Below are 272,506 nucleotides of genomic sequence, written 5' to 3' on the forward strand. Positions count from 1 at the left end.
CGGGTGCAATGCTTTCGAAGATGCGGGCCCTTTGTTTGAGGCACTAATGCCACAAAGCCGGAATCACCATTAAAGGTGATTTCACAAGTGTATTGAATCACAAGGACGCAAATACCAAAACATGGGTAAACTGGGGGAGAGGGATACAACAAATAAGCCCAATAAAACAAACAAACAAACACCAAAACAACAAATACAGCAGAAGTCATGTTGATGGAGGAGTGGGAGTCGTTCGTGACGGCACGTGAGGTCCACGCGCTGCCAAGGAGAGGCCTCTCAGCAGCCGGATACGCCGGCGAAGCCCAGAAACACCGAAGGCGGTCGAGGTGGAAAGCGGGGAGAACAAACATGGCACCCACGCACCGACGAGAGCAGAGAGCTCTCTGGAGCGTGTGTGCCACGCACGGGGGAACAGAAGCCGGAGGAGTGAACGACGACCGTTGGTGGAATCCGGAGACGCCGGTGAGGCCATTGGTGAAGTGCGTGTCTTGCAATTGTTTTTGGAGTGTAGATCTAAATCCAAAAAATTGAAACAAAACCCCTTGCCAAAAATTACAAAAAAACTCGGTGGACGGTGGAGGAAAGGAGCAAGAACAGCCCGTATATAGACTGAAGAAACGAAAAAACAAGGAAAAATCAAGTAAGATAGGTGAGTAGATGGAGCTTATGCCTTATCTCCAAAGGCTTGAAAAACAGAAGAGAAGCTAGATAGGTGGATAAATAGAGCTTATGTCTTATCTCCACAGGCCTTGAAAATGGTAAAGAAGCTAGATGGGTGAAGTAATAGGTGATGGAAAGTGAGAAGGAGGGGTGGTTGCGTGTTGGGGAGGGAAGCACAATACTTCCCTCCCATGGCGGTGTGCACAGGGGAAATATCAGGAAAGGGGATAGAGGAGAGAGAACAGAGCGTCCGGTTGGCTTAGAAATACAAGACGGATACAAATCATTACCCATTGGCCCACTGTTGTTAGCCTAGTTTTCTGCCCATATCTGGCCACCATTGTTTCCAGCTGACACTGTCTTCGGCAACCTTCCAGCCATCACTATCTCCAGCTACTACTATCTCCGCCAAACTTCTGTCTGTTTGCCACCGTCCTTGACTGTTGTTTATAGCCGCCACTTGCGGTCACCCATTATAGGCCATCATCGATTCATCTCCAACAACAGACGACATCGGCTCCATTGTCAAATTGAACTCACGGGTGGATATTGTTGTGAGTCACACCTAATTCCATCTCTAAACAAGCTCACATCCATCCTTATGTTTCTACTGCACATGATGACTACTTTCATCACCTCATCAGCACTTAATCAATGGATCCAAGGGGCGAGCTCACGTTCATACTTTTGAAGCTTGCCGCATCGAATCCATTTTAGAAAAAAGGAATCAATAATTTCTCTTTCCAAATCCAAGTTTTCAAAAACTTTCACCTTGAGCCTAAGGGAGATGTTCAATTATAGGGTTTCTATATAGGTTTGATAACTTTCCTATCTATTTATTTTCCGTATAGTTAGTTAATTGTAATCAAATCAACCTTATTTGTATTACATTCACCTACAACATTTTTTTTTTGTAATTAAATATGAATAATTTGTATTGTAAAGATGAATCAAGCCTTTGAGCAATTACGGTCAATTATTAATTACATAGATTAACACATATATAATACTCGCCAGTTTAAAACTTATATATGTGACACATGCATATTATATATATATATGCTTGGATCAACTTTTTTCTAACGTATGCGGCTATGCCACTAGCTTTATCACCTTATCATGTCCACTTGCAATATTTGTTAATATATAACTGGCTAGCTTCCTTTGAAAAACTTCTCTAGCTTTGCTGTTGCTCGTGCCAATACGACTTTGTTACCAAAACCCGAATAGGCTAGGGTATAGTGATGAATTGAAAATGAGACTCAAACTAACAGCAAACCTTACTCAAAGGTAAAAGGTATGCACATCATATCGTTAACTCTCCAAGTCAAAATCAATTATATGAATTAGAGACATGCATGCACAGAAAGTGTGAAAATAATATTATTTTCTTATAAAGAGTAGTATATAAACTGTCGTGGTTATTCTTAATTTTCCCACTTAATCCGAAACTCTTGATCTGTTATTTTTATTATTATTTATCATCATCGATCATCATCATTGGCAAATGTCCTCACGAAGAAGCACCTTATAAGTCCTAAACTCCTACTGGCTACTAGTTGTGGTTGCTTGTTAACTTAAGCTATTTGCTCCTAAAAGTACACACACATATATATTAAACACAATAATTTTCTCCATGAAACTCACGAACACGTAAATGACGTACATTTGGAAACCTTCGTGACTTACAAAAACTTTGTAATAATCACAAGTACAATTGCTGGTTGTAATTGTTTATTCTATAATGGACAAGTTTCCCAAGAGTTAGCTGCTTCCAAATTTGTTTTACTTTTGAAAAGTTCTTTAAAAATCGTCAACAAAATTCCTGTGTCAAGTTTATTTTATCCTTTACTTGATCTTGGTGATAGTACTGATTGTGGTTGTGAAGTTATTTTTTTAAAAAAATTGTGATTGTCTCTGCAAACACCTATTCACCCCACTCTTAAGTATTTTTTTGGCCGGGGTCATAGTGATTTTTCAATTTAGTTCAACAATTTTAATTTAACATGCATATTCCAGAACCCTATTCAAGCTAGCTAGGCCTCTTGATTTCCCGCAGGTTGTACTAATTAATCATAAGAAAGAAAGGATATATACCTTGTGTACATGCTCGAGCTACTAAACTGAATAAGCTGCCAAAGCGTGCGCCCGCGCGTGAGAGACAGAGAGAGAGAGAGAGAGGTCTCTGTACTAGAAGTGAATAAAAATGAAAGCCAATATCAATAAAGTTGGCAAGTGCAGGCACAGATCTTTACCACAAGGGTGCAGATATATGGAATCCTTCTTACAAACAGGAAGAATCAAATTACTGTTTAAGGAAACTCTTCCCAAAGGCAGCTTTATCGCTTCATTCATCGCTTTCTCGTAACAAAACACTGAACGGATCTTCATATGCCAGCCACTACACTACCACCAGCTCTTTATATATCAAAAGAAAATCCTAAAGTTTTTGAGCCAATCAAGATGGAAATCTTTTCTCCGATTCTTGTTTATTCTCTTCTATGAGATAATTAAGCCCCACTACTACAAATTTACCCACTTTGTAGATTGAAAGACGTCAAGAAAAACGTACCCATGATATTCTATATGAAAATGGATGCCATTTGCAACATCAAGAAAGCATTCAGAAACACCTAACATTTTCCATTTATACCACTTTTGGTCCTTGGTACACCCTCATAAGTTAAACACACCTAAAAGCGCACACAAACAGAACGATTTTTAAAAAGAAAAAGAAAAAAAAACTGATGCTACGGTTACTTTCATATTCCACAACCCAAACAAGCACCAGTGCACCACAGAGACAACAATCCTAGCATATGAAGAAAAAAAAAATCGAAAGAAAAAAGGATTTAATTTTCAAGGATATGCACCATTAGTAGTTGGAAGATCAGACCAAGAAAATGCTGGATTCCAGTACCCCAATTCAACCCCAGCAACCGAAGTAGACTCCAAAATGGATGAGGAAGATGAAGATGAAGAAGCCATGTTGCCGAGAACCATTGGTGAGTGATGATCAGGATAGAAATTAGTTGATGATGATCTGAGCCGCTGATACAGTTCTTGAATCCCACTGTTTTGAACTTCAGCAACTACAAAGCCATTTTGTGGTTGGGCTTGCAGCTGATTATTTCTCCAGAAAGAGCTGCACAGGCCCAGAGAAGGGACCTGGCCTAGAGGATCGAAGCCCCGTGCATTTAATCCACCGGTTGCAACCGCTGGGTCAGTCGACATCATGTGTGATCCAACCATATTTCCCTCCTCCTTCACATTGACAGAATTAGTCAACGGATTAGGGCTAGGGTTAGGATTTTGAGTAGCCCTCAGTAAGGCCAAGAGATGAGAATTCTGCGGCGAACCCCACAGAATTGGGCTTGATGGAAGGTCGGGATCAAACCCAGTATTTCCAAAGCCGCCTGACCTCCCAATCTCAGATGATATGGTCTTCATCTTGCCGGAGCTTGATTTTCCGACCGATGCTGACATGGTAGGAGTTTTGTTCTTTCGGCATCCGCCTCCGATCGGAACATTTCGGAGTGCACCGCCTTTTGTCCAATAACGGCGACAGGTCTTGCAGAAGTGGCGAGGCTGAGTGAGGTTGTAGTTGTTGTAGTAACAGAACTTTGTGTTGGAAGAATCGCAGCGTGGACACCTCAAGCTTTGGTTGTCTGAGGTTGTCGTAGTTGTTGAGGAAGAAGAAGGAGATGGGGCAGGAGATGGAGAAGAGATTTTCCTCTCTCCCGCTATAAGGCCTGAACCTCCCAACAGTTCTTGGATCATCTTTTCTTCTTTGTAGATCTACAACAATCCAAAAAAAAAGAAAAGCAGAGAGAAGGATTAGTCCTTTTGAGTAAGTGGAAAAGCTAAAGAAAGTAGGTTTTTTGTTGGGTGTATATATGATCAGTGTGCATGTGTGAGAGAGTAGAGGGGTGGAATTACAATATGTCTGCTTCGCCTTTGTAACTTCAATTCACTTGGCTTTGTTGTTTTTGTCGGTGTAAAATAATAGAAGATTGGAGGTGGCAAAGCTTTAATATATAGGAGAAAGCAAACTACTTTAGTCTATTTTAATAACCAAGTGGTTTTTTGGATTTTGGAAATTGGTTGTATATGTCAGTGGTTCTTGGAGGGAAGTGGTCTTTTGTCCATTTCCCAATCCACCAGCTTCTAGTTAGTCATATACATACATTTCTCCCATGAAAATCTAATTTGATCGATCGCAAGACCCCATAATTACCCTAATGATTCCAATAACAATCAGAAGAAAAATGTAAACGAATTAGTGGTTAAGAGTACCTTTCTTTCATATTCTTCATGTTGGTCTTGCTAAGCCAAAATTATTATCACATATATATATATAATAACAGAATTTGTGGTAAGAAGCAAGTTTTCTTTTATTTGTATTCTTTAATTGTATGGGTTGTTAGAATATCATTTCTTAAAACTCAATATTTTTGGATAAATGACGATTTAATATAAACGCGCGTATTAGAACATAGATACTGAGTTAAAACTTTATCTTTGTAATTCATATATATTGCATTTCAATTAAATATTTGATGTATTAAGCCTTATTACGAGAGAGTTTGAACTCACATGTATAATGGAGTGTTAAGTTATTAATTTAAATAATTAAATTTATTATTTTCTGTTAACTTAAACTTTTTTAAATAAATGATATATAGATATGTATATTAACTCAGCTCCTGTTACAAGATGAGATATTCAATTAATTCAATTTTGCTATTCCTTAGAGATTTTCATGAATATTTTTTGATTTGCATCGATCATGTATGTACACGTATATTATATTGCTGAAAGTGGGGAGTAGGGCAGGGAATATATATATAATGATAATAGTAATCAAGTTTTCTAAAAGAATAATCTTCGTTGTGGGGAAGCTTTTTGTGTTCCCTTCCTGAAGATGCTGTTAAGAATAATCATTACGAGTTCAAGGAGAGGACTAATCACGTGGAAATACGTGTAAAGATAACGTCCCTACACCAACTAAAGCCACTGCCCGAAACTTATTGCTTGAATGTTGCTTTCCCGGTTTCCCCACATACATAGCAACCAAAGAACCCAGATATATACACAATATCATATATTATGGCTATAGCCTTCATGTGCTACACATGGAGTTGATTACAAAAACTGTATTACACGCACCACATCAAACAAAGTTACACGTGTGCATATATGGTGTGCTTTAATGATCCATTAATATTGCATGGGCCTTAATATCGTGTAAAATTCTTAATCTGGTTTATGATCAGTTGGTAATTAAAATACACCTTCTATCATCACTAATTATCTTAAAAGTTTAAGATAATACAAATAAATAAATTTAATCATTTAATCAATACTTAACACCTTTTACGATTGAGCAGAGAAGAGAAACCGGCCCTAGACCTCACCCTTCAGAAAACAGATCTAAGTGGAGGGGGGAGCAGATATGTTCCCTCCTCCTCTCCATTTCCCTTTTTTACTCCCCGCTCTTACCCTTCCCCTCCCATTCTGGTTTTCTCTTTTGTTTGTAGGTGTTCTCCGACCAGATCAGCAATTTTGGTATCTCCGCTATACATCCGTCCATCTATCTCTGTGTCGTGCCATTGATCTCCTCCTTAACCGCTGTTGTAGTTTGCTGGTTATGTTTTTACTTTGAATAATAGTTTTATTCTCTTTAGATCTGTCCTCATAGGTGATCAATGGGATGAAGTTTGGTTAGTCAAGTGTGAGGAGTTATTTTTTATGGCCTAGATAGTTCGTTGTGAGAGGTTATCTCTCACTGCCGGTTTAAATAAATTTTTTTAAGATATTTGACTACCATTATTTTAAATCTAGTCTACTCGGAGCAAATCTACTTTTTAACTATTTTTGTACATGAGTTAATGGAAGATGAAAGTCATAGATAACACTTTATTGTTATAATTTTATTTGTATCTATAACTATATAACCCCATAGCATGTGGCTATGATTTGTAAAGCTTTATGCTCGTGATCTTTGATCAATGTAATACTCAGATCTTTCGTTCAAAACAAAAAAACGCTCCCCCCTCATGTGTTGGCTTAAACTAACATTTTAATAGGTATAACTCAACACGTGAAATATTTAATTAAAATTAGGTGAACAACTGAGACAAGGCTCGAACTTAGGGCCTTTAAAGTTAGTTTAAGCTCACACGTGAGGATAGTTTTTTTTTTTGAGTGAACGTGAGGGGAGTGTAGGTTTAGTATTGATTAAACGATTAAATTTACATTTTCCTATCCATTTAAGCATTTAAAATAAGTGATGATTTAACATATTGGAGCTACGTTTATTTGGTTATGCAGGCTAGAAATATATTTTTAAACAAAATCGTGAAAAGTGTGATGTGCGTTTGAAAAAAAAAATAGTAGACTAAAAATATGCAATAATAGGGTAGGTAGGAAAATGCTACTATGGACATGAAGAAATGCAATTAAAAAATAAATGCATTCATATATGGAACGTCAAAGTCATCTGCATATATATATGTCATACGTAGCGAAGAAGCTAGAAAAAATAAATAAATAAATAACAGAGAACTTTGGTAAAGATGTTTAATCTGAAATCATATTAGAGAGATCAAAAACTACAATATTTAATTAAATAGATAAATTCAGATTGAATACACTGCTGAACCATATAAATTAAGGATACGTGAGTGTAATTTTGTAATTATAATTAAGGATGGAAATTTGGGAGAATAATTACAGATTTTGATAGGTTGATTGGTTAGTTACGTGCATACAGCATACTAATAAAGGGGAAATTTCAATGAAAAGACTTTAGAGGTAGAAAAAAGACCCTGGTCATGGACTTGACACTGAATGATTTACGTGCTTGCCTTGGTCTGGCATTAAACCACTGTTCTACCTAAAAAAAAGAAACATAAGACAAACTGTAAATCAATTTACTTGACGTAACCCTTAATTATCAGTGTCCTATTCGAAGATCACTGCTGCACCGTACCATAACCACGTTTAATTAATTACATGGTTGTGTGAACAAGGCTTAATTTTTTCCATGAATTTGTACGTAGTACTACTGTTCGAATGGAGTCTTAATTCAACCATTTAATTTGTGCATAAAAAAATAGACGACTAAGAAGAACTACTTTAAAAAAAGACTATGGAGATGGCGGATGGTGAGAGGAGGGGTCTACATGTCTCAGATTTGCGGTACCGTTTGTCAATCAAAATCTTGATTCTGAGATTATTGATTATGAAGGGGTAAAATCTTATCACTTAAGTTTCAAGATAATATAGCGACCGATGGATAATTATTGATATCTTGGCGTTATCACCACCTTAATTAGAATTTTGGCTTAAGCAGCTCTACAGTGTTGGAAATCTCATTGACTCCACTGTAGATTACATGAATAGCTAGGTTAAGTATAATGCTAAAAATTAGGGTCAATAATTTTTTACACTACTCGCGAATTCAACAAAAAATAATATATCTTATATATACTTATGCTTTGACACGACTCAAAGTCAACATACAACATAATGGCATGTAATTTTTTATACGACCTATTGAACCGACACGAACTCAATACAAAATTAGATGGGTCGTTTAAGTAAATGAGTCGGGTTTATATTCAAGTGTCGACACGACCCGAACCCAACAGGCGAATACGGACGGTCATCCCTACTAAAAACTATATTTTTACTTTACAATACTAACGTGACCGTCCAACCAACGTACTCTTGATCGAATTAATCTTGTTTAATAAACAAAAGATCAAAGGTTGGTTAAAACTGTTAAAAACATTATATTGTGAGATAAAAATTGTGGTTTATAGCATTAACTACTAGTAGGATAATAAGCTTGGTTGCCCTGTATAAATAGATAGAACTAATTTAACTGTTTACCCCTTGCTTTTTCAGGATTAACTTGAACTCCTCTTCACGTTCTTTCAAGTCATAAAATTTAGCAACCCCTAAAGGCTAAGGAAAATTTCTCCAGAAAATCTTGGTTTCCTGATATTGTAGCGACCAGGCCGGCCAGGAAATATACGTTGGATGGTGTTTTTAATTTCTTCTTTTTGGTAAAAGTCAGATGGCTGTTTTGAAGATAAGAGCAAGTCTATCTTAATTAAAAATATAATTATTTATTAATTAAAACTTTTAGACTAACTTGTGATTTAATATTATATTAACCGTGTTTAGTTGGAGTCTGAATTGATCAGGCTGATTTTTTAGTTCAAATTAAGTGGCTTAGACTTAGACATACGCACATGTATCACGATCGATGTAAAGGTAGAATTAATTAATCCCGTTCAAAATCACGAATGAGAAAAGGTAGACAATTGTTTGCTAAAAGAGGTGTGAGCGGTTGATTTCTTCGTGGCGTGTGAGAGGTGAAGGACCATTTGCTGTGGGATTTAGACCCATAAGAAAATGAAATATGAATGGAAAAGGAAAAGCCGATCGAAAGCTTCAAGCATGAGAGGAAAAAGAAAAGAAAAACCGTGTTTGTTTTGCCAGAAGTGCTTGCAATTTGCAACTGCGGGAGTGGACTAATTTTGACAACACGCTACTTTGTTTTTGCTTTTTACGTTGGTTCTTGATTTTTGTTATTCGGAATTATTGGGGGGGTCGGGGGGGATAGTACTACAGGCATACGGTACCCTGACCGCGCGTGCCGTCCGGAGCGCGAGACTCTGCGAAGACCGACAACAACTTTAAGCCTAGGACTCTGCCCGGCTTTAATCCGATTTGGCCGGGCAGCAGAAAACGACGCGAGCTTTATGAGTCTATGACATCTCACAGACACATGGCGGGCAGTCCGGTCAGACAATCTAGTCGCCGTCAAAGGTCTGCACAGGAGCAGTGGGTTTCCTCGATTCTCGGGCTCTCTTTCTCTCCCTTCGCTCAGTCACGGTCAGCTGCTTTCTCTTTTATTAGGCTCCAACACAAAAGATTCGATTCCCGCCGAGTCTCTACAAAAAAACCAAACCGTTTGCTTGATTTTTTTTTTTTTTTATCACAGAGAATCACGTCCGTTCTTCGTTTTTTCTGTCTCTGTGATTGTTTTTTTTTTTGTTTAACGTCAAAGTGAAGGAAAATATACTGATTGATCGATGCAAGGGTATGGCCTATCTATCTATGAGGGGATAGAACCCTAGATAGCAGTGAATTGACAACAATGCATGAGATGGGATGTGTGATAGAATCCCACATTCTACGTGGACCCCGCTCTCTGTCTCCCCTTACCCGGCCAATACAGCTTTTCTAGGGCTCCTCACCTTACCTTCCTTTTTTATTTTATTTTTATTTTTTAAAAATTTTCGAGTGCGATGATGGGTACGTTTTTTGCTCTACTAAAATACGGTCAATAATTCATTCCCCACCCAAATAATGCACGTCTCAGATTCTTTCCTTTCCTGCCGAAGACTCCTAGGAAGACCAAGACCTGCCAAAGACTAGCTCCTAGGATGCTAATCAAGATGTGAATAAGGGAAGAAATAAAAGAATTTGCTATTGATTTTTAGATGGTGTTGTTTGTTAATTTGAGATATAAAAATAAAAGAAGTTTTTGAGTATGAGAAATGATCCTTACACTCATTTCTCACAACAACTCCATAACAAGCTGACGTGGTTGGTAATATTTTATTATTTTTTTTGTTTTGTTTTGTTTTTTTTTTTGTAAAAAAATAGTAAAATATTACCAGCTACGTCAGCTTATTGTGGGGTTGTTGTGAGAAATGAATGTAGGGATCATTTCCCTTTGAGTATTATGTATTTTTAGTTGTTTGCTGATCTTTTTGTTTTGAAAAGAAAATATAAAATATAAAAGAAAAGATGTTATCAAACTAAGCCTAATTTTTGTATTAATTAGACTACACAAAGTACAACTTATTTATAGTTAAATGAGGTTGATAAGATATGGAACAATAATCTACAATAATTAAGATAGAATTTTACAGTATTTAATAGATGAAGTATTATGATATATAATATTTTGAGTATTATGTATTTTTAGTTGTTTGCTGATCTTTTTGTTTTGAAAAGAAAATATAAAATATAAAAGAAAAGGTGTTATCAAACTAAGCCTAATTTTTGTATTAATTAGACTACACAAAGTACAACTTATTTATAGTTAAATGAGGTTGATAAGATATGGAACAATAATCTACAATAATTAAGATAGAATTTTACAGTATTTAATAGATGAAGTATTATGATATATAATATTTTGAGAATGTTCTAAGAATATCATGATAATATTCTATCATAATTATGGTAGGTTCGGCATGCTAAAATGATGATTACTTGGGAAAAAAAATAAATATTACTATAAATACAAGAAGCTTAAATAAAAGAGATGTGCCATACATCTTTTTTTATTCCTTCTCATATTCTTCTCTGTTGATGTGGCATTGTCAAATCACTTTTAAATCAATGAATTAACTATGCTACATCAGTGAAAAATAATTGAAGAATGACATGTAAGAGAATACAAAGTAGTATTTCTCTAAATGGAATGACCATTGCTATTCATTCGTTTGGCAACACATGAATGAAAAAATTTCCTAACTATAATGGAATCAGATTTGAACCAAAATTTCTAAAATACTACTATAGAAATAATATCACAAAAAAAAAAATCGTTCTTTTTTATTTGCACAAAAAAAAAAAAAACATTAATATTCATCGTCTCCCCCATGAGTGGTCGATCGTTCCCTTGGCGTGGCCAGTGACGACAAAGGGTTGTTGAAGATGGCGATAGTGACGAACGATGACTAGCGACGATGGAAGGCCACATAAGATGGCAATGATTGATGACTTAAAAGGTCATCAGAGACGGCAATGGACAATGGTCGGTCACAATGGGGTGCTGCTAGAGATGGCGGCAAGCGATAGCCAATCACAATGGAGGGTCGTCGAAGACGGTAGCGAATGGTGGCCGATTACAAGACAAATGGCCTTTGGAGACGATAGCAGACAATGGCCAATGACGGCGGCAAACAATGGTCAGTGATAGCAACAGACGATGATTGGAGATGGTGGAGAGACATTGAAGATGACAATGGACAATGGCCAATGACAGCAAAGGACAATCGAATATGGTTATCGGCAGTAAGCTGCGCCAGACAATGGCCGATGGTTGGTGATGTCAGCCGGTGGTCAATTATTGGTTGGGCTAGTTGGTGGCCGGAGGGAGACAATAAATATGAATGAATTTTTTTTATTATTATTATTTTGTGCGCTAAAAAAATGAAAAGTATTTTGGGAAAATAATTTTTAAAGCTATTTTATTCTTGAGGGAATAGCTATTTCTTACATTTTTTTTTAGAAGAATAATTAATCCTGATTTTAGGGAGAATAGCTATTTTATTCTTGGGACTATTCATGCGTACCAAAGGTGACATAAATATGAAATCTAATGTTAAAAATGGCAGCGAACAATGGTATATTCTAACATCCTTTCAAACTTAATGCGGTAAGATAGAAACCATCTTGAGTTTAAAAATCAAATCACGAAAACTCCTCAGAGGATGAGATCTAGAGAAGACATCAGCAAGTTGATCAAGATAAGCAATAGAGTGTAACTGTGGACGTCCTACCAAAGATGATGACGAATGAAACGATAATCAATTTTAATATGTTTGGTACGCTCATGAAAGTCATCACTATGGAATATCTTGATAGCACTCCTATTATTACAATAAATAGGGGGAGTCAGTTGTCGAAGGAACCCTCATATTTTATAAATACCACCAAAGTTAAAGAAGTCTGGAAAGGATGTTAGCAATTGCTCGATACATATTCGGCTTCCATACTAGAGTTGGCAACAAGGAATTGCTTCTTAATTACTACTCCAAGCTATAAGAGATTGAGGTGCAAAATAAGAAACAATAGATTGTTGTAGAGCGTCTATATATATGTGGGGTTATTGTCTACCCAATCATCATCTAAAGAGGCCAGCCTACAAGTTCAAGGAGGAGCGTGACAAAAAGAGAAGACCATGAAATAACGCCTCATAACAGATCAAATGATACAAAGAACATGCAACTGCAAAATTAGTAGAGCAAGAAGCAGTTATAACCTAATTAACTACCAAGAGATTTGAGCTAGGCTGCATTACTGTGAGATAAATAAGACTACCAACCGGTTGACAATAAAGATAAATAAGTTGCATTAGAGCATTTTTAGGTTCAGTTTGAGTTTACAATTTAAAATAACGATTTAAAAATGTGCGATTTAAAAAAAAAAAATTTTAAAAAATGCAATTCAGCGTTTGACAAAATCACAATTTAGTCTTTAAAATCACAAATTAGTCTTTAAAATTATGCGTTTTCAAAAAACACCATCTTACCTGCTATTTGAAAAAGCAAATTTTCTACATTTTCAAATTGCAATTTTTAAAAATGCAATTTCTAAACGATTTATGTTATGTGATTTGATTTAAAATTGCACTTATTGTCTATGAAATCGCAATCTCAAACGCACCATTCGTTGCCTCACCAAATTTTACTAATTAAAATAGTCGAAAAATTATTTTTCTCTATTTTAACCATCTACTTTAATTTTTTAAAGCACTCCCAACAGTCTCACCATATTAGATATTCACTATTATTATTCCATTTAAATAATATATATATTTTTTTTAAATGAGGTTGTGTGTGATGCACGAGAGAAATAACAAAAAAGGAAAGTGGAGAAAATTTTATTAGTTTTTTATTATTTTGGGTTTTTCATCAAATTGGTAAGGCTGCTGGGAGATTCATTTTGGAACAATTTTTTGATTATTTTGATGAGTCTAATAAGAATGCCTAGTAGCCTTATCAAATTTTATTCACCAAAGTAGCTAAAAATCACTTTTCTCTATTCTGGTTAGTCACTTTTTTAAAATTTTTCCAACAGCTTAACCATTTTAACTATTCACTAGCTATCACTATTCCATTTAAATAATATTTTTTCAGATTTATATATTATTTATCTATTTTATATTTTTATACAACAAGCTACTATACACCTTCATCTTTAGATTATATCATTGATAAGAAATTCACAGAAGTTTTCATTTACTTCTCAACAAAATTCAAGAAAGAAAAAAATAAAAGATAAATGAAATAACCACAAAGTTTATGTCAGGGACAAAAAAATCTCTATGTCTATGAAATAAATACATCATCATGTGTGATAGATGGGAGAAGGGAGAAGAAAATTGGAGAAAAAAGGAAAAAAGTGTGTTGATCATGTAAGAAAGAAGGGAGAAACAAAATTTGTGAGAGAGTTGATGAGTAAATATTACTCATCAAAATTGATGAGTATTTTCACTCACCAAAACTTTTTGGTTAAAGTTTGGTTAAAGTGGTGAGATTGCTGAAAGTAGTTTTTTAGTATTTTCATCAAATTGGCTCATCAAAATAGCTAAAAAGCTATTTTGGTGAGGCTACTAGGAATGCTCTTACATGTTTTATGAGTGTTTTATATTTTGATTTAAAAATATTTTAAAAAAAAAAAAATCGGGATATACAACCAAACAACATAGCAAGAAAATGGGGGCCTTTCGTGAGATTGATTAGGATCTACAATTACTTTGTCAGAATTTGAAAGAATTCGAGTAGGTGATTGTGAGAAACTACTTATGGGACCCACTTAATCAAATAAAAATTGAATTGTTCAATTACTTATTCGGCCAAGTGAGTCTCATAAGCGTTTTCTCGTAATCACTTATCTAAATTTTTTTAAATTTAAACAAATAATTATAAAAGATGCTATCCGCTCGTGAACCAGATGTTAAAAAGGAATCGCTGATAAGACGCAATTCCTTGACATACTCTTAACTCTATGGCCTTGTTTGAAATCCCCATTCCCCTTCCCTCCCCTTCCCTTCACTTCTCCCAAAAAATATCAATTTCAAAATATTCTTACTTTTTTTACTTTTTATATCAAATCAACACTTTTTTTATTACTTTTTAAATAAAAAAACTCACTACAATACAAATTTTTCTCACTTTTTCATATAAATTATTTCAACTTTATATCACATCAATCATATTTTTTAATCATTAAAAAAAAATTCCAAAGGAAAGGGAAAGGGAAAGGGGATTTCAAACGGGGCCTATACCTTTGCTCGTCCAAATCAGTCTTTCAAACACCAGAAAAGAAATATTGTCCCTTTTGATCATTGCACAATTTTCTTGTACACAAGAGGAGGCTTTGTCTTCACGGTACTCTCTTGGGATCCACGTACAGACCTCATGCCTAGCTAAGCTATTGAATCTAAATGTTTCCGTAATTTCTAGCCATTCAAACTTCAAAGACCTATAGAGGAGGAAATAGCCTCAAGGGCATTACTAGCTTGAAAGGAGAGAAACATGGGGTTTGAAAGAGTCTTTGTGAGATTGACCTATATATCAAAACAGAAAGTGAACTTTCACAATTATTTCGATAAGTAAACTTTCTTACATTTAATTTTTGAATCGTTAAAAATCTATACCAGAAACTATAGATAGTTGTTACTTCAACAATTTTGGTACTAGTTAGGCCCTCTTGAGAATTGAGATAGGCCATCAGCAATGGGAAATCCAATGGAGGCTTCAATATTCCTGACAAAAGCAAAGATGGACAAGATCCTTCCTGCAGGAGTACTTTGGACAAAGCTTGCATGTGGGTTGATTCTTATTGGAGTGGCCCGCGGGCAGGAACTCACAAAAAAAAAAAAAAGGGTGTAGGATAGGATGAAGAGCAAGGCAGAGAGAATTTTGTTACTGACATCCTAAGGACCCCCACCACGTCCAAGATGCCTGCCAATCCAATTTTCTATTACCAAGACTAAGATTTGGATTTCTATAGGAGTACCTAGCATTTTTTTTAAAAAAAAAAAAATTATTTCTATTGCGGGCTTTGGCAACAAGCTAATCTCTTTATAAGTGTAATGCATATTTTAATGTTTAGTTTCTATGTGATTGTACCATTTCAGTGATTTAGTGATCTTCATTGAAAATCCCAATCAATGTGCATGGAAGATTGAGATATGGAATGTTTGATTTGCTAACTTAACAGTATCTAATATTTAAATCTGAGAGTTTGGTAGGACTACATTCTTCTGGGGCTCGATGATTTTAATATATAATAACAAAATTGTTCAGTCAACCACGTTATAAGGCTTGGTTGGAAGAAGAAACGAATAACCAGGCCTCAGCAATTAGTTTAAGGGTTCGTCTGGTTTAACAGTTTTAAAAATTAGCCATTTTAAAACACAGTATAATAAAAATATGTTTTTTAAAAATGTAATTAAGTGTTTGGTGAAATTTTAGTTCGGCCTTTAGAATCTCAGTTTGACATTTAAAATGATACTTTATTGATTGTGATAATTTAAAAACGTGATTTTTTCTACGTTTTGAAACCCTTTTTTTTTTATTCATACGTAGTACTCCTAAACAAAATATTTTTTTTATAATTTTATTTAAAAATGTACTTTTAACCTGTAAAATCGCAAGGCATATATAACATACTCTTAGTGCAAAATGAATGATTGGCATATTAAAAAACTCGTATATTTAAATTAATCGTGTGATGCATTAAGGAATTTGAGAGACTATTTGTTGGGATATTAATTTAATACTTAAATTCATTATTTCTTACAAGCTTTTAGAATAATTAGAATTTAACATCTAGTGTAAGAGCAGGAATTATGAGTTTGATCTATGATTCTACATTTTATCTTCTATGTCAGTTAAATATTTTAGGTATTAAACATTACTTATTGAAGGGTGTTTAAGCCCAAATATAAAAGAGAATATTAAAATATTAATTAAATAATTAAATTTATTTTATTCCACTTAAAATTTTAGGATATAATATTCAATACCATTAATCCTGCTATGCATTCGACAAGAGGAAGATATATATCACCTGAACATGCATGGATTTGTTTGTTAAAACTTTTTCCTTTCTCCCATTTGTTTCTTTTTTCAAAACAAAAATATTAGAGCAATGCAATCTTCACACTCATTTTTTACTCAAATTTCACACTGGCTGACGTTGCGTGTTTTAAGTGCTTTTCTATGTCAGCCACTTAAAAAAAACAAAAGGAAAACCATTTAAAATACGTAACGTCAGCAAATATAAAATGGGTATGATAAATGGCATTATTCAAACATTAACAAACAACTCAAAACATAAAACACTTACAAAGAGTAATGCTAAGAACTATATTTTTATCCCACAATGCTGATGTAACAATCCCAACTAATATTTAAATTCTTTTTTTTTTTTTTTAAATAACTTATCCAAAGGTTGGTTAAAGCTGCCATGTTAGTATTATGAGATAAAAATGTGGTATGTAGCATTATACCACTCACAAAACACTAAAAACCGTTTTCACCATTATGTCACATCAGAACGGTATTTCAAATAAAAATAAAAAATATCCCTAAAAATATAAAACAACAAATTGAGAACAAGATGCTATGTCTGTTGGGGATACTATTATTAAAGAACACAAAAATACGTATATCAGGGATATAAACCTAGAAGAAATTCGCAGGAAATCATGAGCTCTGTTTGTTGAAATTTTTGTTTTGTTTTGTTTTTTTCTTCAAATAAAAACATTAACAAATAATCTAAATACAAAATATTCATAAAAACTTTAAATCATTTATGTCATGTTAGAACATTTTTTTCAAATTAAAAAAGAAAAAAGGAAAAAAGAAATACCCCAAAACACGTTAACAAACAAAACCCATACGTGAAGGATTGTAAAAAACCTTTAACCATAGAGAAATGATAAGCTAAGTATGCAAGACAAAGAGAGCCTAAATGATGGGATTTAAATAGGTTTAGATTGAATTTGAATAATTTCAAATAATTTGTAAGCTCTTGTATACAATTATATCAAGTGATAACAGTGAAAATATACTTTTATTGGGCTCTACCATAGTGGTGAAAGAATGTACATATCTAACACCAAACAACCCGTAAATTTTTATGTCTTATTTGTCTTTTTATTCCGATTATATATTTAATTTTCATTTTATTATTAAGCTTAAGCTTTTCTATCCTTATTATATACTCTAATAAATGCTAGTAAGTTTTCAAGCTAGGTAAAATGATATGCATTGGACTTGCGTAGAAGTTCCAAGCACAAATCCCAACAAAGATAAACGTATCCCCACTTTGTCTTCAACTAAAGAAGCTTTCACTACGTACGTCCTCCGTAATCCGTATAAATGAAAAAAAAAGAAAAAAAAAAGAAAAGAAAAAAGCTTCATATATATATATATATATAGCTAATAGCTGCTATGACATGAGCATGTATGCTATATATATATATATATAGCTAGCTGCCATGACATGAAGATGAGTATGCTATGGGATTGATGAAATTCTAGCTACGTACGTGTCCCTTTGACATTATTGCAAACAAAACTAAGTGGTGTAAGCTATGGCATTATTCTCTAAAAATGAAATCGACAAATATGGAGCCCACAAGAGTTTTGCAGGAACAAGGTGAACGAATCCCACGGAGGACATTGTCTTCCACATGAATAAATACAAAACCATAAAGTTCAATTCTGTGATTAACTTTGCCTACACCATTTTTTTCTACCCATCATTACATACAATCCAAGGGGTTGGACATTTGAAGATAGTGTCCCCATCGTGTTTCAAACAACTGTTTGAATGATTTTAATGAAAGTGGTTTGGTAAAGTTGATCAAAACTGTATGTGTTTGTATTGTGTTACAACACGGAATCATGTGATTGGTTAATATTGACTTAAGTATTAGAGTGAGACCGTCTGTCACTCACATCAAGCTCTTTTACTGATTTTTATTATTTCACAGGAATGATAAAAACATTTCAAAAGCTTGTGTTACCGTACCGAAAACTACCTTTGAAAAAAAAAAAGAAAAAAAATATAACAAATAGAAGCAACAAGTCTTCTAATGGGAGGAAATACAAGCCAATATTGCTTGAAAAAGAACGATAAAACTCAATATCACTAACATTCTTAATTTTAACTTAAGGAACCATCACACATATGCTGTAGAATTAATATTATGTTTGTAGGTATCTAAAAGGAAACAAATTAATCACCTTTTTTCTATGTAAGGTAAAAGACAAACCAAGTGTTGGAAGTAGGAAATTAAAAGAAATACAGGATAGACTATGCTTAAAGGAAAGTTGTGCAACACAAGGTATGTGGAAATTAAATCTAAATTAGGGAAGGGAGTTTAATTTTGATAGGGAACGTCCATAAGGGAAAGAATTGTGTTGGAGACCATCCTAATTTACCTCGTGATTTGGCTCTATTAATTGAGGGACTAGCTAGCTAGGTACTGTTGGTCTGAATCCTGTTCGAACAAGGTCAGGGTCTAATTGATAAATTCCGCCAGAACTCCCGAAGGCCCGGTTGCACTTCTGATCGAACAAAGGTGCGACCGAGCTCTTCTGTCTTGTTTGAATCTGTACTGCATCAAACACAGTACTCCAAAACATATTAACAAACCAATTCTTTATGTATCATTTTCCTTTATTTATTCATCCATTTCAATATTATTATTTGAGGTAACACCAGATGATCATTTACGATGCCCCGTTTTATGTCTGTACGCAGTTAGCTAGCAAAATTGCGCCCGATCCTCTTGATACAACAATTCAAGAATGATCAAACACTTGACTATAATAATTATTATTTACAATAATGGTGTATTATATTCCTGTTGTTATTTGATGTAATGTCATATCAATATTTAGTTTGAATTGAGTTTTGTCCTATTACAGAGATTATGATTAAAAGGTGTACGTGAGATCAGTGGAATTGATTTAGAATTATATATTCTCATTCTCAATGTAATGATGGACATGAATTTGAAAAAGTGTAGTTATTTATACGTACGTTGTTTGTAACATGATGTTCCTCCTGTTGGGAGTGGTGCTATAGATAATGATTTTTAGGCATCATATCACTTTCAGTACCTATGCACAAGCACACGTTAATTGAACGATCGATCGATACAAAGAATTGAAGTGGCATGTATGGTATGGTCAGTTTTCGATCTTCTTCCTTTTTCACTTCTTTTTATCTTTCTATTATATTTTGTTGGTTTTTCTTCTTTTGATTTTGATGTTGATCGATGTTACTTTCTGGGATTTCATTGTCAACGACAAAGAGACGACTAAGACTACAAATGAAAATGCAAAATCGCATTCAGATTGCTTTGGAAAGTTGGAATTAATTCCATCTTTTAGATCTGCCAATGTGGAAACCTGCTAAGAGTCTAAGACTAGGTTTTGATTGGAAATTGTCCATAGGTGGCATTAGAATAAAACTGTCCTTTCCACCAAGGACCCAACTAACCAAAAATTGGACTGATCGATCGATTAACAAGCAATTCTTTCGATGGAATTGCTAAAAATTTAAAACAGTAATTGTGGGAGAACAAATATGGAACCTACCTATTCAGATAGGTGGTTGGATGAGTAATGCTAAAAATTATTATTATATCTCTCAAAAAATAATGTTTTTAAAATCATCACTAAACTTGAAATTAATTATTATTAAATTTTGATTGAGTGGTGATTTTAAAAGGCATATCGATAAAATATTGACTTCTAGAATTACTCGTGGCGGGATAACCCAAAACTTATTTGGACAGGTAAATCTCATATGGGATTTCTTATAATTGTTGGCCAAATTGCTAGATATTCCAATCCTAAAAATTATCTCTGCAACAATCTTGGCTTTGAGTAGCATATATGTTAAATAAAGCACTTAACCAATTTGAATGCAAACAAGGAAGATAGAGTACGTCATAGACATCCTTTGTTTGGTTGGTTCCTTCAATAGTTGGACAATCACCAAGGTTCATAGAAGTGGAAACTATTGCACTTATAACTTAGCCAAATGGGCCACTATATCCAAATTTACTGAAACCGTTCATTTTTATTATTTTTCTTTATTGGACCTTCCACTTGAAAGTGGACAGAATCTCTCTTTGTAGACTATTTCCCTTTGTTTCCATTATTTCTTTGTTCTGTTTGTATCTTATTCTTAATTATTAAAAAAAAGAAAAAAAAAAAAAGTCATGCACTTACTACAACTATAAAAGAAGCACAAAAACCCACCGATCATATAAAAATTGAGTAATACTAATTGCAAGACTCCTATAATTTTTTTTATTCCCTAACTGTGATATGGTTTTTAAAACTGTCATTAGATTTGAGATGAAACATTATTTTTATTAAATTTTGATCCAATGATAATTTTAAAAGTCATATCACATTTGTGTGGATAAAAAGAGAATAAAAGTATTGTATATAACATTACTCATTTTTCATTAAATAGAGGACGGAGAATGGAGAGATCCTCTCCCCAAAAGTACCAATTTAACTAGCAACTAGCTGCCAAGATCATCAAAATACTTGTCATCAATTGTATACAATTGAAAGCTATAATTATCATTACCTTAGTAGTGTCACTAATACTTACTAGACATAATTATTTTAAAATATTTAAGCTGAATAAATTAACCTTAGAGTAATGCTATTTAGTAGACTGTTACATAACTTAATGACAAACAGTGAAAATTAGCCCTTAGATCAACACTAGTAAAAAAAAAAAAAAAAAAATTAATTACTAATTTACTAAAAAAAAAAAAAAAAAAAAAAAAAAAGAGTAAAAAAATGACAGATCAACATCCAATAAATTGAATATTTTAATCCCATATAAAAAATTATTTATACCCAAAAAAATAGAAACATAGTAAGAAAAATTGAAAATTAAAAATCATAGTCAAGACAAATAAGTGAATTTTCTCATTTTCGAGCTTGCTTCAAAAATTCATTCTTATAGCCCAGTTCCTCTGGGCCCATATAGCTTAACCCAGTTAAACATATCCAACCTAATCGGATTAGCTTATACTCCAAATTCAAACAGTCCGACCAGAACCCGATCAAATTGCTCTCTCGTCGTCGACTTCACGCCAAAAAGCTAGGGTTTTGATCTTTGGATTTTTCCTGCTGAAGATACCCTTCATCACCGGGCACCATGAACTGCGAAGTTTGCCAACTCAAAGAATTGGTAAAGCATTATCCACACGCACACAGTCAAAGAAAATAATTTGCTTGAGTTAATCAGTGTGTGATTTTATACAAATTCGTCCTAATATTTTAATAAATGTTTGTTCGTAGGAAGTGGAGCACTTTGAGATAGGAGAAGTTCTACGCTGTAAGAACTGTTTCAAATTTTTATCATGTTTTTAAGGTTGTTTGTGTGTGTAAATATTGCTGAGCGTTTTGGCTTACTATATAAAAGTTTTGGTTCTTTAATATTATTAATTTGGGAAATTTATAACTAGGGTGTATTACTAATCTATAAATATATTACCATTTATAAAGCTGTGTTATTTGGTAAGCTATATTACTGGTATATGCTATTCGGTAGTCATTTTTCAGAAAAGGAAACTTGTGTTCAGATTTTGATATATTATTCAAATCCAGTAATCTAACTTAGGTTGAGCAATTCAAGGTATTTTTTTATACGAATTACTAGGACTCTGTATCAGTGTGAAGGCATGAATCTGTGACCCTTTTTCTGATTCTTTTTTGAAGTGTTTATCTCACTTGAGTTTTAAAGTGTTTGTGGTTCCTAAAGATTGACTGAGGTTGGGTTGTGGCAACATTTATTCAACTCCGGTTGGGTATGAAATGGTTTACCAGTGTTATCATTACTTGGACTCTGTATCAGTGTGAAGGCATGAATCTATGACCCTTTTTCAGATTCTATTTTGAAGTGTTTATCTCACTTGAGTTTTAAAGTGTTTGTGGTTCCCTAAAGATTGATTGAGGTAACTGAGGTTGGGTTGTGGCAACATTTATTCAACTCCGGTTGGGTATGAAATGGGTTACTAGTGTCATCATTCTTTCATAGTTGCGTCGATAATGAAGATCAGAGGATAGTGTTGGTAGAAGCTTTTGTTTATGGCAGCGTTGAAAGGATATTAGGGCTAAGCAGATTAGAATACTATGCATTTTGTGAAATTGTGCAATATTATTTCTTTCCTTATGTTGCACTATGATAAAACAATACAAAGAATGAGAGGACGACATGGGGGAAAATTCCATGGAGAATTCAGTTTGTTGTATGTGAGGATTGACAATCGGTTATCTTCCTGATGCCCATGGGTGTGTTTAGAATTGAGGTTATTTCTGGTTGTATAGTAGGCATAGCATGCTCAAGTGGTTTTAATTTTTTGTGACAAGCCATCTAAGTTAGTTTTGTAAAGTTACATACTGTTGTTTATACTATTATTTCTATATTTTTAGTGCTGACTACATCTGCACCTCAATTAACGCAGTAGAACTGTTTGTTTTCATCTTATCTGAAAACTCAATAATAATGGGTGCAGGCATACTACACACGATTGTGTTTCATCGAGCTTTAGGTCTAGTGCGGCCCAAAGACATTGATTTGGAACTTTTTGAAATTACATATGTAAGTGATTCTGTATTTCTTCTGTTGATTAGCTGTTCTTGGTTGGATGCATCTTAGTTTCTCATACTTTGTAAGTAGTTAAGGCTCTGTGAAGTAGTCGGGACTTATTTTTCCAACATAGTGCATTCCCTTGCTTATTAGATATGTAACAACGATTTACAACGATTAATTGTTGTGTTGCATGGCCTTTTACTTTTCTTTACTGAATAACGTTGTGCAGCAAGTTCCCACCAAAATAATGCATTCACATACCCGTATACTTCAAGACATTGCTTAATGCTGATTGCAAATCATGTTACACTGCACTAGTAGAGACATATACCTACCTGTTTTGACACCTAAACAAGAGACAGAATTTTATTTGTTATTTAATGTTGGCCTAAGATAGCAAAATTACTGCCTTTTTTGCTGGACATTTACAAGATTATGTTATGGCATCTTATAAAGTTTTTTGAGATGTACATTCCAACTTGAAACAGTTTGATTCTATGTTGTACTTTTTCCTTGGGTGGTTGAAGATTAAGCCTTTCTTTGATTTTGTTTACCTTTCTTGTTGTATAGGTGCAATGTGGTGATGCAGAACTTGAAAATAAAATAGATGAAAAGATTGAGCAATTCATTGGTTGGGTAGAGAAACACCCAAACAAGAAAAGTCAGGTCTGTGGTTCGCCAGTTGTTATCAGTTACCGTGTTATAGGATATGTTGATAATGTGTAAATATCCTAGAGACCTTTATAAATGGATAGAATTCTCTTAAAAGCTGAGACCGCCAATCTTTAAAATTGCATTCGCCACTTGACTAGTGTGTTCTTTTGTTTGCCTTTTATCATTGTTGAACATGTTTAATCTATCAGGGCCGTGGACACACTGATTTGACTGCATACTGCAATCAATTTTTTTTATTTTTTTTAGTTGGAATCCAATACTCAATCCTTAACAAAAGAATTGAGGTTTTTGTCTCAAAACATACCATTATCACTTTATTCATTTTCCATTTCCCTTATATTTTGAATCTTGCTTTTTGGAGTTTATGCTAGCATATTACAGTTTTTTATTTTTTTGACGTGCTCATACATTCTACGATTGATAGTGGTTCACACAGGACTTTTGCATCGTGCCTTTTATTTGTTGTCAGCACTTCTTTTGCATCATTCTCTGTTAAGATGTAGTTTGCACATTTTTCTTTTCGATCTCACCAATTTACTACTGCATTAACAACACAGATATGCTTATCGTTCTATGAAGTGAAAAACAGACAGCCTTCTTGGTACTTTAATAAAGTTGAACGCCAATATTGGGAACAATGGTATATCAATTTGAACGTAGTCCAACATACCAAAGCACATTCTAGCAAGTTCAATCATTCCAAAGCTGTAGTTGATCCCGGAGGTGCAATTCCTATTGTTCATTGAAATAAAGATTTTCATGTGCTTCACTCTTCCTAAGTTCCTAAGATAAGCTGATATCTTCTTTCCTCATTCTACTGAGTGCAGAGAGCGCAGCAGAGGAGAGAAGTGCTCGCAGGGCAGCACTTGAAGCATCTCTCCGTGAGGTATTGTTTCAAATAATAAAATTCGTGAATGAGAAAAAGGATCATGTTCCTCCCATCCCAACTCGTGAAGGTGTTGTCTGTTTTCCGTGTGAAATCACTACCCCAAGGTGAGTTGTCTTTCCATCTCATCTTATTTTAGTGGTGTCAATTTAGCTAGTTAGTTGTTTAGAGTGTTTATCTGAAACCGCTATTATTTCTCATTTTCTATTTTGGAATATTTTCAAGTTTGTTGGTTTTTTTTTTTTTTTTACACCATGTCATAGAGTGGCTGTTTATTGGACGAGTTTTATGCTATTGCTCAATTGATCGTGGGGAGAGGTAGGTCCAGCTTGAAGGCGTCTTGAGAAATGACTGGGTCTGGCCCATTGCTCAATAGAAGTTTTTATGGATTTCCCCCCACTCAACAGAAAAAAAAAAAAAAGAAAAAGAAAAGAAAAGAAAAGAAAAGAACAGGAAAAAAAAAAAAAACAATTTATTTTCCAATCCTGCATAATTGGCCATGGAGCCAGATAGGTTCTGGTTACAGTTGTTAGTTGCTTGAAATAACATACACACGAGGAAGCCACTGTAATACATACTTTTGATGCATAGTACCTTTAGGATATTTTATAGATAGTGGCTAATTGTGGTCTCTGTTAGCTAATACATGCTCCTGTTGATCAAGCCTACAATTTTAGTTGATGAGATTAGAGCATGGTTAGTTCTTGGTTACAAGCACAGAAACATGCTTTATAACTCACAGGTTTTGATCTTTAAACAAAGGCCAATTCAATATGTGTGGGCTGAATTTAGCGAAGCTAGAAATTGAAATGCATGTTATAGAGATCAATGACCACAGTCTTGAGTCTCACAAAGGATTTGATGTGGTTCACTTTCTGCCTGTTCTATTTATGAAAACCATCCAGTACCAGCAGGTTTGATCTTGGCAAGCCATTGTTTAGTTGATAATGAATTCAAGCTTATTAGAACTATGTGTTAATCCTTTGTTACCGAACAAGCGGCATCTTTGTGGAACAAAGTGTATTTAGAAGTATGTTCCTTGGGGTCAGATTAGATTTGTTGACTGCCCTTCATGCCTTGCTCTTTTAATAATGTCCTGTTTCTTATAATTATTTCTGTAAGAAAATTTAGCTAAAGCTCATGCTTAGAGTGCTGAGATTACGTTCTGCTTCCATTGGCCAGTTCATCGGATTCTGCATTTGGAATGGACATGATCAAGAGGATGCTCCAAACTGGGCATCCAACCATGCTCAGCTGATCATCAAATTTCTGTGGCTATGCCACTTATTGCCATCGTGTTGCAGAAGCAAAACGGATTCTTATGTACATGGTGTTAGCAAAGACGTATATATGAGGTGTGGGTGCAGAGAGCTGCTGAGCCCAGCAAAAGGTCGATTCACTGGAAAGGAAGTATTCCTAGGTGCATATTAATTTGCTTTATCTATGGAAAAATTCTCCCCTTGTAAACAAATCCCCCCAGCCACTTTTTCCATCTCTCTCGTGTTTATATCTTATTGTTATATATTGAATCGATACAAGTTTGATCAACGAGGATCACAGAGGTCATGGTGTCACATATTATAGGTAAATTAGGGGTTGCTTGCTGAGTGAAAATGATGGAAGTTGTATGGGCAGAGTGGTTTAGGATCTGTGAATGGATCCGATGGTCTGGAGATTCCTTTTGTCAAATATCAGCATGATTTGATAATGTAGACTATCAGTCACTAATATTGAATTATTGATACTCTGTTCCGGGAGGTGCCCTTGACCTATTTGTCTGTTTCATGCGTGGGCATCCTTTACTGTAAATTTCATCTCCTAGCTAAAAAGGTCAAAAAAGGGAAGAAAAAAAAAAAAAAAAATGACCCACATCCATGTCATTTTTTCTGATTTTTAAATTTGCAGTTTGAATTTGCAACCTGGGGTTTTGATCTTTAAGGCCCTTTTAATCCCACCCCATTAGGATTTTCGTTAATTCCTAGTGGAGGAAACAAAAATAACAAAATTATCCATTTATTATATATATTACAAAAAAAGAAGGGTGACAAAATGATTTTAGATTTTTTTTTTTTTTTTTTAAAAAAAAATATTATTTTTAACTAACAATATAGTTGTATTTTTATAAATTTTATAGGGGTGGAATGAACATTTTATATGCTAGCCGTTTAAGTTAACAAAATAATTAAACGATGGCATTGTTTTTTTTTTTTTTTTTTTTTTTTTTTTTTGAACGTAAAAGCCTTCTTCATTGCCAGAACAAAAGCCCGGAGAAACAACAAACGGTTACAGTAATAGGACAAATACATAGAAAGAAGACCATTACAACCGCCCAAAGGCGAAGCTAAACCAAGGCCAAAGGCCGAGAGACGTAGCTAATAGGTAAAGAACCTACTAACCACTAAGCCAGGGGAAACCCTAGCTTGAAGCAGCTACCGGAAACCGGTAGACTGTGAAAACAGAAAAGAATATACAACAACAACAAGGAGAAACTCAGGAAGACAAGCCAGGAAACAGACCGCCGGAAAAACCCGCTCGTACAGAGCACTCGACTTCTCCGGGAGCCCCCCCATCAACGGACGACCTTCAGAGGTCCAGATCTGCACCTAGCGAAGCCGGAGGAAGAGGTCGTGACCCGCACGCGCAAGGGCCAGAAAGAAAACCCTCGGCGTGTGCAAATCACGCGCCGACCAGGAGAGCGCAACGCGGTCCCACCAAGTGACCGTCGAGACCAGAGGAAGCCGAAGACCGCCATAGGAAGATTCTTGTCGAAAAATAGCCAGCCGAGGTTAACAGATCTAGCCTTGAACGACATCTCCACCAGCCATTCTCCAACACCCGTCTATCTCCATGAACCATCAACCAAAAGCCTCTGCTTGCACCAACAAAGACAAAACAAAAGAAAAGAAAGAACAAAGCAAAAACACACAATCTCCACCAGTGCTACACTGGGAGGAAAAAACACTCCGGCAGCCCAAAAGGCTCGGAGACAAAACAACCACCACTGGGGCAAACGACCCAGGGTGAATGAAACCCAGGCCCAAACAGCCAAGGGAACCAAAATCAAAAAACAAGACCGGGAGGAGGAGGTGAGAGGCCTCCCCCCCCGGACGACAAGAACTCTCTCACCCCTCGCTCTCTAGAAAAGTCTCAGACTTTCTCTCTCTTCAGCAGAAAGATTGGGCAAAATATGTCGGATTCCTTGTTTTCCTCTTCAACGAGGTATTAGCAGTTGTTTTCAGCTGTTGTTCACCTCCCAATGGCAAGTTTTAATAGGAGTAATTGAAAGAAGTTGAAAGATTATAACTTTATATTGCAAATTTTTAAAGTTTAGGATAACAATAAAAATTGTTTGGTAGTTCGTAAAGTTTACCCCTTTTTTTATTTATTTATTTCTTTTTTAGTTTTATTTTTTGAAAAGTGATATGTTGATGTGGTAAGAATGAACGTGTGGCAATATTTTATAGGTCTTATGTAATTTTTAGTACACATGAACCATTTTGGTAAAGAAAAATTATTTTCCTACACCTTTCATACATATCTTCCACACTTCATCTTAGGTATCATCCTTTATTTAGAGATGTGTTATTTCTACATCACCTTGGTTTATATCAAGTCTACACCAAGACACATTGGATGTGGGACCTACATGCATGGGTCTTCACACCTTATGTTTCTTGGTATAGAGTTGATATACACCAATGTGATGTAAAAAAATACTATCCCTTTATTTATTTATTTTTTGTTTTGTTCATTCTGTCTCCCACAAAAAAAAAAAAGAAAAAAAAAAAAGAAAAAGGATGCCACGTCAAATAAAGTGTGAGAGAGGTGTATGTAAGAGTGGATAAAACCCGTCTACACCTGTAAGACCCTCCCTGCCTTGCGAAGTCTGAATTTTAGTGTTAAAATCGCTAGTCAGGGTAAGAAAGTGGATTATCCGTGCGGGGTGGGGTGGGTCACGAATATCAGTTTTTTAAAATTCCGGGTACCCACTCCACCCCGCTTTTTTAACCCTAAAAAACCCTATGTTCCTAACCTTGCGCCGCTCACAACTCACAAGTCACAGCCTCACCCCTCTCCTCAGTGCCGCTCATTTTGGTTTCTTCATTTTCATTCCTCATTCTTCTTCTTCTTCTTCTTCATTTTTTTTTTTTTTTTTTTTTTTTTTTTCACTCTTGGGCCCTCGCTCAGCTTCCTTCTAAGCTTGAAATAATTTACCTAACCTTGCGCCGCTCATTCATTAACTAGTAAGTGGTGAAGTATTCTTATGTGTTCATAGCTTGGCTTAGTTTAGGGGGTAGATATAAATTTTTGAGTTTACAAAAGCAAAGGCTGTTTTGGTGAGATTCTTGGTTCTGCTTCATCTTTCCCATCAATTGTTCTCCATGCAGCCTTTGACCTGTCTCTCTTCTTCTTTTTTGTCATGTTTTTTTTTTTTCTTATCCTCTATTTATGCTGGTTGCCTGTAGAAATGGTGATTACAAAAAATACGATGTCGTTTGGTTTAGATGAGCACACAACAAGTAATTCGAATCAGCTTGAGGGAAAGGGACGCCCAACTAGGGGTGGGCATGGGGCGGGGTGGGGCGGGTTTCCGCATTTTTTGGCCCGCACCTTTGCGGGTTGGAAATTTCCAACCCGCAAACCACACTTATTAAAGAGTAACCGTGCGGGGCGGTTCACTGCGGGGCGGGTTCGCGCGGGGCGGGGCGGGTATTTTGAGTGGCATTTACGTAATTTTGATTTTATTTTGTAAAAAATAAAAAATTCAAAAAAAATACTGGTTTTTTAAATAAAAAATTAAATTCATATTTCCATTCAAGAACATTTTTCATGGATTAACCTTTTAAACTAAAAGTCCTATTAATTATAAGATAAAATTCTAAGAAACATGATTTCTATTTTCTCCCATCAACAAAGCATAATGAATAAATGACAAGAATAAAAAACTATAATATTTCACTATTCTATGTCATCAATTTTCTTGTCTTTTCCAAAAGTAATGAAAAGATTATTTCAAATAACAATACAATAAAAATGTGTACACTTTAACATCCAATGAAATTGAACCATAAAAATTGTATTTCTCACACAATGAAATGAGTCCACTAGTTAGTAAACAACTAAACATGCAAAAATATAACAGTCCATTGGTTAGTAAACATGCAAAAATATAATAGTGAACCAAAACAATTTAAAACAAAAGGAAAAAATGAAGAAGATGAAGAGAAAGAGAGAGATTCCCTCTTCTAGCCTTCTAGTTTTTTTTTTTTTTTTTTTTTTTTTTTTTTTTTTTTTTTTTTTTTGTGCGGTGCGGGGACCCGCGTTTTTTAAAAGTCTAAACCCGCAACCCGCCCCGCCTCGCATAAATTTCTCAAATTAGGATCCTAACCTGCAAAAAATCTCGAAAATCCAGTCCTCTGCGGGGCGGGGTGGGGCGGGTGCTGCGGGTTTTGCACACCCCTACGCCCAACCCATAATACTCGACCTGCTTAGCCCAACCTACAATATCTACCATGTTCAACCCGCCTCGCAAAACCTAAGACCCAGCAGATAATGTTCACTGTAGTCAAGCCACGGGTAGGATTTCTAAAACGCACAGGGTTGCGGTGTGCGGGTTCGGGTGTTGAAATGGCCAATACCCGACCTAGACTGACCCGTGCCCACCCCTAAGTATATGAAAGATGTAGGAGAATTATTTATCATTGATAAAAGGTAAAAAGCATGAGTATGAAGTTGTCATTTTTAAAATTAAAACTTAATGAGCTTTTTGATAAAGTAATAAACTACAAGATCAAAATTGTAATTAAACCTTTTTTTTAAAAAAAATTAGTGGCTTGTTTTAAAAAGCATATAAATAATAAGGGTCATATTTGAAAATTTATCAAAATAACTTGTTGCTTCAGAAGTGTTTTTTATCATCCAACAATTTCACGTTTCATTTCTTATCTGATTATTTTGTTATTGTTAACTCATTGCCTCTCTCCCGGGAGAGATAAAACGCCCTGTCGCCACGTGGAGAGATTAAAAGACGAAAGAGTCCTCCATTGCGCACCGTTTCGGCAACAACTACTGCTGTACACTGAATACATCAAAAGCTCATCTTCCTCTCCGACTCCGATCCTACCATTTCTGAGGTAACACAACGAATCCCAACTCTCATATTCCCACTCTACCAAACAGCATTACATATCCATGTCTACAATACGCATAACTGTGCACGCGTATCGATGGCTACGATCTGCTAATTAGGGTTTTGGTTTTGGTTGCAGGTGAAGACCAGAGAAAGTGAGAGAAAAGGCAATAGCAATCCATGGGGGGTGGAGCAGATCACGGACATGGGGAGGCGGCCCACGGGGACTTTCGGGCCAAGGTGTGGAGCATGACGGGCGGCCCAAACTGCAGGCCCAAGCACTGGCGCCGCAACACCGCCATCGCCATGGTCGGCGTCTTCCTCATCTGCATCCCCATCGCGATGAAGTCCGCCGAGCTCGAGGTTCGCTCCTCTCCGATCTCCTCTTTTTCTTTGTTTCATGTATTTATGTGTTTGATTTCTGTTTGGTTGCTGAGAAATTGTGGGGGAAGTGAAGGGAACTGAGCTTGTAGTTTTAGTTTCTGTTTGGCTGCTGAGAAATGTAGGAGATTCAGGAAAATTGGAATTATGGATCCTTGGTTAGTCACCATTTCGGAGCTGATTTTCAATGTCTTGCGCGTGAAATGCTGGTCAAACAGCTGAAATTTGTCATACAAACGAATGGATTTGGGAAGGCAATTACAAAGCTGTTTCTAAGAACTGTGGATTTAGATAACAACTATGTTGTGGGTTTAGAAAGTTTCTTGAGTAGTTGCCTTTTGTATACATCCTGTATGCTTAAGGTGTCTCCATTTTAGTAACGGCAAAATTTTATAATTATTGCTTTTGGAGGCTTAGATGGACAATTCTTCACCAGGTGACATGGAAGCCACGAGTTTCACCCCAAGGAAATGGCTGCAGAATTCGTTATGTGTATGCTCATAGATTTGCATTTGGAACTTATATAGGTTTGTTTGTTTGTTTTTTTTTTTGGCTATAAATTGGTGTCGCAATGTCATACTTCTTGAACTTAATTGTCAAAAGTTTTGGTATGTTGAGTGCTTTTAATTAACCATGTTAGTTGGACTGATTTTTTTGGGGTGCTTGGATATTTGTATCAAGCCTTACCTTAATTCTATTAGTTTTCTCTAGATTGTAAGCTTGAAACACAGCACCTTATTGATCATATCAACTAGGCTAATTCCATATACTCAAAGGGCAATTGTTGATCCGCCTAAACTGCAAGCTTCCTCCTTGCTGTGGTGGTCAGTTATGCTATTCTAAACTGCCACTTCATAGAAAATGTACCTTTTAGCTGATGCTACGGATGCATAGGGCTATGCATCCCTTCTCTACGACAGATTAGTAGGCATGTCTCACAGACACACCCACCCACCCACACACAGTTACACACACTTGCGTGCTCTCGCGCACACACACATCAACTGTTTGTCGGTCATATCCGCTTGTTGGTAATTTGGACGTTTCTCTTCAAAAAATTTGGTCCATTCGTAGTCCCGGTTTTTTTTTGGTTACCAATTGCTATTAGTCGGCCTCATCCATATTTTGGCATTCTTGTGAGGATTCAAGGAAAACACTGGCTACATCTGCGCTATCACTCCAAAATGACTAATCAATTTGGAGCTCGTTAAGCCAAGTCTCATATAGTAAAGAACCAATGTAGGACTTAACATTCATGATTGCCTTTATAAACCACTCACTCTATGTGAACTACTCATCTTCCCAATATGGGACTAAAGTATTACAATCTCACTCTCTTAAATCCTTGACGTCCTTATCAGGGCCACGTCATGCATTGCTCCAGTACCACATGGTGTTGCTAGGTTGCTCTGATACCATTTGTAATGATCCAGGGAAAGCGCTAGACACATCTGTGCTATCACTCCAAAAGACTAGTCAACTTGGAGCCCCCTAGAATCACATATAAAGCCCAATCTCACCTAGTAAAAAACCAATGTAGGATTTAACACTCATGAGTGTTGTTATAAACCACCCACTTTATGTGAGCTACACATCTACTCAATATGGAACTGGTGTGTTACAATTCTAGTGCTCCATCAATTTAGTTTTAGATTTGTGTAAACTAATTTGTATGATGTCTCATATCAATTGTGAATGCCGTTTCAAAATTTCTAATCTTGAGAATAAGATGTGGTTCCATCTTATATGGATTAGGTATTTTGTGCCTGAGCTGGGTTGTGCTTATGGTAGATGGTGGCATGGATTTTTTACAAAGGCATAATTTGCCTTCAACTAAGGTGTAACCGTCTTGCTCATGGGAGCTGAGAGACTGGAAATGCTTGAGTAAATTCTAATTAATTGACTCCCAAATTTGTCATTTGATTAAAGCTGGTCAGTCAGATTGAGATCAAGAAAAAAAAATGAAGTTGGTCGGTGGTATATTCTTACTTGATGTTAGGTTAGGTTTGTTGTTAGTTACCATCACCTTGTAAATGCAAAATGTTCACGTGCACTGCATTAAAAGTGCCGCAACGTGAGAAAATGACTAAATATTCCACCATCCATGTTCTTTTTATTCAACTCAACTCAACTAAGCCTTAATTGCTACCTTCAATTGCTTTGAGGGGGGGCGCTGTTTGAAGAAAATAATTGAGATTAGAACTCTTAGTCGCTATCAGGGGTGAAGGGAGAGGGACCTAAGGGGCCATGGAGCCCCCAAGAACCTGGACCTGGATTATGCTGCATTCCAGCATTTTTCTTATTCACTAACGATGAAACTTCAATGTAATACAATGTTTGCAAGAAGGCTTTAAATAGTAGTTGAATGCGTACACGAGTTATTTGAACAGAACTACATTCTTGTGAGTGATGATTAAGATGTGCATTGTACCATTCTTCAATATTGTGCGTTCAAAGTCCATTGACGTCTCTATTGTGAAAATCAAATTCCTGATAATTTAAGGCATGACAGTCCATTAATACCTTTGGCTTAGGCATAGCGGGAGGAATCAATAATCAAATTGCAGATCAACCTCATGTCCAACCCATCAACTGGTGAACTTTCAATCATAAACCCCGAACCTGCCCTGCCTTCAAGATTCAATTTCAGAACCAGAGGCCTATTGATAGCTTTATCACCAACCCATGACCCAGCTCTAATGCTGTTGCTGACATTCCAATCATCAAAATTGTAAGGGAGCATTGCTCCCAATCGGGCTACTTTAATTCTGCCCCTTTTATAATCTAGACACGCAAGATAAGAATTCATGACATTATATCTAGTGAGCCTATCCCCTATTTGTCTTAGAAACCTTCGTGTTACATTACGCTTGGTTGTTCTTTTCTTCCCTCCTTTGTAGTTTGAACAAAAATCTTGACTCGATATATTTTGTATATGCTAATTGATTTTAGTTTTAATTTTTGGACATGGAAAGTGTTACAAGAAAATATGCTTATGTAAGGACTTGAAAGTTTAGTCGTAAGTCAATCATACATAAGACATTTTTTTTAGATTTTATTTTAGAGGTATACATCCATCCTCTTTGTCAATAAAAAAAATCCTAACTTTGACCCTAGTGGTCTTTCAGGCACATAAAACATTTATTGCCTTTTAGGTAATTGGGTTTCAGATTACTTTTATTTGGTGGTTGGTGGTGTGCATACACTTTTTATGTCGTTCTATGTTTCTTGTATTTAGATATTTTTGGCATTTGTGACGTGGAAGCATCGTCTTTGCATCTAATTGAAAGGGGGTCTACGATAATGGTTAATTGCTGGTTACCCTGTACATTCTTTTCATATATCATTAGAATTTTCATTTTTTTTACTTATTTAAATTGGTTTCTGCACTTAGAACTCCTATATAACGTGTTTTCTGATGGCAGTTAGATGTATTTTTCCTTGAATACTTGGAAACAGCACTATATTATTTGATAACTAATTTTCGTATAAATTGATAGAGAACTAGCTCAACCATTTGAAATGTCTTCTTTTCCCCACTTTACATGTTTCCTTTTATCCTCTTATGATGACCATGATGAGTATAGCTAAGAGGACTTCATTTTCTGCAGCAACGACCACATAATCCTGTTCGCCCAATTCCTTCACAGCTCTGGTGCAAGAACTTTGGAAATAAAGACTACTAAATCCGTCCTGGACCATCATGTGAAGAAGTATTAATGGAGGTTGGGTATCGAATTTCTTGCTGTTTGCTAGCATTCCTTGTAGCTGTTGATTGCAGAGAATATGGGCAGTCTTCTAAGACTTGCTTTGGTAATGCTTTATAAGATAAGGATCTAGGACACAGTGTGGGTTACCATCTTATTATTTTATTTATGACAAAAATAAGATAGCTGTTTTGCTTGCTTTCATTAAGAAATATAAGATGGCCTTGCAAGTTCTGATGTTGAAAATGTTTTGATTCTTGTTTCAATCTTATTGATGTTTTGGCTCAAATTTTTTGAAGTCGAAAGGATGAGAGGATAGCGGTAGCTGGAAACAATAATAATTTGATGAGGACTGATTTGGTTAAAACTTGTTTGCCTTTCCATTGCCCATAGAAAGTGAAAAGGTTAAATCCAAGGTATGTATCGCAGTTGTATTTTTTGATGGCCTCACTATTTTATCAATCACCTTAGTTCCCTGCCCCACTCCCAATTAAAAGTAGGGGGAAAGAGAAAAAGAGCACTCAGACTATGTATTTTAGAGTAGTATGTAAAATGGCTAACGAAAAGCCTAAAAAACGTTTCCATCCGATTCTCTAGACTAGATGCATTTTGCATTTGAGCTATAGTGCTTCTCAAATGTGGAGAAGCAATATGTATCAATGCATAATTATTTTATGCTTTCCTCTTTCGCATTCTCTCTTTCTTTATTATTTCTTTCTCCCTCTCTCTCCCATTTTCTTTATGCTATATCATGAATAAAAAAAATAATAAGAAAAGAATATTTAAATGGTATAGAGAAATAATAGATAGTCGGATGAAGAATTCATTTGAAAAGCCATAAGTAGTGTTGGTTAGGTATTTTAAATAGAAATTTAGAGAATCCATTGTGGATGCTTGGATCAAAATAAAGAAAAAAGGAGAGAGTATAACCACCTTGGTTTGCGGCAGCAGCAAAATTAGCTCAAAGATTTTGTTCCTGAGAGTAGCTGGGGTAAGACTGCCTCCATTCCCATTGCACCCTAATGGAATCATATTCCACGTTTCCACTTGATTGAGTTTAGCATTTTGCAATGGACCTCCGCAGCCGCAGGCCAATTTTTACATGGCTCTCAAGCTCCCCCAGTTGCCCTGTGGCTTTTATTCTCCCTGTTTGTTATTTTTGTATTGTGATTTTGATTCGTATTTCTTGGCTGGACACAGGCATCTGGGGCAGTGATTGCCAAGTTCCATGCTCCTACCCTTGTAGGCGTGACATTTTAAAATATCTAGAAGATTACTTTATTCTATTAGTCTATGCTCTTGACTTAATTCGGAATAATATCAAATCAAATAATTCAATATCTTAGTTAAAAGAATGGTAGGAAATGGGAAAAAAGAATGGTTTGACCTCATAGGAAACCAACGGTCGGTCTAAAACATCCTCCACATAAAAGTTCCTTGTCGTCTTAATCCTGACTGTATAATCTAATCATTGATTATAAAATGAATAATTGAAGTTCACACGGTATACCTTTTGACAGTGGGGTTCACAAATCAACACGGTTATGACGAGATCATTCTCTTTTTGTTTGTAACTTTTGATCTCTAACTCTGGTTATGTCATCTTGTCTGCCGCATACGTTAATTTCGTATATTTTGAGCCAAAAAACACCTAACATGAGCCATCAATCGTTAGGCTAACTTCAGAGAAATTTTTTCCGTTTTAATAGAGAGATATATATATATATATATATATTTTTGACAATGTTCAGTGTGTTTTGCAATTGAAATATTAATTAAATGAAATTTACTATTTTTTTTTTATCCTTTGTCTCCATTATTTACTTTCTATTTCATTTAAATAGTTCATGTATTGATCATCACTTATTAAAAGGGAATAGCTTAAACTTTTGAAATAAATTGTGATTTAACAACTCTCTATATGAGTGTTGGTGGAATCGTTTAAAGATGGAAAGTTGAGCACATTGAAATGATGAACTTTTGCAACTTTTTCTTGTAAGAAATTCATACAAACCATCATTGATGGGTGACGGGTGATCTCCCCCCTTTGTATCATTTGCCTTGCATTTGAGAAATGAGTAATATTAAAAACTACACTTTTATCTCATAACCATCTCGTAATGCTAATGTGTCTGTTCTAATTAATCTTTGGATTTTTAATTTTTTAATGTTTATTTTTTAACAATGATTGACCAAACGGTTGGTTGAGACTAACACGCTAACATTGTGAGATAGTTGTAAGATAAAAATATAGTTTCTGACTAGCATTACTCTTGAGAAAATGCATTTAATTATTCAAAGAGTAACACTAAAAACTATGGTTTTTATTTCACAATGTTATCATGACGATTTTAACCCACCCTTAAATTGGTTATCGTTAAAAAATAAAAAATAAAAATTCAAAGATTCAATAGTATAAAATAATTATCAAATCATGAGATAAAAATGGTGCTAAAAATTGGTGTCCCATGAGAAGACAATGTTGTTCTTTTACTACAATTTCTCTTCCTATCTCCACAAGCAATCAAATGCTAAGACCAATAAATATAGTTTTTACACTAATCAAGATTGTCTCCAGTTGAATTAATAAAACTAATTTTAATTTTGGTCGGAAGTTAATCAATTGCTGCTTGGGGCTTGGGCCTTGTTCTAGCAAAAGGCCGAGAAGATATCCACGTGCCAAAATGTATTAGGTAGGGCAAACATCACCCTTTCTCAATGGTCCCCTAACTACACGAACCTGGACACCCCTCTAATAGGACCCACACTCCACGTGCCAACTCACAACTCGTAATTTTCACTATCCAAAAGGAGAAAAAAAAGAAATAAAAAAATATATACCCCTATCTGCCCGTTCCTTCTCCGGGCAGTCCTACGCCCCCCCATCCACCATCCACCATCGAACTTTCGTACATTCCATCGCCGCCCGAAAATCTCGGGCAGCTATAATGCACTCCCTAGTCCCTACTTACCATATTCAACAGCTTCAGCTGCCGGTTTCTTCGTAGACATAGGGCGTAGACGCAAAAACTCGTAAAGAAGAGTTTTTTTTTTTTTTTTATTATTTTTGTAAGGAAAAGGTAAAAGAAGAAAAAGATCGTGGCCTTATAAATACAGCAAGCTCTCAGTCTGTCATTACTAGGACCTAGAGTAAATTTTCCCGAGAAAATTTGCCTAGAAAGACCGGGAAACCAGGAGCGTAGGTAGGCTAAAGCCCGTGCTCCTGACTTTCTTTGAATTTTTAAGAGGCAGATTTTGGTTGATTTTGCTAAGGCGTAGAATGTGGAAGCTTGCGCGATTCGCCGCGGCAAATCTGAGCCGATCGAGGCGGTTATCGACGGCGATTCCTGGTCCGTGTATTGTTCACAAGCGTGGTGCTGATATTCTCCACGATCCCTGGTTTAACAAGGTCAAAGCTTTCTGCCTTTTTAATTATTTGTTAATCAACGTGTTTTTTTTTTCGCTTAGTGTTAGTGCTCGTAGGTTCGCGGTTTTTGTGATTAATTCTAGCGTGATTACGGGGAATTTGTTTACTTGAAGTTGTTGTGCTTTTGTAGTGTTTTTCTTGCCTTTGAAAGTGAAAGTCATGTCTTTTTAGCTTTTCGAAGCGAGAGAAGTCTTTCAAAGTGCTATTTAAGCCGTACTTTTGAAAAAAGTTGATTTACTCGGAATTGTGTGGATTTTCTTTTTGGTGTGTTTTTAGCAACTTGAGAAGTGTCGGTGATACTCACGTTGAAGGATAAATGTCAATAAGTTGCAGATTCGGTTTATTTTGGTTATATAGTTAAAAACTGAAGGGTCAGAATTCCCGTGAAGATCATAGAAGATGCAGAACTTGTAGTTGAATTGTTTTCTATTTAAGGACTTGTAGTAGAATTTTTTTTTTTTTTTTTCTTTGTATAGATTTTGAGCGCAGATTCTAGAAGATGTGAAAAGTTTTGTAGAATTTTCTTTATGGTATTAGAAGCGATAATAGCAGTTGATGTGAAAATTTGCTGATAAATTGCATAAAGTGGCATTAGTTAATACAGAGAAATAAAAAATTCAAGTTTAATAAAAAGTTTCCACGTCTTTAACCATCACTAGGATTGCTTTGGCTGGAGGAGTAAATTGAAAGGCTTCATAAGTTTGACTCTTGGGTTTGATGATTGATGATAATTTTAATGTTTCAAGAGTCAGTTTTTGGATTGTTTTGGAAGAATGCATGAGAGCTGCTTGAGTGATAATGTTTATTGAGAAGGAAAAGGTGCTATAGGTTTGTTTCCTTGGTGACTGTAATATACTCAGAAGTTTTAGTTCCGTGTTAGCAGATTTTTGCATAATTTTTTTCATTAGCTTGTGCAAATGGAGTATACTCCCTTCCCCCCTTGGGGCCAATTACTTAACAAAAAAAAAAAAAACAAAAAAAAGAAAGAGGCGTAAACTATGCTAATATTTTTAAGTATATTGTTAGCACTGTTATTATTCATGCATCTTGAAATTAAACAATAAATGGTCATTGTATGTTAATAAAATGTATTTGAATCTGTTGTTGATGAGGAGTGAGCTTGATGGAATTATGCAAACGTACTTAATGATTTTTCAAGAGCAGGATACTGGATTCCCGTTGACTGAAAGGGATCGTCTAGGGCTTCGTGGCCTTCTCCCACCTCGCGTGATATCATTTGAGCATCAATATGATCGTTTCAGTAAGTTTGAGTTCTATCTGTTCACTTAACTGTAACTGTAAACAATTCTATAAGTACTTGTTTTTGTCGGCCTTTCTGATAGATTTCTGTTCTTTAACCTGTTAGTGGAGTCATATCGGTCGTTAGAGAAAAATACGCAGGGCCAACCAGATAGTGTTGTTTCCTTAGCAAAATGGCGGATCTTAAATAGACTGCATGACAGGAATGAGACATTATATTACCGAGTAAGTATGTTTACAGGTTTCCAGTGTCTAGAAGTTAAAGCATTTATTAATTCTACTACAGTTTAATATGCTTAATTGCTTTTATCTTCAGGTCCTTATTGATAACATCAAAAATTTCGCTCCAGTAATATACACTCCTACAGTTGGATTAGTGTGTCAGAATTATTCAGGGTTATTTAGACGCCCACGTGGAATGTATTTCAGTGCAAAGGATAAAGGAGAGATGATGTCCATGATCTATAATTGGCCAGCTCAACAGGTATTATGTAAATCTTGCTAGATAACACAACCCAGTCACTCTCTCCCATATTGGAATTTATAATCATCGTTTTCGTACTGTATTCTTAGTTTGAATCATCTTTTTGATGGTTAGTGGTAGAAACTGTAGAAACTTATAACCTAAATCTGTGCATTGATATTTCAATACTCAAATATTGTGTTTCTAAAAAACTAGTGGTAGTTTCTCTTGGTATAATGGCTAGGGTGCTATATCTAACCGGGTGGCTATCCTGATCAATGGTTATATGAATTCCATTTGATCCTGGAAACAGCACATACATTTCTTACAAAATACCACATTCATTTTTGTGCTTATCCAGGAAAAAAAAAACGTCATTGTTGTTTCTCTTGCTAAAAACATTTGTACTAGTGTTTTCTCTTTCTGGACTAAATACTTCAATTAAACTTAAACAGTGCTGATCTTTTTTTTTTTTGGTCATGACTTGGAAGCATCTTTATTGTCAAAGTATTTAGAATGATTGCATTCAACCTTTTGCAGCTTATAGTTAGATTTATTTTATTTTATCATTCAATAAGTAAAAATGATATTTAGAAGCATCAATGGGGGTGCAACCTAAGTACATAAGGATTACACAAAGTTGCACCATGAAAGACCAGGAAAATGAAAATGGATGAAAATAGCCCTTCAAATTCAATAATGAAATTCAGAGCATCGATAAATTCAAAAAATGATCCCAAAGATCCAAAGAAGGATTAATTAAATTAATCAGTTAAGGGCTTGAGTAAAACCTTTTTTATCTCAGCTTATGGTTAGATTTCTCAATGTGCTTGTCATATTCATATTTCCTTCTATGTTGCAGGTGGACATGATAGTCCTGACAGATGGCAGTCGAATCCTTGGCTTAGGTGACCTTGGAGTTCAGGGGATCGGAATCCCTATTGGAAAGCTTGATATGTATGTTGCTGCTGCTGGTATCAACCCACAGAGAGTATGCTCTCTCTCTCTCTCTCTCTCTGCTTGTGCACATGTGCAAGTAGGCATGTCTATGCATGTTTGTGGGAATTCCCTTATAATCATGTGCACGTTTGTGTGCATACCTTTTATATTCATGCATGCACTCACATTAATCGCATGACTGGGACAAGGAGTATTATCATCCTGGATATGGAATAAGCTTGGCAATTTTGTAATTGATGCATGAGGATGTTTATGCGTGCTTGCTTGTTAGTTATCTATAAGGATATATTTTTTGGAGCTATCTCTAAGCATATTCATGTTCAGTTTATCTATCATGTTTATTATGAATGATCTGAAGTATAATCAGTTTTGGAGATCACCTTTTATTTCTCTAAGATCTTCTTCTGTTTTCATATTTTTTTATTCTTATTACATGTTTACTCCATGTAAATTTGGTAATTCTGCTATCACTTATATCATTCAACCTATGTTCATCTCTGACAGATACTCCCGGTTATGCTTGATGTCGGTACTAATAACCAAAAGCTACTTGAAGATCCTCTTTGTAAGTAACAACATATAGATGAGCTTTTTTTTTTTTTTTCTCCTTGCCTCATTAACTTTTATGACTGGACTACTGAGAATTAAGTTTTCAAAAAAGCAGTTGAATATGATTAGTTCTTAGATCATTTTGTGTTGTGCTATAGATCAATTTCATCTTGACATCTTTTCATCTTCTATGTAAAATGGTTGTGAACCAATTCATTCTAGTAAATATCATGTGGACATCATTTCACATGATTTTAGTTTGACAGATTTAGGAATTAGACAACCTAGGTTGGAAGGAGAAGAGTATCTTTCAATTGTTGATGAATTCATGGAAGCTGTTTTCACACGTTGGCCCAAGGCTATTGTGCAGGTTTCATTTCTTTTAGAAATATAACTTTTAATAAATGTTTATTTTCTACCAGTTTTTGACTTGATGGTTGACCTAATTTGATCAGTTTGAAGATTTTCAAATGAAGTGGGCTTTTGAAACACTGCAGCGATATCGTAAAAGGTTTTGCATGTTCAATGATGACATACAGGTGAGTACTTGTTGTGGTGTCCTGTTATTTATATGGGCTTAAAGGAGCATGTAATGTAATGCAGAGTGCATTGGGAATATTATGGGTGCCTCTTCTATTAAAACTTTTGTGCTGACTTTATGTCCTATAGGGGACTGCCGGTGTTGCACTTGCAGGACTGTTGGGAACGGTGAGAGCCCAAGGTCGACCATTGGCTGACTTTGTGAACCAAAAGATAGTTGTGGTGGGAGCTGGGAGGTAGTACTTGCAAAACTAACTTTTATCTTGCCTCATAATCCTTTTTTTTTTTTTGACAACTAGCCTCTTTTTCCCCCTCTCCTGGCTTTCAGTGCAGGGCTTGGTGTTCTGAACATGGCTATACAGGCTGTTTCAAGAATGTCAGGAAACGGTGAAACAAGGGCAAAAAAGCAGTTTTTCCTACTAGATAAAGATGTATAGTTCTACACTTCTCACATGCTCCAGGCATCTTGCTTAAAACATTACATAGCCATAACTATGCTGTTTAAAATATGCTAGGTGGTGCATGTTCTAAATTATTTTAAATACATATTTGTGTAAAACTAATAGTAACCTTATAGTCTTGTTGATTATCAATTTTATTTATGGATTTTCTTTCTTCTTGAAGTAATCATAAATCATATGTTCCCCCACCCTGAAAAAACGGAAATAAAAACAAAGTCATGGCTATGAATGATGGTCATCAATTTCTTCACCTAAATATGTCATGAGATCGTCTATTGGAATTTCTTGTGTTTGAGAAAGAAAATGTCTGAATGCAGGGCCTCATCACAAAAGAGAGGAAGGGACTTGATCCGGCTGCAGCGCCATTTGCTAAAGACCCAAGAGAGATTGAAGGACTTAGGGAGGGAGCTAGTCTAGTTGAAGTGGTATATCTCACAGGCTAGGCTTCCATATGTAATAGTACTGATTATGTATGATATTTTGTTGAAAGATCTTGATACAAGAGAGTTGAACCCCACTTCGCATAGTATATGCATGTTTTCTTCTAAAGTCATACATACTCTTTCAAAATTATAACAACGGTAATTTCTGAGAGCTTTATGTTTTTTTTTTTTTTTTTTTTTTTTTTTTTTTTTTTTTTTTTTTTAAGGTTAAAAAGGTCAAGCCCCATGTGCTTCTTGGTTTGTCTGGAGTTGGTGGTATCTTCAATGAGGAGGTATAAACCTACTTCTTCTTCTTCTTCTTTTTTTTTCATCATTTCCTATCATATCTTACAACTTAGAGACTAAATTGAAATAATGAAGTTGATAAGTTCAGTTGGAAGTGCGTGTTGTTCTTACAACTTGTGTTTTGTTCCATTTTACATATTTTTAATAAACAATACAAGATGGTGTGTGGAGTGCTTGTACCCAGCATTTATTCTTGGTAGTTTAACTATGTATTTTGAGGGTATGAGTACCAGTTGGTTCATTTCTCAATTGCAAGAATGATTTATGTGTCTATTAAATTTTCTTTACAAGAGACTACTTTTAAATTACTAGTTATCCAAAAAGTTTAAGTTTATACGAAAGAATGAATTTATTATTTAATTAATATTCTAACACTTCACCTAACTTGTAACTCAAATTCTCTCCCTAAAAAAGTTTGATTCAACATGTGGAATATTTAATTTAAATGAGAAGTATAATATCAAGTTAGGGTTTGAACTTAGGATCTCAGCTTTGTTACCATATTAAATCTTCAGTTATGCTTAAGACTACAGTCGGTAGGAGATAATGAATTAAATTTAATTATTTAATAAATATTGTAAGAGTCTTTTCCCCTCCCCCCCCCCCCCCCCCCCCAAAAAAAAAAAAAAAAAGATTCTGTTATTCCCAGTATATTTTACTTATGCATTGTGCTTTGGTACTTCAATCTATTTGTTATTACTCCAACAAGTTGTTACATTTGGTTCCATGAAATTGACATTTGCAACATTCATGGCTTTCATTTGTTTGTTCTCTGGAAAATGTTTTTCATTTTTTATTTAGGTGATTGCTTTGGTTTTACTGTGATTGGGTTTCTTATTGGTACTGGTTAAAATCTAAATTAGGTGCTTAAGGCAATGCGAGAATCTGATTCAAGTAAACCTTCCATTTTTGCTATGTCAAATCCCACCATGAATGGTTTGTTCTTACAACTTTCATCAGGCTTTCACATTTTCTTTATGGCAACTGAGTTTCACTTATACGTTCTCTTTTGCCTATTCCACGACAGCTGAATGCACTGCTGCTGATGCTTTTAGGCATGCCGGAGAAAACATAGTCTTTGCAAGTGGAAGCCCTTTTGAAAATGTTGATCTTGGTATTTCCCATTCTTATTGATGTTTATCTTGTATTGAGGTGTTTTGGCACCATATAGGTGAAGCATTGGCTTCCAGCTATTAATTGTTGGAGTCATTGCAACTAAAGTATGGTGTATAATTCTGGTATTTTTTTTTTGATTTGTGTGATTGTTTTGACCTTCCAAAGTTTCACAAACTTATCCACAGGGAATGGAAAAGTTGGCCATGTAAATCAAGCGAATAACATGTACCTGTTTCCCGGGTTAGAGTTCTTTCCTTGGTCAACTTTTTTTTTTACGAACTATGCTTATATCTTCAATTGATCTAAAACTGTTGGCTGTAATTCAGGATTGGTTTGGGAACACTTCTCTCAGGTGCTCACTTTATAACAGATGGAATGTTGCAAGCAGCCGCTGAGTGGTATGAAATCACTTTTACTCAAACCTAAGGTTTTGTTATTTTCACACTGGAGAACCATAGTTTACACTGAAGGCTTATCGAAAAATATTATTCGACTTCTGTAGCCTCCAAGTACTATGATAGATCTCAGTTGGTAGTCCTGATTGTGGAAAAATAAGCCAGGATGGGTTGAACTTTGAGTAGAGTTCTTGGTATTTTAATATTTGGTTGGGTCTTTGTTCTTCACCACGGTGATCTATGCATTTGTTGGTACTTCCATTAGAAAATCTTTTACGCATTAGTTAGGCAATCCTTACAAGTTGTGTGTATTGTTATCTTCTTTTTTCTTACTCTTCAGCGTGAAAAGAGGCCTTTTTTAACTTATAAAAAAAAAAAGGGATAAATACCCCATTGGTACCTGAGTTTTACGTGTTTTTAAATTTAGTACCTCAGTTTTGTTTAGTATCATAGGTGGTACCTGAATTAAGGGTAAAAACTCATTTGGTACCTCTGTTAGATTTTCCGTCCAAATTTTAACGCCTCGCCACGTGTCAACCGCTGAGGTTGACACGTGGCACTACATAAAAAAAAAATTAAAAATTAAAAATTAAAATATTTAGAAAATGATTAAAGCTCCGAAGCGGGTTGCGTTCTTTGTATGGACAGCAGCTTTAGGGAAGATTTTAACTCATGACAACTTACGAAGGCGTGGAATTGTGGTGGTCGAGTGGTGTGTTATGTGTAAAAAGCATGGAGAATCCGTTGATCACCTTCTTCTCCATTGTGACGTGGCTCGAGTTGTTTGGAGTTTTTTTTATGGTTTGTTTGGGGTGGAGTGGGTTATGCCTAGGAGCGTATTGGACTTATTGAGTGCTTGGGGTACTTTGCTGGGTCGTGGTCCTGCTCACCGTGTTTGGAAGCAGGTTCCTCTTTGTGTTTTGTGGGGCTTGTGGCGGGAGAGAAATTCTAGGCTTTTTGAGGATGTGGAGGTTCAAGCTGGGGCTCTTTGTAGAATTATGCTTAATATGTTGTTTTTTTGGGTGTCGGCGAATGGCATGGGTAGTATGTCGTACGCTGATTTTTTACTTTCTTGTTCGTTTCGGTCCTCTAATTAGGGGCTCCTTTGTATACTCCCTGTGTACTAGGGTTGCGCCCCTCTGCGCTCTTTATTGAATTCTTACTTATCAAAAAAAAAATAAAATTTTTAAAAAAAAATTAAAAAAAGAAAAAAGAAGAGGGGTGGCTGAGCCACCCCCTTGGCCGGTCTGTCCGGTCTGGGGTGGCCGAACCACCCCATAGGGGGTGGTTCGGCCACCCCACAGTTGAAAAAAAAAAAAAAAAAATTTTTTTTGAAGGGTTTTGGCCCTAGGGGGTGGCCGATGGGGTGGTTCGGCCACCCCACAGTTGAAAAAAAAAAAAAAAAAAAATTTTTTTGAAGGGTTTTGGCCCTAGGGGGTGGCCGAACCACCCCCTAGGGCCACGGGGGTGGTTCGGCCACCCCCAGACCGGCCCCCCAAGGGCCAACCCTCAATTTTTTTTGAAGGGTTTTGGCCCTAGGGGGTGGTTCGTTTTTTTTTTTTTTCAACTGTGGGGTGGCTGAACCACCCCCTATGGGGTGGTTCGGCCACCCCAGACCGGTCAGACCGGCCAAGGGGGTGGCTGGGTCACCTCCTTGGCCAAAATGGGGGTGGCCGGCCACCCCCATGGTGGCCAAGGGGGGTGGCTCAGCCACCCCTCTTCTTTTTTCTTTTTTTAATTTTCTTTTTTAAAATTTTATTATTTTTAATCATTTTTTAAAGATTTTAATTTTTAATTTTTAATTTTTAATTTTTTTTTATGTAGTGCCACGTGTCAACCTCAGCGGTTGACACGTGGCGAGGCGTTAAAATTTGGACGGAAAATCTAACAGAGGTACCAAATGGGTTTTTACCCTTAATTCAGGTACCACCTATGATACTAAACAAAACTGAGGTACTAAATTTAAAAACACGTAAAACTCAGGTACCAATGGGGTATTTATCCCAAAAAAAAATTGTTATCTTCTTTTTGTATTATATTTTGTGTTTGCCTAATGGTTGTTCACAATGGGGTTGCATGTACCCAAAATGGTCAAAGAGATTGTTGGATGAATAAATTAACAAACTGTCTTTATCTATTTTTATAGTTTTCTTTTTTTGGTCCTGAAGAAAAATATTTTCAGAGCTTGAAGAAGACTTCTTGTAAATGCCGATTTAGCTGTATTTTGAGTTTTGTTAGCTATATGAAATTAGTCTAGATATGGATATATCTCTCATCAATCATGGAATTCAATGTATAAGATATAGGGCTCTTTTGTTAAAACTTTTTAGAGAGTGCTTCTTATTTTTTAGTTGTGATGTGACATAAAAGTCAAAAGTAGTTTGTGAGTGTTTTGTGTTTTAAGTTGTTTGTTAATGCCTTTTCTTTTTGACTAAAAATCAAAAAGCTGTCCTGACAAAGTGTTACCAAACGACCCATATATTGTTTGTACTTGCCATATTTGGCTTTATGTCTGTGTATGAAGCTTTGTTATAGTTTGCTATAAATTGCTAACATGGTGTTATATGTACAGCCTCGCTACTTACATGACTGAAGAAGATATTCAAAATGGCATCTTGTATCCGTCTATCAATAGGTATTATCCTTGGCTCTTTCTGCTGTCAAATGTGTATACAGCCTTCTGATATGCTTTTAACAACCAAAAGGAAAGTCAATGTTCATGTTTTTTTTAGTAGATTTATCTAGTATGTTAGTATTATTTTTAACTGCATTTATCTAGTTTTTGGTGTATGCGCATCCATAACAGCCACAGTCTGAGCACCAATATCATTATCAAGATTAGTTATAGAAAAACTCAACCCCCACCTTAATGGAGACAATAGGGTACAGCCTATGGCATACAGTTCTTGTAGTAATGTGATATTATCTAATAATATTTAGTTATAAAGATGTTTTCTGGTGTTTTGTCATAGATGGGAAACATATGTAACTCATGAATTGATGTTATGGGCTTGTCTATTGCTTTTTGCATCATGCAGCATTCGAGAAATTACGGCCGAGGTTGGAGCCGCTGTTATACAAGCAGCAGTTGCAGAAGGGCTGGCTGAAGGTCACGGTGATGTTGGGCCTAGAGAGCTCAAAAATATGTCCAAAGTATGAGTGTTTTCAACTTACCATTTTACTGGAAACTACACTATTTTTGATAAATGAATGATAAACACCAACCAAAAAAACTTAAAAATTGAACGTCAGTATAAAATTACCCTAATAATCTTTGAATCTAACCTGAAGAGTGCATATAGAATTTAATTCGACAGTGAAATATACTTATAAAAAAAAAAGAAAATCAACAGTAAAATATAAATATAAGGCAAATGCCCTATATACGTGAATAGCTTGTATGCATAAAAATTGCAGTTCTGAAATCAATAAAATGTGGAGGGTACTTTTTCAAGGGTGGTGATGTCATTATTAGCCATACAGATTGCAAGTACAAGTAAAGCTTGTACAGCACTTGTATAAGTTATACAAATTCTGATATTCTTAAATCTATTTATTTATTTTGGTACAGGAGGAGACGGTGGAATATGTCACAAGCAATATGTGGTACCCTATTTACAGTCCTCTTGTTCATGAGAAATAGGGCTCCCGTGTCTTTATGTGATTCTTAGAGGCTGTTTTCCTGTGGCTTACATCTCAAAGATGTGCAGTTAAACATCATATTCTTGGGGTCTTTCCTGAATTCATAATTTAGGAAGTTTAGAGAAGAAGGGCAAAGGATGTAAACAGGAACGAAGCCCCCTACCAATTCTGATAAAACCCCATTAGCTTGATTCCTGCATTGTTGAAGTGACAAACTTAAATGTGTATAATTGTTTTGTTTTGTTATGTTATTACAAAATACTACTCTTCTGCCTTGTCAAGCCCACGGGTGAACTTTTCACATGGTCTGGTGGGTTTGGGTTGGTCGAAGGATTTGAAATCCTTTTTTGCCAATCAAGCTAACCATGTCGGGCTAGGAATAAGTTCATCTCAATTTCAAATGGATATTATTTATTTTATGGTTAAAATTTAAAGTTGATATATATGACGGTGTACATAATTTTATATTATTTAAATTTTTAAAATACTGGTCAATATTGACTTCATATACACTCTTAGATGCATGAACTTTAAATTATAACATTTCATTTGAAATGGATAGTATCTCTTTTATTAAATGAAATTGAGAGGATCTTATTTCTTGGATTAGGATTCTCTCCAGTTGGTTTTAATTGGAGAAGAGCCAGTTCCTTATAACATGAGGGTAGAAGGAACTAGTTCCTCTCGAGTTGGTTTACTTGCATTCAAAGTTTGATGTCATAGTACGTGTTGTTAGAAGTTTCACTCTTATAACATATTTGCGTCCATCTGTTTTTTTCACTTGGATCATGTAATTAAGCTCATGACAATTTTGAAAGCCACGAAACTACATCTACATTGAGTTGAATGAATAATTTTTTAAAAAAAAATAAATAAATCACTAAACTACGAGGACGTTATAAAAATCACAAAAATATGATCTGATCCAACCCAATTGGTAAGTATTGTAATCCAATGAATGAATATAATCATTATGAATTAAATATTACGGATTCAAATTCATTAATGTTTCTATTTAGAAGGCGATCCCCCTTTTTAATGTTGTTTTTCTAGTTACACAAACTTGTTGACGTCTTTACTGAGTCAGAGGACGGCACTTTCTATCTATTTTTAACCTCGTTATGTTAAGAGTAATGTTGAATATCATAACACGTGGCCAAAATTAGATGGATAAAATTTGTGCGATCCGACAAAGACGATGTACCTAGAGAGTCCAAAAAAGGTAGGAATCCTATGACGTAAAGCCCAACCTCATGTGTTACACATTTTCTCAGATCAAATTCCAAGTCTCATCTCAAGTTCTCAACAATGGCCGAAGCAACAAAGAGGTACTGCTTCAGTCCGTCCATGGTGTCTTTTACATTTTCCATCACTATCTTGGACCACAAATCTCACAACCATCTCTCTCTTCTCGTATGGGACTTTTTTTTTTGAAAGGTATGCAGTTGTTACAGGGGCAAATAAGGGGATTGGATTTGAAACAGTGAGACAGTTGGCTTCAAACAGGTTCATAGTGGTCCTGACAGCAAGAGATGAGAAGAGGGGTCTTGAAGCTCTTGGGAAACTGAAAGACAGTGGTCTCTCTGATCGTGTGGTTTTTCATCAGCTTGACGTGTCTAACCCTGCTAGCATTGCTTCTCTGGCAGATTTCATCAAAACCCAGTTTGGAAAACTTGATGTCTTGGTATGATTAGAAGCTGATTTCTTTAAGAAGTTTTGTCTCTTTTGGATCTTATTCATCTTGAAAATCTCGATAAATTTAAGGTGAATCTTTTAGGATGTCATCAAGGGGTAGAATCCTCCAAATAACTGGAAGGATTTCTTAATTTTTCCCGTTTTTAAGTCTAATTCTTGTTGATGTAGACAAAATGAATGATGAATGATGAATGCTGAAACTATGTGCAGGTGAACAACGCTGGGATTGGTGGAGTCAAAGTAGATGCTAATGTTGAGGTAACTACTTTCCAGATGTCTCTTATTCTGTCTTTTTAGCAGAGTGAAGGTGAGTTTGAATCACTTTGAAATGGGATGCGCCTTCGGCGTTAACTTATAACAGCCACAAGTGTGTTGGCAGTTGGTTTGAATGCCATGGTTGGACTCCATTATGTAGTTCTTGTTTTGACAAATTGAAATTTTGGATAGTAAAGATGTATCACCCGGTGTCACATTGAGAAGATGAATAACACATATAGAGTGGGTATATTATAAAGGCACTCATATGTGTTAAATCTCACATTGGTTCCTTACTAGGTGTGACTGAGCTTTATAGGTGATTTTGAGAGCTTCAAATTGACTAATATTTTTGAAGTGATAGCGCAAATGTATGTACCGCTTTTCCTGAGTCATTAATAAATGGTCTAAAAGCAAACTAGTAAAGTTATTTGCTTTGCTTGATGTGACGCTTATGAGGACGTCATGAATTTAAGGGGAGAGATTGTAGCACCACATTCCACAATGGGAAGTTGAATAACTACATAGAGTGGATAGATTATAAAGGCACTCATAGGTGCTAAGTTCTACATGTGTTCTTTATTATGTGAGACTAAACTTTATAAGTGATTTTAGGGAGTTCTAAATTAACTAAACCATTTGGAATGATAGAGTATATGTGACTAGCGATTTTCTTAAGTCGTTACAAAATAAATAGTAAATAATAGAATAAAATAAGTCAATCATACAATCAAGTCATTCAAATGTCAAAAATCAAGTACAAAATTACTCAAAATCTGAAGCTTCAATTCACTCAAATGAGATTCTGCAAAGCACTGACATGGGTAATACTTCCTTATCTTTGATGCTTAGCGAAAGGCCTTTGTGGAGGTAGAAAAAGAATAATCTTATGTCAAACCCATTCTTTTTCCTTGGAAAAAATTAGCATCTCTTAAGGGCTCGATTTTATAGCTTGACCAGATGTCTATTCAGGGCCAACAATTAGGTACTATTTGCCTAGCTGCTTAGCCTTTTGGAATTCTTCTACCATGGGCTGCGAAGTATTTGGCAACAATTACCAAGCGATTGAATTCTTACTGCAGGCAGGAGCTAATCCGAGGAAACTGATTCAAAATTATGAGTTAGCAGAAGAATGCTTGCTAACAAACTACTATGGTGCTAAAAGAATGGCCGAAACACTCATTCCTCTCCTCCAATTGTCCAATTCACCAAGGATTGTTAATGTCTCATCCTCCATGGGGAAGTTAGAGGTATGAACGTAACACACTCTTCCTATATAGAAATAAATTGTTGGCAACTTGGATGGAAATTTGTTTGAATTTGAAACTAGACTGGTAGGCTTTAAATTCAGGCAAGTTGGTCCTATGGCCTTTTTGGGCTCAAAAGATTTAGAGGATCCTGCTTGTTTTGGTTAATTTATCTTAGTTTTTATTGTCAACACTTTTCTGGCCTCAAAAGATAAAAACAGTGCTTGTTCATGTTGGTTCAGAACATACCAAACGAATGGGCTAAAAGAGTGCTAGGTGATGCTGAAAACCTGACAGAAGAGAAAGTGGATGAGGTATTGAAGGAGTTTCTAAAAGATTTTAAAGAAGGTTCTGTGGAAGCCAGACAGTGGCCTACTTTTCTTCCTGCCTATAGGCTCTCGAAAGCAGCCATGAATGCCCACACAAGAATTCTAGCCAAAAAGTACCCCAATTTCTGCATCAACAGTGTCTGCCCTGGCTTTGTCAAAACAGATATAAATGGCAACGCTGGTGTCTTGCCTGTTGAAGAAGGTGCTGCGAGTCCTGTGAGGTTAGCCCTGCTGCCCGATGGCAGTCCTTCTGGCCTCTTTTTTGTTCGCCAAGAGGTGTCTTCTCTCTGATTGAAGACAAGCCACCATACAGACGGACGATAAAACTCATATAGCTTGTAACTTTTCTACGCACTTTCTCTTATTTGCTTCTTTATGTAAGATCTCATATTATAACAATAAACGAGGGGAATGCAGGGATCGAAGTGATGGGTGTTTCATTTACTACTTTCGATGGCATTTAACACGTTGACTTTTCTTGGTAATGATCTCTTTTGATAAAGGTTTGATCTCCATTTCAAGCAGTTGGAATAATACATAAAAAAAGAAGAAGAAGAAAGCGCCATACACATGTCTATCTGTTTAGGGTTTAATAAGATCATAACTATTACAAAAGAATGGTTACACAAAAGAATAAGTGACACATGTCACAAGCTATATACAAAATGCCCAAAAGAATAGACATCCCGCGGTCCATCACATTACAACTGTCGGGTTGAGCTCTAGTTATAATATTCCAAATACAAAGCTACGGGATCATCCTTCATGTCAGGTGTACCTGCAACCAAATGATCATCATATATACGGTTGTAGAGATTGTCACATCCGTATAGGTGAAAGAATGAGTTCACCGTCTCAGTATAAAATATATTCAGACCTCAGTGATATTAAACTGACTGAGTTTTCGCAAAAAAATCAATTTTCTTTTCTAATCTTGCGTACATTATATCAGTTACCAATTTTATGAACTTTTGTTTGAAAACTCCTATATCTGATACAGCAAATATTGACTATTAGACTGTCCATTGCATTATCATTCCCCACCTCTCTCTGAGTTCCTCATTGGTGAGGTCAGTGTCCTTCAATCTCTGCTCCCATTGCACCTCTTTTCTATGTTTTTAATTTACCAATTCTTAATTATGGTTTTATAAAGCTGGTTATATATTATTCCTTTTGGTTTCTTTTTTCTCTTTATTTTTGTGGCTGCTATCTTGAGCTGATCTAGGTCATTTTCCTTCCGGACGGTGATTTGTACAATGTGTGAATGCCCTGCCTTTTTCTTACACAAAATTTGTTGACTTGGGTTTACCAAGCTACAGTGGTAGAAGTGTTTCCGGTTGTTAACTTTGTTCCTTTTTCTGATTTATCCGTAAGTTTTCTCATCTCAATCTTTTGGTTTTTGTACCAGCTTCTTGCAGGAAGCTACTTCTCTCTGGCATGGGCGCTTGTGAGTCTTTTAAGACCATGGAGGATGAACATGTTTGGGACACTTCTTGTAATTTATGACAGTTCATGTAATTGTTAACCAAGACTCTCACTCCTTGCACAATCCTACCTCAAAAGAATCTCTCAAGCTAACAAATAAGGATGGATAGACAGAATGTTGTGATGCTCATCTCAACCACATCTCATGGTGCTTAACTCAGCCGCATCTCATAGATTTGATAGGGATTACTTGTATACGTTAAATATTGTTATTTTGTATTTTGAATAGTTTGAATCTTGTAACTTATCTTTTAACTCTCAATTTATATTGTATAGTCTATATAATCTAAATGCTTCATAAGGTTTTGGTAAGTTTGCCAAACTTTTCATACTCAAATCTTTCAGTAATTTGGGGCTTTCTTGTAATTTGTGGCCCTTCAAAACTTTCATGTTAATGAGTTCATTAATTTTTACGCTTTCTTGCTTTGCTACTTTTATTTTTTATTTTTTATTTTCTCATTGGTCATGTCACTTTTAGTGAAAGATTTTCCTCAAGTCTTACTGAAGTACCTTGGAATACTAACGTCTTAAAGCTCAATATTATGCTACTTTCACATTATAACACAAGAATTACGTTGATGAATTAAGTACAGCCATTTTAGTATACAAATGAACAAAAGGCAGTTTAAATGACAATTTGACATTCTCATACACATTCTCCCTCACAAGAACAAGACCAGCATATTAGAAATAAAGAGAAGAAGAAAACAGAGAAGGGAAGAAGAAGAGGAGAACGCAGGAGAAAATTAAGGACTACATTGTTGCTGATTACATTACATATTCTGATTACAAAATAGTCTAATATATAGACTTGAGAAAGGGTTAAAACCAGAGGATAAAGGGAAAAACTAAATGAGAAATACAAGAAGGTATGGGTGGAAGATTTGAGGAATGGTCTTGAGACTGGCGTGGATGACTGCTGCTGCAGAGGAGTGGGCTTGCTGCTGAGATGCTTGACTTGCTGCAGATATGGCTTGCAGCTCTTGGATGACTTGCTGCAGAGGTTAATCCTCTAATACAGCACACCTGAAAGTGCCAGAGCCAAGTGCCTCCAAATTTCCCACTGCTACTCACCTTGGTGTCTTTCATCCTGAACTAATGTGCACTGTACGTCCGAGACACATCAGTGAAGTTCAGAGTGTATTGCCCACCACGAAAGGTGTAGGTATGGTTCAGAGTGAAGGACATTGACGTCACCAATTAATGAGGAACTCAGGAAAACAATCATTTGGTAATGTTTATCATTTATAGGAAAATGTACAGGAAAACAATCTGTAAAGAATAAAGATAATTACACTTCGAAATTTTAACTTTTGTTGCAAGTGATCACAACTGTCATGGCACTTGCGGAGGAAATCAAGACTCTTTCTTTCAAGTTTCAACTCTTTTGAGAATATGATCGATGCTGTGTTCGAAACTTGCAGAGAATCCTTATCAACATGTGCTCCAATATAATTAATTACAAGGCCATCACAAAATCACCCACCTAACAACAAACTACAACCAAAATCAAAACCCAACGCCAAAATCCCTCTAAATTTCGGCCGCTAGACTCAAAACCCAACAAAAGTAAATACACCCAATCCCAAAAATAAATCTGATTTTTTTTTTTTTTTAATCAAACCGAATCACAACCCAGCAACAACATACCCACCAAATATTCTCCCCTCTTTCGGCCATTAATCTAAACAACATACAAGAATTTTTTTTCTCCATTTCTGGTCTCCATAAAAATCAAAACCCAATATCAACACATCAAAACTTCAAGTCTAATTAATTAGAATGTTGAACAAGGGACAAAATAATGGAACTCACGGTGGGGGGAGCTCAACAGCGGAGCCCGGCGATGGAGGACCGATGCGCGCGAGTCCACTTACAGCGGCGAAAATGGGTCGCAAGTCCAGCCACTGCACCCTCTCTCTCTCTCTCTCTCTCGCCTTTTTTTACATCTCACTGACCCTCGAATCTCTTTCTCTTTTTTGTTAGATTTTGGCGGCTTAGTTGGAATTTTGAATTTTAAATTCTGAATATGTGGCATCCTTTGGACCCTTAGATAACATGAATGGCCAAGATTTTAGAATTTGAGAAACTCAGATTTTAGAATAATCTGAGGGGATCCGAAATCCGAATCCGTACAAAAAGGTAGGAATGCTATGACGTAACGCCCAACCTCATGTGTTACACATTTTCTCGGATCAAATTCCAAGTCTCATCTCAAGTCCTCATGTGTTACACATTTTCTCAGATCAAATTCCAAGTCTCATCTCAAGTTCTCAACAATGGCCGAAGCAACAAAGAGGTACTGCTTCAGTCCGTCCATGGTGTCTTTTACATTTTCCATCACTATCTTTGACCACAAATCTCACAACCATCTCTCTCTTCTCGTATGGGTTTATTTAATTTTTTTTTTTTTTGAAGGTATGCAGTTGTTACAGGGGCAAATAAGGGGATTGGATTTGAAGCAGTGAGACAGTTGGCTTCAAACAGGTTCACAGTGGTCCTGACAGCAAGAGATGAGAAGAGGGGTCTTGAAGCTCTTGGGAAACTGAAAGACAGTGGTCTCTCTGATCGTGTTGTTTTTCATCAGCTTGATGTGTCTAACCCTGCTAGCATTGCTTCTCTGGCAGATTTCATCGAAACCCAGTTTGGAAAACTTGATGTCTTGGTATGATTCGTAGCTGATTTCTTTAACAAGTTTTGTTTCTTTTTGATTTTTTTCATATTGAAAACCTCGATAAAATTATGGATAATTGTATTATTGATCCATGTGGTATGCCATAATTATATTTTACTTTTTATGGTTTAAAAAGTTCATGGGAAGTTTACGTGGTAAGCAATAATTACAAATTAATCCCTAAAGTTAAATTCCATTAAATTTTTTTACAGATTCTGTTAAATGTCACGACAACGCCACGTCAAACCAATAAGATGACGAATAAATAAATAAACTTATTAGTTTGACGTGCTGCTGACGTGACATTTAGTAGAATTTGACTGCATGATCGATTTGCAATTATTGTTTACCACAATGACCTTTAATGAACTTTTTGAATCATAAAGAATGAAAAATAATTATGACATATCATAGGGACCAGTGATGCAATTATCCCATAAAATTAAGGTGAATCTTGAAGTATGTCATCAAGGGGTAGAATCCTCCTATTAACCGGAAGGATCTATTAATTTTTCCCGTTTTTAAGTCTAATTCTTGTTGATGTAAACAAAATGAATGACGAATGCTGAAACTATGTGCAGGTGAACAACGCTGGGATTGGTGGAGTCAAAGTAGATGCTAATGTTGAGGTAACTACTCTCCAGATGTATCTTATTCTGTCTTTTTAGCAGAGTAAAGGTGAGTTTGAATTACTTTGAAATGGGATGCGCCTTCGGCGTTAACTTATAACAGCCACAAGTGTGTTGGCAGTTGGTTTGAATGCCATGGTTGGACTCCATTATGTAGTTCTTGTTTTGACAAATTGAAATTTTGGATAGTAAAGATGTATCACCCGGTGTCAGATTGAGAAGATGAATAACACATATAGAGTGGGTATATTATAAAGGCACTCATATGTGTTAAATCTCACATTGGTTCCTTACTAGGTGTGACTGAACACCTAGTAAGGAAAAAAATTTAGAATAATCTTTAGTCAAACCCATTCTTTTTCCTTGGAAAAAAATTAGCATCTCTTAAGGGCTCGATTTTAAAGCTTGACCTGATGTCTATTTAGGGCCAACAATTAGGTACTATTTTGCCTAGCTGCTTAGCCTTTTGGAATTCTTCTACCATGGGCTGCGAAGTATTTGGCGACAATTACCAAGCGATTGAATTCTTACTGCAGGCAGGAGCTGATCCGAGGAAACTGATTCAAAATTATGAGTTAGCAGAAGAATGCTTGCTAACAAACTACTATGGTGCTAAAAGAATGGCCGAAACACTCATTCCTCTCCTCCAATTGTCCAATTCACCAAGGATTGTTAATGTCTCATCCTCCAGTGGGAAGTTAGAGGTATGAACGTAACACACTCCTCCTATATAGAAATAAATTGTTGGCAACTTATTCATAAAAAAGAAAAAAAAAAAAAAATTGTTGGCAACTTCGATGGAAATTTGCTTGAATTTGAAACTAGACTGGTAGGCTCAAAAGATTCAGAGGATCCTGCTTGTTTATCTTAGTTTTTATTGTCAACACTTTTCTGGCCTCAAAAGATAAAAACAGTGCTTGTTCATGTTGTTTCAGAACATACCAAACGAATGGGCTAAAAGAGTGCTAGGTGATGCTGAAAACCTGACAGAAGAGAAAGTGGATGAGGTATTGAAGGAGTTTCTAAAAGATTTTAAAGAAGGTTCTGTGGAAGCCAGACAGTGGCCTACTTTTCTTTCTGCCTATACGCTCTCGAAAGCAGCCATGAATGCCCACACACGAATTCTAGCCAAAAAGTACCCCAATTTCTGCATCAACTGTCTCTGCCCTGGCTTTGTCAAAACAGATATAAATGGCAACGTTGGTGTCTTGCCCGTTGAAGAAGGTGCTGCGAGTCTTGTGAGGTTAGCCCTGCTGCCCGATGGCAGTCCTTCTGGCCTCTTTTTTTTTCGCCAAGAGGCATCTTCTTTCTGATTGAAGACAAGCCACCATACAGATGGACAATAAAACTCATATATATAGCTCGTAACTTTTCTACGCACTTTCTCTTATTTGCTTCTTTTATGTAAGATCTCATATTATAACACTAAACGAGGAATGCAGGGATCGAAGTGATGGGTGTTTCATTTACTACTTTGGATGGCATTTAACACGTTGACTTTTATTGGTAATTGTTAAAGTGTCTTACATCGCCAATAGATACATGATTTTAACACTTTATAAGTCATGGACAACTCTCCTCTATCAAGACATCTTTTGAGAGTGAGTAAAGTCCATACTTTTACATGGTATCAGAGTCAGATTTTTTGGACGATGATGAACTTTTCCCTTCTAATATTGAACACGTGTTTGGCCAAAAGTTGACACATTTGAGGGAGTGTGTTAAAAGTGTTCCTTATCGTCAATAGATACATGATCATAACACTTTAGAAGTCATGGACACCCCTTCTTTCTCAATACGTTTTTTGAGAGTGAGTAAGGTCATAAACTTTTACAGTAATGAACTTTTTTGATAAAGGTTTGATCTCCATTTCAAGCGGTTGGAATAATACAAAAAAAATAGTTCCCACGAGACTCTGTTCTTGTCTTCTCTGAGCTAGATCTTCTCCTCAAACCTTGCTCCTCACTTGCATGGCGCTAGTGTCCACTCCTACCCTCACCCTCCTTCCGCCACGGTAAAGCCTTAATTCCCTTTTCTTTCCTCCGTCTCTCATATTGCCTGTCTCGACCTTTAGAGTTCCAGCATCCTCTACCTCTCCTTGTAGACTTGCATCACTTTCTTCTCTTTTCAAAACCCAATTCTACCACCCTTTCTCGTTGGAGAAATTCTTCCAACCCATTAACTAAAAGTAACCTGTCTTTTGAATAGGATATATAGTAAGTTTATATTTTTTACTAATCCTATTTAAAAAGCATGTAAGAAGCATTTGCTATTAAAAATAGAGAAATAATACTTTGTATTCTCTTATCCTTCTCTCATATTTCTTCACTAATGTGGCATTGTTAATTCAACATTGATTTTTTTTTTTTTTATTCTTTTTAGTTAAGATTGATCCGAATGTGGATTTATTATGCCACATTAGCGGAGAAGGACAAGAGAATACCAAGTAGCATCTCTCATTAAAAAAATATATATATATATGTTTCTCACATACTAAAGAAAACATGCCACATTGAAAGACTGTGTTAAAGGAAAATTTCTCTAACCAAGTTTACAAAAAAAATTTGTCCCTTTACACCCATTATCTAGTGGCTCGCAGATAGAAATTTTCTACAAATTGGGTTGTAGGAGTTACTACAACCTCACCTTTAAAAAGTGACATGTGTTCTTTTAAGCATATGAGAACCATATGTTTTCTTATTAATGTTATTAAAAAAGCATGCGAGAAGCATATGCTTTGAAAGTTCCGTTTATTTCTACATAAAATGTTTTTCCTATTTTATGGTGTTTGGTACGACCAAAAAATTGTGGTCAAATCAAAAACTTTTTCGGTTGACCAGTAAAACTTTCTTAAATTTTCATAAAATGGTTTTTTTATTATTATTATTTTTTTTAAAACAAAAAAACTGTAAACTATTTTTTGAGTTGGAACTTCTCTTTCTTGTATACACTTTCTCGCAATTCATTCTCTGCAGCCGTCGGCCACTGCTAGAAACTGCCGTCAAAGCTAGCTGAAAACCGTTGTTGGTCGCCAGAATCCTCCGCCACTGGAGTTGGTTGAAAGTTGTCAGCCGTTTTTTGCCACTATCAGAAGTTGTTGACCATTTTTTGCTATCGTTAATTTTTTGTACTAGCCAAATGCTAAAAAATTATTCCAACATAAAACGTTTTTTGTCGAGACAAATAAAGTCCAAAAAAAAAATTATGTATTTCTATCATGCCTACGTATGTCACTTTTTTGGAGACTAAATTGTAAGAATTCACATATCCCAATTTATAACAAATTTCCTTCATTTTTAAGGGTATGCGGGGTTCCTCAATAGACCAATGGTCTCAATTTGACGTGGCAAAGCAAAAACCAATCAATCTAGAAGCACCGGTTGGACCCAAACCAATCAATCTTTAATCTTGTCCTGTCCATACGTTGAGTTCAACCAGAAGGGAGAAGGAAATAAAAAGGCGTTTTTATTTGCACACCAAGAAATAAGAGAAAATTGAAGTTCAAGAGAAGCAGAAGAAAAAGACAAAATAGAAGTCCCTTTGAGCTGTCATGGTGTCATAATTGTGTAGAAATTCTTGTTAGGACTAATAAATCGTGTAGAAATTTATTTATTCTTTGTGTTATGTGAAAGTGAGATTTTGATAAGGATATATAAAAAAATCTCCTCTCCAGATAAGCAGATAAGGATAACCACTGCAGTCAAGGTCAACAATTATTTTAGAGAAATGATCCCTACACTCATTTCTCACAACAGTCCCACAACAAGCTGACGTGGCTGGTAATATTTTATTATTTTTTTATAAAAAGAAAACAAAACAAAACAAAAAAAATATTAAAATATTACCAGCCACGTCAGCTTGTTGTGGGGTTGTTGTGAGAAATGAGTGTAGGGATCATTTCTCATTATTTTATATGTTAAGTTTAAGAATAATGCTATTTTTTTTTTTTTTTCAATTAGCTCACAATACTGGTGAGTCGATCTCAATCAACCTTTGAATTAATTATTATTATAAAAAAAAAAAAAATTTAATAATTAGTTTTAACTGCCATGTCAACTTTGTGTGATAAAAATTTAGTATAGAATTTTATATAGAAAAATGTTATAAATCATATTTTTATCTCACAATGTTTACCCCTGACCTACGGAGTGGTTACGCGCCACCCCAGAAAAACTTAGGATGGCTCGTAGGCCACCCCCTCCCCTCAAGGTGGCAGCCACCCCCTTTCTTTCTTTCTTTTTTTTTTTTTTAAAAAAAATTGTTTAATTTTGAAGGTATTTTATGTAAATTTTGATTTTAAATTAAGGCATTTGAGTCTTTTCATAAATTTGACTAACAGAAGAGGTAACGGTATGAAAATTGTAGTTTCATACTCTCTTTTGATCGAGATGTCAGTTCATAGTGGCATGTTGATAATGATCGATAGTTGATGAGGAGAAAGTGTAATTACTCATTTTTTATTTTTTTTTTAGAGAAAAAAAAAAAGCACCCATAAAATGTTAGAGTATGTAATAAAGATAAAAATCATAATCATAAATGAGGACTAGGTTGTAGTAAGTGAATGAATTTGATTAGGATTATATTACAATCGAATAATTTCAAATCATTTGTAAGCTTTATAAATAAAACATTGTATACATTTAGGGGTGAAAATGCGTATGCGGATACGTTTATTAGCAATATCCACTTCCACATAATTCGGTTATCCATTTTAGGTATCCGTATCCGCATCATGTGATTACCATTCGCATCTGCGAGGTTATTATCTGCTATTCGTATATGAGGTAACAAGGGTTTTGGGTATTGAAATTATAATTCCTATTTCTAGTAAATAAAAAAATGCATTATCTATAATTGGACACTATTATTCATATCACACTTGCTAATCATTTTGCCATAAAATTTCTATCTCATAGATTATTTAGCTTCTCGCATCATCTATTTATAGTTGGTAAAGGAAAAAATATTAAAAAACCGACATTCGCATATGAGGTAATAACAAAACGATGCTGTTTTAGTGGATTTAATTAAATATCTTTAACATATAAAGGGTATGCTTAGCCTAAAACTACTATCCACATCCGCATATGTTGATAGTGGATAGCGAATAAAGGATAGGTTAGGGGTGAAAACCCGGTTGGCCAAAATCGCCAATCGGCTTCGGTAATTAGGTAATCGGTTAACCAGGTATGTAATAACCAACGATTACAAGTTGGAACCCGGTTATCCGGACCGAGTATTGAAATTCTAAAAAAATAAGTTTTTGGGTATTGAGCCTATTTCTTTTGCTCTGGGGGTGGCTGAACCACACCTGCCACGGGTGTGGTTCAGCCACCCCCAAGGGCCAAAAACCCCCTTCTTCAATTTTTTTTTTTTTTTTTCTTTGGTCATGGGTTTGGCCACCCCAGATTGGTCAAGGGGGTGACTGAGCCACCTTCTTATTTTTATTTTTTATTTTTTGTTTTTAATATTTTTATTTTTAAGTTTTATTTTTTAAAAAAGTTTTTAAATTAATTTTTAAATATTTTAATTTTTAATTTTTTTATATTGTTTCACATGTCGACCCTTATTGGTTGACACATGCTAATCCATTAAAATTTGGACAAAAATAGAGGAAGGTACCAAGTTAATCTTTTTTTCAAAAATTAAGTTCTATCTGTGAGCCAAAATAAAATTAAAATACAAAAAATTAAAATTTTTAAACCACCTATACTAAATATGTCTTTAACCCAAAAATTAATTAGTCAAGAGGCATTTTCAGGCTAACATGAAACACCTTCCGTAGTTCCGTTGTCCATCTCTCTCTCTATATATATATATCTGGAAAAGCTATTTGCCTTGCTCCCACTTCGCATGTTGAGGCAAATAGCAGCGCTTTCACTTATCATAAAAGCGTCCTAAGTTGACTTCATCATCAATGGCAGGAGCGACAAACAGGTACTCTGCTTCTTCTAATTTCACGGTGTTTACAATATTGAAGCATGCATGACACCCATATTTCTTAATTTTTTTTCTCTATTTATATTCGTCTTAATTTTATTTTATTTTATTTCAGGTATGCAGTAGTTACGGGGTCAAATAAGGGGATTGGGTTTGGAATATGCAGGCAGCTGGCCGCAAATGGGGTGGTGACGGTGTTAACTGCTAGAGATGAGAAAAGGGGTCTTGAAGCTGTTGAAAAGCTGAAAGAGTGTGGGGTGTCTGATGAGCATGTGGTATTTCATCAGCTTGATGTGGCTGACCCTGCTAGTATAGCTTCTCTCGCAGATTTCATCAAAATCAAATATGGGAAGCTTGATATATTGGTAAGATTGAAAGCCAACTTACTAAAAATCTTCTCTTTCTTTTGTTTTCTGTTTATTAATTTTGTATTTGGGTGGTGAAATGAGAATATGACCAATTCCCATTTGTAAACTTGATAAAAAATAAAAAATAAAAAAAAAAATCCCTTTTTGGTTTGTGTGGTATAGAGTATTTAGAAATAATTAAGATTTAGAATATGTTCGTTATTTTGTTTCTTGCTGAATTTTCAAGACACTATAAATGATGACAAATCTTAAAATTCTATGCAGGTTAACAACGCAGGGATTTCTGGAGCTGGAGTTGATGGTGACGCTTTAGCAGCTTCAGGTATTGGTGAGGTAATTAAGTTTTGTACATATGCTCTGTTTTTTCTTAGGTTAATTACATTCCATTCCCTCAAATTACTTTTTTTTAATCACCGGTTATTCTAAAAGCTTAATCTGATAGGAAAGATTGAATTTAATTGTTTAATTAATATTCTAATACTACTTCTCACATGTGAGCTCAACTCCTTCTCAATAAATGAAACCCATCATGTGAAATATATAATGGATTGGAAGATGAAATGTAGAGGTAGGGTTAAAACTCAGGAGCTTTGCTCTGATATCATGTTAAATCATCGATTATCTTAAAAGCTTACGTTAATAGAAAAAGGTTTTTAGCCCACACATGAGAGGGAGTAATTAAATAATTAAATTCATTATTTCTTATTAATTTAAGCTTTTTGAAAAATGATACGGTTGGTACGTGGAATGGTTATTCCATTAGGAAAATGAACATCTTTTATTAGGAATGGAGAATAGTGGAATATAATAGCCATTCCCATGACCCATTAAGGAATTGAAAGAAATAACTATTCATCAATTTAAGGAATAGTTATTTCCTCACGGCAATGTGAATAACTATACTAGGTGTTAGAGTATATGATAAGGATAACACCAAGTTTATTCTATTCTACCTTCTTATATTCCTAATAAAAGATATTCATTTTTCTTAATGAAATAGTCATTTCGTGTATTAAACGTATCCTTAGTGTTTGGTTAGGTGATTAGCTTTTTGGAGTTCATTGTTTTGCTTCGAATGAAATCCTGAAATATTTGGCCACACTATCATGGACAATTTTACTAAGTACCTAGCGTATTAATTGGTGTCTAATGTCTTCGGACTGGGGGTTGGGTGGCTATGTACTGTTGAAGGGCAAATGGTCTGTAAACTGAATAATAACAACTTAAGAGGCAAGAGGATAAAGTTTCTTCTCATTGATACAGGAAGGTGAGAATGCCAAAATCGATTGGAGTAAAATACTGACTGAAACTTATGAGTTAGCTGAAGAGTGCCTAAACACAAACTACTATGGCACCAAAAGAGTGACTGAAGCACTGCTTCCCCTCCTTAAGCTATCCAATTCACCAAGGATTGTCAATGTTTCCTCTTCCATGGGGCAGTTAAAGGTATGAAACTACTACAAATAAATTTTTGACACCGTTATAAGAATCAAGTTTTATACAAGTTTTTGATTTGGTTAATTTGAATCAAATGTAGACGATTCAACAGAACTGGCCTGCTTAAAGTTGACCAAGTTGAGACTGGGTAGTTGTACAACTTCTCTTTCATGTTACCTTTGCTCACTTACTACTAAAAGGAAATTTTATATATTTGCAAAGAAAAAAGGGTCCTATATACCTCTAATAAATGATCAAGATTTATGTTGCCAATAATGATAGTTAACTACCAATCTAGGTGTTATGTACAGTCAAACATACTCTGCCGCTGTTCATGATACTCCAATTAATGAAATCATTTTTATTTTTCCTTTCATACTAAATTAAGCACTACTATGTTTTTCTTTGGAATTACGCATTGTCTATCTTTCTAAACAAACTGGCGGGGTTTTACTTTCTAATAGATGTGGAGTTTTTGTTTTCAAATTAAACTGTGATTGATTTTCCCATAAATAAATCAAAAGTTTTCTTGTTCTGCTGTTTTAGAGCATACCAAATGAATGGGCTAAAGGAGTGTTAGGTGATGCTGAAAGCCTCACAGAAGAAAGAGTGGATGAGGTATTGAGTGAATTTCTGCAAGATTTTAAAGAGGGTTCCTTGGAAACCAAAGGGTGGCATGGTCTTATGCTTGCCTATAGAGTTTCAAAAGCGGCTCAAAATGCCTACACAAGAATCGTGGCCAAGAAGTACCCATCTTTCCGTGTCAATTGTCTCTGTCCTGGCTTTGTCAAGACTGATATGAACCACAACACTGGCTATTTGACGATTGATGAAGGTGCAGAAGGTGCTGTAAGGTTAGCGCTACTGCCCAATGATGGTCCTTCTGGCCTATTCTTTCATCGGAATGAATTGTCAACGTTCGATTAAATGTCAGCCTCTTTGTCAAAATAAATAAGGAAGCGAGTCATCTTGATAGAGAAAAATATATTACATCAATATCGAATGACTGCAGTACTTTCCTTGCATTTGATTCTCAATGTATAATAGGTTTCTTGAAGACCAATGTGTAACTTTATTGTCATATATATATTGTGTATGCAGTAAGCAAGTTTTTCACTTCGTGTATGTCATGTCAAATATATGCTTTTTCTTAATGCAACTTTTAAGAATGTTTCTGTTTCTACCTAGTCTTTTTGCATAGACAACTATCGGCAGAGATTTGTGAAGAAACCATATGGTTGGTTAGTAGAATCTTATTTAAATGGTTAAATCAGAACCCGATTTAAGGTAAAAAGGTTTCATTGATTGCTTTGAAGCACCCTGAGATTACAGATATCAAATCCTCCATTGCCAATTGATGCGGGCAAGTTTTATCAGTTTTTTTTGTTAAAACCGTTTTACTTAAAAAATCAATTTTTTTTTTTTTTTTTTAATTTTTTTTTTTTGATTCCAACATCGGATTGTGACAAAATTGGTGGCGTTTGAAAGCTTATTCGGAGGGCTACAATTTTGTATTTCATAAAATTTTTGTAATTTCAACGTTTACTAGGAAAAAGTTGTCATTTTATATTATTAACATTGCAAAGTGTTTTTATTGCGCAATCTAGGAGACTGATGGAGCAAATCAGATCCTTATCCGACCAAATTGATGCCATGGATGTTGCTAACGGTCATCGCCGTCAACCAACAATACATGTCGTGGATGTGGATGACGTGGTTACCTTTAGTGAAGCGTGATCTCAACGGAAGAAAGTACGGTTTGACACGTGGAATCCGCAGTTTGCAAGTTTGACCGTTATTCGCGAGCCTCAAATTCATCTATCAAATCCATCTTATGTGGAGGAGGAAGATGGATTTGTTGATGAAGAGTTCCAAGAAGACGAGTTTTTTGATAAGGATTTCAAACGTGGAGATGTTCATGAAGATGTTGAAGATTCTTCACCAGGATTCGTAGATTGAGATTATTTACCAACTCATGATACCGATATCAATGATGAAGATCTTGTGGGAGGTTCTTTTCATATAAATATTGATACTTTGTATTCTCTTATCTTTCTCCCATCTTTTTTCGCTGATGTGGCATTGTTAATTCAACATTTTATTTATTTTTTAATTAAGATTGATCTAAAAGTGGATTGATAATGCCACATCAGCGAAGAAGGACAAGAGAATACCAAGTAACATCTCTTATAAAAAAAAATTATATGCTTCTCATATGCTAAAATTATTATTGATCAAATAATAATGTTAAAAGTCATCTCAATTTTTGATGAATACTTGATACCCTAGCTTTTACGACATTTACAATTACTCGTCCTGTCCATACGTTGAGTTCAATCAGAATGGAGAAAGGAATTAGCTGCCTCCCACGCCAATAAAACCCCAAGAAATAAGAGAAAACTGAAGTTCAAGAGAAGCAGAAGAAAAAGACAAAATAGAAGTCCCTTTGAGCTGTCTTGGTGTCAAAATTGTGTATAAATTCTTGATAGGACTAATAAATTTTGTAGAAATTTTATGCTTCTTTGTGTTATGTGAAAGTGATATTTTGATAAGGGTATATAAAAAATCTCCTCTCCAGATAAGCAGATAAGGATTACCTCTGCAGTCAAGGTCAACAATTATTTTATATGTTAAGTTTAAGAATAATGCTATTTTTTTTTTTTTTTACAATTAGCTCACAATACCGGTGAGTCGATCTCAATCAACCTTTGAATTAATTATTATTATAAAAAAAAAAAAAATTAAAAATTAGTTTAAACTATCATGTCAACCTTGTGCGATAAAAATTTAGTATAGAATTATATATAGATAAATGTTAGAAATTATATTTTTAACTACAATGTTTACCCCAGTTGGCCTAAAGGGTGGCTCACGCACCACCCTAGAAAAACTTGGGGTGGCTCGTAGCCCACCCCCTACCCCCTTTCTTTCCCTTTTTTTTTTTTTTTTTTTTTAAATTTAATTTTAAAAATTTATTTAATTTTGAGGGTATTTTATGTAAATTTTGATTTTAAGTTATGATATTGAGTCTTTTCACGAATTTGATTGACGGAAGGGGTAACGGTTTGAAAATGGAAGTTCCATGCTCTCTTTTGGTCGTGGTGGCATGTTGACAATAGCCGGTAGTTGATAGAAGAAAATGTAATTACCCTCTTTTATTTTTAAATAGAAAAAATATGGTTAAATACACTTATAGTCCCTAAGTTTTGGAAACTTTATTTTTTAATCCCTAAGTTTCAATTCGCATCATAGATGTTACCTCAATTTTGGGAAAAGACCGAATTAGTACCTCAATTAAGTTTTCCGTCTAAAAACTAACGGTCCGCCACGTGTTAATCCATGAGGGTTGACACGTGTTGTAGTATAAAAAAATCAAAAGTAAAAAATCTTTAAAAATTAATTAAAAAATAAAAAAAAAATTGAAAAAGAGAAAGAAAAAGAAGAGGGATGGTTGAGCCACCCTCTTGACCATGGCAGAAGAAAGAAAAAATAAATAAATTCAAGGGTTTTGGCCCTTGGCGGTGGCCGAACTACCCCCAAGGACCACAGGGGTGGTTCAGTCACCCCATGGCAGGAAAAAAAAATAAAAAAAAAAAAATTCAAGAGTTTTGGATCGCTTCAATTTTTTTATTTTTTTATTTTTTTTTCTCTCTCTCTGCCATGGGGTGGCCGAACCACCCATGGGGGTTGTTTGGCCACCCCAAACCGGTAATGAGCCACCCTCTTTTTTTCTTTTTCTTTTTTTAAGTTTTTAATAATTTTTTTAATTTTATAATTAATTTTTACATATTTTTTATTTTTGTAATTTTTTTATATTGTGACATGTGTCAAGCCTCAGGTGTTGACACGTGGCAGACCGTTAGTTTTTGGACAAAAAACTTAACTGAGGTATTAATTTGATATTTTCTCAAAACTAAGGTATCATCTATTATGCGAATTGAAACTCAGGGACTAAAAAATAAAGTTTTCAAAACTTAAGGACCAGAAGTGTATTTAACCCAGAAAAAAAAAGGCACCCATAAAATGTTAGAGTATGTAATAAAGATAAAAATCATAATCATAAATGAGGATTAGATTACAGTAAGCGACGGAATTTGATTAGGATTATATTACAATTGAATAATTTCAAATCATTCATAAGCTTTATAAATAAAACATTGTTACTTTAGGGGTGAAAATGCGTATGCGGATTACCATGTTAAAAAGGGTATCGAATTATTTGCTATTTTAAGATAAATATGTTAAATTAGCAAACGTCTCAAATTTAAGTATCCAAAATACCCCTATTTTTTAAGGAAAAAAAAAAAAGATGGAAAAAATGCTACGATCTAGGTGTTAGTTAAAATTGAACTTAATTTGCAAAAATATTGATGCCTAAATCTTAGAAAATTTCTATAATTTTTTTAAAAAAAATAATAAATACAGGGGTATTTTGAGACTTTTGAAAACTTGAACACTCCAATTTGAAATATTTGCTAGTTCAATATCATTATCTCAAAATAACATATAATTCGATACCCTTTTGTGAAATTGTCCGCTATATATGTGTGTGTGTGTATATAAACATAACTTTTAAGTCCGACATAACTTTTAGAACTCGAACTTAAACATAACTTATATATATATATATAAAATATTAAATATACCCCATCATCTTACCTTTATTTATTGGAACTAATATGACAATATCTATTCGCTTATACTAAATAAGAAAAATTGTACTATTTGTCTTTGTGGTTGATCTAAATTATAAATTATTTCATTTGATATCAAAATTAGTTCAGAGATCTTTATGGTTGGCTTAATTTACAAATCGCTCCCTGAAGTTAAATTCCGTTAAAAATTTTAACAGATTCTGTTAGGCGTTGTGTTAGTGCCTATAAAATGACGACACTTGTTGATCATAATAAAAATAAAAATAAATATATTAAAAATATATATAAATAAAACTTAAAAAATTATTTTAAAAAAATTAATTATTTTTTTTAAATAAGAAAAGTTGCGACAAGTGGGCATTAGGAAAAGTTCGTGGCTGGTTGGAACAAGGATTGACACCAGATGCACGTGGACGATGATGACACTCGAAGTATTTAATGAATTGGAAGATGAAATGTACCTCATACCATGTTAAATTATCGATTATCTTAAAAACTTACGCCGATAGAAAAAGGTTTTAAGCCCACACATGAGAGGGAGTAATTAAATAATTAAATTCACTATTTTCTATTAGTTTAAACTTTTTGAAAAATAGTATAGTTGGTACGTGGAATGGTTATTCCATTACGAAAATGAATATCTTTTATTAGGAACGGAAGAAATTAAGTGGAATATAATAGCCATTCCCATGACCCATTAGGGAATTGAGAGGAAATAACTATTCATTATTCCAAGTGTTATAGTAAAGGATAACACCAAGTTTAATCTATTCCACCTTATATTCTTAATAAAAGATTTTTTTTTTTTTTTACTCGACTAGTCATTTCGCGTATTAAACGTATCCTAAGTTTGGTTAGGTGATTAGCTTTTTGGAGTTCATTGTTTTGCTTCGAATGAAATCCTGAAATATTTGGCCACACTATCATGGAAAATTTTACTAGGTGCCTAGCGTATTGGTGTCTAATGTCTTCAGACTGGGGGAAGGGTGGCTAGCTATGTAGTACTGTTGAAGGGCAAATGGTCTGTAAACTGAATAATAACAACTTAAGAGGCAAGAGGAGAAAGTTTCTTCTCATTCATACAGGAAGGTGAGAATGCCAAAATCGATTGGAGTAAAATACTGACTGAAAGTTATGAGTTAGCTGAAGAGTGCCTAAAAACAAACTACTATGGCGCCAAAAGAATGACTGAAGCACTGCTTCCACTCCTTCAGCTATCCGATTCACCAAGGATTGTCAATGTTTCCTCTTCCATGGGGCAGTTAAAGGTATGAAACTACTACAAATAAATTTTTGACACCTTTATAAAAGAATCAAGTTTTTGATTTGGTTAATTTGAATCAAAAGTACGTATATCGTAGACGATTCAACTTGAAACTGGCCTGCTTAAAGTTGACCAAGTTGAGCCCCAGTCTTTAGGAATATATGATGGATTGCATGTAGTTGTACAACTACAGAACTAGTCTTTCATGTTACCTTTGCTCACTTACTACCAAAAGGAAGTTTTGTATATTTGCAAAGAAAAAAGGGTCCTACATACCTCTAATAAATGATCAAGATTTCTGTTGCCAATAATGATAGTTAACTACTAATCTAGGTTTTTATTTTTCCTTTTAAGCTAAATTAAGCACTACTATGTTTTTCTTTGGAATTACACATTGTCTATATTTCTAAACAAACTGGCGGGGTTTTACTTTCTAATAGAAGTGGAGTTTTTGTTTTCAAATTAAACTGTGATTGATTTTCTCATAAATAAATCAAAAGTTTTCTTGTTCTGCTGTTTTAGAGCATACCAAATGAATGGGCTAAAGGAGTGTTAGGTGATGCTGACAGCCTCACAGAAGAAAGAGTGGATGAGGTATTGAGTGAATTTCTGAAAGATTTTAAAGAGGGTTCTTTAGAAACCAAAGGGTGGCCTGGTTTTATGCCCGCCTGTAGAGTTTCAAAAGCGGCTCAAAATGCCTACACAAGAATCATGGCCAAGAAGTATCCATCTTTCCGTGTCAATTGCTTCTGCCCTGGCTTTGTCAAGACTGATATGAATCACAATACTGGCTACTTCACGATTGATGAAGGTGCAGAAGGTGCTGTAAGGTTAGCGCTACTGCCCAACGATGGTCCTTCTGGCCTATTCTTTCGTCTGAATGAAGTGTCAACTTTCGATTAAATATCAGCCATTTCTACAGCCTCTTGTCAAAAGAAATAAAGAAGCGAGTCATCTTGATTGAGAAAAATATATTACATCAATATCGAATGACTGCAGTACTTTCCTTGCATTTGATTCTCAATGTATAATAGGTTTCTTGAAGACCAATTTGTAACTTTATTGTCACACACACATATATATATATATATATATATATATATATATATATATATATATATATTGTGTATGCAGTGAGCAAGTTTTACACTTCGTGTATATCATGTCAAATATATGCTCTTTCTTGATACAACTTTTAAGAATATTCAATTGTGCAACAAAATATTCAAATGCATAATTTAAAGGAAAGAAATATTTTGTTGACGAAGTAGAAACTCTTATCAAGAGAAAAATCACTTCGAGACAGTCAAACTCAGAAAATCCACCATTTAAAAGACAAAGCTTGTTACAAAACACTTGTACTCACATACCTCTAATGCAGTAGTCATACCTTTAACTCTGACACGTACCTATACGTGAACGCTTTCCAACTAGACTTCATGTCTGAAGGGGTCTTTAATAAACTCCTTTAGCTTAGGGCTCCTCCATAAGCTAGAGTTCAATGGGTTGATCAAGTCACTCAAATAAAATTCTAAGAGAGCTAGCAAATATCTTTGTTTCTGCATAAACACCATCTCTTAGCACAATGAAATTTAATACCGAATTCTTAAAGAATACATGTCTAGAGACCTCTATATATAAGCTTTAGAAGACCTAATACAACTCTGATTCGGAGTTTCTGGGCAGCGTCTGGACTAAGACAGTGGGCATCCGGACATCAAGTAGCAACCGACTTCTTTTCATGCGGTTTCACGAGTTTCTTCATTAATCTTCAGTCATTGCGTCCGGACGGTTTCGCCCTAGCATCCGGATGGTTGTATGTTGTCTTCACTATTCGCAGCATTCATTTTGCTGTTTGGACACCTGTGCGAACATGAGTTCCCTGCGGTTTGTGTTTGCTGAGGTGTTCAGAAACTTCTTCGAACACTAATGGGCATCCGGACGCTTCTTCTGGGTCGTCTGGACGATAATAAGGGAACCCCCTTTGCTGAGCTGTAAGTGCGTAAGAATCTTTCTTGACTTCCATAAATTGTCTTTCTTGATATTTGTGACATTGAACTTGTCATATTAAAACTTTCTATGTTGAGAAATAATCTCTGAATATTTTAAAGACTCTGAATAAATACGACATCCCTGTTATAATAGCACACTACTATAATAGTGATTTTATCAAAAAAAAGAAAAAAAAAAAGAAAAAAAAAAAGGTATCTAATAAACTAACAAAGACCAATGTGTATAGGTAGTTTAATGTCACGTAGTGTATGCAGTAATTAATGCAACTTTTAAGAATGTTTCTGGCTTTGCCGAGTCTTTTGGTATAACTTGAATAAACAGAGGACATTTGTGAACAAACCACATGGCTAATTGTTGGAAAATGAATTAAATAATTAAATAATTGTTTTTTATTAATTTAAATATTCAAGTCAGTTTTGTGTTTAAAAAAAGTTTATTTATAAAGAAAATTCACATTTGTCAGAGTTACCCACTTACCCTCTCCTCCAACTGGAAGCTGGGCTTTCTCAATCAGCTTGGTAAGGCAGAAATAAGACCAGAAGCTAGCGGCAAGGACTAAAGGCCCAAAACGTTATTACGCGAACGCTCAATTCCTTAGCAATATGGCCTTGTTTTATAACTTACCGAACATAATAACAGTATAATGTTGTTACTGTTTACGTCCCTTTTTTTTTTTTTTTTTTTTTTTTTTTTCAATTTTTTATATTTTTTACTACCAATCAACATCAAAATATTCTCACTTTTTTCACTTTTTATATCACATTAATAATTTTTTATTATTATTCAAATAAAAAAAAATTCACTACAATATAAATTTTTTTTTACTTTTTTATACAAATTCTTTTTATTTTATATCACATCATCACTTTTTACTAATTTCAAAACTAATAACCCACTACTATGTTCTGTTTTGTATATGCCTTTGTCAAACAAGTCTAAATTGGGAAAGACATAACTCCATCGGCTAGTACACAAGTGACCGGACACTTCGACTTTCTTGTTACCCGTTCACTAAACCCCTTCTCCCTCCCCTCCCCTCCCCTCCACTCATTTTTTCCAGTTTGTGTCAGTACCGAAAAGTGTGAAGTCTGCAAAAAAAACGAAAAAAAATAGGAATAAACTGGTTGGGGGTAAAATGGGAATAGGATAAAATGTTGGCTTCTGCATTTTATCCTATTTCCATTTTACCCTCAACCTTTTAATACGAAGAACAAATTCAAGGGAATAAACTGAAATATTGAGGGTAAAATGGGAATAAAGTAAAATGTTGGCTTAAAAAAAGCCAACCATTCAGTAGTTTGATCATCCGTATGGACACTAACAGGAAAAAATGAGTGGAGGGGAGGGGGAAGGGGTTTAGTGAATGGGGCCTAAGTCAGCTAACAAATCGCATAAGCGTGACTTTGTGATAGCATTTTTTTTAAGTCAATGACGTGACTTTTAAAACTATCACTTAATCAAAATTAATAATAATAAAAAAGAAAACACCCGACAAGGCCAACTGGCCAAACTCACCCAACCCAAACCATAAATAAAGAGAAAAAAAAAAAATGAAGTTAGATGACAAGAAGGCTTGAGGAGTCAACGAAATTCATAATAATTGTAAGAGATGCTCTTATATGTTTTCTTTTCCTGCAAATGTTAACAAACTAAAGCCAGCGTCAACGCATAACTCTTCTTCTTTAATAGTGCTTTTCATTTTTATCACAGTGTTCCGACTCTCTCATCAATGGCAGAAGCAACAAAGAGGTGGTTTGCTTCTTCTTTTATGGTGTTTACGTGACAGCATGACAACCTGCATAGTTTTTTACTTTCTGTCTTTCTCTCTATATTCGTTTTAAATTTTGGGACCGTCTTTTAATTTTTTGTTTTTCAGGTATGCAGTTGTTACAGGATCAAATAAGGGGATTGGGTTTGGAATATGCAGGCAGCTGGCCTCAAAAGGGGTCGTGACGGTGTTAACTGCTAGAGATGAGAAAAGGGGCCTTGAAGCTGTTGAAAAGCTCAAAGAGTGTGGGGTATCTGATGAGCATGTGGTATTTCATCAGCTTGATGTGGCTGACCCTGCTAGTATAGCTTCTCTCGCAGATTTCATCAAAATCAAATATGGGAAGCTTGATATATTGGTAAGATTGAAAGCCAACTTACTAAAAATCTGTTCTTTCTTTTGTTTTCTGTTTATTTTGTATTTGGATGATGAATGAGAAAATGACCAATCACCCATTTGTTAACTTGCTAAAAAAAAAAAAAAAAAAAAAATTCTCCTCTTGGTTTGTGGTATATATAGAGTATTTAGAAATAATTAAGACTTAGAATATGTTCGTTATTTTGTTTCTTGTTGAATTTTCAAGACACAATAAATGATGACAAATCTTAAAATTCTATGCAGGTTAACAACGCAGGGATTTCTGGAGCTGGAGTTGATGGTGATGCTTTAGCAGCTTCAGGTATTGGTGAGGTAATTAAGTTTTGTACATATGCTCTGTTTTTTCTTGGGTTAATTACATTTCATTCCCTCAAATTACTTTTTTTTAATCACCGGTTATTCTAAAAGCTTAATCCGGTAGGAAAGATTGAATTTAATTATTTAATTAATATTCTAATGCTACTCCAGTACTCCTCACGTGTGAGCTCAACTCCACCTTAATAAATGAAACTCAATATGTGAAATATTTAATGAATTGGAAGATGAAATGTAGAAGTAGGGTTCAAACTCAAGAGTTTTGCTCTGATACCATATTAAATCATCGATTATTTTAAAAGCTTAAGCTGATAGAAAATGGTTTTAAGCCCACACATGAGAGAGAGTAATTATTTATTTAATTCATTAACTATTAACTATTAGTTTAAGCTTTTTGAAAAATGGTATGGTTGGTACGCAGAATGATTATTCCATTAGAAAAATGAATATCTTTTATTAGGAATAAAAGAAAGTGGAATATAATAAAGAGATAATTGCACCGTTGGTCCCTGTGGTATGCCATAATTATTTTTCACTCCTTATGATTTAAAAAGTGCATGGGAGGTACCTGTAATATGCAATAATTACGTTTTACTCCCTGGGTCGATTTTTCGTCCACCATTTTGACGGAATCTGTTAGCCCTACACGTCAGCGCCATGTGTCGCCAATAAGATGGCAACATGTGTCCATCTTCATAAAAAATATAAATTTATTTATTTATTTTAAAAAAAAAAACAAAAAAGAAGAAGAAGAAAAAAAGAAAAAACTGGCAGCAAGGGGTGGCCGCGCACCACCCCCAGAGGCTGCCGGGGGTGGCGTACGGCCACCCCAGTGGTCGGGGGTGGCCATACCTTTTGCCTTTTTTTGTTTTTTTTTTGAATTTTAATTTTAATTTTAATTTTTTTAAAAAAAATAAGTATTTTTATTTATTTTTTAATAAATTTATATTATTTTATTAAGATTGACATGTCAGCGCCACTTGTTGCCAATAAGATGGCGACACGTGGCATTTGACGGAATCTGTTAAATTTTTTTAACGGAATTTGACTGTAGGGATCGATTTGTAATTATTGCATATCACAGGGACCTCCCATGTACTTTTTATACCATATGGAGTGAAAAATAATTATGGCATACCACAGGGACCAACGGTGCAATTATCCCTATAATCAACTTGGTGTTATCCTTATCATATACTCTAACATTTGGAATAGCTATTCTCATTGCCATAAGGAAATAACTATTCCTTAAATTGATGAATAGTTTTTCATCTCAATTCTTTAATGGGTATCCTTATCATATATTCTAACACTTAGAATAGCTATTCTCATTGCCATAAGGAAATAACTATTCCTTAAATTGACGAACAGTTATTCCTCTCAATTCCCTAATGGGTCATGAAAATGGCTATTATATTCAACTTTTTTCCATTCTTAATAAAAGATATTCATTTTCCTAATGAAATAACCATTCCGCATACCAACCGTACTCTTAATTAGTGTTTGGTTAGGTGATTAGCTTTTTGGAGTTCATTGTTTTGCTTGAATGAAATCTTGAAATATTTGGCCACGCACTATCATGGACAATTTTACTAGGTGCCTAGCTTATTGGTGTCTAATGTCTTCAGACCGGGGGTTGGGTGGCTATGTACTGTTGAAGGGCAAATGGTCTGTAAACTGAATAATAAAAACTTAAGAGGAAAGAGGATAAAGTTTCTTCTCATTGATACAGGAAGGTGAGAATGCCAAAATCGATTGGAGTAAAATAGTGACCAATACTTATGAGTTAGCTGAAGAGTGCCTAAAAACAAACTACTATGGCGCCAAAAGAATGACTGAAGCACTGCTTCCCCTCCTTCAGCTATCCGATTCACCAAGGATTGTCAATGTTTCCTCTTCCATGGGGCAGTTAAAGGTATGAAACTACGACAAATAAATTTTTGACACCTTTATAAAAGAATCAAGTTTTTGATTTGGTTAATTTGAATCAAAAGTATGTATATCGTAGACGATTCAACTTGAAACTGGCCTGCTTAAAGTTGACCAAGTTGAGCCCCAGTATTTAGGAATATATGATGGATTGCATGTAGTTGTACAACTACTCTTTCATGTTACCTTTGCTCACTTACTACCAACATGAAATTTTGTATATTTGCAAAGAAAAAAGGGTTCCTATATACCTCTAATAAATGATCAAGATTTCTGTTGCCAATAATGATAGTTAACTACTAATCTAGGTGTTAACATACTCTGCCTCTGTTCATGGATACTCCAATTAATGAAATCATTTTTATTTTTCCTTTATGCTAAATTAAGCGCTAGTATGTTTTTCTTTGGAGTTACACATTGTCTATCGATCTTTCTAAACAAACTGGGGGGGGGGGGGGGGGGGGGTTTACTTTCTAATAGATGTGGAGTTTTTGTTTTCAAATTAAACTGTAATTGATTTTCCCATAAATAAATCAGAAGTTTTTTTGACCTGCTGTTTTAGAGCATACCAAATGAATGGGCTAAAGGAATGTTAGGTGATGCTGAAAGCCTTACAGAAGAAAGAGTGGATGAGGTATTGAGGGAATTTCTGAAAGATTTTAAAGAGGGTTCCTTGGAAACCAAAAGGTGGCCTGGTCTTATGCCTGCCTATAGAGTTTCAAAAGCGGCTCAAAATGCCTACACAAGAATCGTGGCCAAGAAGTACCCATCTTTCCGTGTCAATTGCCTCTGCCCTGGCTTTGTCAAGACTGATATGAACCACAACACTGGCTACTTCACGATTGATGAAGGTGCAGAAGGTGCTGTAAGGTTAGCGTTACTGCCCAACGATGGTCCTTCTGGCCTATTCTTTTATCGGAATGAAGTGTCAACTTTCGATTAAATGTCAGCCATTTCTAAGCCTCTTGTCAAAATAAATTAAGAAGCGAGTCATCTTGATAGAGAAAAATATATTCCATCAATATCGAATGACTGCAGTACTTTCCTTGCATTTGATGCTCAATGTGTAATAGGTTTCTTGGAGACCAATGTGTAACTTTATTGTCATATATATATTTTGTATGCAGTAAGCAAGTTTTTCACTTCGTTTATGTCATGTCAAATATATGCTTTTTCTTAATGCTACTTTTAAGAATGTTTCTGTTTCTGCCTAGTCTTTTTGTATAGACAACTGTCGGCAGAGATTTGTGAAGAAACCATGCATATGGTTGGTTGGTAGAATCTTAATTTAATGATTGAATCAGAACTGATTAAATCAGAACCCGATTTTAGGTAAAAACATTTCATTGATTGCTTAGAAGCACGCTTAGATTACAGATATCAAATCCTCCATTGCCAATTGATGCTGGCTAGTTTTTATCAGTTTTTTAGTTAGATTCATTTTACTTAAAAAAATCATATGTTTTGATTCTGACATTGGATCGAGACAGAATTGGTAGCTTTGAAAAGCTTATTCAGAGAGCTACAATTTTGTATTTCATAAAAATTTCGTAATTCCAACGTTTACTAGGAAAAAGTTGTCATTTTGTATTATTAGTATTGCAAAGTGTTTTTATTTTGTTTTTATTTATTATTATTATTATTATTATTATTATTATTATATTTTAGGGTTTTGAATTTAGGCTCTATATTTGCTATTAAGATGACTTTAGCCTCTAGCTTATGTGTTTTTATCAGTTTATCAATATGAAACACTCAATGAGTGATTTTCTATCCCTTTTGTCTCGATTTTTTGATAGAATTTTGGTTTGAGAAGAATTATGATTCTATTGTTGTTTGCTATTGCAAACCCACTACGCTACTCTACATTAGTTGGTATCAGAGCCCAACAACTTTCCTGCCATGGTGTGAAGAAAACGCGACGGAGGAAACATATATGCAATTTTTTATGTTGTGCATGAGCGCAAAGAAACAACACATGATGAATGACTGGTGATTCGTTCGCAACACGTGGATGAGCAATTTGTTGCACGATCTAAGCAACTGATGGAGCAAATTATAGCCTTATCCAACCAACTTGACGCCATGGATGTTGCCAATGTTTGTTGCCATCAACCAACTCCACGTATCGTGGATGAGGATGATGTGGTTACCTTTAGTGAGGCGCGATCTCAACGGAAAAAGGTACGGTTTGACACGCAGAGTCCGCAGTGGGCCCACTTTAACTGTTATTTGCAAGCCTCAAATTCATCTACAAAATCCATCTTATGTGGAGGAGGAAGATGGATTTCTTGATGAAGAGTTCCAAGAAGACGAGTTTTTTAAATAAGGAGTTCAAACATAGAAATGTTCATGAAGATGTTGGAGATCATTCACAATGATTCGTGGATTGGGATTCTCCACCAATCTATGATACCGATATCAATGATAGAGATCTTGTGAGAGGTCGTTCTTTGTCATATGATTAAGAGGAAAAATTTGTAGTAAATTGGGTCTCTTCACTAATTTATGGCATCTATTATGAGAAAAAAGAACCGTTGGAAAAAGTAAATTTAATTCTAAGATAATATTGAAAATTTTGTTAATGAGAATTCTATACATCATGTGCTCGATGAAATCCCCAAAAGTGAAGTCTTTAATTTGGAAGTTAACGAAGTTGATTTCCTTGGGGTAAAAAATATTTTATCAAATTCCCTTGATGCGAATGTTTTTTATGAGAGTTCTATATATCACATGTTTGATGAAAGCTCTAAAAGTGAAGTCTTTAATTTGGATGTTAACAAAGTTGATTTATTTGGGGTAGAAAATATTTTATCAAGTTCTCTTGATGCTAGTACTTTTGATGATTTTTATGCGGAGAAGAATTTTATGTTTAAAAGTGAAGAGATCGTTGATCCCTTTTAGGAGATATTAATGACGTACGAATAGGAGAAGATGTGTGACAATTGTGTGAAGCTAGAGTTCAATCTTTGAATCTAGTATGAAAAGTTTTCAAGTTGACTATCGCAGTCTTGTGGTAATTAGTGAAGTATTATTTCTTGTGGGATGTTACATTATTTTGCTTTTGAAGAGAAAGTGATGGAATTGATTGATTGTGCATAGAATCATCTGAATTCAAAGATGAATTCTCTCAAAGCTGGTGAGAATGATGCGCGCTAGTTTTATCAGTTTTTTTGTTAAACTCATTTTACTTAAATCATATATTTTGATTCCGACATCGGATTGAGACAAAATTAGTGTCTTTGAAAAGCTTATTCAAAGAACTACAATCTTGTATTTCATAAAAATTTCTTAATTCCAATGTTTACAAAGAAAAAAGTGTCATTTTATATTATTAGTACTTCAAAGTGTTTTTATTTCGTTTTTTTTTTTTCATTATTATTTTTTAGGGTTTTGAATTTAGACTCTATATAAGCCTATTAAGATGACTTTAGTGTCCAGCTTACGTATTTTTATCATTTTATCAATATAAAACACTCAATGAGTTATTTTCTATCCCTTTTATTTCTATTCCTTGATAGAATTTTAATTTGAGAAGAATTGTGATTATATTGTTTTTTGCTATTGCGAACTCACTAGGTCATCCTGCATCTCCAATGCCATGTAAGTCAAAGACCCTCAAAATCAAGAGAGAGAAACAATACTAGCTTTTCCAGACTCCAGATTTGTATATGGATCACCACGGAAAATTACTTGTTTAGATATATCACAAAGCATATATATGCCTCGATCGGTGATCCATGACTGAGGAAGGGGAAAAAAAAAAAAACAGAAGGGAAAAAGAGCAAGAATTTAAAACACTACTTGGCATTAACAAGTTCCTTTGGTCGGCTCTGACAGAGACGTAACATATATTATATTTTGTTGATTGGAGTAAATGATTGATAAAAGCCAAAAACACATTCTCTTAAGTGATTCTCTTAAGAAAGGACCGAGTGGCCAACCTTCACAAGATGACAATTAAAAGAATCTTCCGATCAGGAGATGTTCTTATAGGTTAACAAAGGCATCCAGCTTGGTGTTTCTATCCTGCTGAAGTGTTTTTTTTTGTCTCTTTGCGTTGGAATGAAAATCTTTTTCATCCAAAAAAGAGTGTCAGACTCAGAGTGGGTAGAAGGGTAGGTAACAATACAAACTCAAGCCATACCTCTTCTTCTTTAATAGTGCTTCCACTTATATATATATCAGAGCGTCCCAACTTTCCATCGTCAATGGCAGAAGCAACAGAGAGGTAAACGGTTTGCTTCAATTCTTCTTTCATGGTGTTTACGTGACAGCATGACAATTAACCTGGCCTGCATAGTTTTTCACTCTCTTATGATTTTCAGGTATGCAGTAGTTACAGGGTCAAATAAGGGGATTGGGTTTGGAATATGCAGGCAGCTCGCCTCAAATGGGGCCGTGACAGTGTTAACTGCTATAGATGAGAAGCTGGGCCTTGAAGCTGTTGAAAAGCTGAAAGAGTGTGGGGCATCTGATGAGCATGTGGTATTTCATCAGCTTGATGTGACTGACCCTGCTAGTATAGCTTCTCTCGCAGATTTCATTAAAACCAAATTTGGGAAGCTTGATATATTGGTACGATAGAAAAAATTAAATTATTAAAATTCTTTTCATCCTTTGTTTTCTATTTCGTTTGTACTGGCGTGGCGCGCGCGCGTGGATTGAGATTGGGCACCGGATGCAGTGTATTTTATTTGGGTGATCCATTTAATATGAACAACTCATATCATGACAGCAAAAAAAAAATAAAAATAAAAATAAAAAATTCTTGGAGTACTAAGGGGTGGCTGTTGGGATGGTTCGAAATTCCATCACCCTTTTTGTCAAATGACGTCGTTCAACCACTCTAAACCTGCCATTTGAATGGCCGAACTATCTTAAACCGGTCAAATGGGGTGGCTGAACCACCTACTTGCCAAAGGAGATAGCCAAACCACATAAGGGGTTAGTTTGGCACCTTCACAACCATCCCTAAATACTTGAGGCCAGCTTTTTTTTTTATTTGTTATCATGATCTTGACCATTCATTTTAAATGAGCGACCTAAATAAAATATATTGCTCGTATTCTGCATTTTGTTCAATGTTGTCAACAAAAGGCATTAATGCTAAAATCGGCTTAAAAAATTGATTTGCATTTAGAAGATTGCTCTTCTGATCATAATCCATTCTTATTTACGTGAAATGAGGAAGAAAAAAAATGATGTAGGTAGTAAAGTTACAAGGAGATAGAGATTCTCGAAAATGCTATCCATAAGTTTTCTTGTTCATGATTTTGTTTCTTGTTGAATTTTCAAGACACAATAAATGATGACAAATCTTAAATTCTTTGCAGGTTAACAATGCAGGGATTCCTGGAGCTGTAATAGATGGTGATGCTTTAGCAGCTTCAGATGTTGGTAAGGTAAGTTTTGTAAATATGATATGCTTTTTCTCGGGTTAATAACATTTTGTTCCCTGAAATTACTTTTTGTTAATCACTAGTTATTCCAACATCTTAAGTTGAAGAAATAGTGAATTTAATCACTTAATTAATATTATAATACCCCTACTTACATGTGAGTTCAACTCTCCTTCAATAAATGAAGCTTAACATGTAGAATATTTAACGAGTTAGAAGGTGAATTGTATAGTTAGGATTCGAATTCAAAATCTCTGCGGTGATACTATGTTAATTTTTTTCCTATTATCTTAAGTTTTTAGGATAATTAATTAATAATTTAACATGCTATCAAGGTAGAAGTTAGGTCTTGAGTTCGAATGTTAACTCTACAATTTAGCTTTTATTTCAGTTAAACAATAAATTAGGTCCAACACTTCTCGTTCTCAATCTTCAAACTACTGCAATCAATCTTCAATTTTAAGCAGAGAGGTAATGAGTCTTTTCCACTTCTCTCTTTTCTGGAGACAGAATCTCTCCCTTCTAAAAGTTGAAGCTTTTCCTTCTTGTGAGACTCTATAAGGGAGGAGGGATGGCCCATTTTCAGTCCCTCCTCCTTTCCCCCCTTCCTCGTCCTCTGTATGTTCTCTTTCTATGTGTTCTTTCTTTTGTTTGGCTCCTCTTCTTCCGTAAATTGCATTATCGACATCTTCACCATTGTCTTGCCATACTACCTCTTCCAGTCTCTTATCATAGCCTCCGCCCGCTCCCTCCTGGTGGTTTACACTCGAGACAGATATGGAGCCCATATCGTGGTGCTTTCAAGACAAATTTGTCCTCCTCTATCAATCTCGCCCACCGACGCACATCGCCATCATCTTCCTCGACCCCTCTGCTCTTTTTCGCTGTACTCTGTGTCTCAACACGTTCTCAATGCACCAGAGCGTGGATCTCACACGGCTGCTAGTGCACCCGTTGCTCGTCCCGTCGCCACTATCCTTTTTTTTTTTTTTTTTTTTTTTTTGTGTATGTGTGTGTGTGTGTGTCTATTTCATTATGTTATGTGGGTTTTAGTCTTCCTGTTCCATTGTTGTTTTTGTTTCTTGTGGAGACTTATGTTACAAGAGGTTCATCTCTCCTCTTCAAGTAATCCAGTTCGGTTATGGTAACTAATCCAATTCAGTTATGGTAGTGCCTCTTCCTCAACAACCTCCTTATGGTGATTGTTATAGCTTCCTAGCGAGCCCTCGGGAAAGGTTGAGGAACCTTTTGAGATTTGTGTCCCTTTCTGTGTAACGACCCACCGTACCACAATGATATAATATTGTCCACTTTTAACTTTCCCAAACCAGACTTCCCAGGAGGTCACCCATCCTAGTACTACTCTCGCAGAAGCACGCTTAAGTTAGCTTAACTACGGAATTTTGATAGGTTCATGACTATCACGGCTTTAAAATGCATTGTGTCAAAAATGATGCGTTTATACATATAAGCACATCCTTATTCCCAGGCGATGTGGGATGTCACATTTCGTGCCCCTTTTGCTTTAGTTACAGTATTAGACGGTCAATTTCTTGGCTTTTTTTACCCAAGATACAGAGGATCGAGTCATTTTTTTGCCAATTTCCTATTATTTATTTGCAATTTCTGCACTTTATTTCTGTTTTAGGTCTTTTGTTGGGGAGCCCACCTGTTTCTTTGATTTTTTATTCCATGTAAAGTGACTTTCCCTAGTTGCTTATATATATATAAGCCCTCTCAATTTCAAGTTTCAGCTACAACATCCTCTCTCCATCAAATTCTATTGTCAATTTCTAAAATTAGGCTTAATATACACCAAACCTAAATCTTTAATTTTTTTTAAAGTAGATGAAGACCCAAATATTAGAATTTTTTTTTCCCTAAGAAGGCCATGATTGTTTTTCTTTGATTTAGAATATATATATATATTCTCTTATCGAGGGCCGGGCCATATATTTTTCCCTAGTTTTGGGGGCCATGTCCCCTGCCAGCCCCGGCCCTAGCTTTGCCATTGGTTAGACATTATTATCTTGTTAATGCGCTTTGTGATCATTGTTGATGATTGGTAAGAAAGTAAGAAGAGATTTAAACTAAAAGTGCAAAAAGAGATGCTTAATTTACACCCATTAAGAGGCAAGTTCTTCTCATAATTGATACAGGGAGGTGATAATGCCAAAATCGATTGGAGTAAAATAGGGACTGAAACTTACGAGTTAGCAGAAGAGTGCCTAAAAACAAACTACTATGGTGCCAAAAGAATGACTGAAGCACTGATTCCCCTCCTTCACTTATCCGATTCACCAAGGATTGCCAATGTTTCCTCTTCCATTGGGCAGTTAAAGGTATGAAACTACTACTACAAATAAATTTTTGGTTAATTTGAATTTAAAGTACGTTGATGATTCAACTTGAAACTGGGTTGCTTAAAGAAGATACATGCATGTCAATCAATAAAACAAAAGTTTTTTTTTGTTATGGTGTTTTAGAACATACCAAATGAATGGGCTAAAGGAGTGTTAGGTGATGCTGAAAGCCTTACAGAAGAAAGAGTGGATGAGGTATTGAGTGAATTTCTTCAAGATTTTAAAGAGGGTTCCTTGGAAACCAAAGGCTGGCCTTGTTATATCTCTGCCTACATAGTTTCAAAAGCAGCTCTGAATGCCTACACAAGAATTGTGGCCAACAAGTACCCATCCTTTCGGGCCAACTGCGTTTGCCCTGGCTATGTCAAGACAGATATAAACCATAACGCTGGCTTCTTGACTATTGACGAAGGTGCTGAAAGTGCTGTAAGGTTAGCGCTGCTGCCCAACGATGGTCCTTCTGGCCACTTCTTTTCTCGGAATGAAGTGTCAACTTTTTATTAAAGATTATCCGTTTCTGCACTTTTCCTTTCATTTGATTCTCAATGTGTAATAAGTTACTTGAAGATCGACCAATGTGTGTAACTTTATGTCATATAGTGTGTGCAGTAAGCAAGTTTTTCATTTCGTGTATGTCATGTCAAAGGGATTTGATTCCTGCACTACACTATCACAATAAGTGCACAACAACCTCTCACATGAGGGTGGATTTCATAGTCCACCCTCATGTGAGGGGTTGTTGTGCACTTGTTGTGTTGGTGTTGTAAATCTAATATTTTCCCATGTCAAATATATGCCTTTTCTGAATGCAACTTTTAAGAATGTTTCTGATTTTGCCGAGTCTTTTGGTATAACTTGAATAAACAGAGGACATCTGTGAACAAATCACATGGCTAGTTGTTAGAATATGAATTAACACCCGACAACGCCAACCGGCCAAACGCACCCAATCGGAACCAAAAAAGAGAAAAGAAAAGAAAATGGGAAAAAAAAAAGAAGTTAATATTTCATTGGTACCTAAGTTTTAAGTATTTTTAAATTTAGTACCTGAGTTTTCATATATATCATAGGTGGTACTTGAGTTAGAGATAAAAACTCATTTAATATCTCTGTTAGATTTTCCGTCCAAATTTTAACGGCTCGCCATGTCTCAACTGTTGAGGTTGACACGTGACACTATATAAAAAATAAAATAAAATAAAAATCTTTAAAAAAATTAAAAAAATGAAAAAAAAAAAAAAAAAAAAAAAAAGAAGAAGAAGAAGAGAGGTGGCTCCTTGGCCGCCCACCCCTCTTCTTTTTCTTTTTTAGTTTATTTTTAAATTTTATTATTTTTTAAAAAAAATTATTATTTTTATATTTTCTTTTTTATATAGTGTTACATGTCAACCTCAGATGTTAATAACTGACGAGCCATTAAAATTTGGATAGAAAGTCTAACAGACGTACCGAATAGGTTTTTACCCCTAACTCAGGTATCACCTATGATATAAATGAAAACTCAAGTATTAAATTTAAAAACGCTTAAAATTAAAGTACCAATGAAATATTTAACCCAAAAAATAAATAAATTGACGTCATTTAGAGAGCGAAATCTGACATGTTAAAGGCCGGGTCAAAGAAAAGGACCGAGCGGCTAATTAACCTTCACAAGATGACAAGAAGGCTTGAGGAGTCAACGAAATTCAAAATAATTGTAAGAGATGCTCTTTTATATGTTTTCTTTTCCTGCAAATGTTAACAAACTCGATCAAGCCACCGTCAACACATAACATTAGCCTTCTTCTTTAATAGTGCTTTTCACTTATCACAGTGTTCCGACTCTCCATCATCAATGGCAGAAGCAACAAAGAGGTGGTTTGCTTCTTCTTCCATGGTGTTCACGTGACAGCATGACAACCTGCATAGTTTTTTACTTTCTGTCTTTCTCTCTCTATATTCGTTTTAAAAATTTTGGGACCGTCTTTTAATTTTTTGTTTTTCAGGTATGCAGTTGTTACAGGATCAAATAAGGGGATTGGGTTTGGAATATGCAGGCAGCTGGCCTCAAATGGGGTGGTGACTGTGGTAACTGCTAGAGATGAGAAAAGGGGCCTTGAAGCTGTTGAAAAGCTCAAAGAGTGTGGGGTATCTGATGAGCATGTTGTATTTCATCAGCTTGATGTGGCTGACCCTGCTAGTATAGCTTCTCTTGCAGATTTCATCAAAATCAAATATGGGAAGCTTGATATATTGGTACGATTGAGAGTCAACTTACTAAAAATCTTCTCTTTCTTTTGTTTCTTGTTTATTTTGTACAATTAACATGTATTTGTCGTTCATTAAAATTTAAAATTTTGATGTGATTGGTCAGTTATAAGGAGATATATAAGTTTTCTTGTTCACGATTCTGGTTTTTTGTTGAATTTACAAAACAGAATGAATGATAACAAACGTTAATTAAAATTCTCTCTCTCTCTCTCTCTCTCTCTCTCTCTCTCTCTCTCTCTCTCTCTCTCTCGCTATATATATATATATATATATATATGCAGGTCAACAATGCAGGGATTTCTGGAGGTATAATAGATAGTGATGCTTTTGCAGCTGCGGGTGGTGGTAAGGTAAGTTTTCCAAGTATGATCTGTTTTTATTTCTTCTTTTCGATCTTAAGCGCTAAAAGAGATGCTTTATATCCATTATATATATATTGTCCAACCAAAACCCTCTTGTAGGTTGCTAGTAAATAATCTAGTAAAATTCCCAAGCCGGAAGAGAAATAATAATAAAAAAAAATAAAAAAATAAAAAAATAAAGTCTTATGGAATTAATCTTACATGAGAGAAAACCCACGGGTGCCTCTTGTACGTAAATTAATCTTACAAGAGAGATGCTTGATGGAATTAATCTGGTAAATTTCCAACAATGGTGCCTCTTGATCTACATTCCAGGCTTCAAGGAGTAATATATGGACCCTCAACGATAGCACTTCGGCTGGGTTTTACCCGAATTGTTAGCAATTCGGGCAGCCTAAATGCAAAGATCCCTATCGATCCGTCCTACAATTGGGGTTCAAGTGGCTAAATAATGTTGGAGGGCACATTGTGATGATCCTATCAATGGTGATTTCTTTCTTGAGGGTGTTGATCTCAAGGGAAACAGCCTATTGGGAGAGTGTAAGAGACAAGGTGCAACTCCTAGGAGTACTTGTACATGTTTGTGTACATTATTCTTAAAGAAAGGATCTAGCTGGCTAGTGTGCGAGGATGCAAACTATTATGATGTGATCACCCATGGCCATGACAAACCATCACATTGTCTGCCTACCATTTTCTTTCTACAAATAGCTTGGAAGTGCTGAATAATTAATAACTAGTTAATTAGAGGAGTGAGCATAAATTAAGCAACTCTTATTAATGCAGGAAGGTGCCATAATCGACTGGAATAAAATAACGACTCACACTTATGAGTTAGCTGAAGATTGCGTGATGACAAACTACTATGGCGCCAAAAGAATGATTGAAGCACTTCTTCCCCTCCTCCATTTATCCAATTCACCAAGGATAGTCAATGTTTCCTCTTTCATGGGGCAGTTACGGGTATGAAACTAGTACAAATATATTTCTGCCACCCTAAGCATGAATTAAAGTAGCTAGCTAGATTCATGTTTTGCCATATATGATTTGTTTTCAAAATCCCTTCAATCAAACACAAGTTTTTTCTTCTGCTGTTTTAGAACATACCAAATGAATGGGCTAAAGGAGTGTTAGGTGATGCTGACAACCTTACAGAAGAAAGAGTGGATGAGGTCTTGAGTGAATTCCTGAAAGATTTTAAGGAAGGCTCCTTGGAAACCAAAGGGTGGCCTGGTTTTGTGCCTGCCTATAAAGTTTCAAAAGCGGCTCTAAATGCCTACACAAGAATCGTGGCCAACAAGTACCCATCTTTCCATGTCAATTGCGTCTGCCCTGGCTTTGTCAAGACAGATATAAACCTCAACACTGGCTTGTTGACTAGTGATGAAGGTGCTGAAAGTGCTGTAAAGTTAGCGCTGCTGCCCAACGAAGGTCCTTCTGGCGTATTCTTTGAACAAAATAAAGTGTCAACTTTTGATTAAAGAATATTATTATCCATTTCTTCAGCTTCTCACTAAGAGAATAAATTGATACTGCATGGATATTGAATGAATGTGCTCTTTTCCTTGCCTACTCTACTTTCTGTCTTGAGTCTCAACATGATAAGCTGTTTGCAAGCCAATGTACAACACAACTTTCTTGCTTTGTCGGCGGGTTACATTTTCCTATTCAAAATTGTCTTAGTGATTTTTTTTTTTTTTTTTTTCCTATTCAAATATGGAAAAATAGAAAAATTACAAAAGATGATCTTTTTCCGTCCTTAATCTGATAGAGGAAATGAAAAGTGAAATAGGGAGAATGCTTCCGAACACAGGGTGGCTGGGAAACGACCCAATCCAGCTACAAGGTGTGTGTCAAGATTAGCACATTTAGATATCTTAAGAACACTCCAAACATTTATGGAATGCAATTGAACAAAAGAGTAAAAAATTATTGGTGCAGAAATTCAGTTTGAGAAAAGCAAAGGATCCTTCAAAGCCAGAATAATGAGAAGAGAGTCTCCTTTAATGATCGGGGGAGCAGCCCATTCAGACAGCTAATCTTGAGGCCAATAAGGCTGCATGGGCTTCACCCATCAAGGCATGCATAGGGTGCAACTTCAGAGTATTGACTGCTAGGAAATCTCCTTAGTGATCTCGGAGAAGGCTTCAGAAGTCAACAAACTAAATTCATAATGGAATCTGCAACGGTACGTCAACAAAGGTGGCTCATAAAGCCGCAGGAGGTAGGTAACAATACAAACTTAAGCCAACTGTGACGATTCGTTTTTTTTTTTTTTGGATAATTGCACCACTGGTATTTGAGGTATGCCATAATTACGAATCACTTCCTATGGTTTAATAAGTTCATTGGAGGTCCTTGTGGTAAACTATAATTACAAATCGATCCCTAAAGTCAAATTCCGTTAAAATTTTTGACAGATTTTGTTAAATGCCACATCAGCGCCATATCAAACCAATAAGATAGCGACACGTGTCTATATTAATAAAAAAAAAATTATTAAAAAATAAATAAATAAACTTTTTTTTTTTAAAAAAAAAATTAAAATTAAAATTCAAAAAGAAAAAGAAAAAAAACACAAAAAACAAAAAAGGAAGGGGTGACGCGTGTAACGATCCACCCCCAATGACACAATACTGTCCGCTTTTGGCTCCCCATATCAGACTTCCCAGGAGGTCACCCATCCTGGGATTGCTCTCGCAGCAGCTCGCTTAACTGCGGAGTTCTGATAGGTTCATTGCCATCACGGCTTTAAAACGCGTTGTGTCATATATGGTGCATTTATACATATAAGCACATCATCATTCCCAGGCGATGTGGGACGTCACAATCACCCCCCCTTGGGACCCAGCGTCCTCGCTGGCGACCCTCATGGGATCACCCCATTCTTGGCATCCCAGCGAGTGCCCGCCGGCAACCCTCTTGGACTTGTGCACGCTCCCACCATCTCAGGCTGGGCAATGGCTCTGATACCATTTGTAACGATCCACCCCCAATGACACAATACTGTCCGCTTTTGGCTCCCCATATCAGACTTCCCAGGAGGTCACCCATCCTGGGATTGCTCTCGCAGCGACTCGCTTAACTGCGGAGTTCTGATAGGTTCATTGCCATCACGGCTTTAAAACGCGTTGTGTCATATAGGGTGCATTTATACATATAAGCACATCATCATTCCCAGGCGATGTGGGACGTCACAACGCGCAACCCCCCAGTGGTATGGGGGTGGCCCCCCGGCCACTTGGAGTGGCCACGCGCTACCCCTGGCCACCTCTGGCAAAGGCAAGGCCTCTGTTCCTTCAATTTGCTGCAACACAAAGATGTGGGCGTGCTAGCAGACGTGGTTACACTCGCACATGCGCTCAGCTCAAGCGGGTTGCAGGTGATGGCCGCCCTACACACTCGAGCCCCAAGCAGCAGAACAAGCACAACACAAAACACAACATATATATGCCGCCCTTTTCCCCACTTAGATACGATATAATCTAGCACAAATTAAGCCGTTAAATTTCCTAACACTTCTGGCCACTTCTTTTCTCGGAATGAAGTGTCAACTTTTTAGTAAAGATTATCCGTTTCTACACTTTTCCTTGCATTTGATTCTCAATGTGTAATAAGTTACTTGGAGATTGACCAATGCGTGTAACTTTAATGTGTAACATTACTTAAAATTAGTTTTTAAGTAATGCGTTACTATCACACATTTTTTAAAATGATAAATTTTTTCTATAATTAACACATCATTTGAAAATTAACTGAACTTCTTGTGCATGCGCGTTTACTTGCCTAGGATCGGTTGAGAAAGACTTGCCAAACGATTTTTTCGCACCAATAAAATTAATAAAAAAAGAAAACACCCGACAAGGCCAACTCGTAAAACTGGACTGGATCCTCTCCATTTCTCCGATTAGTTGCACCTTTGTGAATATAATATTATTTATTTATATTTCCTAGTCTAAGTCTATTTGTGTTTCCTTGTACAAGTCGATATAGGTTTACTTGTATATGTTGACTTATTCAACTATAAATAGGAACCTATATATGTATAGTAAACAATCAAGTTATTGTACGCAATGTAGCTTTAGAGGTTATTCAGAGTGGTGGACGTAGGTGTTTAACACCGAATTACCCGTAATTCTTTGTCTCTCTTTTTTCTCTTGCTTTCGCTTTTATTCCCGTATTTTAAATTTATACACAAATCTCAACATATTAATTATATAAACAGCTATAAAAAAATAAAAATAAACACATGGTCACATTACCTATATATGCATGTGAAATATATGGATTGCAGAGTATAAAATGGGTGGTGATGCATCAAAAGAAGGAGAGGAAAAGAGACCTAATGGCAAAATGTCTAAAGATTGTTTCAACTTCCATGGCTTTGTTAAGATAGCATATTTTCAGAAAGACTTCCGATATGTTTAGTAAAGAGTTTTGAGAGGGTAAAGGATGAGGAAATTGATTGATGTGATATAAATGTGAAATGCATTTTTAAATTTTGTGAGAGAAAAGTAAATAAAGTTGTTTGATAATGTGAAAAAAAAAATTGAAAAGAAAAGAGTTTATTTATTTTGTATTTTGATTGCTTTTTGAAAAGTCAAGCAAACCGTAAACCCAACGCATGAAGTCTCATGCACTTCTCCTAACAACGTATCATTTTCTACGCTACAGTCAAGCAAACCGTAAACCCAACGCTGAAGTCTCATGCCTACAATGTGGGAATCGGCATTTCTAGGTGCTACATGCCTACATAGATAGAATATTGTAGAGACTTTTCTTCCGATCGAAAACAACAAGGGAAAAGACTGGAATCTGGAGGTCTATTTCTGTTAATTAAAAGGGAAAAGACTTTTAATCAGTGTTCTTCCAAAAGACTTTTAACAAGATAAGTCTTGTTTAATTTGCCCACTTCTCACGCGTTCAAGATATTACTATCAGCGTGTCAATTAAGGACTCCGAAACTTGTGCATAATTTGAAAATTCTAACTTAATTCACACCCTAACTGCCTACAAAGAGCACCTGCGCGCATAATACTCTGTAACTTCACAAATACTCTCTGCTTCCGGCCTTCTCCAGTACTCCAATGAAGCTTCTGAGCCGCAACTTACACCTTGGTGCGATTCTTCTCTTTTCTACAAGCCTACTATGCTTCCAACCTACCACTGCTGCTGCAGCCGCTCCAACGAACGAGACTGATCGTTTGGCTTTGCTCAAGTTCAGAGAAGGGATAACCAATGACCCATCTAATATTTTCACCTCCTGGAATCATTCTATCCACTTCTGCAACTGGCAGGGAATTACATGTGGCCTTAGGCATCAAAGAGTTACGGCCTTGGACCTAACTGCCAATTCCTTAAGTGGATCCATATCACCATACATTGGCAACCTCAGCTTTCTTAGGGTGCTCAACCTCTCAGACAACTTCTTACACGGCAAAATTCCACAAGAAGTCACTCATCTGTTTCGGCTGCGACTTCTCGGTCTTAGCAATAACTCGTTGACAGGGGAAATTCCAAGCAACTTCACCAACTGTCCTCAACTCAGATTGCTGCTTTTTTTTAAGAATAAACTCACTGGGAATATTCCTGTTGAGCTGGGCTCTTTGTTGAAGCTTGTAATACTTGAAGTTTTCGAAAATAATTTGACAGGAGGCATTCCACCCTCTTTGGGGAATATTTCTTCGCTCCAAGCACTCGACTTTTCGTTTAATAATTTTGTGGGCAATATTCCTGATGAAATAGGTCATTTGCAAAGGCTAATTTACTTCGGAGTTGCCGGCAACAAAATGTTTGGTATGTTCCCTTATTCCCTTTACAATATATCAACTTTGATGCACATTTATGCTGGAGGTAACCGACTTAATGGCACTCTTCCAGCCAACATAGGCCTCACTCTCCCTAATCTCCAAGTTTTTTCCATCCAATCCAACAAATTCTCTGGTCCCATCCCAGTTTCACTATCCAATTTCTCTCAGCTGGAATTACTTGGTCTCCAAGAAAACAATTTTGTGGGACAAGTTCCAACTGATCTAGGAAACCTGCTAAATGTCCAGTGGCTATATGTTGGCGGAAATAATCTTGGAGGTAATTCAGCCAAGGACTTGGATTTCTTAACATCTTTAAAAAACTGCACCAATCTGCAAAGACTAGAATTTTCTTATAACAATTTTGGAGGTAGTTTACCTGATTCTATAGGAAATTTGTCGAAGCAACTCAACTTTTTGTATATTGGTGGCAATCAAATATCTGGAATTATTCCTGCAGCACTAGAGAATCTCATCAACTTAATTTCCCTCAGCATGCCGGAAAACCTGTTCACGGGCACCATTCCCACTTCTTTTGGGAAGTTACAAAACCTGCAACAATTGATTTTGTCTGGAAACAGATTGTCGGGGCACATACCATCCTCTCTAGGCAACCTCACTCAATTGGTCGAACTTTACATATATCAAAACAAATTTGAAGGAAGCATTCCATCAAGTTTTGGAAACTGCAAAAGGTTGCAGATCTTATCGATTGTAGAAAATAACCTTAGTGGTGCCATACCCAATACGAGTCTTCCTTCCCAATTATTAAGGCTCTACTTATCAAAAAACTCATTAACGGGCATCCTACCTATGGAAGTAGGCAATTTGAAAAATGTTTTTGAATTGGATTTCTCTGAAAACAATTTGTTTGGTGAGATTCCTACAGCCATTGGAGATTGCTTGAGTTTGCAGAACATTTACCTACAGGGTAATTCATTCGAAGGAAACTTACCTCCATCACTGGCTTCCTTAAAAGACCTTCGCTATGTAGATCTTTCACGAAACAATTTGTCGGGATTAATTCCTAAAGATATACAGAAAGTTTCCGGTCTTCTATATTTGAATATTTCCTTTAATGATTTGGTGGGCGAAGTACCGACCAAAGGAGTCTTCCAAAATGCAAGCGCAATATCAGTGATAGGAAATAAGAAACTTTGCGGAGGTATTCCAGAACTGCAACTACAAGCATGCGATGACGTCAAAGTTATGAAGCAAGGAAAATCTCATGTTTTCAAATTAACTGCCATAATTGGTAGTGGGGTTTTATGCTTTATTCTATTTTCATCATTTCTTGTCCTTTATAGGAGGAGAAAATCGAAAAAAGAATCATCTTCTACACTCCCAAAAACCAACCAACTTTTAAATGTTTCGTACAATGAGCTCTATCAAACGACTAACGGATTTTCTCCTAACAATTTAGTTGGATCTGGTAGTTTTGGCTCCGTATATAAAGGAATTCTTGATCAGGAAAAAATAATTGTTGCTGTGAAAGTGTTGAACCTTCAACAAAAAGGAGCTTCCAAGAGCTTCATGGCTGAATGCAATGCATTAAGAAATATACGGCATCGGAATCTTGTTAAGATCTTAACTTGTTGTTCTAGCATGGACTATAACGGCAATGAATTCAAAGCTTTAGTTTTTGAATTTATGAAAAATGAAAACTTAGACAAGTGGCTGCATCAAGACATCGACAATGAAAATCGGCCAAGACATTTGAATCTCCTTCAAAGACTAAATATTGCAATTGATGTAGCTTCTGCACTACATTATCTTCATGATCACTGTGAAACACCAATCATTCATTGCGATTTAAAGCCAAGCAATGTCCTTCTTGATGATGACATGATTGCTAAAGTAAGTGATTTTGGTTTGTCAAGGATCTTCTCTACAACAAATGATGTTTCTCAAAATCAAACTAGCACAGTTGGAATAAAGGGCACTATTGGCTATACTGCTCCAGGTACATAACTATTTCGATCTTAAATAATTTAAATCATGATTTTGATCAAGTTGAAAAGTATCACTAACTGTCCTTTAATTTTACTATGCTCTACATATTCATTTTAGCTTTGTTGATTTTATTTTGTTAAGGTTCTCCATACTTATTCTGATAGCATGTCGATTAGATATATCAAATTAATACATTAGCTAACAAGAAGGAAAACGTATAAACCCTACTGTAAAAATGGTGGGAACAACTTTTTTAAGAGAAAACTGGTCTTTTGTATATATTGTTTGGGAATAATGGTCACATGTGAGATTTAGGCTTTGATAAAGTTTAATAGGGAGTGCATATTGGAGGATTTGACAACTATTAAACAAATCCTTAATTAGTAATAAATATGAGAAAATAATTTCATTTCTCTCATATAAAAAAGGAAAAACTTCACTTAAACCCCTGATCCTTTATTACTTTTGAGAAAATGTAACAAAACTTTAAAAAATGTCAATTTAAGGTATTCATCTTTCAATTTGTTTCGATTTCAACTAGGGACAGATCCAGAAGCTCTTATAGGCAGAGGCCAGGGGCCAAAAAAATTTGTTGGTATGGATTAGTAGGCTAATTTTTTTCTTTTTTTCTTTGAATTGAGGGGGCGGGGCCATGGCCCCTACCGGCCCCCTAGTTCCATTATTGATTTCAACCCTCCCTTATAATTTTTCGTTAAATCCTATCAAAATTTTCAAAATTGTTAACTCCCATCAAAATTTTCAAAATACCCCTATTTTTCTTTTTAAAAAAAATTATAAAATTTTCAAAGATTCAGATATGGATATTTTTGTAAATTCTGTTAAATTCTAACCAGCACTTAAATCCTTGCAAGTTTTTTCTTCTTTTTTTTCCTAAAAAAAGAAAGTGTATGTTGGGAATTTTGACAGGATTTAACGGAAAATCCTAACGGATGATTGAGATTGAAACTTCCTGAAAGATAAATACCCTAAATTGATACTTTTTAAAGTTTGGTACATTTTTTCAAAAGTGATGAAAGATCAAGGATTATAAGTGAAGTTTTTCTTATGAAAAATGACTCATTGAGATTAGGATCTAAAGTTCAAGGAGTGAAAATTTAAACCAAAAAAACAATCCAAGTATCCATTAAATACGTATGAAAATGAATGTTGGTAAAGAGGCTAGGAGATAAACATTAAGGAAGAAGAATTATTCAAACCAATAGTCCCAATAAAAATAATACTCAGATTTGAGGTGAAGCTATTTTATTAGTAAAGGTTCAAGAACTTAGGTGGGATACTAAAAATGGAAATCCCTCTCTCTAGAAGGCTTTTTATTAGTATTTTATTTTGAGAAAATTTTATTTCATATAGTTAAATTTTGTCCTAATCTCACTCTCCCTAGAAGGGTTTTTTTTTTTTTTTTTTTTTTTTATTTTATTTTGAGACTTTCTTCTTAACTCTTTCAAGGTAGAGAAATGTTATAGGTACTAAATTTTTTATTAAAAAATGGATACTAAGATAATGTTGAGCTTATTCATTGGTGTCCGTAGTATTTATTTTTATTAACTGTTTCGATCATCTCTAATGAATAAGCTCCGCATCATCTTAGTATTCATTTCTTAATAAAAAATTTAGTACAAGGTATCCAGCTGCCCTCGTCACTACATTTATACATGACTGAAAAAGAAAAAGAACATACAATTAAACAGGGTATAGTTGTTCTTTCACATATTCTTAAATAGCTTAATTATTTATCTCTATCTTCTATGTGGCCATACATGAAGCCATGTCTTGTCGGAAGGCCTTTATGATTTTATTTGCTCTTTAATTTGTCGAACAAATAAGAAAAGAAAAGGAAAAAAAAAAAAAAGAAAAAAAAAAAGAGGAAAGATAATATGATTAGATGATCAAATTAATCCCAATATTGGCCTCTTTTATTATCCAATTTCCTAAAAAAAAAATCACTAGTTTTGATTGTAAAATACAAACTATTTTTTCCATTAAATATTACAATCTTTTAAATTACATATGAAACAGCTATTAGAAATTATTGTCGTGTTAATTGTGCATATGAAATATATGAATTGCAGAGTACGGAATGGGTGGTAAAGCATCAACACAAGGAGATGTCTTTAGCTATGGAATTTTTGTGTTGGAGATGTTTACAGGAAAGAGACCCACTGACAAGATGTTTAAAGATGATTTCACCCTTCATAACTTTGTTAATATGGCATTGCCAGAAAATCTTGTACAAATTGTGGACTCCAATCTCTTCAAAAGAGAAGCAAATGAATTAGTAGTTACAACAGAAGAAAATGTCTACAACTACAATGATCACAATGAAATTGAGGCAGTAGAAGAAAGAATCCATCATGAGAACCAAAGCCAGATGAATTCTAGCGTGCAAAAATGCCTACTTTCAGTTTTTAAGGTCAGCCTTGCTTGTTCACTAGAATCGCCAAAAGAAAGAATGAATATGGGAGATGTCACTGCGGAACTACATCGAATCAAAAATGCTTTTCTAGAGGTTGGAATTCATTCCTGACTGAGGTAAGGTACTACAAACTTTAATATAAAAGTTTAGCTATGATAGACAAGTAGACTTTCCAATGATGTTATTCGGATCAAAACATTCACCCAAAGGTTTTCACCTTATTTAAGTCTAAATTTGGATCCATTATAATTGATTGTCTGAATTGCACGTAATTCAAGCAACCTAAGAGAGCAGTAAGTGCAAGGCCCAATTTTTTCAGGCAAGTGGACCCATCTTAGGCTACTTGAGGCATGTAGGTCACACATGTTCTCATGGTAGCTACCCAAATTGCATGCAATTTGGGCAATTAATTGTAAGAGATTCTAGTTCTTTTAAGTCCACATGTAACCTTATAAGTGAATTTGATTTTTCTTTCCTAATGTTTTCAGCGCAAATGTTGTTTTGTTTCTTGGATCACGGAATTTTCTAAATGTCCCAAGACTCCTAACATAGTAATATAACCAATTAACTTCTACTTTTGTAGGAAAATGGAGGTTTGTGAAGAAATCATGTTGCAGAAAAGTCTCCTTTGTTAATGTCCCTACTGAGCATTGGCTTGGTTGTTTGTGCGTGTATGTATTTTGTTGAAATAAATGGAGTTTAAGACATCTTTTCTTACAAACATGTAATAAGCTTTTAATATATATATATTGTAATGCACCAAAATATACCCAATGCTTAATTGTCCTCGCGTTACCTTTGTGAGCCCAATTTTTCTTAGAGTGTGTTTGGAATTGCGATTTGGTAGAAAAAAAGTGCGATCTAAAACCAAATCGTAAAAAATGAACCATTTGAGAATTGCGTTTTTAAAAAATTACGATTTGAAAATGCAAAAAATTGTTTTTTCAAATCGCATGCAATATGGTACTTTTTTGAAAACGTATAATTTTAAAAGAAGCACCTACGATTTTAAAGGTCAAACTGTGATTTTGCCAAAAGCTTAATTGCGTTTTTAAAAATCATTTTTTCAAATTGCACATTTTAAAATCTCAAAATCTCAAATTCAAACGGACACTTACTCTTTTTATTATCATTTTTCTTATCAATGCTTGTAAAATTGTAGATCCCACCCCCCCTCTCAATCTTCTTAATTATCATTATCACTAAATCCCTAAATTCTACACTAAACTATATTTTAATTTTGGTCTCTAAAATGTATGACAGATTTCAATTTAATTCTTATATTTTAAAAGTTTGCAATTTCGCTAATATAGTCCTTTTGTCACCAAATAATAATATCATTATAAAAGTTGATAGCTAGTGTGACCAAAATTGAAAGAAAGTTACGTCCTCAATTTTTGTTAGAGTATGGTTATTAGTTTAGATGTAATGATAAATTACTTATGACTAAAAATTATAAGAATGGAATTAATACTTTTTATATTTAGATATGAAATTGAGTGAGTAATATATTTCAAAGACCAAACTTATAATTTAACCTTTATTCTAGTTTTAAACCTAAAAATTAAAAAACATAACGTCATATATTGGTTTCAAATATGCCTAAACAAATTGCATAATTAATTGTTTAAGTGCAAACTCTTGTACCTCGTCCACTAGCTTAAAAATACCTGAGAAATGCTAAAAATTAAATTTTTATCTTATTACTATTATACTCTGCTAATGTAATCGCTAAGTTTCAATTAGTTATTGGTTCAGCCTTTGTCAAAAAATAAAAAATAAAAAATTAAAGACTAATTGATATTGTCACGTCAACGAGGTATGATAGTAATGAGATAAAAATGTGCTTTATAATATTATTCATAAGAATTTCATGGGTTAGCACTCAATGTTATTGAATCAAAGACAAACAATGGAGAGTGAGGTCGTGGGTTCACGCGCCACCAAGTGCGTGTGTAACTTACTAATAAAAACAAAAAGTGAACGGATTTATGCCAATTGACCACTTTATTAATACTCTCGTATTACTCTTTATGTCCAGATGAATATGAGCCACTTATTCTAACAAATTCTCTAGTGGAAAATCTAATCATGGTTATGACTCTTAACTGTCTAAACAAAACTATTCAGAGACTAAAGTTGTACACAATCCTGGAATCCTCATATGCACAATGAACCTAATGGTGTTTGGAAATCCCAAATTTTAAACCAAAAATGGAAGTTTAGACATCATATGAGTTGTTTGGCCAAAAAAAAAAAAAAAAAAAAAAGCTGACAAAATAGAAAAAGTAGAAAATTTTAAAAAATCTTTGTATTATTCTTTTGTCGCACTTCCATGACTCGAATATAAAAATAAGTCTATAAATGAGTGCTTAGGCATCGAATATATATATATATATATATATATATATATATGGCTCCGCCGCAATGGGGCAGTGTATGGCGGAAGTTTACTCATCCACAAAAGGTAATTCAGAAGCAAGTCAATCACTTGATGATTTTCGACAGGTTATGTCAACAAGGATAAAGCTACAAAGCATCGCCCATGAAGCATCCAGTTTCTTGACAGCTTCCCCCCCTCCCACAGGAATATACAAAGTTAACTGGGATGTGGTTGTGAATAATAATTATAGACGTATTGGAATTAGCATTATTGTCAGGAACTATAAAGGCATTGTCTTAGTTGCACGTAGCACTACTAGAAACATGTTAGCTGAACCAGTTGTAGCTGAAGCTTTGACTGCTTTACACGCCATAAAATTAAGTAGAGAGATGGGTTTTAATGACATTATTTTGGAGAAGTATGCCTTTCAGATTGTAACGGTGATTAAAGCGGAGGAAAATAATTAGAGTAAAATTGGACATATAGTTGATAGAATCAAAAAGGGTTTACGCCAATTGAGATTATGGAGTGTTGCACATATCAAGAGGACCGCGAATTCGGCTGCTCATATCATAGTCCGAGAAGCTATTTTATGTGTCATAAATAAGATTTGGGTCGAGGAAATTAACTCTAAATTATATATATGGTATTGTAGGTCGAGAATTTTCTATCCCCAGCTGATTCCATGAATTTTCAATAAAAGTTATGACTTTTGTTATAGATTTCAAGAATCTTGAAAAGAGTACAAGAGGCCCATGGTCTTTGTTAGATTTCAAGATTCTTGAAAAGAGTACAAGAGGCCCTTGGTGAAGCAGAACCAGTCAAGTCTAGACGGTGAGAAATTTCCTCCAAAGTCCAAAAGCAAGTTCATGGGGGGAGAAACTTCTCGTCGATTTCCTACTCTTGTTCGTTATTCTACTGCTGGTGAGCTTTTTTTGGCTGAGTTCCATCGATTGCGATTCAGGAGTCACTATCTTTTTCTTTTTAACTACTTCTTCTTAATTATTTAATTATTTAACTCATAGTAATGCTACAAAATCACATTGTAATTTACAATTATTTTACAAGGATGACGTGGCAATCCAATTAATTTTTTATTTTTTTTTATTTAACAATGACTAATTTAAATTAAGGCTGGTTTATATTATGATCATGTTAGCATTGAAAGGTGAATTACGGAGATAATATTATTTTGATACTATATTAAAACGCTAACTATTCCAAAAAAAAAAATCAATTAATAAAAAGAACTTTTAAAATTAATTATTTAAATAATATTCTAACAAGTTCAAACTCATCCACACCTTCGGCATTGAAAGAATTCAAACAAATTTACCATGATATTGAGTTGGCCTTAAAAATAAAATATGAGCAACCAGCCTATAAAATAAATTATTTAAAATAATGGCGAATGAGTTGGTAAGTCACATTGGAATTGATATTCTAACTTTAATATCTGAACTTTGGTAAAGAAAGTTTGACCACAAATAGTAATGATATAAGTAAAAAAAAAAAATAATAATGATATAATTGGAAGAAAATCCAGGCAGGAGAGGTTAAAATGATTAATTTTTATTTTATATTTTGAATTTTGTTTCGTTCCATTTAACTATGTATATAATGTTACATTGTTTAAAATAAATTTTAATTTAAACGTAATAACGTATACACTATCAAATTTGGACCATAAAATTAATCTCTACGTTTCACTTAAAATGAAGAAGACTCTAATATTATCAAATTCTGTGTGCCACGTTATGATTTTACCTTTTCCAAATTTGGGAATGGTTGTTGTATAACCGTAAACACAATTCTTGTCAAATTTTACTTACGTGACAGTTTATTTATATATATATATTTTAAATTTTTAAATTTTTTCAAAAAATGATAAAATCACAGTGAAAAAAATGGTTAAGTCATTTTCTTGAAAAAATAAAAAATAAAAATAAATTGCCACATAAGCAAAGTTAGACGACAGTAGTGTTTACAATTCTACAACAATCATTACGTTTAATATTACCATATAAACCACGATTATTGATAACAAAATGATGGGAATAATGCACTTGGGATTATTCTTTCTAAACATCTCCTAGAAAATATTAATAAATTTTTTAAGTTTTTCTCGTGAGACTTTTTTTTTTTTTTTTTTAAAAAAAAAAAATGAATTCATTATTACTTTTTAAACAAATTCAAGATTTCTCTTTGTAGCTGTAGCAGCTCTGGATCTAAAGACCCTCGCTTCTCAAGCCACCCCTTCAACAAATTATATAATCCCCGGGAACTCCCCGCTTCCGCTCTTGAAGATCTGCTTCAAATTTTGTGCTCAAAGTTTCATTCATTCAGGCAAGTTAACTATTTTCCATTTTATTTATTCACTTGATTATTTGATTGTGTAACTACTTCTTCTTAGCTTAGAGCTTAAATCTGCCATTTATTTTGCACTGAACTGAACTTAATGCAAATGTTTTCTTTCTCTCTCTCTCTCTCTCTCTTTTATTTTTATTTTTTTCGGTTTGGAATTCCAATTCTGTGGGATTTGGAAGCCGCCAGCCGGAATTTTTCTGTGGAATTATTATTCTGGGTTTAATGAGTAGGACCTGAGTTCGGCAACCCAACCTTGGATTTGGAATTTCCACCCACGAATTACAATCCGAGCTTTAAGTGCTTGCTGCCAAACGCTGCTGCGCATTTGATTTGGTTTCTTCAATGGTTCAGTATAAAATTACCATTCACATTGATGGAAAAAATATAAGTTGACACCTTTGGGATTGTAATTTTTCAAATGGGTGGCAAATGGATTGTAATGTACTTCTAGATTTCATTTTTCTTCTGGGATATTGAAAATGGAGATTTAATTTCCCAGAAAGCGAACTAGTTTGTTAAGTTTTTGTTGGAAGCATTGTCATATTGTGGATATGGTGTAGCAGAAAAATATTTTGAGCGGAATGGCCATCAGGAAACCTGGTTTAATTGCTCTATTTGATGTGGATGGGACCCTTACTGCTCCAAGAAAGGTACCGATTTTCTTCTCTGATTAATTTTGTTTGTTAATTTATCCATTGTATTGTTTTTATGATTATGGTCACAGCAGCATAGGACATATGTAAGCAAGTTGTTATTTCTTAGATTTATTGCATGAAAGTAACATTTCCGTGTATCGGCTTGAAATTGTCTTTGATGCAACGTTTTCCTACTCAAATGCTAGGTGGTCACTCCAAAGATGTTAGAATTCATGCGGGAACTACGAAAGGTAATTGCTTAGCTATACGAAGGGATTTTATGGGACTCTTTTTCTTCGTATTCTCTTTTACCAACACTCAGAAGCCATTTGATCAGAGATATTTCTGGCTGCAGGTTGTGACAGTCGGAGTCGTGGGGGGATCTGACCTTAGTAAAATATCAGAGCAGCTTGGGAAGACAGGTTTGCTCTATCTATCTCTTAGTCATTTGCTCGTAAGAGAAAGTGAAATGAGCTAGGAACCAGAAATCTGTTTGATCATTCCATTTGTTTCAATACGATCTAAAAATATACTTTGGTTTTTAGCTTTTTTCAAATGTATTTGTTATGTGGATATTCATCATGAACCTTGACAATCAAGCATTATCTTTTCTATGGATTATAAATGAGTTTCAAGCCTAACCTTTATAAGCATTATCTGAATGGTTCTCAATAGTTCTCAAAATCAGGGCCAAATGCAGTTGTCTACTTCATTGTTTTTAATATTTACATGACTATACCATTAAGTGTCTCTTTTCTCTGTGCAGTTATTGATGACTACGATTATGTATTTTCTGAGAATGGCCTTGTGGCTCATAAAGATGGGAAGCTTATTGGCACCCAGGTACTGTTTACAGCATAAAAACAGAACACAAAGAAAGCAGTAACGTTTGTAACTGATGTTTATAAATTTAGATATCCACAAAAGACTAGAGCTAGAAGTGTCAAGATGGTTTTATTTAACTTGGTATGCTAAAATTCAAAAAGCAATTGATGCTTGTATACTAGTCCTTTGCTGGCCCATTGTGTACATCCCCCACGGAAGTGTTTGTTATTCTGGACAATTATGTGTCACCTCCTAGTCATTTTGTTATTACACATTACCTAAGTTTGAAAATGCCTTTGGGTTGATTTTGGCCTTTCAGGTGCTTGCCAACTATAAATTGTGTCCTTGGGAGCTTTGACGAAACTTTATCATCTTTTGCAAATTCCTTGTTTCCTAGTTTTATATATATATTACCTTGATGGGTTTTGTTTCTTCCTTTGTCCAGAGCTTAAAGTCATTTCTTGGAGAAGAGAAACTCAAGGTAATGGCCTTCCTGTATTAAGTAACCAACTGTTCAGTTTCTTATTTGGAAAATGCCCAATGTTTTATACTCTTAGGACACCTAGAATGGGTCTCGTGCACTTGTAAGGACTAGAGTAATTAATTCCTCCCATGTATGCTTGCTTGCATGCAAAGAACTCAACAACAATAACTAGAAGCATCTTATTAGTTCTTCTGCGAGCTTATAGTAATAATGGATAGTGAGAATGCCTATGGGTGTAGATTTATCAATTCCTTGAATTGATGGATTGCAAATGTGCAGGAATTTATCAATTTTACACTCCATTATATTGCTGACTTGGATATCCCTATAAAAAGGTTAGTGGAATAAAAGCCTAAATATGTATGTGTGTGTATGTTAAGCTTAGTAAGATTTTCTGTATATATATTTAGGGGAACATTTATAGAGTTCCGAAGTGGCATGCTCAATGTATCACCAATTGGGAGAAATTGCAGCCAAGAAGAAAGGGATGAATTTGAAAAGTATGACAAGGTAGAGAATCTTTGGTTCTTTTTTTTTCCCCAAAATATCATATTTTAAATTATTGCGTTATCATAGTATAACTTTTATGCGTTTGGGTATTTAATGTGGAAAAACACATGAAAACGATGTTTCAGGTTCTCAACATTCGCCCGAAAATGGTTTCTGTGCTTCGTGAGAAGTTTGCTCACCTTAACTTGACATTTTCAATAGGAGGACAAATAAGTTTTGACGTGAGTTGTACTTAAAGATTATACTTTATCTTCATTATGTTGTGACGAGTCTTGATTTGGCAGTAAATCAGAAGGCAAATGGAAGTGCCGTTGAATCTAATTTAGGTGCATAATTCTTGTAACAGGTTTTCCCCCAAGGTTGGGACAAGACATACTGCTTGAGATACGTAGATGATTTTCCTGAAATCCATTTCTTTGGTGACAAAACTTACAAGGTCAGTCCTTTAGTCTCATCATTTATCTCTTTTGATTTTTCTGATAAGTGATTTTGCTGCTTTTCAATATCGAGTTATGGTTCGATCCTGTCATATTAGATAAATTACTCCTTAGTCTCTCATATAGCATTGTTGGTTTTGGTAAGAAATGATTATGGGAAAAGTGCAAGTTGACTGCTTTAGACGAAGAGGGGAAAAGCATAAGAGAGATGTAGATATACATCCTGCACGACATAGGATTTGATGCATTTTATTTCTTATTTTTAAAATTTACAGATATCCTTTAATTCAAAATGTTGATAATCTTACTACTTATCAAAAAAAAAATGTTGATAATCTTACTATGGAACTTGGTGGTATTTTCATACTCTAAACCAAACTTTGGCCCTTAAATTTTGGTCGGTCAACTCTTTGTGGCATTCAGATATATATTTTGTTGCAAGTACTTGGCCACCTACAATTTTAGCCTCCTAAATGACCAGTAGTGTTTTTATACCTATATTATTTACCGTGCTTCCTTTTTATTCTTCCTTTGTTCATAGTAATGGAAGAGTTCTTCTGGTTTTTTTGTTTGAGCAGGGAGGGAATGACCATGAAATTTATGAATCAGAGCGAACTGTCGGTCACACAGGTGAGATCTACATCTGAATTTCAACTCATATACAGGTTCCTTTGGAGGTGAAAAATCTTAATACTTTTGGAAATAGTAGAATCTAAATGCACAATCCCATCATATGTGGAGTAATTACAGGACATAAGTGGTGGTGACACCAAGATGACCATAGAGGATGTAAGATGACATTATTTCCAAAAGTCTTAAGATTTATCTTACAGGGAACATGTCAAAAATTTGTTTCAAGTGCCAAGCACACAAAAATGGATTCACTCCAAATGCAGTGAATTAGAACATGTTGATTCATGACTGCTGTGTATCCAAAGATCAGTTGTTTCTATTGTGGTATCATATTGTTATTGACTGTAAGTTTTTTCCTTCCTCAGTTACCAGCCCTGAAGATACAATGGAGCAGTGTAGAGCTCTCTTCCTTGCAAACCCATGAGCATTGGGCAACTTTTCGATTTTCAAATTGATGTCATTTGTAATTTACATTTATGAATAATCAAGCTAGGCAGGGATTCCTACCTATATATGAAAAGAACTGTAATTCATTCTCAAATTATGACATCTATATGCATGCTTTTATCTGATAAGCAATAACATTGTGATTTCTAATTCATTCACTATAGTACATTCTGCAAGACAATATGGGGTTCATACAATCTCCCCAAGATGTTGGTTTTTTTTTTTTTTTTTTTTTTTTTTTTTTTTTTTTTTTAATTTTTATTTTTATACTTTTTTGTGATCATTTCCAAAAACTAGTGGGAAATCATTCAACTTCTCCGGGCTTCAGTGGCATGAGAGTCCTGCTGTAAATGCTACCTTTTATGCTCTAACCATGATAACATGTTTTAACAATGACTACTCTTAAATACCCCCAAAAGTTTCAGTTTATAGTGTGGAAAATCTAGGAGGAGAATATAGAAAAGAAAATCAAATGTCCTTTTTGGTCCTCTCACAAATAGGCGGTGTAAAATAGAAAAACTCAACGCAGTACGTTAAAAAATAAAATAAAATGGCAAAAGCAGCTTTTTAGATTTTTTTTTTTTTCTTTCTTAAAACACCGTTTTAATAAATGGTTTCCGCCAACGTTCTAGTTGTCGTTCGTATTTCATTTAAACGGCAGAATTAAACATCGTTTTTTCTTCATCTAAGAAATTACCAAAAACGGTAACGTACGAGACTAACCTTTCTTCTTCTTCTTCCGCTTGGTCCTCACTGATACAGACGCGAACTCTCTTTCTCTCTCTCTCTCTCTCTCTCTCTAGACAATAGAATTCCATGGCTTGCGAGGCAGAGGATCAAAGCCCTAGATTCTTCGTAGCAGTACACGTAGGCGCGGGATATCACGCGCCTTCCAACGAGAAATCCCTCAGGTCTGCTATGAAACGCGCGTGCCTCGCCGCTGCTTCGGTTCTTCGCAAGGTCTTCCTCTCTCTCTCTCTCTCTCTCTCTCTCTCTCTCTCTCTCTCTCACACACACACACACATATTTCACTTTCCATTTTTTTGTAAGTATTATTTTTCTGTTAACTGCGTTTGGAAATGCTATTCGAAATGTACCTTTTCGCTTCGTGCCTCTCACAACACAGAAAAAATAAAAAATAAAAAAGAAACAGTTTTGGGTTGAACTCTTTGCAGCAACAAAGCTCTTCGTTAACCGAATGTTGACAGGCAATTTCTTTTTGATTGCTTTTGTAAAACGTGCATATTTCAGATGAAGCAAGGAAAGGTTTGGCTTAGATGAGGATAATGATCATGTCTTTAATTGAAAAATATTTGAAAGCTAAGAATGTGATTGCACTATAAATATATGCTTGACGAGTTTTGGTCTATTTGGTTCAGGGCTCTGGCAGTTGCTTAGATGCTGTTTCCGCAGCTATTCAAGTGTTAGAGGTATAATTTCTTCTTTCCACACGCACGCTGAATGTATGTATATATGTATATATGTATCCGTTTGTTCATTTGTTTATCTATTTGGCGGCATGTTTATTGTTGTATGATGCTGTTGTTGCCATGCTTAGGATGTAATAATTCTTAATTCCTATTATATCTCGGAATGTCGGAGTGTCAATATGTAAGCAGAACCAATTTTCGAGGGGCTTTATCGCTTATACTTTGGGAAAGAACTATTTTGGCAGTTAACAAGGAGCAGGTTATGTCAAGTATGGGAATTCATTGTGTGAACTCTGAATTTGAGAGGATCTTTGGTTCCTCAGAAGCATCTTTTGTCTTTGGACTTTTTGGAGAATTTTAAATCTACTCGGTAGAATATAGTAAGTGGCAGAATGGAATTTTCCGTTTTAAAATTACAGAACATGTGGCCCTTATATAGCAAGTGAGAGGAAGTTGAGCAGGAAAGCAATATAGGCCTGTCTTACCTATGGTTAATTAATTTCCTAATTTGGTTTGCTGATTTCAGATTCCAAGATGATTTAATATTGCCTCTTTATTTTCTTTTAAGAAGGATTAGAGGCTTTTTCTTTTATACCAAGAGAACCATTTGATGCTGTGTAAGCTTTCATGTAGATCTGTTATATCATGTTTAACGAGTTTTAATGTACAATTATTTCATTAAAGGATGATCCTAGCACAAATGCGGGTCGAGGCTCCAATTTGACAGAAGATGGTCATGTGGAATGTGATGCCAGTATTATGGATGGTGATTCTGGAGCATTTGGGGCTGTTGGGGCAGTGCCAGGTATTCATAATGCTACGCATTATATATTTTATTGAGTTAACAAACTACATTATGTGTCATCAGCAATTTCTTTGGTTTATAACTTTATATGATTCTGTTAACAAATTGGGGTTTTCATTCTAGTTTGCAATCTTCATTTCACATGAATTTACTTAATGTCACTTGCAAAAAAGGAAAACAAAATGAAGTTATTAATGTCTATTTTGTATGTTGTAGACCAGGCATTCGAAATGCCATCCAGATTGCTGCTTTATTGGCCAAGGATCAAATTATAGGATCTTCTTTGTTGGGTCGAATACCTCCCATGTAATGATTGCCCTACCTTGCTTCTCTTTTAACCTATTGGAGGACTATGGCTCTTCCCTTTAATAAAGCTGTTTTACTGTCTATTTCTAGATGTCTATATCCCCGAATGTATTATCAATCTCCATGAAATAGTCACTTTTAACATGGGGATACATCAGTTTGCTAATAGTTTGATAGCAGATGATTTAATCAGAAGAACAAAAGTTAAACACTGATGAAAATTTATTGTGTTATACTAACATGAGGAGTAAATGCAACTTCTGAATTATTATTATTTTTTTTAATCCTTATACTTCAAACTTACTCCTGCAAAAATAATACCATGTTGCACAGCTTCTTGGTTGGTGAAGGAGCCCGAACATGGGCAAAGTCCAAGGGCATTGCTTTGCCAGTGACTGTAGCCGAGGCTGATAAGGTCAATATCTTTTATTTTTCACCTACAATTTTGTTACCTCTCACCCAAATCCAAATGAGAATAGAGAACATATATCATGTTGAATATGTCAATTTTACATTTTTAAGGTCACTGATCTTTCAGCTATAGAATTCTTTCTTGTTTCTAACAATGGGTAAATTTATCATGTGCATTTTGAAATAGTGGCTGGTTACAGAAAGGGCAAAAGCACAATGGAAAAAATATAAAGTAATGGTCGATGATGCCAAAGCTAAAACAGAAATTCCTGCTGTGGGACTTTCTTGCAGTCTGCAAGATACTGCTGCAATACCAGGTTTTCCATCTTAGTTTGATGTGCATAGATTGATTCATTCTATTTGAAAACTGTGAAGGTCTGTAGTGTGAACATTATCTTCACATCTGCCTTTTATGGTAAGGAAGGCTGATAATACTATCAGAGCCAGGGTCGGCTCAATACATTTTGGGGCCTTAAACGAGAAGTTTAAGTGATGCCTTTTATTTAAAATTAAATATTATTTAATTTAAAATTATATTTTTATTTAAAATTCCATTCTTCTTGCTTTTTGAGATGCAAAATTACTTATTAAGTTTTTATATTTAAGTTTTTTTAACATTTCTTTTTCAATTGATAATATGGCTAATCCATTTAATCTTTCTTGTGACATTGTTGATCTTAGATTCTTAGGTAGGATTATCTAACACTTTTAACTTGCAAAAGGAAAGGCAAATTAGTGTAAAAATATTTCTAAAATCGAATAAAAAAAATTAATGCAATTGATTGATTGAGTTTTTGGTAACTAACCCTTTTTTTAATCACATATGAAATGATTTGAAGGACTTAAATAGTAAGTTATTGGAAAATAATGAAATTGGAGAAGAAGAGAGAAATTCAAATTTGGATAAGACTTGAATAGTGAAATTGAGATAAAAAAATGGAAACTTATAAAGAGTAGGATTTGTAATTGAATAAAATATTTAGAGACTTTCCATCTTCTTAGCATTTTTTTTTTCCATTCTATTTTGAACATTGGACTTGATCATAAATGCACTATTTTTGAACGTTGTGTGTACTAAAGCAACAAGCGTGAGAGAGAGAGAGAGAGAAACCCATATCTCATGCAATGATATTAATGTATTTCTTAATTATTTTTTACCATAATTTGAGGCCTTAATTAAATAATATTGACAGTAAGTAAATAAGATATTTAGCGACTTTTCCATTATATTTTGAATGTTGGACTCAATCATAAATGCACTATTTTTGAACGCTGTGTGTGGTCTGAAGTAACACACGTGAGAGAGAGAGAGAGAGAGAGAGAGAGAGAGAGAAACCCATATCTCATGCAATGATATTAATGTATTTCTTAATTATTTTTTTACCATAATTTTTTGCCTTAATTAAAGAATATTGATAGTAATTAAGGCTTTTTTTTTTTTTGGAAATAAATTTCCATTAATATTTCATAATTTGAGGCCTTATTAAATTGGGGTCTCCTGCATGATACTAATGGATTTCTTTTATTTTTACTATCATTAGGGGGCCTTAATTAAAGAATATTGATGGTAATTAATGCCTTAAATTTATTTTTTATTTTTGAAATAAATCTCCATTAATATTTCTTAATTGTGGGCCTTAGGCGGCCGCCTAATCCGCATGTTCAGGGCCGGTTGGAGCCTTAGGATGATTAGGCGGCTGCCTAAGGCCCCCAATTAAGAAATATTAATGGAGATTTATTTCTAAAATAAAAAATAAATTTAAGGCCTTAATTACCATCAATATTCTTTAATTAAGGCCCCAAATTATGGTAAAAATATAATTAAGAAATGCATTAATATCATGCAGGCAACCTTAATTTAATAAGGCCCCTATTTACGAAATATTAATGGAAATTTATTTCCAAAAAAAAAAAATTAAGGCCTTAATTACCATCAATATTCTTTAATTAATGCCCCAAATTATGATAACAATATATTAACAAAGACATTAATATCATTGCATGAGATATGGGGTTTTTTCCTCTCTTACATGTGTTGCTTCAGTATACAGGCAACGTTCAAAAATAGTGTATTTATGATTGATTCCAAGGTTCAAAATAGAATGAAAAAAAAAATGCTAAGAAGATGAAAAGTCTCTAAATATCTTATTTAATTACCGTCAATATTATTTAATTAAGGCCCCAAATTATGATAAAAAAATATTCAAGAAAGGCATTAATATCATTGCATGAGATATAGGTTTTTTTTCCTCTCTCTCTCTCTTACGTGTGTTGCTTTAGTAGACACACAACGTTCAAAAATAGTGCATTTATGATTGAGTCCAACGTTCAAAATAGAATGGAAAAAAAAATGTTAAGAAGATGGAAAGTCTGTAACTATTTTATTCAATTACAAATCCTACTCTTTATAAGTTTCCATTTTTTTTATCTCAATTTCCCTAGTCAAATTTGCAATTTTTCTCTTCTCCAATTTCATATTTCCCAATTAGGAGTGTTTTTTTTTTTTTTTTTTTTTATATATTTTCCCTTTTCCCAATAACTTACTATTCAAGTCCTTAAAATCATTCCATATCTGATCAGTGGTTAAAAAAAATAAAAATGTATAGTTACCAAAAACTCAATCAATCAATTGCATTAATTTTTTTTATTCGATTTTAGGAAATATTTTTACACTAATTTGCCTTTCCTTGTGCAGGTTAAAAGTGTTAGATAATCCTATCATAAAGATTAAAGTCATACCTAAGAATCTAAGATTAACAATGTCACAATAAAGATTAAATGGATTAGCCATATTATCAATTGAAAAAAAAAATGTTAAAAAAACTTATTAAGTAATTTTGCATCTCTAAAAGCAAGAAGAATGAATTTTAAATAAAAATATAATTTTAAATTAAATAATATTTAATTTTAAATAAAAGGCCTCACTTAAACTTCGCCTAAGGCCCTAAAATGTATCGAGCCCGTCCTGGCCCTGAATACCATCCACCTTTCCGGTTTACACATGGTATTTTACATGTGTTCTTTGTTGCCCCACATTGCTTCTTAGGAGTATATTAGATTTAATACTACCCTATGCAAGAAATTACTCAGTTCGTAAATTAAAAATTCATATTCTACAAACCTTAGGGTTCATGAATCATTCCACGTGTCTCTATCAGTTGATGATGGTGATGTTGCTTGTGATTTGTATATATATGTCTAGCTTTGTTTGCAATATGCATCGAGTCTCAGCAAGTAATTTTCTAAACGTGGCTTCTGCTTTTGGCAAGATAACATCTAGGTGGCTATAAGCTTATATTTAGGGAACATTTTTTAGATTGAACTTCTCTCAAGTGGACTATGAAAGCAACATTTTCCATGTTTAGAAAAATGCATTACACCATAATAGAGTAAACCTCCATTTATATCTTTACTTTTCTTTTCTTTCTTTTTTAATCATCTGTTGTTACGATGAAATAGCAATGAGTTCTGTAGACCGGTTATATTCTCCAAGGTAGATATATTAATCATGTGTTTCTGTTATCAAGTATGTGTGGGCTTTAACCAATTTTGAAAAAGCATTGCATATGGTAGCTCTTTTTTTATTGACTGAGTTGCATTTGTCTTTTGGATTTAGAAGTGCAACCATGTATACCAAGTGCTTTGGAAGAGGATTGCATCATGGACACTGTCGGAGTTATTTGTGTCGACACTGCAGGGCACATAGCGACTGGGGCATCAAGTGGTGGTATTGCACTGAAGGTAATGAGGGTTCTTGTGATATACACTTCTATTTCTTTACCGGCCTTCTCTTAGTACTGTAGATAACATCTAACTGGTCTCTCTTATAAAAAACACAGGTTGGTGGGCGTGTGGGACTAGCAGCAATGTATGGCTCAGGTTGTTGGGCATCCTCAAAAGGTCCCTTTGGGTCTCCTTTTATGGTTGGTTGTTGTGCTACTGGTGCAGGAGAATCCCTAATGAGAGGTTTTGCAGCTCGGGAGTGCTGTGTCTCATCATCAATGTATGCATCTCTATAATCAAGTAAAAACAGTTATAGCTTTTCCTATCCTGAACATGAACCTCTTTTGGGTATCAGCCTCGGCCAACATTTAGCCTTTGCTTGTTTATTATGGTGTAGTTTCAAACCTCCAAAAGAAGAGGTCAACTTCAAAGTGAGCAAATTAAGTCATAATTCGGAGTTTAAACTGTATGTTTATCTAGTTGTTGGTGTTATATTCTGTTCACAGGTTTAAACATGAGATGACACATACCTAGTTTGCCTAAATCCTTTTAACAATAGTTTGTCAGTTACAGTGTAGTAGGGGGAATAGGGTATTACCATTGGAAGGATGCCAGAGTTACTAGTTTGATAGTGCTTAGGTTGCAACCGAGAGTGATAATTTTCCAAGGTATATTAATTGATTTGCGGGGAATAAAATAAGGGGATGGTGGTGCCTATAAGTCAGGGTGGCGCTTTTGAATTGGAAGTCTTGGTTAAGTAGAAATACATGAAGATATCTATTTCTTGCTTTCATGGATCATTGAGCTGGCCAAACTAGATTCGGGCCTTCAACTTGATTCAGATCTAAATTCGTTCAAGCTATAGCAGAGTGCCAACTGACCCAATTAAGCATCAGCACAGAGGTTGACTGCTTTGTTCTGAATTGTCAAGTTTGCCCAAGGTATGATAACTGAACTTTTGTATCTAACTTATTAAGTCTTCACTAGTTGAATCAAAACTGGCCTGTATTACATGCAACTTACAAGACATAGACATGATGGGCAGAGAGAAATAGAGACAGAAAGGACTTTCTGCTTTTAATCATTAACAATTTTATCATTTCCCTCATTGAGTCTTTTGTGATACTAATTATCCGCGTAAAGCCCAGGATATGAATTTGACATGGTTATATTCATTATGTAGATCACAGGTTGGTCCTGCCTCTGCTTGCATGAAAGTTTTACGCTCTGTAGTTCAAGAGAGCAGTCAATATGGTACTGATAGAAGTGCTGGGATTTTACTTGTGCAAGCTGATGCTCCCATAATTGTGAGCTCTTGACTGTTACTTTTCTATTAGCTTGTCTGGAAGGAATATGTATTTATTTGTTGCTTTAGGTTCCAGGAAATTCGCCAAAGCTCAAAGCTGTAGAGATTGCGGCTGCTTACTCTTCCTTGTCTTTTGGAGTAGGATATTTTGGAAACTCTATGGCACGGCCCAAGGTATCACAATCTGTTGAATCATAGTATTTCAAACCTCTCTTCATTTTGTATGTTTTTGCTTTTCTTTTAAGTTCTTTTAATTTCTTTTTGCTAGTTTGCTATCAATTTTGAACCCAAATAGGAAGAAGAAAATTTGCTTGACATCAATCTCTGTGATACGGGATCATAAATCCCTTTTGACTTTGGACTAGTCGAAGCTGACCTAAAACCATGCAATATGCGAAGAGGCAGTCAAAATGTTTCTTGACCATGAATGGCTTACATTGTGATCATCCAAAAGAGTTTTACCTTACAAAGATACTAAGAAGATTTTCCTGAGATAGGTTAGAAGGATGTTGTGAGTTCAGATGATTATAGTGGGTTTCGGTAAAATTGAAATAGAAAAGAGAATAAACAATCACAAGGGGGGGACATAATCACTTACATGGTTTGGCCTTAGGCCTTGGTGTATGGGTAGTCACAAGTAGAAGGTTTCACTATGTTTAAGTAGTAAGATTACAAAGTGGCTCAAAACTCTTGGAGAGTCCGAACCCTAAATACGCCTAAAGAACTTTCTTTCACTCTTTCTGGTCCAAATAACAAATGGCAAGAGAGTTTGTATTTCTCTCAACCCCCCTACCGATGCACACAGAGGGAAGAAGAAAAGGCTATCTGATACTAGAACCGTTTTTTGGATCTATCTCTAATAATATGACCCTCGGCCTGATTTTCACCCATGTTTTTAGACACCTTCTTTAACTCCATAGAGTTCGAAGTATCTTTAACATCCTCAACAGAGATAGTATCCTTGCCAGATCCATACAACTACTGTCAATGAAGTGCTAAAAAGAAAGATGTAGTGGACACGAAAAAATTATTGTCTGATCCTCATCATTAAGTTTACAGTCAGTATTTTTCAGATCAAGAATAGTTCTATTAAATTCATCAAGATGGTCTGATACTGGTGAACCTTCTTTCATCTTGGTGTGGTTTTTTCTTCATCTACAACGGTTTATGAGAGACTTAGTCATACACTGACTTTACCAAAGCCACAATCCTGCAGCCAACCTCTTCTCTAGATACTCTTTAGAACCCCATATGCTAGAAACAACTGAATTGCACTACGTGCATCGTTGCATCACTCCAAAAGATGTTATTTTCCCTCATCTGATAGCATTGTCAATAAAGCCTCCTTGCCCTTTAGTGCTTTGGGTAAAGCTTATCTTCACTTGCCAAAGGCTGAAATAGTTTTTTCCCATCAAACTCCCTAATTCAAATTTCACTGTTGACGGTACATTTGCTGCGATCATGAAAAAGCTGATTTAATTTTTTTTTCAAAAAAAAAACAACTAAATGCTCTAATTCCTTTCTGTTGTCAGCAATCAGTGGGTTTTGGTAAAATTGGAATAGCAAATAGAATAAAACAATCAGAAAGAAACAGATTCACATGGTTCAGCCTTAGGCCTATGTTCAGGGGCAGCAATGAGGAGAAAGTTTCACTATACAAAAGTGGAAAGATTATAAAGTGGCTCAAAATTCTCATGGAACTCAAACCCCAAATACATCTAAAGATTTCTCACTTTCTCTGATCAATTAACAACTCAACCAGAGGATTTATATTGTTCTCAATCCCCTTACCACAGCCCATGCAGAGAGAAGAAGAAAAACCTTTCACTAACAGCTCTTACCAACTCTATTTTATCAGTTATGTGTAACATGAATGTAGATTTGCAACTCAAGACAAAATCGATGCAAAGTTGGCTCTATATGAATAAAACCCTCTTACCAAAGTCAATTAAGTCAGCCACACAGCCATGTATCACCAATCAGCTCAAGCCACATGTCGACAGATAGGGTGGTGCCTTCAAAACGCTATGCAGCACATGAGTTAATTTCACTTTCACTTACATGAGAGATCCAAATCGACCCTAGCAGCTGGAGCCACAAGTGATTACTATTAAGTTGTGTGGTTTTCTTTTTAAGTTCTGTTAGTTTTCTTTTTTAAACAAGGACATGGTATTAGGAGAATCAGCAGAAGTCTGGTGTTAAGCAACCTTGTAACTCAAAATGCTGCATCATTTGCCTGCTTATTAAGCTCAGTTGATTTCTGACATAGATATAGAGCCATTCCAAAATCAGAACCTACATTTTCTTCCTAATATTGTCTTTCAGGTTTCAATTCTTAGGAGTACGAAACAACAAAGCAAAACCGGGATAGACCATTTTGAAGCACGAATTGATCTTATGGGTGAAAAATTGCAGTGACTGCTGTTCAGTTTCTGGATTATCAGTCATTTTCTTGTCGTTCAGTGAAGAACAGGGTAACCTCCTCATTCATGTTCAGAATTGAAACTAAAGATCATCCAGCCAATGTTTGGCGGGTAGTGGTATTTCCAAAGATTCCTTGTTGCTGAAGCTAATGGAAGCTAATGACCGAACGGAATTGAAAGTCAAGAACAGGTGCTACCAACAAGAGGGCCCTAATTAGACTGGCTGCAAAATTTGATGATGCTTTTCACAAATAATTGGATCAATTGATGGATTAAAGAATTTCATTACAATTTTCACTTTCAACTGAATTTAGAGGCACCTACTTTGAAATGTTTGTTGGCAAGTCTACAGATGTTAAAATAGTGTCCATTAATATAGGAAATTAAATGTAAGAGGACCGGATTAACTTATTCAACTCTTTTAAGCACTTATGTTTGAGTTTTAGAGTAAAGCAACAAGTGAGAATTTGGATGCTAGTTGACCAATTTCTCCATCTTGGGTGATCTTGTCTCCATCAAAGAAAAACAAAACGGAGAAAGAAAGTGAAATGATCATCAACATTCGCCTCACAAAACTCTCACTCAAAATTTAAGCATCCGAAAATAGCATATAACTTTTAGTTGGTTCCAGAGTCGAACCAATTACAGAAAGATCAAATGTGGCAGACAGTTCCATTCCCTCCTGTTTAAGAGTAGATGATAGCCGCTTTTGCCAATTTTTGCTTCGGATGCAATTAATTAACTTAATTACCACGTTTAAGAACTCCCAAGCCTCACAGAAAACCAGTGCTTGCGTGGGGAGGACGCCTTTCAACTTCATCTAGAGACTTGTATAGCTCATTTCAAAAATGTGAACCAATGCTGAGGAAGGTTTTTCACTGGAAGTTGTGGATCCTCTTGGCTGAGATGAGAGTATTTGAGAGAAGCATTGCTATTGTCATTGGACCCACTCCACCAGGAACTGGAGTAATAGCTGAAGCAATCTTGCAGGCCTCCTCATAACAGACATCTCCAACCAAACGGTAACCTCGAGGGCTCTGTGTATCCTGTCAAACGCACACAACATGACCAGCTGAGCAACGTGGAACCTTGAGTTGGGAAAGCAACATCTTCATTCTTTTGAAAACAGTTGACATTTTTCTCTTTTTTCCACAAATTTTTAACCAACCTGTGTTTGTGTTTGTGTGTATAGAGAGAGAGAGAGAGAGAGAGAGAGAGAGAGAGAGAGAGATGCAAAAGATCTGAGTTCTGCACACCTCAACTGGATTAATCCCAACATCAATAATTACTGCACCAGGCTTTATCCAGCTGCCCCTAACCATATTTGGCTGGCCCACAGCTGAAATAATAATATCTGCTTGTCTTGTGAGCTCCTCAGGGTTCTTGGTTCTTGAATGGACAATACTGACGGTAGCATCTTCCCTCTAGCAATGTTTAGAACACCCAGTTAATCATTTGAATGGAACAGAAATGAATCGCAGATAAACCTATTAATCTATTTATCAAATAATAATGCTTGGAAGAATGAAGTCTGACTTGTAGCAATAGAGCAGCTGGCATTCCAACAATATTGCTCCGGCCAATTACAACTGCCCTCTTGCCTTTGATACCAATGCCATATCTGTGCAACAATTCTATGCATCCCTTTGGCGTGCATGGAACAAACAAGGGTTCCCTACCCCGCATGGCTAGACGGCCAATGTTCAGCGGGTGAAATCCATCCACATCTTTCTCAAGGCTAACAGCATTTAAGATGTTCTGCTCATTCATATGCTGGTACAAATTCCAAGAAGACAAAAAAAAAATCAGTTTCTTCATGAATCACCGGCAGAAATAATTTTGAGGGTTTATATAATTTTATTTTAATGAATAATAATAATATTATTGAAAGAAAAGGGCAAAGCTCTTGTACACGAAAAGCATACAAGAGAGCCGCCAAATACCCTAAAGACTACTATTACGATCTGAAAACCAAATCAAATCTACCAGATTCTCTGAGTCAAAATTATGAACATTTACAATAACCCAATCCAAAAGAGATCTAAGAAAAGAGAATTTTTGAACGTTCATATACATTATAAGTACTTACCAGAAAAAGGCTATAAACTATATACAAATCTGTGTGTTTAATATTTGGTATATTCTATAACATCAAAGTTATAACGTTAAAGTGCAGTTAGAGATCCAAGGAAAGCTGCATCTTCACAATGTTTTATATACTATTTTCTCAACAAATCAATCACTGTGAATGGGCCACAATATGCACAGAAGTTCAAAAATGCCCTGATATATAAATCTAGTATCATAGCAAAAACTTTATATAGACATGTACATGATGAGATCCATATATACATGTAAAAAAAAAAAAAAGCTAATAACCTTGAAAACTGTATATAGAGCATACAAATATGCAGATAACCAACAGAATCATTTCTACATCAACTGGAATAATGACATCAATCTCCATATACACGATGTGACATAAAACACATTTTTCTCCAAATATGAGACTTAACTCGACTAATCCTTTATCCCAACTAATTGGTGTCAGCTATATAGAAAAGAATTGCTGATGAAAGCAATAGACATTAGCATGCGTTTATAGAGCCTACGAGGCATGAAAAATATTGGTAAAGACCGCAGGATAAGAGAACTTTAAAATTTATAAAGAAAACATGACTTTCTTTTACAGTATAAAACATACTCCTATTTACTTTTGCATTGTAACACGATTTCACCAAAGGAAATAAGAAGTTCAAATTTAGAAGCGTACAGAAGGCAGAGGTAACTGAACAAGGATCCCATGAACTGAAGGATCATCATTGAAGTCTGAGATAAACTTGAGAACTTCTTGCTCTGTGGAATCCTCGGGCAAACGCACCTCAAAAGAATTAATCCCCACTGAGTCGCAAGCTTTTTTCTTGTTGCGTACATAAGTTGCAGAGTCCTTCCTATCCCCAACAAGAATAACCGCTAATCCAGGAATAACACCTATTGCATCCTTCATTCTACATACTTCAGCAGTTGTCTCATCTCTAATTTGCTTTGCAACTGATTTTCCATCAATCACTTTAGCAGATGCCTCAGTAGCCATTGATGCTGTACAAATAATCAATTATAATTACACAAGCAAGAGACTTTTTTATTTATAAGTAATTACTCAAGCAAGAGACTTGAAAGGCCAACAAATAAATTAAAGAGATTACAGCATGTTCACTGGGCAAACACAACTAACTGCACTGATCAATAGGCAACACTAAACACAGTAAAACCACTGTCGACGTACCTGGATGTGAATTCCAGATAATAGGTACTAATTAGTATATGCAACTAAACAGTGAGCACTACCCAAATATCAGTTTCTTCACAATCTCATAATAAGTTGTTCCAAGGCCTTGACACCCCAAAACAACGCTGTTGATTGATCGGGTGGAATATCAGGTGAAGTGCCATTTACGAGGCCCATTCTTGTCCTAAGACAACGGACACTACAGATCCACTCCATCCATAAAGCCAAACCATTTTTCCAGGAAAAATAATCAAGTATCAGCGCATATGTAAAACCCAAGCCGCACTCCATCAGTTTCATCCCTATTCTCTTAACAAGAAATTCAATACAACAACAGTGGTTCCAACAAAAAGGCAATTTGAATACATAATTTATGGACAAATCGTCATGAACCATCTTCACAGAGTATTCGACTTCGACTTCACATTTGCTACAACAGTGCAGTCAGTTAGCTGGGTAGCCATTCAGAATAAAAGGTGCAAAGCAAAAACATGGTATTCCCTAATTTCTCCTTCAGCATACACATTCTAATCACGTGTTGAGATTCATTAACACCGAAAGACAATAATGTTGACAAAGACAGTAATTTCAGAAACCAGAACCGTGATTCATTGCACATATTCGACAAAATGCCCGAAAGAATAGAAACAGAAACGGACAAAATAGTTCAGTGTTAAGGGAATATATATATATATATAAGAAAAGTTCTGATTTTTCTCTGGTTTCCGACATTTTAAATTGTATCTCATTATCTTTCGGTTTCATACACCTCAGTCTGAAAATTCATTTTTGAATTTTCCATATATAAGAAAAGTTCTAATTTTTCTCTGGTTTTGACATTTTCTGAGCAACCAAACAGAAACGAAAGAGAAAGGATTAAGGAAGGGAAGACAAGGGGACTCGTACCGGCGAGGACTGGAGATGGTGAGGTAGAGGAGTGAAGAGTGAGGGTTCTCGTGCTCGGAGAGCAGCGGCTAGGGGGTCCCACATGGAGAGGTCCTACTGCTAACCGGCGAAGATAAACGACGCCGTGTTGGCGGCTCATGGGGAGGAGCCGGGCCGTCGTGGAGGACGAACAGTGGCTGAATATCGTCGAAACCATTTGATAACAAATATCTTCTCTCCTTAGAGGACGGATTCGGATCCCCTCAGAAATCTAAAGTTAATCAGATTTTTTCTGGCGTGAAGAAAGAAGAAGCTTTCATGGTGTGAGGAGGTAGAATATTGGGCAAGAAGAAAGAGTTTTTGTTTTTGGAAGGCAAAACGAAAAGAGAAATGCTAAGGAAATGCTAGATTCTACGCGATAATTATTAATTATAGACGTCGTACTTATATTTTGCTTGTTTAAGGAATGCTATAGATGTTCCTAGTGTCATGCGAAGGTTTTTTTTCTTTTTTTTTTTTATGTTGACATAATATTTTTTATTTTTTAATAAAAATATGAGAAATAAATTAAGTTGTACTTTTTTTTTATTAAAAATAAAGAGTAATTCTATGAGTATATTAAATATCAATCAAGTGTCCAGTAACTTTTAAAATCACTATTGGCCGTATGATTAATCAAATGATGATTTTGATCAAATGATAATTTAAAAGCCATCTCATTTTTTTATGGACACTTAATGTACTCAAAATTACTCAAAAATATATCATGTCAGCATAAAAAGAATCCAGAAGAATATTAGAACAAGCTCTAGCATTTTTCTGTTTTTAAATGTGGCTTTTAAAATTAAACTTGTAATTCATCATTATTAAATTATAATTTTAAAAATTACATGAGAGACAAAATATATATATATATATATGAATATGATGTATAGAATTATTCATTGTATATCCTTTTTCTCTTGGTGTCCAATCCATCCATCTTACATATATCTCTTTAAGTTATTATTTTTTTTTATTTTTTATTTTATTTTATTTGTTTAAAAATAAAAACAAACAAAAATACTTATATCATCCTAGATAAGCGGTAGAAGTAATAAAAGTTTGAAAGTTTACTCTCTGCTCTCTCTTTGTTCTTCTCGCCGGAAAATTTACTATCGTTACAGTTGCAATGACAGTTGGGCTGTAAATCCCTCTAGCGCCAAACAACCAAAGTATTGAAAGAAACAATTTAGTCCATGATTGTTGCAATGGTTTGACTTAAATACTAGAGACTAGAGAGTCTCTTTTTCAAGATTCTCAAAGAATTTCTCTTTCTCACTCCCTATTTCCCACTTGTACCACCCATCTCGGATGATTTGAGTATTTTTGTTTTTTTTTTTGTTTTTTTTTTTTTTTAAAAAAAAAAAAACAAATAAAATAATAAGTTAAGGGAATAACTTCAATCTGACAATTGCAAAAACCTATTTGGTTTTTACCCTCCAATAAGAGATTGACACGTCAACATTAAACAAGAAAAGTAAACATTAACAAAACTTAGCAAAACACTGGATCTAAACCCTTCATTTCACTCTTTTAGTCTTAAAAAAAAACCTATACTAACCCAGACGACGCCACCACCGCCGCTACTGCCCCACGCTAGAATTGGGGGTGGTTGCCACCCGACTGTGCGGCCGCCCCGAGACCCGGGGTAGCCACGCAGCCACCCCTGGGGTCTAGGGGTGGCTATCGGGCCACCCCTAGATGGATTTAAGGTTGGCCCGATGGCCACCCCTAAACCCCAAGGGTGGCAATGCGGCCACCCCCGATCTCTTGAAAGTGGCTGTGCAGCTACCCCCATTGGGCTGGGGTGGTGTTTATTTTATTTCTTTATTTATTTTTGTTTCCAGTGACGTCTAAAGTTGGTGAAGCCGTCGAGTATTAAGTTCCCGGCGGTTGTTGTGGACTTTTTCGGCGGATTTTGAGTTTTCATTTATTTTCCTACAATTTTTTGAGTGATGCTAAAGGATAGTGCCACAGAGAGAGAGAGAGAGGGGTTGAACTTACCGGTGAATGAGCGGCGGAACTAGTGGCGGTGTCCGGCGTGGAGCAGTGGCGGCGACGGCAGCATTTGGGGTGGGCGGTGGTTGGGAGGTTTTTTTTTTCAATCTAAAAAAGTAAAAAAATGGATTAGATTCAGTGTTTTGCAAACAATTGTTTTTCTTGTTATAAGCTGATGTGTCAATCTCTTATTGATGGATATAAAACCACTGTTTTCTGCCCTAACCGGACATAATGGGCTCTTATAAATTAAAGAGATCCACATAAGATGAGTTGGACAGTAAGAATGTAGGAGTGTACAACCTAACATTTCTGAAAAGAAAATTATTTGCTTCAGTAACTTTGAAACAACTAGCATGTTGAAAAAAACAATTACTTCCCCGGTGAAACAAAAACTGTTGCATTTGTTTCAGCCGTTAGATGTAATGGACGACTCAGATTCAAAAATCTGAGAGAATCCAAATTTTGCCGTAGGCTGTCAGCCCACGTGTAGAGTGTGTACAAGTATTAAAAATTTAAAAGAAGATAAAAGAGTTAACAGTAATTAAATGGCATAGAGAAGTGGGAAAATGAGTTGCCACATCGATAAGTAAAGATTTCGGTGTTGCTAATGTGGTTCTTGGTATTAGAATTATTAGAAATAATGAAGGTTTAATTCTTATTAATCACAATATGTTGAAAAAGTTTTTGAATGGTTTAATCAATTTGATTATAAATTTGTGATTACAACTTTTGATGCTAGCACGAAACTGTATCTTAATATAAACCAATTATTGATTGTTTAATGTATGCAATGACATGCAGAGGAATCTCAACGTCGTGTCAGATTGTCATGTGCGTCTGTAGAATTCTTCATAGGATTTTCAGTTTCTTTCGAACACAGCTCACTTTTGCAAAGTGGGTTTGAGTTTATTGAACTATGGAATGGGGTTGAGCTCTATAGAAAAGAAAGCAGCATGCCGTTTGTTAATGCGAAACAAAAACGACGGGTTTAATTGAGTCAAGCCACCTGAGCCATTTGGACTGGGGTTGCTGTTCTCCTTCTCCTCTGCCCAAGTGATCAACTGGGACTCTGGGAGACACCGACACACCGTTTTTGTGTCCCGAGATCAAACGACACCTGGATCAGGCCGTTGAGGCACAGCATTTGTGCCATCATTTTCCCAAGTTAATTTGCAAGAGAGGTTCTCCGGTTTGTAAAAACAGGATTTCCTTCTGAGAGAGAGAGAGAGAGAGAGAGCAACGTGGTTCTGTATTTGGCGGCGAAATGAATGGTATCCGATTCCACGTTTTAGCACCTTTAGCAGGGCCTTCTTAGTTCTTGGAAAGGAAACAGACTATGATGATCATATAGAAGCGAACAACATCATCGGAAACAACTATAAAGGTAAAGCTGTCCGTTTAAAACGACAACTTCACTAACACGGTTGGGCAAAATTTATCCAACATGTGCAAACAAACAAAAAAAATAAAATAAAAATGGAGGAATGATCAATGATCAATGCAAAGTACGTGTCCATGTGATTGCCTCTAGTTTTTGCTATTTTTTTTTTTTTTTCCAGTATCTGTACAAGTTATACCAACAAAATATGTATTCCACCACAAAGTTCTTCATGTTGTCTTTTGTCTTTTTTCACTTTGATTTTATATTGCCAGCGTACCTTCACTGACTTGGTTCTCGTCTGAAAGATCCAAGGATTGGATTTTGGGTTTAGCGACCCGAGAAAATCCATAACCAAGAGAACTTCCGCTTGTTTGACATAGCTGCACAAATAAACCATATACTGTAAATACACCCAATCCGATTTCAGTTTCATACGTGGCAAACAAGTACCATGGTTTCTGGATTTCCTAGTCAAATAGCTTCTTATTGTATTTATATTTGGGAGAATTAATTACCTCAGTCAGCTCTGACAGATGTCGTGACCTGAATTCGTTGATGGTCGCTGCAATTTCTGACATCGGCAGTTTTGCCTGAATGGAACAACAAGAGCTAAGATGAAAGTACAAATATATAGTATGTCATTGTTTTTGTAATTCTACCCTTTTGTCTTTAGGGCTGAAAGGACATCTTTTTCTCCTCCCTTCCATATGTCGAGTTACAGTTTGTTCTTTCCCTTTTTCCATTTTTTTTTTAAAAAAAAAAGATCTTCATATGAGATGCATAAGCTACCCTTCTATGTATCATAAAACAGGGATATTTATCCTTAAACCAATCAACTCAGAATTTGATCAATATGCTGGTTTATCATAATGTCAAAATTAGTGAGAAAACCAAGTGTAACCGCTCCTTAATATGATGACACAATGTATGCACAAACGAGGGAATGAATCACACCTCTTCCCCCTCAATTATCAAATATGCAACTCCATTAATTGCACACAACACTACATCCCACCAATTAATCACACACTGCATGCCATCACTCAACAATACAAAGAACATGTCAAAGCACCCAAAAAAGAAGAAGCTACTGTTGCAGTAACTTGTTATATGGGGCGATCAAGTTATTTACCTGAGCAAGAACAGCAGCTGCTAACTGTAGACTTGGTTCCAACGTCTCTGGGACGACCTGTAAGTTTTCTCACAGTGTGAGCCAGATAGAATCAGGAAAGATGAAATCTAGAATAATTTTTATACCCTTTTTCTACTTAATTTATTGATAAATAATGTGTACAAGACAACTTACTGCTGTAGCCCCTGCCTTTTCCAAATTTAGGCCATGATCAACATCATGAGCACGGACAAAGGTCTTCACGTTGGGGAAATACTTGCTCAGAGCCCAAACGGTTCTATAATTTGCACCAGGGGTATCAAGGGCTATTGCCGCTGCACATGCTCTTTCAGCACCAACTTTGTGAAGGACCTAGTCATCCAGTATAAAGCAAGTCAAATAATGAACCTGCACGTAAGCATATTTTCATACAGTTTGCCCCACCTCTCGACTGCCAGCATCTCCAAAATACACAGGAAGGTCCAGGGCACGTCCAACTGCCACTCTATCACTGAAGACAACAGAGAACCGAGTTAAAAATTAAATTTAACTTTTTGCTTCACCTTTCAAAGTTGCATTCAGTCAAAGGTTTTACAGAGATGTCCATAGAAGAGGATATAAAAAGTGCAATCTGAAGAAAAAAGAGCATTTCATCGTTCGTCAGTCCTAGTTATTTGCTTCAGCAATATTTTTATTTGACACCAACTTGTTATAACATTTCATTTGGCTAAAAGAGATCTCAAGAAATATATATATATATATATATATATATATATATATATATATATATATATATATATATATTAATTCTCTTCAAATTCCCCTTCATGTAATTGGCAAAGATATAATGTTCTGAGATGAACTGAGCCATGCACACTCAGTGAATTCTAAAATATACATTTGCACATATATGCTACTAGAATCAACATGTTGAGGAAGACTACTTTTGCAATATTTTGAATGCATTCTTCTCTAAAAGAGAAATAATTGAAAATACATGCTAAGAGATTTACAAAGTCAATTGCTTACCTCCTCACATCAAGAGCAACAAAAGGAATCAGTCGCTCTGAAAGAAGCTGAGCAATGATCTGGGAACCAAAAGAAGAAAAAGTTGCTACTGTTACAGTAGCTCATAATTTATGTACATACAAGATTTGCCAGATAACACAAATTTATTTAAACAGACCTGAAAATTAATGCAACAAAAAAAAATGACCTCCAAATTATTACTACACCTGGCCAACTCGTCCAAATCCACAAATGATTATGTGATCTTGCAAATCATCTGTCTGGAAAATAAACCAAGCCAAAATAAATCAAGACTAATTGATGAATATACCTATACATTTGCCATGTCAATCCTACATAACAAACAGATAAGGGCAAATAAAGTGTCTACCTGCAGTCACCATACATACAACCTCAAGTACAAAAGTAGATTTGGCATAACCTCCTAATAAAATGAGTTTAGTATTTGAAAGCAGCACTCATAAATAGCAAAAAATAACAGCACAATAATCATGTTGTGCTATTATAGGAAACGCAACAGAAAAGGCTACCCAGATACCAAAATGTTTTGTAGTCCATAAAAATTAAATGATTGAAAATGAGACATTCACGCCAATCAAACTGTGACATGTTGAATGGGCCAGACATCAAATGCAGGCCCAGCAAGCACGTATCACTGGTAGGGCCCATTTTATGTAGCTGGCCCTATCAAAGCACGACAGTCATGACCGGCTGATGACCCCCAATAGCAAGCCCCATAAATTAAGGAAGCTGCGCTTTTAAAAGGTTGAATGTCACCCTATATCACAAAAATCAATGCAACCAACGTCCCAATAAGATTGTTTGAATACAAGTGGCGCTCAAACCAAAATTGACTATAGTGCACAGACTTCATGTTGAAATAAACCATCTTTCACTTTCTTTAGCTGCCTCCCCCCCCCCCCCCCCCCCCCCGCGACAGGATATTTCTGTTGTTAGACCATGAGGTGGGATTTACTGATAAGTAAAATCTTTTTCTGTTTACTTCTATGAACTTAGAGTAGCAACAAGCCAAGAAGGAAACCAACCAAATATATGGACCTCAATTAGATTATATCCCAATTACTTTCAAAGTGATTTACCACAACCAAGTACATTTGAACCTCAAAAAGGCAAAGGCTGCTGTAAACTGAATGCAAAAAAAATTCCACAGCCTCAATACAAAGGTATTTAGCAGCAGATTTAAACAAGAGAAATGCTACACACACAATCCCACCCCCACAGTCTGACGTGACAGTGAAAATCACCATTGGATCTAAAATCTAATAGTGGTCCATCCAAAATTTAATAGTGATTTTCACTGCCATGTCAAAGAGTGAGCACTTGCGAGTGTGGGAGTGAGAGTGTGTGTAGCATTTCTTTTTAAACAATGCCACTGCAATGTAGTTAAGCAAACATGGTGACTCTGTCTATCTCCATTACCTTGGCCCCTTCCTTATTACATGAAAAAATAGTTAACTTACATGAAAAGAGTTACATTCAATCTTCTTGAGTATAAATCACTTAAATTGTATCAGAATGGACAACTTATGATGATGAGTCACCAACTGGTTATTGATGACTGCACTCCTGACTTGCAAAACACATAGTATGCTTACTTGTAAACTGTAAAGAGCAACAATATATGAAGTTCTGTAAACTGTTAGTGATAATGCCTGCTCTAGGTATCACTAACTGCTGAAACTCACAATCTTTGCAACCAATAGCAGTGAGTTCTCATATAGAAATTTTACCTCACTCTCAGCAGGTAATAAACTTCGAACATCATGCTGCTCAAAACGAGAGGCAATTAGCTGGCCTCCAGCAGCTAGCCAAGGTGTGATGGCCATCGAAATTCCCACCACAAGAAACAGCAAAGATGACAGCTGAGAAGACATTATACCCTGCAGAAAGGACGAGTGAAATAGCATTTCTACTAGCAAAGATATCATTTTTTTACTGAAAGATTGTATAAGTGATAATCATGAAGATGACAAAAATCTATATTTTATCTCAGCTAGTTAATTCAGCAGAATGAGTATGGTCCAGCATATAGTATAAAATTTTAGCAAAGCAGAATTATCTGCTAAATGCAAACCACTGAGTCTTGCAGATAAAACTTTAGATTATGAGAAGGGAAACCTGATTAACAGCTTCACCAAAAGCCACAAATGCAAATTCTCCACCCGGAGCAAGAAGAAGACCAACTCTTATTGCAGATATGATTGAAATACCAAAAAGCCTACCAACTAGTGCAACCAATAAAGTCTTGCCACCAATCAAGAGTGCCAATGACCCACTGATCACTGGAAAGTTTGAAACAAGAAGTTTTGGATCGATAGACATGCCAACCTGAAAACCACAATGATTTCCATTAATTGCACATATAGCATCATTGTTCAATAAATTAGCAATACCAATGAGCTAAACTCAAGAAAAAATTCCCAGTAGAATATCCAGTAGAATATCTAAGTAACACTCTTGCAACTGCTGCTGCAGTGTGTAATAATTATTATTCATTTTGATAAAAGTACCATAAATAGCCAAATAATGCCTTGACAGGCAGATGGCCCAGAGCTGGAAGATATTAAACAGTGCAAAACAAGATTTCCACATTTAAAATTCCTCTTATGAATTAATATCTGAATAAAAGTGATAAAAAAGCAGCTTAACCATCAATAAAACAAGGTTTATGGAGCACTACAAAAAGAAAAGAAAAGAGAAGAAAAAATAGATCTCAAAGAATGCCAAAACAAAGTACCTACCGTCATGAAGAACAGACCCAATAAAAGGCCACGATACGGAGCAATATCTGACTCAACCTGTAAGGAAAATTCAGTTTCTGCAAGGAGCAATCCAGCCAAAAATGCTCCCAATGCCATGGAAAGTCCAGCCTGCTCTAGGGTGGACAAAAAGAGAAGCTTGTTACTTAAAGAGAATACAATAATAACAAATAGTAAATGCAGAGTCATACCCTGGCTGTAAGGAGACTAGTCCCCAGAATAACAAGGAGTGTATTGGCAGAGAATATTTCTGCATTTTGATTTTCCGCAATTTGCTTATAGATTGGTCGAAGCAACTGGAAAAACCACAGAAAAGGAAAAATAAATGCAAAACACAAGCTGTATTTCTTTGTATGAAAAATTTATAGAGATAAAAAAAAATAGCAGCCATTGTACCAGAAAAGCAAACATCCCAAACATCATCTTATGAACAGACAGTGAAGTAATCCTTTTTTTTCAAATTCTTTTTCTTAAAACTGTGTAAGTTTTCACATCAGGATTTTGACCAAAATTGTACATCAACCTAGAAATTTACTCTATTTTTCACCGGCAAATTCCAAATGGCCCACCAAATTAAACAGAAGCTTCATCAAGATCTCCCGAGACATTATTATCGACAACAAATAACCCCATATCACTAACCGGTGAGCAGTAGTGCCAAGATCTTATTAATCTCCAAGATATCTGAAACTTACCAAGCGACCACCAGCAATTATGGCAGTGATGGCAACTGCTGCCTTAACAGCAGCCAGTCCAAGAGCTTCAGCAATCGCTTGGAAACCAACCTGAAGAACAACAGATGATTTTTCCCCAGATGACAGAATAAGTAGCACAAGAATCCAAAACCATGAAAATAACAATAATAATAAACACAACTACAGAAGGAAGTAAATACTGTCCAGATTTATGCTTCTAAAAGAAGAACACATAAGTTAATCTGCGTTAAATGATCAACATTTAACTGAGAGTAAAAAGCAAGGATGGATGAAGAAGTTTAGGGTTGAACAATGAACACATGCTTATGGAAGGAACAGCACCAAAAGCTGCAAGTCACTTCTGTCATCTGAGCATAAAAGACTAAAAAGGAACACCAAAAAGTCTCTAGTTCCACAACGAAATTCTGAGAGTAGGGAACGAAAGAGATATGAAAATTGGATAAGAAACACTTATTTATTGAGCAATTTGGCATATCCAACTGCAATGTCACACTTTTGTTTACTCTTTCTGCAATTTAACATATTACCTTGACCTTTACATATATTTTCTTATGTTTACAACTGCCTTTATCCCTTATACGGTATATATCATAATGATCTTCACTAAGTATGTTCTGGGCACATTTGAGTCACAAATAAGTACTGATAGTGCCTCAGACAATAAATATTCAAAACATCCATTGCCATATTTGATAAAATGATGAAAAGGAAAACCATAGTACAAGAAAATATTACCCCTCCTTTAGATGAATTAGGTGAAATAAGAGGGATGAGTATCAGCAAAACGACAACAGCCAAATCCTGTAAGAAACCAAAGAAAAGAAAACAATTAATTTTCGAGTCTAGATTTTTTTTTTAAGCTCAAAATGTATGTAATAAATGAAGGAGCAAGAGCATCTGAGGGAAAAAAAAAAAAAAAAAGGATTTCTACACATTCTTATCAAGAAGCAACGCTACATGGAAGCTGAATACCAATATTATGAATCTTTAGACTTTAGTTTCATATTTTCATCCTAGCCTACTGTGAAGAAACAGGCACATGGCACAGCAAGTAACAATATGTACATCACCAAGTAAGAAGCAGTTCAGTCAGGCATATCAACTGAATAAAAGAGCATAAATATCTTGCACAAGACATTTATTTCAAGACAAGATGCCTTCTGACTCAGAATTTTCAAAACTAACCTGGAAAAGCAAGACAGAAAATGTAGCACGTCCATGGCGTGACGTGCTCTCACCTCGCTCCTGCAACACCTGCAAAGAAGTTCAATCAAATTTGATTCACTTATCTCTTGAAATATATATATAATTTACTGACAAGTTCAACAAGAGGCATCAGAGGCCGTAACGAGCCACATTATCGGATCACGGATCAAGTCCAACTGGTGGTTTTCAAAGATTTGCAAGACTTTAGAAGTAATTAATATTGAAAAGACGTAAGATGATTGCACGGTATAATATGTTTAAGGATATTACATATTAGTGAAATGTTTGGTTTAGGAGTCTTAGTACGAAGAAACAAGAACGCCTAGTAGGAGAAAAAAAATGATCATTACCTGCAGGACAACAGCAGTGGATGATAATGCCAGGCCATTCCCAACAACAATTGCAGCAGGACCAGGCAGCCCACAAACAAAATGAGCAACCAAGCCAACCACCACTGCTGTCACCAAAACCTGCATTTGTAATGAATATTAAGAATCTAAGATGCAACCAAACACAAATGATAACCATAAGATGAAGTTCTCAATCACCTGGGCAGAGCCTAACCCGAACACATATTTCTTCATGGAACTTAGCCTTTCAACAGAGAGCTAAGAAATCAAGTTCAAAGTTCAAGTTTAAATTGCTTTCAATAGGACACATAAAATGCAGTAGAACAGCAAGATTTATAAAGATAAACCCCACCTCAAGGCCGATATTGAACAATAAGAAAACAACCCCAAATTCAGCAATTGCCTTTGTCCCATGCACATGACGAATAATGGAGAGCCCATAGGGCCCGATCAAGATGCCAGCAGCCAAGTAACCAAGAACAGGACTTCCTATACATCACAGCAGATAAGATACACACCATTAATGAAACGATATGTAAAAACTTTGGGCACAAATTTTAAAAATGAAATAAAGGCCTAGTGATATATGTGCAGATGATAGCCAGGTGCGTAAAGGACCAGCAACATTTTTGTCACCAAAACCATTAAAGTCCTAAGCATATCACTTCTGTCTAAGTTCAGGAAAGCAAAACAGATGGCAAACAAGGAAAGTTAAATATAGAACAAGAAAAAGCTTTTGATTATGTATGGATTAAGAATTCTGTTCAATGATACAGGATCATGCACCTAAACGTATTCAATTTCTAAAAGCATCTAGAACTGCAACCTCATTATATTCAATAGTATAAGTTGAAGTTCAATGCTAGTGAAAGGTATATAGGAATTAAAATACCTCCAGGAATTTTCTGAAATATAGGCACAAATATAACACTAGCAAGCAATAACCACAACATGTCGAAGAGGGAAGCTTCCTCCTCATTCACCTAATAAATAATTGAGTACATGATCAGATCAACAAGTTCTACACGTGGGAGTAAAGACCAAAAGGCAGAAGAAGTGAAGGGAAATATGATGGCCTGCCTCTTGATGAGGAAGCATTGCAATTAGTTTTTTAACTCTCTTAGGTAGTTTCTGTAATTGTCGAACTAGAGGCTTAGCACTTGAGGAAACTTCTTCAATACTAGTGCTGATGACATCTGGAGGCTGCAGTAGCTGAGCATTCCTCTCTGCTCGATTAGCATACAAGGTTACCCTGTGATAAAGTTCAGCATCTTGTGATCAGTGGAAGGCAAACTTTTACACTGGAAATAACAATCTAATTAAAGAATTAAGGCACAGGATAGAGCTGAAGATCTAAGGAAGAAAAGCTATATGTATACTTAAAGCATTCAAGTACTGCCTTCCTTCTTTGTTTTTTTTTTTTTTTTTTTCCCTTTGATGACTAAAAACCTTATTAACTAATCCGAAGAGGGAACAACCTGAGTACACAACCCAAGAAATATACAAGAGAAAAGCACAAATGGAAATACTAGAAATGCAAAAAAAAGTTGATGAAACCAACAAGACCAATATTATTAGGAAAAAAGAGTCTGCCCCAAGTGTTGACATATAACATTCCCAAAGAAACAAATATCATTCTCTTGGAACTACTTAGAACCTCAGAAATGTCATGTCATTAAATCAGATGACTCATGCACACATACTCAATAAAATTCAGTAACCACATAACATATGAATTATCCTTTAAAGCATTCACAATGAACTCTCTACTTCTAACTTTTCTCTAAAAATTTAACAAAACTCACAAAATACACCATTTAACAAACTTTCTACTCAATGTTAAATTTAACTTTGGTCAGTAATGCTCTCTAAATGTAAAGAGTCCAAAAGTGAAAGTTAAAGATTTTTTAATATTCTTTCTCTTTCATACTTTTTCTTCTTTCCCTAAACTAAAGTAGATTTTTAATGTAAGGAGTCTAAAAGTTGGTTTCATCAATAAAATACAATATTTAACAAAGTAGAAAAATATTTAGAGAGTTTGATATTTAGTGGTTTTGAAAAGTGGGTAGCTAAATCAACTAAAGTAGAATTTTAGAGTTAAATTTAGAGAAATTTTGAAGAATTCATTGTGAATGCTCTTAGTAAAGCAGTACTGCAAGGCTGAAAAGAAAAGAATTTGTAACAATATGTGAAACCAAGCAGTAGCATATCTAATACATACCCTGCTCCAAATAGCAACAATCCAACAACTAGCGTGGGCAATTGCTTCCTTGCAGACTCCATGAGACCCTGGAAAACTGATGCTGGTGTCCCATCTACAGTAAAAGAGAAAAATGAAGCAGAAAAGAAGCGAGAAGATTTCTTCGACAATGCCTTGGGAGAATTAAAGGGTGAAGTCTCCTTAGTCAAATCCTTCTGCATATCCTGCCTTCTTGTTTGAACCAAATTCTTTGATTTTTCTGCTTCTAATTCAGCTTCTTTAGGTGATTCTAAACTTAACTTTCCATTCTCATGATCACTCAAATCACCAGATTGATTCAAATATTCAGAACTCTGACTGCTTTTACCCAACAGGCTATCTGGTAAAGGCTTGGTACCTAAAGAGTCCCCATCAACTGGCACATCACTGTCCCTTTCAACAGGAGCATCATCAGAAACACCTTGGACCATGTTATCCTCCTCAACTACAGCCTCATCAATCAGGGCCTGTCCTTGGATAACTTCTGGATGATCAAGATGAGAACTGGATAGAGATTTCTCTGCCCTCTGTAATGCAATCTCTGCATCATTCACACGTTGAGTGGCATCAAGTTCAAAGCCAACAGCTTGCTCTGCTAAAAGCATTATGTTCGCCACATCCTCCTCGGCTTTCAAGGCATTCAGCTGTGCTTTCTCTGCAACTTCGTTCAATCTGTCCACTTCCTTCTGCAACTCCTCCTTTTTACTCTGCAGGCATCTCAACTCTGCCTCACAATTTGTCCAATTCTCCTCACATTTCTTAATCTCTTCCTGAGCAACTAAAAGCACTTTTTCCTCTTCACCAATATTATTTTCCCCATCATTCTCTCTAGAACCTGCCAAAGAATCATTCCCTCCTTTTGCAGCCTCCAAAGATTCTACTGCCACCTGAAGCCTTGCCTCAGCTAATGAAAGAGCCATTGTCGCTTTTTGAACAGCTTCCTTGGCAACAGACTCTTCATTCACAATCTCTTGAATGGCATCAAGGGAAGAATTAACATCATTCCAAGCATTTGCCACTTCGTCCTGTAAGGCTATTGCAGCTTCTGATATTCTCTGGGCCTTTTCCTCGAACATGGTACTATTAAGCCGTGCAACTTCCAATTCTCTTATTGCCTTTTGTAAAAATTCCCTCAGTTCATCAACACTAGGTACTTCCACTTCTTCCTCCTGCCCCTCCTCTTTGGAATCATTTAACTCACCACTATCAACTCCTGAGCCCTCATCACTACTTTTCACGAATTCTACATTTCTACCATTCCCATTTACATATGCTAATGAATCATTACTCTGACACCACGACCGAACTGCTCTTGAACATTTAAAAACATTGTCAAAATTACAATACAAAGATGGTCTTAAATTTGAACTCCACAATTGACTATCAAATTCTCCTGTGTCAACCATAATCGTACTCTTGTAACCTCTAGAAGAAATCATTCTTTTCGTCTTCTTACTCAAATGCGGTTTCAATACAAATCTTGAATTACCCAGCAAGTTACAGCAAAAACGGCTACTGTTAAACTGCAAATGCGACTCAAAACGATCCAAACTCTTGTAACTTGTGCCCTCACAGCCATGAAACACGTTTGGCTGCCGAAAACTACAAGAAATATCCATATCTCTCAACCTTTGTGGAACAATATTCTAATGTGCACAAATCTTTGTATACACTCTACAATCCATTTCACGTTCTCACTTTGGCTTTAAGTCAAACACCTGGTGAAGAAAAAAAAAATTCAACAAAACGAAACAAGTATTCAGTATTTCTGAATCCAGTCCTCACTACTTAGATATAAACTCAATATTACTGAATCAAGTCCTCACTACTTAGATATAAAACTGATAAACCACGTTGACATGCATAGGGATCTTGCATCCACAGACACACATGTATATTTTCATAAATAAATAAAAAAATGTGATTGAATCCAAATTGTAACAATTCAAAGCTGTTAACTACAAGCACCAGTAATACACACAAAATGAACATAATTAGCAGATGTATACATACATTTCTGCGTATGGATACATGTAGCATGTAAGTATAAGCATATGAATATAAACGGGAAGGACCAACCGATCATCAATAGGGACTTTGGGGATCGAGCTGAGAAAATCAGTGGCGGAGTGTTTGAGAAAGTTAGGGTGTAAAATGACGGAACTCGATAACAAATCGACTTGACCTATTTATGCTTGGACTTTGTTTGTTTGTAGTAAATGATTACAATTTGTCTCTCTAGGCTCTGCTTTCTCTCTCTACTTTCTCGCTATTTGTTTGGAAGGGGAGAAAGTGCAAGAAAATGAGAGTTGGCCGAGAAAATGTGCTTATTGGTGGGATTGTTTTTAACACTGATTTTACTGGAATGGCCTTCAGGCCTTGGATGCGTGATATGCTTGGGATATTCTCAGAAATGAGATACACCCACTTGCACTTCATGCGCGTGGCAAACCATCCAATCGTGTAGTAGGTGCATCCGTGCATGACTGCGCCGTGCGCTTGTCGCGACTTGCGAGGGGAACAACCTGGCGCACGTCATTTTGTCCGGACCGGATCAAAATTTTCATTCTCTTCGAGAGCGCGTGAGCTGAACATCTTGTTTACTTTTCAAAAGAAAAATGCTATTTTTCCATTTCCCCTCTGTATTTATATTTTTTTAAAAAAAATCTATCATTAAATAGCAGGTCTATTTTCAATATTTTTCTTTCCTATTTTGCGCTATTATTTAAAAATCCTTAAAATGGGCGATTATCATAATGGATGGGACAATAATTATCTACTCAAATTGTTAAAAATTTGGACAGAATTTAACTATCTAAATAAATTTTGGACGGCCAGCTACTTGAGAAATTGAGTATCACAATGGCTCTCTTACAAGGACTACCTAAATTTCTAGCAATTTAGGCATGTAATTAATGTGGATCTCGATCTTAAAAACTACATTTTTATCTCACCACTATTTTATTATGTTAATGTGAGTGTCAATCTGTCATTGAATTTTTTTTTTTTAACAATGACTGATACAAAAGCTAATTGACACTACCACATTAATGTGGTAAAATAAAAATGTAGTTATTTTAATTCATTCATGGGCCATGAGAATGATTATTTCAAGTGTTAGAGTATATGCATACTTTAACACTAAAGCTATTTTATTTTATATTTTTCAATTCTTGATAAAAGTTATTCATTTTTCTTAATAGAATGGACATTCTACGTATCAAAGTACCCTTAGAGTTTTACTAACGGCTTCACCGTCAGAAAAACAAGTTCCACTGCATGAAGCAAGATCTAATATATCTTTCAACCATAATCTCTATAACGCACGACTTTATACACGCTCAACAACCCATTTCTCATAGTTGATCACAATTTTTTTTTTTAAAATTAAAAAACAGGTAGATGCGGGCGGCCAAATATGGCTTATTTACCTGGTCGAGATCATAGTAGCATATACCTACTAGCTAAACTTCAACAGAAGGAATCTAGACTATTTGCAAAGTAAGAAATCGCAAGCGCTCCCTCAAACTGCGATGAGTCATAACTTAATCTAGCCCTACCAAAAATCATAAATGGGACATAGTCAATCACTTTGACCTTTTGTCAAAAACCTGGTCAAACAAAATCAACTTCACGGGACAAAAGGATCCATCTACTTCAATCTCTTACGGGACAAAAATCCCTTTGAAGTGATCAATTAAAAGTTCAATCTCTTTGATGGACCGATTTATCTGTTTTTCTTTTTATTTCATGGTTTTCAATCGACAGAAACCCTTGAGTTCTTATCACAAAAAATGCATTCCGCTGTCTGGGAATAAAATTGTTTTTCTGTAACCCTAGCTAGAACCACCATTTGCAAGTCATACAAATCTTTTTTTGACGTGTATTCAGATACAGTGAGATATAAGAAGGGACATTGTTTGAAGTGAGAAGATTACAAATATCATGTCATGCATAGCATCAGCTCCTCCTCATATTTTCCTATTTTTTCTGTACAAAATGATGATCATATTCATATGATGTAAAGCATGATGTTACCCGCTGCCCCAACAGGGAAATTAAGCTGGTGAAGCGCAAGCAAATTATCAGAATGGAGTATCCAGACCATGTTTGTAAGAAATGACGCACTAATGAACGGGTTGAAGTGATCGATATCAAAGCCCAATTGAACTGGACAATCCTCAGCAGTTCCCCAAATTATACATTCCGAACGCTGCTGACATCACCAAAGGCAAAGTAATTCGTTAAGAATCAAAAGTGAAAGCAAAAACTGGCAGGGAAGTGAGAATGGGGAAGGCGGAATTCGATCAATGCTGCTCGGCCTACCTCTTTGTGAAGGGCAATTTCCACATTCAATATAGAGAACTTCACTTGCTTATCTGTTATAGTTACAGAAACTGAGGCGACGAGCATGTGTTAGTAAAATGCAACATGCAAATAATAATATCTAAAAGCGGGAGAAAATGAACTTTTGCAAGAAACAAGAAGCCTCTGAGATATATATCTAACATGATTTAAGAACTGGATCGTTCACTCAAGGTACAGTAAGCTACAAGCCAATGAAATATTAGTTATGAGCATCAAGGTGAATTATATCCACTTCAAGGGATGTTCCATAGAATTGTGACTATGTGAGTACACTTGTGAGGTTTGTGTTTCATATTGGTAAAGTATAAAGAAAAAGAGTAGTTAATATGCCTAACCCAAGTCCATTAGCTTAGGCTTTGAGCTAGAAATTGAGTCATAATATGTATATTGACTCTCCTTGTGCTTCTCTCCCTAACAGTTGATATCAAAATCATGGTTAGTTTCCGCTAATATGAGTGTTTTGGTTTTCCATGTTTGGTTTGACTCCGGTAAAAAGAGTTTAGCTCCGCTCCTGGAGTACTCACAGTGAGTGAGAGATTTGATGTGACTTGTGAGTGCATTTGTGAGGTTTGTGTACCACGTTGACCCATTTGAAGAAGTACTAAAAAGTGAGAGAATTGAAGTTCAGATATATCATTGACTATTTGATCAAATCATCATTTTGGATAATATGCCTATCTGTAAGCATGCTCAAAGACACTGTTCTGCATTCCTCTGTTTTTGGCTAATGATGCAAATCAAAGTTGACATTCCAACTGTACTTTTAATAACATGTAGCCACCGTATTACGAGGAAGTGAATGAGAACCTCGAAGAAACAGAGCATAAAAATGAAGAATAAAACAACAGCTGCTTCTGAAATCTGAATTCCTGCCATCTATAACTTTCTATAAAGAATCCCCCAGTACTGAACAACTAAACTGCTTACCCAATTCTTTTACCCACAAAAAACAGAGAGCAATTAAACTAGATCAACCAACTGAAATTTGAATGAAAAATGCCAAAAAGATGAGTACCTCTGTCCCCTAAGGCAAACAGAAGCCTGAGAATGCCTCTAAAATCCCATGAAGGTAGCGCAGCAACCACATTGTATTCTGTTTCTAACTCAAACTGGTGTATTAGTTCAGGTTCAGGTTCAGGTTCAGTCATATCAATTCCAAGGGGAAAACTGGTGTGAGTTACTGATCCAAATCACAATTAGAAAATTTTAAGCCGAGGAGAACCCACAACAATTATTGAAATGATCAATCGTTTATGATGGCACAATAGATATTCACATGTCCAAGAAGTGGCTACCATCATAAGCATAAACAAACCCCACAAAATCTACTCATTTTTAATGTGTATCAACCCTGGTATTGATCAAGAAAAACATGCATTTCAGTGGAAATTTAGCTGTCAAGAAATCTACCCAAGCTGGCGGAAAAGATCCAAGAAATGTTTTCTAAGTGTATAGTTTTTACAAGAGACCTGATTTTATTAGTGACTAAATGCCAAGAAAGAAACTTTAGAAACAAAGAACCACAAGAAATTGAGTGAGAGGTACGTACTGCGATTCGTAAACGTAATTTGGATCCTGTCGTCCCCATCTCGGGCATAAAAGCTGATGTATTCCTCCCCCTCCGGATCCATTTCAGGATCTCGTGCAAGCAGGCACAGGATCTCGTATAAGCGCTTGAGATCGACACCTCCAGTCCCTTCGAGGTCGCAGAAAAAGTTCTCCAAGTCTAATGAGCGGAATTTCAGAACCCCCATGAAAATGATGTCAGTGGTCAGGGCCATCATCGTTATCCCTTCCGATGAGTACTTGATGTTGGCTTCATCAGCAATCTCAGCGAGCGGCGCCACGGCCTTCTGAAGCAAAATTATGTCTACCGTGAACTCGAGCATCGCAGATAGAGAGAAAAGGATTGGCGGGAAAGCTATGGAGCTCACGGGATTTCAGTTTCAATATACTAAAAGTCGGTTAACCCGGTGGTTTATGAATTGGGTTTCTGTTACGGTTTTTGGTTTATTACTTTATTATAATTTGTGCGGTGGATATTTTAAAAAGGAAAAAAAAAAAATTATTCCTTAGGCTTTATTTTCCTGATTTCAGTTTATATTTTATTAAAACCTTTATTTATAACCCTTTATCTTTCATCATTTTTGAAAAAATATATCTAAACTTTAAAACATGTCAATTCAAGGCATTCTTCTTTCATTTTTTTTCAATTTCAACTCTCCGTTAAAATTTTTCATTAAATCCTATCAAAATTTTCAAAATACCCGTATGTTTATTTTTATTTAAAAAAAAATATAAAAATTTTCAAAGATTCAATCATGAGTATTTTTGCAAATTCCGTTAAATTTTTACCGACACATAAATCCTAACAATTTTTTTTCTTTTTTTCCTAAAAAATAGGATGGGTATTTTGAGAATTTTGACAGGATTTAACGAAAAATTTTAACTGATTGTTGAAATTGAAAAAAAAAATTGAAAGATGGATACCCTAAATTAACACTTTTTAAAATTTGGATACATTTTTTTTCGAAAGTAATGAAAGATCGGGAGTTATAAGTGAAGTTCTCCCTATTTTTTAGCTTCAAATTTCAACAATTACCTCCTTGAGTTAATTTGTGGCGAATATTATTTTAAAGATTTTAAGTTTTTTTTTTTTTTTTTTTTTTTTAGAGAGAGAAAAGGTTTTAACTTATAATATCAAGGATCTTTGGTCGAATTATAGTATTATTGGGAATAATGGATCCAAGAACTTATTCTGCGTTTCTAATTTTATTAAGGAGGATTTAAAAGTGTTGAAGGGATTTTGCTTGGATTAAGGAAGATTTTTGGAGGCTTATTTTGAATTGCAGACAATAAATAAATATGTGGTGACAAGGATAGTGTAGTGACTGTTGCATTGAGGAGGAACAGTTTTGACGCAATGTTAGGATTTCCATTATCAGGTGTTGAAGTAGATTTTTGGACGGCCGGATTTGCGATGGGTCACCTGCGGGGGCGGAGCTACTCCCCAAGAATCAAAATATTCCAATATTTTTATTTTATTTGTCCGTCCCCTCACATCTAATCAAATTTTACCCCCTTAATTTTATTTTTTTCATCCCCCCTCACATTTAAAATCATAATTTCACCCCTAATCACATGCAAAATAGAAAAAATAGTCATCGGAACATCACTTGTTTATCTGTTATAGTTACATAAACTGAAGCGACAAGCATGTGTTAGTGAAATGAAAGATGCAAATAATAAACATGAATCCTGTGAGATATCTAAGAACTGGATCATTCACTCACGGTACAGTGAGCTACATGCCAATGAAATATTAGCTCCGAGTATCAAGGTGAATTATATCCACCTTTAGCGATGTGGCACAATTATTTGTCGCTCAACCAACATATAACCCATGCCCCATAACATGTACATGATAATCATAATTATATTTATGCATCGGATAACATAACATAATAACAATATCATGAACTGCAAAGCAGAAAGCACATCTAGTACATAACTGTTAATCAACAATAAGAGCCATTTACAAGTCTATCTATTTAAGGCTTCAAAAACATACCAGAATACTAGTTCTAATTACATACCTAAATACTAGTTCTAATTACATATCAAAATACTGGTTCTACGAAATACATGTATCACACAGGACATGAGCCATATATAAAGACTATGAAAATAGGACATCCATGTCCAACCTAGCTACGACTCCAGCAAAATGCCTCAGTTGCAGTACCCCAAGTACAGAGCTACATGATCATCCTCTAAATCCGCTAAACCTGCAGCCAAAGAATCAGAGTCTGCACAGTTGTGGAGTTAACCACATCCGCACAGGTGAAATAATGAGTTCACATTTTCAATATAAAACATACCGAGATCTCAATGATATTAAACTGACTGAGTTTTCGCAAAAAAAAACCCGACTTTTCGCTTTAGCCTTACATACACTATAACAGCTACCAATTTTTACAAACTTTTGTCTTTTGAGAACACTTGTAACTGATACGGTAAACACCGGCTATTAAGAAAACATTAAAGCATACTATGTAGCTGAGAACATATATAGAAGCTCCAATTTCTTGGATACGTCTATATATAGACCCAACTGCAATAATACTTTTTAATCGGTGACTCAGACATATATACACGCGATAGCGCCATTACAGGTATACGCATACACATAGGCCTTGAGCTGAAAAATAGTGGCATCTCGCCTACTATACTGATACACAAGTATTTACTTAAGTAATATCGGTATCTTGGCACATTGATGCTCGAAAGCATACTACACAAAGGTACTAATATCCCCAAGCTTAGGTAACGCAAGCATCTCGGTCCATCAAGGCTCAATGCATTTTAGAAACACTAAATAAGGCATTTTGCTTAGCTATACAAAGACATTTGCATTATCAGAAATAGGTAACAACATGCCTAAATACATTGAAGCTCATTCCCTTTGAACATCAGTGTGATCATGCGAGCACTATAGTGAAACTCTAATACGCAAGCATGTTTTTGCTGAAGAATAAATGACAACTTGCCTGGCTATACAAAGACATTAACATTACTAACCCTGAACAATGTAAACATCTAAGTACATCAAAACCCAATGCTATTAAAACCAGTTATGCCAACTTTCATTAAAACAAATTTATTAAAACCCATAAAAGCAAACACTATTATGCATCCAAGTTGTGCCAAAGGGAAACCGGCCCCAAGGTCTAAACAAACAACGCCCCCGAGAACAATGACCCAAAGGTCTTTAACAACAATGTCACGAGGAACAATGGCACAAAGGTCTTCCAAGCCCTGCCAAAATGAGCACTGGCACAAAGGTCTTTTCCTAATTAATGTTTTATGCTCAAAACTCTATTTATTTCAGTTTCATGCTCAATGCTTTAAACAACAATGCTTTCTTAAATTAGTTAGCAATCCAATATATCATTTTCTAAATCACAGTTTTGCACTATTTAAATCCCAACAACAACAGTTAATAAGACTCCTTAAATCAACATTCAAATCATTCTTCTTATCAAATCTAAGTACTCATCAAAATTATTGATATATATCTCAACACAATGAAAAACTACTTAAAACATCCAAAATCATATAATTAACATATGTCGGTTCGGTTATGTAAAACAATATGTAATTTACAATTCTATAAATATATAAAAAATATATTTTCTCAGTGAGTAGAATACTTACTTTGGCTACGCGGACTCAAGCACTAAATTTCCTAGATAATCCCTCTGCAATGCGCCACTGTAAAATTACACATTGCACATTTAGTACTTTAGTTAACAAACATCCTAATTAGCACTTGAATCGCTCAAGGCTATATAGTTGGAAAACCCATAATATTCTAAGGGTTCCATTTACACACCCAGTCACCCATAAGCCTTATTCACTAATTTAACCACAATACAACTAGTCCAAAACATTTGTTTATGATTAAGCACCAAAAACACATTCTAACATATACCCCTAATATTAAACACTTCCTATAATTTATTTTCACTAACCCAAAACATAATAATGCTATCTAACCACAATAACAATAACTCACAAATCATATTCACTAACCTAATCACAATAAATATTAACCTGCTAACATAAATACTAACACATTTAAAATAACATTAACCTATAAGAAAATCTTAGGATTAAACTCCCAAAATATCATTTAAACCAAATATCCATAAGTTAGGGTTTAAAACAACTTACCAAAAAATTTGCCCAAACAATACTCAGCATTTGTGGAATCTTTGCAAGCTCCCACTTTTCTCTAGTTTTTTGTTTTTTTAATGATTTTTTATGGAAAAATATTGATCTACGAAAATCCAACCGTCCAATCTTGAATTCAATTTCGGAAATGTGATCTACGAAGCCCGATCTACGTTTCTACCGATCGTTTTGAGGTAAATCGTTAAACTTGCATTTTTGAAGTAACGATTTACCTCAAAACGATCGGTAGAAACGTAGATCGGGCTTCGTAGATCACGTTTTCGAACTCGGATTCAAGATTGAACGGTTGGATTTTCGTGGATCAAGGTTTTTTTTAAAAAAAAAATGGGAATAGAGAAAAGTGGGAAAAACTCACAATTTTCGGCCTGAAGCCGTCCGTTCTACTGAAAAGGCCATTCGGCCTTCTTGTTTTAAATGGCCATTCGGCCTTCTTGTTTTTAATGGCCATCTGGCCACTTTTTTTTATTTTATTTTTACTTTCCTTTATCTGATTCTTCCTTCCTTTCGTTTAACTTTTCCTTTTGATTTTATTTTCTCCTTTTTCTGTTTTTAACGTGGCCATCTATTTTATTTCAAATGACTTTTTTCTCTTCTCTTTTAATGGTCAACATGCCTTGTCTTTCATTTGGCTTATTTTTATTTAATTTCTTATTTCATTTTATCTTATATTTCTTTTATATTATTTCTATTCCATTCTTTTCTATTCTATTTTTCATTCTAATTTCCTTTTCTTTTGGACTTAAAAATATTCTTTTGTATTTTTAAGGACACTAAATTGACTTTAATCAATTATTTACTCGAATTTTATATTTTAACCATTAAATAATGTCTCAGACATTACATGATTTAAACTTATAACCTCTACTCTGATACTATAATAAATTACAACTTATTCAAAAAGCTTAAAGTTTATAAGAAGGAGTAAATTTAATGATTTAGTCAATGCTTTAACATTTTTAGTAACACTAATGCCTATAGGACTTGTTTCTGACTCGTCCGGTAGTACTTGTCCAGGTCGATCTCCTTTCATTCAAGTAAATTCCATATTCCATAGTCCTTTCACGCAATGATCCAATTCACAATTAGACAATTTTTTAAAAGATCCAATGCATAAACAAACACCACAAAATCTATTCATTTTTAATGTGTGTCAACCCTGGCCTGATATTACTCAAGAAAAGCATACATTTCAGCGGGAATTAAGCTTTCAAGAAATCTACACAAGCTGGCAGAAAAAAGTTCCAAGAAATGTTTTTACAAGAGACCTGATTTCATTACTGCCAAGAAATAGGCTTTATAAATGAAAAACCACAAGAAATTGAGTGAGAGGTGCGTACTGTCATTCCTAAACGTAATTTGGATCCAGCAGCTGGGCTCAACATCCCAGCCATAAAAGGTGGTCTCCTCCCCCTTCTCCTCCTGATCACTGATTACTAAGCGCATTATATCGTGCAAGCGAGAGAGATTGACACAACCGATCCCTTCGCCGTTGCAGACAAAGTGCTGGAAGTCTGATGATTGGAATTGCAGAACCCCCATGAAAATTCTGTCAGTTTTCAGGACCATCAGCGCTATCCTGTAATCTTAGGTTGCAACAAAGTTCTACAGCACATAAAGCCGCTTGAGCTTCAACCACCGCTAGTTCCTGGCTTCTTGCCTTACACATATGGGAAATGATAAATATACAACCCCATCACAACTTTGGCACAACCCCCACTCACAATGAGGTGGGGGCCCATACACGTGAGCCCCACCTCATTGTGAGTGAGTTGTGCCAAAGTTGTACAAAAGAGTTGTACCCCAATCATCTCCCTACACATATAGTCTGACATTTAGCCGTGATAACCTGCCCTTCACAATCTCTTACAATAATTCCAATATACATGCGCATATTTTTGGAGTCAATGACTACATTCCAATTAATTTTATACATACCATTGGGTGGTGCTTTTCACATTTCTATGGTAGAATTCTCATTAGGGGTCAAAACTTGTACATCTCTAACATTAGCCTCTGAATATTCTTTTAAAGCTTGGTCAGCTTCAGAGATTAATTTGTTTGGGTGGGTTAACACCCCCATGCACCATTGTGTTTTTGCGGAACCAGATTTTACGGGCTAAAACTGCAAAAAGACATATCTCATATGGGCTAGTTACATCTTCCCATTATATACTCCAATAACTCAACAAAGTTATTTCTATTCACTGAGCTCTTCTATATCTTAGTTTCACATGCACCGTATAGTAGATAGTATTTCGCTTATGGTTAAAAATGAAAATAGTACTTTCATCCAAAATCCATCTATAAAATTTACAGAAGTCTACTTCAACCCAATAAAATATTGACATGTGGCCATATGTCCTACTAAAAATTAAAAAAACTCACTAAAAATTGAAAAAAATGTAAAAACACTAAAAAATTAAAAAAAAAAAAAGCTTTTTTAAAAAAGAGGGTCGCTCTCGAGCCACACCATTTTGCTTTTTTGGAGTGGTTCGCCTACCCCAAATTGCCAGATAGGGTGACCGAAACCACCTAATGCCCTTCAAAGTGACTGAACCAGGCCAACCCTAATTTTTTTATTTTTTTATTTTTATTTTTTGGCTTTAAGTGAGTCACCCCCAAAATGCTTATAGGGGTAGCCGAACCATCTCCAAAGGCCTCGGGTAACTCCTTTTTGTCTTTTTTGTTTTAGTACTTTAACAAATTTCATCACATAAGTTTTCCAACAAAATTAATTGAAAAAAAAAAGAGTAAATATATATATATATATATATATATATATATATATATATATATATATATATATATATATATATATATATAAAACTTCCACGGGAATCATGAAACTAGAGCCCATTATTAATTTCTTCACAACAATTTTCCCTACAAATTAATTGTAAAAAAGAGAAAAAGAAAAAGAAAGAAAGTTCATAAATATATTGCTCCTTGCTTTTTGCTATAAAGACATCAATATATAACTTCTCAAATCAGCTTACAAACTCAAAATAATTTGTGAACAAGTTTGACTAGAATTTCAAAAATATGAGAGGGTCGTCTTCACCCAATATTTTTTTTTTTGATTAATTAATTAAGAACTCTGAAAGACAGGGAGGCCGGAACCATTCAAAGTGCCTTCTAAGATTGCTCATTTGTTTTGTCCTCGGCTTCCGGCTTTGGCTCCGGCTCCGCAGGAGGCGGCGTGGCATTCTTCTTGTGCGCAGCGGCAGCCTGGAGGACGTGGTGGTAGTTTCCTTTCTCCATGAAGAGCTGAGCAAAATGGTGCTTGCAGTAGAGGACTCCATCAAGAGAAGCATAGGAACAATGTGTAAGAGGGCACCCACCGTGAGCACACCTGAAGCATGACTTGTGGAAACATTCTCCTTCCATTGCCACCTTGTAAGGTAAAGCGAAAAAGCTAAAGGGTTAACTTTGTTTAAGGCGTCAAAATCATAGCTTGTTTCAAAAGCTTAAACGGATAGGAAAATATAGACTAAAATTGGATGAATTTACAGAGACAAAGCTTGAATTCAAGACCTTTACTCCGATGCCATCACTAACTTTGTATTCTTTCGAACCCCGTTCCGTTATTCACCTTTCATTTTACCCATTCTTATCGGTTTAAGTTTTTAGGATAATCGGTATTTAATACAAGAAAACAATACTAACACATTTCATTAATTTATGGCCTTGTGTTCTTCAGCTTGTGGCCTAAATTAAAGAACTTGTTCCTCATTGATTTAGATCACCAACCTTGTCTAGAGGATACACAGTTTTCGAGCAAGTGGTGCATTTGTCTAGGGTTCCACTGAACATGGAAGAGAGTTTGCTTGGAGCTCTGGCCTATAAAAGATATCACATTTTGTATGTTATTCTCAATGAAAAAAAAAAATAGAAAAATGTTCAATTTGTATATAGATTTGGATGTCCCATGAGATATTTTTTTTGCATTGAGAGGCATCCCCCAGAAAAGAAAATAAAAAAAACAGCGTTTTGATTCACAGGACATCCAAACAGTACTCTAAGCTCATAGACATGCAGGATGAATATACCAGATCGCCATGCCTCTCAGAAGACTTTGCTGCATAATACAGGTTAGGTTACCGTTAGCCACCCAGATACAAATGTCATCTATATATATATAATTTTTGTAAAACATCAAGATATAATGGCCTGAAAGAGAAATCTTACGTGCAAAATTCTTGCTGAAATTGCCAGATTCCTTGAAAAGTTGCTCGAAATGAGGTTTGCAGTATAGGACTCCATCCATGGAGGAGTAGCTGCTCATCTGCAAATTATGGGATGGTTAATTAGCGCCACTGATGTTGCTTTATGTATTTGCTCCTTCAGGATGATACTAAAACCAAATTTGTGACTAATATTACTGAAAATAACTTTCTAAGACACTCTTTCGAGTTTGTATCACGAGCTGATAGGCGTGATATTTTGCTACATCAAACTACCATTTTGTGTCAAAAACACCTATCCGTCAGTTTCGTCCGTTAGAATGGATGAAAAAGTAGTAATGTATCTTGCACGTGACCATTTTGACCAAAATCTTTCTAAAATACCCATTTTTCTCCTTAAAAAGAAGAAGAAGAATAAACTAAAATAAAGAATCAATTATCTCCTAATAAAAATAACATAATTTCTTTTTTTTTTTAAAAAAGTCCGAGAGGAGTCGTTCGGCTACCCAAAATAGAAAGGGGGATGATTGGCTTGACCACCCCAAAAAGTAAATGAGAGTAGTTGAACATCTCCCACTGTGTGGGGGTGGATCAGTTATCCCTAGAAGCAAAAAGTTATATGTTCAGATTTTTTTAAGGGTAAATATAGTTTTTCAATGGTGAAAGTGAGGTTATTTTTGGAAGATTTTGATTAAATTGGTCACGTGCAAAGTACTGACAACTTTTCCATCCATTCTAATGTTTGACACTTACGGTGGGGCTTTTTTTTTTTACACAAAACGGCAATTTGGTGTAACCAAATGTCACACCTGGCAATTCGTATGACTAACTCGAAAGCAGGTGATAGTTCAAGGGCTTTAAGTATATTTACTCCTTAAATTATTAAATTCATCATTTTCTATCAGCTTAACTTTTTAGGATAAATGACGATTTAACATGGTATTAGAGCCGATTTTGAGATACTTTGTTTCCGTTAAATATTTCATGTATTTGGTCTCACACATGAGAAGAGTATTAAGATATAAATGATTAAATTCATCATATTTTCTGGTGATTCAACAGAAACCAACTTTAAAAGTAACCCAAGTACCTAATGTTTCATGGCTATTGGTTTTGATCTACCAAGAGAAAACATGCATAATTACATCTCTAAATTATATTATTTATCACGATGTCAATTGCATTGGAATTAAGCAAAATAAAAGAAGCTAAAAGTGAAACAGCAGAAGAAAATATGGTTCAAAAAAGAGAAGACATTATTGAAATATTGAGAGTTGATACTTGATAACAGGGGGGGGGGGGGGGGGGGGGGGGGGGAAGTGATTCGAGATATATATACCGAAAGAAATCCTTTGCAATGGCTGCATTTGAAGCAGGATTTATGATAAGGTACCCCTTCAAGGGACATCATATCAACCACATAGACAGTCTTATCACAAGCCTTGCATTTATCCAGAGTTCCTGTGAATGCCATTCTTTTCTTCTTCTTCTTCTTCTTTTTCCTTTTTCCTTTTTTCTTTTTTTCCCAATTTTTTTTAAGGCAAATATGTGAAACTTGGAAAGCTCTTGAAGATGAAGATGAAGATGAAGATGAAGATGTATTCTTTTGCTCTAGTTCAGGTTGTCTGAGGATCAAAGGGAAGCTCAACAAGAAGGCTCCGAGCTCGTTGCCTGTACCTCAGACAAATAGGAGTGAGCAAAGTCTTTGATTTGTCTACACGAAACCAATTTATATCAGATTAAGACGGATCTTTTCATGCTTGTAAATGGTTGACAAGTGATTGGAGATCCCAATATTACGAGGTACATATGGAAAACTAATGGTGTAATTGTAGATAACCCGAATAAATTGGAGTAAAATAAGGCTGGTGCTATGACCTTTTCAAATATATATATATATATACACACACGAGTGTGTGAAAAATGTATATTGATGGTCCTAATCGTACGAGTCAACCACTTATTTGGGATGACCGACCATCCCATAAATCTGTAAGGGTGGTCCGGCCACCCCCTTTAGGCTGTTAGTCAAAAAAGCTCATTATTTATTTATTTTTTATTTAAAAAACTAAAAATAGAATGACATGGCAGAAGCATAATGATTGATTTAATGGAACTAATGCAATTATAAAAAGGGATCCTGGTCCTAAGAAAAGATATCCTAGATTCCTAATTAATTGGTTCAAGGACCTTTGTACAATTTTATACATGATAAAATAAAATTTTAAATTTATTTTCACACATTGAAAGCCTGCGCAAAAAGAAATAAAAAAAGAAGACAAGTACATTAAAAATTGAAAGAAAATTAAGATTTTATTTTCTTCAGTTATCAATTGCTCATAATCACTTACCAGTTGTTGAATTAGGCTAAAAAATCATAGTCTAAGAACATCCGACTCTGTTTTTCTCTTGTTTTCTAAAAATTTGTTGCAAAATATACATTCAAAATTTTCTATGGCTGGATCAGTAGCATCCGGACGGTTATCTCTTAGATAGATATGGCTATAGATTGATCTATGATTCTGGTTTTCCCATTAACTCTAGACTTCATACTATTATTAAAGAAGGGAATTGGTATTGGCCTGCAGCTCGATCGGATGATTTAGTTGCTATTCAGAGCCAGCTTCATGATGTGGAGATTGGTATAGATGATATGCCTATATGAGATTCTAGTGATGGAAAATATTCTTGTGCTGATGCTTGGAGGAAGATGAGAACTGTCTACCCGGTAGTTAAATGGTGGAAATTGGTTTGGTATCCTTTGTCCATTCCTAAACACTCATTTTTTCTTTGGTTAGTGTTTAGGGATGCTTTGGTTACTAAATATAAAATGTGTTGTTGGGGATTTTCTGGAAATATCCTCTGTCCTTTTTGTTATGGGGGAATGGAGAGTCGTGACCATCTTTTTTTCAAATGCAGCTTTAGTTGCCGCATATGGATTCATATCATGGCTGAGTGCTCTTTGATAAATGTTCCGGTGGAATGGGATTGTATTGAGAGTTGGGGTAATACCATGTTGATTGGGAAGAGTCTTAAGGCTTGCTTGGGTAGATTGTGTTTGGGAGCCACAGTTTATCACTTATGGAGGCACAGAAATGATTTGATTCACTTAAAGATTCCTAGATCTGAAGAAGCTATTTTGGCTCAGATCAAGTGGGATGTGAGGGTCCGGGTGATAGCTCAAGGCAGATTTAAGAAGCTTACCTATAATGCAAAACTTGTGGATAAATGGAACCTACAACATCTGATGTAGATGTTCTGTAGATTGATTGTGTGTATTTGGTGGATTGTTTTTTGTTTGTTTTGGTCTTGACTTGTTGTTTGGACTGGGCTTGTCTTGTTGCCTTTTGGTTTGTTGCAGTTGGTTTTTAAGGTGTTTAGGCTTGTATTCTGGCCTTTGGTTTGGTTTTTGATTGGTTTTTGAGTTCTAGTTTATCTAGAGTGTAGTTGGTTGTTGATCAATAAAGATTTCATTCATCGAAAAAAAAAAAAATATACATTCAAATTGTAGCTCCAAAGGCAAAGTTTCATAACACTTATTTGGAAGACAAAGTTTACCATTAGATTTGTGTATAACAGATTGACAATAATAATAGGGGAAGGAAGCCAGCTAATTAGGGAGGCAATATGACTCGCTGACACAAAATGAGATCTGAGATGGTCTTTCCATGCCTGTCAATTCTCCGAGAGCAGTTGACACCACCATCTAGAATGTTTCTTACCACTACATTCAAAGACTGTATTCCCTCAACTTCATATATTTCCACCTTGACATGTTCATCCACACATTTTTCCTTATCATTGGCATCTGAATTGGGAAATGAAGAGGTACTTAGAAGAGTTGAGACCGCTTCCTTTACCCATTTGGGTGTTATGATCAGCTTGAGCCTCTCAATATCTGGAGCGAAATGTGGGATGATGGAGAAGTTCAAGTCATTTCCTTTGTCACCAACTCTGCTATGTGCTACATCATAGAGTGGAATCTTCTCGCCATATGGAGCAGGAGAGGGGTTGATCTTGGCATCGGCATGCGTTGTCGGTGGCAATTCGGATTCATGCAAAACATGGGGTTTTGTCAGATCTTCAGAGCCAGTTCCTTGGTTGTTGGATTCTATTACTAGGGTCTGTTTTACTCCAGTTCGCCATAGAACATGTTCGCGATCAACCTGAAAGACCAAACATTTTATCGAGAATTTCTTCACGTCAGAAAGTCTGGCCGGAGAATATCTCTGACCAATTTCTGAAAATAACTGACAAGCCAATCTGCTTAGTGAAGATTATCAAAAGTTTTGGTTCAACCGAAATTGAAGGTTAACATAATAGGACCATGCAAAGAAATAATGAGGAGCAAAAAACTAATTATTTATTTTGTGAAAGGGCCCTGAGATTATAGCTTAATAATGAGTGAAGTTTCATGTTCTTCAAATGGGTGATTGGTTGGACCAGTAATTTTTCCAGGCACTGGTCCTAGGAGCAGCATGATCCCGACTGTAGATAAAAGTAAAAGAGAGGTATAGTTGGGGGAAGAGAGACAGAAAGTACCAATTGTTTCTCAAGAACAATCTCTTTCTTGTGCCCAGTGCTGCATTCAGTAAGAAAAGCAGAATCATCATGCACATTCATGAATCTATCATTATTACAGGTAGCAAGGGCTCACAGTTTCTTAATTGATAAGTCCTACATGTGAAAATGTTCGCACAAGCAGATAAGAAACTGACCTGATGCCACCACCACCGGCAGGTCCATTTGTATATAAAGCTGTAAACTCTCTAGCAAATTGGATTGCATGTTCCTTCAACTCAAATAAACCATCCATACGTAACCTAATATCTTCACTAGTGTTCCACCATGAAGCATTGTCATCAATGCTAGTTGCCTTCAGGCTATCAAGTCCAATTATATAAGAAAGTATATGGCGGCTAACACCAGGATATACTTCTTCCACCCATGATCTAACCTAACAAAATGTGAAAGAAATATTACTTCTTAAGAAAGGTATAAGCTAAACATGTTTGATGTACCAAGTAGTCCTCTTCAAACAGCAGAATCACTACAATGAGTGCAATTCTGAGAAGCCAGATTCAATTCAGTTCACACATTTAAAAACAGTGGCCACTACTATTAGAATATGTCAATGTAGTAAGTTTACCTACCAGAAATTCAGCAGCTTTAGCGCGTTTAACACAAACGGATCCTCCATAGGATATCTCTCCCCATCCTTTCCATCCACAGTCCTGAAAACTAAAAATGTTACAAAACTAGAGAAGATGGAAACAACTTACGAACAAAGGAAATAGGCATCACTCAGATACACAGTATCATTTAAGCGAAACAATTGTACATAAGCACCAGATCTGCCAAGTTCAACTTGGAAGCTAAAAACATGACAATCATAATCTGAACTTCTTCATTTATAACCAAAACAAAACAATGCATACAAGAGTTACCTTTGGAACCAACTGCAGGAGTTTATTAGGCACTGATGCAGCAGATGGCTTTGCCCCAGCACAGAGTACCTTAGACCTTGATAATGGGTGGAATGAAACATCACGAATATCAATGATCTGTGTTCAGATGGACAAAATTTCACATTTCTTTCCATTTTTTCCCATTTATATCTGCAATTATAAAATTGATTGCGTACACACATCTAACTTACCACATCGGGGGTGACATAAGCACCAGGATCGCCAATCTCATAAAGAAGCTGTTCAGCACAGGTACTGACATTTAATACCCCACCACTACCTTCTGCCTTTGCTACACACACATTTCCATTAAAACTGACTTCAGCATAAGGAAGTGACAGATCTAGGAGCTGAGGGAAAGATATGTCACGATACTTGTCTCCTGCAATGGTAAAAATGAAAAAACATTACAACAATCAGATAAAATTCACATAAGAAAAAACTTGTACCTTTATTACACCTCAAGCTAAAAGAAAAAAGTCACCTGGATGCATGAAATATCCCCCTGTGAGTTGACAACCACACTCTAGAAGGTGGCCAGCCAGAGACCCCTGTGCTAACTGCTTTAAGTCGTCCCAATTCCAACCTAGTTCATAAACCTAATTATAAACGAGTGTGATCATTCAACTCACCATCCGAAAGGAAATCAGAAAACAGCAAAGTTGACAAGATGAGAGGACTAAATTTATCCATAGTGTTAAATAAACTTATAGACACATTAAATTAAGTAAATAAGTACTACTCAACCAATTAAGTATAAAAGAAATACAATAATCTCTCATTCTTCTAGGGAGCAACCAATGATTATGCTCAATCTTCGGTAAGTTTGTAGTATAGTATGCACGAAACAACATCACAGGTTCATCAAAAACCAATTTCATTTAATAACGCAGACAATCCAGTAACCATTTTATTAATTTATTCAAGAAGAAGAATTGAACTGGTAGGAAAAAAATCAAATTTCATACCATTGGCGCTAAGAATAAGGCAGCATCTGCAACTCTTGATGTAATTATCACATTTGGCTGGTACTTTTCCAAACATTCCACTATAGGAGCTGCTCCCAGATATGTGCTAATACCCTACATAGATTAGACAAAAAGTTGGGATTTAGCTCTACAAGTAGTATTATCAAAAGGGGGGAATTAAAAATAAAATAAAAAAAGAAAGAAAAAGGAATCAACTGCCATGCATGAAATTCTTCATTTAAAGGAGAATTGAAGAGATAGCTCATGAAAAATAGTTTACATCCTTCACATACTTTGACAAGTATTCAAGCATTCACATGCTAATCAAAGGGTCCCCCAAATTATGAGGCTAGCATGTATTGGCAACAGAGGTTTGAAACCAAAAAAAAAAAAAAGAGAGTATAAAACAATTGCAGATATAAACATTAAATATTTAACAAAGAGTGCACACAAGACCAGATTCTTACACCTTCCATTAAATATGTGTTCCCTGAACCTGAATACATAAACAAAGAAAATAATTGTGTTGTGAGTTATAATCCTCTGCATCAAAACATAAAGGACCAAAAGTATAAATGATACTCAATTCAATTACATAATTTATCCTGATTGATATCAAGATTGCATGATAGTGGATTTTAGTGATTTGAAAACTTTAATATAAATCTTTAGCATTCTCTTACGTGACTGAGAATACCTGATGTTTTGACAACAATCTCATGAGCCACAGCAACGGAGACACTAAGCCTCAAGCTGCTAGCTATTTCTAAAACCTTTTCTTGGGCACCACAGGGATCCACTTCCCAGGAAAAGGATAAATAAGATTCAAAGAACAGAGAGTCAGATCAAATAGACAAACTATTAAAGTAATAAAGAAGTGATATGCAAATTGCATAATTAAGTGATATTAGTCTCCTACTTGCACCCATGTTTGTAATTATGCAAATTCGTCTCTCCATAGCCAAAGGTAGGAGCAATCGCATCCATTCTGAAACTGCCAAATCATTGAAAAGTACTAGAGAATGAACACCGGAAAAAATGTCTAGAAAGCATAGATCACAAAATTGGCCTGAAGAGATCAGCATAACGAAATCAAAACATAAAAACGACCGGTAAACAATCTAAAAAATAATTAAGAAACTTTTTTGGGACAGCTGTTTATGACATCAATCTCTTTCTCATTTGAAGTTAAGAGTGAAAATGACTGTAAGAAACCATGCCTTTCTGGATATATATAAATTTGCCAGCTATAACCAACAACAGAAGATGGAGCCCTTTGGTGACTTCCTTTATAAAGAAGTCTAGACATGTCAAATAGGTTCAAAGTCTGCTCCATAGATATACTTGGCAGCACATAAGGACCTCTTATCCAAAACTATTTAATATAGTGAAGGCATAAATCAGACCATTTAAATGTCACCAAACTACAATATTGTCAACGAAAAGTAAAGTTTATTTCCTTACCAAAATATAAAAGAGCAGATTTTATTTGGATACTTCTAATCGATTGTAAATTGCATTCCAATCGTGACGGCAAGAACTCACATAAATATCACAGTGCTACGAAAATCCTTAAATTGCTAAAAGAAATTAAACATACTCCGTGAATCATAACCATCACCACCAGAAACCATAACTTGATATCGCTCAGCAAGCGTACGTTCAGCTAGGCATTCCAATACAAGATAGTTTAGGTCTTTGACTCTCTGAAGCAACTTCAGAGCTGCCAATGGCCTGTCACCTCCAAACCCAGCTCCACAGCCAATGCAAACCTTTTCCCTTCGTTTTTGAGGATTCACTCGCTGCAGTTCAAAGGTCAACATACTCAGCTTTTCCTGTACTTCTCAGTGCCAGATGGAAGACAACTGAGAGTGAAAGAAACTGAAGGGTAAGGAAAGTAAACTACCAGCTTGATCACACAATTATGAATCTCATCGCTGTCATGGCTTTCCATTGTCACCTGAAGTCCCTATTGCAAGGTGGTCCTGCTTGCAAATTAGCTATCAGATATCATGCCTAAGTCACCATCTAACGCAACTTTATTAGAAAGACAAACACCTCTGGCTTGCTTTGCTCAGACATGATACAAATCGATGTTTATAGGCAGTATTTCTCCATGGAAAATGATATTATGAAAGAAATCAATCCACATCGATGGGTGATAACGTGATTGATTGTGATTGTGATTGTAATTTGTAAAAGCTCTATAATTGGACAATTGGCACGCATGAGATAATAACAATGATGTGCTGTCTGACCATTTCCTTTGCTTTCTATAAATAGAAAGAACACAATTCCCAAACACAAAACACAGCCTTAAAAGCCCATTTGCCTCAATGATATATTACTTGTAAAGGAAAACGTGTAAAATTATAAATAAAAACTAAAATTTTGGAAAAATAGACTGAATTACCCATAAAATATCTATGATCATGTGGCTACAACCACCAAAAACACTGGACTTTTCACTATCACTTCCAGGAAGCACCCACTTTTCACAAACACCAAAGAAAGCTTTGAACTTGTATAAACCCATCACAGTCCAACTTACTTCTTAACATTTGAAAGCCTTTCCACCACCACAAAAGGCCATAAATTTTGTCACCATCAAGACATCACCAAACATAAGTTTTGTCACAAAAACCCATCAATCATCCTTCGATTGCCAGTCATAATACACACTTTTCTTTCCACCAAATGAGCAATCAAATTGTTGAACTTTCTTTGTATAAGCATTAGTTATCTCTTGGTTAGCATGGAATTAAAAAAAAAAAAAAAAGAGATAATTTTTTGGGTCAGATACAATAAAAAATGTAAAATAATCCAAATTTATCGAAATATGTGCTTGAGAGAAAGACCGACTCACCACCAAAGCCTTGTTGAAGGTGAAGAAACAAGCAAACCGCTGCTGTATAATGGGTTGAGTACAACAGCTGGAAAGAAGTTCAACTCCGAACTCGCTCACCCAGTCACCCTATTGGCCTTACTCAGCCGGACCCCACCTTCTATTTCAATTACCATGATACCCTTAGAGAAAAGTGGGTTTAGAGTCTATAGACATGGTTAAAAGAGGAAGCATATAGTTAATTGGGTAAATTTGGTGGATCCAAAACTTGAGCTAACCTTATCACTATTTTTACTGCCTATTTTGTGTTAAACATTTGATCACATGCAAGTTCATATTATTTCCAAAAAAAAACCAGAATTTTGGACTCACTTGATACAAATCAGTAGGGAATATTAAATCAAATTCAATGGAGATTATTCAATCAATACTAGAGGGACATACTGGCAATCTCTCAAGTGATTCCAAGAAAATCTTCCATTCCAAACTATCGAATAATTATCCTCAGTATTTATGATCGTAATTTCGGCGAGTAGCATATGGACATTGTCGAAATTTTGATGTTCACGCACAAACAGAGAGCGAGAGAGAGGGGAGGGATGGTGACGTCACCGGTGGTGAACACGTACACAGTATCGAGCCACACCTTCGGGACCAAAGAGCCAAAGATGGAGAAAGACACCTCAGTCGCCGATCGTCTCGCTCGCATGAAAGTCAAGTACGCTACATAGTATAACGCTAACCCTCTGTTTGGTTCCCGAGAAAATGAAGGAAAATGAAATCTTTTTATATGGGGTGGGGGGTAATATAGATTGGGAGTCGTTTTGGCTAAAGCATTGAACCCCATTTCTGGAATCATTTTTTGTCAAGTAAAAGGGTCCCAAACACTCGTATGGTTTGTCCATCACTGATCAGTGATCAGGCACCCCGGCAGTCCATTTTGGAGGGTAAAACGAAAAAAAAACAGAGGAAGAACAATAGACCTTTGATAACCTCTAATTAGTGCATTACTATAGAATATGTAGGTTGAGCTCATATAAAAAGGGTATGTTTGATAATAGTTTTGAAAATTGTTTTCTTGTTCTAGTCTGAAAAATTGTTTTGATACTATATAAAGGCGAGAAGTTATTTTTTGTGGAATTTACATTGGAAAAGTGTTTTAAAACCCACTTCTTCTAATATCTACAGAAGAAAAGTGTAAATGACAAACAATAGCAGAAGAAGAAGAAGCCGTTTATGACGATGAATAGGGTGAATATAATCTATATGAGGTGAACAGGTCAAGGATCTACAGCAATTTGGATGAGAAAGCTTATTTGATACTTACTTGTTCAAATAAATTTGGAATAGTTTAACCATCTACCGACCAACTAGTCTAGTAGAAACTCTCTCGCAATTACCGTCCAATAGCTAAAACAATAAAATTGTTGAAAATCTGCAATTCAAACAGAAAAATTGCTAGAAATCTCTATGCTTTTCAAGGCAATATGAGATAAGTCCTACACGGACAGAATGGGTCCTAATATATTATCCAATGTGCTGGATAGCATGGTGGGCTACTGTTATACGAGGGAGACTGTAAGGACACGTCTATCTTCTGGATAAATGCATGTCAACACCCAGTCACCTTTCATGCGCGTGGCTATCACTATCCAATAAAAGTTGGTCTGCACTGTATAACTCTGCGTAGAACACATAATGCTTTATTTTGAAGGCAACTCTCCCAAATGACTCGGAGTACGTGCACCAGGAAATGCCATAGTTTGCTTTTTCATCTGGGATGTTATTGCTGAGCTTCTTCGCCCTCTCCTGAGTCCTGAAGCCTTCACGCCCGCATAGTAAAGGTATCCAATTAGCTTACTCTCTCTGGTCACTTCTTTCTTCCTTCGAAGTTTTCTCAAATTTCAGACTAGTTTTCTGTTAGCTTTTTTTTCCTGTTGAATATACATGAAAAAATTGAGACTATGGTTATTATTTTCAAAAGCAATACATAACTTGGAGACTATAGATTCAGGTGAGCATTTTGGAACTATTGTTATTGAAAGAAAACATAAAGCTAAAAGAAAATAAAGCAGAATAATAGAAAATAGAGATGAGATTTTACGCGGTTCGGTCTATGACTTACGTCTATAGGATAAAGCCCAAAGGGCTACATTTTACTTTTATTACTTGATATTTTCACAATACAATAGACTCCTATTTGTATGAGGGTTTGAGGAGATAAATATGGTAATCGATCAATGTGATTTGATTACCATCAAATCTGCTACAAATAAATCAATCAAACCAATCAGATTTGATCGATTACAATTACAATATATTTCTCAAACCAAATCCCCCAATATATGGAGAGTATATTCTCTAACAGTTATGTATCTAAGTAATTATATACTGGGGTGTACTTATGTTAATTATGTGTTTCTATATATGGCTGTTACAAAATTAATGTGTAATTTAAGCTTCTCAAGCCCTTGGTTGTTATGGCATCTGATGCCACGGGATAAAAGATTGTATTGCTTTGATAAATCCATTGATTCCATTGTATGCCAATGAGCTTTAGCTCAAATGGCACTTCTTCCTGCTATATGAACAGGATGAAGGACGAGGTCGTGGATTAATCAAGTGACTGGCCTGAGAGAGCTTAGTTTTCAAAGTTTCCCATTTTGTGGGGTAAATCAATCTTGGCACGGATACAAATAAGAACAGTTCATCAGTGTTTTAGGGACAATGGAATTGAAATTCTGAAAAGATATGAAAGGATCGGAGGGAACTACATAGAAATTGCAATTCATTGTCAAGAGGAGAAAGATATATTTGCTTTCCTTTTTCATTTCTGGCTCCTAAAACACAGAGATTCTGAACTATTTTGCCGGAAAAATGAACTAAGTTTTTGTAGGGATGTAATGGCAGGAATGCAGCCCGGGTGAAGAGGCATTGCTGTATTAACTCTGATATCTGCACAGAGATTTCTATGTTGAAATGGCTACCTTGTCAATATTAACTGTAAAGTGTGGAGGACAAAGAGAAGGCAGAAATCAAGGCTTTGAATCCAGGTCACATGTGTATTTTTGCAAGGACTTTTTCACTTGCTATTTATTTAAAACTTCATTTAGAGGAGAAAACAGAAATTGGTCGAAGGCTTTTGAAAGTTCTATGATTAGAAGAAGAAATGGGTTTTGTGTCATTGCAAAAGTCAGAAAGGGAAAGAATCATGATTATCCATGGCCAGAAGATATTGATCCAAATATCACCAGTGGTCACTTGACTTACCTGTCTCACTTCAAGCCTCTAACTGAGAAACCAAAACCAGTCACACTTCCTTTCGAAAAGCCATTGGTTGATCTAGAGAAAAAGATTATTGAGGTAAGTTGCTCAGTTAGGGAACTTCATGACAAGTGGCATTAGAGTTTAGAAATTTTTGGTAATTGAATAAGCATGAAGAGCCATTCAATAATGCTATGTCTTCTAGATGTTGCTGCTAAACATTACATTTTACACCTTGACTTGTGACACCTTCACAAGGCACGGACCTCAGATCTTTCATCCCAATCATATATCTACTGTTTAGTTTTACTATCTTTCTTGCAGGTACGTAGGATGGCTGATGAAACTGGTCTAGATTTTAGTGATCAAATTGGTGCTTTGGAAAGCAAGTATCAACAGGTAAATGTCCAAAGTGCTTAGTTTCTGTTAGGGCAAAGTTGCTTCTATTGTCTGAATTTTCGAACAGCAGTGTTATAGCTGCTGTCTTTTTCATATTGGGTCGTAAGATCAAGAAAATGTTATTTGATTACAACCAAGTCTAAGATAGCCTTCTAGTTTTAACGCAATCTTTTTAACAAGAAAAAAAATACAAATAAAGGATAACCCTTTTTTTTTCTTTTTTTCTTTTTTTAATGTCTTTGCAAACAATTTCAGTTTTAGCACCTACATTCCTATTTTCTGCTGGCATCTACTGGGTCTGTTGTGAAGATTCTAACTAATTAAACTACATAAGCAGCATCAACTTCAGAACCTTTACTTGTGGTAAAATCCAAACAGACAGATTTCACCATAGGATAAACTGTATAAAGGTCTCTATTTTTGTTAGTAGCATGAGGGTGAAGAATTTTTGAGAGAATGGTTTCTGTCGACTTAACAGAAAACCAGTAGAATGATTCTTATTTATATTGATACACATAGGCTAGTTGGTAAGAATAAGAATAAAATCTGTGCCTAGTTTAAAGGAATACAAAATAATTACAAAAGAAGGAAGTAATGAATACAGGAGATACAATATCTCTAAAGTCAAGTCTTGGACTGCACGTGTAGGTATGTAAGGAAAGACTTGAGCTGCTCACATATGTCTTGTACAACAAGCATAGTGATTAAGGAAAGGTCCTGTGAGTAGCTTCCAATATGGTCGCATATCAGTAATATTCCTTGCTGAATTAGGATCCTTGATTGTGGGAAAAGATTCTGTATTAGGCTCTGTAGTCTCAGTATAATCCGGATGCTTATGAGTCAGGGCAAAGGCTCCAATAAGGTTAGAATCTGCTGCTGATATGGGAGAAGAATCCTCTGATATTATGGGATGATCCTCGACTGCTGATGTGGAGATTGAGGCAGTAGGCGCTGATGCGGGTGGACAAGTCTTGGCTGAGCTGGTTGCCGAGGTGGAGACAGCTTGTACACTAACAGAGGGAGAGGTTGAATCTTATGTTGCCGATAGAACCAGGTGTAACAGATGAAGTATGAGCGCCTCTTGAAACCAATGTTTGGAGCAGTGAAGGGCTGATTGAACTTGAAGGTGTTGCGAGCATGAGTGGAAATAGCCAAAATAACGTGGTTAGAGAAAGTGAAACAAGATGTTTGGCTGTAATGTAAAAATAAAAATGGGTATAGATTGTGAACCAGGGGATCTTGCAACAAATATCATCTAGTTATGAAGAAGGATGAGCATTACTGAGTTGGGTGGCGTGGAATCTTATCAATATAAGAGCAAGGCTACTATGAAAAAAACACCCTCATTTTCTGGCTATGAGCTCTCCCTTTGAAGACAACCATACCATGGTATAGAAGTTACCACAAATGTCACATCATAATGTTGAGATTCTCTTGTTGGTTCAGGTAGTAAAAATTTAGCACGAAAGACCCCCAAATTTAATTACGTACCCAGTCACAAAATTCAAGAGGCAATCTTGATCAACACTGTCTATCCATGCTTTTGTTATTGTTAAATACATGAAAGCATTAGAAGATGGACAAATGTAGAAGAGGAGGAACAAACAATAAATGTATACAAGCATCTCTCCTGCTTCCATATTAATATGGATTTTGAAGCATAAGTTCACTAGTAAGAGCATAAGGAACAGATAATAAACATCTGCTCAAAATTAACTGTGGTTACCTAGTTTATCAGTTGAAGACAGTAACAACAAGAAGCCTAGGCTAGTTGCTAACTTATTGACAGATATTCAATTATTATTTTGATTATTCTTGGTAAAGTTGCAATACACATTGCTATTTCACTTTCTTTTTCTTTTATATATTCATGTAACCATCATTCGAGCCATTTCTCTACTTCAAGTTCAGGCTCTCAGAGACTTATATGCACATTTGACACCTATCCAACGCCTATCTATTGCTCGACATCCCAACAGACCAACAGTTCTTGACTATATATTGGATATCACAGAGAAGGTAGTTTGTCACTTGTAATAGTCTTTTATATTTTATTGTAGCACTATATAAGGTGCAATTTCTTACTTAAAATCCTCGATCTCATAGTGGGTGGAACTCCATGGAGATCGTGCAGGCTATGATGACCCTGCCATTGTGACTGGTATTGGCAGCATGGATGGTAAGAGTTACATGTTTATAGGCCATCAGAAAGGTAGGAACACAAAGGAGAACATTGCACGCAACTTCGCAATGCCAACTCCTCATGGGTATGTTTCAAGATCTCAATTAGAATGATTATTAGGCTCTTTGAAGTATACAAGACTCCAAATATTTTAATCAATTTTCAAAAATTTGAGTTACAAATGTTATATTGTAATTCCTGCTTAAATTCTACATATGTTTGAAATTTGGGTTATTTTGAAATTTTTAGTAGTCTATTTTGCTGCACAAAATTTGAGGGGGCACAATTGAGATGTGAAAGTGATGTTTGCTAGGAGAGAAAAACTGCAGAAAATAATTCTCAGTTTTATGCATCTTTTTCATTTCTATTAAATATTGATTGAGTTCACTAAAACAATTGTCTGCAAACAGTTATCGGAAGGCTTTGCGTATGATGAAATATGCTGATCATCATGGTTTTCCTATTATAACATTTGTTGACACTCCTGGGGCCTTTGCTGATCTCAAATCTGAGGAACTTGGCCAAGTGCGTATGCAACCATTCTTCTCACTTTATAAGTTGTTCTGTCTTTGATGTACTTCTGTCACGCAAAATTAAAGATGAATTGGTCTTTATTTATCCAGGGTGAAGCAATAGCCCAAAACTTAAGGACAATGTTTGGCCTCAAAGTGCCCATAGTAACAGTTGTAACAGGTGAAGGTGGTTCAGGTGGAGCTCTTGCCATTGCTTGTGCCAATAAATTGTTTATGCTAGAGAACTCTGCTTTCTATGTTGCAAGGTGATATTATTATTCTTTCTTCTTTCTTTTAAGTATTCAGTTAAAAGCTATCAAAAGAAAGTTGAAGAATTTAAATCATGAAATTGGTACTCATTTTAATGTACTAAATAAAACTGAATTCTTAATTCCACTTTAGGTGCCTATGTTGATGAAGCAACCAATAAGAATTACGTCGATAGATCATCAACTTATATGGAACCCGTTTTGCTTCTAGTTCACTGCTTATTTTCATGGTCGAATTGAACCCCAAGTCATCAATAAATAAAAACTTATTGCTTATATTGAACCAATGAAATCCTTCATTCCTCTTTAGTGGTCAACAGGTTGCTCACAGATAGAGAGACCTATATATTAACTCCCTGTTGTGAACATTATCATTTCCTTGGTATAGCTCTCATGGGTATTTATTCCATGATTATAGCATTTCACGTTTTCACCTCTCGTGGTCATAGCTCCTTAGCATTTCTCATAGTCTCAGTGGTTCTAATATCTCTTGTGGCTATGTTTCTCTAACCAGTCCTGAAGCATGTGCCGCAATATTATGGAAATCTTCCCAAGCAGCTCCTAAGGTAATCTAATGATATGGTGGTCGTGATTAATTGGAATGTGGGACATTTTAATTGATCAGGTGTAGTTTTAATCTAGTGCAGGCAGCTGAAAGACTCAGGATAACAGCCAAAGAACATTACAGGCTCAAAATTGCTGATGGTATAATTCCTGTAAGCACTTTGCTCCTTTAACATGTTTCCCATTGTTTAATTGTTATTCTTATTGGTCCTGGGTACTACAACACTTTGGGCTGGGAATGACAGTCATAAGATTCCAAATTCTTTTTTCTGGTAGGCAGTAATCTCAGCGACCAAACTGATAATTAATTGTAACCAGTTATATACAGAATTTTCCTTTTATTTTCAGTTATCAAATTGCCTAGTAGGATGAGAATCCATAGTTGCTAATCTCATAGGACATTTTGAGTACAGAGGAAATGTTTTTGTTACTTGCCTCTTGTTTTAACATCAAGTTTTTGTCACCAGTTAAGCTAAGTTTTCAACAGACACAGTTTTGTAACTATGGCAGTTATAGATGCTATAACAAAACAAAACTTTGTATAAAAACTGTCTCGAGAAATCTACGAATATCGAATTAGGTCTCGACAGGGGAGTCGTGTTTTACTATCAGCCAGTGCAAAGTTTTCAATTCACTTAAGGTATTTGGAGACCCCTTATAATTTTCTAAGGTGAGGCCTCAGGTGAAAGGACAGAGCCTTTGTCACTTACTCAGCAATTTTGAGTGCTTCAGGCTTCAATAGTGATTCTCTTTTCCACATAGTGGAGGTTAAGAGCAAGGATTCCTGCCACCCCTGTCTATCTTCAGCTATATCTCAGGCAACTGCATAAAATGAGAGAAATCATTTTCAATCAATTGCATTTGAGCACAGTAAACACGACTAGAAGTTTGCATGACATAGAAAGGATTCAAAACACAGATTTATACCAGTTTATTTGCGAAGGTGAGCTAATAAAAAGTTTTCATACGTAACCATATTGATTGAGACTTGTTGAACAAAAAAAAAGATGCTTCCACTGACTAATCTTCTTTGAACTATTGATGGACTGAAGTTGTATGGGTTCTCTATTAATGTGAAAATTAATTCTATCATGCAAAAGATTGCCTACAATGTCAAATATATGTTAACTTATAGGTGTTTGACTCCAAATGTGCTGATCTTCATATTATTTTAGGGAAACTTATTGTGGTAAAAGCAAAAAATACAATAAAACCTAGCGGACTCTCCCTGACTGAATTTAACAGGTTCTTACATATATCACATGACAATCAGCCAACTCTTTTGTTTTTCTGTTATTACTGATTGATGATCAACTCAGGTGGTACGGATTTTGTCATTACTGTTGTTTATGTCGCTATTATTTACAGGAGCCTCTTGGCGGTGCACATAAAGATCCTCTATGGACTTCCCAACAAATTAAGCTTGCAATCACCCAGGCCATGAAGGTATGTGATATTAACATTCTACACACACGGATAGGAAAATGAATTTATTCATTGAAGTTCTATTATATTTTTCTAGTCCTAAACATTTTTCCCAACCATTACCCGCTATTTTAGGAAATAATAATAAAAGAACATTTTATCATTATAACTTTTCATGTATTCATCTTACTAGATATGTTTCTGGGGAGTCATTTCTCTTATTTAAAATTCATAGGAATTGGCAAATATGGATAAGAAAGAGTTGCTCAACCACCGTAGACTCAAATTCCGGTCAATTGGAGGTTTCCAAGAAGGCATTCCTGTGGAGCCAGAGAGGAAACGCAACATGAAGCCATCAGACAACAACATGCCTAAGACTGCTGATATGGTGACAGAGCTTGAGAATCTAAAGAATATTCTTGAGCCAGGACCATCCAATTCAACTGCCATTCAAGCAATTGAAAAACTCAAGCAAGATGTAAACCACGAGATTAGCAGAGCATTCATTTCGATGGGATTGCAAGAAAAGTTTGAATCGATTAAGGCAGAGTTATCTAAAGCCCCAAATCCTCCTGATCAGGCCCCTGATCGTAATGTAAAGGAGGACATGTATGAAATAATGCAGGAATTTAAACAGAACTTGTTGCAGCCGGGGGCCTACCTTGGGTTAAAGTACAAGCTTGCAAAGTTAAGATTGGTTAGCAGGTTCATTGAGATTACAGAGAAAAGTAAGAAACTAAAGGCAGAGATTAATCAGAAAATACCACTTGATATCAAAGCAAAGATGGAAGTTCTGAAGAATGCTCAGGAAAAATTATCCAAAGGGGATTCCATAAACAAAGATTTAGCAGAGGAAGTGGAGAGAGCAAAGAAAGAGATAGAGGAGGTTCTTAAGTCAGCTAACTTGGATATTGTTGGGGTGACTAAGAGAAAGATGGTTAGTTCATCTCTAGATTTAAGAAAGAAGATAGTGGAATTGAACAAAGAGATTCAGGAGGAGATTGAGAGAGTAATAGATGAAGCTGGTCTTAGGAGCAAACTTAAGGAGTTGAAGGCGGAGATAGCAAAAGGCTCAACTTCAAAAGGTGTTGAAAAATTGCAAGCAGAGATAAAGGAGGGGATTCTTGCTGCTTTGGATGTCAGTGTCTTGAAGGAAAAGGTTGACAATCTGAGAGTGGAGTTGGCATCCTCCACAGGAAGAGCTACTGAAGGTAAGGTTGGTGCCGAAAATGGCAAATGCTGAAAGAACTTGCTTTGTTACAAAAAGATAGCTATAGGACATGATGATACATCTTCTTGTATTCAAATTATGTATTACAGAACAATGATAAGATGTTATCTAGTATTTTCACGTATTTATATATATATATATATATATATATATATATATATATACACACACACGCACGCACATTATAAGTAACTGGCCCTAATGGCCTTGGAAAGAAGAATGCTAGATACTATATTTTTATCCAAAATTTATCTCACAATGATAACATGACAACCCTAACCAATAATCGGTTAGCGTTTTCATTGTGAAATAAGTGTCGGATAAAAATAAGGTATATAACATTACTTTTTTAAAAATGCACCACCTTGTTTGCGATTTGAAAATACAGATTTGTCTATATTTTCAAACCGTAATTTTAAAAATAAAAATAAAAATAAAAAATTACAATTCCAAACAATATACTTTTGTCAATTTTACTTAGAATCTTAATTTAATGGTGCAAAATATTTATTTGGCTTTTGAGGTTTGAGACTGTGACTTGCAACATGACTTTTGGTATTCTATGTGGAATTTAAACCTTTATCTACATGACTGCGTTAGGCAATGCATCAGATCCTCCATCATTTTCTCCTTTATTAGATATAATCGCAATAATATAACAGAAAAAGCAAAAACATGATATGACCTACAGGGAAAAAAGAAAGAAGCCACTTTGCCATGACTCATGACCCGGCCCCATCATCTTTTCCAACCACAAAAAGGAAGTTCCCTTTCCATTATCATTTATCATCTCAGTATTTAATTTTCCCTATTTTTCCCCTCTTTTTTTTTTTTTTTTTTTTTTTTTTTTTTTTTATCCATTTTGAAACTGAATTAACGCTGACCATTTTTTTTTTTTTGGGCTCAGAAACGCCAACAAATAGTCAAATACAAGCAGCAAAAGCTGCAAACAGAGGCGGTCAAACACCTTTTACCACCACTTAATTGGTTCGTCCTATGTGTAAAGTGTAGATTGGATAACTTTAATAATATTTATATAATTATAAGATATAATTTTTATGGATTCGAAATCTATAGTCTGAAAAATAAAATAAAAAAGAAAAAGATTTTAACCAAGTTGTGCTTAAACTTCAAATTTTGAGTATAATTGGAAGATAGACAAATCCTAATTAGGAGAACTAATAATGAAAACAAGTCGACTTTAATGGATTAAAACCATTTATAACAAGAGAAATGCTAACACTTACACTTATGTTTTACCCCATCTACACCTTGACGTGAGCCACCCTAGATCTTTATTGCATCTTTTTTCTAAATCCATTTGCTTTGTAAACGCAGTGACAGATCTTTCTTCTTTCTTCTAAAATAAAAACTTTTTCTTTTTCTCCCTTTCGCATTTGAAATATTTTTCAAACTTGAAGATTATTCTCTTATATCTTCTTTTCTTTTGAAGTGAGAAAGCGAAAACAATTGAAAGAAACAGAGAGAACACATTTCTACGAGATATTTAGGGTGAGTTGTTGCAAAAAGAGGTTTGGGTTTATCATTTTCTTCACCAGCAAATCTTAGAAAAAAAAGAAGCAAAAGCAAAAATAAAAAAGAACCACCTTATGGGTATGAGATTTTATAGAAAAAAAAAAAAAAAAAAAAAAAAAAAAATCAAAATTTAGTGACTTTCACGGGGTTTTACAAAAGAATCACTCATTCCTCTCTCTCTCTCTCCTTTGACCGTGCCTCTGCCTTTATTGATTGCCATACAAGCAATCTTCAAGCTCAAAAAATTACTCAAATGTGAAGGAATAAATAAATAAAAGTTATTTTCTCGATTCCGGGTTCACGTCACTTCATATCTGAGAGAAAGCATATGGGTTTAAAAAAACATAAAAGAGGCACTGAAAATCTGATGTGCCTATTGCCACGTTAGGGTGTGGAAATATGGGATTGAAAAATGGGTGTAGCATTTTTCTTATAACAAATATATTTTAAATAGTTTATTTTGCTTAAACATTCAAGAAATAGTAGAAAACCATATTTTTATTCGATTTTGTTGGTGTGAATATGCTAATAAGTTGATACCACATCATCAAAATATGATAAGAGTGTGGCATTTCTCTTACTCTAAACATTCTCAAATGTAGATTGAAATACAAATGTTGTATTTTAGAAAAGGGAACATTATTGTATTGGTCATTGAGTTTTGCTTCTCCTTATTTTTTTTTTCTAATTTTTTTTTTTTCCTTGTGGTTCTGTTTTGTCAGATCTATTATTTTGTCCAATTTTATAAACTTTTCTTTTACTGAATTATTTTAGAAGAAATAAAAAAAAATAGCGGGTGGCTCACGGTGATACCACCCCTTTATTAGGAAAGCACGAGTCACTTGTAATATATATATATATTTTTTTGAATAATTCTACAAGTAAAATGTTATAAAAATTAAAAGGAAAAACTACGTATAACCCCCTCAAACTACCACATCATTATCAATGTACCCCCTAAACTACCAATTGTGTCAATCTCCCCCCTTAAACTACAAGAAAATGTCAATGTCCCCCTAATGACAGAAATGTCCTTCATAAAATTATTAAAAAAAAATAAAAATAAAAATTATTAAAAAAATCTAAAATAACAAAAATTTATTCCAAAAAAATAAAAATTAAAACTTTTTTTATTTTTTTTTTAAATAATAATTTTCAGTTTTTTTTTTCCTTTTTTTTTTCTTTTTAAAAAAATTGTTTTTTTTCCTTTTTTTTTTTAATTTAATAAAAACAGGTTTTTTTTTCATTTGTTTTATTTTTTTTTTAAATAAATAAATTTCAGTTATTTTTTCGTTTTTTTTTCTTTTTTAAAAAAAATATTATTTTTCGTTTTTTAATTTAATAAAGACTGGTTTTTTTTTTTCATTTGTTTTATTTTAAAAATAAATAAATAAATTTCAGTTAGCTTCTTTTTTTCTCTTTTCTTTTTTCTTTTTTCGTTTTTTTTTCTTTAAAAAAAAAATAAATTTCAGTTATTTTTTGTTTGCTTTTTTTTTTTTAAAAAAAAAAAAAAGACACAAAATAAAAATTTTGTTATTTTATTTTAATTTTATTTTTCGTTTTTTTTTAAATATTTCGTTTTTTTATTTATTTATTTATTTTTTATTTTATTTTTATGTTTTCTAGTTTTAGTTTTAATTTTTTGAATTAATGAGGACATTTTTTGTTTTATTCAAGAAAAATTAGGGTCATTTTTGTCTTTTTGTTGGTCTTAGGGGGGACATTGACATTTTTTGGTAGTTTAAGGAGGGACATTAACACAATTGGTAGTTTAGGGGGTACATTGACAATTGAGTGGTAGTTTGAGGGGGTTATGTATACTTTTCCCAAATTAAAATTATCACTTATTTTATTTTAATTTTTTATAAGCTTGATTTAATGATTGATTTTCACTATCACATCATTATTTTGTATAATAATCGAATAACGGTCTATTAAAAAAGATTTTTTTATTTTATTTTATTTTTTTCCTTCTTTTGGAAATGAGTGTAATTGAAATCTTTTGTTAAAATAGGGCTTATATTGGGAAAAAAGCAAAAACAAAAAGCTAACTGAGTCGGTAGTTAAAACGAAAAAAAACAAAGAAAGCGGGGCCGTTGAGCAAATTAGAAACAATCTCTCTTTTCTGACGATGCCCTAAGATTCTCACTTGCTCCGCAGCACGGTGCGAGTTCGTCATTTCCTTCTTGTGTTCTCAAACCCAACTGAGTCCTCCCATTTCTCTCGATTTGCCAATCCAAAGACATCAGCTTCCTCTTGTTTCCGATCTAATAGATCTGTACAAATTACAGCCCTAGGTCATTAATCGCTTCTCTTTTTCTTTTTCTTTTTCTTTTTTCTTTCTTTCTCAAGGTTCTGTATTAAACCCTAATTTCTTTCACTGCTTCTTTCTTAGGCTTTGAATTTAATCTGTACTGGTTTCTAACCGTTTTTTGAAATTTGCTTTATTTTACGATCCTGCCACCAGGAAACCCTAGCTACGTAAAAAGGTTTGTCTATATTCGTCGATTGCAGACTTTTTGGCCTTTGCCCTTGGTTCCGCTGTCAATTTGCGATCCTGTCATTTAGAAACCCTAGCTTTAGAAATTCTTCTCTACTTAGGTTTTGATTCGCTGGAAAAATCTCCACCGAGCGCTAGAAGGGTTTCAAAACGCCCACGGTTTTTGTTCTAATTAACGATCGCTACCGACAGGAAACCCTAGAGTCGCGGTTCTCCAGCAAACCCTGGTTTTCGACCTTTTGGGTGGGGTTTGAATAGAACCGGTTCGATGAACAACAGTAGAGGGAGGTATCTGCCGGGTATGGGCATGGGCCGAGGCGGAGGCATGAACGCGAACCCTGCGTTCCAGTCAAGGGCTCCACAGCAACAGTACGTGCAGAGGAGCATGGTGCAGCAGCACAATCACCACCACCAGCAACAGCAGTATCAGCAGCAACAACAACAACAACAACAACAACAACAGCAACAACAGCAGCAGCATCAACAGCAGCAGTGGCTTAGGAGGGGTCAGTTGGGCGGTGCCGATTCGGGCATTGACGAGGTTGAGAAGACCGTGCAGTCCGAGGCTGTGGACTCGAGGTACGTTTCCTTCTGTTTGAATGTATTGTGCTATTATGTTCTATTCAGCTATTAAGCGTGAGTGTCCTGTTGTGGAAATGTCGATGGAATGCGTGGAATTAGAGTATTAAGGTAGAATGAGAGCCTTATTTGTTTTGTGTAAGTTAATTTTTTGGTCGTTGAAATTTAGGGGTTGTTGGCCTCTGAATTGTGCTTGAGGCGTCAGAGTTTTAAAAAAAAAGTAAGAATGCGGAAGTAATGATAACCTGAAAGGAATCACAGTTTTAATAGGAATGCTTGACTTGTATTTCCTTGGTGTTCTTTGTATTTCTTTTAGTGGTTGATGATTATTGATCTACTATCAGTTGGTATTATGGTTTCCGAATTAATTATCCTGGAGTAGCTTGTAGGTCTATTTAAATGGGGAATTGTTTTTTTTTTTTTTAATGGGGTAAAGGCGGTCACTATTTGTGAAACTTATACATATATGTAGCAGATCTTTTTTTGATGCGTGTATAAAGCAGTGTCTCTTAATAGGACCCACTTTGTATGGGGTGGCTTATTTGATTCAAACATTAATAATTAATAAATTAAGAAAACTTTTTCTTGCAAATTTAGTCCTTTAGTAGTTGTTTTAGTAAGAATTACACCTCTGGTGGGGTCTGTTTGGCTTATGGTATGGTTGAAGTGTTTTCCAGTTACGCTCACCATTGCTTTCTTGTTGGAAAAGCGTTGATTCAGTATCATGGTTTGCATAGAGCATATGGTAGAACATGTCATCAAGATATTTGCCAAGATTTTTTATATACTAGCATCTTTCACATGGTCCTTGAATTTGCAAAATGATCATGCGCAAATGTTTCTAAGCATCAAATTTGATTTTTTTTAATTGGAAATCAAGATGTGATTCTCAAAGATTACTTGATTTGATTCCATGTAGTTTCTCATTATTTCTGTTTATGTTCAATTGTTTGCTAAATCATTTCTGTTTCCTTTTCTGTGAATTATATATCTTAGGGCATAGAGTTACATGAAATCTGAATTTCTATCCTTTTTGTTCTCTATTTTTCATCTCTAGTTCACAAGATTGGAAGGCAAGGCTAAACATACCGGCCCCTGATACACGCTACAGAACTGAGGTACGATTTTAAATGCTTTTGTTTTTAATTATTATATGCATTAAATAGCTGCCACATACTTGTTTTTAGTCTTTTGTTGCCTTTATTTCTCCCCATTACTCTTGTTGGAATGTGGTGGTGTTCCACATGGCTGAATGGTAGTGAAAATTAATTCTGTGGCGGAGATAGGCTACCATGTAATTTAAATTATAGAATGTGTTTCAGATTACATTGGCACCGTACTTTCTCTATTAACTGCATAAAACACCCTTCAAGTTTATAACTGATTCATCGAATCTCTATCGTATGTCTTATTAACTCTCGGACAATGTTCCCTGTGGGTGAAGTAGCATGCCAGCAAATATAAAGGTACAAGCCTGGATATCTTCATGACCCCTGTTCATGGCTTAAAAGACCTTGATAACAAAGTAACAAACTAGAATTTTATTATCAGATGTGCTGGTTGGTTTTTGTTTTTTTTTTATACACAAGATTCTTCATAGAACATGACCATAGTTCTGTGATATTTTTATCTTTGATGTTATTTTGGCTAATTATTAATACTATTCTTTGTTACAATAAATGTGTTTGGGTATGAGGACATTAAACTGCTTTGTGGCTGAATGAATTTGGGGAGTTTTTTACCCTGATCTTTGTGTGAACTTCAGCTACACATTTATGATAAATCTAGTTTCCTTATTGTGATGTTCACATACCAATGGAAAAATCGCCTGCTAATTCTATTGGTTTCAGGGTTAAATGTTTTGATTTCTGTATATGCGTAAAAGGAAAAAAAAAAAAAAAAAAAAAAAAGCCCTGCTAATTCTATCATTTCTGAAGTTTGAACGACTTCATAACCATTTCTTCTGCATTTTAGAAAAAATGTCAGTACTCAGTCAGTGACCTGGTTTTTGGCATGGAAAAACAATAAGCCATGAACATTATGTCTGGAGATGTAGCATTATGTTATAACTTTCAAATTAGCCCTGATGTGGTCATTAATGTTTTTGTTCAGGATGTGACAGCAACTAAAGGAAATGAATTTGAGGACTACTTTTTGAAGCGTGAGTTGCTTATGGGAATATACGAAAAAGGCTTTGAAAGACCATCTCCGATTCAGGAAGAAAGTATTCCAATTGCTTTAACTGGGAGTGATATTCTTGCGAGAGCAAAAAATGGAACTGGGAAAACGGCTGCATTTTGCGTTCCAGCGTTGGAAAAAATCGATCAAGATAACAATGCTATTCAAGGTTTGATCACTGGCATCTGAATACATGTACTTGCATAACATTTGTAGTCTCAGTCACATGATAAGGTTTGTGGTTATTCAAGATAAGAATATGGTGCCTTAGGTAGATAATTGAGATTTACAAAGAGTTGTTATTGTCATGTTCATTGCACAGGTAGTACACATTTGGAGTTCATGTTGATGCTTGTTTGTCATCATTGTGTATTAACTTGAAATGTCTTTTTTCATGCAGTTGTTATACTTGTTCCAACTCGAGAGTTGGCTCTCCAAACATCACAAGTCTGTAAAGAGCTTGGCAAGCATTTGAAAATCCAAGTTATGGTTACTACAGGTGGTACCAGCTTGAAGGATGATATCATGCGGTTATATCAACCAGTTCATTTACTTGTTGGAACTCCTGGAAGAATATTAGATCTTGCAAAAAAAGGTGTTTGCATTTTGAAAGACTGTTCTATGCTTGTTATGGATGAGGTAAATGCTTGATATTTTAGCTTTGTTGGCAATGATGGTTTATATTCTGTTTGAGAAAAAAGTATGTGTATTCTAGGATGTTGAGATGGTGATTATTTTCTTGTGTGCATTTCAACATCTTTTTTTCTTTTATCATTTTCTTTAATTGTTAAAAAAGGATCCAAAGTTTCATTAGTGTATGGCATTTTTTTTTGTCAAGTTTATAGGTAAGTAGCAGTTTTGCTTATCCCAATTTACAGTTTAGAATATTTCAAATGGTTCAAGATTCACCCAGCAAGTTGGGAAATATAACACTTTGATTTCCACTTGAAGTAACTATCATTATGATATACATTTTCACTTGTATGATTCTGAGGTGAATTTTCTTTTTGTAGATCTCCTGATTATGTCCAGATCCTTCTGGCCTCTTTTGTTGTTTATTCTAGTTCAAATTTAACTAACGTGGAATAGAATTATTACAATGGTGTTTTTGCTTGATTCTTATTTTACATGCAATTTGGTTGGTTTAGATGTCATGAACTGAAAAAAATCTAAAGACCTGTTCCTTGATGTGTCTTAGGCTGATAAGCTTTTGTCTCCGGAATTTCAACCTTCAGTAGAGCAGCTGATTCGATTTCTGCCTGAACATCGTCAAATTTTGATGTTTTCAGCCACGTTTCCTGTTACAGTCAAGGACTTTAAAGATAGATATCTACAAAAGCCTTATGTTATTAACCTTATGGATGAGCTTACTTTAAAGGGTATCACACAATTTTATGCTTTTGTTGAGGAGAGGCAGAAAGTCCACTGCCTAAACACTCTTTTCTCCAAGGTTTGTTTTCTATGAACTTTTGATGCATGTATTGATTAATGAATATAATTATAATGCAATGTCGTCTTCTTTTTTCCAGCTGCAAATAAACCAATCAATCATCTTCTGCAATTCAGTGAATCGGGTTGAACTTTTGGCCAAGAAAATTACAGAACTTGGCTATTCATGTTTTTATATTCATGCCAAGATGCTGCAAGACCATCGTAACAGAGTGTTTCATGACTTCCGTAATGGCGCATGCAGGAATCTTGTTTGTACTGGTATGTTGCTTTAATAAATCAGTCATGTAGCTGTTAATGACCGCCTATATCTACTTCCCCCCCCCCCCCCCCCCCCCCCAATTATTAAGACCAACTTGAAATTTTCTTTAATGTTCAATAAATTCATATTATATTATTGTAGATTCCAAAATATTTTTTTATTGACAAAAGCCCTATAATTGTACAGATTGGATCTGTTTGTACATAAATGAAGTTCTTTGCTGATTGAATCTCATCTTATTGAATATTGGTTTATGGGGAGATGGATCTAACACATGGATATCATTTGTTATATAAAGCAGTATGAAATGATATTGGTGATCATGTCAATAGTTTTAATATTGTAGAGATGATATTGGCTGTATTTTTAACCAATTTTTTTGCTTACTTTTTTTTATTATTTTATTTTTATATGTGCGTACTTTGTTTTGCCATTTGTTTCCTGATATCTGTTTCATGTTTAACCGGTTAGTGTTTTTTTTTTGGGTGGGGTGAAATGGCAGATTTATTTACAAGAGGAATAGATATTCAAGCAGTCAATGTTGTTATTAACTTTGATTTTCCCAAGAACTCAGAAACTTATCTGCACAGGGTATGTACGATACAGCTTTTGCATTCAGATTTCTCCATGTATGTGTTCTATTCTTCACTGATATTTGGTTTACATGCAGGTTGGTCGATCTGGAAGGTTTGGGCACCTTGGTTTAGCTGTGAATTTGATCACCTATGAAGACCGCTTTAACTTGTATATAATTTGGCTTATCAAAATATTTTTTCTCTCCTTTATTTATATTTAATGTTACATCTATCAAGAGGTATTTATTTGTGGTTCCAGGATTTTTAATTTCCTTGTGTTCTTCCCCATAGGTACAGGATTGAGCAAGAACTTGGCACTGAGATAAAGCAAATTCCGCCTTTTATCGATCAGGCAATTTACTGCCGGTGACTGGTGGTAGATATCTCGCGGTGTGCTCGACAATGGTGAGTAAACCATACCATGTCCTACTGATGCGCCCTATTTGTCATTTTGTGCCAAGCAATTGAATGTGCATTTCTTTTATTCTTATTTAGTTATAGAATGAGTGTCACAGTTTATCTTCATTTCATTTTTTCAATAGAAAGTAATTATGATACCCAAATGTTGACATAAGCTTGTTCCTCTCTTTTTTTTTCCTCCCCCTTACCCTCTTAAATGACAAGATTTCATTGTGTTTAGGTAGGAAAAGTTGTGGTAAGGGAATGATGATAAGTTTGATCTTTTATTATGCCATACCACTTCATACGATTATTCTTGATAAATTTCCAATTACAGCTTCAGGAGTATTTACTCCTTATTTAAGAATTAACAATAGGGAATGATTAGTTAAAGGTGGAATCTTTGATATACAGATGCCCATCTGGTTAAGGTATCTCTTGTCCACTGCAGTGAGAGAATATATATATATATATATATATATATATATATATATATATATATATATATATATATATATATATATACTAATATAAACATATTATGAACTAGTGAACTTTAAATGCTATCCATGTATACTTTCTGCAATACTGACTCATATGCACTATTGCAGGCCATTAATGGCTTAAGTTGGGGTCAATGTGTGAATCTAATAGTATGTATGTATAGTGGAAGGTCAAAGAAAATCCTCATCGAATTCTGTGTCCAGTATTGTGGGACGTGTCTTTGTTTTTTATTTAAAAAAGATTTGCCGTCCTTAAGCAAGATAGCTCACTTTTTTATGCTTCTATATTTACATAGTTAAAACTCCAGAATATGCAAGTCAAAATATATTTAAGGAAATCATTAAGCAATTGATTAGGACCCTTGGGCTTTGAAATATGGAAAGTCTAAACTCATTTAAGGAATCCATTTATAATAATTAAAAAGAGATTAAATTTGCATAATTTTTTAAAATTTTGCTAAAAGATTGATTTTTCCAAGTTAATTCTCACGTGTTCCTAAAAAACACTATTATTTCCTCAGGCACCTTGGGCCATACCTCATTTAAATGTAAAGAAAAAAAAAATGTAATTGGTTTCGTTATTGGGTGCTACAACCTATAACCTTCCAATAATAATAGTAATAAAGAAAAAACTCTGAAGGGCGCTCTCATGGTCATACCTCATTCATTTTGCAACAATTAAAACTCATGATTGCCTTTATTTCTCTCTACCTTAGTCTCCTCTTTGCCATATCTCTATCATATACATGTAAGAAGCAATGAAATATTTTGAATTCCTATCTGATTTTATAGAAAGGTAAAGTCAATTTGGATTAAATTGATAGAGGTATGAATAGTTTTTGATTATTTTCATATTGTGCAATTAGCTGGCTTTTTCAATGACCAATTCTCTTGTTATATGTGAGATATCTTTGTGCTTGATTGTTAGCGTTTTTTCCCATTCTTTCAGAAGTATTTTACGATTATTTTTCTCCAATCCATTGTGGCATGTTTATATGAGTATTGTGGGTTGTGTTGAATATATCATCAGATGGCTCTGTAGAAAAGGGAGTGCTTTTAAGTTCCTAGTCGCTACACTTTTTTTCTTTTTTTTTTAATGCTAGATTGGCCTGCCAAATTAGGTTTATTTGGGTGCAATGATTTGGGATGATTTTAGCAGTTAAATTATAACGTGTTTCATTTCTCTTTTAAGGTGGATGATGTTGTCCAGTGAAGAAGGTATATCTTCGATTCTTCATTATGGAGGACGCATTGCGGGATTCATGTATCATGGTAAAAGTCTTGCCGTTGGTGTAGAGGGCATTTACCTTGGATTGCTTTTATTAGTTTCTGGATTTTCAAATCCCTGGTACTTCAACAGGACCGTAATGGGGTTTCAGATTGGCTTATAAATCCCATATAGATGTTGGGTGGAGTACACCGTTGACTTAGATTTTGTTAAGACTGGTGTCGTACTATGTGCTCTTATTTTGTTGAAGGGTCTACCTTGCGTAAGAAATCCATTAGCCTTTTTATTTTTTTATTCCTAGCTATTTTTGGTGCAAACTTGTAGCTCGTGGTCCGGTTAGCCACAGACGGCCTAGTACTGAGAGATTAGCAAATCACTATGCTGTTGTGCATAGTTAGATTATAGCTAAACGGGAAATATTAGATGGGTCCAATTAATGAGGCATGGGTGAGAACGTTGTGGCTCCTTAGTTCGAATCTTTAATGAGAAAATTAAATTAAAAGGAAAAAAAAAAAAAAAAAAAGAAGAGACGAAGCTATGGTGCTCAAGATCTGCTAGGAAAAATATGAAAATATTGATTTGGGTTGAGGGCTTCCTGAGCTTAGAGTTTTAAATGTCACAAATCCATGGACTGAGGCAAGTAAGGAAGATGCCCGGTCTATTTTTGCTTCTTTTGTTCGATTTCGATTGTTTTCTTTTTGTGAGTAGTGCACCTCGTTACGTCGTTTGACTTGGAATATTGATTATCTCATTAAAAGTAACTTTAGAAGTTAAAATGGGAAGAAGATTGAGGCAACGATAATGAATGGGACCACTGGTGAAAAAGTTGTCATTTTCGTATGTCTATTCTAGCATTATTGCTCTATACACACACACGGTACTTTTTCAAGTGAAGCAATATATCGTTAATAATATATATATATTCACGAATGGGAGAATGGGGCTTTTTATTTTTTTTAATATATGGAAGTACGAATTTCATTCGACAAGAAGGGTTACAAACATTAAAATAGTGGGGTGGGCTCTCCAACAATAAACCCGAATCTGAAAAAGTAGTGCCAAAAAGATAGGTAAAATGGTAACCAAGGAGGGAATAGTGAGTTTTTAGTTCCAAAGGAATTAAAAAGGTTTCGGCCCTATTTACCTTGAACAAAGTCAAGGCTTGGTCTGCACAAGGCGGATTAGAGATCAAATCAGTGAAGAACAGGGGTATGACCCGTGCAGAGGCTTTCAACCCAGTCCAAAACAACCCCTTCGAGAGGGCTGGGAGGGCACTGATCTGAAGATGACATAGAACTGGCACCACAAATATCAAAACAAAATATCTAGTGAATGGGTCTCCAAGAGAGACCAGAACCTAGGAATGAAAAATACAGGGAATGAAACTAATCACAAAGCATCGGAGGTGTAAAACCACTACTGAAGATCGGAACAGGCGGCGGGTTACAGGGAGAAACAGCTCGCACAGCGTCCGGATCTGGCGCGTGGGCTGCACGCTCCGGCGCATGATTGCCGGGTGACGAAGCGGCTGACAGTGGGTTGAAGAGAAAAGAGTCGGGAATCCGATGGTGTGGAGCGTGTGGTGGAGAGGCCTCATGAAGTTAATAGATCTAAGTTGAAAAACATTAGATCTAAAAACTTCAAAATACCGGTGGATCCACGGCTATGAGCGGGAGGAGGCGCACCAGTCCGATCTAGTTGTGGGAAACATGCGACAATGCTATAGCAATAGTTCTGTAGAAAGGTTAACCGAAAATCTAGCAGGATAAAGGCTAGCAAAAAGTCTAGCAGAATAAAGGCCTCAAAGGAGGCGTGCGCAGGGAGATAAAGGGTGGAAAGAGGAAGAGGAAGAGAGGGGAGAATGGGGCCTTAATCAGTCGTATAACCCCCGCTCAGAAAATGCAGCATGTGGGATGGGCATTAAGCCCATCACGTGTAATTCAAGGGCAGGTTAAAAGCTCAACCAAACAAAAGGCTGTAAGGTTGGGGCAGACCGCCTGAGACGGTTTGAAAAGGATTATGATCAAGGAAACCTTGGCAGTGCTTTCTCTCCAAGAGGGGGTCTGACGTGTTGCACTTTCATGGGAACTGGCAAAGAAAACTAGGCTTGGTCATCAATCCAGTTGACTAGGATCTTGCTGGAGGGCCTATATAGGGGTGTTCTTGACTTCTTTGGCATATATTATCATCCAGTTCAAAGCATTGGGAACACACGCTGCAGAAGGGGTCATAGTCATAGATTTGTTGTATGGGTATTGGATCCCAAATGAGGGGGTGGGATAGGTTATAGGCGTGTGAGGGCAGTGAGTAGGGCTTATGGGCCGATGTAGAGGCATGTAAGCCACACACGCCTGGTGGAGAAAGGGCGCAGGATGCCGAGGAGACCAAAGGTGGAGCACGTGGGTGGTGATGGAGGGGAAGGTGGAGCAGATCTAGCTTTTAAGCAAAAATAAAAAAAATATAAGGGACAATACACTTTGCGCATTTAAACTATCATTCCTTTGATGCCTAGACCATCAAACTTTACAAAGTAACATTGGTTAAAATGGACGAAAAAATAATGTGACGAGCACATAATTTCTTTTATTTGAACTATTTAAATTATCTCCAAAATTTTATTAAAAAAGAACAGTTCAACCGCCCCATAACCTCTGCCCTTTGGGTTTAGTATGACCATCTCCAAAAAGGTCTCCCCCCCCCCCTTCAAAATCTTTATGGATGGTTCGGCTACACCCGAACTTCCCCCCTCTCTCTTTTTTAAATTGGACAAAACCACTCTTTTATGGTTAATAAGTGATTTGGTTACCCCTTTAGGTCTTTTTACAGTTGTTTTTAGTTTTTAAATAAATTTTAGGGGTAATTTGGATAGTTCAAGTAAAAAAATTTATGTGCTTATCATGTGTGGCATTTTTTTTCATCTATTTTAACACTGATGCTAACGAAATGTGTAACTTGTAATAGTATGGTAGTTGGAGGGAGTAAAATGTTACTTTTTAAAGTTTGGTGATCTAAATACCGAATGGGTGATAGTTTAAGGGGGCTAAGTGTCGGAAATGCTCATCCTCCTCCCCAAAGCTTTCATGGGAGAGAGGGAAAATATTCTTATTTTGACAAATTTTTAATTATAAAATAGTTCATTTCCGTTTTCGTGTGAAATGGAAAAGATCTTATTCAGACAATTTGAGAAGTGGTGTAACCTGTCACGCTCCTGTTTTGGAATATTTTTAGAACTTATTAATTGGCCTAATATATATATTTTTTTAATAATATAATAAGTAGTTTCAATCTATATGTTTTAAATGTACACTTCCTTTTAAATGGTTTTTAGCACTCAAACTCCCGTTTCTCCTTATATCCCAAAATTGGGGCGTGACATAACCACTCCTGAGGGTTCAAGGGAATAGCTAACCACCCTCGTACACTTCAAGGGGTTGGTCAGCCACTTACCTTAGAATGGTCGGGCACCTTAATCATACTCGTGAGATGGTAGACCACCTTATCAACCACTCCTTAAAAAAAAAAAAAAAAAAAAAAAAAAAAAAAAAAAGGTGAAAGAGTGGTCGGACTACTCATTTTACTTATTATTTTATATTTTTGAAAGCTTGCGCGCGAGTTTGAATCCAAACCGTTGATATTGAATGAAGGGACCTAATCCTGCAATGACCAAGTCACCGAGATTCCTGCCGAAACAGATAAGATTGAGGTATCTTTCTTTTTTTTCATTTCACCCATGGATGAATCCCAGTACGAGTTGCCGACAACATAAGCGAAGGAATCCTAATCCACACGGAAGCTCCGGTGCATTAACTGCTGGGCCGGGTGGCGGGGGTACTTTGCTTGTTGGGGGACCGTCACCTCTTTCGACTACTGGAATGTAATAATTGTACATGTAACTTCAAATCATCTGTGTTCGACCTAAATGGTTGACTATCACTCTCTTTCGTATGACTAATGTTTTGCTTTCAAAACTCCTGATCTACATTATATCAAATGTATATCCAAATTGGACTTGTCATTTTAATTTTTCTTCCTTAATTTGTAAAGACAAGTGCATATATTATCTTTAAATTATTATTTAATTATTAATATTTCCTGTGAGAAGTTATCTCTCACGGTGGGTTTTAAATAAATTTTTAAGATATTTAACTATCCTTAGCTTAGATCTAGTGTGCTTGAAGCAAATACGTTTTTTAACTATTTTGTACATGAGTTAGTTGAATATGAGGAGAATTGATAGAGATGGGACGTTTAACCGTCTCCTCTCTCCCTTTTAATATAAAGAAAATCAATTTTAAAAACAAAAATACACTTTTCTGTTTTTTTTTTTTTGGATTGAAATTGATTTTTTTATATTAAAATGGGGGAGAGGGGACGGTTAAACGTCCCATCTTTATCAATTCTCGGAAGATGAGAGTTATAAATGACACTTTATTGTAATAATTTTGTTTGTATCTATATTTATGACTATGTAACCTTATAGCATGTGACTACAATTTTACAAAATTTTATACTTTGTGATATAAGAATTTTATTTTCATAATTTTTTATCTTTCGTTTAAAAAAACAAAAGTCATTTCAACATCCCATGTTTACTAGGCATGATATTACCATTTAAAGTGCAAATATTTGTTGTCATGGTCCAAGTGGGAAAGAAAATATTTTTTACTCTCCCTCTCACTTATAAAATTTGGAATTAAATCTAAAGTTTTCTACAACATTTATGATAAATTCAAAATATTTATATATATATTTTTTTTAAAGAGAAATGTTATACATATTCTAATTGTTACATACTCTTTAGTGCACACTAAAAATAATTATTAAATATTTTATAAATCACTATTAAATTTTAAATAATAATTATTAAAGCAAGTTAAAAAGTATATGAGTAGAAATGTGTGAATTATTTTTGTTTGTCTTTTTAACGAATAAAATAAAATAAAATAAAATAATTAGCAGAAAGGGACAAAAAAAAACCAGTGGGGTCTGAGATTTTGAATTGACCACATTTAATAGGCGCAACAGAGTGGACTTTCCTATCTTAACCATTGTGAATTTGTGACATCTGTTTGACAATCTACTCCCTTCTGCTTCCCACAAACAACCAGTCAACCACAGCCACTTCCTCATGCAAACACTAAAACGACAAGCGGTTCGGCAGCCCGCGCGTGTTCAAAACATTCAGCATCGACCAACTGTACGGACCTCCAACGTTGTCGTCTCTTCATTGGTTACGCGCCAGTTTCCCGCCTGTTCAAAGATGCTGCTGACCAGAGCTATAACTCCCGCTCTGTTCTTTCAAATCCCATGTAAGAGCCACCGATCGACAATTATATTTTATATATATATATATATTTCTCACTCTGCACTTCTTGTTTGACCGACATCTTCTCGCCAACCAAACATATTTACAGAATTTAGCAGGCAAAGTTGCAGAGATTATTAAAGAAATTAAAGAAAACAGCTTTTTTCTTTCCTTTTCTTTCATTTATTTCTAGCCAAGTCCAACCAAATGAGGTAACTGGGAAAGTAAAATTAAGCAAAGTGTCTCCTAAAATATTTAGCAAAATTTTTTGGGCAAGTAAAAAAGATTAAAAATATTTTACAAGCAAGAAAGGTCATTTCATGGAGTGTCCGTACTCTGCATGTTACTGTCAGCCACATTAATGTCTCTCTCTCTCTCTCTCTACAGTCTGCACGTCTTCAGAGTTAGAATCCACCATTAATGCTTTCACGATCATCTTCATTGCATCTTTCTCTCTCACAGCATATCAGTACAATTGAAAATCTCAATAGAGAAACAACTCCATTTAACTCTCTCCTTCGATGTTTTGTGCAAGTTTTTTTCTCTCAATGATGATTCAATTTCTCATGTCTCTGTACCCAACATTTATTGCAAAAGCCAGCCTAAAACTCGCTGAATAATCGTTCTTGCAAGCCCACAACAATAATTATCACTTTCGATTTCCTAGAAGATAATAAATGCCAAATTTTAGCATTTATAGCCTCTCTCTGTCTCTCTCTCTCTCTGTGTAAGCTTTTTGGGTGAAGGGTTTCCTTGGAATGTTGGTGTTTTGTGGTAGTGGTGGTGGACTATAATAGTGGGGGTCTCTAAAGTTTTGGGGTGGTGGTGGTGGTTTTTTTTTTTTTGGTTCGGGTTCTTTCGTTGTGTTTGTTTGTGAACAATAGAATTGAGGTATGGGGAGAACACCCTGTTGTGACAAAAGGGGTTTGAAGAAGGGGCCATGGACTCCTGAGGAGGATGAGATTCTTGCTGATTATATCAAGAAAAATGGTGGGCATGGGAGCTGGAGGTCTCTCCCTAAGCTTGCAGGTTTGAACTTTCTCATTTTATAGCCTGGTGAAACTTGAGGAAACGCTTTTCTTGCCCTCGGAAGTAAATGTTGATTTTGCATTCCTCACGGTGCTTACTTAGAAGGCACGGATGGATAATGGCCATAGATTTTGAAAACAAAAAGACATCATAGTTTTTTTTTTTTTTCCTGAGCAGACATCATGGTTTACTTGTGTTATTATAAGTTTCTTTAAACGTGTGAACCGTTTCGTACTTTGCTGAATCTGTTTCTTAGCTTTCGGTTCTGATCTGTTTGTGTTGCCACTTGAGCCTTGTTTGTCTGGTTGCACGTTGCATCAAAACAAGTGCTCCTATGTTCTAGTTTTTGGTCAAAGTTCCCCCCCTCGCTCAGAAGTCCAGTAATCCAGATCATTATTGTCTATTGATATATTTCTTTCTTTTTAGGTGGTGTTTTCGACAATTTCAATCCTTGTATGGTTTCAAGTTTGTTTTAGTGGATGCTCCTGTAGGTGGAAATCTGTCTTAGTGACTAAGACCCTATTCAAAATTCTAGAGAAGCTGGCCGAAACAGTCTGATTTCTTGCCACATTTTGGTATATTTCACATTTGGTGTTTTTGAGTAGAATATTCAATAGGGTGTAGGAATTAAGTTCAGATTGTTGTTCTTTTCATTTAGATTCTTGGTGGTGGCTTGGAGCTTATATACATGTACTATTACTAGTCATCAACAAGTTTGCCACAGTTTATTGATAGGTCTAATGCCCTGCTATCTAGTTGTTGAGAAAACTGAGGAAAATCAAGAAAACAGCAGTTTCAGTTCTCATCTCTTACGTTGTTTTGGTCAAAGTTGTCATGCCATTAGGGCCATCTATTAGTTGGTCAATTCTATATCGTTACATCATTGTTTCGATAACTCTAAATGCGTTCTATTTATGTGTATGTCACCAATTCTCCAGTATGTTTTATGAATTCCCGAGAATAATGCCTCTCTGTGAAAGGGAACCTGCAAATTTCAGGAGGATAATTTCCTTGGCTGTTCAAAAGGTCCTTGGCAGCATCAACTTCCTTTTTTGTTTGGTTTTTTTTATAGAGCATTGGTTTCTCTTTTGAACAGGTCTTCTTCGCTGTGGAAAGAGTTGCCGGCTTAGGTGGACAAACTATCTTCGGCCAGACATTAAGCGTGGTCCATTTGCTGTAGAGGAAGAGAAGCTTGTTATACAGCTTCACGGCATCCTCGGAAACCGGTACAGTTTGCTTGCATTCAAATTGTGACTTAATATTGGAACTGATTCTATTGTGGTGGAGTTTTGCGTTACAAAAAATAATATAGGAGCATACAAACCCTCAGCATACACGAACTCCTCATTATTCTGATTGGTTCTATTGACTTGAGAGTTCCTATAGGTTGCATGCTTATAGTTGATCTGCGGTCTATGAATAATTGAAACTTGAAGTTAAAAACAAATAGTTCAATGGTATCTGAAAACAGTCTTGTTTCACAACACATACACAAGCAAGAATCAAAACAAGCTGCTACAATGGTGATGTTATCTGCATTTCCCTATACACTCTTCTGGATTGAACTTTCTGCACGTTTATGATACAGCAAAATGTCAATTCTGATGAAACCTGTAGCTTAATCTTAATCAGATTGGAACTATTACATGCAGTGAATTTGTTACTCCCTGTTGTATAACTGTAGTCCTGTACCTAATCCTCCCGTGAGAATTTTCAGGTGGGCTGCTATTGCCTCTCAACTACCAGGGAGAACAGACAATGAGATCAAAAATTTGTGGAACACCCACCTGAAGAAGCGCCTCATTTGCATGGGTCTCGACCCTCAAACACATGAGCCCTTTACCTCTTGCAGTACAACTATAAAAGCACCTGCATCCCCTACCACTCGCCACATGGCCCAATGGGAGAGTGCTAGGCTTGAAGCCGAGGCTCGGCTTTCAAGGGAGTCATCACTCTTCAATCCAATTCCCTCGGGAAGAACTGATTCGGACTATTATCTTCGCATATGGAACTCGGAAGTTGGAGAATCATTTCGAAAGTTCAATATGGCGGATAAAACTGCGTGCCAGAGCCCAGTTTCTCAGGCATCTTCATCAACTAAATGTGGATCACTTTCAGCTTTCTCAACAGAGATTGGCCCCTTTTTTGCAGGGTCCTCAACTGCTGGAAGCAATCAAAATGAAGATATTGAGTGCAAGAGTTGCAAATCATACACTGAAGACATTATGGCTGTCTCTGATTCCTCAAGCTCCGAAGATTTAGAGGATTCATCGGATACTGCATTGCAGCTGCTGTTGGATTTCCCCATTAACAATGACATGAGCTTTTTGGAGGAAGACATAGATAAGTATGCCATGCCGTCTGCCATGTTGACAGAAAACTCCTTCATCTGCCACCTCTGAAGCATGCCTCAAATGCTTGCTATGTATTTTGAAGCCTCTGCTGCATGAAGTTTGTGCTTCTTCTTCTTCTTTTTTTGGGTATTTTAGTTTGTGAAGGAATTGAGAGAGCAAAGAGTGAGGCTAAGTCCAAGTGTACTAGTCAGCTTTTTGGCCGAGTGCAGTTAGAAATGGTGCTTTACTACGTTTTGTTTATTAGAAGTATATATAGGAGATACATATTCCTCTCTTCATTCAAGCTTCAGTGGTAGATAGGCAGACTAGCTCTTTCCTGTACTTAAGTAGTGCCGGTGATGGTGATATATCGTGTGGAGGCTAATATTAAAATATGAACTGCTTATTTTTCTTATTTTTATTCCAGCTATGCAGCTGTTCCACTATATTTTTCTCTGGGTTTCCTCACAATTGAACCTATCTATATGCTTGTTTACGTTATGGCTTACTTCGAAAATAATTTAAAGATTTCGCTAGTTGGATAAGGTTAAGGCATAAGACCAGTTATGAACACTTGGGAAAAAACTAAACTGGAGAATGAATGAATTGTTTAAATCTTTGTATTATAAGACAGACAAGGACGAAAGTTTTCAGTGGTATGTAGATCGTCAATGTTACTATGGTAGTCTAATAAAGAATAAATCTAGGTTTTTCTTATTAGGTTGTCTTGTATTTTTCCTTATTAGCATCTCATCTTTGCTTTATTAATTTTCACACTTTACCTTGTTGTTTACTACAACATAGTTTCTCCATAAATATCACACAATGTAATGCAATTATATTCAATTCAATAGAATAACGATGTAACCCCATAGGGTACTTACCAATGGTAGACGTAGGCTTCTAAGGCCGAACCACTCAGAATTTCTTGGATTATTTTCCTCTCCTTCTGTTATTCTTTTCTACACATTTTATTATTCTTCAATTATTTATTACTTTTTTTAAAATTAAATGTGCTTTTATCATAATATAGGAATTCACAAAAACAAAGAATAAAATAGTGTACTCACATCATTGCTATAACTTGTATTCAATATTTACAAAAGAAACCTAAAAGAAAATTTTGTTAACAATTAACATCTTTAAACTAAAGAAAATCACACACTCACCATAATCAAATAATGAATAATTAACAATTTATAAACCATCAAACATGAAGCCAAATATTATATAGTCATTTTTATAAATATTGTTTTTTTATTACCTTTAAAATTGAGGGCAATATGAAATGAAGTGTAACTCATACAACATTCTAAAAGTGTATATATACATGTATTGCATGTATAACGTAAAAAAAACAACATTTATAACAAAAAATAAGGACAAAAAATTGAAACGTAAGATTTGTATTTCTTGTATATTTTTCTCGGTTTCAATGAAACTAAGAGGTATAGAAAGAAGTCCCGACAAAATGAGATTTTTTTTTAAAAAAAATTTTCCCGATCGACTACCGTCCTTCATATATATATATCATAAAAGAAAATACTTTTAGCACAAAATAAGCAATAATATATAAATTAGAACATAAAATAAGGATGAAAAATGAAAATAGATGACAAACGAAAAAAAATGAAAATACTCATATAGTATAAAAATAATTTTATTTTTCCTTTATTGTATATTTTCTTCAATTACAATAATTTCAAAGCCTCATAGGTATAGAAAGAAATTATGTTTAACAGAAATTTTTTTTCTTGACAATTCTTTACATATATAACATTAAAAAAAACTACTTTTAGAACAAAAATAAAAATAATATATAAATTAAAACAGAAAATAAGGACAAAATATGAAACCGGACAATAAACAGAAACTGAAAAAAATACTCCTATAATATAATCTACAGAGAGAGAACATTTTGATTGATCAAATTTAAAGACGAACTCCAAAGGACAGTAGATAGCTTTGAATTTTGTAAAGAGAACAATTTTATAAAGAGTTGTGATTTTATACTCCTATAATATAAAATAATTGTATTTTTTGTATATAAATTATAACATCAAATAAGGAAGAAAAAAAAAATAAAACGGACAACCTAAGATTCACATTTTGGCACTTCTTTATGTTCCACTTTTTCCACATCCATCTCCATACTCACCCTCAAACTTACCTAAATCAAAAGAACCCATTGAAAATCGTTGAACTTTATAAAAAAAATACTTGCAATATAAAATTTAATCAAGAACCGATACAACTCGAAAAACAAATAAATAAAAGCTTTGTCTTGCAGTAAGAAGAAGAAGAAAAAAAAAAAAGAAAAAAAAAAAAGGAAAAGGCAACTTGACCCAAACGTATACTTTCAACAGAGGAAAAAAAGAAAGCCAAGAACAAATTTTCTGCATTTGAAAATTACTTGGGTTAAAGTGGTTTTCTTTTTCTATACTATTATTTTCTTTTCTTTTTCAGTTTTCCTGTGTCTTCGCAGCAGTCAAAGAGAACTATTTGAAAAACCTCATGCTCAACAACAACAAAGAACAATGAATTTTGTATATTAACTACACATGGTTCAGCGAAATACAACTACAAAACACAGAAGGAAAAAAATAAAAAAAATTAAATCATATAATTTTAAATCAATATATATATATATATATAAAATACGTATGATTCCCACAAATCTACATAGAGAAAACCTTTTGGTTGATCAGATTTGAAGACGAACTCCAAGGGGCAGTAGAACGATTTTGTTAAAAGGTTCTAATATCCAATCATAGAAATTATAATAAATAAACCACAAGACAAATTTTAAAATGAAATCTTAAGCATGCATAGAAAACTTACTTGATCAACGTAAAGGGTTGGAAGTTTGATAAGGTGGCAAGTTCTTTGGAGCATGAGAAATAGTGAGGAAGAAGTCTTGTCTTTTTTTAATGTTATAGCGTACGTCTTCCTTCAAACAATTTTTCAGATACAGTTATTTAGTAAAAAAAAAAAAACTGATCCCACCTTTTCATTTGTATTTGACTTCAAATTCAGTTATTTTGTTTTAAAAAATAAAACTACACGCATAATGAGGTGGGTTAACCAACTTTACACCAAGTTTAACCAACTTAAATGCACGTTCAATAATAAGAGAGACACTTGTCAACAGTTTATTTGTTTTAAAAAATTAAAGTGCATGCATATGAGGTGGCTTAACGTTTTTAAGAGTTTTGCTTTGTTCAAAAAAAAAAAAAAAAAAGTTTAACTAACTTAAATGCACATTTAATAATAAAGAGGGACATTTGTCAAAACAATTAAGCACCATTTGTCGCGATTATAGGCTCTTCCTTTATTTTTATTTTTTTTGAAACAGGCTCTTCCTTTATTGATTCCTCTATTATTTATATATATATATATATATATATATATATGATATATGATTTCTACGATAAGTATGTCACGTGTCTTATAGGGACGCGCTCTTCATGAATTCAAGGAAAAATTCATAGAACATGCACCACAAGTCTAACTCCCTAATCTGGGAAGCCTGCACAGATCACAAACATAAAATTCACGTTTATGTATTTATATCCCTAAAGTGAGAACAGTAAAGGGGTAAGGCCACGCCAATGAGCAATGGCTTTGGCAAACTTGTATTCAAATGTTTATAGTATGTACAGTTATGGATCATTAGAATTACAAAACATCAGTTACAACAGAATTACAAAACACCAGTTACAACAGATCAGATTACAAAGTGAAATTCAAACAACAGAACGACTCAACATAATGTTCCTTGTATCATGCCGGTGGTTTCTGCCGTGTGGAAAGATAGGAAGTTGGGGTTTGCATTTGAGATGCTAAATCATCTTTATCTCCAGTTGCTGCAACCATATGAAGGTCTGTTATGGTATCTGATTTCAAATGTTCCACGTTATCTGTAAGCCATGTGCTTTTGCTCTGTTCTGCAACTATAAGCTACTATCTTGCAAATCGAAGCAAGCAATGGCTACAGTGATCTTTTGATGAGTTGTCTTGTTGTGATTACTAAGAAGTGATCTTTTGATGACGGGTGATCAGTCATCGTTTTTTGCATTGTTGATACAGCTAACTGTAATTAATTTCGAGTTTTGGTAAAAGGAAGAAGGTACATAAAGGATCGTGGGCAACAATGATAATAGGCCATCTCACTCTGGCTAAATGATAATTGACATCTCACTCTGGTGAAATAAAGTTACAAATAATCAGCAATATCAAGATTCAAGACAACGTTCTCACAAAACACAAGCAAGTAAATGCAACGTAGGAATGCAAAGGCAGAATAGAATATCATACCTTTGCTGATTTTTCAATCACCATATTGAACAAACAAGAAAAATATACAGGTAAAACACGGGAATTACATTTTATGCTTTATCACAGCACAAAAGTACCTCAAAAGCAACCAAGGAGCTTCTTTGGAATCTGCCCAGTGGCACGATATTTTGCACCCGTCTCCTCTACCTTGAGAATATCTTCGGCACGTTTAGCTTCAACCATTGCCCTCTCTTCTTCTGCTTGCTTATGAATCATGGCGGTTTTGTTCTTCATTTTCTCTGCATAGTCTGCCTTCTTCTTCTCTAATTGTTCCTGTTAATACCTTGAAGTTGTTAAAGTTCAATCTAAACTGTAAAAGGCTGAATATTCTCCTACATATGTGGACTCACATTTCATGCAGTGCTTTATTTTTAAAGTCTAGTTGGTTCCGGAATCACTGCATAGCACGTGATATGGATGTGTCCTGTCATTTCTCTAGATAATCTCTATATTTTGTGAATTAAAGAGGATGATCCCATTACCATGTTGTAGTGCATACCAATCAAGTAAGCAAGGTACAGATATCATGGTCAGCAGCACCATGGGGGATCAGGAAAAAAAAAAAAAAAAAAAAAAAAAAAGAAGAGAAAGAAATCTAAAACTTGAAGAACAAGAGCAGAATTACCTCAATTTTTCTTAGTTTGGCCTCCACAGATGCTTTCTTGCTGTTTTCCCATGCAGCGACAGAAGAGAGCTTCTTGTGGGCCCTGTTTAACAGTTCCAGCATAGTTGCTAAAGTTTAACGAAATTTTAAGCTGAAAGAGACTTATCCCGGAACCAATGAAAAAAGAGATGATAACAAACATCAAGTTCTTTTTTCGAATTACCAGATGAAATAATTGGTATCAATCAGAGCTTCTATTCAAGGAATAATATCAAAATTGGCCAGAAGAACGTAGATCAGCAGCAAAAGCATTATTTTAAGTAAAAGTTTAACATGATACTGAGGATTATTTGATGGTTGTATAACAATTTATGAAAATTGCTCAGTAATCATTTGCTTTTGAAGGTTCCTTTTGTTCCAAGTGCAATTTGCCCTGTATGCCAACCCCCACAAACACCTAAAGGAAATAGAAGTTTCAAGGAAAACTTACTTGTTCTCTGCCTTAACTTTTTCACTTTCTTCCCATGCCGCGATAAAAGACAACCTTTTTTCCTTTTCAACCTCTGCGAGAGCAATATCTGAAAAACATAAAGCAGAACATGGGTTATCCACTTGGCCACTTGGGAACATTTATATATCCCATGGAAATTAGACAGTCTGTCCTGGTTCACACAGGCATCTAGAAAGAGGGTTAGTGGTGTAATGTTGCATCACCATTGACCACCAAAGGAAAATGGAGGAAAGGTCATTTGAAATTCATGCCATGCTATAGGATAAAATGTCTTCAGGAATTCTACATTATTTACAATGCTAACAAAAGCACAATGGACTCATTTGAAATGCTTTGCAAATGCACCAAGTCTCTTCATTTTCACCAAGTTGTAGCAAATAGGAAATACAAGAAGTTGAGAAGTACTTCCAACACTCACCTCTATCTGAAGCTTTCCTCAACACAGGTTCTGGAGCCTCTGTCACAGAAAAAAGTTCAATTAAATGATGCTTATATGCCCATTTAATGTCACCCACTTGACCCTCTCTAGATTTTCAGGATTCTTTCCTTCCTGATAACTAGGATTCGGTCCTGGACTTGCATTTAATTGATCATTATTGAATATAATCTAGTTTCCTTTTAATTCAAAGATATTTGAGAGATAATATTGTCAAAAATAAGATATTTGAGAGATAATATTCATCAAACCATGAATAAGGAAATCTTTCTGGTATGGCTGCTTGAAAAATGTAGTATGGTTGAAGTTTCCTTTCAAATTTATATTAAAAACAAGGGCAAAGTGGATTTCCCAACTATTGGAATTTGGTAGAAAATGACCGGTGATATTGAAACTACCATCATCATCTACATTATATACCAATTGACATCAACCAACATTAAATGAGTGAGAGGGTCCTAAAACTCAATTTCTAGATGCCATGAGAATTAAGTAAATGACATTTTATACAAAGACATAGTTTATACAATGTTGAGTGAGTATCCGTGACAAAATTAGTACGCATCGAGCTTTCTGAATATGTACCATATTAACTTTTTCTAGGACGGAGAGGACAGCCACCTTCTTCACAATAATGACATATAAGGTATGTTGATATAATAAAATATTCCAGCCAGAACTATAATGCATAAAAAAATTTCTTCTAAAGTGTTTAAGTAAAAAAGGAAACATTTATTGCCATTGGTTCATTTAAGCAACCAATGAAACACTCTCCTTAGAAGGAAGACTAGAAATTAATTTAATTTTAAAAGAAAGGAGCAAAAGAATGTTTCTTTTAAAATTTGAGATTTGTTTAATGAAAGGATCAAATAATTGGTATATCTATTAAAAATCATATAGTCAATAGAGTGCGCTTGGTGTTTGACTTTATATTCCTATTGTGGGCAAGTAATGAATCCTCTCCCACTGAACTCTATGTTTTCTTCACATGATATCAGAACGATGAAAGAAGCTGGCCAGAATTGTTTGCCGCCTTTCATTGCCTTATGTACACAAAATTATCTAATTAATGACTTGAAAAATGAGGATACTAATAATAAAGGCAATCGATCAAGCAATAATGAAAACAGATTTACTAATCAAAGAGATTGATATTCAAGCATTAACTGATTTTCTATCCCAAAAAAATAAAAACGAAAAAAGGAAAAAGTACATTTACCCTCTCTAATTATCAAACGATTTGCAATGTACCCCCAAATTACCCCCAACTATCATTGAGGTTGCAATGTCTCCTTTTGCACAAAAAATACAAAAATACCTCAGATAAAATAAAATAAAATAAAATAAATCATTTTTCCTGAATTTTTGTCTTTTTTATTGTTTTTCTGAAATTTCTCTTCTTCTTTTTTCAAGATTTTTAAATTTTTTATCAGAGGTTTCCTGGAAGTTTGCTATTTTTTGAAATTTAGAAAAAATCATGGAAAGGCCAAAAAAAAAACAGAATAATTTGGAGAGTTCCAATGATAGTTTGGGGGAGATAGCAAGGATAAAATTACAGTGGCTGATCCACTCAATGGAGAGAAGGGGCATGGCCCCTGCAAAAATTCAAAGAAAAAAAATTATGATACCCTACGTAATAGTGCAAAAATTCAAAAAATTCAAGAAGCTATACCCTATACAAAACTGACTTTTCAAAATGGCCACACAAAAGCTAAACAGCAATGAAAAGCATGTTTTTATCTCATGCCCACTTCTTTTATTTTTTATTTTTAAATAAGAAAAAAAAAACCGAATTGTGTAAACAAATTAGAGTGAACAAGGTTACGTTTGGCAACTATTTCTCCTGCTTTCTCTCAAAAAAGTTAAACTCCTTTCTTCACATTTTCAAACAATTTTCTTCACTTTTCTCTCACAAAAAAATTTAAACTCATTTCACATTTATATAACTTCAATCAATTTCTTCCCCTTTCTTCTCTCAAAACTCTTTACTATACATACCCTTAGAGCCTGATTTACGTAAAATACAATAGACTAACTTTTTTCTTCCAATAAAATGATGGTGTAAAACAAAATGACTTTTCTCTTCGAATTTAAGAAGGCAAAAACCTTATCAGTTTTTATTTCTCAATTAGTTTTAGAAACCTCTTACGTTGTATAGCTCAACTTGTAGCTTGTTAGTTGTTTCTGTCATAATATGAACACCGTGCTTATTCCCATTTTCGCAACAAATTAATTATCTACATAGAAAGAAAAATGACTGAGAAAGTGAATTCAGATTTGTTACTTAATGATTTTAGAGCGTAATTAAGCTGCAATTTTATAAACTTTGTTTTTGCATTTTTGTTTTTTTATTAGTGCCTACATGTTATATTACTAATATATCAATCTTAATTAGTATATATTTACGAAGTTTGACGTTGTTTTATAAAAAAGTTCATTTTTTATTTCAAATTGTATTTATCATATTTTTTATGTACAGTAGAAACATAATATATAAAGAGGAAAAAAATAAAATAAAAATGGCCCTACCAGATATAAATTAAATAACAAAAAATAAATAAAAATGCAGAAGAAACCATAACTTGCAGGGATTTTCCATACCAGATATAAATTAAATAACCAAATACATATGCCAGGTTTTAAATAAATAATAAGAAATTTCTTGAATCGAATGAAATCGAAACCGAGAGATCAGTGAGAGCTTACTCTCCACGACAGGTAAAGCTTTGGGTTTAGGCGGTGGTTGAACCACAGCTTTCTTCTCAGAAACATCGTTGGAAAGATCAAGCGAAGCCAGATTAGGAATCGGTGGTGGTGTTTCGGCTTCGACCTTCTTCACCTCCTCCATTGAATTTGCACCTTCTTCTAAGCAATCGATATCGTCTATAGACAAGTTGGAACTCGCCAAATTTAGTAAATAAATACCAATCTTCCAGAAAAAATCTTACGTGTTCTCTTATCCTGTGCCAGCTACCTGGTACTACAGTATACGCGGAAATTGTTTCTAGCTAGTACACCTGGCGTTAGAGCCGTTGTTTGGTGCTTGATCAAACGGTGGAAATTCCGCGTGCGAATCGAGAGTCTCATGGGACCAAGCGCGTTGTAATTTCCCTTTGCCGACAGGTAAAACGGGTGGGATGCAGTGTCGGGACGTGCATGGGAATGAGAGGCAGAGGCCGTCCATGTCGGCACGCGGAAAACGACGTGGTTTTCCAATATGATCACGATCGAATCGGGTGCAACGTCGATGTTACTTTTTGGCTCATAAATCATAATTGCTTTCTCAATAATTTGATGTTATAAATACCATTTCTTTTTCTTTTTTTTTTAAATTTTTTTTTTTTTATGAATTAAAATTTTATAAACCAAACACAATCAATTACAACACTCCAGTAAAACCTGAAACCCAGCTCCTTTAAAAGAAAACACCAACCAACACTACATAATTACATCAACAAATTCCCTAAGAAAACACCAACCAACACAAACAAATCAACAAAGGAAGCCAAAGAAAAGAACTACAGAATTACTTTTATAAAGAATTACTTTTTAAAAATTTATTTTATAACTTTTGATACGTATCATACTAAAAATTTGTAAGCATCTAACGCTAGTGGCGGACCCAGGCTTGTAAAAATGGAGGAGCCAAATTGAAGAAAAAAAAAATTTGAGGGGACAAAACTTAAAAAATTAAAAAATTAGAGGGTAAAATTTTTAATTTTTAATTTTTTAATTTTTTTTGTGAAAAAAAAAAATTTAGGGGAAAATTTAGGGGCTTGGGGGGGGCCAGGGCCCCCCTTAGCCCCAATGTAGGACCGCCCCTGTCTAACGCCTTTTAATACTGTCTAATTACATGCAGACGCATGTTAAAAGTTAAAAAAAAAAAAAAAAAAAAATCTATCTAGCATTTTTCATATAATATAAAGTTTTTACATGTTATTCTCATTGCCTAACAATTTGTTATTGATTGTATAAAATGAGAATATTGGATAGATTTTAGCTATAGTTATCATGGATGTTTTACTATTTATCTTTGTAAGGATACAAAGTTACAAAACATAACAATAGATTTAGAAGAAAATTCTAAGATTTTATCCAAGACATAATTTTAGTATTATTCAAATTGGACATTACAATTTTGAAAATAAAAAAAAAAATAAAAAATTAATTGTCCCCTTACTTCTCAATGTTTTTGTTTGATGTATTAATATTTAAAAGTAAATATTTATAAGAGTAATGTTATTTACCACATTTTTATCTCATAATTATTTAACAATGATGTAGCAGCTTCAATCAATCTATTTTTTTTTTTTTTTAACAATAACTGATCTAAAAATTAGTTCAAATTATCACGTCAGTATTGTAAATTAATTATAAGATAGAAATATAATTTCTAATATTACTCATATTTATACAAGATATCACCTAACTTGTACCTTATGTATACAAGTATATTAGAAATAATGGCCATCTCATATCTAGGCTGGTCACCATGTGAGTGAGGGCCCAATTGGCATTCATGTAGATTTATGGTGGTGACTAGCTGCCAAATCGGTGACGAATCAACATTTTTGGTGGGCCAATGGGCAATTTTTTTATGTTATCTCATAACTCATAAAGATGGGGCCTAGCAATAAATAAATATATATATATTATTTAATCGAACTCCTGCTAATCAATCATCAATCCAGCTTTTTCTTTTTCCAAACCCACTTTTTGGTTCGTCCAAATTACTTTCAAGATGCTCATGAGGGTGTTAATGAAATTGATAAAAGATGAATAATAGTAGTAGTATTTCAATTATCTTTTACTTAGACACCATGCCTAGTAATTTCCCTCTCTATATATAGGTGATTATGGACACTTCCCTACCATAAGATAGATTAATTCCACATTTGGTCAATATGGTGACAAACTGACATTATGATGTGAAAATATGCATGCGTGGCACAATTTATATATATTAAAACAATTTAAAAGAATATATACATAATGATATCAGATAATTTTTGAACTAGATTTTAAAAAGGTCTAAACCACGTTACCAATATAAGTTAACAATAAACATGGATGGTGATGGATAAGAGATAGATGAAAGATGTAGAAGCATTTCTCAAACAAGAAACAATCAAAATATTTAGTAATCCATAGGGTGTTTCACAATATATAATTCCTTTAGAGTAATGCTACATATTATATTCACTAGTTGAACACTCTATTGTTGGACTTTAGAAAGGAATTCATTGTCATTGAATCTAGATTTGATATTTACAGTACTTCTCATCCTGTTGCAGTCACCGTCTTCGTCGATTACTATTGTAGAAGGCTTCTAAGGGCTAAGGCAATTCTCCATGGTTTTGATTCTTATGTGATTCAGCATGTAAGCCGAGTGGCAAATTTTGTTGTTCATTGTTTGGCTAAAGTAGCTTTGTCTCTAAGGCTAAAACAAGTGTAGATAGAGAGAGTGTCATTTTCCATTTAAAGTATTGTACTTGCTGAGTAAGAGTATTCTCTTTAAGTTATAAAATCATCTCTATTCCTAAAAAAAAAAAACAGACTTCTCAAGCGGGCTCCTCTTTGGTCTGCACGAGAAACCGTCCTATGCGGCTCTTTTATTGACTTCCGACCCAAAAAAAATTGGATCGGGTCAAATTTTGACCCATTGCCAATTATTTGATTGTAATTCTTGTAAAACACTACATTTAGTTTTTGGGCCTTATTGTGGGAAAGCCCACGTTTTATTGTAACCCGTTTCCCATATTTGTATTAAATAGAAAGAAAAAAAAACCTGCCCCAATTGACAAACCTATACCCTCCGGCCCAAAGTGAAGTTGTTGTGGCCGATACCCGCCCCATCGATTAGGAGGGTTACCCTGACCCATTGACATTGTCACTGTTTCAAACATGGCAGAGAAGAGTTGGGGAGAGAAAGTCTCAGGCAAGGTGTACTCTCTCTACAGCTCGCTCCCGAAGAAAGGAAAGCCTCAGGGCCGGGAAGTCACCGTCTTGGCCGCTTTTCTACTCTCCTCTCCTTCCCAAGGTCGCCACTTTCTCAAATTACTAATTATGCTACTCTGTTTGCTTTCCGACAATGTATCCAATTTCTGGGTTTTTTTTTTTTGTTTGGGCGTGCATTTCAGACCTGGAAGTTGTGGCATTGGGAACTGGGACCAAGTGTCTTGGGCGCTCGCTCTTGAGCCCACGCGGTGACGCTGTCAATGACTCGCACGCTGAAATTATTGCACGGCGGGCTTTATTGAGGTTTTCTCTATACACTCGCTTTGGTTTTATAAGCTGATACTATGGTCTATGGCTTAGTATAACATGTAAAGTTGAAATTTTTCTTCTTGGTATTTCAAAATATTCTTATGGGTGTTTTGAGGATTTCAATTTATTTTATTTTATTTTATTTGTATGGCACCAGGTTTTTCTATGCACAGATTCAATGTCTTACTCGTTTTTACAATAAGCAAAAGGATGTTGATGTAAGTAACGAGCTGCAAGGTTGTGATGTCAACAACTTGCCTTTTCAATCAGACCCAGATAGTCCTGGGCAAAACAAATACACGATGAAACCCGGTTGGCAATTACATCTGTACATATCACAACTACCATGTAATTTTTAGTGATGATTTCATTTCTCTTTGGTTATAGCATTAACTAAAAATTTACATTGATCTTCGGACACGCTTCAATTGTGGTTGAACTATCTGTCTTTTGTTTCTTGCAGGTGGGGATGCTTCGCTGAGTTGTCCATTGTCTCCTCTTGAAAGTAACCTGCCAAGAGAAGGGGATTCGCGATCGTATATCGGCGGTGTTAACAGTTCCATGAGTGAACCTCTGGAGGCTTCGGTAAAGAATAATGGTAACAGTAGATTTTGGTTATCTTCTCCCTTCTTTCTCTTCCTCATACCTCTCCTCTTCCTAAATTACTTGGATGCTATCTCTTGTCTGAGTTATGTTGTAGATTGGTACGGGTGGTGAGTCCCTGATATGTTGTAAATTGGTGATATTACATTGTAGTTATTGTTTCTGATCAAAACCCTACGTATTGCTAGAGAGGTTAAAGACAAACTTTGAGCAACATTGTCAGCTGAAAAGTAGCTTTCTTCTACCCTCTATCTTGTGCTGTTTTGATTACTCATTTATGTGATTATTACTTACTCAAGTCACATGGTGTCCTTTGCCTTGTTGTGGTTGCTTCAATATTTTCCTAATGGAATTCTGTTTTGTGACATACTAGTAGCTGTTGCATATTTTTTTGCTAACATAATTATTATTGCTCTTAGCAGTCTAACTATTTGATCGAAATGAAGACTATAAGTGGATTCTTTTTCAGATGAGGCTTCACAACTCATTGGCTCGGTTCAGAGAAAGCCTGGTCGTGGTGATTCAACATTGTCAGTTAGCTGCTCTGACAAGATAGCCCGTTGGAATGTTGTAGGAGTTCAAGGTTTATCATTTAAACAATCCCATGCTCAAGCCTAGATAATTTATTTGTTTCCTTTAAACTTACTAATCTTGTCTTGATACCATTTTGTTTTTGGTTATTTACCTTGATACCATTTAAATATCATTAATCCTAACTATATTCATTGAATCTTGTCAACTAATTGAGACTGGAATTGGAAAAAGAGATCCAAATGGAGAGGAATAATCAATTGATGAAGGAACATGAAACTATTCTGCTCGGTAGAGGTATGGGAAATGGCTAGGGGCCATGAAGTAGGTGAAAGTGGTTAGATTTTGTGGATCTCTTCCAACCACTGCTGGATGTGATTCCAAGAGCCGAACGAGAATGAATACCACATAGAAGAGCGTCACAACATTTTGCTTTAGCCAAATAGAGGAATAATTGAACTACTGTATTGAGCTTCTTGGGAGCATTATTTATTATAAATAAATTTTCTAGCATTCGACACCGTGCCATTGAAGGATTTGGTGTATACTTAAAAAATACCCCAAAAGGTCAAGGTTTTGCTTGTATAATTGATTTATATAAATTGTGTGGTTGTGTAGCTGATGTGTGTGTGCGTGTGGGTAGGGGCACAAGCATTGGACATGCTAATTTTAGAGTGGCATTAGACTTGCATGCATGTTTCTCGGTTAGACACTTTGGCAATTGTTTACAATTTTACGCAAAGTACTTTATAGATTGTAAGGCACTACTATTATCATTTGTATCTAATGAAAAGGTCATTCATTCTCTTCTTTCAGGAGCTCTGCTTTCCTACTTCCTTCAACCTGTTTACCTTTCTTCTGTTACTGTTGGGAGATCCCCTAACAGTCCTGAAAAGTTTCTCTTAGAGGATTGCTTGAAAAGAGCTTTATATGATCGAATCCAACCATTGCGAAACAAGCTAATGAGTCCCTTTCGGGTGAACCAGGTCTGTAAAGTGTGTTATTATCTCTGTAATATGGAAACTTGGTGGATTTTGACAACAATACCCTAATTCCACTGGCAGCCAATATTCTTGGCTGCCCCAGTACCACCAAAGGAGTTCCAGCATTCTGAGTCAGCTTTGAGCACTTTGACATGCGGGTACTTCAATTAAATTTGATCAGTTCTAGTTGTACACCTTATCCTATAATTGTTTGGTTGTTCGTGTTTCTGTATACTTTTACTCAAAAAAAAGAAAAAGAAAAAATTCTGTATACTTTGATTTCCAGGTATTCAATATGTTGGAATAAGTCTGGCTTGCTTGAAGTGATTCTTGGAACCACTGGAAGAAAGCAAGGCACCTCTGCCAAAGGAGCACTTTATCCATCTACTGAGTCCTCTCTATGCAAGTAAGCTCTCAAACATACTTGAGAAAATTTCACCTGTAGAAGGCATAAATCATCATCATCATTATTATTGTGCAGAAAGCGGTTATTGGAGATTTTCTTGTCACTAGGACTTGAATGCCAAATGAAATTCCCAGCTAATGCGATTTCTTATCGAGCACTCAAGGTAATATTTACTTTTCTGGATGCCGATCTGCAGACTGTTTTTGATTGAATTTTATGTTAGCCAGATGATAAGCTAATTCCCGGATTTTTTTTAAGGGAAAAAGTTGTGTTCAGTTCTCCTGGCAAACTTGTACATTTGAATCCTTAGATATTGGTTAATTTCAGTGTAATTTTCACATGTTATGATAGGTAACCATGCACCAGCTTAGTCTCTGAAATGGGTTTACAAATAGAGGCAGTATTTTGTGGTCATGGTGATTCACTTACGTATTATGCGATACTTAATGAAGTTTTGGTGTTCTTGCTGGTAGACTAGTATGACCTGTAATATAGTATCTATAGTTGTCACCTTGCACTAGATGGTCGAATTGTCTGTTGAAGCATTAGGGCTGTATCAATTGGGGATATGTATAGAAAGGAGTTCATTTGCAAAATTCGCCTGCAACAAGTTTATTTTAATAATTTTTTTCTAACTATTTTATCCCATATCCTGCATATCTTTCTTGTAAAACTCAGACATTAATGTTGTAAATTACTATAGTTTTGACATAAGAGTGAATGTCGAGAACATTAATGATGCCACATTCATAAATGAATTGCCTAATTACCAAAAGATGTTTATTCAATGAAGAAACTTCTGTTAATGAAAATCTATTAGTGAAATGAACGTGTGAATGAGAGACAAAAGCTGCAAGCGTGTATATCAGTTTTGTAATTTTCTGGTGAGTCCTCTTGAAGAAAGCATAAGCTGGCATCCTAAACTTGAGATGTTAAATGTACAATTAAGCAAATGCACTTGGTGATTTTGACCCACAAAAAGAAAAAAAAAAAATTTGCTGTATCTGAAAAGGCAAAAAAATGGATTTCAGTTAGCGGGTACCAGTGGCTGCATATTACTTGTCTTCTTTTAACTGGTTTGACATAATAATTCCTCTGCAGGAAAGGGCTCAGGAATACATTTTTACTTCAAAAAATTTCAAAGGAAGTCCGCCTTTTAGCAATTGGCTATTGAAACTGGTAGACTACGAGGCCTTCTCCATTTTCAGATAGCGAGGTTAGAATGTGCTACTCAGTTTTTAATTCTACTAGCACATTGGTGAGAGATGGTAAATTATTGGACTTGAATTGCAGTCTTCCTCTAAAGTGAGTGATGGTAAATAGTTGTAGATGAACTGCTGGTGCATAACCCAGTTTTCATGGACGAAAAATAATACTTGGGTGAAACAGAGGTTTGCAGTAACTTGTTTCTTTTATGCCATTCAGGTTTATGGGAGAGAAGTTGGATAAGGAGTAGTCTCAAGCCCCTTTGAAGGCATGATGAATCGAGACAGGGCCTGCTGCTTACGTTGTTATTACTGCTCATTTGTTACAATGAATGGTGTAAATGTCCATCCATGCTCATATGTGTCATCACCCCATGCTGTAGACAAGAGAGATCGTTTTGCCTTTTTCTAAATTTGACTCACTATAAGATGCCCACTTTTCTTTTTATTTTTTTCTTCAAGTCAAGCTTACCTACCAAAGGGTGGCTAAGTTTATATTTTCTTAAAACACTTGCATAACTAATTTTATCTTTATTTATTCTACCCATCTAGAAGAAATAAATAAAATTATAATTAAAATTTCATAAATAATTTATAATATATATGTGACATAGGGGCACGCCTTAATTTATTAGGAATTTCTTACATCCTTGTCCCTTCCTGATGGCTTCAGTCAGAAAGAGGGGTCCCCTTCACGTTTCTTCTTCAGTGCCGTTTCTATCAATTCCACACAATTCTAAGTTCACCACCTAGTAAAAAACAGAAAACCATAATGATGTTCATGTTCCTCAGTTTCTCTCCTTAAATTCCTCTTTAACTGTCATCTTTCTTCACATTTTCCTTCGTCCTTCGCTGAACGAAAATCTACTCACAAAAAAGAAAAGAAAAAAAATTATGAATAGAAGGGGATTAAATTTGAATTTGAGCTATTTTCATTCTCTTAGCAACGATTAATAAACTTGTTTTGAAGCTTTTTGACTCAGTTGAATAAAGGTATTTTGTTAATTAGCAATGATAATGACCTCATGAGTTCTTTTTAACAGAAAAATAACGTCGCTAGCTTTCTCATAATCTCATTGGCAGCACTTGGGTTTTTAGAATAAAGTGGTATTCATTTAACACGTGCGCCTGCAATGCAACTTAAATTATAGATGGCAACAAATTTCCACTCTTTTTTCTGTGGTGGGATATAACATGAATTATAACCAAACTTTTGAACGAGAATCCCAATTTTAGCCCCATGTTAGGCCTAGATCGACTGGGTGAGTGATCGAGGAGACCCGAGAGTCTTGCATATATCGTGAAAACTAGCATGCAATCAGGGAGAGAATTACGGACACGAAACGTGGACTTACCCTCACTGTACGTCAAGGAATTTCATCACAACTTTCATCACTTTCAACTTGAGATATATCAACGTACGTGAATGTACGTGTCATGTGTGTGTAGTGTATCACAGAGAGATCTAGAGAGAGAGAGAGAGAGAGAGAGTTTATATGATGAGTAGGTTTCAATTAAGGACTCCAAACTTCAAAGTCCACGAAGACTAAAAAGGAGCTCCATTGATGTATTGGCAACAGTAGTACTTGTTGAGGAAGGAAGGGAGGCTGCATTTTTTCGGTTTCAGGGAGTCGTTAGAGATCGAAGACCTGCAAAAGCATATTATGAAAAGGAATACTGAGAAACAACGTGTTAATATGTTATGGAACGGGTCAGGGCTTCATAGGCATCTTACTGGACCCCGTTGGCGACGAGTAAAGAAGAATGTTGCAACACTTTCTGCCGTCTTCTTCTTCCTCCTCCTCCTTGTCTGTGTCTTGCTATTTGTAGGCTGGATTGATGCTGTAAGTCTTTTTCAACCATATTTTCATCATGTATATATATATGCCTACATACCCCAAACTCCCATTTAATATATCTGGTTTTTAAATAAAAATCTGATATACGTACCTGCGATCAGCATGACTTTGATCCTAATGAATATTTTCTTCACCAAAAATTGGGGTGTTAGGTAATAATTGCCACTTTGCTTCCATGAATTTCAATCTTTTTTCAAATAAGGATCTTATATAATGGTGGTGTTTGATTTACACTACAATTTGAACACCCACAAAGAGAGGAGTTTCGGGGCTGGCCTATCGATCCCGAGTAGGTGAGTCTTACACCCTAGATTGTATTAATTAGTGCAATTCGAACGCTCACAAAGAAGAGAGTTTCAAGGCTCACCCACCTCAGGCATGTAAGTCTTACACCCTAGATTGCTCGATGCAAGTGGATCTTGCAATCCCCTCGCTACAGGGGTGGAGCCCGTCTTCTAACTTTGGGGGGGTAGGATTGAAAAAATAAAATTGGAGGGGAAAATCTGAAAAAATAAAAAAATTTAGAGGTAAAATTTTATTTTATTTTTTCTCGAGAAAACCTTGTCCAACTTTGTGAAACCCAAATGGTATATGAGTTATTAATCATTATTTGTGTGCTTGGCAGTCTGTATTTTCAGGCAGTTTCACTCAGAAAACAATAAAAGGGGCAACAAAATCACCACAAAAGCAAGAATTCCCACTCAAATGCACCAAAGGAAACCTAACAAAAACATGTCCAAGAGACTACCCCACCACCCACAAACCCATCGATCCTGACCGTCCATTACTAAACACAACATGCCCATCATACTTCCGTTGGATCCACGAGGATCTACGGCATTGGAAGAACACGGGAATCACACAGGACATGGTGGAGCGGGCCCGTAGGACTGCCCATTTCAGGCTTGTGATCGTGGGTGGGAAGGCTTATGTGGAGAAGTACAGGCCCTCCATTCAGACTAGAGACATGTTCACTTTGTGGGGCATTTTGCAGCTTCTGAGGTGGTACCCTGGGACGTTGCCAGATTTGGACCTAATGTTTGACTGTGACGATCGGCCTGTCGTCCGATCTAAGGACTTTCGGGGCCCAAATGTGGGCCCGCCGCCTTTGTTTCGGTACTGTTCGGACGAATGGAGTTTGGATATTGTGTTTCCGGATTGGTCTTTTTGGGGCTGGTAATAAAATCTCTTAAAATTCACATAATCCTTTTTTTTTTTAAAATTATTTTAATTCTGAGGAAAAGAGATCAAGTAGGGAGAGAAAGGATACGAATTGGAGACGTATATACAATTTTGTTTTATTTTTCGAAAAAATTGTAATTAAGCCTTTAATTTTTTTTTTTAAAGGGCTGAGACCAATATAAAGCCATGGAGAAGCATATTGGGGGACATAAAAGAAGGCAACAAAAGAACCAAGTGGAAGGACAGGGTACCCTATGCTTATTGGAGAGGGAATCCATCTGTGGCTCCAACTAGAAAAGACCTTCTGAATTGTAATGTCTCAGACAAAGATGACTGGAACACTCGCCTATATGTCCAGGTTAATTAATACAAAGTCTCTTGTACGTCAATTATTCACAAAAAATATTGAAATTAAATATCATATTAATTTTTCTTATATATATATATATATGTTCAAATTTCAGGACTGGGGCAAAGAATCCAAAATAGGGTACAAACAATCAAATTTAGAAGACCAATGCACTCACAGGTAAATATCAATTAATTAAGAAGTAATTTCTTTCTTACTAATTAATTTACATTTTCCATGCATGTTTCCATTTTTCAATTTTTGAGCAATATTAAAAGGTTAATTAATTGATGTGGCTTTAGATATAAGATATACATAGAAGGATGGGCATGGTCTGTAAGTGAGAAATACATTCTGGCTTGTGACTCGATGACCATGCTTGTAAGGCCTCGTTACTATGATTTCTTCATCAGAGACATGGTGCCATTGAAGCACTACTGGCCCATTAGAGACAACACCAAGTGCCCCTCTCTTAAGTTTGCTGTTGAATGGGGCAACAATCACACTCAAAAGGTCTCTCTCTCTCTCTCTCTCTCTCTCTCTCTCTCTCTCTCGTTTTGATATATATCTCCTGATCGAGTTTGCATATATGCCAGGCTGAAGCCATAGGGAAGGCAGGAAGCAAGTTCCTACAAGAGGATCTAAAGATGGAGTACGTATACGACTACATGTTTCATTTGTTGAATGAATATGCAAAGCTCCTGAAATTCAAGCCATCTGTACCGCCAGGAGCGGTCGAGCTATGTTCAGAAATAATGGCTTGCGACGCTAATGGAACGTGGGGGAAATTCATGGTGGAGTCCATGGTGAAGTCTCCTAGTGATTCAACCCCATGCACCATGCCTCCTCCTTATGATCCTTCCTCGCTACGGGGATTTCTAGACAGCAAGGATAAATCGATAAAGCAAGTGGAAATGTGGGAAAACGAATACTGGCAGAATCGAAACAAGAAGCAATAGATTTGTGTGTGTTTTTTTTGTGTTTCATATCTATGCTTAACTATATATATATATATATATATATATAAGCAATTACTTGTATTCTCTAAGTTCTTGCATGGAGATGTTAGTGTACTCATTGATGAATGTTATGTTAGAAACATATCTTCTAAAGGTTTCATTAACATTCTAAAAAATCGAAACAAGATGGTGTTTTTTTGATAGGGAAGTAAAGAGTAGTTTTGTTCTTTATATTTAGAGAAAATTGTTGAGAAGTTGCTGAGAATGCTCTAAGACAATAGGCAAAAGAAAAGTCAATGGTAGAAATTTTGAACGGTAGACAAGAAGAAATAAAATATCACACATATATTTATGTGATTCGACCAACACAAATGCTTAGTTATATCCATTTGTGGTGTTTTATTCGGTCTAGGATCCTCATAAATTATTTGTCTAAATTTGAGAGAATTTGAGAAGGTAATTGTGAGAGACTACTTATAGAATCTATCTAACCAAATAAAATTTGGCTAGGCTGTCTAATCACTTATTCGATCAGATGAATTTTTTCATAAATGATCTCTCACCATCGCCGGTTTGAAATTTCTTAAATTCAAACAAATAAATTTTCTCTTACAAAGTCTCAAGTACACCAAAACCCCCTCTCTCTCTCTCTCTCTCTCTCTCTCTGTTTTAATTGCTCTCTCTTGCTCCGGTAAACAAATTGACCTCAAAGTTGGCATGTAAAAATCCTGACATTCAATAGTCCTGGAAATCAAGGGCTGCTGAAATTTGCATTTATTGAGAAATCAATTACATTCAACGGCGGCTGTCTAAAGAGGCACCCAACATATTTGATCAAATTGGTATGTACAGTAGTGGTGGAACCAGAACTTCCAAATAACTTGGAAGCCGAACTAATTAAATAGAAAAATGCTAGGAATACTATTTAGGCTTGGGCGTAAAATAATTTTTAGAAAATATTTTATGTATTTTTTGGTATTTAGTGCAACTGAAAATATTGGTCAACATAAATTATTTTTCAATTTGACCGAATTTTTTTTTTAATTTTTTTTAAAATATGATTTACGGGTTTTTATTTTTTAAATTTGAACTTCTCATTCTGACATGCACGTTTGTAAAAATTTGACATCGCTAACTATTGGAGTTTGTTGGTAACTTGAATCTATCGCTGAAGGTTTCTGAATTTCAGGATCCAATCGCCGGAATCCTGCGGTACTAGCCAAATTTCGATTAGTGTCGTCAGAATCTGGCCAACATTGCCAAAATCCGGTATGCTAGATTTTTATGAAACTGGCCCGAATCCAGCCGGCCTTTCCAAAATTTCGTCACTGGTCATTTTTAAGGGCAGCAGAGTACCGATCCTCCCACAGCCTCTCTTGGAGTACACAGAATACACATCTCCCTCTTCATCTACTTCCTCCCTTGCTCGCTGATGACAGCGTCACCAGAGCAACGAAACCCAAGGACGCCACTGGATTAGTACGCAGAAAAAACAGAGCCTTAGGTTCTTGTTTGCGTACCCATCTGGCAAGATTTCGCTATTCATTTCAGTTTTAACAAGACAATCTTGTGTCAAACTTTGCTGAACTGCAAAGTAAAAGAGAAAGAACAGAGGAAAAGGAAATGTGCGCTGCAAGAAACAAAGGAGAACTTTTACTTCTATTGATTTGCATAATAGTCAAATACAAAGAAAGAAAGTATTTATACATAAACAGTAAGCACACGTGCTTGATTAACTCAGACTCTAACTAACTAACTTGAAGAACAAAGAATGTAAACAACTATACAACTCTCTGTTAGCTGTACAATGACTAAGCTACAGCTGTATAAAGACTAAGCTATACATTTCCAATACTCCCCCTCAAGATGGATGATGGATATCCATAACAGACATCTTGGATAAAAGACTATGAAAAAGGACACTGCCAAGAGGTTTTGTAAAGATATCGGCTAACTGGTGTTGAGATGGAACATGCAGAGTTTTAATAAGTCCAAGCTGAACCTTTTCCCGGACAAAATGGCAATCAACATCGATATGTTTTGTTCGCTCGTGAAAAACAGGATTGGCAGCGATGTGTATGGCAGCTTGACTGTCACAAAATAAAGGAGCAGCCTTTGAATGATCAATGTGAAGATCATGAAGCAAAGTCAAGAGCCAAACAATCTCACATCCAGTAGAGGCCATTGAGCGATATTCAGATTCTGCAGAAGATCGCGAGATGGTGTTTTGTTTCTTAGACTTCCAGGAAATCAAAGAAGAGCCAAGAAAAACACAAAATCCCGTAATGGATCGCCTAGTATCCAAGCACCCTGCCCAATCGGCATCACAAAAACCTTTGAGTGTAAAATCAGATACAGTAGGAAAAAATAAGCCTTGTCCAGGTGAGGATTTAACATATCTCAAAACTCGATAAGCAGCATTAAGATGGGGCTACCGAGGGGTGTCCATAAACTGACTAAGAGTTTGGACCGAGTAGGCCAAATCAGGTCGTGTAATTGTTAAGTAGAGAAGTCTTCCAACAAGTCTCCTGTAGGAAGTAGGATCTGTCAATAAAGAACCAACATCTCTAGAAAGCTTCAAGTTTTGTTCCATAGGAAAAGAGACAGGTTTAGAACCCAACATGCCAGAATCTTGGAGAATTTCCAAAGAATATTTTCGCTGAGAAACAGAAATGCCCTTATCCGTCCGAGCAATTTCAAGACCTAAGAAAAATCTTAGAACACCAAGATCCTTAAGGCGAAATTTAGCATTGAGTGTATCAATAAGAGATTTGACAGCAGCCGAATCATTGCTTGCAATGGCTATGTCATCAACATATAGTAATAAAACAAGGAAGGAGGATCCTTGAGTTCTTGTAAACAAAGAGTAATCGGCCTTAGATTGTGTGAAACCAAGATCAATCAAACAATCTGAAAACTTAGAAAACCATTGCCTAGAGGCCTGTTTTAATCCATATAAGGATTTGGTTAACCTGCAGACTTGAGACTCCCCCTTGGTCTTAAATCCGGGAGGTAACTTCATATATACTTCTTCATCTAATTCACCATGAAGAAAAGCATTGTTTACATCAAGTTGATGTAAAGTCCAATGCTTGGCAGCAGCAACAGCTAGAAGGGTCCGAACAGTGGTCATCTTGGCCATAGGAGAAAAAGTGTCATGATAGTCGATCCCTTCATTTTGAGTATAACCCTTGGCAACCAAACGGGCTTTGTGCCTTTCTATGCTCCCATCAGCTCTATACTTAATTTTATACACCCATTTGCAACCAATGGGTTGTTTGTGAGGAGGTAAATCAGTAACAACCCACGTGTGATTCTCCTCAAGGGCTGCAATTTCAGCAGCCATGGCATCTCGCCAATGTGCATGTTTAACTGCCTCATGATAGAACTGTGGTTCAACATTAGAAGAAATGGAGAGACAAAAACGTTTGAAAGGAGGAGATAGTTGATCATAAGACACAAAGGAAGAAAGAGGAAAGGGATTACCTGATTCACCAGAAAAAGAATCCTTAGAAACAAAACCGGGTAAAGTAGAGGCAAGATGGCAGTGATACTGTTGCAGATATTCAGGTGGACGCCTGATTCTTGTGGAATGTCGAATAACAGAAGGATTAGGATTAGTGAGAGTGGGAGAAGGAGAAGAAGAAATGACAGGAGAAGGGGATTCTGCAGAAACAGAAACAGTAGGAACAGAAGGGGATTCTGCAGAGGTGGAATTTGGAGGAGAAGAGGAAGAAGTGTTGAATGGAAAATCTGCAGAATCAATTGGAGAAATAACTGGATGGACAAAGAGAGTTTCAGTGGATGTGGTAGGAAAAGATGAAGATGGAAAAGATGGAGATGAAAAAGAAAAACATCCATCAGAATTAGGATGCAAAAGATTAATGGCAAAAGGGAATATATGTTCATGGAAAATAACATTTCTAGAGATGAAGACAGATTTGGTGTGAAGATCATATAACTTGTAACCTTTAATGGCATAAGGATAACCAATAAAGACACAAGGTATGGCTCGGGAATCAAACTTATTTCTAGCTCGACATAAAGAAGAAGCATAAGCTAGACAACCAAAAACTTTGAGATGAGAATAAAGAGGAGGTTTGGAAAACAAAATTTCATGAGGTGTTTTATTAGAAAGATTGGGGGTAGGAATACGATTAATAAGATGGACGGCAGTAAGTACACAATCTCCCCAGAATTCAAAAGGTAAGTGAGCTTGAAGCCTCAAAGATCTAGCCACATTTAAGATGTGTTGATGTTTCCTCTCAACAACAGAATTTTGTTGAGGGGTTTCAACACAACTTAGTTGATGAATAGTCCCTTGTTTAGCAAAGAAATCAACCAACTGAAATTCAGCACCATTATCGGATCTTAAGCATTTGATGGTGTGCTGAAATTGAGTAGCAACTAAATGAAAAAAAATTTGAAGAATGGATCGAGTTTGAGATTTTTGATGCATTAAATGCACCCAAGTGAATCTACTATAATCATCAACAATAGTAAGAAAAAATCTGGAACCATTTATTGAATTAGTGGAAAAGGGTCCCCAAATGTCACAATGTATCAATTCAAAAGGATTACAAGAAACTGAATTGCTATGCAAAAAGGGTAGTCTATGTTGCTTAGCAATGGGACAAACAGTACAAACATTATTAGAATCAAAAGGAATGGAAGGGACAAGATTATGTATAAGACTTATTCTAGATGATGAAGGATGCCCCAATCTGTAATGCCAAATATCAGCAAAGGATGAAGGAATTTTGACTGAAGTGGAGAAGACTCGAGGAGTGGAATCAGCATGAACAGAATCTGAAATCTGCAAGTAGTAAAGACCATTGTGCTCCTTACCCACCCCAATCGTTTTCCAAGGGCTCAAAGTCTGTATGAAACAGTAATTGGAAAGAAAGATTAAGCAACAACAAAGATTTTTGATAAGCTTGCTTGCAGATATCAAGTTGAAATTAAAAGATGGCACACATAAAACATCAGTGAGAACAAGAGTTTCTGAAATTTTAATAGTGCCTATGTGAGTAACCGAAGCAATAGCACCATTTGGCAATTGAACATTAGTGGAGATAATGGCAGTTATGTGAGTAAAAAAAGATACAGAACAAACCATGTGATCAGTAGCCCCTGTGTCCACAATCCAGGGAGGCTTTTTGAGTGAAGAAAAATGAGAATGATGAGAAAATTGAGAAGAGAAAACAGAATAACGTGAGTTGAGAGCAAAAATACCAGATGATGTAGAACCTGTGTTATTCGGATTGAACTGAGGAGTAACATGTCCAGCTGAATGAGCAGCAGGCAGTGAAGATGCAGATTGATGTTGAATGAATGCCATCAGCTGCTTGCACTGTTCAAGAGTGATGGGAAGTTGTGGGACTGAATCGGCAGCAGAATCAGTTTCTGCTATTTGGCTAACCGAATGAACAGAAGATTGATTCTTGGTGAACTTGAAGCCAGGTGGAAACCCATGGACCCTATAACACTTATCAACCGTGTGTCCAGGAATTCCACAATGAGAGCAAATAGGTTTCTCTTTGCGATTGTTCCATTTACCAGACTTATGCATTGGTGCCACATTAACTTTGGTCATGAGAGCTGCATTTTCATGTACCAAAGGAGCAACATAAATCTCCTTTTGTCGCTCTTCTTGAATTATCAATGAGAAAACCTTGTTAATTGGAGGAAGAGGATCGTTGAGAAGGATTTGTCCCCGAATATGAGCAAATGAATCATCAAGACCCATTAAAAATTGGAACACATGATCTCAGTTGTGTTTCTCATGAACAGCACGCATTCCTCCACAAGTACATGAAGGAATCGGATCATAGTTGTCTAATTCATCCCATAGACTCTTGATTTTGGTGAAATAATCACTAATTGATGAATTTTCTTGAGAGAGGTTTGCAAGAATTTTCTGAAGTTGAAAAATTCGAGGACCATTACCTTGAGAAAAACGATCCTTTAAATCCTCCCACATTCCGGCACAGGTGGTGATGTATATCACACTGGAGGCGATTTCCTTTGAAACAGAGTTCAAGATCCAGGCAATAATCATATTATTGCACCGAGTCCAAGCATGAAATGTTGCTTCATCTGCAGGAGATGGTTGAGGCAGAGAACCATCGATGAACGCCATCTTGTTTTTGGCTATGAGAGAGACAATCATGGATCTACTCCATGTATTGTAATTAGGACCAGTGAGAGGTTGAGAAACCAATACTGATCCCGGATGATCACCATTGCTCAAGTAAAAAGGACTAGATGAATTTTCAGTCAATGATGATGAGGTAGAAGAAACAGCCATTGATGCGGAAAAAAAATGATTTTGACGAAATGATTTGAGGAATTGAAACAGAAATGAGCGAGATTGAATGAACTTTCACAGATTTGTGAAAAGCTCTGATACCATGTCAAACTTTGCTGAACTGCAAAGTAAAAGAGAAAGAACAGAGGAAAAGGAAATGTGCGCTGCAAGAAACAAAGGAGAACTTTTACTTCTATTGATTTGCATAATAGTCAAATACAAAGAAAGAAAGTATTTATACATAAACAGTAAGCACACGTGCTTGATTAACTCAGACTCTAACTAACTAACTTGAAGAACAAAGAATGTAAACAACTATACAACTCTCTGTTAGCTGTACAATGACTAAGCTACAGCTGTATAAAGACTAAGCTATACATTTCCAATATCTTGCAAAATTTTATGATCAAATGGATTATTCGACTCAGTCATATTTCTAAAATATATAGATATTTTATGGGGTTGGGATTGGATTCCTGCAAAGACAAGTAGAGAGAGGAACACTCATTGAGCTACTCCACCTTGGGCGGATTCCAACGGCGGCACCCGGTGAAATAGGTGGGGGTGGTTCAACCTCCAATAGATCTGGTGGGGTTTCTTTTTCTGAGCAGATTTGGTTGGGTTTTCTTTTTAAGTGATCCGGTTTTTCTGCTCTCTCCCCAACTGCCTCTTCTGCCTTCGCCGTCGACCGAGCTATGATTAAGCTCAGGTGGGAAGCTTCTTTGCATTTTCGCTTTTGATTTTGCGTTGGCTGCTGCTTAGCGTTGTTAATCGAAAGTTAAGCAACTCTCTCACATCTTGGCAGGGGATGTGGAAATCTGCAGAAATCCACGTGGTAGTAGCATCGTGTGGTTCTTCAGGGATAGAGGCCAGGGTTTGATGATAAAAGTATGAAAAATGCTAGGAGTACTTAAAGTTTTATCGAGAGAAGCTTACAAACTGACATGGCATGTTCTAAAAAGACAAAAATGCCTTTCACCTACCCCTACTCCCAGCCTTTGATGGCCGACCAAGAAAACATGAGATGGTTGAGAAGGAGAGGAAGATCTGACCGGTTGGGAGATTCGGCCGAGAGCAGATCCGGCTAGTCCGTGGGTTTTGGTGTCCGTCCTGTAGCAGATCCGTGGGTTTCAGTGTGATGGGTTTAACCAGAGGTGGAAGCAGTAGCAGATCCAACCGGCGAGGGAGATCTTGCCGGCAGTGATCCGGCCGGTGTGTGGGTTTCGGTGTTCGGCCGGTAGCAGATCCGACCAGTGATCCTAAACACTGAAACCCATCTGAAACCTATATACCAGATTCGGCCAGTGATCCTAAACACCGAAACCCATCGTGATCTGGCCTTATCACGAAGAAGGCGATGATCGGGCACAGTGTTACATGGCACAATAACATCTCTTGAACGCTGCATTTCGATCGCAACCTGGAAGCACCACCAACCGGAGATGGAAGGGTAGTTTGGTCTTTATGTATTAAAAGTTGTTTCAACTTATTTTAATATTTAGCCTCTCATGAAGCTCCATGTCAATTTGTACGTTTCCCTTTGTAAAACTTTAAGTATCCCTAGCATTTCTCTAAAAGTATCCATGAAACGATGAGTTGACTAATCCAGTGTTTTTGAGTTTATTTTATTTTGTGCTTCAAGCTTATGTGTCCAATTTTTATTAAATGCTGTAAATAAGGGTGTTTACACAAGATCCGTATAGGAGGGGCTCTCATTAATATAATATAATTAGGCTTGAATCTTTTGACTGAATTATTTTTTTATTGAGTAGTAATATTTTTGTCATTTTTGCTATCTCTATCAGGAGTGTTGTTTTCCCAAATAGATAACTTGACTCTACGGATCATAAGATGGGGCAAGACCAAAAAAATAAAAAATAAATAAATCGTTGGGTTGATTCCTACCGAATTGCACAATTTTCGCACACGTAGTGGTACAAAGTCTTTGAACTTTTGCTTCAATATTAATAAATGAATAAATAAATCACTGAAGTTGGATTAAGTTACAAACCAAAGGGTGTGGGAGGGATATTTATAATTTAGATCGTGAGACTGTTGACTATATATGAGTGAGTATAAAATGATTTAGATTCATATTAAAGATATGTCCCGCACAAATGTGAGATTAATATAATATAATTGAGCTTAAATTTGTGGGCTTAAGTTTTGGATTAAATAATATCCAGTGGCGGACCTACATAGGAGCCCCTATGCTTCAAAATTTTTCTCCTATTTTTTTTTTCAATGGCCCCCCTATTCACCGGGCTGGATCCGCCGGCCACCACTAATAATATCCAACATGTCTCTTTAATATATGTGCCTATTTTCCTAATGATGGTGTATAATATGCATGTGTAGATATAAAAAGGTTAAGGTTTTTTTTTTTTTTTTTTTTTTTAAATCATTCTAGATGTAAGTAATTAATATAATATCATTAGGCTCGAATCTTTTGGCTGAATTTTTTTTTTTTTATTGAGTGCTTGTCCAGCAACCTATTAAATATATGAACTCACTAGGTATACAGTAGATACTCCCAAAGGTGTCAACTTCTTTGAGTCTTTGACAATAGAATAATCATGGTTCTATTCTATATAGGGAAAAAAAGGACTTCTTTATTTATTTATTTTTTGAGCAGGGGAAAAAGGACATTATATCATTATATATGGGTAAAATTAAATGAAAATATTAGATTTACAACACCAATACAATAACTGTACAACAATCCCTCATATGAGGGTGTGTCTTACATACTGGGGCCTACCCTCATGTAAGGGATTGTTGTACAGTTGTTATATTGATGTTGTATAAGAATCAAATCTCAAAATTAAATGAATACACCGAAACCTCTCTCTCCGTTGATTTTTCACATTCAACGGCAGCTGTCTAAAGAGGCAACCAACAGTCCAACATATTTGATCAAATTGCTATGTACAGTTCTGGTGGAACCAGAACTATCAAAGAATTTGGAGGCCCAACTAATTAAATAGAGAAATACTAGGAATACTATTTAGGCTTGGGCCTAAAATAATTTTTAGAAAATATTTTTATGTATTTTTGGATGTTTAGTGCAACTGAAAATGCTGATCAACAGAAATTATTTTTCAATTTGACCAAAAAAACCTCTTTCATTTTTGAAAAATGATTTACAGGTTTTCATTCTCTAAATTTGAACTTCTCATTCTGGCACACATGCTTATGAGAACTCACCACCACCAACCATTGGAGTTTGTTGGTAGTTCGAATCTATCGCCGAAGGCCCTTGAATTTCAGGATCCAGTTCCAAGAATCCGGCGGCACTAGCCGGATTCCGATCAGTGTTGCTGGAATCTGGTATGCCAAATCTTTACGAAACTGGCTGGAATCCGACCGGCTATGCCAGAATCTCATCACTGGTCATTTTTGCAAGATCAAATTGCAATTTTTGTTTACAAAATTGCAATTTCAAACGTAACCTAAATCGCATTTTTTCAAATCGTAAACCCAAATGGATTCTTAAGCTTTTAGGAGAAGCCATGATTTAACAATTTTTTTTTTTCAATTTTTGTTTTGGAATATCAGGAAATTATTATTATTTTCACTTGTTGTAGAAGAATGGGACGTTTTCTCACGTTTCGCAGGGCCATGCCCCCCGGCCCCGGTCCCGTTCAATTCCCTCGATCAGCCGCCAATGGTATGGGCGAATACCGAGGAGTGCACGTTGCGCTTCGTGCCCATCCAGGAGTAGGTCAACAAAGGTGGCCAAGCAAGTCAGGCTAAATCTTTCAGATAAGTAAGCCATTATTTCTTTCAATGAATGGCAAACAGTCTTGAACGAGCTAGGAAGAAAGAGATGAAGTTACCGTGAATAATATTTATGGGGAATTGGTTTGATTCAGTTCGTGGGCTTTGGTCACGAGGAGCTCGATGGTTCTCAGAGACTCTGGGGAAGAGATGGGCGTCCGCCGCCCTTATCGTCTTCTCCATCGTCTTCCTTACCAGCAGCTTTATCTATTGGACTGATGTTGTAAGTCTCTTTTTAAGTTATAATTAGCCGTTGACCTCCATCTTTTTTTCTTTTTTTGTTTCTTTTTTTGTTTCTTTTTGTATGTTGATATTTCCATTAAGACCATATCCTTGGGGGGGGGGGGGGGGGTTGGATGTTGGAAAATATAAAGATATAGAACTACAGAACAGAAAATTGAAGAAAGAAGAAAAATAAAAAACTGTATAGAAAGAATACTGGACAGTAAGGCGAATGTAAATCTGTCTCTTAGACAAATATTGCATCTCACTTAAACAATAAGTTCTGCAAAATGAAATACAACAATTTTTGTTCTCAGAATACAATACTGCCCGAATGTAGTGTGCAGATTGCAAATTTTGAACACTACTCTGAATATCGAAATTTTGTAACAGCTGAGAAGATAAAAAAGAAGATAAGAAAAAGAAGTACGAAATCTGCTGGAACAATATAGTTTTTATCTGAAAACTCATAATCAGTTTGCAACAGTTTTAATAGTTTCTAACTGTTGAAAACACATTTTATGACTGTTGAAAACACAGTTAAAATAATAAAAAGAAATAGAGAGAAATTTAAATATTCAAATTAGAGATAAACTTGAATTTTCATGAAATAATTTTCAACGGTGGAAAGGTAGCTAAGGGGTCTTTCAATCAAGATCATCTTGCCGAAAGCTTGGAGCTCGTTTGGCAAGTCGGTTTTCTGTTTTTGTTTCCAAAAACTGTTTTTGAGAACGAAAACAGAAAACTGTTTTTTGTTGTTTTTTCGTTTAAAAAGCGTTTGGCAAATCGTTTTCAAAAACAGTTTTTGAAAATAGAAAACAGTAGTTAAGGCGTTTGGACAATTGATTTTAAAACAGTTTCTCCTTAGGGAAAAAAAGACCAAGTTATACATATGTGAAGAATATACCAAGCTATAAAACAAGGAAGAAAAAAAAAAAAACCAACTCCATAAACATCATGGATACATATCCATTCACGAATTTAGTCTGACAAAAAAAAACGATAAGGTTACATCCATCAAACAAAATGACACTTGCATAAGAAATCTCAACAAAAAATCTTCAAAAGTTATGAGTTTTACACAATGTCATAATCCATCTGAAGCACCATCCATGGTCTATAAAAAAGTTCACATAAATCACTATCATGAAACTCATTATCATCATATGATTGGAACTCAATATCCTTCTTTGCATGCTTCCTAATGAAGTTATGATCATGAAGAGCCATAGACACCAACAATTTTCATCTTCATCAAGACAGAAGGAAGCCATCCAAAATATAAGATAGATTTGCATCTCACTCATTAAGAATAACCAAGATGAGTGACAACTTCATGTAGCAACTTCAATGTGAGAATGTCTTTGGAGTAGAAACAGAGAACAAAGACAAACCACTCAATTTGCTGAAGTGGGCTTAACCTTCTCTCTAAGTAATTGTAGTATGCCAGTATATGTTCGCGTTTCCAGTTGTCAATCCTGTGACAAGGGAAAAACATTTTCAATAAGAGAAGTTTGTACAACTTATTTTCTTCTATTGAATGATGCAACAAATGTTTCTCTGAAACTTGGACACACGCCAAACATAAATTATCAGCCAATTAACATAGGTGCAGTTCAGTCTATGGTGCATGACAAACAGGGGATAAATGAAAGGTGAAGGGGCCTGTCCAAGCAGGAAGATGTTATACATCTGCCAGTTTAAGAATTTTCAGCATTATCATCAATCAGGTCAACTGGTCAAGCAAATCTCTCCACTCAAACTTTTATTCATCCAGTGGAGATACTGGGGCTTAAATGTTAGTGACAAAAAGAAGCTAACCTTATAATTTCCTTGTGTTGGCCAGCATCGTCAAGCATCATCAGCTTTGGTGGAGAATTGAAGACATATTGATCTTTAATTTAAGGGAATCGATCCTTCTCTTCTTCAATGAAGCCCACAATTTCAGGATAGAAAACCAGTTTCCTCATGCAGACCTCCAGTACAGCACCATAAGCAAACTTGAGTCCATAAAAATGGCTGAAAGTAACACATAAAAATCTTACGGATGCAGCTAGAACTCCATAAGCAAACTTGAGTCCAAATAGAAGCTATTTTTCCATATCAGGAGATCAATTTAAAAGCTTATTTTTGGCCTACTAGCTACAGCAGAACATAACCCTTTTTCCATATCAGGAGATCAATTCGAAAGCTTTTTTTTTTGCCTACTAAAGCAGAACAGAACCCTTTTTCCATGATCAGGAGATCAATTCAAAAGCTTGTTTTTTGCCTAGTACAACAGCAGAACAGAACCCTTTTCCCATGTCAGGAGAATTCATACGTACAAGTTCTCACATCTATATTAGTTTTAGATTGAAATATTATCACGTTTTTTGAGTATGTGTATTCCTTCAATTAGAAAGAATCTTTCACACCTTAATATATTGCTTTAGTGGCTTAATTTCATGAGTAAGTACTGGCTGCTTCTTGGACTCAATTTCTGGGTAAATTGAGTTATTCAAACTAAATTTACAATTACTATTTATGCTTTCTTTTACAATTATCGAAAAATGGGTATTTCTTATGACAGGATATAGATTTTTTATTTTTATTTTTTTTTTAATATATAAAGATTCCTATTCTTTTTCAGCGTGCTATAACTGGTGCTTTCTTCTTTAACACATCCATTTCCACAAGCACTAGCAGTACTCCTAAATCTAATAGTAAGAAGCCACCTGTCAAAGTTGACTACCCACTCAAGTGTATCAATGAAGCCTTAACACTAACATGCCCAACCAACTACCCGGCGACATTTGAGACTGAGGTATCATCAGCTGTGGCGTGCCCGGATTACTTCCGGTGGATCCGCGAAGATCTACGGCCGTGGAGGGATACGGGAATCACGAGGCGCATGATGGATGGAGGGAAAAACTATGGAGATTTAAGGCTTGTGATTGTCAAGGGAAAGGCTTACGTTAAGATGTATAGGAAAGCATTTCAAACAAGGGACGTTTTTACAGTATGGGGGGTTTTGCAGCTTCTGAGGTTGTACCCTGGGAAGGTCAAGGTACCAGATCTTGAGCTGCTGTTTTCGTGTGGTGACCAGCCTCTGGTTAAAAAACGTGACTACTATTCGCCCCACGCCACGTCTCCGCCGCCGGTGTTTCATTACTGTGGGGACGATGATTCGCTGGACATTCCCTTCCCTGATTGGTCCTTCTGGGGTTGGTAATAAAGCCTCTTTCATATTACTTTACGGTCAGTCTCGTAATTGAAAATAGTTCTTTTGTGCAAAAAGGTGGTTTTTTTTCTTCTTCTAAATAATGAATTATTAATTTTTGCCTCTTTTTTTTTTTTTTTTTTTTTTTTGTCCCATTTAAGAGTAAGGCTACTCTATCATTACGTTTATTTACGGCAATTATAGAACATATGTCAATAGCATTCTCTCTATTTCAAGTGACACAGAGAAGAGTCGGTCCCTTGTTTTACAAACGACAAAATTGTCATTAACATTGAAATGACAATTTTGTTCATTGTAAAACAATGGACCGGCTGCTCTTCATTTCAGGCGAAATGAAGAGGATTCGTTTCCTTTTTCTTTTTGTCACTCTAATAATGATGTGGCTTTTAAAATCACCATTGAACTTGTAATTAATCATTATTAAATTTTGATAAAATAATAATTTTAAAAGTCACATTATTATAAGTAGAGGGACATGAGTATGATATCTAGAATTATTCGACTATATATCACACTCATTTTACAGCGAATGATGTGATACGTATTAAAGTTATTTAAAACAAGTCATGTCAGGCGATAACATTTGTAAAAGGTTAATTTATTTATATATATATATATATTTAAATGATACATAATTAATATAATTTTTTTAATGTGGAAGGGGTGAGATCAATATAAGACCATGGGGTACTATGTTGTGGGGCCTAAGGGAAGCTAACAAGAGAATAAAGTGGAAGGATAGAAAACCCTACGCATATTGGAAAGGGAATCCATCTACATCCGGAAGAAGAGGAGACCTTATGAAATGCAATGTCTCCGACAAAAATGATTGGAAGGCTTGCATATATGCGCAGGTAAATTTCTTCGATATTCGGTAATATTTTTTATTCACTACAGTAATTGTGCCATAATATTTTCAATATATTATGGTAATTATATTCTTTATTCAATTTGTAAATATTCTCTTGATTATGTATTTAGTGTACGTATTTTCTTTCTTTGAATTTAGGATTGGCAAAAGGAAACCGAACAAGGATTCAAGCAATCACACCTAGAAGATCAATGCACCCACAGGTAAACATTATTTATTTATTTATTTCCAACAATATATTTTGTTCATTTTTATTTAATTTCCTTTGAACTATGTCATAATACCTTGCATATTTTTATTGATGACTTTTTTTTTTTTTTTTCTATTTTAGATATAAAATTTTCATAGAAGGGGTAGCATGGTCAGTGAGTGATAAATACATTTTGGGCTGCGATTCCATGACCTTGCTAGTGAAGCCCAAGTATTTTGACTTCTACACAAGAAGCTTGGTAGCAAAGAAGCATTACTGGCCCATCAGCCCAACAAATCTGTGCACAGATATTAAGTCTGCCGTCGAATGGGGCAATAACAACACTGACAAGGTAAACCTCTCTTTCTCTTCACCCCAGCTGGCCTCTAGCTTAATCATATAAACCCAACTGTTTTTTTAGGACCGTCAATTTTTTACACGATCTATGAATTTAAGACAAAATTAGCGAGTTAGAGTTGATGGATTTGACTTGTTTAATTAAATGGGTTAAGTTAGGCTTAACTTTTATAGTTTCATACCCATTCCTTGAAATGACCTAAACTCGACAAGCAACATTTAGGGCTGACAATTTTTTAGACGACCTGCAAATTTCACACGAAATTAACGGGTTAGGGTCGAGGGATTTGACCGTTTAATTAAATTGGTTGGGTTAGGGTTGAATTATATAGTTTTATATCTATGCTTCGACACGACCCGAGCCCGACACGCGACATTTAGGGCTGTTAATTTTTTACACAACCAGCAAACCTGACACGAACCCTGTTAAAGTATTGATTAAATAATTCATTCTTATTAGCTTAAGCTTTGAGACAAGTGTTAATTTAACATGGTATCGAAAGAAAGGTCTTGAGTTCGAATCTTGACTCCGTCGTTTACCTCACATTTCAGTTAAATATTGGGGAAACTTTACAAAAAGGTATCAAATTATAGCGCTTTTTCAATTAAGGGTACTAATGTAGCAAAACGTTCAATTGAGTGTATGCATTTGTCAAAACCGTGCAATGTCGGGTACTCCGTCGGCCTCCGTTCCAAATCGATGACGGAATCCAAAACACGTGGGTTTCACGTGATTTTTTAAGTGAAACTTCCGATTATGCCCCTCACTCCTTCGCTGGTGTTGTCCGCTTCGTCTGTTATTTTCTTGGCCTCGTTGGGAGTTAGACAAACCAAAGGACACCAAATGTCAGTGATTTATCGAAAGTCACAAATTTCACGACGGTGAGCATTATCCCTGGGTGCTCGCCCATGCATCCTCATCCCATATGCAAGCGCTTTGCGGTCGTCACGTCCACCAAAGAAGGACACCTCACTAGTCGACGAGAATTCCGATCGAGCACTGGGCCCAGCGGAGGACACGCTTTTCACCGCATGGAAAGAGCTTCCCAGAGACCATGTGGAGAACGTTAATTTTTTTTTTTTTCAACAGGCATGGACTCCTACTTGTTGCTACTGGCGTGGACGATCTGCGTGCATGAAGGTGGTGCCCATGCAGAGCGTCAAGTCCGGCTCAAATTCTTGTTTCTTTGCGGCAAGTCTGGAGCTTGGTTGATGCAAAGGTTAAAGGAAAACTTAATCCTAACAAATCCTTCCCAGATTCGGGTAAAATCGGTATTGGTGATTTTTACAATCTTCCCACCTCCCTTTCAAAGCCCTTGTAGGTGGTGATGAAGGGTGCATGAAGCAGTTAACAAAAAGAGAAGAAAAAAAAAATAGGAAGGAAAGGAAAAAGAATGAAGCAAAAAATCCTCTGTTTTGGAACATAAAAACAGAGTTGAACAGAGACAATCCTCCTCATTCTTTTGTTGCTTGGTGGAGTGAAAGAAATTAATACTAGGCTAAGAGAAAACATAGGATTTTTTGTTCTAACTCTGTTTTTATGTTCCAAAACAGAGGATTATTTGCTTGGTTCTTTTTCCTTTCCTTTTAGTTTTTTTTTCTTCTCTTTGTATTTCTGTTTCTCCACCCAAATCACACCCCAAAAGAACCCATTTGTATTTTACAAAAGCAATCTTCTTTGCTCCTTTTGCTCTTTGTATCGACGAATGTAGGTCTTGTAAGCTACAAATCCACCATAGAGCCATGCTCCTCCACCGTTCCACTTTCTCTCCAAGTTCTCTTTGATTTACTCTCCAAGTCTTCCTTTTTAACTCTGGTAGCACTTGTTTTCTTCCTTATCAGCAGCTAGCCCATCTCGTGTCAGCCAGCAGCTCCTCACAGTGTTGAGCAGCAATGTCACCAATAGTGTTGAGCAGCAGCAACAGCAATGGGCTCCAATCTCCATCTCCATACTCTGCAGCAAAATGACGCCCAGTCCGACACATCTCAGCCGTTCCCAGATTTCCTCAACCTTTTGCATCAACGGGCATGTTCTCCGGCGTCAAATCCACCGATCCGCACCCTGCTGTTACCAGATTTTCTCGTCAGAAACCACCCATCTTCCTCTTCATTGTTTCCATGTTTTCCTCCATATTTTACTGCATGATTCATGGGATGTCGAGTTGGGAGGGCAGGTTGGTGAGTTTGTCGATGGTGGGGATTGGGGTGGAGGGGAGTGAAATAGAGATGGACTGGGGAGTTAGGAGGGCAGTTTGGGTAGTTTAGGTTGAAAAAAAATGACAGCTCATCAAAGACTCGTTTGTTTAGATGATGGGCATAATGGGAAGTTTTGGATAAAAAATCACATGGGTGGCACGTGATGGGTATTCCGTCATCGATTTAGAATGGAGGCTAACGGAATACCCGACATTGAACGGTTTTGATAAATGCATACACTCAATTGAACGTTTTGCTACATCGGTACCTTTAATTGAAAAAGCGCGATAGTTTGATACCCTTTTGTGAAGTTTTCCCTTAAATATTCCACGTATTGAGTTTAAGCTTTTGGGATAAATAGTAATTTAATAAATCTAACATGAAATTAGTGGGTTAAGATTGATGAGTTTTACTTGTTTAATTAAAGAGTAATGATTCACTACCACCTAAATATACAACTTTCTACCACCTTGTCTATGTGGCGAGGTGGTCCCCCACTTTAATTTATTTTTAAAAAATAAAAAAACTCAAAAAATAGTGGGGGACCACCTTGCCACATAGGCAAGGTGGTGAAAAGTTGTATATTTAGGTGGCATTGAATCATTATTCTTAATTAAATAGATTGAATATGATTAATCTATATAATGCTATACTCATAACTCGATACAACCCAACACAAACATGAATTGCCATACCTAATGCTTCTTACCAAAACCGCTTCAACTTTCTTTGTTAACCAGGCACAAGCTATTGGGGAAGCCGCTAGCAAATTCATTCAAGAGGATTTGAAGATGGAGTTTGTGTACGATTACAAATTTCACTTATTAAGAGAATACGCAAAGCTGATGAGATTTAAACCAACAATTCCTCAAGGAGCGGTTGAGATTTGTTCAGAGACAATGGCATGTCCTCAAAATGGTCCATGGAGGCAGTTCATGATGGAGTCCATGGTGATTTCCCCCAAGGATACACCCCCCTGTACAATGCCCTCCTCCACCTGATCATGTTGAAACCATTGTAAACAGTAAAAAAGAGATAAAAAGACATTAATAATATTATTTTCAATGATTCAGAATACTCCACTCATATGACATCTATATCTTCTTCAATAATATTATTTTCAATGATTCAGAATACTCCACTCATATGACATTTATATCTTCTTCTTCTTGAAAGAAAACTTCTTCTTCTTCTTCTTCTTGAGGTCTTTAAGTTTTGCCCAAATTTCAAATTGATCACTCTATTACTTTCCTGTCAAAGTTAACTATTTTTCATTTGTCACATGTGTTTTATTTGACATTCTAGGGTTCATGTTAGTACCGAATACAATGTCAATGTCAATGTCAACATCAAAGTTAACGACTTTCCATCTAATTTACAAGTCTAGAATATTAGGATGACGAAAAAGATGGTTTTATTTCTAGAGTTTGGGCCTTCTTTCTTCTTTTTTTCTTTTTTGTTTTTCCTTTTTTTCCTTTTTTTTTTCTTTTAATTTTTTTTATGAATAACTTGGCGCTTAATGACGTATCATTATATTAGGTGTTGATATTGATGCTAATGTGTTAATTGAGACACACATGAAATATGACAAACTACTAATTTTGAGGAAAAAGGTGACAGAGTGACCTATTTAAAATTTGTGCAAAATCTAAGAATCATATTCTTGAAATTAGAAACTCAAGAAATAAATTCAAATAAAATAAAAACTTAAGGATTAAATATGATTTTTTCCTTTTATTTATTTAATGAAGTTGTGATTAATTGTTATTAGACTGGAGTCTGGATACGTTTGTATTGTCAAAGGTGGCCAAGCAAGTCAGGCCACATCTTTTAGATAAGTAAGCCATTATTTCTTAGGAAAACTACAATTTACCCCCCCTAATGTTTACACCAATTTGCAATCATGATATCAATGTTTCGATTGCGTCAATTGCACCTCAAAAAGTTTCAAAAATTTGCAATCCACCCCCTTCCGTCCAAAATTGCCATCTCAATCAACAGAAACTCAAACACATGCGCGTCACGTTCGTTTTTAAACAGAAATGGACTGAAATGCCCTTATTTAAAACGCTGCGTTTAGGTTGGTTCTTTACATGCACGTCACTGTTGCAAGAGGGTGGGGAAGACGTCATCGTACTCACTGGAAACGAAGCTGGGCGATTGCAAGAGGGCGGCTTAAAGACTGGTCACGTTAAGGGCAAGAACTACAGGTTCATTCATCTTTAGGGAGGGAAATGAATGACAAAAGTTGACCATCTTCTTAATTATGCGCTTCCTCTTGTATATGGATATGGACTGTTGACCATCTTCTCACCAGAGGACAAGCACGGGGTGCGAGACCGTTTTCTTGTTTTTGTTTTTGGGTCGGTAATAAAGGGTTTTGAAATTTGGCGTGCAAAGTGTTCCCATCTAGTTGCACCAAAACGACATCGAAATTTGGTGTGCAGAAGTTTTTTTTTGCTTTTTCACCGGGACAACTCCTCTGTTCACCTCTGTTTTCATGTTCTAAAACAGAGGTGAACAGAGCCATAAGGAAGCGTCTGAAAATCTCATTAACCTTTTGTTGTACAACAGCAATTTCAACCGGGTTTGTTTACAGTCTGGGGAAAACATTTGTCACCACTCACCAAGTTTTCTCTAATCATTCATACACACTTCGAAACGTGTAATCAGTGATCAATATTCAAGCCATTTAAGGACAGCCTTTGCAAGGCATGTCCAGACTGTTTAGTAATATCATGGCACTCACCCAATATAGACAAAACAAGCGGGAAAAAGATGAAGTGAAAAACAAAAACAAAAGGCCAAAATGAAATGAACAAGGAGAACTCGTCTTTGGCCCAAGGGCACTCCCAGCACCATGGAGAAAAATACTCTTAAAAGTCACGAACTTCCTTCAGTTGACTATTAATTGATATATAGTGATTCCATTTGCTACTTCCAAAGCAAAAATCAAACAAGATTAATGGGTGCTAAAGGCAGAATGCAGGGACATCTATCAATAGTTGAAAGACATTACAACTTCTGCTTTTTGTTGATGTCATAAAGTACACATACATCTGCTGCTATCTTCATCTGAAAGCATGGTATGATTCAACAAAGTTATTTAATGTAATGCTTGAACACGACCTTAATAATAATGACAGTATATCACCCCACTTTGCATACTGTTCCATGACAACCACATATGTGTTGAACTATATATCATGACAGGTTCATAAATTTTTATATATATTTTGTGCTTTGGAACTGTTTTAAATGGAATGTACGTGTTAAAAAGTCTTGAAAGAAGAGAGTGATTGACTCAGCAAGGCACTTCAAGAGCATTTCGTTTTGTGTTTAATCTTTATTTTTCTAACATAAACTGCATGCATCCTAGAACTTGGGAGGATTATATCTAATAGGAGAGACAATTAATTATTGCAGGTGGGATTTGTTTGGGTACGAAGGGAAAGTGGTTGAGAAGATGGAGATTGAATCAGCATTTGAGATTGCCATGAAGACTTGGGCTGGTTGGGTTGATGAGAACATAGAGAAGACAAAAACAAAGGTATTTTTTCGAAGCATATCAACTGAACACAAAGGGAAGCAGTGGTGCTACAATGAAAGCAAACCCAACATGAATGATTATGCAGAGTAATGCCTTGAAGTCAGTTTCTTCCACTTCTGAAGCATCATTTCAAACACTAGCAAAACATTATTCATGCCAGTGAGACAGTTTTAGCGCTACTGTGCGCTAAAGCCATGCGTCAAACTAAAGCCATCTAGTTATTCGCCCGACTCGGTCCACTCCACTTACGTATCCGTTGCCGACGAAAACGACGTCGAGTTGAACTGCTATAGCTTTGAAAATCCTGGCAAATGATTCTCTTTGCCACACACACATACCAGTATATGATCTCCCCAGAAGAAGCTCTGCACACGTGAACAAAGTGGCCCATGCACTCCAAAATTTTCCTATATAGATTCCCCATAGTGTCAGCAAGAGACTGAGAGATGAACGGACGTGTGAAGCATGTGCAGCAGCGCATGGCGGTCCTTGACGAAGAAGACGACGACGTGCAGTTGAGTTTTTTGCTCTTTTTTGGCAATTTTTGGTCCAGCGCAGTTTTTCAATATAAAAGAATTTGAATGAGAAACGCTGCCGTTTAAATAAGGGTATTTTCGGTAAGTTTGGACCAAAAGATGCACATGTCACGCACGTGGTGTGACTTCCGTCACTTCAAACGGAGTAATTGGACGGAAGGGGGTGGATTACAAATTTTTGCAACTTTCTTGGGTGCAATTGAAGCAATCTAAACATTGGTACCAAGATGCAAATTGGTGTAAACATCAGGGGGGTAAATTGCAGTTTTCCCTTATTTCTTTCAATGAATGGCAAACAATCTTGAACGAGCTAGGAAGAAAGAGATGAAGTTACCGTGAATAATATTTATGGGGAATTGGTTTGATTCAGTTCGTGGGCTTTGGTCACGAGGACCTCGATGGTTCTCAGAGACTCCGGGGAAGAGATGGGCGTCCGCCGCCCTTATCGTCTTCTCTATCGTCCTCTTTACCAGCAGCTTCATCTATTGGACTGATGTTGTAAGTCTCTTTTTAAGTTATAATTAGCCGTTTACCTCCATCTTTTTTTCTTTTCTTTTTTTTTTTTGTTTCTTTTTGTATGTTGATATTTCCGTTAAGACCATATCCTTGGGGGGGGGGGGGGGGGGGTTGGGGTGGGAGGGGTGAAAAGGCGGTTATCAAAAATATGGAAACCGGCGGTTGGCTGTTATGAACCGCCAACCGGTTTTATTTTATTTTATTATTTTTATTTTTTCCGGCTTTTTTGCTGTTGGCCGATCGCCGATCATACACAAAAAATAGCAGATTTCACATCATCAACCACAAACATTCAGATCTAAGACCTAGAATAACAAATCAAGGCCTAGAATAACAAATCAGGGCACAAATATTCAGATCTAAGAACTTATCAAAAAAAAAATTCAAATCTGGCTAAAGTCCGACGGTGTTGATTGGGTTCATGGCGACCTAGAATCATCCATGTAGTGACGGAACTCCAGGTTTGTGCCGTCCCAATCGGCATCGCAGACCTTGAAGAATTAAGAATAAAACGTGATCCATGGAGAATCTCGGAGATGAGAGACAAAGAGAGTCGAGAGGTTGAGGGTGAGTGGCGGCGTGGAGAATGGAGATTGAGAAAATGGAATGAGATGAGTCAGAGGGTTCATTTTGTATTCTTTAGGGTTAGGTTGAAAACGGCGTCGTTTTCATATGTAAAAATATATTTTTTAAAAAAAGTATATATATAATAATAATAAAGGCGGTTAGCGGTTATAACCGCTAACCGCCTTTCTAAAAACCTCTAACCGTCTTTCTAGGACAGTTACTAATTACTGGTTTTTAGGCGATTTTAACAGTTTTGCGGTTATACGGTTTGCGGGTGATTATTTTCACCCCAAGTGGAAAGGTAGCTGACGGATCTTTAGAATAAGTGGTATTCATTTAAGAGATTTGATTCTTGTACAACACCAATACAACAATTGTACAACAACCCCTCACATGAGGCTGGGTCCCATTATGTGGGACCCACCCTCATGTGAGGGATTGTTGTACAATTGTTGTATTGGTGTTGTAAATCTAACATTTTCCTTCATTTAACACGTGCGCCTGCAATGCAACTTAAATTATAGATGGCAACAAATTTCTACTCTTTTTCTGTGGTGGGATGTAACATGAATTATAACCAAACTTTTGAACGAGAATCCCAATTTTGGCCCCATGTTAGGCGGCCTTGATCGACTGGGAGAGTGATCAAGGAGACCTGAGAGTCTTGCATATATCGTGAAAACTAGCATGCAATCAGGGACATGAAACGTGGACTTACCCTCACTGTACGTCAAGGAATTGAATCACAACTTTCATCACTTTCAACTTGAGATATATCAACGTACGTGAATGTACGTGTCATGTGTGTGTAGTACTGTATCACAGAGAGATCTAGAGAGAGAGAGAGAGAGTTTATATGATGGAGTAGGTTTCAATTAAGGACTCCAAACTCCAAAGTCCACGAAGACTCAAAAGGAGCTCCATTAATGTATAGGCAACAGTAGCACTTGTTGAGGAAGGAAGGCAGGCTGCATTTTTTTTGGTTTAAGGGAGTCGTTAGAGATCGAAGACCTGCAAAAGCATATTATGAAAAGGAATACTGAGAAACAACGTGTTAATATGTTATGGACTGGGTCGGGGCTTCATAGGCATCTTACTGGACCCCGTTGGCGACGAGTACAGAAGAATGTTGCAACACTTTCTGCCATCTTCTTCTTCCTCCTCCTCCTTGTATGTGTCTTGCTATTTGTAGGCTGGATTGATGCTGTAAGTCTTTTTCAACCATATTTTCATCATATACATATATGAGTAATGATTGAACACCACCCAAAGATACAACTTTTCACCACCTTACCTATGTGGCAAGGTGGTCTCCCACTACTTTTTGAGTTTTTTTATTTTTTAAAAATAAATTAAGGTATGAGACCACCTTGCCACATAGGCAAGGTGGCAAAAAGTTGTATATTTAGGTGGTGTTCAATCATTACTCTACATATATATATATGCCTACTTACCCCAAACTCCCATTTAATATATCTGGGTTTTTTTAATAAAAAAATAAAAAATAAAAATCGGATATACGCACATGCGATCAGCATGACTTTGATCCTAATGAATATTTTCTTCAACTAAAATTGGGGTGTTAGGTAATAATTGTCACTTTGCTTCCATAAATTTCAATCTCTTTTTAAATAAGGATCTTATATAATGGTGGTGTTTGAATTACACTACAATTCAAACACCCACAAAGAGAGGAGTTTCGAGGCTGGCTTATCGATCCCGAGCAGGTGAGTCTTACACCCTAGATTGCTCGATGCAAGTGGATCTTGCAATTCCCTCGCTACAGGGGTGGAGCCAACCTTCTAACTTTGGGGGGCAGGATTGAAAAAAAAAAAAATTGTGGGGGTAAATTTGAAAAAATAAAAAAATTTAGGGGTAAAATTTTATTTTATTTTTTTTCTTGAGAAAACCTTGGGCCTTGGGGGGCCCAAGCCCCCCAAGGCTCTATGTGGCTCCGCCACTGCCTCGCTATGAGCTCTTTGAATTGCAGTGCATGCAATTTCAGCAATACCCCAGTTATAAGAAATCTCAATTCGTCTTGTTCTCTTATAATAAAGTCCATGTATAACTTACCATGAATTAGGCTCACAATAAAGAGTCGGAAAGAATGACTAAAGGATGTATATATAGAACAAAACAACAACAACAAAAAACCATTTGAGAGATTTTGGCAGTAGAAAATGACCAACTTTTTGAAACCCAAATGGTATATGAGTTATTAATTGTTATTTGTGTGCTTGGCAGTCTGTATTTTCAGGCAGTTTCACTCAGAAAACTACAAGGGGCAACAAAATCACGACAGAAGCAAGAATTCCCATACAAATGCACCAAAGGAAACCTAACAAAAACATGTCCAAGAGACTACCCCACCACCCACAAACCCATCAATCCTGACCGTCTATTACTAAACACAACATGCCCATCATACTTCCGTTGGATCCACGAGGATCTACGGCATTGGAAGAACACGGGAATCACACAGGACATGGTGGAGCGGGCCCGTAGGACCGCCCATTTCAGGCTTGTGATTGTGGGTGGGAAGGCTTACGTGGAGAAGTACAGGCCGTCCATTCAGACTAGAGACATGTTCACTTTGTGGGGCATTTTGCAGCTTCTGAGGTGGTACCCTGGGAGGTTGCCCGATTTGGACCTAATGTTTGACTGTGACGATCGGCATGTCGTCCGATCTAAGGACTTTCGGGGCCCCAATGTGGGACCGCCGCCTTTGTTTCGGTACTGTTCGGACGAATGGAGTTTGGATATTGTGTTTCCGGATTGGTCTTTTTGGGGCTGGTAATAAAATCTCTTAAAATTCACGTAATCCTTTTTTTTTTTTTTTTTTTAATTATTTTAATTCTGAGGAAAAGAGATCAAGTAGGGAGAGAAAGGATACGAATTGGAGACGTATATACAAATTTGTTTTTATTTTTCGAAAAAATTGTAATTAAGCCTTTAATTTTTTTTTTTTTTTAAAGGGCTGAGACCAATATAAAGCCATGGAGAAGCATATTGGGGGACATAAAAGAAGGCAACAAAAGAACCAAGTGGAAGGACAGGGTACCCTATGCTTATTGGAGAGGGAATCCATCTGTGGCTCCAACTAGAAAAGACCTTCTGAATTGTAATGTCATCAGACAAAGATGACTGGAACACTCGCCTATATGTCCAGGTTAATTAATACAAAGTCTCTTGTCAATTATTCACAAAAAATATTGAAATTAAATATCATATTAATTTTTCTTATATATATATATATATATGTTCAAATTTCAGGACTGGGGCAAAGAATCCAAAATAGGGTACAAATAATCAAATTTAGAAGACCAATGCACTCACAGGTAAATATCAATTAATTAAGAAGTAATTTCTTTCTTAGTAATTAATTTACATTTTCCATGCATGTTTCCATTTTTCAATTTTTGAGAAATATTAAAAGGTTAATTAATTGATGTGGCTTTAGATATAAGATATACATAGAAGGATGGGCATGGTCTGTAAGTGAGAAATACATTCTGGCTTGCGACTCGATGACCATGCTTGTAAGGCCTCGTTACTATGATTTCTTCATCAGAGACATGGTGCCATTGAAGCACTACTGGCCCATTAGAGACAACACCAAGTGCCCCTCTCTTAAGTTTGCTGTTGAATGGGGCAACAATCACACTCAAAAGGTCTCTCTCTCTCTCTCTCTCTCTCGTTTTGATATATATCTCCTGATCGAGTTTGCATATATGCCAGGCTGAAGCCATAGGGAAGGCAGGAAGCAAGTTCCTACAAGAGGATCTAAAGATGGAGTATGTATACGACTACATGTTTCATTTGTTGAATGAATATGCAAAGCTCCTGAAATTCAAGCCATCTGTACCGCCAGGAGCGGTCGAGCTATGTTCAGAAATAATGGCTTGCGACGCTAATGGAACATGGGGGAAATTCATGGCGGAGTCCATGGTGAAGTCTCCTAGTGATTCAACCCCATGCACCATGCCTCCTCCTTATGATCCTTCCTCGCTACGGGGATTTCTAGAGAGCAAGGGTAAATCGATAAAGCAAGTGGAATTGTGGGAAAATGAATACTGGCAGAATCGAAACAAGAAGCAATAGATTTGTGTGTGTTCTTTTTTGTGTTTCATATTTATGCTTAACTATATATATATAAGCAATTACTTGTATTCTCTAAGTTCTTGGAGATGTTAGTGTACTCATTGATGAATGTTATCTTAGAAACATATCTTCTAAAGGTTTCACTAACATTCTGAAGGGGGAACTCTTCTTAATTTACTCCCTCAAACTGTCATGAATTTTGCAATATCTTTCTCAAATTAACAAAAGTTGTAATGTGGGTGTTTGATGTTTTCACCCCTTTCAATTCTTCATTCATTGAAATTTCAGATTAAATTTTAACGGAAATAACAAAAATGAAGAAAGTACCATAATTTTATAAAAGGGATAATTGCACCGTTGGTCCTTGTGGTATACCATAATTATTTTTCACTCCCTAAGGTTTAAAAAGTTCATAAGAGATCCCTGTGGTATGCAATAATTACGTTTTACTCTCTGGGTCGATTTTCCTTCCACAATTTTGACGGAATCTGTTAGACCTATACGTCAGCGACACGTGTCGCCATCCATCTTAATAAAAAAATATAAATTTATTAAAAAAAATAAATAAACTTATTTTTTTAAAAAAAAAAAAAAAAAAAAAAACAGAAGAAAAAAGGGCAGGCTTGGGGTGGCGCGCGGCCACCCCCGGCAGCCTTTGGGGGTGGCGCGCGGTCACCCCCGGCGGCCTTTGGGGGTGGCGCACGGCCACCCCCTTGCCCCCATTTTTGTTTTTTTTTTTTTGAATTTTTTTTTTTAAAAAAAAATAAGTATTTTTATTTATTTTTTAATAAATTTATATTATTTTATTAAGATTGGACATGTCAGCGTCACGTGTCACCAATAAGATGACGACACGTGGCGCTGACGTGGCATTTGACGGAATCTGTTAAAAATTTTAACAGAATTTGACGTCAGGGATCGGTTTGTAATTATTGCATACCACAGGGATCTCTCATGAACTTTTTAAACCATAGGGAGTGAAAAATAATTATGGCATACCACAGGGACCAATGATGCAATTATCCATTTATTAAATAAAAATAATAATAATAATAATAATAATAATAATAAAATACACTGCATTGACACTACCAAAAAAACAAAAAATATGAAAAAAAAAATGCATTGACCCATGACCGGGCTGTAGGTCATCATCCATTTTTACTTTATTTTATTTTTCTATTTTTTAATTTTTTTTGTCAATTTTCAAATTTTTTAATTAAGGGTATATTTCTATTTTTATAAATTTTACAGAAGTATGAGAGACATTTTGACGTAGCGCAAACAGATAGACGTGTTTGAGAAGCTGTGTTCTCGAAGAACAAACATTTAACATACACATTGAAATGGATAAACAGAATACATTGATTCAATAATGATAATAAACTTTACTGCCTCTTCCATTACAATCGTCTCCTATTTATAATAAAGCCCTAATGGCTAATAAAGGAAATAAAATCTCCTAAGATTGAAAATAAATACAAATAAACATATTATGAAAATACTTGGTGCCAAAGAATATCCCCAAATTAATGGGAAATACATGGTGCCAAAGGATTACCATATTAGGGAAAATATAATAATTATAATATTACTTAACGACAACGTAAATATAAATATGGGAATTCTTTAAAAGATGAATCGATTTGTCGATAGTCTCTTCTTTCCTTCTTGGTCTTTCTCTTGATGGATATTGACAACTTTAGAGAATATTTTTCAAATCACAATTTGTCAAAAGGTCTCTTCTTTCCTTCTTGAGTAGTTGACCCCTTTCCTTTCTTACTTAAATCAAATCAATTTCATCGCCATATCATAGACCAATTAATTAATTATCGGCGGTACTAAAAGTTACGCCAGTAATTTTCCATTAATGCCCGTTGGTCGTTTCTCCTTCTTCATTAACCCGGCCGGTAGCCCTTTCCTTTTGTATTTCCAGTGTCGGATAATAGCTTTCCTCATGTCCACTCGATGCCAACGATACAATTGCCCGTGACTAAGCCTGTTTGGCCATAATTCCGATCTCAAGTTGGACCCTCTCGGTAATAAAGGCAATTTGGGAACAAGAGGTAATTCTTGTCCTACATCACCCCCTCTAACACAAAACTCGTCCTCGAGTTTTCTTGAAAGCATGGTTGTTCCTCCGGGAGTTTATTCTCGAACAGATGATTGCCAAATTCCTCCATCGCCTTAGTGATTTGCCTCCACTGTACATGTTGTTCAAGAGGTGGTGGATAATCGACCATTGGATTGGTAACTGGCTCAAATGGTACTGGCCAATCTTCAATTGGCTCGATAGATGGATCAAGCCGTGGTGGCCAATCTTCAATTGGCTCGGTAGATGGCTCAAGAGGTAGTAGCCAATCTTCACTTGGCTCAGTAGATGGATCAAGAGGTGGCGGATGTGATTCTCCATATCTCCCGACGACGCCCACCTCAATCATGAAAGGATGGTCTTGCGTCTTTCGTTGACCATCCTTCTCTCCCACGTCAAAAAAACTCGACCACGAGTTTTCGTTCAAGTTGGTCTTGCTGAGTATGAGAATGAACCGCATCTGCAACATCTTTTTCTCCTTCCATTTAACCCTCATGTCGGCGAAGTGAGAGGGACGTACTTGCCTCCGCCGCAACATTGATAAACCATGTGTAGCTAAGGGCCACATAATTTGTGTTTTGCCTCTTTGTTGTGGCGCGAGTGGCAATTGATCCGACGGATGGGACTTGAGCAATTCGTCAATGTTGATCTTCTTTGTCTGTTGAAATGGTACACACTTGTTCAATCTGTTGTTGGCTTCAAAAGGGAACTTGAATTTGTGCCTTTGTATCATCACTGTGGTACTTTTTAAAGGGGCATTGGCCTTGACGATTTTGTAGTCGGACTGCATCCGCGTCGTCTCTTTCTCTTTCCATTTAACCCTCATATCAGCGAAGTGAGAAAGACGTCCATGCATACTTTGCACCCTTGGTAAACCATGTATGCCCAATGGGCACATAGTTTGTGTGTTGTCTCTTTGTTGTGATGCGAGTGATGGTTGCTGCAAAATATAAGTGACATGATCATCTTCATTAAATTTGGACAACACACCTTTACCATAGTCACCATGAATTGCAGTAGGACTCTCGTCATCTTCTCCACTTGGATCAACATTCTCTTTTGTTGCAATTATGAGGACGGTGCCCTTTTGCCTTTTGTCCTCCTCTCCTCCTTCTGAGGTGTTTCCCCCAAAATCTTCTTCTTGATGATTTTCTCCCATATCTTTGATGTCTTCGATGGGAACCGTTACCTCCTCCACTGCAATTGTTATTGGGTGTGCACAAGTAGGGCTATCGTTGTCAGCGCCTTTACTTTATGGCTCAATGGGGTCGGTTGGGATGTGACCGTTACTTTCGCTTGGGAATCTTCGAGGCTGTGAACTTTGCTGTTGACTTGGCAATACGGGTGACTCCACTTTCTTCTCAATCTGCTTAAAAGCTTGTGATCGACTTGGTTGACGTGCCATCTGCATCTCAATCTTCATAGCTAGATTGATCGCCTCTGACAATGTCCAAACGGTATGGAGAGTGACTTGGCCTTGGATAGCTATTCGCAACCCTTCAATATACCGTGCGACTTGTTGTCCTTCTGTCATCGACAGATTATTTCTTGAGTTCAATCGATAGAATTCCTCCGTGTAATCATTAACAGACCGCGACCCTTGTCGGCAATTCTGGTACTACTGGTACAACATCTACTCGTAATCTGGGGGCAAGAACTGAACCTTCATCAGCTTCTTCATCTTCAACCAAGTTCGAACCGGTTGCTTGCCTTGCCTCCTCCGGTTGTCCTGCGTCTGTTCCCACTAGTCTGATGTCCTTCTGCGCAACTTATACGCCACCAACTTCACCTGCTTTGCTTCTAGTGTTTTCATATAGTCAAAGAAGTTCTCTACTTCGAGAATCCAATCAAGGAGATTCTCGCCGTGGAGATAACCATTAAAACAAGGAAGGTCGATTTTTACCCGAAAATTGTGGGAATTTTCAATTCTTCTTCTTCCGCTAACTTCCCTCCTAAAGTGGTCGTCTCTGTCACTAGATGACTCTTCGAAGGCTTGAGGCCTTCGTCGAGGTTTAGGACCATGATCTCCACTCGGATGGCCACGAGCCTCTTCGTTGGCACGATTCCGGTTGCGATTATGGTTCTTGTTGCCGTCAAACCCAAATCTAGCAAGAGTTTGTTGCATCTCCCGCATTAAGCGTTCAAGATCATCAAACCACTAGCCTTGAGCACGGACCTTTGCCCGAAGGGCCTGCACTCCCCGCTCTTCGTCGTCGGAGTGGTTGCCTACATTTCCGTCTCTTGCCATCAGACCAGGTTAGTCAAGGCTCTGATACCAATTGACGTAGCGCAAGCGGATAGACGTGTTTGAGAAGCTATGTTCTCGAAGCACAAACATTCAACATACACGTTGAAATGGATAAACAGAATACATTGATTCAATAATGATAATAAACTTCACTGTCTCTTCCATTACAATCGTCTCCTATTTATAATAAAGCCCTAATGGCTAATAAAGGAAATAAAATCTCCTAAGATTGAAAATAAATACAAATAAACATATTATGGAAATACTTGGTTCCAAAGAATATCTCCAAATTAATGGGAAATACTTGGTGCCAAAGGATTACCATATTAGGGAAAATATAATAACTATAATATTACTTGACGATAACGTAAATATAAATATGGGAATTCTTTAAAAGATGAATCAAGAGATTTGTCAATAGTCTCTTCTTTCCTTCTTGGTCTTTCTCTTGATGGATGTTGACAACTTGGTAGAAAATATTTTCCAAATCACAATTTGTCAAAAGGTTTCTTCTTTCCTTCTTGAGTAGTTGACCCCTTTTCTTTCTTGCTTAAATCAAATCAATCTCATCACCACATCATAGACCAATTAATTAATTATTGGCGGTACTAAAAGTCACGCCGATAATTTTCCATTAATGCCTGTTGGTCGTTTCTCCCTCTTCATTAACCCGGCTGGTGTTAAAGTATTTTCAAAATTAATATGTATATAAATATTTATTTTGTGTCTTGGGAATGATTTAAAAGGAAGGTATTTAAAAGCATTAAATGAAGATAGTCCCACATGGGAAAAAGAGAAACTGAAGTTGGCATTTATAAGGCCCAACACACTTTAAGCATTTAAAGTAATGCTTAGGTGTATACTCTTATGTGTATACTATAGTACGGTGCGAAGCACCGGACGCACACGCACGCGCGCGTGGCAGTGGGCTGTAGGGCGCTAGTGGCGCTTTGATGGCGCACTTGGCACTGTTATTTGATCTGATGGTCAGATTTAAGTGTCTGTTGAAACAGCAGTTTATGACTGTTATGGAAGCAGTTATGGACGGTTAGATTAGCAGTTATTTAAATATTATACAGAAGTAATTGCTGTCCAGTTATCAGAAATATACAGAAATAACTGCTGTACAGTGTTTAATAAAAAAATATAATAAAATTTCTTTTATCTTCAATGCTTTTTCTGATACCTTCTGTATTTTAAAATTAAAAAGAGTCTCTGTCTGTCTCTTGATATAATAGAAAAATCTGAGAGTGTTCGGGTTGAATTTTTCGTTAGTGCAAAACGAGATTAAACAAACAGAGGTTTCTGGGCTCCATTGTATCCTGGAGAAATATTTGCTGTAACCTTTTTGCATACCTTTCTGGTGGGGGCAAATAATTTCTTAAGGAAAGCGACGTTGTAACGCGCCTTAGGAGCATTTCGTTTTTCTGCTTTCGATTATTTTTTTTCTAACAGCTGGTAGCCCTTTCCTTTTGTATTTTCAGTGCCAGATAATAGCTTTCTTCATGTCCACTCGGTGCCAACGATACAATTGCCAGTGACTAAGCCCGTTTGGCCATAATTCCGATCTCAAGTTGGACCCTCTCGGTAATAAAGGCAATTTGGGAACAAGAGGTAATTCTTGTCCTACGTCACATTTCACTTGTTAGTTGTTTGAGTTAACGAAAAACTCTGACTATATCTAGGGGGAATTGAAAGGGACTGAAACAACGAATACCCACGTTACAAGTTTTGATAGTGTGGAGGCGACATTGCAAAAGCCATGACACTTTGAGAGGGGTATGTAGGTGAAGTTTCCTCCATTCAAAAAGATTTCAAACCTTCATTATTTTTCAAACAAAATAGATAGGAGCTAGAAGCTATATATACTTACCCCCCTCAAACTACCACCTTATTTGCAATATTCCTTCAAACTTTAAAAAATTACAATGTAGGAGGAGTTACTCTACAAGCCTTATTCAATTATCCACTCCCTTAAAATTTTCAATTAAATTCCAGTGGAGATAGCAAAAATGACAAAAAGATCACTTCGTAAAATTTAAAAAAAAAAAAAAAAAAAAAAAAAAAAAAAAAAAAAACACACACACACACAAAAAAGGACCCACAACCAAGTTGTGCATCAATTCAAATTTTTTTTTTTTTTTTTTCTTTCAATTTAAAGGCATGGTTGTATTTTTCATAAATTTTACGAGGGTATAGACATCTAAAATCACATGGTGCATCATTAGACATTTATATATGTTAACTAAAAAATTAAATGGTAGAGGGTAAATGAAAGGGGCTAGTAGAATAATATTGTATATTAAAACTTTTTAAAATTTGAAAAGACATTGCAAATATATATAATAATAGTTGGAAAGGAGGTAACTGTTGTTTTCTCAAATAGATAACTTGATCCAAAAACAAAAAAAGATCGTTGGGTTGAAGTCCTACCGAATTGTACAATTTTCAAACACGTAGGGGTACAAAGTCTTTGAACTTTTGCTCCAATACTGATAAATAAATAAATAAATAAATAAATCATTGAAGAAGGGTTAAGTTACAAACCAAAAGGGTATGGGAGGGATATTTATAATTTCTATGTTTAGATCGTGAGATTGTTGACTACATATGTGTGAGTATATATCGAAGAGACGTCACTAATGTGAGATTAATATAATATAATTGAACTTAAATTGGTGGGCGTAAGTTTTGGATTGAATAATATCCAACATGTCTCTTTAATATATGTGCCTATTTTCCCAATGATGGTGTATATTTGTGTAGATATAAAAAGGTTGAGTTTTTATTTATTTATTTATTTTTATTATTAAAAAAAAAAATATAATTCCAAATATAATATAATTAGGCTCGAATCTTTTGGCAGAATTATTTTTTTATTGAGTGGCGGTCTACCAGCCTATTAAATAATAGGAAGTCACTAGATATAAAGTAGATAATCCCAAAAGTGTCAACTTCTTTGACAATAGAATAACCATGGTTGAAAATTGGGAAAAAGGACATTAAGTCATTATATATATGGGTAAATATTACATGAATCCGGTAGCACCGTAAATTCGCTTCTCATCTGTCAAAGTCAAAGTCAAATTCAAGAAAAATCTTCTTCCAACACAAGTTTGATTGCCAAGGAGTAGAGAATTCATGAATATGGAGTAGAAGACAGCAGGCAAAAGAAATGTCAATGGTAGAAATTTTGAACGGTAGGCAATAAGAAATAAAATATCACACATATATTTACCTGATTTGACCGACACAAATGCTTAATTATATCCATTTGCACTGTTTAGCTAAATTTGCTGTTACCCAGTACAGTAGTAGAATTTGGATAGGAGTTTGTCCTTCTGCTATCATGGATATTGTATGCTCCGATATTGATTAATGGAAAATCTTAAATTTCCCTTCAAAAAAAAAAATTTATATCCATTTGTGGTGATTTTTTCGGTTTAAGATTTTCTTAAATTATTTATCCGAATTTGATGAGGTAATTATGAGAGATCACTTACAGAATTTATTTAACTAAATTAAAATTGGTTGAGTTGTCTAATCACTTATCCGATCAGATAAATTTCATAAGCGATTTCTCACAAACATCTGTTTGAAATTTTTTAAATTTAAACAAATAATTTAAGAGGATATAATTCAATTTTCTTTTATAAAATCTTAAATACACCGAAACCCCCCTCTCTCTCTCTCTCTCTCTCTCTCTGTTTTAATTGCTCTCTCTTTCTCCAGTATACAAATTTGTACCTCAAAGTTGGCATGTAAAAATCCCGACATTCAAGAGTCCTGGAAATCAGGGGCTGCTGAAATTTGCATTTATTGAGAAATCAATTACACTCAACGGCGGCTGTCTAAAGAGGCACCCAACATATTTGATCAAATTGGTATGTACAGTAGTGGTGGAACCAGAACTTCCAAAGAATTTGGAAGCCGAACTAATTTGGAAGCCGAACTAATTAATTAACTCATAAATATATTGAGGTCGTAGCTGCTGCCATTATTGCCAGCCAAGCTATGATATATATCTGGGGCATTTGGCATTCTCGCCTTTCTCAATGCATACGGTAATTAATTAAGCTGAAAACTTTATACTAAACTACAATTAATTGTAATGACAAGCTTTTTTGTTTTTTTGTTTTTTTTGGGTAATTATATTTTCCCCCATGAACTATCAAAAAATGCGCGATGCCCCATGAACTACCAACTCGACCAAAATAGAGCATTCAACTACCAAAGACAATCATTTTCCCCCATTCCGTCAGTTAGAGGGGTTAAAAGAAATAGTCAACGGGTCATGTGCCGTTTTGCATGGGGGCATGGAAGATTGTGCTAGTTCATGGGGGGAAAAGAGGAAGAAAATGAGGGTAAAACGGAGTGTGACGGTCACGTAACCCGTTGACTATTTATTTTAACCCCTTTGACTGACGGAAGGGGGGAAAATGATTGTCTTTGGTAGTTAAATGCTCTATTTTGGTCTAGTTGGTAGTTCATGGAGGCATTGCGCATTTTTTGGTAGTTCATGGGGAGAAAAGGTAATTACCCCTTTATGTTTTTAATATATTTGTAATCTATGCAGGAATCGATGTGATTCCTGTGATGTTAACATTTTGTACGGCGTGAAAGAAGAAAATAAAAAGAAAAACAGAGAATTGTGTTTTAATTATTTACATTTAACATTTTTAATATATATATATATATAAAAAAACGGTTACCAGTAACCGCAACTGATTTAGACAATTATCTGGTTGCGATTATTTTTAATTATCCGATTAGCTGTTATTAGCGGCTATTAATGATTATTAGTTATTAGCTGTTAATAACCGCATCACTTATATACTCCTAAATACAGCTATCTAAGAGTACTTGTATTTATTTATTTATTTATTTGGTGAGCCACACAAACATATGCTCCATAGGATTGCAATTAGGTACAATTAACTGCTACATACAATGTAAGTAAATAATGTGAGAGGATAGATGGGTTTCACATTTGCTCGGACACCTATTCAAGTTGTGCAAGCACCTGCTCATGCAAACCGAGCATGTGTGGCCGTGCAAACCTCACTTGTCCTTTCATTATTACTACCCATATGGGCCATATTGCATAAGATAGGGAAAATTAATCACACCCAATCAAATTAGTACTAGGATTTTTTTTTTGTTCAAATGAATTGGAGTGTATCTAATTCTTTATAGTATATGAGTATTTTTGTTTAAAAAAAGTGAAAAAATAAAAATACTCATATACTATAAGGAACTGTATACAACTAAAGAGGATCCGTATCCATCATATTGCCAACATAAAAACAAAAGAAATTGTGTCCAATTTAAATCCCTTTTTTTCTAAGAGCTACTGTGGAAGTTCCAATACTATAGAAAATGAGAAAGGCAAGCACAAACAACAAAGATGATGGCCCTGGAGATTAAACAAAACAATACAAATTCTAGTCTTAAAGAACAGTAAGAACACCCGTGATCCACATGCTGACATGCTGCACACTCAAAAGTATCTTCTGGCCATTTTGTTTGTTTTGCTCAAAAAAAAAAAAAAAAAAAAAAAAGGGGGAAGACACATAAGATTAAATTAAAAAAAAATTGCAAAATTCACCTTTAAACAAATATTTCTCTAGAATTTAGAAAGTGTCAAACAATCCCTATGATATGCTTATGTAACAAATAAAATATTGCTCTATACAAATTATGGCCATTTTTCCATTGGAAATTATTTTAAAATTACATATTTATCTTCAAAAATTATATATAAATAAATAAAGGCATTGGGGGTGGTCAACACTCTCAAATTGGGTAGAGACTAGGGGAGGCCAACCACCCTCACCTCAAGAAGTGATTTCTAAAGACCTATTTATCAATTAGAAAAAAAAAAAAAAAAAAAAAAAAGAAACAAAAAAAGAAGCTCCTAGTTATTGTCCCTGTGTCATCATCTCTCAGTCTCTCTCCCTCCCTTCTAGAAAAACAAAACAAAAACACATGCGCTGGGTTTTTATTATTTGGTACACTGACTTTGTGCATTGTACGCGCCGACTCAGGTGATGGATGGTTCTTTTTCCGGCGATGTCAGTGGCTGTTTTCTGTTTGGTCTTTGTATATTCCTTCTTTTCACAGTTTATCTTTTGCAATAGGCTGATTTTGTATAGACTTTTATCTTTAGGTGGGTTGTGATTTAAAAGTTATAGATTCATATCTTATTAGTCTATTGTATTTGATAGCTGCTTTAAGTCAGATTTTATCCTGACTTAGTGGGTGGAGATTCTTTATCTCTGGTCACTAAGATCGCCTTGAGCTGTGCTTTCGCCTTCGGGCGTCAGTTTTCACCTTCTGTTTTATGCTGGGTTTGTAAAATCCTCTGGAGGATTGTATTCCCCTTTTGGGGCTGTTGTTGTATTCTCCTTTTGGGGTTGTTAAAAAATTAAAAAGTACTTTCAACACCTCTTATCCCTAACCTAATCTTTCCAACCGTACACTTTCCTTTGGTCTCTCCCCTTTCCCCTTTTTTTTCATCTAAAATGGAGCTTTAGTAAAAGAAATAAAAAGCAGTGAAGGCGATTCATTTCTTTTCCTAGCCTTTAAGGGAGAAAAAGGGGTGACGTTCAACAAAAGTTGTATATCAATTCTCTTATTGCCTATGGTACTTGAGCATTACATCATTGTTTGAGACATGTAATGCATCAAAATTGTTGAGGGTCTTTGTCCGGATCTTTATCCGCGTAATGGTGAATTGAGGTTCTTTGCAACTTCAAGGAATTATATGGGCCTATAATTCCTTTCTTCCATTCATGCCGTTTATTTTAAATGAACGGCCTGAATTGAATTATATAAACATTAAAAAAAAAATTAAAAAAATTAATGGAGGACTAGACTACTCTTTATGGCGGTTAGCTTGACGATCCCATCACTGTTGAAGAGGTGATTAGCCATTTTAAAGAAATGCTTGGAGTTAAGAGGGTAGTTGGCCACCCTATAGTTAGATTGGCTTCGGAGTGCTGGACCACCCTCTAAAGCCTTATTTTTTGGATGGCCAACCACCTCTTACCTATTTAGGGGGTGGTCGGCTACCCGTATAACTAGCCTGGAGATGATAAACCATCCCCTAAAGCCTTTTTGTTTGATTGACCGACCACTCCAAGCCAAATATGAGGGTGGTGGCCAACTACCTTAAATGGTGGCCGGTCTGACTATCCCTTAAATTGTTTTATTTTTTTTATCCTCATTTTAAGTGCTTATGTGGCTTATTTTTGACCGTTCAACAAACATGTATCATGAACCAATCTTCAATTTTATTGGATAATTGTATTAAAGATATATGCGAATTTTTAATTCTTACTCTAATTATATGTTCTTTCGAATACACTTGGCACGATTTTATTAGTCTTACATGAAGAAAATACCAACGGACACTTGAACGGTTAAAAACTTGATAGAATGATATAATATTTAGGAAGAAAAAAAAAAATGTACTTTAGCCCATTGAACTATCACTACATTTTCATTTACGCTTCCAAACTTTAAAAAGTGACATTAGTGCCTGCATTTTACTACCACATGTCAAAAATTAAACAGTTTTTTATTTTTCTCCCCACAATACCCTTAAACTTTTTTATTTTTTTATTTTTAATGCCATTTGAAAATTATGAATATTATTAAAAAATTAAACAATAAAAAGGATAAAACCTAAAAATACTGAAAAGGGATGGCCCTTTTCATATTAGCCCCCTTAATGTTTTTTTTTTTCTTTTCTTTTCAAATAGTTATTTTTTATTTTTTAATAACGCCAAGGGTGTTTTGGGGATAAAAAAGCAAAAGTGTCTAATTTGACACACCGTGCTAATTCAAGGGCTCCGATGTCACTTTTTAAAGTTTAAAGGTGTAAATAAATTAAAAATACTAGTCAACAAAAATTATTTTTTAATTTAACCGAAAAAACTTCTTTAATAGTTTTTTGAAAAATGATTTATGGGTTTTCATTTTCTAAATTTGAACTTTTCATTCTGACACGCACGTTTGTGGGAATTTGCCACTACTAACCACTAGAATTTGTTAGTAACTCGAATCTATCGTCGAAGGTCCTTGAATTTCAAGATCCAGTTGCCGGAATCCCGCGGTACTAGCGGGATTCCGATCAATGTCGCCAGAATTTGGTCAGTGTTGCCAGAATCCGGTATATAAAATTGAATTTGACCGGAATCTGGCAGGCCGTTCCAAAATCTCGTCACTGGTCATTTTTAAGGGCAGCAGAGTACCGATCCTCCCATAACCTCTCTTGGAGTACACAGAATACACATCTCCCTCTTCATCTACTAGCTCCCTTGCCCCCCACGATCGTGTCACCGGAGCAACAAATCCCAAGGACGCCACTAGAATAGCACGCAGAAAAAACAGAGCCTTAGGTTCTTGTTTGCGTACCCATCTAGCAAGATTTTCCTATTCATTTCAGTCTTAACTAGACAACCTTGAAAATTTTATGATCAAATGGAATATTCGACTCAGTCATATTTCTAAAATATATAGATATTTTATGGGGTTGGGATTGGATTCCTGCAAAGACAAGTAGAGAGAGGAACACTCATTGAGCTACTCCACCTTGGGCGGATTCCAACAGCGGCACCCGCTGAAATAGCTGGGGGTGGTTAATGAAACGATGAGTTGACTGATCCGGTGTTTTTGAGTTTATTTGTGTTTCAAGCTTATGTGTCCAATTTTTATTGGATGCTGTAAATAAGGGTGTTTACACAAGATCCGTATAGGAGGGGCTCTCATTAATATAATATAATTAGGCTCGGATCTTAATTTAGACTGAATTATTTTTTTATTGAGTAGTAGTATTTCTTGTCTTTTTTGCTATCCCCATTCGGATTGTTGTTTTTCCAAATGGATGACTTGACTCTATGGATCATACGATGGGGCAAGACCAAAAAAATAAAAAAATAAATAAATCGTTGGGTTGATTCCTACCGAATTGCACAATTTTCGCACATGTAGTGGTACAAAGTCTTTGAACTTTTACTTCAACATTAATAAATAAATAAATAACTATTGAAGTTGGATTAAGTTACAAGCCAAAAGGTGTGGGAGGGATATTTATAATTTAGATCGTGAGACTGTTGACTATATATGAGTGAGTATAAAATGATTTATATTCATATTAAAGGTCCGTTTGGGTTTGAGATTTTAAAAAGTGCGATTTAAAAATAGCGATTTTAAAATGTGCGATTTTAAAAAGTAATTTTTAAAAACACAATTAAGCGTTTGGTAAAATCGCAGTTTGACCTTTAAAATCACAGGTTAGCTTTTTAAAATACTGCGTTTTCAAAAAAGTATCCAATTGCCTGCGATTTGAATAAGCATTTTTCTGCATTTTCAAATCGTAATTTTTTAAATACGAAGTTTTCAAAACGGTTCATTTTCTGCGATTTGATTTAAAATCGCATTTTTTCTCAACGAAATCTCAATTCCTAACTCACCCTAAAGAGATGTCGTGCACGAATCTGAGATTAATATAATATAATATAATTGAGCTTAAATTTGGGGGCTTAAGTTTTGGATTGAATAAGATCCGGTGGCAGACCTACATAGGGGCCCCCTAAGCCCAAAAATTTTTCTCAATTTTTTTTTTCTTTTTATTTTTAAATTAAATTAAATTTTACCTTTTTTTTTTTTTTTTTTTTAATCAATTTGGCCCCCATATTGTTAAGGCTCGGTCCGCCACTAGTAATATCCAATTCCAACATCTCTCTTTAATATATGTGCCTATTTTCCCAATGATGGTGATCATGGTGTATAATATATGCATGTGTAGATATAAAAAAGTTGAGGGTTGTTTTTTAAATCATTTCTAAATGTAAGTAATTAATATAATATAATTGGGCTCGAATCTTTTGACTGAATTATTTTTTTTTATTGAGCGGTGGTCCAACAACCTATTAAATATATGAACTCACTAGGTATATATAGTAGAATAATCATGGTTCTATTTTCTCTAGGACATTATGTCATTATATATGGGTAAAATTAATTGAATTCGGTAGCACCATAATTTCTCTTCTCATCTGTCGAAGTCAAACTCAAGAAAAATCTTCTTCCAACACAAGTTTGATTGCCTGGGGAGTAGAGAACTCGTGAATATGGAGTAAATAAAAGGCAACAGGCAAAAGAAAAGTCAAGGGTAGAAAAATTTCGAACGGTAGACAAGAAGAAATAAAATATCACACATATATTTATGCGATTCGACCGACACAAATACTTAAATTATATCCAAATGGTTGTGATTTGATGGGTTTATCATCTTCCTAAATTGTTTGTTCAAATTTGAAATAATTCGAACGGATAATTATGGGAGATTATTTATAAAATATATCTAACAAAATAAAATTAAATTGTCCAATCACTTATCCGATCAGGCGAGTCTTATAAGTAATTTTTTATAATTATTTGTCTCAATTTTTTTAAATTCAAATAAATAAATTAAGAGAATACGATTGATTTTCTTTACATTCAACGGCGGCTGTCTAAAGAGGCACCCAACATGTTTGATCAAATTGGTATTTACAGTTCTGGTTGCCAAAGAATTTGGAGGCCCAACTAATTAAATAGTGAAATGCTAGGAATACTATTTAGGCTTGGGCCTAAAATAATTTTTAAAAAATATTTTATGTATTTTTGGGTATTTAGTGCAACTAAAAATGCTAATCAACAAAAATTATTTTTCAATTTGACTGAAAAAATCTCTTTAATTTTTGAAAAACGATTTACGGGTTTTTATTTTCTAAATTTGAATTTCTTATTTTGGCACGCACTTTTATGGGAATTAGCCACCACCAGCCATTGAAATTTGTTGGTAGCTCGAATCTATTGCCGAAGGTCCCTGAATTTTAAGATCCAGTCGCCAGAATTCCGCGGCACTAACCGGATTCCGATCAATGTCGCCGGAATCTAGCCAGTGTTGTCGAAATCCGATATGCCAAATCTTTACGAAACTGCCTAGAATTCGACTAGCCGTGCCAGAATCTCGTTACTGGTCATTTTTGCCATATCAAATCGCAATTTTTTTTTTTAAAAAAAAAAATGCAATTCTCAAACGGTTTATTTTTTGCGATTTAGTTTAAAAATCTCACTTTTTATCTACGAAATCGCAGTTCTAAACATACCCTAAATCGCAAACCCAAACGGATCCTAACAGCGAAAGTCGTGATTTAACAATTTTTTTTTTCAATTTTTTTTTTTGGAATATCAGGAAATTATTATTATTTTCGCTTGTTGTAGAAGAATGGGGGCGCGTTTTGTCACGTTTGGCAGGTCCATGCCCCTCGGTCCCCGTCAATTCCCTCGATCAGCCACCAATGCCATGGGCGAAAACCGAGAGTACACATTGCGCCTAATGTTCATCCAGGAGTAGGTCATCAAAGGTGGCCAAGCAAGTCAGGCCACGTCTTTCAGCAAAGGAGGCCTCCTCATTGAAACTATATTATATTATCAGATAATGTAGCCATTATTTGTTTCAATGAATGGCAAACGAACTTCTACGAGGAAGAAAGAGAAGAAGTTACCGTGAATAATATTTATGGGGAATTGGTTTGATTCAGTTCGTGGGCTTTGGTCACGAGGAGCTCGATGGTTCTCAGAGACTCCGGGGAAGAGATGGGCGTCCGCCGCCCTTATCGTCTTCTCCATCGTCCTCCTTACCAGCAGCTTCATCTATTGGACTCATGATGTTGTAAGTCTCTTTTTAAGTTATAATTAGCCGTTGATATCTCCATTTTTTTTCTCTTTTTTTTTGTTTCTTTTCGTATGTTGATATTTCCGTTGAGACCATATATATCCTTGGGGGGGAGTGGAAAGGTAGCTGATCGTCTTTCAATCGAGTTCATTTTGCCGAAAGCTTGCTTTTGGTTTACTACAACAGCACAGAACCCGTTTTCCATCTCAGGAGATCAATTCAAAAGCTTATTTTTGGCCTACTAGCTACATGCAGAACAGAACCCTCCTTCCATATCAGTAGATCAATTCGAAAGCTTGTTTTTTGGCCTACTACAGCAGAACAGAACCCATTTTCCATATCAGGAGAATTCGAAAGCTGTTTTTCGCCTACAACAACAGAACAGAACCCATTTTCCGTATCAGAAGATCAATTCAAAAGCTTGTTTTTTGCCTACTACAGCAGAACAGAACCCTTTTTCCATGATCAGGAGATCAATTCAAAAGCTTGTTTTTTCTGCCTAGTACTACAGCAGAACAGAACCCTTTTTCCATGATCAGGAGATCAATTCAAAAGCTTGTTTTTTCTGCCTAGTACTACAGCAGAACAGAACCCTTTTTCCATGATCAGGAGATCAATTCAAAAGCTTGTTTTTTCTGCCTAGTACTACAGCAGAACAGAAGTCTTTTTCCATGTCAGGAGAATTCACATATACGTACAAGTTCACATCTATATTAGTTTTAGATCGATTGAAATATGTATATTATCATGTTTTTTGAGTATGTGTATTCCTTCAATTAGAAAGAATCTTTCACACCTTAATATATTGCTTTAGTGGCTTAATTTCATGAGTAATTAAGTGGCTGCTTCTTGGATTCAATATATAAAAATTCCGATTCTTTTTCAGCGTGCTATAACGGGTGCTTTCTTCTTTAAGACTTCCACCTCCACAAGCACTAGCAGTAGTCCTAAATCTAATACTAATAAGCCACCTGTCGAAGTTCACTACCCACTCAAGTGTATCAATGAAGCCTTAACACTAACATGCCCAACCAACTACCCGGCGACATTTGAGACTGGGTTATCATCAGCTGTGGCGTGCCCGGATTACTTCCGGTGGATCCGCAAAGATCTACGGCCGTGGAGGGATACGGGAATCACGAGGCGCATGGTGGAAGGAGGACAAAAATATGGGGATTTAAGGCTTGTGATTGTCAAGGGAAAGGCTTACGTTAAGATGTACAGGAAAGCATTTCAAACAAGGGACGTGTTTACAGTGTGGGGGATTTTGCAGCTTCTGAGGTTGTACCCTGGGAAGGTACCAGATCTTGAGCTGCTGTTTTCGTGTGGTGACCAGCCTCTGATTAAAAAACGCGACTACTATTGGCCGCATGCCACGTCTCCGCCGCCGGTGTTTCATTATTGTGGGGACGATGATTCGCTCGACATTCCCTTCCCTGATTGGTCCTTCTGGGGTTGGTAATAAAGCCTCTTTCATATTACTTTACAGTCTGGTAATTGAAAATAATTCTTTTACGCAAAAAGGTTGTTTTTTCTAAATTCATATTTATCTGTGCCTTTTTTTTTCTTTTTTTTCTTTTTTTTTTTTTGTCGTATTTAAGAGTAAGGCCAGGCTACCCTTTACGTTTATTTAGAGCAATTATACACGTAAGACATATGTCAATATCAATAGGATCCTCTCCATTTCAAGAGGAGCCGGCCTTTCGTTTTACAAGGGATCGGGTTTTCTCTATTTTGCTTGAAATCAAAAAGATTTGTTTTTTTTTTTTAATTTTTTTTTGTTCTTTTAATAATAATAATAATAATAATGTGAGCTTTTAAAATCATCATTAAACTTGTAATTGATAATTATTGAATTTTAATCAAATAATAATTTTAAAAGTCACATCATTATTAAATGGACATAATAAGAACATGAATATGACATCTAAAATTAATCGACTATTTATCACACCCATATTATATATATATAAATGATTGATACATAATTAATATAATTTTCTAATGTGGAAAGGGGTGAGATCAATATAAGGCCATGGGGAGTAATGTTGTGGGGCCTAAGGGAAGCCAACAAGAGAATAAAGTGGAAGGATAGAAAACCCTACGCATATTGGAAAGGGAACCCATCTACATCCGGAAGAAGAGGAGACCTTATGAAATGCAATGTCTCCGACAAAAAAGATTGGAATGCTCGCATATATGCGCAGGTAAATTTCTTCGATATTCGGTAATATTTTTTATTCACTACAATAATTGTGCAATGGTAATTATATTCTTTATTCAATTTGTAAATATTCTCTTGAGGGATTGTGTATTTAGTGTACGTATTTTCTTTCTTTGAATTTAGGATTGGCAAAAGGAAACCGAACAAGGATTCAAGCAATCACACCTAGAAGATCAATGCACCCACAGGTAAACATTAATTTATTTATTTTTATATAATTTCCTTTGAAATATGTGATAATACCTTGTATATATATATATATATATATATATATATTTTTTTTTTTTTTTATTGATGACATTTTCTATTTTAGATATAAAATTTTCATAGAAGGAGTAGCATGGTCAGTGAGTGATAAATACATTTTGGGCTGTGATTCCATGACCTTGCTAGTGAAGCCCAAGTATTTTGACTTCTACACAAGAAGCTTGGTACCAAAGAAGCATTACTGGCCCATCAGCCCAACAAATCTGTGCGAAGATATTAAGTCTGCCGTCGAATGGGGCAATAACAACACTGACAAGGTAAGCCTCTCTTTCTCTTCACCCCAGCTGGCCTCTAGCTTAATCATATAAACCCAATTGTTTTTTTTAATGCTGATAATTTTTTACACAACCTGCAAATTCAAGACAAAATTAGCGAGTTAGAGTTGATAGATATGACTTGTTTAATTAATGGGTTAAGTTAGGGTTAATTTTTATAGTTTCATACCCATTCTTTGAAACGGCCAAAACCCGACAAGCAACATTTAGGGCTGGCAATTTTTTAGACGATCTGCGAATTTCACACGAAATTAATGGATTATGGACCGTTTAATTAAATTGGTCGAGTTAAGGTTGAATTATATAGTTTTATATCTATGCTTCGACAAGACTTGAATCCGACACGCGACATTTAGGACTGACAATTTTTTACATAACCCAAAAAACTTGACACGAACCCTGTTAAAGTATTAATTAAATGAATAAATTCATTCATTCTTATTAGTTTAAGCTTTTGGGATAAGTATTAATTTAACATGGTATCAGAACAAAGGTCTTGAATTCGAACCTTGACTATCTCATTTACCTTACATTTTAGTTAAATATTCAATGTGTTGAGCTTAAGCTTTTTAAATAAGTGGTGATTTAACAAACCCAAGTACCCAACATGAAATTAGCGGATTAGGGTTGAAAGGTCTTGCTCGTTTAATTAAATGGATCGAATTATGATTGACTAATGTAATGTTATATTCATAATTCGACGAGACACAACCCACCCCAACACGAACATGAATTGCCACCCCTACTGCTTGTTACCAAAAATGTTCCAACTTTCTTTGTTAACCAGGCACAAGCTATTGGGGAAGCCGCAAGCAAATTCATTCAAGAGGATTTAAAGATGGAGTTTGTGTACGATTACAAATTTCACTTATTAAGAGAATACGCAAAGCTGATGAGATTTAAACCAACAATTCCTCAAGGAGCGGTCGAGATTTGTTCAGAGACAATGGCATGTCCTCAAAATGGTCCATGGAGGCAGTTCATGATGGAGTCCATGGTGATTTCCCCCAAGGATACACCCCCCTGTACAATGCCCTCCTCCACCTGATCATGTTGAAACCATTGTAAACAATAAAAAAGAGATAAAAAGAAGTCAATAATATTATTTTCAATGATTCAGAATACTCCACTCATATGACATCTATATCTTCTTCTTCTTCTTTTTTCTTTGTTAATGAGAAATAAGAAACAAGAAAAAGAAATTACTTACACAAATACTCTTATTTCTTGAAAGAAAACTACACTTACTCGTAAGCTACTCTTATTATTTGGGGATTACTCAGATTTTTTATTTAGAGAAAAATTATATTTAGCCTCTAAATTTTCATTTGATTTGGATTTAGTCATTAGATTTTCAATTTAAAAAATAAGGTCCTTAAGTTTTGCCCAAATTTCAAATTGATTACTCTATTACTTTACTGTCAAAGTTAAAGATTTATCATTTGTCATATATGTGTTTCATTTGATATTCTAGGGTTCATGTTAGCACCTAATACAATGTCAATGTCCATGTCAGCATCAAAATTAACGATTTTCCATCTAATTTACAAGTCTAGAATATTAGGATGACGAAAAAGAGAGTTTTATTTCTAGAGTTTTTTTTTTTTTTTTTTTTTTTTTTTAGGGAAAAGAGGAAATCTCATTAATCACTCCCAAGGGTAACAAAATTACAATCAAACTGAGACAAACCTCAGATTCCATCAAACTGAGACAAAGCTCAGAACAATACAGAGACTCACATAATAGGTACCTCGTTACAGTTACCCTAGAAACACATATCATACCAATAATTGCTACAAATAAGCCTAGCCAACAGAAATGTGCATTTGCGGTAACATAGAAACTACTACTTGCGCTATGGAGTCGGTCATACAATCTGTGCACAAAGCAATGACTAGGATAAATGGACACAGAGCAAAATGTTAAGTACAATCTGAAAAAACAAGAAAACACCCGAACAGAAGCATCCGTCGGAGGAGCTGCCATCGGCGACAGCGCATGTGGCACACGCTCCACCGTTGAGCCTCACCCTCCCAACTCCCATAACACCCCAGCACACCGGAAGCCACCAAAAACGGCAAAAGGGATGGAGCGTAGCTCTCACGCGTGGCCAAGAGAAAACACCCTGGCACGTGAGAACCACGCACCGGGCTCCGGCGATCATTTCGGCCGTTACGACGAGGCGGTTAGACCAGATGGCGGCGACGAGCAAGGCTGGAGGGCGATTGTTGACCTGAGAACAGCAGAACTTTGTAGAACTGGAAATAAAAGGGAGACAAACTAAAGCACACCAAATCCCTGCCGCTAACGACACGAGTGGCGGATGCATACCCCTAGGAGCTTCTTTGAAATGATTTCCTGTCATCCAACAAATAAGAACTGGAAAAACACTGCACAAACCTCCCTAGTCCAAGCAGACTAGGAGGACCAAAACAACCACCGCTGGATCTGAGACTGGGGGGACGAAAAACCACTGTCGGAACTAGTCCGGGGGAAACAAAACTCACCAGTCATAGAGATTGGGAACCTCTAACCTCCATTGAGATAACCCAAGGAAGACCAAAAAGACCCCTGAGTCCAAGAAAACCAAGGGTACAAAACCATGTCGGGGGGGAGAGAGGTTTCCCCTCGGCAACACTGACTTCGAAGGAGGAGGGGCTTTTTGTGGGAATGGGAGAAAAGGCAAAAAAAATTGTTGGTTCAAAAACAAGAGCAATGAATTTTGAATGCTCTCCTTGGACGACTTTTTATGTGTCAATGATATTAGGTGTTGATATTGACGCTGATGTGTTAATTAAGACACACATAAAATATGACGAACTATTAATTTTGAGGAAAAAAGTGACAAAGTGACCTATTTAAAATTTGTGTAAAATCTAAGAATCATATTCTTGAAATTAGAAACTCAAAAAATATATTCAAATAAAATAAAAATTTAAGGACTAAATATGATTTTTTTCCTTTAGTTGTGATTAGTTGTTATTAGACTGGAGTCTGGATACGTTTGTATTGTCATTTATCCACTGTTTAATGCGAAAGAGGCCAAACTTTCTGCTTTACAAATTAATTTATTGTAAGGACCAACAGAAACACATCTAATAATGTTAACTAAAGACCCGAAAAAAATATTTAGACTCCAAGTTGCAATTAATCCCAATTAACCCAACAATTATAAAATTAAGAACCACAAATAATGCCACCACAATGCAATATGCAGAAATTTAAATGAACACACAGTTTTAATGACGAAGCAAAACCAATGTAGAATCATTTTGGAAGTCGGTCAACTCCAAAGGCATTCACCATAGAAGAGTACTTAATGTTATAAATTGTTCTACTTACAAAACTGTTTTAATTCGAAAACACAATCGCATAACTCCGATGAACGATGCATTCACAATCTCGGTCAACCGGGCATCTAGACTAAAATTTTCAATGATTCTTCGACCGTAATTCGATCCCAACTCAATCATCAACCGAATGATTACAATATATAAGTTTTGACACTGAATTAGCCAACACTAGAAACTTAACAGTTTTCAGTTGACCATGAAAAATAACTTTTACGAGTCGTAAAATTGTTTACGTCTCTCCTCTGCGCAAAACCATTTTCTGCCGCTCTCATACACTCCCGAGCAAGCAATTGTGAGAGGACCCCCTACGGGGCCTACTTGTCCGAGCAGGTCTTGGACTGCTTGAAAACCTGCTTAGACAAGTAAGTCCTACAAAGGCCCATTCATAATTGCTGCCTAAATTGCAAAAAATATAGGTAGGCAATTGCATTTGATCTCAATTCCACCCCCCAATGTCTTCAATCTATTCTCAAACACTCTTTCTCACATCTCCTTGGATTATAAATACAGCTAAACGGTGAAAAATGTTTTTAGAACTATTTTCGGATCCCAACTTAAGTGAGTTAAAATGCAAGGCTGATTTATTATTATTATTATTATTATTTTGCTTTTTTGTAGTTTTAAATGAGAATAAGATGGCCAAGTTGGGTCGTAAATGTCATTTGAAATTATTTATTCCAACCAAATCAACAATATCTTTTTTGGGGGGTCTTTAGCCCTTAAATAACCCCTAGAAGTTTGGGCAAAGAGACCAAGTCCAAGGCATGCCTTGGCTTGTTCCCAAAAACACACGAACATGATCATAAGTGTTGTTGAGGAATGCTAGAGCATCTCCTTATATTCTCCTGGTGTTCTCCTGGAATGACATACATGTAATTTTTTAATCAAAAAAATTACATCTATGCCATCCAAAAGGACATAGATGTAATTTTTTAATTACATCTATGCCATTGCAGGAGAATAATAGGAGAACACCAGGAGATGTTCTAACATTTCTCAATGTTGTTACCTAAATTCCTATTACTAAATGTGCCCCAAGGTTTGACCTTCTTTTTGTTTGTAGGGGATCATTACTTGATATTAATATAGATTTCGAGACACCAAGTAACCCTACAATTTCATGTTTTTTTATGAAACAAATTAACCCTCAAAAATTAATTGATTTATGGAAAAGAAAACCAGAAAAAATGACAAGAAAAAATAGAAGTTCTGTTTATGAGCGCGCCCTTAATTGGGTATACAAGAATATTGGAATACAAGAAAATCCAACATGAGCCAAATTAAATTCAAGAATGTATTACACGAAATCCCATTAAACGTTAAGATTTAAATCCAAACAAAGATTAAGTAAACCAGGGAAAAAGAAAAGAAAAGAAACTGAAGATAAAGCGATTTGATTTGATTTGTATAGGATTTAGAGAGCTCGGCCTTTAATGATATCCAGGCTCATCTCGCTAGGATCCGTTGCTTGCAACTCCACCTGAACGCCGTCTAATTCTCGCCTGAATCTGTCCTTGGAGCTTGCATAAAGCATCTTGCTCCTTACCCTCGACGTGTCCGGTGACCTACTCCACAGCGTGATCAAAAATACACACCACCAATATTCAAACCCAAATAATTTAAATTATATACATTATATTATGTCTTCCAATTTGAAATTCACTAACAATTGTTTTTTTTTTTTTTTTAAAGGAAATGTTTTTTCTAAATTTATGTTATTTTTTTTATGAGTTTGACAATCCAAAATTAATATTTTACCTTTAAAGATCTTCATTTTATAGTTTTGTCTTTCCTGATCATCTCAAATTTTGGTTCCGTCCCTGATCTACCTACTTGGGCATATAGGTCTTATAAATAATTTCTCATATTCACTTTCCGATTACTAACAATTTGATCGATAAATTGCTAGAAATCCAAACTTTTATATATATATATATATAGAGAGAGAGAGAGAGAGAGAGAGAGAGAGGATCAAAGCTTTGATTTGTGTCTGGTGGCTGACGTAGGGTATATATGATTGATAGAGTTAAAAATTAATGTCATGCATGTGAAGAGTACTTACCATGCAATGAAGAAAATTTTGCTCTTCTGGACATTCTCGTCGGTGGTGAAATCAAAATCGAAGACGGCATAACGGCACTCGTTGGCAGGCATGGAGTCGGTGAAATCGTCGTAGGTTTCATCAGGACTCCCGACCTTCTCTACGATCACCTGTTGGATCTTCTCATCAATCTTAAACACGATGAACCGATGGTTCCTCTTTGCTTTTAGCTCCAAGAACTTGAGCTTGCATTCATCATGCACAGCCATTCCAGACGACGAATTTGCCTATACATTATTATATACATATATTAAATAGATTCACCAAAAACAATATTTGCAAATATGAACATGTACGTTCAGCTACAGATCGAGGATTAAGATCCAGCTTACCATGTTATCCTGACAACAAGGAGAAGCAGAGAAAAGAGAGATCGATCTGAAATGAAGAGAATAGAGAGGAGACCCCAAGAGATTTTTGTGGGAGAAACCAAGAGTTGTTATCTCTTTTAAGGCTTTTTCTTAATTGGGCTGATCAATTCAACAACAAACTTTCGTGCTGCCACGTTGTGTACATCTGGTTTTCCCCATTTTTGGTCAAGAAGCTCTGGAAATTTTTTGTTTTCATTTTTCATTTATTGCTGTTTTGACCATGTTTTCCCCCTTTTTAAGGTTTCCCATATTCTTCGCAATTCAGTTACACTTACAACTAGGAATGGCTGTTTCCGATTAATGATTATATTAATCATATTGGAACAAGTGGCTCATATTCTTTTGAGCATACAGAGTAATATGAAAGTATAAGTACAGTGGCTAGTTGACGAAGTATCGCAACAGTACGATACAGGGTACGTATTTTGAGGTTTTTCATATCCATCCGTACAATAGGGTTTTGTTATAAATATGTTATGCTGTAACCCTAAATTGTTATTGAATATAGCCGTACTCCTGTGGAAGTAGGCCCGCACATTGTCGTGTAAATCTGTATTTTAATTTTCTTTTGTTCTCTCTTTTCATTATATATTATTCATCATTATTGTACATAATAACGACATAAGAGAAACTATCATTATTTTGCATATTTACTTTTTAATAAAAAAAAAAAAAAAATTGTTTTGATTTGGGCCTGAAGCCAAGTGGTTACCAACGGATTAATGTAGCCTTATAATTAAACCCCATCTTTCGGGCCGGTCTTAACAAATTAAACTAATGGACAAAAATTTTCTCTAAATTGAGTTAAAAGAAATTCTTTCAATTATTTAAGTATTAATGCATGTGATAATCACATGTTCTAAGAACATTTGTGAAATAATTTTATTTAATTCAATTTAGAGAAAACTTTGTTCTACAGTAGTTAAAAGGTTTACTGTATATGAATTCATATGCAATCAATGCATGAAAAGGAGCTTTAGAGGTTTATAGCGACAATATATTGCAATATAAAATAGTGTAAAATGAGTCAGCTTCCATCCTAACCTGCCATACTTAATTGATTATATTAATAACATGATGCACTTGGAATGAATGATAAGATAATGTATATGGCCATTCGATCGCGTCATCTAGAGTTCAATGATAAAGATTGATCATGATTTTGTGTTTGTAATCAGCAATTAATTTTTGTTAATTACTGAGACCTTCTGATCCCAGCTTGATTGATTAAAACAAATGGATTAAACAAAGGCCATTGATCTGGTTTGGCTTTTGAGGAACAAGGTTGTTCATGATAAAATCTCTCTGGCAAATAGGCATTAATGTTGTACGTGATCACTTTAATGTTGGTGAAGCACAGGCAACCTTCGCTCATGCTCCGTTTGTTTCAGTGTAAAATGATTTCTATATTTTACGGTGTTTGGCATGAGAGAAAATAATGGTCAATGAAAATTATTTTTAATTTGACAGTAAAACCTTCTTTAATTTTTGGAAAATGATTCATTTTTCGAAATTAAACTCTTCGTCCTTACACGCACGTTTGATATCCGATTATCAGAATCCAGGCGGCACAGAAATTCGGCAACATCCGGCCTCCGAAATATTGCCGGCTCCAGAATTCAACGACATTTGGCCACCGTCGCCGGATGCCGGCGGACCAAATTCCGGCCGGAACTGGCGGGAATCTGGCCATGGTAAGAAATCGGCCAGATTTGGCCAAAATGACAGGGATTCAACCGGATCTGACCGAATCTGGAGGAGTCCAGCCGGAATCCGGCAACGGCGATCGGACGTCGTCGGATTTCGGAGACAGTTGCATTTTCACATTTTATAATTTTTTTGTGTGAACCAAACGCCGGAAAATATTTTCGAGAAATTTTTTTTTTTTTTTTTAAAATGATTTCATCGAAAATATTTTACAACGGAAACCATTTTACGTCGAAACAAACGAAGCATCAATCACAAAACTAAAGTTAGATAACATCATACTGGCCTGCAAGTGACTATCCGGAACTAGTGGTTATTCCTATTCAATTTAGGCTCCTCACCACAGATTGGAGGATTATATTTCGTCCTTGATCTCAGACATCCTTTGCTCGTTAGCTAAGCTTTATAGTTGATCGACCCTCGACAATCAAGGTTTATAGGAGCGCTAATTATCGCACTCACAATTTCGTACCTTGGGCCTAACTCCTATTTTTCCTTTGTTAGATCTTTTCCTTGATAGCGAGAATTGAATCATCCCTTTTAATTATGTATTGGTTTTAAGGAATGTTAGAACTCTTTCTAGTGTCCTTCTAAGATTCTTCTATTCTGACATGGAACTTTGTATTTTTTTAATAAAAACAGGAGAGAGAAATCAAGCTATAATTTTTATTTATTAAAAGAGAAATATTAAAACTCTTTCTAGTGTTCATTGATCTAGAGTCCTTCTATGCTGGTATGACACTTTGTTTTTAATAAAGAACAATTATAGCTTGATTTATCTCTCTTGTTTTTATTAAAAAATATATGGTGCAATGTCAGCATAGAATGACACTATAATGAGTTCTATCAATATTCCTCTTATTAAAAATAGAGTGTCATGTCAACATAAAAAAACTCAAAAAAAAAACACTAAAAGAAACTCTAACCTTTCTCATTGGTTTTTGGCTTCCCCGGCTTGTTTGTAGTCGTTTTCTTTGCTTGTATTTGTTTCTCATTTATAATAATAATAATTTTTTTTAAAAAAAAAAAAGAAGAAGAAATTAATTGATCTTTTTTTTAAAAAAAAAAAAAAAAAAGTTATCAACAATTCTTACTTCCTTAATTCCTCCCTCTCAAAGGATATATACATCTACGGACCCTGGTCCTGCTATGCTGGTGCGAGCACCAAATATCTTTCCGTGAGCCTGATGCCTGAGAGGAGTTATCATAAATGGTTTGAAGTTGGGAAAATGTTGAGCCCAAGGGACAGTGACGTTCCACCCAACACCCCCAACCGCAAATATATGGTCATGAATGTTTGACAGGAACTGTGCAACACAAAATACATCCTATTTATCCTTTGAAAACAAAACACACACACACATCTAATTAGCTAGGCTGTCATCATTTTCTTCTTATTCTTCTTTTTTTGGGTCTGAGTTCCCATCATTTTCTAGTCACAGCAAAAAAACGGAGGAGATAAGAGACAATTGGGGTTTCCCAATGTCAAACAGGATTAAGAATAACTGCATTTTCTTTTTATTCAAACAAGGATTAAGAATAAAAAGTTGATTTTTACCAATTGGGATGCAGTGATCAATCAACAAAAAGCATCATGAGCATATAGGTTTTGGGATATTAATTGCTTGGGATAGTGATGGATGCGTAGTGGCAACACGCACCGCGCACAACCCAAATCATTACATTGGATCCCTCTATGGCCGAAGCCCGGGCAACGTTACATACGGTTTTGTTAGGTAAGAAAATAGGGTTGTATCATATTATACCAAAAGGAGACGCATTGCAGGTTGTTAATGAGATAAATTCGGACAACCTTTCAATGCATGAGCAAATTCATACATTTCATAGAGTGCATCGAAGAATAACTTAATCCCTTTTGATCTTCTAGCGTAGCTCATGTGAGAACGAAGGCAAATTCGGCTACGTACACATGGTTTGGCTAAAGCAGATGTATGTAGCTCGTGTCATAGAAAAAATATGGATGGACGAAATATTTCTCGGAACCTGTGATGTTGTAACTAGGAAACTTTGGTGTACCTAATTTTTTATCTAGCTAGGGTCCTAGTCTATCAATGAGATTGAGTTTCTAAGAAATTGGTGAAAGAGATGTTTGCTTGATGGTACTTTTGAGCCACCAGACTGTGCTGCTAGCAGCCTATCAGTCAACAACAAAAGAGCCATACTCTCGGTGGGAAGCCGTGCAGTGGGCCAAGATTGGCATAAGAGATAGATAGAAAGATATGCCATTGCCTTTGCCTAAAGGTGCGTTTGAAATTGTAATATTAAAAAGAATAAATGCAATTTTAAATTAAATTGTCAAAAATAAGTTGTTTGAAAACTACATTTTTAAAAAATTGTGATTTGAAAATGTAAAAAAATGTTTATTCAAATGGCAGGTAATGTGGTGCTTTTTTAAAAATGCAGTATTTTAAAAGGCTAATCTGCGATTTTAAAGGTCAAACTGTAATTTTGTCAAACACTTAACTGTGTTTTTAAAAATTACTTTTTTAAATCGCATATTTTAAAATCGCTATTTTAAAATCACAAAATCAAACGGACCTAAATTCTCACCGAGAATTAGGTGATTTATGTTGGAAAACACGTTTTGCTAGCTTCAGGAAGAATTTCCCGACCAGGGAATCAGATTCCATATTTGCGGGCGGTCTCACCGTCTGAGAAGAAGCGTGCGAGAGTTGGAGCACAAATAGGTGTTGCCAATTGCCATGACTTTAGTTTAGTCTCCCAACGTCTTTAGCACGTTAAAAAATGATTTCTTTTATAGTTTTATATATCATCGAAATATATTAAAATTAAATTAATATATAAAAAATAAATAAAATTAGTATTGTTAACAAAATTTAAATAAAAGAAAAATACAAAACAATTAGTTATTAATATATTACATTTTCCAATTCAATTACCTATCAAAATGAAACCCGACCTTCTTGATAAGTGCTTCTTCTTTTTCTCGCATGTTATTTTTTCATCTCATATTTGATTAAAGTTAGACAAAACGGGATGATGATTTATTAATTAATTAGTTTTTCTAACTTTTAGATTTTATTTTTATTAAGCTAACCTCAATAATGATAACATTGTGGATGTCAAGCTATGTGTAAACTCAAATCCCTTCTAATAATAAAGAGATTGTCCACGATAATTGTGCTATTTGCGTTTAATTAGTTATTCGATCATTAACCGAATTTATAGTAGTACAAACTATACTGAATTAGATATGATGTGAATTTGACTATACATGAGAAGTCAACTGACAAACGTTTTGGTATGAAATATAATACATTTACTCCCTCAAAAAAAGAAAAAAAAGAAAAAGAAAAAGAAATATAATACATTTACAACTTTTGTAAAGCCTCAAAAACCTTTTTTTAAAAAAAAAAAGAAAAAAAGAAAAAAAGAAAAAAAATTCTACCATTAGAAATAATGTACAACTCAAATATAAGAAAACGAATTTAATAGTTAGTTTGAAAAGAGAAAACCCTAGTCACCAGGGGTCTTCGTTTTACTATTTGAGGGGGAGGGGGCTTGCTCACCAACCCCTTTTTTCTTCGTCTCTATTTTTTTATCTTGCATTGAGCAGTGGGTTGCTATCATTTCTTCTCTCTTGGTGTCGTTTCTGTGAAACCAAAAGGTGAATGTCTTATTCTCTAATCCTTTTGAGGATTAGGAATTTGTAATGTTATATCTATTGTTGGGTTGTACGGGTAAGGCGCAAGTGGCCGCCCAGTGGAAGAAAAGCCAGGAAGAGGTAGATACCGAAGAGATGCCCACAATCGACGGGCATCTAGGATTCCAGCAAGATTGGAGTGGATCATAGCAGGATGCGGCATATCCTCTCCATGCCCCTCCATCACGATCTATGAAGACTAGTCTCTCGATAATACTCCTCATTCGCCGGCGTGTGATGGCTCCACCATCTCTTCCAGTTCGCGGTTGGCGGTTCCTAGAGGTTTCGGTGGCTCTCTGATGGAGAGAGGTCTTTTGGTGAGGGCACGTGGTCAACACGCGCTATCATTGGCGACTCTCTATGCTCATCTCCGACGGCCATTGTTGTTTTTGTTTTTGTTCTCTTTTTTTTTTAGTTTTTGGTATGCTGTCACCCTTTGCAGCCTGCTAATTTTAGATCAGAATCTGCACTCACTTATCTCTTCTAGTGGAATTCATGTGTAAAAAGAAGCTTTTACTGTTGTCCATGTGCTTAGGCAGCTACTCTCAAGTCAAGATTCAGTCTCTAACTTTGTTTTTAGGGAATCTTTATACCCCTAATCACTACCACTGACCCTTTGGGTCTCATATTATAATAAATGATTTATTTGTTCAAAAAAAAAAAAAATTAGTTTGAAAAAATGTTGTACAAAGATTATAAATGTATCATATCTCTATCTCTTTTGAGAAAGGCTAATGATATTTATCGTACACAAACTCACATTTGGTGTGGGACTCATGATTATACACAATGTATTTACAATGTGTATATACACGTGTGTACAAATAACACCTTTTTTTTTTTTTAAGGCAAATAACACATCTCTTTGAGTGTGTGTACAAATAACACATTTCTTTTGGTATACATAAGATTGAATTAATTGAGACATGATACACATACATATTTTGCACATCTTATGTACATCTCTTTTTTAAATCAACCATTGAATTTATAAGACCCATATGTAGGTCCTACAAATTTAATAATTAATTTAAAAAAGAAATATATAATAGATATAAAAAGATCATTTTCCTTTTTTTTTTTTTTTTTTTTTTTTGAGAATAACATCAGATGTTATTGTTAGAATAATAATATATTAGGGTTTGAGGGTATTGTGGTCATTGTAATATTTTCCAAAGCCTATATAATAATATGTGTGAGGTAGGCTACGTAAGACAATATAACGTGCCTCCTCTTTCTTTTCACAAAACCCTAATAACATGGTATCAGAGCCTAAGGTTTAATCTTAGGGTTTAATTCCGTTCTTCATACTATACCCTATTCTCTAAAATATATATATATATATATATATATATATATTTTATTATTATTTTTTTCTTTCTTTCTTTTCCCCCGTTTGTCGTCATTCACGACAGAACCATAGAAACTCCAAAGACCTGATTGTGCTGCATCTCGAAGGAATCTACGGCACTGGGCTTCATGCCCGTGTCTGGCAAGCGGCGGCGGCGCAATCACGGTTGTTAGTGGCATGATCTCGCCATCATGGTTTGCTCCGTTGGTTTGCTTCGTTGGTTGCGATGGCCGGAGCTGTGCTTAGTGGTGGCGTCGGTGCAGTCTGTGGAGGTTGACGTCGTCTGCGGTTGCCGGAGCCACGTTTAGTGGTGGTGTGGCTCTCCCGGTGGTTTTTCAGTGCGTGGGTTCAGTGGAGATTGGACTGACGTGGTCACCGGCCGTCTCGATTGTCGCTGCAGAGGATCTGCGTCGGGCCGGGTCACTCAAACCCGCACGGGTCAGCCCAGTCCATTCGGTTCAGTTCCGTCCGCTTCGTGTTCCGGTCAACCCGACCCGCTTTTAACTCGATCCAGTTCATCCAGTTCCAGACCCGGTTCAGACATTCCAGATCCGGTTCATCCAGTTCCAAACCCGGATCATCCTGTTCCCGACCCGGTTCAGCCCATTTTAGACCCGTTCAGCTTGATTCAGGTTGGTTCAGGCCCATTTTACACACTTTATTGCTTGTGTTGTGTTTTTGGGCTTTCTTCTTCTTGTTGGTACACTTTGGGGTAGTTTCGACTCAGCATGACTACTCCTACTAAATCAGATATACCCACTTCAGCTTCTATGGGTAATATACCACTGACTTCCGTGAAATTAAATGGCAAAAATTATGTCTATTGGGCACGTCTGTTGAGGTATCCTTGCGCGGGAAGGGTTTGTATACTCATTTGCAATCAGGCAAACCAACTGATTCTACTTCCACCAGCCTTTGGGATCAGGAAGACAATTAGATTATCTCTCTTATGCTGAACAGTGTTGAACCTCACATTGGATCCTCGTGTATTTATCTTCCTACTGCCAAGGATATTTGGGATCATCTTAGTCATATATATTCTGGTACTGGCAATATTACTCGCATTTATGAAGTCTGCAAACAATACTTTGGACTCGAGCAAGGTGCTCAGCCTGTGGACGAGTATTACAATCAGGTTGTGGCCATCTGTCAGGAGCAGGACATGTATCAACCACTCTCAACTGATCTACAAAAAATGGGCAAGCAACGTCAAGATGTGGATGTGGTTCGCTTTCTTCTCGGTTTGAAACCTGAGTATGAGTCAGTTCGTGCACAGATCTTGGGTAGTTCAGATCTCCCATCTCTTCCTGAGGTTTTTTCTCGTATTCAGCGTGCTACTCTATCTGATCATGGCCCTGTGTTGAATTCTGACCGTGAGGGTGATCGCACTGCTTTTATTGCTGCCCGTGGTGGTTCTGGTAGTTCCCGTGGAGGACGTGTCAGTAGAGGTGGTCGTGGTTTTCGCGGTGGACGTGATTCTCGAGGTAGTGGTCGTGCGGGCGGTCGTGGGTCTCGCAAATGCACTCATTGTGGCCGAAACAATCATTCTGTGGATTATTGTTGGGATCTACATGGCACACCATCTGGGTTTGCCAATCAGGTGTCTTCTCAAGCAGATTCTCTAGCCACCTCTGGACCCCCTGCTCCGTCCAGCTTCAATTTGGAGTGTGATGTCATCTCCATTCCGAAAGATGAGTATGCTCAGTTCTTGGCCCATAAGCAAGCTTCTTCCTCTTCCACTGCTACTCTTGCTCAGTCAGGTACTGCATCTCACTGTCTTTTATCCTCCACTAGCAACCCATGGGTTATCGATTCTGGCGCAAATGAACACATGACTGGTTCGTCCACTTCCCTTTCTGATTATCATTCTGTTGTTACACCTAAAAGTGTCACTCTTGCTAATGGTTCCCTCTCCCAAGTGGCCGGTTCAGGCACTACCCATTTGAGTCCTGACATTGAGTTGTTGTCTGTTCTACATGTTCCCAGTTTTCCCTTTAATTTGTTATCCATTAGTAAAATTACCAAAGCCCTTCATTGTTCAGTTAGTTTTTACCCCTCTTTGTGCATTTTTCAGGATCTCAAGACAAAGAGGATGATTGGTATGGGGCATGAAGTTGGTGGCTTATATTATCTGGACCTCGCACCTAAACCCGCCTCTTGCGCTTTGCAGTCCTCGGCCTCCGCTCTTCAATGGCATTGTCGTCTTGGTCATCCGTCTCTTCCTACTTTGAAGCATCAAGTCCCAAGTCTTCGTTCTGAGGTGTCTGTGTCTTATGATGCTTGTCAGCTTAGTAAGCATCGTCGTGTTTCTTTTCCGTCTAGAGTTGTCCGTAGGGTTTTGAGTCCTTTTGAGTTGGTTCATTCTGATGTATGGGGTCCCATTAATATCGCGTCCAATAAATTTCATTATTTTGTGACTTTTGTGGATGATTTTTCCCGTATGACATGGTTATTTTTAATGAAAAATCGTACTGAGCTTTTCTCTATTTTTCAAATTTTTCGCAATATGGTTAAAACTCAATTTGCTCAGAAAATCCGTCTCTTGCATTTGGATAATGCCAAAGAATACACATCTGGTCCTTTTACCTCTTATTTGTCTGATAAAGGCCTTATCCATCAAACCTCTTGTGCTCCCACTCCACAACAAAATGGTGTGGCCGAACGCAAGAATCGTCATTTATTGGATGTTACACGTTGTCTCTTGTCTCATATGCATGTTCCCAAACAATTTTGGAGTGATGCTGTTCTCACTGCTTGTTATCTCATTAATAGGATGCCCTCCTCGGTCTTAGATGGTGTCTCTCCTCATTCCCTTTTATATCCTTCTTCCTCCCCGTTCTCCTTACCACTTAAGGTCTTTGGGTGTGTTTGCTATGTCCATAATTTAGGTCCCGGTTTTGATAAGCTTGACCCTCGTGCTACTAAATGTGTATTTCTTGGATATTCCTCCACTCAGAAAGGATATCGTTGCTATAGTCCTGTTCTTCGACGCTACTTCACTAGCGCCGATGTCACATTTGTCGAGTCTCTCCCCCATTTTCCTGCTACAACTTCTTTGGGTGACTCTTCTCTCACACCTGATGTTGCATCCATTCTGCTGCCTATTCCATTTCTCTCTGAGCCTGCCTCTGCTCCTCCAGTCTTGTCGCCACCACGCTCGCCTGCCCCACTCCAGGTTTATACGCGTCGACCGCGCCCATCAGCTCCTGCTCCTCCACCATCATCCTCACCGTCTTCAGATCCAGTGTTTCCACCTGCATCAGACTCCTTGCCCATTGCCCTACGGAAAGGTACACGTTCTTGCACTACTCACCATCCTATCAGTCAGTTTGTCTCCGCTAATTCGTTATCTCCTTCACTATCTTGTTTTATTTCCCACCTTTCTAGTATTTCCATTCCAAAGACAGTGCATGATGCTTTATCTCACTCCGGTTGGAGGCAAGCTATGGAATTGGAAATGAGCGCCTTGCATCAAAATGGGACGTGGGAGCTTGTTCCTTTACCACCTCATAAGAAGACTGTTGGTTGCAAATGGGTCTTCACAGTTAAGTTTAATCCTGATGGTTCTGTTGACCGATTGAAAGCTCGGCTGGTTGCTAAAGGCTATACACAAACGTATGGTATTGATTATGATGAAACTTTCTCACCCGTTGCCAAAATTTCTTCTGTTCGTGTTCTTATTTCTTTGGCTGCTACTCTGGATTGGCCCTTGTTTCAATTGGATGTCAAAAATGCCTTTTTGCATGGGGATTTGCATGAGGAGGTTTATATGGAGCAACCACCTGGGTTTGTTGCTCAGGGGGAGTCTCAAGGCCGTGTCTGTAAGTTGAAAAAGGCATTGTATGGTCTCAAGCAATCACCGAGGGCATGGTTTGGACAATTCTCTGAAGCAGTATTGAAGTTTGGTCTTCAGAGATGTCAGACGGATCATTCAGTATTTCACCTACACACTAGTGCAGGCTATATATTTCTTGTGGTATATGTAGATGATATTGTTATTACAGGAGATGATTCAGAAGGCATTGCCCGTTTAAAACAGTTTCTACAGCAGCAGTTTCATACAAAGGATTTGGGCAAACTTCGATATTTCCTAGGTATTGAAGTTGCAAGATCTCGAACAGGTATCAACTTATCTCAGAGAAAGTATGCACTTGATTTATTAGAAGAGACAGGTCTCTTGGGTTCTCAACCAGTTGATGTTCGGATGGATCCAAATAAGAAATTATTGAAGGGTGAAGGTGAATTATTTGAAGATCCTGGCAGGTACCGCCGTCTAGTTGGGAAGTTGAACTATCTTACTATCACCAGGCCAGATATCTCATATGCAGTTAGTGTTGTTAGTCAGTTCTTGGAGGCTCCTCGTGTTTCACATTGGGAAGCTGTTACTCGCATTCTTCGGTATTTGAAGAGAGCCCCTGGTCTAGGAATACTATATAGACCAAATGGACATCTTAGAGTCGAAGGTTTTACTGATGCAGATTGGGCAGGTTCTCCTTCAGATGGACGGTCTACTACAGGTTATTGCACATTCTTTGGTGGTAATCTTGTCACTTGGAAGAGTAAGAAACAAACAGTAGTGGCACGATCTAGTGCTGAAGCAGAGTACAGGGCAATGGCTCATATTGCTACTGAATTGACCTGGTTACAACATTTCCTTCAAGAGATTGGGTTCTCAGCTCCTACTCCTATTCCGTTATTTTGTGATAATCAGGCTGCTTTACATATTGCATCTAACCTAGTTTTTCATGAAATGACTAAACATATTGAGGTTGATTGTCATTTCATTAGAGACAAGATACTCGATTGAGATATATCTACAGCATACGTGAAGTCTGGAGACCAGTTAGCTGATGTGTTTACAAAAGCTTTGTGTCGGAACCAGTTAGAGTGTATTTGTAACAAGCTGGGTTTATATGATATATATGCTCCAGCTTGAGGGAGAGTGTTAGAATAATAATATATTAGGGTTTGAGGGTATTGTGGTCATTGTAATATTTTCCAAAGCCTATATAATAATATGTGTGAGGTAGGCTACGTAAGACAATATAACGTGCCTCCTCTTTCTTTTCACAAAACCCTAATAACAGTTATAAATCAGATGAAACAATTTGCTGATCAGCAATTACAGTAGCAGCAATACAAGAAGGAAAGACATCAAGTCATACTTGAGAAAAACGTTCCAGAACTGCCTGTTTTGCTAACTTGTTTATATATAAAAATAACTTGTTTTGCTAACGTTCCAGATCAATAATATACATATATATATATATATATATATATATATATATATATCAAAAGGAGGATGAGGCCAGGGCCATTCGTCATGGTCCATATATACTGGTACTTTTTTTTTGTGGTTATCTGTTTCTGATTGTGACCTAATTATAAAATAAAATGTAATTTGTAATATTAATTTAAAGATTATATATTTACAAATTCTCTAGAATAAATATATAACAAGAGGGAAACAAATACATCATTGGAGCGTATTAAGAAGTGAGAAGCATTCATGACGTATTAGAAAAAAGAAAAAAAATCCCTTCAAAAAAAAAAAAAAAGAAAAAAGAAAAAAAGAAGGAGGGGTCCAAGACTGTTGAAGTTGATACGGAAAAAGTGAAGGAGAAAAGAACTTGACAAAGACAAAAGACAAAAGGTTGTCGAGTTTGGTCACGTGAAAAATGATTGGAGAAAAGAAAACTTTTTTTTTTTTTAAAAAAAAAAAAAAATCCAAGAAATATGCTTCTCGCTTTCTCATTGATGGACGCTGATCCCTTTCCAACTGGAGGTTGATGTGTAAAATCGCTCAATGTGATTTTATTTTATTTTATAATTACTGTCTAAATTACTCTCTTAGCTTATACTACAGAGCCTAGTATCAAGCAAATAATTTCTTCATGTATATATATATCATTAAAGATTAATTCTATTGACAGAAAGTTTTTGTACTAAAAAATTTATATGATGTTAATGTACCAAAAAGGAGTTTTTTTTGTCTCAGCTGGTATAAGGGATTTTATGATAAAGTTGTACAAAAATAACCCAATATTATTTAATTAAATATTCCAAGCCATGTGTAGAAAATACTTTTAGTGGGCATACTGAAAAGGTGCCCTTTACCTAACCCAATTTTCTATGCGTTTGCGGAATCTTGAATACTATTGCACGCCAGCTGGCCCAGCACTAATTTTACAGTGGAAAACGAAAACCTTCTATTTCTTAACCCGTAGGCACTTTTTTTCTTTTTTCTTTTTTTAATTTTTATTTTATAAAGGAAAATCATCATAGAGTTGAGGCCTACAGACAAATAAGTGAATATTTTTTTTAATATTCACATATTAATTAAATAATATTTATATTATATTTTATATTTAAAATTTATTTTTCTTGCTTTTTAAGATCTAAAATTACTTGTTTAATCTTTATATTAATTTTTTTTTTTTTTTTTTACAATAATACTATGATTTTGATTTTATAAATGATATAGGTAGTGGGTAACAAGATGATGTAAAACTTATTTATTGAAGATGATCAAATCAATTAATAAAAACAATGCTGTCGGTATCGACAAATAAATTTCAATTCATTTTTATAATCATCACTTGGTAAAGAATTCGGTATCTTTAGTGTTTCTCTTTTGATTTTGGTAATTTGAGAGGGTGGAAGAGTATGGGTTTGAAATTATATTTGGATGACTTAAAAAATTCAAGACAAAATTAAAAAAAAAAATTGGATAAAATTTGAGTATAATTCAAATTTAACAAAACAACCCAAACATGTATTGAAAAATAATAAACTATAATTAAAAAAAAAAATGTCTTACCCGAACATGCCCTAATTACTATTTGGAGTCTTCTTCTATTATGGACCTGGAGCAATCTCCTAACTTGCCCAGTAAAAGAGTGGATTAGACCCATTTCAAAAAAAAAAAAAAAAGTAAAAGATTAGACCTTAAATTTGTGTTTAATTTTAAAATTAAAGTCTCTAATACATAGACACATGAAAGCAAACATGTATTAACTTTCCATAATATACCTAGATTATTTACATCATTAAACAACCTTAGTCCCACTGGACAACTTTTTGGCTACCGAGTTGACTGTTATGAGTATGATATATGTGTTTGGAGTTAATAATCACACCTTAATACGTTTATTCTAATTAATTATATGGGTTAGAGGGGAATCAATTAAACGTTTACTCATATATAAATTATATAATTTCTTATTCCACAACGAATATGAATGCTATTAAATGGTTTGTCCCTTTCTCTTCCTATTATTAAATTCACAACTCCAGTCCCTTTGAAACGTCACCCTCCCCACTTCAAATTTTTGCTTTATTGCATTCAATTTAAAGATGTAAAAATGATGTTATATTATTTAAATTTGTGTACATTATATCACGTTTATTTTATTTTATTTTTAAAAAATAAATCATGTATAGACGGGAGATGATCATATTTATATTAAATTTGTAAAATTTAATCTGAATTATGAAATACAACTTCTCAATTTAATATCTTTACTTTAAGATATACACAACATTGAGGTGTTAATTTTTTTTTTTGTTATTTATTATAAA

At 35.6% G+C, this 272,506-nt stretch overlaps 28 protein-coding genes, 1 long non-coding RNA gene, 1 other non-coding gene and 2 pseudogenes across 43 annotated transcripts; 22 read left to right on the forward strand and 10 right to left on the reverse strand.

The window, feature by feature from the left end:
* Positions 1 to 3,282: 3,282 nt before the first annotated feature.
* LOC133864944 (dof zinc finger protein DOF2.4-like) lies at positions 3,283 to 4,673 on the reverse strand. The gene is made up of 2 exons (XM_062301395.1): positions 4,600 to 4,673; positions 3,283 to 4,458 (listed from the first exon to the last, which is right to left on the reverse strand). Exon 2 carries the CDS (start codon positions 4,438 to 4,440, stop codon positions 3,520 to 3,522), a length of 921 nt encoding a protein of 306 aa, XP_062157379.1. The 5' UTR covers positions 4,441 to 4,458; positions 4,600 to 4,673; the 3' UTR covers positions 3,283 to 3,519.
* A 16,888-nt stretch (positions 4,674 to 21,561) lies between these two features.
* Positions 21,562 to 26,466, forward strand: LOC133864914 (autophagy-related protein 101). The gene is made up of 7 exons (XM_062301355.1): positions 21,562 to 21,729; positions 21,840 to 21,876; positions 23,057 to 23,142; positions 23,704 to 23,799; positions 24,366 to 24,531; positions 24,636 to 24,801; positions 25,877 to 26,466. Exons 1-7 carry the CDS (start codon positions 21,697 to 21,699, stop codon positions 25,950 to 25,952), a joined length of 660 nt encoding a protein of 219 aa, XP_062157339.1. The 5' UTR covers positions 21,562 to 21,696; the 3' UTR covers positions 25,953 to 26,466.
* Positions 26,467 to 30,678: 4,212 nt separating this feature from the next.
* Positions 30,679 to 35,158, forward strand: LOC133864103 (uncharacterized). The gene is made up of 3 exons (XM_062300319.1): positions 30,679 to 30,828; positions 30,964 to 31,187; positions 34,817 to 35,158. The coding sequence occupies exons 2-3, from the start codon at positions 31,005 to 31,007 to the stop codon at positions 34,889 to 34,891; spliced, it is 258 nt and encodes an 85-aa protein (XP_062156303.1). The 5' UTR covers positions 30,679 to 30,828; positions 30,964 to 31,004; the 3' UTR covers positions 34,892 to 35,158.
* Positions 35,159 to 37,979: 2,821 nt separating this feature from the next.
* Positions 37,980 to 48,894, forward strand: LOC133863621 (NAD-dependent malic enzyme 59 kDa isoform, mitochondrial). The gene is made up of 19 exons (XM_062299651.1): positions 37,980 to 38,321; positions 39,504 to 39,600; positions 39,706 to 39,824; positions 39,916 to 40,083; positions 40,925 to 41,053; positions 41,527 to 41,587; positions 41,838 to 41,941; positions 42,027 to 42,110; positions 42,241 to 42,347; positions 42,440 to 42,542; positions 42,890 to 42,997; positions 43,222 to 43,287; positions 44,164 to 44,236; positions 44,328 to 44,414; positions 44,602 to 44,656; positions 44,743 to 44,814; positions 47,384 to 47,446; positions 47,850 to 47,964; positions 48,383 to 48,894. The coding sequence occupies exons 1-19, from the start codon at positions 38,193 to 38,195 to the stop codon at positions 48,452 to 48,454; spliced, it is 1,812 nt and encodes a 603-aa protein (XP_062155635.1). The 5' UTR covers positions 37,980 to 38,192; the 3' UTR covers positions 48,455 to 48,894.
* On the forward strand, positions 40,260 to 40,386 carry LOC133865129 (small nucleolar RNA snoR80). The gene has a single exon (XR_009899654.1). It is a non-coding gene; the product is annotated as a small nucleolar RNA snoR80 (small nucleolar RNA).
* A 730-nt stretch (positions 48,895 to 49,624) lies between the features above and the next one.
* On the forward strand, positions 49,625 to 52,426 carry LOC133863626 ((+)-neomenthol dehydrogenase-like). Its single transcript, XM_062299660.1, has 5 exons — positions 49,625 to 49,781; positions 49,891 to 50,137; positions 50,359 to 50,406; positions 51,486 to 51,653; positions 51,893 to 52,426. Exons 1-5 carry the CDS (start codon positions 49,762 to 49,764, stop codon positions 52,268 to 52,270), a joined length of 861 nt encoding a protein of 286 aa, XP_062155644.1. The 5' UTR covers positions 49,625 to 49,761; the 3' UTR covers positions 52,271 to 52,426.
* Positions 52,427 to 55,611: 3,185 nt separating this feature from the next.
* LOC133863627 ((+)-neomenthol dehydrogenase-like) lies at positions 55,612 to 58,239 on the forward strand. The gene is made up of 5 exons (XM_062299662.1): positions 55,612 to 55,763; positions 55,883 to 56,129; positions 56,720 to 56,767; positions 57,304 to 57,471; positions 57,703 to 58,239. The coding sequence occupies exons 1-5, from the start codon at positions 55,744 to 55,746 to the stop codon at positions 58,078 to 58,080; spliced, it is 861 nt and encodes a 286-aa protein (XP_062155646.1). The 5' UTR covers positions 55,612 to 55,743; the 3' UTR covers positions 58,081 to 58,239.
* A 4,304-nt stretch (positions 58,240 to 62,543) lies between these two features.
* Positions 62,544 to 65,628, forward strand: LOC133863623 ((+)-neomenthol dehydrogenase-like). The gene is made up of 5 exons (XM_062299655.1): positions 62,544 to 62,704; positions 62,823 to 63,072; positions 63,340 to 63,408; positions 64,339 to 64,521; positions 65,059 to 65,628. The coding sequence occupies exons 1-5, from the start codon at positions 62,685 to 62,687 to the stop codon at positions 65,437 to 65,439; spliced, it is 903 nt and encodes a 300-aa protein (XP_062155639.1). The 5' UTR covers positions 62,544 to 62,684; the 3' UTR covers positions 65,440 to 65,628.
* Positions 65,629 to 70,051: 4,423 nt separating this feature from the next.
* LOC133863628 ((+)-neomenthol dehydrogenase-like) lies at positions 70,052 to 71,347 on the forward strand. The gene is made up of 2 exons (XM_062299663.1): positions 70,052 to 70,435; positions 70,954 to 71,347. The coding sequence occupies exons 1-2, from the start codon at positions 70,352 to 70,354 to the stop codon at positions 71,332 to 71,334; spliced, it is 465 nt and encodes a 154-aa protein (XP_062155647.1). The 5' UTR covers positions 70,052 to 70,351; the 3' UTR covers positions 71,335 to 71,347.
* Positions 71,348 to 74,027: 2,680 nt separating this feature from the next.
* On the forward strand, positions 74,028 to 77,976 carry LOC133863622 ((+)-neomenthol dehydrogenase-like). Of its 2 annotated transcripts, XM_062299654.1 has the most exons (6): positions 74,028 to 74,046; positions 74,155 to 74,193; positions 74,321 to 74,570; positions 74,834 to 74,902; positions 76,638 to 76,820; positions 77,397 to 77,976. In XM_062299654.1, exons 2-6 carry the CDS (start codon positions 74,174 to 74,176, stop codon positions 77,775 to 77,777), a joined length of 903 nt encoding a protein of 300 aa, XP_062155638.1. In that variant the 5' UTR covers positions 74,028 to 74,046; positions 74,155 to 74,173; the 3' UTR covers positions 77,778 to 77,976. The 2 variants fall into 2 exon arrangements, with proteins under 2 accessions (XP_062155638.1, XP_062155637.1); XM_062299653.1 differs by lacking the exon at positions 74,028 to 74,046 and having other exon boundaries at positions 74,053 to 74,193; positions 74,329 to 74,570.
* A 2,932-nt stretch (positions 77,977 to 80,908) lies between these two features.
* Positions 80,909 to 85,223, forward strand: LOC133863624 ((+)-neomenthol dehydrogenase-like). 2 transcript variants are annotated; one of them, XM_062299656.1, is made up of 5 exons: positions 80,909 to 81,065; positions 81,163 to 81,412; positions 82,171 to 82,239; positions 84,396 to 84,578; positions 84,723 to 85,223. In XM_062299656.1, the coding sequence occupies exons 1-5, from the start codon at positions 81,046 to 81,048 to the stop codon at positions 85,101 to 85,103; spliced, it is 903 nt and encodes a 300-aa protein (XP_062155640.1). In that variant the 5' UTR covers positions 80,909 to 81,045; the 3' UTR covers positions 85,104 to 85,223. The 2 variants fall into 2 exon arrangements, with proteins under 2 accessions (XP_062155640.1, XP_062155641.1); XM_062299657.1 differs by having other exon boundaries at positions 82,171 to 82,230.
* A 1,089-nt stretch (positions 85,224 to 86,312) lies between these two features.
* LOC133863625 ((+)-neomenthol dehydrogenase-like) lies at positions 86,313 to 88,763 on the forward strand. 2 transcript variants are annotated; one of them, XM_062299658.1, is made up of 5 exons: positions 86,313 to 86,453; positions 86,585 to 86,834; positions 87,131 to 87,199; positions 87,998 to 88,174; positions 88,312 to 88,763. In XM_062299658.1, exons 1-5 carry the CDS (start codon positions 86,434 to 86,436, stop codon positions 88,690 to 88,692), a joined length of 897 nt encoding a protein of 298 aa, XP_062155642.1. In that variant the 5' UTR covers positions 86,313 to 86,433; the 3' UTR covers positions 88,693 to 88,763. The 2 variants fall into 2 exon arrangements, with proteins under 2 accessions (XP_062155642.1, XP_062155643.1); XM_062299659.1 differs by lacking the exon at positions 87,998 to 88,174.
* A 3,398-nt stretch (positions 88,764 to 92,161) lies between these two features.
* LOC133862695 (probable LRR receptor-like serine/threonine-protein kinase At3g47570) lies at positions 92,162 to 98,122 on the forward strand. The gene is made up of 3 exons (XM_062298544.1): positions 92,162 to 94,981; positions 97,062 to 97,521; positions 97,989 to 98,122. The coding sequence occupies exons 1-2, from the start codon at positions 92,299 to 92,301 to the stop codon at positions 97,514 to 97,516; spliced, it is 3,138 nt and encodes a 1,045-aa protein (XP_062154528.1). The 5' UTR covers positions 92,162 to 92,298; the 3' UTR covers positions 97,517 to 97,521; positions 97,989 to 98,122.
* Positions 98,123 to 101,988: 3,866 nt separating this feature from the next.
* On the forward strand, positions 101,989 to 106,280 carry LOC133864091 (phosphomannomutase). Its single transcript, XM_062300300.1, has 12 exons — positions 101,989 to 102,134; positions 102,719 to 102,805; positions 102,997 to 103,041; positions 103,146 to 103,212; positions 103,557 to 103,633; positions 104,061 to 104,096; positions 104,379 to 104,434; positions 104,510 to 104,609; positions 104,735 to 104,830; positions 104,956 to 105,045; positions 105,625 to 105,676; positions 106,045 to 106,280. Exons 2-12 carry the CDS (start codon positions 102,737 to 102,739, stop codon positions 106,101 to 106,103), a joined length of 747 nt encoding a protein of 248 aa, XP_062156284.1. The 5' UTR covers positions 101,989 to 102,134; positions 102,719 to 102,736; the 3' UTR covers positions 106,104 to 106,280.
* Positions 106,281 to 106,869: 589 nt separating this feature from the next.
* On the forward strand, positions 106,870 to 116,821 carry LOC133863495 (putative threonine aspartase). 2 transcript variants are annotated; one of them, XM_062299450.1, is made up of 11 exons: positions 106,870 to 107,086; positions 107,506 to 107,556; positions 108,241 to 108,361; positions 108,583 to 108,667; positions 109,001 to 109,082; positions 109,266 to 109,395; positions 112,698 to 112,819; positions 112,918 to 113,081; positions 113,985 to 114,108; positions 114,177 to 114,281; positions 116,433 to 116,821. In XM_062299450.1, the coding sequence occupies exons 1-11, from the start codon at positions 106,943 to 106,945 to the stop codon at positions 116,523 to 116,525; spliced, it is 1,221 nt and encodes a 406-aa protein (XP_062155434.1). In that variant the 5' UTR covers positions 106,870 to 106,942; the 3' UTR covers positions 116,526 to 116,821. The 2 variants fall into 2 exon arrangements, with proteins under 2 accessions (XP_062155434.1, XP_062155433.1); XM_062299449.1 differs by having other exon boundaries at positions 106,874 to 107,086; positions 112,695 to 112,819.
* A 248-nt stretch (positions 116,822 to 117,069) lies between these two features.
* Positions 117,070 to 121,112, reverse strand: LOC133863496 (bifunctional protein FolD 4, chloroplastic-like). The gene is made up of 5 exons (XM_062299451.1): positions 120,726 to 121,112; positions 119,304 to 119,629; positions 118,067 to 118,303; positions 117,787 to 117,954; positions 117,070 to 117,576 (listed from the first exon to the last, which is right to left on the reverse strand). Exons 1-5 carry the CDS (start codon positions 120,919 to 120,921, stop codon positions 117,406 to 117,408), a joined length of 1,098 nt encoding a protein of 365 aa, XP_062155435.1. The 5' UTR covers positions 120,922 to 121,112; the 3' UTR covers positions 117,070 to 117,405.
* Positions 121,113 to 124,087: 2,975 nt separating this feature from the next.
* On the reverse strand, positions 124,088 to 135,922 carry LOC133862566 (K(+) efflux antiporter 2, chloroplastic-like). 2 transcript variants are annotated; one of them, XM_062298400.1, is made up of 21 exons: positions 135,639 to 135,922; positions 133,542 to 135,277; positions 132,401 to 132,572; positions 132,213 to 132,303; positions 131,673 to 131,809; positions 131,519 to 131,578; positions 131,321 to 131,440; positions 130,950 to 131,018; positions 130,500 to 130,565; positions 129,744 to 129,833; positions 129,240 to 129,344; positions 129,031 to 129,159; positions 128,408 to 128,617; positions 128,020 to 128,169; positions 126,475 to 126,528; positions 126,269 to 126,327; positions 125,684 to 125,750; positions 125,435 to 125,611; positions 125,261 to 125,317; positions 124,644 to 124,718; positions 124,088 to 124,508 (listed from the first exon to the last, which is right to left on the reverse strand). In XM_062298400.1, exons 2-21 carry the CDS (start codon positions 135,176 to 135,178, stop codon positions 124,389 to 124,391), a joined length of 3,645 nt encoding a protein of 1,214 aa, XP_062154384.1. In that variant the 5' UTR covers positions 135,179 to 135,277; positions 135,639 to 135,922; the 3' UTR covers positions 124,088 to 124,388. The 2 variants fall into 2 exon arrangements, with proteins under 2 accessions (XP_062154384.1, XP_062154385.1); XM_062298401.1 differs by having other exon boundaries at positions 135,573 to 135,922.
* A 1,489-nt stretch (positions 135,923 to 137,411) lies between these two features.
* LOC133862543 (uncharacterized) lies at positions 137,412 to 139,911 on the reverse strand. Its single transcript, XM_062298375.1, has 4 exons — positions 139,477 to 139,911; positions 138,943 to 139,107; positions 137,886 to 137,956; positions 137,412 to 137,772 (listed from the first exon to the last, which is right to left on the reverse strand). Exons 1-4 carry the CDS (start codon positions 139,814 to 139,816, stop codon positions 137,572 to 137,574), a joined length of 777 nt encoding a protein of 258 aa, XP_062154359.1. The 5' UTR covers positions 139,817 to 139,911; the 3' UTR covers positions 137,412 to 137,571.
* Positions 139,912 to 141,345: 1,434 nt separating this feature from the next.
* LOC133862466 (uncharacterized) lies at positions 141,346 to 144,075 on the reverse strand. Its single transcript, XR_009899230.1, has 3 exons — positions 143,664 to 144,075; positions 143,145 to 143,201; positions 141,346 to 141,736 (listed from the first exon to the last, which is right to left on the reverse strand). It is a non-coding gene; the product is annotated as an uncharacterized LOC133862466 (long non-coding RNA).
* Positions 144,076 to 146,819: 2,744 nt separating this feature from the next.
* Positions 146,820 to 149,342, reverse strand: LOC133862697 (LIM domain-containing protein PLIM2b). Its single transcript, XM_062298546.1, has 5 exons — positions 149,208 to 149,342; positions 147,873 to 147,969; positions 147,734 to 147,762; positions 147,435 to 147,524; positions 146,820 to 147,077 (listed from the first exon to the last, which is right to left on the reverse strand). Exons 1-5 carry the CDS (start codon positions 149,340 to 149,342, stop codon positions 146,820 to 146,822), a joined length of 609 nt encoding a protein of 202 aa, XP_062154530.1.
* A 1,973-nt stretch (positions 149,343 to 151,315) lies between these two features.
* Positions 151,316 to 158,683, reverse strand: LOC133862458 (uncharacterized). 6 transcript variants are annotated; one of them, XM_062298286.1, is made up of 15 exons: positions 158,477 to 158,682; positions 157,171 to 157,309; positions 156,211 to 156,289; positions 155,905 to 156,106; positions 155,224 to 155,298; positions 155,002 to 155,103; positions 154,772 to 154,800; positions 154,305 to 154,418; positions 153,821 to 153,935; positions 153,528 to 153,718; positions 153,316 to 153,432; positions 153,022 to 153,102; positions 152,587 to 152,825; positions 152,411 to 152,450; positions 151,316 to 152,034 (listed from the first exon to the last, which is right to left on the reverse strand). In XM_062298286.1, the coding sequence occupies exons 3-15, from the start codon at positions 156,256 to 156,258 to the stop codon at positions 151,483 to 151,485; spliced, it is 1,905 nt and encodes a 634-aa protein (XP_062154270.1). In that variant the 5' UTR covers positions 156,259 to 156,289; positions 157,171 to 157,309; positions 158,477 to 158,682; the 3' UTR covers positions 151,316 to 151,482. The 6 variants fall into 6 exon arrangements, with proteins under 6 accessions (XP_062154270.1, XP_062154271.1, XP_062154272.1 ...); XM_062298287.1 differs by having other exon boundaries at positions 157,171 to 157,331; XM_062298288.1 differs by having other exon boundaries at positions 157,171 to 157,355.
* Positions 158,684 to 158,834: 151 nt separating this feature from the next.
* Positions 158,835 to 167,109, forward strand: LOC133862457 (acetyl-coenzyme A carboxylase carboxyl transferase subunit alpha, chloroplastic-like). 3 transcript variants are annotated; one of them, XM_062298283.1, is made up of 11 exons: positions 158,835 to 158,993; positions 160,037 to 160,512; positions 160,738 to 160,812; positions 162,724 to 162,831; positions 162,919 to 163,079; positions 163,405 to 163,519; positions 163,618 to 163,772; positions 164,290 to 164,341; positions 164,423 to 164,491; positions 165,708 to 165,785; positions 166,000 to 167,109. In XM_062298283.1, exons 2-11 carry the CDS (start codon positions 160,129 to 160,131, stop codon positions 167,005 to 167,007), a joined length of 2,205 nt encoding a protein of 734 aa, XP_062154267.1. In that variant the 5' UTR covers positions 158,835 to 158,993; positions 160,037 to 160,128; the 3' UTR covers positions 167,008 to 167,109. The 3 variants fall into 3 exon arrangements, with proteins under 3 accessions (XP_062154267.1, XP_062154266.1, XP_062154265.1); XM_062298282.1 differs by having other exon boundaries at positions 160,046 to 160,512; XM_062298281.1 differs by having other exon boundaries at positions 158,836 to 158,993; positions 160,060 to 160,512.
* Positions 167,110 to 170,622: 3,513 nt separating this feature from the next.
* Positions 170,623 to 178,498, forward strand: LOC133863062 (DEAD-box ATP-dependent RNA helicase 8). The gene is made up of 11 exons (XM_062299041.1): positions 170,623 to 170,828; positions 170,999 to 171,610; positions 172,668 to 172,728; positions 173,723 to 173,957; positions 174,189 to 174,427; positions 174,987 to 175,238; positions 175,318 to 175,498; positions 176,002 to 176,090; positions 176,170 to 176,243; positions 176,366 to 176,479; positions 178,169 to 178,498. The coding sequence occupies exons 2-10, from the start codon at positions 171,300 to 171,302 to the stop codon at positions 176,442 to 176,444; spliced, it is 1,521 nt and encodes a 506-aa protein (XP_062155025.1). The 5' UTR covers positions 170,623 to 170,828; positions 170,999 to 171,299; the 3' UTR covers positions 176,445 to 176,479; positions 178,169 to 178,498.
* A 5,480-nt stretch (positions 178,499 to 183,978) lies between these two features.
* LOC133862405 (transcription factor MYB17) lies at positions 183,979 to 187,317 on the forward strand. Its single transcript, XM_062298205.1, has 3 exons — positions 183,979 to 184,538; positions 185,635 to 185,764; positions 186,256 to 187,317. The coding sequence occupies exons 1-3, from the start codon at positions 184,403 to 184,405 to the stop codon at positions 186,938 to 186,940; spliced, it is 951 nt and encodes a 316-aa protein (XP_062154189.1). The 5' UTR covers positions 183,979 to 184,402; the 3' UTR covers positions 186,941 to 187,317.
* Positions 187,318 to 190,464: 3,147 nt separating this feature from the next.
* Positions 190,465 to 195,686, reverse strand: LOC133863563 (uncharacterized protein At3g61260-like). Its single transcript, XM_062299556.1, has 6 exons — positions 195,467 to 195,686; positions 192,743 to 192,781; positions 192,304 to 192,391; positions 191,835 to 191,916; positions 191,287 to 191,482; positions 190,465 to 190,737 (listed from the first exon to the last, which is right to left on the reverse strand). Exons 1-5 carry the CDS (start codon positions 195,606 to 195,608, stop codon positions 191,288 to 191,290), a joined length of 546 nt encoding a protein of 181 aa, XP_062155540.1. The 5' UTR covers positions 195,609 to 195,686; the 3' UTR covers positions 190,465 to 190,737; position 191,287.
* A 2,937-nt stretch (positions 195,687 to 198,623) lies between these two features.
* LOC133864061 (tRNA-specific adenosine deaminase TAD1) lies at positions 198,624 to 203,203 on the forward strand. Of its 2 annotated transcripts, none has more exons than XR_009899463.1 (11): positions 198,624 to 198,800; positions 198,901 to 199,021; positions 199,185 to 199,375; positions 199,491 to 199,625; positions 200,100 to 200,213; positions 200,978 to 201,147; positions 201,226 to 201,302; positions 201,431 to 201,550; positions 201,626 to 201,713; positions 202,652 to 202,855; positions 202,976 to 203,203. XR_009899463.1 is itself a non-coding variant. In XM_062300257.1 (11 exons), exons 1-10 carry the CDS (start codon positions 198,665 to 198,667, stop codon positions 202,760 to 202,762), a joined length of 1,263 nt encoding a protein of 420 aa, XP_062156241.1. In that variant the 5' UTR covers positions 198,625 to 198,664; the 3' UTR covers positions 202,763 to 202,766; positions 202,976 to 203,203. The 2 variants fall into 2 exon arrangements, 1 of the variants encoding a protein (XP_062156241.1); XM_062300257.1 differs by having other exon boundaries at positions 198,625 to 198,800; positions 202,652 to 202,766.
* Positions 203,204 to 204,009: 806 nt separating this feature from the next.
* On the forward strand, positions 204,010 to 207,255 carry LOC133864330 (uncharacterized). Its single transcript, XM_062300625.1, has 6 exons — positions 204,010 to 204,599; positions 205,240 to 205,790; positions 205,962 to 206,154; positions 206,261 to 206,325; positions 206,448 to 206,658; positions 206,742 to 207,255. Exons 1-6 carry the CDS (start codon positions 204,420 to 204,422, stop codon positions 207,102 to 207,104), a joined length of 1,563 nt encoding a protein of 520 aa, XP_062156609.1. The 5' UTR covers positions 204,010 to 204,419; the 3' UTR covers positions 207,105 to 207,255.
* Positions 207,256 to 217,104: 9,849 nt separating this feature from the next.
* Positions 217,105 to 225,327, forward strand: LOC133864418 (uncharacterized). The gene is made up of 6 exons (XM_062300749.1): positions 217,105 to 217,417; positions 220,046 to 220,623; positions 221,298 to 221,490; positions 221,646 to 221,710; positions 221,839 to 222,049; positions 224,991 to 225,327. The coding sequence occupies exons 1-6, from the start codon at positions 217,268 to 217,270 to the stop codon at positions 225,249 to 225,251; spliced, it is 1,458 nt and encodes a 485-aa protein (XP_062156733.1). The 5' UTR covers positions 217,105 to 217,267; the 3' UTR covers positions 225,252 to 225,327.
* Positions 218,538 to 219,719, reverse strand: LOC133862487 (uncharacterized; annotated as a pseudogene).
* A 6,466-nt stretch (positions 225,328 to 231,793) lies between the features above and the next one.
* Positions 231,794 to 233,520, forward strand: LOC133864568 (uncharacterized; annotated as a pseudogene).
* Positions 233,521 to 249,223: 15,703 nt separating this feature from the next.
* LOC133864358 (uncharacterized) lies at positions 249,224 to 253,490 on the forward strand. The gene is made up of 6 exons (XM_062300658.1): positions 249,224 to 249,588; positions 250,478 to 251,049; positions 251,606 to 251,798; positions 251,939 to 252,003; positions 252,129 to 252,339; positions 253,145 to 253,490. The coding sequence occupies exons 1-6, from the start codon at positions 249,436 to 249,438 to the stop codon at positions 253,403 to 253,405; spliced, it is 1,455 nt and encodes a 484-aa protein (XP_062156642.1). The 5' UTR covers positions 249,224 to 249,435; the 3' UTR covers positions 253,406 to 253,490.
* A 3,474-nt stretch (positions 253,491 to 256,964) lies between these two features.
* Positions 256,965 to 258,362, reverse strand: LOC133863947 (actin-depolymerizing factor). The gene is made up of 3 exons (XM_062300112.1): positions 258,144 to 258,362; positions 257,773 to 258,038; positions 256,965 to 257,275 (listed from the first exon to the last, which is right to left on the reverse strand). The coding sequence occupies exons 1-3, from the start codon at positions 258,144 to 258,146 to the stop codon at positions 257,125 to 257,127; spliced, it is 420 nt and encodes a 139-aa protein (XP_062156096.1). The 5' UTR covers positions 258,147 to 258,362; the 3' UTR covers positions 256,965 to 257,124.
* Positions 258,363 to 272,506: the final 14,144 nt, after the last annotated feature.

This window comes from Alnus glutinosa, chromosome 3 (assembly GCF_958979055.1).
Source record: "Alnus glutinosa chromosome 3, dhAlnGlut1.1, whole genome shotgun sequence".
Classification (NCBI taxonomy): domain Eukaryota; kingdom Viridiplantae; phylum Streptophyta; class Magnoliopsida; order Fagales; family Betulaceae; genus Alnus; species Alnus glutinosa.

Coding starts and splice junctions, on each gene's coding strand:
- LOC133864944 (XM_062301395.1), bottom strand. CDS start 4,440: ATGATCCAAGAACTGTTGGGAGGTTCAGGCCTTATAGCGGGAGAGAGG.
- LOC133864914 (XM_062301355.1), top strand. CDS start 21,697: ATGAACTGCGAAGTTTGCCAACTCAAAGAATTG. Junction 21,730..21,839: donor TTTGCCAACTCAAAGAATTG/GTAAAGCATTAT, acceptor GTTTGTTCGTAG/GAAGTGGAGCACTTTGAGAT. Junction 21,877..23,056: donor GATAGGAGAAGTTCTACGCT/GTAAGAACTGTT, acceptor TAATGGGTGCAG/GCATACTACACACGATTGTG.
- LOC133864103 (XM_062300319.1), top strand. CDS start 31,005: ATGGGGGGTGGAGCAGATCACGGACATGGGGAGGCGGCCCACGGGGAC. Junction 31,188..34,816: donor TGAAGTCCGCCGAGCTCGAG/GTTCGCTCCTCT, acceptor CATTTTCTGCAG/CAACGACCACATAATCCTGT.
- LOC133863621 (XM_062299651.1), top strand. CDS start 38,193: ATGTGGAAGCTTGCGCGATTCGCCGCGGCAAATCTGAGCCGATCGAGG. Junction 41,054..41,526: donor CTGGTATCAACCCACAGAGA/GTATGCTCTCTC, acceptor CATCTCTGACAG/ATACTCCCGGTTATGCTTGA. Junction 42,348..42,439: donor GTTGTGGTGGGAGCTGGGAG/GTAGTACTTGCA, acceptor CCTGGCTTTCAG/TGCAGGGCTTGGTGTTCTGA.
- LOC133863626 (XM_062299660.1), top strand. CDS start 49,762: ATGGCCGAAGCAACAAAGAG. Junction 49,782..49,890: donor ATGGCCGAAGCAACAAAGAG/GTACTGCTTCAG, acceptor TTTTTTTGAAAG/GTATGCAGTTGTTACAGGGG. Junction 50,407..51,485: donor AAGTAGATGCTAATGTTGAG/GTAACTACTTTC, acceptor TTCTTACTGCAG/GCAGGAGCTAATCCGAGGAA.
- LOC133863627 (XM_062299662.1), top strand. CDS start 55,744: ATGGCCGAAGCAACAAAGAG. Junction 55,764..55,882: donor ATGGCCGAAGCAACAAAGAG/GTACTGCTTCAG, acceptor TTTTTTTTGAAG/GTATGCAGTTGTTACAGGGG. Junction 56,768..57,303: donor AAGTAGATGCTAATGTTGAG/GTAACTACTCTC, acceptor TTCTTACTGCAG/GCAGGAGCTGATCCGAGGAA.
- LOC133863623 (XM_062299655.1), top strand. CDS start 62,685: ATGGCAGGAGCGACAAACAG. Junction 63,073..63,339: donor ATGGGAAGCTTGATATATTG/GTAAGATTGAAA, acceptor AATTCTATGCAG/GTTAACAACGCAGGGATTTC. Junction 63,409..64,338: donor CAGCTTCAGGTATTGGTGAG/GTAATTAAGTTT, acceptor TCATTGATACAG/GAAGGTGAGAATGCCAAAAT.
- LOC133863628 (XM_062299663.1), top strand. CDS start 70,352: ATGACTGAAGCACTGCTTCCACTCCTTCAGCTATCCGATTCACCAAGG. Junction 70,436..70,953: donor CTTCCATGGGGCAGTTAAAG/GTATGAAACTAC, acceptor CTGCTGTTTTAG/AGCATACCAAATGAATGGGC.
- LOC133863622 (XM_062299653.1), top strand. CDS start 74,064: ATGTTTTCTTTTCCTGCAAATGTTAACAAACTAAAGCCAGCGTCAACG. Junction 74,571..74,833: donor ATGGGAAGCTTGATATATTG/GTAAGATTGAAA, acceptor AATTCTATGCAG/GTTAACAACGCAGGGATTTC. Junction 74,903..76,637: donor CAGCTTCAGGTATTGGTGAG/GTAATTAAGTTT, acceptor TCATTGATACAG/GAAGGTGAGAATGCCAAAAT.
- LOC133863624 (XM_062299656.1), top strand. CDS start 81,046: ATGGCAGAAGCAACAGAGAG. Junction 81,413..82,170: donor TTGGGAAGCTTGATATATTG/GTACGATAGAAA, acceptor AATTCTTTGCAG/GTTAACAATGCAGGGATTCC. Junction 84,579..84,722: donor CTTCCATTGGGCAGTTAAAG/GTATGAAACTAC, acceptor ATGGTGTTTTAG/AACATACCAAATGAATGGGC.
- LOC133863625 (XM_062299658.1), top strand. CDS start 86,434: ATGGCAGAAGCAACAAAGAG. Junction 86,835..87,130: donor ATGGGAAGCTTGATATATTG/GTACGATTGAGA, acceptor ATATATATGCAG/GTCAACAATGCAGGGATTTC. Junction 87,200..87,997: donor CAGCTGCGGGTGGTGGTAAG/GTAAGTTTTCCA, acceptor TTATTAATGCAG/GAAGGTGCCATAATCGACTG.
- LOC133862695 (XM_062298544.1), top strand. CDS start 92,299: ATGAAGCTTCTGAGCCGCAACTTACACCTTGGTGCGATTCTTCTCTTT. Junction 94,982..97,061: donor TATTGGCTATACTGCTCCAG/GTACATAACTAT, acceptor TATGAATTGCAG/AGTACGGAATGGGTGGTAAA.
- LOC133864091 (XM_062300300.1), top strand. CDS start 102,737: ATGGCCATCAGGAAACCTGGTTTAATTGCTCTATTTGATGTGGATGGG. Junction 102,806..102,996: donor CCCTTACTGCTCCAAGAAAG/GTACCGATTTTC, acceptor CTCAAATGCTAG/GTGGTCACTCCAAAGATGTT. Junction 103,634..104,060: donor GGAAGCTTATTGGCACCCAG/GTACTGTTTACA, acceptor TCCTTTGTCCAG/AGCTTAAAGTCATTTCTTGG.
- LOC133863495 (XM_062299449.1), top strand. CDS start 106,943: ATGGCTTGCGAGGCAGAGGATCAAAGCCCTAGATTCTTCGTAGCAGTA. Junction 109,396..112,694: donor AGATACTGCTGCAATACCAG/GTTTTCCATCTT, acceptor TTTTGGATTTAG/AAGTGCAACCATGTATACCA. Junction 112,820..112,917: donor GTGGTGGTATTGCACTGAAG/GTAATGAGGGTT, acceptor TAAAAAACACAG/GTTGGTGGGCGTGTGGGACT.
- LOC133863496 (XM_062299451.1), bottom strand. CDS start 120,921: ATGGTTTCGACGATATTCAGCCACTGTTCGTCCTCCACGACGGCCCGG. Junction 119,630..120,725: donor ACCATCTCCAGTCCTCGCCG/GTACGAGTCCCC, acceptor TTATTTGTACAG/CATCAATGGCTACTGAGGCA. Junction 117,577..117,786: donor TTGGGATTAATCCAGTTGAG/GTGTGCAGAACT, acceptor TGCGTTTGACAG/GATACACAGAGCCCTCGAGG.
- LOC133862566 (XM_062298400.1), bottom strand. CDS start 135,178: ATGGATATTTCTTGTAGTTTTCGGCAGCCAAACGTGTTTCATGGCTGT. Junction 129,834..130,499: donor CTAATTCATCTAAAGGAGGG/GTAATATTTTCT, acceptor GTTGTTCTTCAG/GTTGGTTTCCAAGCGATTGC. Junction 126,328..126,474: donor GATTTGGACGAGTTGGCCAG/GTGTAGTAATAA, acceptor TTTGGTTCCCAG/ATCATTGCTCAGCTTCTTTC.
- LOC133862543 (XM_062298375.1), bottom strand. CDS start 139,816: ATGCTCGAGTTCACGGTAGACATAATTTTGCTTCAGAAGGCCGTGGCG. Junction 137,957..138,942: donor GTTTGCCTTAGGGGACAGAG/GTACTCATCTTT, acceptor TCGTCGCCTCAG/TTTCTGTAACTATAACAGAT. Junction 137,773..137,885: donor AAATTGCCCTTCACAAAGAG/GTAGGCCGAGCA, acceptor TGATGTCAGCAG/CGTTCGGAATGTATAATTTG.
- LOC133862697 (XM_062298546.1), bottom strand. CDS start 149,342: ATGGCATTCACAGGAACTCTGGATAAATGCAAGGCTTGTGATAAGACT. Junction 147,763..147,872: donor TTTCAGCAAGAATTTTGCAC/GTAAGATTTCTC, acceptor TGTATTATGCAG/CAAAGTCTTCTGAGAGGCAT. Junction 147,525..147,733: donor CTGAGAGGCATGGCGATCTG/GTATATTCATCC, acceptor TATCTTTTATAG/GCCAGAGCTCCAAGCAAACT.
- LOC133862458 (XM_062298289.1), bottom strand. CDS start 156,258: ATGGAAAGCCATGACAGCGATGAGATTCATAATTGTGTGATCAAGCTG. Junction 153,719..153,820: donor GGGATATTTCATGCATCCAG/GTGACTTTTTTC, acceptor TTACCATTGCAG/GAGACAAGTATCGTGACATA. Junction 153,433..153,527: donor CTTATGTCACCCCCGATGTG/GTAAGTTAGATG, acceptor ATCTGAACACAG/ATCATTGATATTCGTGATGT.
- LOC133862457 (XM_062298283.1), top strand. CDS start 160,129: ATGGCTACCTTGTCAATATTAACTGTAAAGTGTGGAGGACAAAGAGAA. Junction 160,513..160,737: donor TAGAGAAAAAGATTATTGAG/GTAAGTTGCTCA, acceptor TCTTTCTTGCAG/GTACGTAGGATGGCTGATGA. Junction 164,492..165,707: donor TTGCTGATGGTATAATTCCT/GTAAGCACTTTG, acceptor TATTATTTACAG/GAGCCTCTTGGCGGTGCACA.
- LOC133863062 (XM_062299041.1), top strand. CDS start 171,300: ATGAACAACAGTAGAGGGAGGTATCTGCCGGGTATGGGCATGGGCCGA. Junction 175,239..175,317: donor TAAACACTCTTTTCTCCAAG/GTTTGTTTTCTA, acceptor TCTTTTTTCCAG/CTGCAAATAAACCAATCAAT. Junction 175,499..176,001: donor CAGGAATCTTGTTTGTACTG/GTATGTTGCTTT, acceptor GTGAAATGGCAG/ATTTATTTACAAGAGGAATA.
- LOC133862405 (XM_062298205.1), top strand. CDS start 184,403: ATGGGGAGAACACCCTGTTGTGACAAAAGGGGTTTGAAGAAGGGGCCA. Junction 184,539..185,634: donor GTCTCTCCCTAAGCTTGCAG/GTTTGAACTTTC, acceptor TCTTTTGAACAG/GTCTTCTTCGCTGTGGAAAG. Junction 185,765..186,255: donor CACGGCATCCTCGGAAACCG/GTACAGTTTGCT, acceptor GAGAATTTTCAG/GTGGGCTGCTATTGCCTCTC.
- LOC133863563 (XM_062299556.1), bottom strand. CDS start 195,608: ATGGAGGAGGTGAAGAAGGTCGAAGCCGAAACACCACCACCGATTCCT. Junction 192,782..195,466: donor AGCTTTACCTGTCGTGGAGA/GTAAGCTCTCAC, acceptor TTTCTGTGACAG/AGGCTCCAGAACCTGTGTTG. Junction 191,917..192,303: donor AAAGTTAAGGCAGAGAACAA/GTAAGTTTTCCT, acceptor ACTGTTAAACAG/GGCCCACAAGAAGCTCTCTT.
- LOC133864061 (XM_062300257.1), top strand. CDS start 198,665: ATGGCAGAGAAGAGTTGGGGAGAGAAAGTCTCAGGCAAGGTGTACTCT. Junction 199,626..200,099: donor GGCTTCGGTAAAGAATAATG/GTAACAGTAGAT, acceptor ATTCTTTTTCAG/ATGAGGCTTCACAACTCATT. Junction 200,214..200,977: donor GAATGTTGTAGGAGTTCAAG/GTTTATCATTTA, acceptor CTCTTCTTTCAG/GAGCTCTGCTTTCCTACTTC.
- LOC133864330 (XM_062300625.1), top strand. CDS start 204,420: ATGAAAAGGAATACTGAGAAACAACGTGTTAATATGTTATGGAACGGG. Junction 205,791..205,961: donor GATTGGTCTTTTTGGGGCTG/GTAATAAAATCT, acceptor TTTTTTTTAAAG/GGCTGAGACCAATATAAAGC. Junction 206,659..206,741: donor GCAACAATCACACTCAAAAG/GTCTCTCTCTCT, acceptor CATATATGCCAG/GCTGAAGCCATAGGGAAGGC.
- LOC133864418 (XM_062300749.1), top strand. CDS start 217,268: ATGGGGAATTGGTTTGATTCAGTTCGTGGGCTTTGGTCACGAGGAGCT. Junction 220,624..221,297: donor GATTGGTCCTTCTGGGGTTG/GTAATAAAGCCT, acceptor TTAATGTGGAAG/GGGTGAGATCAATATAAGAC. Junction 221,711..221,838: donor GAAGATCAATGCACCCACAG/GTAAACATTATT, acceptor TTTCTATTTTAG/ATATAAAATTTTCATAGAAG.
- LOC133864358 (XM_062300658.1), top strand. CDS start 249,436: ATGGGGAATTGGTTTGATTCAGTTCGTGGGCTTTGGTCACGAGGAGCT. Junction 249,589..250,477: donor TCTATTGGACTCATGATGTT/GTAAGTCTCTTT, acceptor ATTCTTTTTCAG/CGTGCTATAACGGGTGCTTT. Junction 252,340..253,144: donor GCAATAACAACACTGACAAG/GTAAGCCTCTCT, acceptor TTTGTTAACCAG/GCACAAGCTATTGGGGAAGC.
- LOC133863947 (XM_062300112.1), bottom strand. Junction 257,276..257,772: donor AAAATTTTCTTCATTGCATG/GTAAGTACTCTT, acceptor GCTGTGGAGTAG/GTCACCGGACACGTCGAGGG.